The 258,922-nt window shown below is 48.3% G+C and overlaps 3 protein-coding genes and 2 long non-coding RNA genes across 20 annotated transcripts, besides 2 other annotated features; 2 read left to right on the top strand and 3 right to left on the bottom strand.

The window, feature by feature from the left end:
* Positions 1-17,747: 17,747 nt before the first annotated feature.
* 2900093K20Rik (RIKEN cDNA 2900093K20 gene) lies at positions 17,748-18,338 on the bottom strand. The gene has a single exon (NR_151490.1). It is a non-coding gene; the product is annotated as an RIKEN cDNA 2900093K20 gene (long non-coding RNA).
* Positions 18,339-18,638: 300 nt separating this feature from the next.
* Oser1 (oxidative stress responsive serine rich 1) lies at positions 18,639-32,287 on the top strand. 3 transcript variants are annotated; one of them, NM_025699.2, is made up of 4 exons: positions 18,639-18,697; positions 22,454-22,574; positions 26,599-26,712; positions 31,020-32,287. In NM_025699.2, the coding sequence occupies exons 2-4, from the start codon at positions 22,498-22,500 to the stop codon at positions 31,702-31,704; spliced, it is 876 nt and encodes a 291-aa protein (NP_079975.2). In that variant the 5' UTR covers positions 18,639-18,697; positions 22,454-22,497; the 3' UTR covers positions 31,705-32,287. The 3 variants fall into 3 exon arrangements, with proteins under 3 accessions (NP_079975.2, XP_006500089.1, XP_006500088.1); XM_006500026.3 differs by lacking the exon at positions 18,639-18,697 and adding an exon at positions 18,949-19,068; XM_006500025.1 differs by lacking the exon at positions 18,639-18,697 and adding an exon at positions 21,018-21,111.
* Positions 32,288-40,059: 7,772 nt separating this feature from the next.
* Positions 40,060-101,867, top strand: Jph2 (junctophilin 2). 3 transcript variants are annotated; one of them, NM_001205076.1, is made up of 7 exons: positions 40,116-40,172; positions 40,273-40,961; positions 61,734-62,505; positions 96,529-96,647; positions 98,137-98,876; positions 99,410-99,504; positions 100,185-101,867. In NM_001205076.1, the coding sequence occupies exons 2-6, from the start codon at positions 40,583-40,585 to the stop codon at positions 99,488-99,490; spliced, it is 2,091 nt and encodes a 696-aa protein (NP_001192005.1). In that variant the 5' UTR covers positions 40,116-40,172; positions 40,273-40,582; the 3' UTR covers positions 99,491-99,504; positions 100,185-101,867. The 3 variants fall into 3 exon arrangements, with proteins under 3 accessions (XP_006500035.1, NP_001192005.1, NP_067541.1); XM_006499972.2 differs by lacking the exon at positions 100,185-101,867 and adding an exon at positions 99,711-100,165 and having other exon boundaries at positions 40,060-40,961; NM_021566.2 differs by having other exon boundaries at positions 40,136-40,961.
* Positions 72,638-75,656: an enhancer, noted in NCBI's record as "VISTA enhancer mm1646". NCBI's record gives its function as "enhancer in: somite[4/10] | limb[5/10] | heart[3/10] | facial mesenchyme[5/10]" and the evidence as "EXISTENCE:transgenic organism evidence [ECO:0001131][PMID:17130149]".
* On the bottom strand, positions 72,849-81,775 carry Gm35750. Its single transcript, XR_375198.3, has 2 exons — positions 81,385-81,775; positions 72,849-74,646 (listed from the first exon to the last, which is right to left on the bottom strand). It is a non-coding gene; the product is annotated as a predicted gene, 35750 (long non-coding RNA).
* A 12,069-nt stretch (positions 101,868-113,936) lies between the features above and the next one.
* Tox2 (TOX high mobility group box family member 2) lies at positions 113,937-235,051 on the bottom strand. Of its 12 annotated transcripts, none has more exons than XM_006499610.4 (9): positions 234,835-235,051; positions 190,277-190,342; positions 161,895-162,140; positions 123,548-123,787; positions 122,087-122,314; positions 118,467-118,547; positions 117,419-117,811; positions 116,561-116,688; positions 113,937-115,165 (listed from the first exon to the last, which is right to left on the bottom strand). In XM_006499610.4, the coding sequence occupies exons 1-9, from the start codon at positions 234,943-234,945 to the stop codon at positions 115,099-115,101; spliced, it is 1,560 nt and encodes a 519-aa protein (XP_006499673.1). In that variant the 5' UTR covers positions 234,946-235,051; the 3' UTR covers positions 113,937-115,098. The 12 variants fall into 12 exon arrangements, with proteins under 12 accessions (XP_006499673.1, NP_001359505.1, NP_001359504.1 ...); NM_001372576.1 differs by having other exon boundaries at positions 113,937-115,365; positions 234,847-234,982; NM_001372575.1 differs by having other exon boundaries at positions 234,847-234,982.
* Positions 246,573-249,446: an enhancer, noted in NCBI's record as "VISTA enhancer mm1561". NCBI's record gives its function as "enhancer in: forebrain[3/6] | limb[4/6] | eye[3/6]" and the evidence as "EXISTENCE:transgenic organism evidence [ECO:0001131][PMID:17130149]".

Here is a 258,922-nt window from a genome sequence, read left to right as displayed (position 1 = left end):
TTTCCAACAGCAGAAGGGGATGAATTGTAATTTGTTAACCACATCGGCACTTTCTCTCTGCCCAGGCACAGGCACTAAGGGCTTTCCAGCGGTCTACCCCTTTGGCCTGATTTACAGAGGAAGAAAGGGAGGCTCAGAGGAGAAGTGACCTTGCTCAAGGTCATAGAGCTGCTAACTGGTGGAGCTGAGATTCAAACTCAAGGCTGGCTTCATACAGGACGGGACTGGCTCGTGATTCAGCAGTCCTGCAAGCAGCAACTCAAGCTCTTTAAAGGAATCATGTGTCTTAGCTATGTAGACATGACTTTCCCAGGTGAGGAGGGGTACCATTGGTGGGATCCTAGGTGACACCATTACCCTAGGATATGTAGCCAGGTAGGAGTCTGTAGACAGCCCTTGTGCCTCTCCTGTAGGAGATTTTAAATGTTCTTTGGAACTTAGGTAAGGTTACCTAAGCATACCCATGCTTCCCCTGGAAAATATTTTATTAGATATTTATTTATTTGTATGTGTATGGGTGTTTTTGTCTGCATGAATATGTCTGGGTGCCAGATGCATGTCTAGTGCCCTCGGAGGCCAGAAGAGGTGTCAGATCCCCTGGAATTGGAGTTACAGTTGTTAGACACCATGTGGATTTGAACACCAGTCCTCTGGAAGAACAGCCAGTGTTCTTAATAGCTGAGCCACCTCTTCAGTCCCAGAATATGAATGTTATTAATGTCATAATTTACCTTTGAGAAGTGGACCCCGAGATAGTAGTTGAAAAATACAGTTGCTGGCCCCTAAAGAGTGGGAGAAGTTATAAGAAATATATCCTTGGGCAATGTCTGCAAACGTCACAGAATGTACTTATGTAGGCCAATTTTACTAAGAACCCCTGTCTCGTGAGCCCGTTTGTCGAACCCTGCTCTTATGAGTTAGTGTAACTGGGAGAGCAGGCCTCACTGTTTGCTGTTTCGGAGTCCTGGACACTTCACCTCACAGACAGTGTTGAAGACGTGGCTGGTCTTTTTTTTATTTTTATTTTTATTTTTATTTTTATTTTTATTTATTTATTTTTTTCTTCTACTAAAGTAAGCGAACTTCTGTGGAACTTTTTCTTTCCTTTATGCCATGGCTGCCAGGAGCCTGGAGCTGCATTTTTTTCTGAGTCTCATTGTTTAATTGGTCTCCCCAGGTTTTTTATTAGATCGCTTTCCACGAACCAGGCTGAATGGTCCTGTAGCAGCTGTCTGCATGCTGGAGAACCTGGGAGCTCAGAAGCTGCTTAGTCTGTGGGGGTGAAGTTTCAGCACTTCTAACAGGGCTCTGCAGGCCTAGGGAGCTACTAGTCTTTGGATTGGAAGGCCAAAGAAGCTGGGTTCTGTCCCAGTGAAGGATGATGGCGATGGCGGCAGAAGCAGCAGCCAAGTACATGCACTCTCCAGCAGGGCACAAAGGCAGGCAGGCAAAAAGCAGCCCTTCTTTTTCTTTAGATCTTTTTATACTGGGCTATCAATAGGCATAGGTGGTGTCCATAGTAGGGAGGGGGTGGTCTTTCTCCTTCGGTTAATCATTCTAGGAAATACCACTTGGTTTGGTGAGGGTTTCTATTGCTATGATGAAATGCCAAGACTAAAAGTAACTTGGAGAAGAAAGGGTTTATTAAGATTATATATCTCGGCCAGGCAGTGATGACACACGCCTTTAATCTCAGCACTTGGGAGGCAGAGGCAGTCAGATCTCTGAGTTTGAGGCCAGCATGGTTTATAGAGTGAGTTCCAGGACAGTCAGGGCTACACAGAGAAATCCTGTCTTGAAACATAAAAACAATTACATATCATGAATTGTAGTTCACTGAGGGCAGAACTTCAAACCAGGCAGGAATATGGAGGCAGGAGCTGATGCAAGCAGAGGCCATGGAAGAGTGATGCTTAGTGGCTTTCTCTCTATGGCTTCTCAGCCTAATTTCCTATTGATAACAGGAAAGTCAGTCCAGAGGTGCAACCCTGCTACACACACAGTGGGCTGCCCCAACCCCCATCAATCACTAAGAAAATGCTCTACAGCCTGATCTCATGGAGGTGTTTTCTCAAGTGAGGCAAAAGATGTAATTCTAGCATTTTTCTTTGCTTGTTTGTTTTCAATTTTCAAACATACAAAAAAAAAAAGAGAAAAAGGAAGGAAGAGAGAGAGGGAGGAAGAAAGGAAGGAAGGGAGGGAGGGAGGGAGGGAGGGAGGGAGGGAGAGAAAGGGAGGGAGGGAGGAAGGAAGGAAGGAAGGAAGGAAGGAAAAGAAAGAGAAAAGAAGAAAGGAAAAGGAAGGAAGGAAGGAAGGAAAGAAAAAAGTTCATTGGACATTCATATATCCATCACTAGACACAATTGTTATTAAAACATTGTCCCTCTTCCATTCTTGTTTAACTGAAGGCTGGAGAACTTGGAGTAAATTATCAGAATCATATTTCTCAAATGAAATACTTTAGTATGAGAGAGTTAATTTGCCTTTTTCATTGCTATTTTTAAGATTGATTTTTATGTGTCTAAGGGCCAGAAGAGGGTGTCAGATCCCCTGGGAACTAGAGTTATAGATGATTGCTGGGAATTGAACTCATGTCCTTGCAAATGTTCTAAAGCACTTAGGTACCTCAGCGAGCCACCCTGACTGGAAGTTCTAGGTTAGACTAAGGAGAAAAAGGAGAAAGAAGAACCAAGAAGGAGGAAGATGGAGAGAATGAGGGTCTCCATTAGATATGACAGATCAGGAACACGGCCCTAATAAAATGTCCCACCGCCACCCCCAGGCCAGATTGCTGGAGCAGGTGAGATTCATTTGAGGAACACAGCTGGGAATTAACAGTCTAGTGACTAGAAACATAGATTAGGGATGACCCCCCCCCCCCAGTAATTGTGCAAGAGCTAATTGAATAATTCATAAGACTCAGTTATTGGGAGGCTAACTGGGTAATAATTAATAATTAATAGTTTATTAAAATCCATTTACAGCTATAGGTTCCACTTTCTCTCCCATTACAGTCACAGTGCCTCACTATTAACCAGGCCAGGCTTGGTCATGGGTGGCGCCATCTTCTCATGGCAAGTCCATCATGCCCTCTCCAGCACTCTGCTTTCCTAGCTCTTGATGTCTAAGAGCACTTCAGTTTCTTTCTCAGTGAGCTGTTTCTGTGGGGACCTTGACCATCATAGCACAGTGTGGCAAGTGCTGTTACAAGGACAAATGAGGGCTTAAGGGACACCAGGGAGGAGCAAACAGAGGAAGACCCCGTGCTTATCTGGTGGGGTGGGGGTGGGGGACACATATAAACAGCATGTACCTTCTCCTTATTCGCCCTAAATCTTTTATTTGTTTTGGGGATAGGGTCTCACTGGGTGTCCCTAAATGTCCTGGAATTCACTATATAGACCAAGCTGGTCTTGAACTTGAAGCGATCCCTCATGGCATGCTGGGAGGCTGGCCTCCTAGGTGACTCCACATCCTGTCAGCCTGACAGTATTAGCCAGCATAACCCTGTTTACTCTACTCTCCATGGAGACTGCTGCTAATTGTGAGGAGCTGCCATGGCCTGTCTAGAAATGGCACGTCATATGCAGGACAATCCTGTGTTCTTAGAGTCCCATGAAATCTGAATCCCAAACTTATCCCAGATAAGATACCGGGAATGAACCGAGTCTTCTAGGAAACACATTTGGCAGGATCTAGCAAAAGGTGTCTGAAGGTGTCTGCATCTGGACTCATCATCTTTGAAATCATTGGTTAGTTCCGGACTCAGGCTTATCTGAACCAGCTGGATCCAAACCAGAGGTCAGAGGTCAGCCACACTTAGGTTCTTCTCTAAGACAGGCAAACAAGCTCTTACTGGAAAGACAGTATTAGGTCTCACAACTAGAGCTGTCTCCCCCTCCCCCAACACCTGTGGAAGCAGCAGAACCAGTGTCACCAGTGTCACCAGCACAGTCTGTCCTCAAAGGTCTGGGCCGAGTTGCCCCCATGCTGTGAGCCATCTGTTCCCGGATAGAAGCTCTGAGCTTGTGCTGGGCTTGATGAATCAGCAGGGAGCCGGCAGGCTCTGTGTCAGGGAAGAACTTCACAGAATGGAGAAGTCACCACAAGACAGGGTGCTTTGCCTGATGATCTAAAGGCTGAAGGAAATGATAGACTTGCTTTGTGGGGTTCTCAGTCATTCAGAAAAACAACAAAACACACACACACACACACACACACACACACACACCCTCCAAGATAGAAGTGGCAGCTGAATCAGGAAAAAGTTCAAACTAGCTTAAAGGGGTGGAGCCAGGAGGTCGTGAGCTTCCTGGATGATCCTCCTGGTAAAGTGTCTGAGGAAACATCTATTCTGGTTGTCCACTTGAAGGAGGCTTCCACTAAGCCTGACACATGCAGGTGTTTCACAAGCAGCGTGGCTGGGTCACAGGATGAGAAGAAAGCCATATCGTGCTTCCTCCTGCGGCTGCTTAGACAAAGCCTTTATGAACAGAACAGGGTCTGGGTTGCTTCCTCCTTGTTCCTAAGTCCCAGGTCAGTGGCTGCTGTTGAGTCCCCAAGCATCTGTCACAATGTCTGACATAAAACAGTAGCTGCCCAAGAGATAACTGTTTACTTAAATATAATTGGTTGGAGCCGGGCGTGGTGGCGCATGCCTTTAATCCCAGCACTCAGGAGGCAGAGGCAGGTGGATTTCTGAGTTCGAGGCCAGCCTGGTCTACAAAGTGAGTTCCAGGACAACTATACAGAGAAACCCTGTCTCGAAAAACAAAAAAAAACCCAAACAAACGGGAAAAAAAAATATATATATATAATTGGTTGGAAATGAGTGTTGATACCTGAAGTGTTCCTGATTGGTTATTCTTGCTCAAAGCAAGATACTTTTGTCATCCTTCTGTGCCTTTAAAAATCATTTTAGCTCAGTGCCCACCTTTTTAGTGGTTCTCTTCTTGTTTGCTCATATTCTTCATCTGGCTTCTCTCCGGACCACAAAAGCTTTTAAAATACTCTAAGTGGCCTAGAGAAGGCGGGTTGTCAAGTTAGGCTCAGGTAAGTAATGACTGAACACGCTTTTGCGAAACACGTCTGCTCACTGTGAGCAATTGCAGTCAACAGAGCACTTTCCTAGCATGCATGCAGTCCTGGGTTCCACCCTGAAGCCCCAGACGCTGAGTATGATAGCACACCATTGTTTCCTCGCTTTGTGAAAGGGGAGGTGGGAGATCAGAAGTTCAACATTATTCTCAGCTCAGAGGTGAATTTGAGGCCAGCCAGGGTCACCATGAGACCCTGCTTCAGAAAGAGAAACAAGGGGGCCGGAGGCGGGTGGAAAAAAAAGAAAAAAAACAAAACAAAAAAACAGAAAGAGAAACAATATTAAACAAAGTTTCATATTATACAGGTGGTCAATTTTCCTTGCTGTAATAAAATTCCTGGGAAAAGAACTTAGGAGGGGGGTTTACCTCTGCTCACAGTTCCAGGTGTCTCAGTCCACCCAGAGTCTGGTTTATGGTGAGGCAGACACCATGGCAGGAAGGGGAGCCCAGCAGAGCTGTTCACCTGGTGGAAGCTGAGAAGCAGAGAGACCCAGGGAGGGGCTGGAGACACGCACCTAGTGGCCCACTTCGTACATAACATAACCATATTGTGAATCCGTCAAGGGATTAGCCCACTGAATAGGTCAGAGTCTTCAGAATCCAGTCAGGTCCCCTAAGCCTGTGCTGGCAGCTAAACCTTCAACACAAGAGCCTTTCAGATTCCAACCCTCAGACTGAATACAACAGCAGGTTACTGAGCAGCTTTAAGGTAGGTGAAGAGTTTTACATTTTGTCTGTCTTGTTTTGTTTTTTTGAGACAGAGTATCTTTATGTAGACCAGGCCATCCTGGAACTCAGAGATCTACAAGTATTGGGATTAAAGACATGGTGGTCTGGGTCATAAAATATACTTTAAAAATGTGCCTAGAACATATTTTTAAGACAACAGGTTTTGTTTAGAGGAGCACTTAATAATTCTGGAAACGGAATAGAAGAGCAGAAACCCCAACCCCACAATTTTGGTGGGATCAGGGGCTCCCTAAATCTGTCCCACAATCTAGGTTAGGAATCGGCTATCAGGTCACCTATCTAGAAGGACCGACCAAGATGCCCGTGGCACAGTGTTCTTTTTTTTTTTCTTTTTTTGTTTGTTTGTTTGTTTGTTTTTTGAGACAGGGTTTCTCTGTATAGCCCTGGCTGTCCTGGAACTCACTCTGTAGACCAGGCTGGCCTCGAACTCAGAAATCTGCCTGCCTCTGCCTCCGGAGTGCTGGGATTAAAGGCGTGTGCCACCACGCTCCGCTGGCACAGTATTCTTAAGAACTTGTTGCAGGATGTTTCTGCAATAAGCACTCCAACACCAGAGTGGAATCAAGAAGTGCTGCAGTGGACTGGAGCCAGGAGAGCCCCTTCAAAGGCTTCTGGCCTGGGTCCCATTTGTATTCTTGCAGTAGAGTAAGGTGGAAGAGACAAATTATTAGTCCTCGATACACTGGCTTGCTTCGTAACTCACCCAAAGCACTGCTTGTAGTGCCGATTTGCAGAGCGCGACTTCACTTGCAACCTGAAACAGAGTGACATGGAGGAATAGCAAAAACAAATGGGCGTGGCCCTTAGCAACCTGCTGACTTCTGCGTAGGCTTCTGTAAAGTCCTGCCTGCTGGCCTGCCTCATCCTGTGGCTTTCGAGCATAAAAGGAGAACACAAATCAGACCTAGCACTGAAGCCTGTAAGGAGGTCTCCGACCACAGTGATGCTTCCACTCTCACTGGTGCCAGACTGCTAACTCCAGAAAACTTCCTGCGACATTCTCATTTTACGCCCTAATAAGGTGAAGGCAGACTATCGAGTGAGATTTTACAGAGCTGCTCACGGGGACCAGCAGGTTGTTTTGAAAGGCATCCATTAGAGTTGGCAGGTGTGAACTTTTGTGGTCAGGTTGTTAAGGCAATGGCCCATTGTTTCAGGTCACTCTGTTCCAGCTAGCAGATGAAGTCCTGCTTAGAAGTGAGCGGTGCAGTACACGCAGTGCCTTAAGTCAATCACTAACTAAATCAATAACACAGTATCGAATAATTGGCCTTCCCTGCCATATTCTCCTTCAAACTGTTTTCTGCTTAGCAACGTCTTCTCTCCCACTCTTTCCCCCTCCACTGCTCTGAACTTGTTGCTTGCAAAGAAGTAAAACAAATAACCAGGACCTGGAATTATCCCAAATCCCTAAGGCATCTTAACCATCTTGATGTTACTAACAATGTTTCCAAGAAAACCAGGACTGAAAAGGTGATTGTTTCCAGTTACTAGTCAGTTGGGGAGCAAAGGCCTAAGGAGGCCCAGTGATTTATCCGGTGTGGGGCAGGAAGGACAGGGCCAGATCTCAGGCCCTTTCTCATTTACAGCCTTCTTCCGCTTCCCTCCATGAACCTCTTGCAATTATTCATCTGTCTCTAAGTCAGCCAGATGGAGATCTGTGACTTTGTATCTTGGACACTGCCTCCCGCTGGCTTGGTTTCTGTATGATTTGAGAGTGGAGGGAGCCAGAAGACGGCGTCTACATCCCTTTACTGCACTAGAAATGCACACTGGGCTGTGGCTTAAACACACAGAACTGTTGTCTCCAGCATCAGGGCAGGAGCATCTATCTGCGCACTGTGGAAGTCTGCTGTTGGGTGGATCCTCTCCATCCCCTTCACAAAGGTTGCAGACAAGTCTACCACACTTCTGCTGCATGGGTTATTTTCTTGGGAGTATCTAGGTCAGACGACAAAGTCCTTCAAGGATGCTTCCTCCAGGCTGACTCTGGCTTGCTCTGAAGTGGGTGGGAGGACGGACAGGAGCGTGGACCCGGATCAACTCGGTCTGCATGCCAATGAGACCTGGCAGAAGGGGCTGTGAATCTGCTCATGCTTCAGCTAAGCCTCCACCAGCAGCTCAGACTCAACATGTGCATTGTCTGTCTGTCTGTCTGTCTGTCTGTCTCTCTCTGTGTGTGTGTGAGATCCTGAGGAATCAGAATGAGGCTTTCATCTGGTGTCTGGGTAGGCCAGACCTTGGTGGATATTCTTCCTAGTTTCTGTGGTGAGGCAAACTGGTTGTGCAAGGCAGCTCCTAGTTCTAGGTGTGCACTAAGAGAAGATGCATAGGAAGGGCAACAGAGAGTCTCTGAAGGCCAGAGGAAGAGATTGTAACTTAAAAGCTGTGTGGGCTTCTCCAGGCCCACACCAAGGATTTCTTCTATACACCCTGCAGAGAAAGCAGTGGCTTCCATGGCGTGGGGGTTGGGATGGGGGTGCGGGTGAGGGTCTCCTTTTCACATCTTTCAATCATGGCCCTTCCCTCTACACCAAATATAGGCACGTGTACCACCAATCTCACTTCAAAATAACTATAGGAGCATATAAATTTAGTTAAGCATTTCAATGCACCATTAGTAATATTTTAAAATTTAATGGCATAGGAAGATAGTTGACTAAATATACCTGTAAAATGCCCAGATTTAGAATTAGGTAGCTTGCATATAGAAAGGTTGGCAATATACAATGACAGAAGGAAAATGTGAGGTACAAAAAGAGGGGTGGTGTGACATAACATTTAAGAACAAAGTCACATGTATAGGTGTGTCCCTGTGTATGTATTTACATTGTATATACACAGAAATGGGATTGGGTTTTGAGTATTTGTTTATTCATTTGTTTGAGACATGGTGGCCTTGAACTTGGAGTCTCTCATCTCAGCCTCCCAGCTGCTGAGATACACACTTCTACAAGCCCAAGAAGGAGTGATGTTCTCCGTAGAGTGCGAGGGAGGGGTAGGGGAGCATAGGGCAGCCTTTCCTTCCTTTCTTTCTTTTTCAATTTTTTCTTTTCCTATTTATTTATTTATTTATTTATTTATTTATTTATTTATGTATGTATGTATGTATGTATGTCTGAGTGCTCTATCTGCATGTATACCTGCATGCCAGAAGAGGACATCGGATCCCATTACAGATGGTTGTGAGCCACCATGTGGTTGCTGGGAACTGAACTCAGGACCTCTGGAAGAGCAGCCAGTGCCCTTAACCACTGAGCCATCTCTCCAGCCTGTAGCTTTTCCTTTCTGTAGGCACCCCAGCACCCCACCATCTTCCAAGAACACTGTAAAATAACCAGTAGAAAAGGAAGGAGGAACAGGGCAGAAACCTTGCTCAAGTCCATCCAGCCTTGCCACCCCAGCAGATCCAGCCTGAGGGCTTCCTGGAGTGGCTAACTTTCAAGTTCCCAAGTCAACAAGAATCAGGAAAACTCAGTGCCAGGTCCTCAAAGCAATTCTAAGTTGGCAGATAGGATGGGTGTTCCACGTCTCACGGGTCTGAGCAGAGACTCCAGACAGTACAGTAGCTTAGCTTGCTCAAGGTCTCATAGGAAGTGCTGTGAAGCGATCAGGAGGAATCCAGCTCTTCCAAGTCTCCACATCTGGGTCCTTGTGCTGCCTCCCTGAGGAGGTTAAAGCCCTGGCCCAGCACTCACACAGCTGGAGGGCTCATTAACATCTTCCTCCAAGCAGCAGCTTCTGGCACTCATGGTCTTTGAAGGAGAAGTGCTTTAGAGTGAGGGATTTCGAGGGACAGAGCCACTCCCAGCTCCACAGGTGCTTCCCTTTCCTGGGCCTCATCTGTAAGTCTCAGGTGAACAAGTCTAACTCCTTGGAGTTATGGAGTGTGTGTGTGTGTGTGTGTGTGTGTGTGTGTGCATGCGCGCACAATGTAATACAAAGCACTGCACAGTTGAAGATGACTTCACAAATTGAACCACTGTTTCTCTTCCTGGGAAGTTAGAGAGACACCATCACAGTATCTGCACAAGAGATAGTGTTAACAGGGGCTGGAGAGATGGCTCAGCAGTTTTCCAAAGGTCCTGAGTTCAAATCCCACCAACCACATGGTGGTGGCTCGAAACCATCCGTACTGAGATCTGACGCCCTCTTCTGGTGTGTCTGAAGAAAGCTACAGTGTACTTAGATATAATAATAAATAAATCTTTAGGCTGGGGCGAGCGGGGCTGAATGGAGCAAGCAGAGGTCCTGAATTCAAAATTCCTAGCAACCACATGATGGCTCACAACCATCAGCACAGCTACAGTGTACTGGATTAAATAAATAAATAAATAAATAAATCTTTAAAGAGAGAGAGAGAGAGAGAGAGAGAGAGAGAGAGAGAGAGAGAGAGATAGTGTTGATAGAGATCTGCAGTTACAACAGATACTAGGTTGGTCACTGTGGGAGAGGTTTCATGGAATTCAGTCAGATCATGTGTCTGGGAACTTACCATTTCTTCTAGATTTCCCAGTTTTTATAATATAAACTTTCAAAGTAGACCCCGAAGATCCTCTGTATTTCACTGAAATCTATAATGTCCCTACTTTTCATCTCCAATTTTAAAGGTTTATTTATGTGTGTGTATGTGTGTGTGTGTGTGTACACGTTTGGTACCCACAGAGGCCAGAGAGGCTGTGGATCCTCTGGGGTTAGAGTAATGGGCTACTGTGATGTGCTCAACACCAGTGCCAAGAACTGAACTCGAGCCTTCTGGAAGAATGGGAAGTGCTCTTAACTCCTGAACTATTCCCCCAGCCTCTAGTCTCAAATTTTAATTTGGGTCTTCTCTTTTGATTAGTTGGCTAAAGGTTAGTTCTTCTTTATCTTTTCAAAAGATCAATCCAATGCTTCGTTTGTTATTTGTATTACTCTTTTAGTCTCTACCAAAAGTAGTCAAGAGGAGTGTGTACCATGTGTCAGACAGTGCCTGGACTTCAATTGTAGCTACTAGATTCAGCAACACAAGGAGGTTATTTAGGAAGAGATGATAGATCGGTAGGTAGGTAGGTAGGTAGGTAGATAGATAGATAGATAGATAGATAGATAGATAGATAGATAGATAGATAGATATAGGTAGATAGATACATTGATGATAGAGATAGGATAGACAGACAGATAGTAGGTGGGTAGACAGTCAGTAAGTAGGTAGGTAGATAGATAGATAGATAGATAGATAGATAGATAGAGGGTAAGTAGAGATGCTGACTAAGGCTCGGAAAGGAAAAAGGACAGTTGCTTCAGAAGGAACCTGGATAGAGGGGGCTTTGTGAGTTTTGGTCTTGATTTTTTTTCTTCATTTGTTTTGGAGTTTTAAAAGGGGAGAGAAATTCTCTGTCTGCAAATATAACCTGCCCACGTGGCAGAATGCCGTGTTCTGAACCCTTTCTGGTCTGGACTACTGCCCCATTTTAGAACTGCAAATAAAGCCAATTAAGACTAAAACTGAAGCAATGTTGGCAAGTCAAAAAGATGAGAGAAGGCAGACAGTTAGACATGGCGGACAGAAAACAGTGTTTCCACAGAAGGTGTGAAAATGTGGGCACTTGGGGGTTAGTGGAGCAGGCTGGTGTTGCACAGGACTGGAGGCAGACATAGGAAACAGACACAGAGCCAGGTCTCCACCCACTCTCACTCTGAGCAGACAGGCAAAAGGTTCTTGTGCTTCCATTCCCCCACCTTCCAGACTTGTTGGATGTTGTGTAGATAGCTAGACTTCTAGTCTTTATTTTACCAAATCAACAGGGCTATTCACTTCAGAGTTTGACCAGCAATGCATGAATGGACATTCTACCACTCTGCACCCATTTTTTCCATCTCTACCTGATAGAGACCATCAAACTGTGAGACTTCTGTCAATCTAGTGGGTTGAAAAACGGTCCTCAGCACACTGGAAATAAACACTTATCTCTGAAAGACTGAAGCCTGGAGAAGAATCTACAGCCACCACTTTGCTAAACCAGCTCAATCCCTACGTGCCTTCTAGATATTTGCCCTTATACTCAAAGTACAGAGTCCTCACTCCTCAAGAAGTCTTCTCTTTGCAAAGCACCAAGACCAACACTAAAAATCATAAACAATCAAAATGCAGAGTTGTGGGGCGCAGCCCCAAAGGATTCATCTACAAAAATAACTCCGGCACCTAAGGCTCAGGGAACATTGTGGAAGTCGAGGCAGAAAGGCCGTAAGAGCCAAAGGATCAGGGACTTTTCTGTGGGAGAGCGTCTCCTAGTGATGTCAAAAGCTACATCCATAGTCTCACAACATGAATGCCTAAACATGTATACACACATATATAAAATCAACAAAAGAGCAAGGAAGGGCATATGGGAAGGTTTGGAGGGAGGAGATGGAAGTGAGAAACATACAATACTATTATAATCTCAAAAAAAAAAAAGATTGAAGTTGAGCATCTTCTCACCTAAGGTGAACATCTTTTTATGTGCTTCAGAGCCACCTGTAACCTCTCCTATGCTCTACTGTGTCTCTTACTTGTGTTCTCTTCTGTTGCTGCAGAAGCTCTCAGCTGGGCTTTGTGGTTAGCTCAAGGGTCTCATGACCCTGTCATTGTTAAGGACTATAGTGCTATCATTGCATAGAGGTTAATTTTTATTACATTGTGTGTGTGTGTGTGTGTGTGTGTGTGTGTGAATGTATGCCATGGTACACACACTGGAGGTCAGAAAACAACTTTCAGAAGTCTGTTCTCTCCCTGTGTGGGCTCCAGGGTTGTTAGACTTGTTGGCCAGTGCCTTTGCCCACCGAGCCATCTTGCTGGTTGGCCAGTGCCTTTGCCCACCGAGCCATCTTGCTGGCCTTGAGGTTTGTGGATGCTGTGACTTATTTTGCAAGGTTTAGATTCTGAGACTAAATTGGGTTTGAATGATGCGGAGACATTCAGACATATACCTTCATGTATCTTTTACAGGTTGAACACATTCCTATAGCCAGTGTCCGATCAAGACATGGATGTCTGAGAAACTTCAGAAGTCCTTCTCGGCAGTCCCTGGCCTCACCGTAAACTTTTTCCAGAGGCTTTACTTCTGATCCCATTTTCCACTTAAACCTCACTGATGTCACTGCACAACCGAAACTGTAAAGTTCAAATGACAGAGGCCAGCTAGACTCCCCTGGGGTCTTTCAAGCTTTGAAAAGCTTTAAAGAGAAGCTGGCATCCCTTGCCCTCTGCTGGCTAGAAATAGCTCCTAGGAAACAGTCTCACTCCTGGTGAGGATTATTAAACAGGATCCAGGAGCTCAGGCTGTGGCCAGTTTACCAGGAGCTAGGAGAGGCGAGCTGGTATGTTTAGAATACGGCACTATGGCAGCCCTTTCCCTCCCTCTGCTGTTCCCCGACATTAGAGGAAAGCAATTGCCTAAATAAGAGTACGACAGCCTTGGGACCTACAGAGAGGGCAAATAGAACAGTCAATCCCTACTTACCCCACCCTTGCCTCCCAGGCAAGAGCCGGTGGGGAAAAGCCCCACTGCTCAGATCGAAGGCTGATGGGATCAGCTGTCATTAGTTGTGGTTCTAAACTGCCAATAAGCAACTGGAAGCCTTTGCTGAGATGACTGACTGATGGCAGAGGCTCCATAAGCTTGCTCATTCATCCAGTGCTGTGCCAAGGCTGAGCAGGATACCGGTGGGGGTGGGGTGGGGACAGGGGCAGCACAAGATGTGAGTCCTGCTCTGAAGTGACCATGACATGTCCCGGGAGCTCCGGTACAAGGGCATCTAAGCCACACAGGTAGGAGCAGGTAGCAGGACTGTGGGGAGAACATGTAGCAGGCGCTGCTTGCTGTCCAGACTCAGCATACAGCAGATGAAGAAAGCTGTTTGCGTAGCCCGGTTAGTTTTTTCGTCAACTTGACATAAGTTGAAGTTATCTGGGAAGAGGAACCTTAATTGAGAAAATGCTTCCATCAGATTGCTTACAGACAAGCCTGGGGGCAATTTTCTTGATTGATGGGGGAGGGCTTAGGCCACTGTCTGGGCCATTTCTAGGCAGGTGGTCCTGGGGTGTATAAGAAAGCCATCTGCCCAAGTCAGAAGGATCAACCTTGTGAGCAGTCTTCCTCCATGGTCTCTAGGTTTGGTTCCTGCTTTCCTCAGTGACAGTGACCCAGGATCCATAAGCCAGATAGACCACGTTTTGATTACAGAGCTTTTATCACAGGGTAGAAATCCAACCAAGATGCTGGGTAAGAGGCCAGCAAGTGACTGACAGGTCCATCACCGAACCTGAGTGGAATGTCACTGGAGTACTGGAGCTGAGGAAGGGCCTAGAGCTGGCGGGTGACAGGCAGAGGCCTGAAGACTGTAGGGAGGGTCACACCCATTCAGGACACGGTATGAAGGTCATGGTCCAAAAGTCTTTGTCAGGATGCCCAGATCAAAAGGACAGACTCCATATATCGACTGGCGTTCTATATACCGGATACCCACTGAGTAACATATAGAATGTATCCTTTCTTAGCTGAGTTTTGCTTTCAGCTGGAGTACTCATTCTTTATGCCCCACTTCTCAAGGCTAATCTTAGTGAACTAGGTAGGTCTGTGTCCAGCACCCTGAGTCTAGTTTTTCCAGAACCTTCTCCATCTTGTGTCCCTTCCTCAACATATCTCCTAGATTCACCACCCTCTCACCTGCTGCTTTCTCAGGTGATACAAAGTACTTGCTGCTGGCACAGTGGCATCATGAGAATAACTAAAAATAACTCATGACGTTCTGGGCAAAGTCCAGGTTCTTTAACACGATCCTGGCACTTACACGGGGCTGGCCTCACCCACAGCTGTTCTTATTCTGCTCCTCCCTTTGCCCAGGCCAAGTCAGTCTTGAGAATCTGCCCCCAAGGTACCAGCAAAGCAGGCTGGTACCTATCTACCAGAGAGTGTGCTGTGCTTCTGGCTCAGTGGCTCTCTAAGGAGTCTTTCTTGAATGTTTTAGGTATGTGAGCACACTGTCGCTGTCTTCAGACACACCAGAAGAGGGCATCGGATCTCATTACAGATGGTTATAAGCCACCACGTGATTGGCTGGGAATGGAACTCAGGAACTCTGAAAGGGCAGTCAGTGCTCTTAACCGCCAAGCCATCTCTCCAGCCCACAAGCTTCCTCCTTCTCAAGGGCTTCTGCACAGCACTGGGCAAGCAGTCGGTGATCAGTGAGGTCTGTGTGAGGAGTAAGTGAGAAGAGGCACCTTGCCATGCTGTGCAAACCAAACACAGCTCTCTTTGCTCTCCCAGTCTTCCCAAATGATTACTATACGCTGCCTCCCAACTGTGGCAACAGGAAGCATTTTCAGATAATTGTGAAGATTAAAGATATTTAAATTGTCACTGTGAACTTTCAACACTTTCCTTTGAGGGGTAATTACCCAGTGTGAAGTTTGTGTATTACAAGACTTTAGGCCCTGGGGATACATCATATTGTCAGCTCTAAGATATCTCTTCCCTCTCTTATTTTTGGCATCAGCTGAACTCAGGGCATTGCCCATGCTGGACAGGTACTCCACTGGTGAGCTAACTCCCCTGCTCAAGATGCCATTTTAAAGATTTGCCATTTATTGGAGGTGAAATTAAGAAAGAAAAAAAAATGTGGGGAAATGTACACTTAACAAGTAGTAATGAAGAGACCAAGTCTGTCCTCAGGGAAGCTCCTGTTTATGTGAGCAATAGTAAATTTCTATAGTGAGGTATATTGAAAGGTGACAAAGGGGCTAGAGAGATGGCTCAGTGGTTAAGAGCACTGACTGAGCCGGGCGTGGTGGCACACGCCTTTAATCCCAGCACTCGGGAGGTAGAGGCAGGCGGATTTCTGAGTTCGAGGCCAGCCTGGTCTACAGACTGAGTTCCAGGACAGCCAGGGCTACACAGAGAAACCCTGTCTTGAACCCCCCCCCCAAAAAAAAAAAAGCACTGACTGCTCTTCCAGAGGTCCTGAGTTCAAATCCCAGCAACCACATGGTGGCTGACAACCATCTGTAATGAGATCTGATGCCCTCTTCTGGAGTGCCTGAAGACAGCTACAGTGTACTTACATATAATAAATAATAACTCTTTTTAAAAAAAGGCGACAGAGGATTTTAAAGGAAAAATGAAACAGTAAAAAAGAAATTAGGAGTGAAGGAGACTGCTGGAGTAGTCATGGAGACTCACCTGGGGAAAGGGTATGAGCAGAGACCTGAATGAAGAGGTGAGCTGTGGAGAAACAGTGTTCTAGTAGAGAACACAGCAAACCTGGGAAGTGTCTGGTAGTCAAGGCCACACAAGCAGAGGCTGCTGGAACCGAGACCCGGACCTAGGCAGATAACTTCAAGCTGACAGTGCTGTGGTCTGGCAGTGAGATGAGCGTCAGGTGTTAGAATGTGGAGGTTAAGAACAGTAACAGTCAGGAGGGAGATGGAGCCAGATTGCGTCTTCCTTTCCAGGCACCTCTTGGGTATGAAGTCATAGTCTCAGAAAGTGCCTAACTTTATGGAGGTGTGTTAACACAAAAAAGCTCCTTTTACTTTTTAGTACTTAATGTTTAAAATATGCATTGGTCATGGTGTCTGTTCACAGCAATAAACACCTAAGATGACAACTATCTGTAGAATGTGTAAAATCACAGGAATATTATGTTTGAAGATAGTAGAGTTATTACTGTTACTAGCATCTGTTACAACTGTTGTTAGCCATCAGAGAATTACAACAGGATTATTTTTTCACTGTGGGCCAGTTACTGTACAGAGAATTTGAAGGTTTTATTCAGGACCCATCACAAGCTTTATGTTCAACAGCCCTACACAGGTGCTTCTTAGCTTAGGAAAGGGTCACATCCTATTCAGCACATCACAAGTGGAAGCATCCTTAGTCTAAAACACACTTAATACAACACAGGGCACTAGGAACATCAGCTTGCCCTTGTGATCCTGTGGCTGAATGGGAAGATGCAGCAGCCCCTTCTGCGGGCCAGCATCCCCAAACTTATCACAGGGTGTATTTTAGCTTGAAAAACAAACAAACAAAAAAAAAAACAAAAAAACCGGGGCTGGCAACATGGCTCAGCGGTTAAGAGCACTGACTGCTCTTCCAAAGGTCCTGAGTTCAAATCCCAGCAACCACATGGTGGCTCACACCATGTGAGAGGGTGAGATCTGACACCCTCTTCTGGTGCATCTGAAGACAGCTACAGTGTACTAATGAATAATAATAAATAAATCTTAAAAAAAATTCAAAATCTGATGAAGTTCCCATCGAATGCAAAAGGCTTTCCCATGATTGCATTATAGAGCAGGATCAGGAAAAACAAAAAACAAACAAACAAACAAAAATAAGCAAGCAAGCCAAAGCCAAGCCAGCTGTCTGGAGACGGGGCTGTCTGTCCAGTGAAGTGTAGATTCCATTCTCTGTGGGTTGACTCTAGTTAAGCTGGACATGGCTATCCTCTCTAGCATCCACTTCTAGAAGAGGCCAGCTTGGGTTCAGGGGAAAACCCACTCTAAGGTTTAGGTGCCAGAACCAACTCTATTGAGGAAAATCGTCTTTCCACACAAGGGTCTGAAGTGGAACTCCAGAGTGGCAGGCGATGGGGAAACGTTTAAAATAGAACAGGCCCTGACAATGGCGGTAGGGGGAGGTCTTTCATAGCTCACCCTTGCCATATGGGTAACTTGTCAGATCACTAAAAACCAGAGACTAGCCGGGCAGTGGTGGTGCACGCCTTTAATCCCAGCACTTGGGAGGCAGAGGCAGGCGGTTCGAGGCCAGCCTGGTCTACAGAGTGAGTTCAAGGACAGCCAGGGCTACACAGAGAAACCTTGTCTCGAAAAAACCAAACAACAAAAAACAAAAAAAGCCAGAGACTGGTAAATTGCTTAATACCTTCTTGCAGAATTTAATATGTACGTGCATTACCCTGTATTTCCCACTTGATGCTCCCAAACCATCCTTGGAAAAACAAAAGCAAAATGCCTTCGCTGAAACCGTTTAATTTCCAGACGTTCAATTATCAAGAGATACTTCAAAATGAAGGCACGGGAGCCCGAGGCAGGGGAATCAACGCGATTTTCAGGCTGGTCTAACAAATGAGATCCTGCTTTTTTTTTTTTTTTTAAAGCAAAAACCACAAAACCTAAATAATTTCCATTCCAATTCCGGGCAGCATCCACCGCCTGGGCCTCGTCCAATTAATACCTTCTTGGCTTCTCTGCGGACCCAAAGAGACGACCCACGGCGAGGGTTGTGGACCGAGTGCAAGCGCCCTTGGTTGCATGTAAGAAACTCCGCCAAGCATTCCCGGAGGCATCAGCTGGCGCAAATACTCCCGCAGCCCACCGAATCCCGTTGGCTTGGGGACTTCAAGAGGACAAGAAGGAAGCAGGCTATGCCAGGGGAGCGGCAGCGGCTCGATAGCTGCAAGGCAAGCCGCCGCCTCACGTGACAGCGAAGAGGAAGTAGGCACGCCCAAAAGCCTGCCGGGAGCGAACCCAAGCCAGGGGGCGGAGGGAGCGAAAAGAATAACAGGAAATGACTTAAGACGCACGTGCTTCGGAGAGGGGTTGGAGCTGGGGCTTCGAGAGGCCGGGCTACCGCCGTACGCCTGCGTAGTTGCGGCGGGCCGAGCTGCCGAGTCACCGAGGTGGGAGGAGCGTGAACGGTGGGCAGGGCGCGAGCCGAGGTTGCGCAGGCGCAGTACAACTCTAGAGGCGCGGGCCACCCTATCGGTGGGGTTTGGATCCGGGTCAGACAGACGCGGCGGACGCGGAGAGACGCTCGGAGCCGACGGGGCCGGATTCCCGGGAGCGCCCCAGCTGCGAGGAGGTGAGTGGCCGGACGGGACGAGGAGGGCCGGGGACGTCGTGTCCGCCAGGCCTCCCACCCGCGGGAGGCGGAGTCCGGCCCTCCCGTCTGGTCGCGGCGTTTCCCTGCGCCGACTGCCCGGCCCGGCCCTCGGCTGCCGCGGCCTGGAGTGCCAAGTTGCGCGGCCTTCGCTTCCCGCCTTCCTGCGTTCCCGCGGTGTCCGGGCCGCGCCGGCCACAGCTTCCCCTTTCGCTCTCCTTGCCGCCCTTTGCCCCTTCCCGCCTTTTCCCGCCCTGCGAGTCGCACTCCTCTCCGCTTGCGTCCTGCGGCTTCTGCGCCGCAGCTTCACTCCTGCCTCCTCTCGGAGTCCGTGGTTGGCCGGGGCGGACAGGGTAAAAGCCGAGACAGCTCCCCGCTTGGGTGTCCCCGGGTTCTGACCTTTTCCCAGCCGACTCCGCTTAACCGTGATAGGCAGAAAGGAACGAACGTGTCGCTTTGCCTGTAGTCCTGTGATTTTGAGGGGTTGAGTGGGTGTGCCCAGAGAGGTGTGGATGTGTTCTCGTCCTAGGGACAGATTGATTCTATCCGGGCCGTTCTGGATAGGGTTGGTTAGTTTGTTGTTGTTGTTTTTCCTTTTCGGGACTCTGTAACTTTGAGAGGTTTGGGGAGATTTCTCCGCTTTAACTTTGTGAGGACGCGTGCAGATCTCATTTTCGTGCTGCTGAAAATGAGAAGTTCGACCGGAAACTTAAGGAGAGCTTAGTTTAAAGCTTCAGAGGTGTAAGCAAGACACTGCACACGGTATTGGTGGAAAGAAACTGGGATGTGATTTGACTTAAAACCACGAAAAGTAACTTCTTATGGGCCTTTTGCAAGTCTGAGGTCTTTGGGCATTCTTTGGAAGTAAGAGCAGTGAAGGGGTAATAGGAGAATTTCCCACAATGTAATGTAAATGAAGATAGGCAATCCACTCACCTGTTGTATAAAGCTGTTGGGTTGATGCTTCCATAATGGAAAGCTAGGAACTGGGAGGAGCATAACAACCCATTTGTAATTGCAAGCATGCTCTGATCTAGCCCCCTAGGTTAAGCCTAGGATACTCTTGCTCTGGCTTAAAGTAATTGAAGAAAAACATGAGCAGTCACAGTGGTGGACGTTTGAAAACAAGTTAGGCGATACTTTATTCTCAGAGTTTTTGGTTTGCAGCCAGATTTTTATTTTGGGCTGTTGGGGTTTTTAATGATATATCTGGGAGTGTCTCAACAAGAATGCTAAGTTTGTATTAACATCTAGGGTGGTCACCTGCCATACTATTAAGTCAGCACTGTGTAATTAGAAGTTGTGAGGCTTAGCTGGGAGGCTTCCTAGCCAAGTGTGAGTCCTGGAGGGTAGGAGTGAGATGCCCTCCCTACTGAAATGGGGTTCCTGGGACCCCTGTATTCAGTTCAGCCTCTGTTGTGGCATCCAAGGTAGAACTAGGAATCCTAGAAGTACTTGTGAAAGGAGTGGATCTCTGCCTGTGATGTTTACCAGTGTCCATGTGGCTTGGAGTGTACTTAAATGTTGACTGATTGCCACACAAGTCAGATTGAGAGAACTACTATAAACCTCACTATTAATTTTTTTTACTTGTATTATGTGTATGAGAGTGTTTTATATGAAGGGCAGAGTGCAACTTGGGAAGTTGTTTCCTCCTGTTACTCAAGTTCTAGGAAACAAGCTCAGGTGCTCAGGCTTAGTAGCCATTCACCCTTACTCTTTGAGCCATCTTTTCAGTCCTTACAAATTCAGCTTTCATGGAGTTGTGGTAGCAAAAAGAAATTGTTTACAGCCTGTGATAGATCTTTGGAGATGTGGGAGCTCCAGACACACCAGAACTTAACCTCTGCTTAGTATATAGAATATTGTGTGTTTGGAGGACTCCTACTCCTGTGAAGAATTAGATGAGTGAAACTTAGTCATGTGGATGAGGTTTCCTTGTGTTTGACCTGGTTAAATAAACCACGTGGGCTTGTTGTCTTCTGATATTGAAGTGAAACCTAGCTAAATTCTTTTTTTTTTTTTTTTTTTCTCTTCAAGACAGGGTTTCTCTGTGTAGCCCTGGCTGTCCTGGAACTCACTCTGTAGACCAGGTTGGCCTGAACTCAGAAATCCGCCTGCCTCTGCCTCCCAAGTGCTGCGATTATAGCCGTGCGCCACCACGCCTTGCTGGCTAAGTTCTTTTGCCGGTGAACATACACACAAATGTCAAACATTGTGACATCTTGACCTTTGGAATATTAGAGGTCTCATAATAACACAGAAAACTCTTCTGAGAAATAAGCTGATCTAGAATCAGTACCCAAAGATCCATAGAGAGGCACTGATCTCTTTGAGAGTGCCTGGGGGTGGGGGGTGGGGTGGGGTGGCTAGGGGGTACCAGGTTAAGTTTAAAGGTAAAATATATCTTTGGCTTAAAAAGTATATATTGTTTTCTAGGTTTTTTTTTCCTTCTCTCACTTTTTGGATATTGGCGTGTTTATTCAAGATTTAGTATTTTGGTAATTTTAAGATTGGATTTGAGAATTTGTGTTGTCTGAGTTAATGATCCCTTATCTCCTTCCTTTGTGTTAAAAGGAGAGTACATGGAGTCATATTTGCAGAGCAGTATTCTATGAGTTTCTTTTCTACTTCTAACTAAAGAGACGTTCTGCTTTGTTCTTTACCTGTGTTTGAGTATAGGCATCGTCATTTCTGTGTAATAACTACAGTACCCAAAGCTTACAAACACCTAATAAAAGTTTTTGGTCAGAGGAGTAGAGTATAAATGACTGCAGTCTTTATTCCTGTTCTAACAACAGCAGCATAAAGTTCTTCATGCATGCTGATACATTGGTTAAAATTGCTATGTACAAATGATGTGGTGTCATAAAATCATACTTAGAATTGTTAGGATCAGACTAGACAGATACCCAATAGCATTTTAATTAATCAGAGTGTTTCAGTTTGAGCTTTCTTTTGTTTCTCTGATAGTAATTTTTTCGATAGGTTTCTAGGCATGGACAGCCAGGGAGCTTTTCTCACTTGATTTAGTAGATTGAAACATACATAGTTCTTAGATTTTTGTTTCCAGCGTTAACTATTTAGGTTGTTTGGATACTGTTGGTTTGTGTCTCTGGAATGAACTACAATCCAGAATTGGAAGGCTCACCTGTAATACTGATCTTGAGGCTGGGAGATACAAGTTTCTGACCTGGATCTTGAGGCATAGTGGCTATAAATCCCGGGAGACTAAGACAAAGAGATCTAAGTTTGTCAAGGTCACTTGGGACAAAATAAGTCCCAGATTCAGGCATGGTGGCACACACCTTTAATCTGGGCCACACCTTCCGCTGGAGACCTACATAAGGACATTAAAAGAAAGATTTCTCTTCGCCTGCTTGCCTTGTGGGAATGAGTAACTGCTAGATCCTTAGACGTCCATTCTCAGCGGCTGCTGACCATTGTTGGGGAGTTGGACTATAAGTCATCAGCAAATTCCATTACTATATAGAGACTACCCATACGTTCTGTGACTCTAGAGAACCCTGACTGATAACAGCCGTGTATGTGTGTGCGCATGTGCATGATAAGCTCTGTATGTAACCTGCTGCTTAGAAATGAAACATATTTCTCTCTTATAAGCTCTATATGTAACCTGCTTAGAAATGAAACATATTTCTCTCTTAACAGTAATTGTGCAAGCAGATATTATACTCTTGATTCCACTAATTTTCACTTTTCTTATTTCCTTTTTAGTATTAACGGGAGGGAACATCAATAGGCGTACAGAAACCTTCACAATGAAATCCGAAGCCAAGGATGGAGAGGAGGAAAGTCTGCAAACTGCCTTCAAGAAATTAAGAGTGGACGCATCAGGGTAACTGAGCATGTGATATGTGGCTTAGGACTATTTACTGGATTTAAATAGTCTTTGTTTGAAATGTTGCTCTTGTTGCTTCTTTGTGCACCCCAGGGTATGTAAATGGTAATGCCTTGTGTATATTCTGTGTAAATATTTGAAAAGCAGCAGTTCATTCCTTAACTCTGAGGAGGTCCTTTTTTCCTATTTTAATGTTAAATATTTAAATGTTAAATCAAGTAGTATCTCGCCAGTGACTTCTCATATACCTCAGGGGAATCACAGTATTTTTTACTTTTTACTAAAAGTGAATTGGCACACTAAAGGTCTATTAAGACATTCTTGATTTCACAGTCTCTAATTGATTGTCTATGGAAACCTGTATTCAGTAGAGATCTGTCACAAAGACCAATAGTCTTAGATAGAGCCTTTGGCTAACTAATTGGAGCATTTGCAGACTAGCTGCTGTCTTAAATATTATTTCACCCTTTAAAAATGTTGTGTGCAGATAGATCTCTTATGCTAGTTCTTCTGGCCCTAAGCCAGATGAAAGAAATCTTGTGTTAATGAACATGATTTTCTTTTTAACGAGTGCAAGCAGCACTGAAAGCTCCAGTTGAGCATTTTAGTAGTAATTAATAGTTCTGGTCAAAGTATTTCACCCTGCCCCGAGTAGTAAGTACTTGGAACACATTTAACCCTCTCTACTATCTTAGAAGACAGGCACTGCCCATCGTCTTAGTTTAGAGGCTGCTCGCAAAATTAGATCCCTTTCTACTGGTAGAAGTTACAATTGGAGTTTGAACTCAGTGTCTTGCTGCAGAACCTGTTCTTAGTTATTCTTTCATGTTGTCCATTGCAGACAGCATGGACATATTTTACAAACTAACAACCAAGTAGATGCTAATAGCTGCCTTCCTGTGACTGGTGCTTTTTCTGGCTTACCCTGGATTATTTATGCTACTAGATCAGCTCAGTGGATGTTAAGATGCTCAAACTTGCCTCCATGGTACTTTAGAAAAGCGTCATTTCCCAGTGGTTTCCAGCACAGGTTTTGCCATATCAGTGCTAAGATGCACTCCTTTGTTTTGGGCTTTTTGAGACAAGGTCTTACTATGTGTCCCAGTCTGGCCTCCTAGTCACCATCCTTCTTTCTCAGTCTTATGAATGCTGGCATTATATTCATGTCCCATTGTTCCCAACTCTTCATTGTTGCTGTTGTCTTTTTTGTTTTTGATAGAGGTACTCTGTCCTGTAGATAGAACTGGGGATCTGGCTCATGATAACTAAGTGTTGTGCTACTGAGCTATATCTCCTAGCCCATAATAAACCTTTTGAGAAAAGGAAATGAAGTGGAAAAACATAACTCTAGATTGTGGTTTTAATATATTCTTTGTGAATTTTGGTGTATAAATTATTTTTAAATCTTAAAAAAATTTTAGAAATATACACATACATACATATAAATCCTCTAGTATATAAACCTATGTAAGTAACTCTTCACATGTACACTTCTCCCAGATGTTTTAAGAAATTAGAATGTAAGCTCTGTATTGTGGCACATAATTTTAATCCCAGCACTCAGGAGGCAGACAGATCTTTCTGTATCATGAGATGAGTCTGGTCTACATAGGGAGTTCCAGGGCAGCTAGGGTTATATAAAGAGACCCTGCTACACAAAGAGAAATTAGAATGTAAAATTAAGCTAAAAATATAATTAAGCTATTGATGGCACTACGAGTTATTCAGTCCGTTATAAAATGCCTTGCAAACTATCCATGCAGTTTATGGTTGTAGATTACATGTTTGGGCACTGGAGACAGGGCTCAGTGGTGAAGAGCACATACTGCTTTTTCAGAGGACCAAAAGTTCAGCTCCCAGCACCTATGGCTTTGGCTATTTGTAACTACAGCTCCAAGGAGATCCTGTGCTTCTTGCTTCCACTGAGAGTTGTACTCAAAAGCACATGCCCATTCATAGATAGAAATAATAACAAAATATGCCTTCTAAAGAAATTACATACTTGTAGTATGTGATATGCCTTTATTAGAGTTATAGGAGGAACGGTAGAGAATATTTGAGAAGGGATGAGTAATTAGCGTGACTAAGCAGAATAAGACTTGGAGAATCTCTGCAGTGACTGTTTCTGTTTCCTACTGTTGTCATACACCCTGACGAAGGGGACTGCCGAGGACTGACTCATTACGCTTTACTAGGAGTTTAGCATGATCCTGTTAAACAGGTTTTGATTTTCAGTGGTATTTGTCTTATCAGAACAAATGTCTTTGTATTATAAATCAATAAACCTTTTAATTTGACTATAAAATATTTTAGGAAAAATAAAAGGCTAAGAATAAGAAGAGTCACAATTTACTTTTTTCTTTTTTTTTTTTTTTTTTTTTTTTTTTTGTTGTTGTTGTTTTTCGAGACAAGGTTCTCTGTGTAGCCCTGGCTGTCCTGGAACTCACTCTGTAGACCAGATTTAGAGATCTGCCTGCCCCTGCCTCCCAAGTGCTGGGATTAAAGGTGTGTGCCACCATGCCCGGCTTTGATGTTTTTCTGAGGTATGGACAAGGTCTTTCGGTTTAGCCAGGCTGATTCCAGGCTTGTGATCCTCCTCAGCCTCCTGAGTGCTGGGATTGAGGGTATAGTGTTTTAGATCATGCTGTGCACTGGCATTTACCATAGTGTCTCTTACGATAATTCAAACGTACTCTCATGTCATTAAAAGTTCTTTGTGCTTATACTTTTAGGACAGGGTCTTACTAGGTAGCCCAGGCTGGCCTGCACCTTTCTGTAGTATGTAGCCCAGATTGGACTTAACTTACTGCAGTCCTTCTGCCACTCTTCTAGAATTACAATCAGGCACTACCATGTTTGGATGTGTGTGCGCGTGGGCTTGCGTGCGAGTGTGTGTGTGTGTGTGTGTGTGTGTTTGTAGACAAGACAACTTGGACTGCTATTCCATGGGTGCTATCCATCTGTTTTTTGTTTGTTTTTTAAAGACAAACTGTCTCACTAGCCTGGAGCTTGCCAAGTAGGCTAGGTTGGCCAACCAGTGAGTCCCTGGATCCTATCTTTCCCCCAACCAGCTCTGTGATTATAAGCACACACAACTACACTTGGCTTTTTAATTTTAATTTTGGGGTTCAAACTCAGATTCTTGTGTTATATATATTTTGAAAGGACTTCTATCAAAATGCTAAGGTTGATAGTCTTGATACAGATGGTTCTCATTTACATTTTTAAGAAAATGTTCTTAGCTGGGAACCCATATTCCTTTTGTACACTTTTAGAGTAAAGCTGTAACAGAGTAACAGCAGTTCAGATTTGCTAGTTGTAAGAATAGGAACATCTTTCTCAAAGTTGTAAAATACTCAGAAACGCCATTCTTTGCTAGTTGAATTGACTCTTAACGATAGGCTCCTAAACTTAGTTCCTATGTCTGTGGTTTCGTAGGTGAAAGAACATCGGTGTCATTAGCATTCTCTCTGAACATAGAAGGCTTGATCTGCCCCAGATAAACAGACTGAAGCTCTATTTATAGCTCACTGCTGGTTGCACTGCTGGTTGCTCTGGCTTATGATCTTGCAATCAAAGGTTTTTAGGGATCTTTCCAGTTTGGTTTTGGAGGAAATTTCACATTAAAAGCTTAATTTTTCTATTTGTTTTCTTATTTATTGACTGATTAGTTTTTGAGATAGGATTTCCCTGTGTAACTGTTTCCCCTACCCAGCTTTGATTACAAGCATTTACCATAGTGTCTCTTATAATAATCCAAACATGTGGTTTCTCTGTTTTCCTGGAACTTGCCTTGTAGATCAGGGTGGCCTTGAATTCACAGATCCACCTGCCTCTGCCTCTGCCTCCTGAGTGCTGGGATTAAAGATGTGTGCCACCATGCCCAGATCAAAGCTAAATTTTGAGAAGTGTAAACTAGAAAGAAAAGGTGTCATTCAAAGTTGTATTGGGGTTAGTGAGGGTGGAAAGTTGTCCTCGTGATGTAGCTTTTCATCATAGTAAACTTTGTTCTTGTCCTCAGGTCCATCATATCTCTGTCTGTTGGAGAAGGCCCAAGTGTCAGAGCATCAGCCAGAACAGCAGCCGATGATACCAAACCGAAAACCATGTGTGCATCTAAAGACAGTTGGCATGGGTAAGAGTGCCCCCCTTCCCTTTAATTATGATTATTTATTTGGGGTGTGGTACCTTCCAGGGAGTGTGTATGGAAATCAAAGGACAACTTTTGAGACTTAGTTCTCCACCGCATATGTTTCAGGGATCAAACTCTGGTTGTCAGGCTTAGCATAAGGACTTTTTTTTTTTGGTATATGCATGTGCCTGTGCAGTGTTGGAATCCCTGGAACTGGATTTACAAGGAAGATGTGAGCCATTTGGGTTCTCTGTAAGAAAAGCAAATGCTCTTAACCACAGAGCCAGCTCAGGCCCCACTCCTTAAAGACTTTCGTCTTGTTTGTCTCATTTATTTTCTGATGTGAAGAGATGCCATGGTCAAGGCAGCTGATAGAAGAACGAGTTTTGGGCCTCACAGTTTCAGAGGTTGGAGTCCTTACCCATCGTGGCAGGGAGCGTAGTAAGTAGGCCGGCAGGTGGACATAGTTCTGGAGTGGTAGCTGAGAGCTCACTTCTGGATACACAGCTGTGAGGAAGAGAGACAGTGGCAGTGGTGTGGACTTTTGAAACCTTAGAGCCCTCCTCCAGTGACACACCTCTGACAAGATCATACCTTGTAATCATTTCAGACAGTTCCACCAACAGGGGGCCAAGTATTCAAACATAGGAGCCTATGGGGGCCATTCTTAAACTACCACATTGAGTAATTTAGGATTGGGTTTTCTTTCCCAAGTTTCCTGAAGAGAGTATGCTGTGATCCAACCTTATAAGACCCAGTGATTCTTCTCAGACACTCCACTCTGGCCAGTTTGGCCATTAACTTACCAAGTAGCTCAGTCTGACCTCAGGTAGCGTCCCAGTTTCTGGAGTGTTAAGCCTGAGCTCCCTCCCGTGCCTGACTTCATAGGTTTTAAAAATGAGTTTACTGAGACATTTTCTGTCTTCATGTTTCTGCTGGTGCATGGCAGAGAAGCACACTTAGCAGCTGAGCGACATCCCCAGCCTTATTATACAGTCCAGTAGCTTTTGTCCTAAGGTCTGTGATGCTTGAAGTTAGTGTTAGAGTGTCAGTTTCTGCCAGCATGTGAACAGTGTATTTCTTTCCTGGCCTTTTAATCACTTTGGTTTTAAATTACTGGTGGGTCACATAAATAGCATGTGACTTGATTCTGCTTTATTCAGTCTACTAAGGGCTTTTCTTTCTTTTTCTTTTTTTTAATTTGCTGAGTTTAGTGCATTTGTTTTGATAACTGGTGTATTTGCACTTTGGCCATTTTAATTTATTTTACAACTTTTATAACTTTTTTTTGAGACATGAGGTCTCACTCTGTAGCCCAAGCTGGTTTAAAGTTCACTGTAGCCCAAGCTGGCTTTGACTTCCTGGCCAGTTCTCCTTCATAGGAACCGTGTCCACTGTTTTTCTGTTTTCCTTCCCTTACCTACTGCCCTTTCTTCATCTTTTATTAAACAATTTGAAATTTTTTTTCCCCTGAGACAGGGTTTCTCTGTGTAGCCCTGGCTGTCCTGGAACTCACTCTGTAAACCAGGCTGGCCTCGAACTCAGAGATCCTCTTGCCTCTGCCTCCCAAGTGCTGGGATTAAAGGTGTGTGTGTGCCATCACCACCCAGCTTGCTCTTTTTATTCTTAAAACAGATTCTAAATGTAGAGCTCTTCTGTTAGACTGACTGCTTTTACAAGATATGTTTTCCTTTTCTCTAGTACCTTTTAGGCCACAGGTTAGCAGACCTTTTATAGAGTGGTAAACACACCTATAACCCCAGCTCTTGAGAGCCTGAGAAAGAATTTCCAGTTTGAGATCTGCCTTACTACAGCGAGGCACTGTATCAAAAAAACAGGTGGCAGGGGGTTAGGAAGAGAGGGACAGACAGACAGACAAGCCCAAGAGGCCAAAGCCAAGGATACTGTGTAGGAGCTTACTAAAGAGAAGGCTCATCACTGTTGTTGTACCATCTTTCTGCCACTTCAGTTGCTGAGGCAGTTTCAAGATGAAGTGGTCAACCTGGTGGGGGTTCTGCTAGAGTACGTGGTAAAGGGCACCCACTTTACTCTGTTTTATCCCTTACTCTGTCTGAAATAGACCCAGCTCTTCGAGTGTGCTCATCTACCCTCCAGATTCCATGGTGCTTTTGGATATTTTATACTGTCGTGTGTATACACATAGATGTGGTCATGTACCACAGCACACATTTGGAAGTCACAGGACAGTTCTGGGGAATTGGTTCTCTGTGTCCACTATAGGTTCTAGGGATTGAGCTCAGGCTATTAGATTTGTGAAACTATTACTCATTGAGTCATCTCCCCTGTCCCTGCTTGGATTCTTGAACTAAGATGCTACTTCTCAATGCCCAACTTGTAGGTGGTCGCTAAGTAGGCCCCGAAAGGTGGGAGAGAATGGAGAGAAGAAGAATGAAGGGTCACCCTATCCTCATCTCCATAGCTCACAGTTGCAACCCTTTGAAGAGCAGGGTTCGCAGACTGTACAAAAACAAGACCAGCAAAGCACATGCTGAGCATGTGTGAGGCTCTGGCTTGACCCAAGCTCCACGTTAGCAAAAGAAGCAAGTGAAGGGACAGATCTAAGTCACCCTACAGGTTGCAGTCTGCTGACCTTTGTTATAAATAGATTTATCTTCCTGTCAGTAGTTCTCATAGCAGTATTTTATTTAGTGTGCTTCATTTAATTCCAAATACAGTTTTATTTTCCTTTCCCTTTCTATTTCTGTGAGACGGGGTCTCACTGTAACTCAGGCTGGCCTTGGGCTTAGAGTCCCTCCATCCATTTCATTTCCTGGGAGCTGGAGTTACAGGTGTGCTTCCTCTCTAGTTGATTTTCCCACCCTCTCTAGTTCTCCCCCCCCACCCCAACCCCTCTTGAGACAGGTTGTTTGCTTGCCTGTTTGCTTGTTTTTAATGTAGTCCTGGCTGTTCAGTAATTTACTATCATGTATGCACAGCACATGTATGCCAATTTCTCCCCCAAATAAATTAGCTTGTTTTTTAAAAACTATTTTAAAGTCCTAGCTGCAGCTGCTGCTTCGTTGTCTTTGTCTTCCTCCTCCTCTTCTTCCTCTTGTTTTCTAATTTGCTTGGTGGTTTTCAGTCTCTTTTCTTCATTCAGCTTTTTTATTTAAATGTTTGCTCTATAGTGCACTTAATAATTCTCAGTGTCTAGAAACTTGGCACACTAAATCTTCTGTTCCAGTTTGTGTTGGGTCTGTGTGCTCGTGCATCTGCGTGCACTCACATGTGAAGGCTAGGGGCTTGTGTACTGTCGGTCTTCTTCAGTTGCTCACCCCTTGTACCGGCTAGTTTTGTGTCAACTTGACACAGCTGGAGTTATCACAGAGAAAGGAGCTTCAGGTGAGGAAATGCCTCCATGAGGTCCAACTGTAAGGATGATTCTCAATTAGTGATCAAGGGGAAAGGCCCCTTGTGGGTTGGACCATTTCTGGGCTGGTAGTCTTGGGTTCTATAAGAGAGCAGGCTGAGCAAGCCAGGGGAGGCAAGCCAGTAAGGAACATCCCTCCATGGCCTCTGCATCAGCTCCTGCCTCCTGACCTGCTTGAGTTCCAGTCCTGACTTCCTTTGGTGATCAACAGCAGTATGGAAATGTAAGCCGAATAAACCCTTTCCTCCCCAACTTGCTTCTTGGTCATGATGTTTGTGCAGGAATAGAAACTCTAAGACACCCCTCTTCTGGTTTTGTTGTTTGTTTGTTTGAGGTAAGGTCTTGGACTCTGGAGCTCCTTGTACCTAGCTGGGCCGGCTGACCAGCAAGTCCCCGGGGATCTTCCCATTTCCCCAGCATGAGAATCACAGGTGCTTGCCACTGCACCCAGCTTTTCGTGGTTGCTGGCATGGCACACATTTTACTGAAGCTAGCTCTCACTTCTGTTACTTTTATTGTTTGTTTTTGTTGGCTGTTAGCAGCAATAGTGATTTGTAATGCCAATACCCTTTTTGTTAGTGCTGACACAGTGAGTGGCTTTGTAGCATTAGCTGATGGGACTGCATTTTGGTTTTACTACATCAGTTAATCTGCTTCTCCTACGCTCACAAACCAAGAATGGAAGAAATAATTGTTGTACCCCATGTCTCCCATGTGTCTGGCCTGGGTGAGTATGTCCCCTCACTTGTTCCTGGAGACTGCTAACAAGGGATGCTGAATTTTTTGAGACACAAAGTCTTAAGGAGTTTGGAAATAGAGACATTGATGGTCTTGAACTCAAAGGTCTGTTTCTGGCTTTCGTGTGGGTTCTCTCAGGAGGGCTCTGTATCTCCACATCATGTGTCTTTTTCTCTTTTAGGTCTACAAGGAAGTCTTCACGAGGAGCAGTGAGAACCCAGCGTCGTAGACGGTCTAAGTCTCCTGTTCTTCATCCTCCCAAATTCATACATTGCAGTACAACAGCACCTCCTTCCAGCAGCCAGCTTAAGCACAGAAGCCAGACTGAGCCACCCGATGGCATCAGTGGACGGGGAATTTCAACACCCAAAGAGTTCAACGCAGGAGAAAACTCTACTTCTCTTGATGTTAATCACACAGGAGCAGCCATCGAGCCTCTGAGAAGCTCGGTTCTGAGGCTCCCATCAGAGAGTAAAACAGAAGAGCTCTCTGATGCTACCCAAGTCTCCCAAGAAAGTCTTACGGCTAACGATCTCTCTGACTTTCAATCTGTTTCCAAGCTAAGTCAGGGCAAGCCATGTGTGTGTGTAGGCAAGGAGTGCCAGTGTAAGAGGTGGCATGACATGGAAGTGTATTCCTTTTCAGGTCTGCAGAATGTCCCTCCTCTGGCCCCAGAACGAAGATCACTTGAGGACTACTCTCAGTCACTGCACACCAGAACTCTGTCTGGCTCGCCTCGATCCTGTTCCGAGCAAGCTCGTGTCTATGTGGATGATGTGACCATTGAGGACCTAGCAGGCTACATGGAGTATTACTTGTATATCCCTAAGAAAATGTCCCACATGGCAGAGATGATGTACACCTGATAACAAAAGGCTAGTTCATGTGCTTTAAACCAATGAAAGGTTATCAGAGGTTTAGTTAACGGCAGACCCGGTGGCCACTCTGTGAGAAGACATCTCTTTCTGCTCACTGCTTGCAATAAAAACTATTCTTGGCATCTCAGTTAATCTTCATTCTGTCAGTTTACTGGGTTCTTATGTACCTGTCAAAGGCAAGCAGGTCAAAGAAAATCTCCTAAAAATGTTCTGAGGGCTGAAGAAACCATAATGACTTGGAGACTGGCGGCGGTGGGGACATGGAGACATCCTTATAAGACAGCATATTTCAGACCTGCTTACGATGTGGCAGCAAGAAACTCAAATGTGCATTTGTAACTGAATTGAACACTTGTCATGCTGTAGATGCCAGCCCATCAATAGTAGAGCTTATGAGACTCATTTAAACTGTCTTTGGTTTAACACGGGTTTGTGTCATTAAAGGTTTCTTACGTTACTGTTGAGTCAGATATCTAAGGTTTAGATTCAGGTGGCCTGTCCTATTTTGTTTTGAGGGAGTCATTAACCTTACTGTCACTAAATAAACCCCTGCTGGTGCTGTTTATCCAGAGGTATTGTGTGTTGTTTCTTAAGCTGTTTAAAGTGGGACTGCTAAGCACTTGGTATGTATGAGTGTGTGTTGTACTGAAATCAGTGTGTTGTGTTGCCTCCATCTCTGGTGTTTATGTGTGTGATGTTTTGTTTGTGGTCAGTTGCAATATAGGTCTTTTTTTCCCCCCTTTGGTTTTTGAGACAAGGTTTCTCTGTGTAGCCCTGGCTGTCCTGGAACTCATTCTGTAGACCAGGCTGGCCTCGAAATCTGCCTGCCTCGGCCTCTGCCTCTGCCTCCCAAGTGCTGAGATTAAAGGCGTGCGCCACCACTGCCTAGCACAATATAGGTCTTATGCCCCTCAATATGTTTTAGACGTTACCCCCTACCCTAGAATCTCTGGAGGATTTCATACCTGATACACTTATGGTGAGTCGTTATAAAGTCCTCTTCGAAGTTTGGTTAAATGGCTCAAGCTCACTTTTAACTGGAAGGGTGAATTCTTACTTTTTCCAGGTGATTTGGTTTCATTTTTTTCTTTGCTTCCTTCCCCGAGACAGGGTATTCCTATGTATCCTGGCCTGGAATTCCCTTTGTAGACCATGCCGGTCTTGAACTCAGAGATCTGCCTGCCTCTGCCTCCTGAGTGCTGGAACTAAAGGCTTATGCTACTATGCCTGGCCTGCTTTTGTATTTTATGTGTTCCTTGTAACTTCTATTTTAATTCACATTATGCATCCCTAAAAGTATGAAAATCCATGAAAGATACTAGGAAGTTTGTTTCATTCAGTTTGTAGGGTAAGTCTTCACTGTTCACAAAAGTACCTTATTGGCCTTTTTGAGTTGACTCAAGACTGGATCTGGGTTTCCCATAGGAGTCCTTTCACTTGGGAGAGGGAGAAGTAGGAAACTCTTTTTCTAGACAAGTCTAAAACCTAAGCTTTGAGAGACAGCTGCTAGCTTAGTATACATCTGGTAAGGAGAAGGCATTTGATATAGCGAGCAAAATGTCACCATGGCACTGGTGGTGACAGGATGTGGACCATTTAATCTTAAGGCAGCTTTTCCAGGACAGGAGGAGGAAAACAGGATTGTTGACTTTGCATATCTTCCTAATGTTTGGGTTCATAGACATCTGCACGTATTCTCCGGGAGACAAATTAGGTGATGACCAGTAACTGGTGTGCCTCTAAGCCAGGGGCCTTTCACATTCCTCCAAAGGTCCAAACTCCAAGGTTCCCAGACTACACAGAGCCACTCGAACAAGTAGTGTTTTATCTGTGGGGAGAGTATAGTTAGCAAGCTACTGAAAATGAAGTCAGATGCATTCCTAAGCCTCTTAAATTTTGTTTTATAAAGAACAAAGTCCCAGTGACCTAATAACTTCCTGAAGGGGTCAGATCAGAGCAAAGACATTGCAGATGTGTGGGAGTAAGCTGTAAATTATTTGTATCCCTCAAACTCATCCTCACAAGGTCTCACAAGCAGCATTAACACCACTCGGGAAGCAGAAACAGGACGAGCTGAGTTCAAGGCCAGCCAGGGCTATATGCCAAGACCCTGTTGTCTCAAAGCAAACACGAATATTGAGGTTTAAAATTAAACTGCACACCCAGTTGGGCAGATTGCAGTTTAGTGTTCTTGAGAGCCTTGTGGATGTGACTTGATCTTTGCCCAGGGGCCTAGAGAGCATGGTGTGTGTGTGTGTGTGTGGTTTTAATAAGGCCTCAGAAATGGATTCTGCAAAGACTGAGGCGAGGCCATGGATGCGTATTCTGAAGACTGACTCCTAGTTTTCACATGCTTTTATCGATACTTCTTAACCAGTTGGTCACTGGGGTGTATTTCTTGGTAGCAGGTGCTGGGAACACAACAGTAGGCAGAACAATTTCCTTGTCCATGGGGAAAGGTGAGCAAAAAGGAGGAGGAGATTGGAGGAGTTGGCCTAGGCAGGTGAGATTTCTATTGCGTTTAAGGCAGAAGCTTCTGTGATAAAAGTGGCATTGGCTCTGAAGGAGTCAATGGGAGCAGTGTGGACAGTTAAGGGAGAGTACCCTTGGTGGTTGGAAAGATGGCTCAGAGGTTAAGAGCACTGGCTGCTCTTCCAGAGGTCCTGAGTTCAAATCCTAGCAACCACATGGGGGCTCACGACAATCTGTAATGAGATCTGATGCCCTCTTCTGGTGTGTCTGAAGACAGCTACAGTGTACTTATATATAATAAACCTTTTTTTAAAAAGTACTCTTGACCAGCAGATCCACTAGAATCTAAAGCCGTGAGGCCAGAGGTTCAGGGTGGGGTCAATTTGTGGTTAATCAGTGAGTGGTTTGAAAAGCTTTGGCTCCTAGTGAGTGAGGTTGCATTTCGCTCGGTATGTGAAGGATGGAGACATGAAGAGGTAACTTTGACGATGGTCTCACACAGTTTCCCTGGATAGCCTAGGTTCACTCCTGCCTGAGCCTTCATGGGTCACAGGCATCCTGCGTGGGGATCCAACACTGGACAGCGAGCAGTGCAGGAGCTATGTCTTGGAAGTATTGCAGGTAGAGCAGAAGAGAGGAAGGTAGGAATTAAGATGTCCTGGCAGCTTTTGAGAAGTTAAGAGCTGGCGCAGATTTGGGAGGGGACTGGGAATTTGGGTTTCCTGACTGAAATGTATGTTAGATGTGAGTTGAGTGAATCATTGCATTAATTACGGAAGTCAGGAGAGGCACAGCAGGAGAGCCAAACTTAGGAACTGTAAGTGTATGGATTTTTAAGAAATGGTGCTAAAGTAATATTTTAGAAGGAATAAGGGAGTATGTGTGAATGCTGGGCTTTCTGCTCATTTTGGGGGGGGGGTCTGAAACTGCTAGAAATACCTATTTGAAATAAACAATTTACTTTGGAAAAAGTAGATTGTTGTTAAAGCCATAAGAGAATACCTAGGCAGTGAATATATAGAAGTCTGAGGACAGGCAAGATGACTCAGGGTAAAGGAGCTTGCCGCTAAGGCTAATGGCCTTAGTTAAGTCCTTGGGACCCAACTCGTAAAAGCTACCCCCTGGCCTCTGTGTGCAGTGTGTTCTACACCTGTACAAACACAAATAGATGTAATTTTAAAATTGACAAAGGAGCTAGAGAGATGACTCTGGTTAAGACTCTTGCAGAGGTCCCAAGTTCAATTCCCAGCAACCACATGGTGGCTCACAACTATCTGTAAAAAGATCTGATGCCCTCTTCTGGTGTGTCTGAAGACAGTGATAATATATTCACATACATAAAATAAATCTTAAAAAATTAACAAAAGAGGTGGGCTCATACACGTGAGTGTGCACACACAAACACAGTCAAGTAAGTTCTAGGTATGGTGATAGTCAACTGTAGTCTGCTACTTAGGAGGCTGAGGCAGGAGAATAGTTTGAGCCCAGGTATTCAGGGGCTACCTGGGCAACATTGTGCAACTTGTCACAAAAAAAGAAAAACCAGGATTGAGTTCCAGGACACCCAAGGTACAGTGGTTGGAATGGGCAGGAGCCTGCAAGGTCGTGGGCTAACCAAAGAGGAAAACTCAAAAGTCAACTGCAAAAGCAGTTTTAACAAGGGAGGTCTCGGCCGCAGACATGGAGAGACAGAGGCGCATCTGCGGCAGGCCTGGATGGACCACTGTGGACACATTAGTACAAAGACCATCCTTGCTTTACACGGAGTCTGGAAGGGGTGTGGACCCAGTCTGGATACAAAAGGGTTCCCGGGAAAATGGGCCTTCTCTCTCCAGGCCTTCGGAAGTCCAGAAGTCCAGTGCCCCTCTTCTTTTTGCAGGTTCCCCCCATCCTGGGCTCCCTGGGAAGGAAGTAGAGAAAAGGCATGATTGCCTCTGACAATATAGAACCAGACTGTGGCAAAAATCTTGGCAAGAGATAGATTTTTCCCCCCACAAAGATTTAGTATATGTGTGAAATGTTTTGCCTGAGTATGTATGTCTGTACCACATTCGTACAGTGCCTAAGGGCATCAGATCCTATGGGACTGGAGTTACAGAGACCGTTGTGAGCTACATAGGTGGTAGCGCTCAAACCTAGGTTCTTTGCAAGAGCAACAATTGCTTTGAACCTCTGAGCCATCTTTCCAACACCATACTTTTTTTTTTTTTTTTGGTTTTTCGAGACAGGGTTCCCCTGGCTGTCCTGGAACTCACTTTGTAGACCAGGCTGGCCTCGAACTCAGAAATCCGCCTGCCTCTGCCTCCCGAGTGCTGGGATTAAAAGGCGTGGGCTACCACGCCCGGCCATACATCTTTAAAAACAGTTTAAATTCGTAAAAAGCTTAGTAAACTTTTTGAAGAACCTCTTTGTTTTAAGGGAAGTCAGCTGTAATAGACACATAGCCACAAGAGGGCGTACTCTCCTCAAAAGTCACAGGATTGAAAAGTCAGCTGTAATACACACACAGCCACAAGAGGGCATACTCTCCTCAAAATTCACAGGATTAAAATGTGAGGCAAAGGAGGTTGAGGGGAGAGCCATAGTTTTCAGGAAAGCTCAGCTCTGGCTGCGCGGTAAGGCCAATGCCAGATTCTGAAATCTGAATTTTGTTTGTGAAAGATCAAAGTGTTCCTTTATTACTGATCTGGTCTGTCTGTAGACAAACCTCAGGGCGTCCTTCATAGGAGTCCTTCAATGTCAGGGATTTTGTTTCTTTGGTGACTATCTTATTAATCATAATGGTCTGAAAAGCATTTTGTCGTGTGAAAGTGGTATAATAGCCAGTATTGTTTAAGTGTTTAATGCCTTCAAAATATGAAGCTTATTTATTTAATACTTGTGAATATTTTGCCTAGACGCTGTCTGTGCACCGTGTGCTTTCCTGGTGCCCATAGAGGCTAGAAGAGGGGGTTGGATCCCCCAGAACTGGAGTGACAGATATTGTGGGTGCCAAGAACCAAACCTGGGTCCTCTGCAAGAACAACAAGCGTCCATAACTACTGAGCCACCTCTTCAGTCCCTGAGTATGAACCTTGTCAACAGAGACTCTTGTAACTCTACCCTGGTCACTTCAAGAGGCTGTGATTATCCTTAATGCAAGTGTTGATCCTAGGCGAGTTCTGGAGATGCCGGACCTACCTTGATTTAGAGAGATTTGGCAATCAGTTGGAAATTGTAAGCTGGCTCATCTGGGTGGAGCTGGGAGGTGTTTTTGTTTGTTTTTGTTCTTCCAGTACTGGTTGAACTTAAGACCATACAAGCACACTCTTCATTTTTTATTTTGAGGTGGGTCACATGAAGTTGCCCAGGCTGGCTTTGAACTCATTCATTATATAGCCTAGTAGGTTTTGAACCCCTATCTCAGCATTCTAAGTTTCTCAGTAACTACAGCTGTACCACTAGGCACAGCTCAGAACTGGGATTTGAATATACATCTAGCTCTCGAACTTCCTGCTTGTGTAAAGTAAACGTATGCAAACCTATAAATGTTATCAAGAAACCATTTCAAAACGTCACGATGGGCCTGGCGAGATGGCTCATCAGCTTATGGCTGTTGTTACCAGGCCTGATGACCTGAGATTGACCCGAGACTCACAAGATGGAAGGACAAAATGGACTCCCTCAAGTTGTCATCTGACCTCCATATATGTGCGCTCTCTCTCTCTCTCTCTCTCTCTCTCTCTCTCTCTCTCAGTGTTATATAATAAATAAGGGGCTGGAGAGATAGCTCTGTGCTTAGTAGAAGCACTGCTCTTGCCAAGAACTCTAGTTAAGTCCCCAGCATCCACACCAGGTGGCTCACAATCATTTGTAATTCCTAGTTCTAGGGGATCCACCACTTGGCCTCCCAGGCCACCTGCACTCATGTACACATAATTTTTAAAAAATAAATCTTTTAAAAATGAATAGATAACATTCTCAGTGTTTTAAAGTCAGAGATGCTCAAAGCAAATGCAGTCACCCAGGTCTTCTCCCTTGAGGACTGAACTCCATCGATCTGGGAAGGACTGTGCAATCTGTGTTTTTGTGATTGTAGCTGTTTCTTCTGCACGGGCTCCATCACAGGGAGCTACTGGGAGTGAACACGGATGAATGTATGTGAACGGATCCCTTCCTGGGTTGCAGCTAACCTCGATCAGCATTGTAGTGATTGACGGACTCTCAGAGACAATCACTCTCTTTCTATTTGACTGTCCATTTCCTTGTCCTGTGACTGCCTATCTGGAAAGAGTTTGGAAAAGAGTGGGGGCGGGGCAGGTGTTTTTAGCGGGGGAACTGCCTGATCAGGCTGAAGGTCCACCTGGACAGGGTGCCAGCCACCTGGCCGAGATGATGGCCGGTGTGGAGGCTGGTACTGAAATGTGGACCAAGAGGACTTTGTAAGGTCAGTGGCTACATAATCATGAGAAGCAGCAACTAGCAGGGACCGTTATCAGCAGAGTGGAAAGCAGAGAACACAGTCTTCCCATTTCTAAAACAAGGAAATGAATGCAGTGACGTTCAGTGGCCAAAACCATCATGGGATTTGGGAATGCGTCAGACAGACGTGGTAGAAGTCAGATAACTGTCTCACGCTCCCTTGGACCTCAGCTTTTTTCTTTTAGTTTCTTCTTTTCTTTCTTTGTTTCCTGTTTCTTTCTTTGTTTCCTTGTTTCTTTCTTTGTCTCTTTCTTCCTTCCTTCCTTCCTTCCTTCCTTCCTTCCTTCCTTTCTTTCTTTCTTTCTTTCTTTCTTTCTTTCTTCGGTGATTTCTAACCTTCCTCCATTCCAGCCATGTTATGAACACACACACACACGCACACACACACACACACACACACACACACACACACACACTTCCATGAGCAGGAAGGAGACTTTCCTCCCCTCTGCACTCCTCACACAGGCTGTGGGCTGTGGTGGAGTGAGATTCATTTTAGAAATATTCAGGATCGTTATTTTTGCAATATTCCCCTTCCCAAGCTTGCTTCTGCCCCAGCTCCTTAAGAGCACATAAGGCCAGGCTTCAGCGGCTCCTGTGGCAGGAGCAAAAGGCTTTGGTGAATTTCTAGCACCCAGGTCTCCACCAACTTCTAGTAAGAAGAAATACATCTCCAAGACAATGAAGACACCGTGGTCTTGGCTGAGGACTGTCAGCCCTAGAAGTGCTTTACACTCCCCCAACCCCCTCTCATGGGTTCTGGGGTTCGAATGCATGACAAGTACTTTATCAACTGATCCATATCCCCTGCCTCCTGAACTAGTTCCCTTTATCAGGGTTCTCCCCCAGTTTTCTGAGCTAGGGCTGGGGTAGAAAATGTAAGCCCAGAATGCCTGCTTGTTTGCGTTTGCACCCTGGTTAGACCCTCTCTGATCATTCTGAGTTCCACTCTGCTTTCAAAGGCATATGTGCAACCGTCCTCCATTCCTTTCTCTGTAGGTCACTGGATTCTTCAATGGGATTGGCAGAGGGACCAAAGCCCCAGGTCCTGCCTCGGCATGCTCGAAGTGGTAGGGCCCCATGTCTGCCACCCCCTGAACTCTGGGGATACAAAGTGGCCCTGGATAAGATGGTCTGCTGGTCTCCGTCTCTTCTCCCTGCCTGCGGAACCTGGGGACTTCTAGATGGGAGGCAGCTCTGATCCACAAGAAGGCAAGCCACCAAGTAGCTAAGCTGTCCACACTTCGTTCTCAGATTTCCTGCTCAGCCCCCTCGGGCCACTGCCTGGGTCTGCAGGCCCAGCGGATTGGAAGCCCCCCTCCCTCCCTCCGGCTCTGAAGGAGGCTGGGCCAGCCAGGGGGTTATTTTGGGAGCAGCTTCTGAGATCCAATGGCCTTGTTAGGGCAACACTGACCTTTCTATCCTGGGAGGAAGGCAGGGCTGGAGAAGGGGCGGGGCAGCTGGGAGATCTGAGCCGCATGCCCACTGGGGTGGATGAGAAGGGGGCCAGCGGCTGCTTCAGGGTGGGTGGCGACAATTTAGCCTCGGCTGGGCTGCTAAACCGGGAACTGTCCCTCTTTGAAAAGACAGGACCCCTCAACTCCTTTCGTTGCTTTTCTTAAGGAGAGCACACCAGACTCCATGGAAGCTGGACCTGGGACGCTTTGTGGGAACTTGGAGTCTCTTCGGTCGGCTTCCTTTTCAAGTTGCTGCCTTGTTGGGGTGACTGAGGAGGCCTCCCAGCCATGGCACTGACCAGCGCCCCCACTGCTGACTTGGCCTTTGGGCTTTTGCTGCCTCTGTTGGCATCTTGCTTTTTTCCACCTCTAGCCCGGTGGTGAGTCTAGGGGCTCAACCTGAAGGTGCCTGGAGAACATCAGGTACCCCTACGCCCAAGCTGGAGGACGGAGGAGTTGTCAGGAGCGAGGATGAGATGAGCGGGGGCCGCTTTGACTTTGATGATGGCGGGGCGTATTGTGGGGGCTGGGAAGGGGGAAAGGCACACGGGCACGGACTGTGCACCGGCCCCAAGGGCCAGGGTGAATACTCGGGCTCCTGGAATTTTGGCTTTGAAGTGGCAGGCGTCTATACCTGGCCCAGTGGGAATACCTTTGAGGGATATTGGAGCCAGGGCAAACGACATGGGCTTGGCATAGAGACCAAGGGGCGCTGGCTCTACAAGGGGGAGTGGACGCATGGCTTTAAGGGGCGCTACGGAATCCGGCAGAGCACAAACAGTGGTGCCAAGTACGAGGGCACTTGGAATAACGGCCTACAGGACGGCTATGGCACGGAGACCTACGCAGACGGAGGTGAGTCTTGCTCATCCCGCAGAGCTTGAGGGGGGTCCTGAAGGGACGGTGGGGAACAGCAGTGTAGTTGGCAAAGAAATAGATGGTCTAAGGTGATAGTTCCTGTGTGGCTTTGGGTAAGCTACTCTGCCTCTCTGTATCCATTTTCTTATCAGAAAAGGTAGGGCACTAAGGCAGTTCTTGAGGACCAGCAGGACTGAAGAGTACAAGGCTGTCCTACAGATGGACACTTGATAGGATGTAATCACTTCTCTTTACTCTCGAGGTATGTAAGCAGCTAGATTTTAGCTTGTGTTTTAGCAGAACTGGGGGCTGGCCTCAACTTTGCTATGAAAAAATTTTCACGGGGTAGATCATAAGAGTGTTTATTCATTCGTTTCTCCATCCATCTATCCATCCAACCACCCAACTTTCATCCACCCATCCCTCCACCCACACATCCACCCATCCATCCTTCTCCCATTCACTCATCCGTCTACTCACCCATCCCATCCACCAGCCCACCCATCCCTTCTTGCATTTACCCAGCTTACATCTACCTGTCTACCCACCCACCCACCCACCCACTCATTCATCCATCCCTTCATCCATTCACCTAGCAGCTATTTACCTATTCATCCATTCATCCACCAACTCACCTATCCATGGATCCATTGATCAATACATCCACCCACCCAGCAGCTATTTACCTGTCCATCCATCCATCCATCCATCCATTTACTCATACATTCTTTCATTCACCACATATTTCTAGACAATTGCTCCATATCCCCAGCCTTTTTCAATGCATATTTTGGTGGGACCTCCTATTTGTCTGTTATTGCCCAAATGATGAGATACAAAAAGGACATAGACTCTGGCTTCAAAGATAGGCAGGCCGGCTAGCATCTCACTCAAACATGATAGAGTGGTGGTAGGAAAGGGCAGACACATCTGAGGGGCAGGGGGAAGGCTTTCAGAACATGACTCCTGAGCTAGATTTTTGGTGAGGGAGGTGTGATCGCAAGAGTAGGAGATGGAGACTATCCCAGCAGAGAGGGGACGGACGTAAAGAGAGTCAGAGAATGTCATAAGATAAAGAGGAGTTTTCTGAGGCAAAAGAACACTGGGAAATGGCCTTACCTTACCTGCAGGTGTGACTTGGATATGTTGCTTGCCTGGGCCTTAGTTGCTCATCCATACACTGGGGCACTTAGGGCATCAGTACTGCTCAAAGCATGGGCAGTGAACAAGTAGTGCCAGCATCTACCCACAGCAAAGGTACAAGTTCAGGTTCATCAGACCTTCCGACCAGCACAGTGAGCAACAAAGCCTGTTTGAACAGGCTCGGCGGAGAGTTGTCCCTTTACTGGTACCATATGTTAGTTCAGCTACTTGGAAGGCTGAGGCAGGAGGATCATTTTATAGCAGCTTGTCAGCATAGTGTAACTCTGACAAGGAAGGAAGGAAGGAAGAAAGGAGGAAGGGAGGGAGGGAGGGAGGAAGGGAGAGAATCGGGGTGAGCAAACTATAGAGATCACTGCTCAGTGACTCTCTGCCTGTTTTGTATATATCACAAAATGAATGTGTTTTAGATTTATAATTATGCAAAAAAATCTAAAGAATATTCCATAATAGATGAATGCATCTGCCTGGCATCCAGACATTTGGCTGTTGTCTCACAGAACCTGCTAACTTCCCTGCAGTCTTTTTTTGTTGAGACAGAATATAGCTCAGGCTGGCTTTGAACTTGTAACCCTCCTATCTCAGCCTCCAGAATACTGGGATTATAGACATGCTCCACCATGCCCCATGGCTCCTCTGACTGGGGTATTTCCAGGACACTTTCCTGCTGTGCTGAGTGACTCAAAGTGGTGGCTCTTTAGAAACTAAGTATTCCTGGCATAAGAAACCACTTGTGGGATGTTGTAGTTAGGACGAATGCTGCGCTGTGACGGAATATGGGAAAGGGGGCATTCTGAGGGTGGAGCAAGGAAGCAGGGCTAAGCAGCAGCGGCCCCCTGGGTGAGTCTGGGCAAGCTGCAGCCTACTGAAAGCAGCTTGGGATGCAGGCTAGGATCATGCCTGGGCTGAGGACCCGCCTTCAACTCTGTCTCTCCAGCTTCAGTACGCCTAGAATAGCTTATAGAACTGGATGGAACAGGAATGAACTGAGGACAAATTCTGATGTCCTCGAGTCACCCACCAAACCTCCAACTAGGTACACTTTGACTCAGCAGATGATCATGTACCCAGGCACTGGAGGTTGGGTAGAGAGCAAGCCTCAGTTTTCCCAGATATAAAATGGGCACAGTCCTTGCCTGCTTATAGAGTAAATCATCTATGTAAAAAGGTACATGGCAGGTATGTGCCAAATATCCCTCCTAATCTTGTGTCTATCTCCAAGGGCTTGGAGATCTGGCTGTGAATCACAGGGATACACATTCCTGGGGTGAGGTGAACATAGGACATGATGGGCTGATCTGCCAACACGTCTAAAGGGAGGAAACCTGGTCACTCCTGAAGCCAACAGCAGTAACCCTGTCACTGTGCTGTATCTAGTGCTAGGGACTGGAGCAGGGAGCAGACACACACACACACACACACACACACATATATAAATTTTCTCAAGGTTATCATTAGTGTCATTAGTGCAGGAAGAGTGTGCATGAAGTAGTCTCAGATGCAGGGTTGGGAGGTCTAGAGAGGAGAGCTTTTCAAGCAGGGTGTGGAGACACAAAGGCTCTGAGGTGGACCAGGCTTAGCCTGTCTGAAGAACAGGGAGAATGAAGCAGGAGTGCATGCTGGGACTGCAGGCATAGGCTGAGTGACCCGATCTGTGGGTCCTGGGTTTGAGCCCAGGTGTGCCGGGGAGCTCTTAAGGCCAGGTGCTCAGAAGACCAGCCACCCTGTTCTGCCCGGCCTTCTCCCTCCCATGAGATGCCCCCACATCCAGGGACTCTGGAGACCTTGTGGGTTCTATCTTCCAAGCCACACACAAGGTGTAACTGTCCAAATTTAGACGTGGCTGCTGCTTTGGAAAATGTCTTTAATCAAGCTGTCATCGGTCCCCTGAGGGTTTGTTAAGGACTTGCCCCTTGCCCTCTTCTGGATGGCACCAAGAGGGAGGTGGACCAATAAGATCCTAAGCTTGAGAGCAGGTGGGGGCCAGACAAGTCCGGGGTTATGACCCTGACCCACCGGGTTTATTTCTGAGCCTCACTTTCCTCATCTGTGAGACGAACCACTTCTAATCTCTCATGTGATTTAAAAATATTATTAGTATATTTATTGGGGAGGGGACAGAGCATATGTGACCACCAGAGCCTATGCATAGAGGTTAGAGGACAACTTGTGAGAGTTGGTTGTCTCTTTCCATGGTGTATGACCTGGAGATTAAACTCACATCGTCAGGGTCACAGGCAAGTGTCTCTCCACGCCGAGCCAGCCATCAAGCCAGCTCATCTATTTCTTATGGGTAAATGGTAGTTGCTCTGGTTGCTACTAAGATGATCAATTCGTTTAATAAGCATATACTGTGTTTTGTAAAGCAAGTGCTATGCTTTACTGTGAAGTGTAGAAAGAATGGAACGGTTGAGCCAGGGATGTAACAGGAGCCACACTTAGCCCAGCGGCCAGTGCTAGGCAGAGCCGGGTGAGGACTAGAGCGTGAGGCTGGGACTTCACAGAGGACTTCCTGGAGGAGGTTGTGAGCTAAGCCCTGTCACCGGTTCATGGGTGAGCGCCACTTTTGGTTGAAAGGACAGAGTCTACAAATGCCAGGAGGCCCAAAGCCTGAGCATCCGCACCCAGGCAGAGTTAAAACTTGCGTCCTGTCCTGGATATTGAGAAGCTGCCTTGCCTTGTAGTCTGGTGTGACTAAACCGAAGCAGACATCAGCTTCATGGACCGGAGGTGCCAACTGGTTTATTGGCAAACAGATGAATTTAGTGGGCCAGGGTACACACACACACACACACACACACACACACACACACACACACACATACATTCAAATAGAAGGAACGGTAGATATAGAGCAGACATGACTAGGTCTTTCATGGAGAACAAGATGAAGCATTATTTCCTGGATAAAAGTTTAGCTAATGCTGTATATGTATCTGTATGTGCAGAAGTATAATGTATAGACGCATATATGTATCACTGTGTGTTGTAATCCCAGTGCTCGGGAGGCAGAGGCAGGTGGATCTCTGTGAGTTCCAGGCCAGCTTGGTCTACAAAATGAGTCCAGGACAGCCAGGGCTACACAGAGAAACCCTGCCTTTAAAAACAAACAAACAAACAAACAAAAAATAGGTACCATGGCCAAACAGGTCGGAGGTCACTGTTCTAAAGCAAGTTATCCAGAGCCTTCTTTGAAGGCCCTGCCATTCCCATCTCCACCCTCTCTTCCCAGCCTTGCTTTGATGGAAGGTTCAGCTCTTTAGCTCTGGCATGGGAAGGGATGGGGGCGGGGAAGGCCCCTGGACTGGAGCCTCCTGGCGCCTCCTCTGCTATAGCCCTCATCCCTTCCCTGGCCATATAAAGTAAAGCTAAAAATAGCTGCTGACTTAAATAAAGCCAGTGCATAGTGATGGACCGGCCCTGAAGGAGTAGCTCACTGCCTGGCTACCTGGCCGCTTCTACCAGGAAACCCACAGATGCCAGCCTTTGAAAGACCGTTCATGACCCTGGCTTTCTCTTTTCTCTTCTTCTCCCTCCCCCTTCTCCTCCCCCACTCTTCTCTGTCTCTGCTTTGGAGACAGACTCTCTGAAGCCCTCAGCTTCCTAAGTGCTATGATTGTGGGTAAAAGCCACCCCTGGGCTGTGATCCTTGCTTTTTAAAACCCTTGACCTGAGGTCACTGCACTGGTAAGGTGTCTACATGCACATGCGCATGGACAACCTGTTGTTTCCCTGGGAGGTGTTTTCTCAGATAATCATCAGATTCTTAAAGTAATCTCACTCACAAATAAATCCAATAACTAAAACGTGCAGCAGAGCCAGGCACATTGGTGCATGTCTGTCATGCCAGAGTCAGGAGGTCGAAGCAAGAGGATTAGGAGTTCAAGGTTATCCTTGGCTATATAACTAGTTAGAGGCTAGCCTGGGCTACCTGAGGCCCTATCTCAAACCAGCAAATAAAGAATGCAGTAGGAAGATGGCCCCTAAGTCCATTGTTTTCCATAAAACTAACATTACTAATAGTGATCTTGCAGTGTTTGCCATGTACTGGATGCCGTCCTGGGCACGTGACATGGCAATGTAACTTTATGGGAAGTATTGTTATTACCCCATTTTGCAGATGAGGAAACTGAGAAAGATCAAGGATCTCTGGTTAGTGAGAAGTAGCGATGGGGCTTGAAAATAGCAAGTAAGCTGGGCTTGTCTGGGCCAGTGGGATAAAGTGGGTAGAAGTGCTTGTTCCCAGGGCTGACCTTGATCCCCTGAACTCACAACAGTGGGAGGAGGGGTTGACTCCTATGAGTTAGCCTCTGTGCTCCACACATGTGCTATGGCATGTACATACAATAAATCATATTATTAATTAATGAATGAAATAAAATTTATTTTCAAGAATGAGGTGTTTTATGTCATTAAAAAGCATTTTGATAGATGGTAGACAATGACAGGAAATAGACAGGATAACTGTCCTGATGGCGGGCCCTGGTCGTGTGCAAGGGTGGAACCCCGTGCTACCCACTTTGATGACTTGGTGGCCAGAGTATCTAATAGAAGTGGCTTAAGGGAGAAGCAGCTTATGTTAGCACACAGTTCCAGAGGGTTCAGTCCGTCATGGCAGGGAAGGCATGCTGAATTCACAGCGTGGGAACATGCGGCTGAAAGCCTGCTCACCATATCACGTGCCAGGGAGCAGAGGGAAGGAGAGCATCGTCTGCCACCTGTCTTCCTCCTTTCTTCTTTTACCCCCATAGTTCCCAGCTGGTGGGACGGGGCCATCTACACTCAGGGTAGGCCTACCCCATTCAGTAATCCTCTGGAAATGCTCTCACAGACACATACCCAAGAGGCATGTCTCTGCCCTCCCAGGGGATTCTAAACCTATCCTTATCTCTTTTGTGCCTGTGTGTATGTGTATAGCATGTGTGTGCATTGTTTAGCCTGTATGTGTATGTATGTGTACAGCATGTGTGTATGTGTGTGTGCGCTTAGCATGCGTGTAGGTGTTTGCGCCGTTATGGAGTCTGTAGGTTGATGTGGAGTCTCTTCCTCTGTCACTGTCCACCTTGGCTTTTGAGACAGTCTGAATGCAGAGCTCATGACTGAGCGAGGCTGGCTAGGGTTATAGGTGTGGGCCTCCACACCTAGCGTTTTATGTCCTGCAGATCCAAACTCGAGAGCTTGTGCTTACACAAGGACTTTACCAACTGAAACATCTTATATCTCTTCAAAACCACCCACAGATTTCAAAATGTTGACAGGAGACTTAAGTTAGGTTCTCCATGCGCCTGCAAGGCCAACTGCTTGTGATGCTCACCCTGACCACAGCAGGTTCCCTTTACTAGGCTTCGCCGCGTACCTGGCTCTGTGCTAAGAGCCTTATATGCATCATATTACTTAGACGTCTTCCTAGCCTGTGCCTTTCAGATCTTCATGACTGCTACTCCACAGCCAGATGTGTATTTTACATACACTGCAATTCTCTACCTGTGCACATCAGTGAAAGTGGAGAATGCAAACCAACCCTCCACCTCGTTTCTCTTTCCCTGGGCCACGTCAGCTGCTTTCTTTGTTGTACCTTGTTGGGGAATTCAGTGATGCTCTGGCTTATGTAGAGGTCTTGGGATGGTTTGCCATGTGCTTTTATTATCATTACCATACCCTGAAAAGACAAGACCATTCCGTATGTCTTTGCCAGCTGAGTCCAGAACCTAACCTGCTACACTCAGGACCCAGTTTGCTCGCTTTCTTTCTTTCTTTCTTTCTTTCTTTCTTTCTTTCTTTCTTTCTTTCTTTCTTTCTTTCTTTCTTTCTTCCTTCCTTCCTTCCTTCCTTCCTTCCTTTCTTTCTTTCATTCTTTCTTTCTCTCTCTCTCTCTTTCTCACTTTCTCTCTTTCTCTCTCTCTTTCTTTCTTTCTTTCTTTCTTTCTTTCTTTCTTTCTTTCTTTGTTATCTACTTATTTTTTCCTTGCACAAAGTTAGTGACTTAAACTCATTTAGTCCAATGGATTCCAAACACACAAACTCAACGAATCTGTCTGAACAGAGGACCGAGCATCACAGCATGTCACATTTTCTGAGCCTGGAGTGCTATTCTCCCATAGTTATGCTTTAAAGGAACATAACTTCCTTATTTATCCACTTGTGCCCCCAAAGAATATTTCTCTATTGTTATTCATTTATATTCCCAACGAGTCTAACCTCTTTCTGTTGCAGTAATAGCTTTATAACAAGTCTTTTTTAAAGACAGGGTCTCATCGTGTAGCCCCGGCTGTTCCAGAACTTGATACGTAGCCTAGGCTGTTCGTTTCTCAAGTGCTGGGATCATAGGTATGTGCTGCCACACACAGCCTAGAGTCAGCCTCAGAATTGTAGTAAATCTTCTAGCTCTGTCCTTCCTATCCAATATCCTTCCTATATTCTGCTGCTGTAGGTCACTGCTTTTCCACATTCATTATAAAATCATCCTGTCGGGTTCTTAAAGCCGAAGGCAACTAGGTTTTCATTGCAAGTTATTAGAGCTACAGATCAGCTTGAGAAAATAAACATTCTGGCAGCATTGAGTTTTCCCCGTCCATGGACATGGTATAGAGCCCAGGGATTGATGTCTTATTCAGTTTCACGCAGCAATGCTGTGAACGTTTCAATTCCTACATTTAAAAAATGTTATGCCTATACATTTGGTTTATAAAACTGTCATTGCATTTTTTAATTTGCTGGGGTGGGGGTGGGGGCACACACATGCCACCATGTACACGCAGAGAGACAACTTGGAGTCAATTCTCCCCTCCTACCTCGTGGTAGGACTGAACATAGATGGTCAGATTTCATGGCGAATGCCTAAAGTATTGAGCATTCTTGCTGGCCCTGCATTTACTTATTTATTGACACTGGACATAGAGCCTTGTTGTTGTTCTTGGTTTTTGTTTTTTCATGTGTTACCCTGACTGTCCTTGAAGCTATAGAGATCTGCCTTCCTCTGCCTACTTAGTGCTGCTATTAAAGGTGTGCACCACCACCACCCCAGCAGGTATGTTAAATTTTATTTTTTTCGGGGGCTGGTGAGATGGCTCGGTGGTTGAGTACTGACTACTCTTCTGAAGGTCCTGAGTTCAAATCCCAGCAACCACATGGTGGCTCACAACCACCCATCATGAGATCTGACACCCTCTTCTGGTGCGTATGAAGACAGCTACAGTGTACTTAGATATAATAATAAATAAATCTTTAAAAAAATTTTTTTTCACCTATTTGATACTAGTTTATGGAAACAATTATTTTCTTTCTTTTTTATTTTTTCAAGAGATATTTTATGTCAATATGTGGGTATCTGCAAAATGAGCACAGCACACAGAGGACAGAGGCATCAGATCTTTTAGAGTTGGAGTTACAGATGGTTGTGAGCCGCCTGATATGGGTGCTGAGAATGGAACTCTGGTCCTCTGGAATAGCAGTCAGTGCTCTTACCTGCTGAGCTAGCATTCCAGCCCTGATATAATTGTGTCATGTTGACCTTAAATCCTCTTAGCTTGTTCAACAAATTTCTTAATTCTAGTGGAATTTTTGCTTTTCAAATTTACAAGTAGTACCTTTAATTTTAAAATGTCTTGATAGAAAATAAAGTATAGAAATTCTAAGAGAATCTGATGGGTGTAGTAAAAATTTGGTTTTTGTTTTTGTTTTTAAAAAACAACAGGAATACTATAGGAATATGTTTTCATTTTAATCCCAGGAGTGGGAGGGGGCTGCTTCAGATTGTCCACAGCAGCTGACTGTGATTTGTCTGGTGCTCTAGCAGGGGCGTGATTTTGCCAGCTGCAGATAGTTTCTGTGATTGTGTGATGTTTGTAATTCTGGGGACTTTTCAGAGGGTATATAAATACTAGGGGCCCGGGAGCCCATGGTTGTCATTGGTTGCTATTGAACACTGTTGGTCACTGTTGATCACTGTTGGTCCTGGTTTGTTAAGTAGTTGTGCAAAAAGAAGAAACAATGAGAAGAAATTAGATATTCTGATAGTGAAAAATCAAACTTGCCCCAAAGACCTGGATGCTGTAATCAGCAGGAAGTTGTCTAATGACACTGTCACCCCCTTTCCCATCTACCCTGTTTTCTCTCCTGTCTAGTGTTAGGATGTTGAAAGGGTGGGAAAGGGGTGGAGAAGGGTAGAAGAAAGAAGAACCCACAAAGTAGCCAAAGTCCAGCTTCAGATGGGAGACGCATTGTGCTTAGGCTCTTGGGGTTGGGGTTTGGAGCACATAAGGTGGTTGTTCAGACTCCAGCTGTGTTGTTTGCTAACTGTGTGAACATCACAAACTCTCCGATCTTCCATTTTTCTATTCCCACCACGAGGGTTAAAATTTCTCTTAACGTATAGTTGAAACAAAGGGATGAGATAATGTAGAGCCCTTAGTGTAATGTCCAGCACACATGAAAATGTGAGACTGTATCTTCTCCTTCCTGTGGTGCCCTCCGTATCCCTCAGGGGGAATTAACTCGGCTAGCTTGAATTGTAGCTGTTCTTATCTATGGGGCAATGTTTTTGAACACAGAAACCAGCCTTTGACTTTGGAAGGGTTGATAAACTAAGACAGTGATTTTCTCAGTTCTGCCCTGTGACCTGCCAGGGTAGATGGGACCTGTACCAGGCATGACTCCGTTTCAAATGTGAAATCAGCACAATTTAACCTCATCTCAAGAATCTCATGTCACAGTTCCCAGCCTGGGATCAACGTGACGAAGTTGCTGTGGGTTAAGCTGAAGTCCGAGCAGCTTCTTGGTGTTATCTGGGCACTCCAGGGAGGGAGAACCCCCTCAAAGACACGAGAAAGCGGACACAATCTTTCCTCTCTGTGCCTTGCTTCCGTGACTCATGCATCCGATTGGCGGAGTCGCAGCAGATGTGACCGTCCAAGGCAGGCCTCAGGGATTCACTCAGCTTGCTGGTTTCCAGGGGTGGCTAATTCTGGGCCCCCAGCAGCTGTTCCCCAGACCAGCTCTGCTAGGCCGGCCACACCCTTGCGAGGAATGTCCAGTCTCAAGTTCTGAGGGCTTCTGCTGAGAGGGTGGGGTGGAGGGGGCAGGGCACTTCCTACCATAAGCCAGAGGGCTGTCCTTTTCCATCCTGCCCCTCTTAGCCAGGGCCATAGAGTGGGAAGACATGGAGGGCTGGTCTCCCTCCCTCCCTCCTTGCCTCCCTCCCTTCCTCCCAGGTGACTTCTATTTCCTATCTAAGGGGCAGTGGCTGAGGGCTGAGAAACCAGGTGTGGATGGAGAACAAGTCGAAAAGCCACTCCAGGGCACTCGAGCCTCCTGGGCTCTCCCTGTCAGCAGTGATGAGCACTGGGTGCTTGAGGAAGCCTGAGCCCCTGACAGCTGACCACGCTGCATGAGTGGAGTGAGAGACATGGTCAAGCTTGCGGTGTACATGGCCAACAGGGCATGTTGTTCAGGGGTCACTGAGGTCCAGCTCTTTACGTTCAAGGTGGAATCCTTACAGACCCTTCCTCACCAAGTACCCAGGTGTAACCTCCCCCAGCGGGCAGGGCAGATGAACAGTGTGTCCCCTTGGTGGGGCATGCAAAGAAGGACATTCATATAATGTTTCTGCCTAGGAAAGCAACAGGGTGGGGGGTATTTTGTGAAGGGTTGCAAGAATGTGGCTTTTAGTCTGAGAAATACAGGGACCATGAAAGGGACCGGTTGGCAGAGTTGTTCGGCGACTGGCATTCCACTGTTAGGATCATAAGAATAAATGAATAAAATTAAAGATTTTTCTTATTCCATTTTACATAATTATTTTCTGTTGGTGTGTGTGCACCACACAGTGCACGTGTGGAGGCCAGAGCTGTCTGAGCCACTTCCCTTCTAGTGTGTGGGTCCCAGAGACTGAGCTTGGCCCAGCAATCTGGCTGGAAGCATCTTTACCCAATGAGCTGGCTTGCTGGTGCCCCAAAGCGGAAGAGAGACAGGATTTGCTCTGCTTTCATGGGATGCCTTTAGCTCCAGGGTGGAGATGAAGCCAGCCGTGGCCAGGACAGTGCCCATTCATGAGTTTTAGGCAGTATTCATGATGTAGGTGAGAGGGGCAGAGGCCTGGACCACCATCACCAAGATGGTAAGATATGGTACTGAAAAGGGAGGACTGGTAGGGTTTTGATGATATTATGACTGGGAGGAGAGAGAGAGACAGAGAGAGAGAGAGAGAGGGAGAGAGAGAGAGAGGCAGTGGTGATGGTTCTAGGCTTTACATGAACTAAAAATAAATGGCCATGAGTTGGGTGAGGGTCAGGAGCTGAGTGTCTGGCACATGGGTGAGAGATGCCCGTTAAGCCATTCTTGTGGGCCTGATGGCGGTGGGCTGCCTCTGAACTCAGATCCTCTCCCTCAAACCCCTCTCCCCTGCGTGTGTACTAAGTCAGCTCTAGTCTATAGCCTCAGCGCTGTTGGCAACCCTCGGTGTGCTGAGCTGACCCAGGCTTGACCAAGGGGCTTCCAACCAGACCACAGGCCTTGGGCTGTCAGCACCCAGGCAGTGTTGCTGAGTTAATCCTCAGCTTCTTGTGTGAGCCGTGGGGTGTCATCCGGGGCAGCAGCCTTACATGTGGGAGCGGCAGAGCTCTGAAGGCTAAAGAGACTTGGCATCTATGACTGCAACCTGACCCTGCTCCTGGGAGCTGTCACCAATGCTACCAGCTCTTCTGCTCAGCGCTGTCTGTTGGTGATCCCAGGAAACCAGAGACTCTGGGGCTTTGATGGATGGAAACCATGGAAGGTTTCCAAACTGTGGTGCCAGCCTTGCAGGTGAGGCAGAGAGCAGGTCCTCTCAGGACCATTATGGGGGAAACACCACGCCGGCCAGACGCTAAGCAGAGGGACTGGTGAATGAAAGGCAAGAGCCCGTGGGACACAGTGTACAGAGGCCAACCACTTACACCTCATGTGAAAACAAATCACAGGCATGCTAAGGGCACAAAAGCCATCTGGCAAGCATTGATTGAGTGTCTACCCTACTCTCTTCATTCTCAGAGACAGGAGCAATGGCCGAGTGGTAAACTGTCAGCCTTTCGCTCCACCTCATGAGCGTGCACTGCGTGTAGCAAATGGCCAGGACTGACCTAGGTTGTTGACAGTGGTCTCACCTGGGGAGACAGGAGAGCATCTGTCCACATGTTCATTTTTTTGTTGTTGTTGTTTGGATATTTTGCAATGAGTTTACATGCTCCCTTGGCAACACTCAAAAGGTATGACTGTGTAGACAAGATAAGACATCTTCGAGGTGCAAAAAGAGGCCAGGGTATATTAGTTATCTCTCTCTGTGTCAAAACACCTGATAAAAGCAACTTAAGGGAGGAGAGGGGGTTTGTGGCTTTTTTTTGAAGGCATGGGGTGGGAGGCAGAGCTCACAGTTTGAGAGGGAACAGTCCTGTCATGGTGAAGAGGGCTGGAGTAGCTTGGCTGGTGATGGTAGGAGTTTGCCAGGTGGCTTGTTCACATTTTGGCAAATCCAGGAGTTGGGGATGGGAAGGAGGCAGGGGGTGGGGAGGGGCGCAAAGGCCTGCTTCAACCAACTCAAACTCACCTCTACTGACCAAGCTCCTCCTCCCCCAACATAAAACATCACTGCCAGCCGGAGACTGCAAGGTTTGGGATGGAAGGCATGTGCTCAAGAGGGTCACTGAGAGAGACTACTGGGGAGTAAGGGGCTTATTAGAAAAGTTATTAATGCTATGTACAGACAGACAGACAGACAGACAGACAGACAATAGCATGGCAAGGAGTCTGAGCACCAGAGACAGAGAACATGGTGAGGGCTCTGAAGACAGAAAGTTCAGGTGCACATGGCAGAAATGGGAGCCTCTTATTTCTTTCTAGGGATGGGGGAGGTTTCAATAACTGGTACCTAGACTCTGAATCCCAGGCAGGAGGCAGGGAAGGGGATGGGCTGGGATGTGCGGCCACCATTACCCTCTTAGATGTGAGTAAACTCACTTCTCTGGGGAGAACCACTAACATCAGGAGGTCTGTGAAACTAGGGACTGACAGGCACTGTCTTAGCAGGGCGTCTGTCAGGATCCTCAAGATGGGAGGGAAAGGCTACAGGGGCTACAGCCTGAGTGGCAGCTGGATTCTGACATTACATTCTTACAGGGACTAGGTGTTCCAACACATGAGTCGTCCGGGACATTTGAGACTCAAATCCTAACAGAACATTTCCCAGAATCGAGACTCAGGGTCCCTCCTCGTTTCTTCCTATTCTGGGACACCCTGCTTTTTTGAAAGCAACAAGACAGGGGTGAGCAAAGCTGGAAATCTGGTTTCTTCGTCTCAGATGAGCTACCGCCTGGCTGTGCGGTCTTGGGCAAGTCACTCATTATCTGTTTGAGCCTTTTTGAGACTCCCTTTGGCAAGAACAAATCCTTTTTTGTTTGTTTGTTTTTGTTTTTTGAGATGGGGTTTCTCTTTGTAACCCTGGCTGTCCTGGAACTCACCCTATAGACCAGGCTGGCCTCCAACTCAGAGATTCTCCTGCCTCTCTCTACCTCCAGAGTGCTAGCACTAGGCATGTGTCACCACGCCCAGTGGCCACACCTATCCTTAAAGGCAGATTGATCCCCTACATCATTAACTTACTGGCAGTGCATAGATGTAGTGAGACCCTGTTAACATCACATCATGGCTGATGAATAATGCCTGCGGTGGGCACAGGCTGAGACAGAGGTGGTCAGATACCTTGCTTCCTCAGACAGGGTGATCTGCTCCCCAAATTTCACTCCAGCCACGACTGTTCTGAGATTCTCACATCCACCAGGTTGTCTGTAACTGTGTGGGTGGCACGTTTGGAGTAACCGACCACCTGAGGTTCCATATTAAATACAGGCTCTGAGCCAGCTTTCACTGGCCCGTGAGAGCCCCGCGGTCATAACTGTTCAACCGGTGGTAGCTTGACCAGGCAGTGGGAGGAGCATTTACACCTCAGAATGGTGCAAATCAAAGTTTGTTTGCTTTTCCTGAAGAGTTGGCTCGCAAGCATGTCGACTCAGTGTCCTTGTCACTGGAGTTAGGGTCACCAGCCCTCTCGGTTTGCTCGGGACTGTCCTGGTGTTAGCAGGACACGTCTCCTCCGAGGAATCCTTCTGTTTCAGTCATTTTTTTCTGTATTAGTTACTTTCCTCGTTCGTGAGAAGATGGCGGACAGAGACAACCTCAGGTTGAAGGGTTTGCTTTGACTCATGGTTTTAGGGGGCTCCACCCATCACTGCGGTCAAGTCAGGATGGGGTTCAGAGTACTAGAGACTCCCACTCCTCAATAGACCTCAAAGCAGAGAGTAGGAACTGGGGGACCTGGTATAACCCCACCCCCCACCCCAAGTCCTGTCCCTAATGACATACTTCTGCTAACTAGTCCCTACACACCTCTTAAAGACTGTCCTTCCCAATAGCACCACCATATCTGGGAACCACACACTCCAACCATAAAGCTGTAGGGAACACTTCAGATTCAAATCATGTATTTCCTATCAAGCGAGGAAAGCCCACACTTGTGGAGAGGCAGAGGTCTCTGCAATAGCCTTTGCAAGACTCACAGGAGCCCCGAAAAGATGATCTGCTACGTTCGCTTTCTTTGTAAAAGACTTCAGAATTTCATCTAAGGCCGCGTGCCCTTCAGTTAATTTGGGAGTGTCCGCTGAGTTCCTTCTCTGTGATAGCCCCCTGTGTGGTGTGCTGGGTGTGTATGTGGGAAGGCAGATGTGGCCTTGCCTGTAGGAGCACACATTCTAGTAGCAGAGATCCGAGTTCAGCAGTGGCGGTGTTAGTGTGAAAAGCAGCTAGGAGGGAATGCAGAGGGGTACGTGGGCTGCTCCAGCGATCAGAGAAGGCATCCCTGAGAGTGGAGTTTGTGCTGAGGTCAGAAGGAAGAAGAGGGGCTAAGCTGACAGGGAGCCATGCTGTGTCTGGCAGAGAGAACAGCAAGTGCAAAGACCTGGTGGTGGGAATAGAAACCACGGGGAGGCAGAAACCCTCCCGGAGCTGGCCTCCATCTCTTCCTGGGTTCTCTCTGTCCTTCCTGGCTCCCGTTCATCTTTACAGTTAATCCTTTCTGGGCCAGTATTTCTGAGAAAAGACTTTGACCTGCCAAAAAGCTGGCCTTTTGATGGTTAGGGGTAGCTCAGTGCTAGGGCACGTGACCAGCAACACACAACCCGGGTTCCATCCCCAGCACAAGAGCAAAAAGGAGCTAGCCTTTAAGGGACAGTTCCTGTCACCCACTAACCCTTATGGAGCATTATCCGCGTGCCAGCTCTCCCCACTGCCTCCCATGTAGCTTTCTTAATCTTCAGTCAATTGCCTTCCTCGCTCTACAGCTCTCTAGACCTTGACTCTCACCTCGCTTCTGGACCACTGCTGTGTCTGCCATATTGTGTGTGTGTGTGTGTGTGTGTGTGTGTGTGTGTGTGTGCGTGTGTGTGACTGGTTGAATCCCAGGTCAGAAGCTTTTTGGTCCATCCCTGGCATGGAGCCCACATGCCTGTGGGCAGAGACAATTTGGGTCACCGCTGTATCTCTGATGTATCCTCTTTGGTGTATCTTTGACGAATGCCTGCTCGGTAGCAGCCAATGAGGCTCATCACCTCCGCTTCATAGAATGTCAGAAACAAGGCTCTGCAGGCTTAAGTAACTAATGAGGGTTTCAGAAACACTCGAGGTGAGAGTCAAGCCAGGGATCCATATTATTCCAAACCAATTGAGAAGAGCAAATGTGGGGGGAGGGCGGGATGCAGGCTCTGTCTACTCAGGAGACAGGATTGCATGTTCCATGTTGGTTGTGATGGCTGTGATCATCATTCCCAGGGCTTGCACTGCTGAATCTAGAGCTGAACACCGCCTGCTTTTAGTGCCTCTTTCATCCTGGGTTGAGAAGGAAATAGGATGTGGGTCCTGTTCCTAGGCCACTGTAACAGTGTGGTCAGGAAAACATAGTCATACATCAATGTTTACCAGTGACCTCTTTGGGCCTGGGAACTGTGCAGGATGCTGGAACCATAATGGGAATGTGTTAGACACTGCTCCTTTCTGCCTAGTAGCTAATGTCTCACAGGAGAGAAAAGGCATATAGTGAACCAATCACCACGACCCTTATTTCATGACACTTGGGGAAAGCATGAAGAAGGTGATGGGGCTGTCTTGGGTGGCACTCAAGCAAGGGTTTCAAGAACTCTCCCTGCATGGTTTCACATGGAAGCTGAAGTCTTAATGTCAAAGATGGCAGAGAGAGAGAGAGAGAGAGAGAGAGAGAGAGAGAGAGAGAGAGAGAGAGAGGAGGGGGAGGGAGAGGGAGGAGAGGGAGAGGGAAGAGAGGGAGAGGGAGGAGAGGGAGAGGGGGAGGGGGGAGAGGAGGGAGAGGGGGAGGGAGAGGGAGAGGGGGAGGGGGGAGGGAGGAGAGGGAGAGGGAGGAGGAAGGGGAGAGGGGGAGGGAGAGGAAGAGGGAGGAGGAGAGGGAGAGGGAAAGGGAGAGGGAGAGGGAGAGGGAGGAGAGGGAGAGGGAGAGGGAGAGGGGAGGAGAGGAGAGGAGGAGTGGGCCAAGAGAGAACGAGTCAGGGACAGGGTGGCTCATGTCTGTAACCGCAGCAATTTGGAGGCTAAGGCAGGTGGATTACCAGGAGTTTGAATATAGTCTGGGCTATGCAGTGAGTTCCAAGCCAGCTTAGGCTATCATGCAAGAGTCTGTCTCAAAAAAAAAAAAAAAAAAACAAAAAAAAACAAGAGAGGTTGGAGAGATGGCTCAGCAGTTAAGTGCACTGGCTGCTCTTCCAGAGGACCAGTGTTTGATTCCTAGTACTCTCACGAGAGCTTGTAACCCTCTGTAACTCCAACCACAGGGGACTTGATGCCCTCTCCTGGCCTCTGTGGGCACAGCACGCACATGCTGCACAGACATACATTCAGGCAATAGATGTGTACCCATAAAATATAAATAAAATCCCCCAAAATTTCTGGGGGGGGGGCACAGTGGCAGATGCCTTTAATCTCAGCACTTGGGAGGTGGATCTCTGTGAGTTCAAGGTCAGCCTGGTCTACCTAGTAAGACTCTGTAGCAAACAAGGACAAAGGTCCTGGGGTAGGAAGAAAAGTGACTAGAGGTCAGGTCAAACTGAGGTGGCCATGCCAGGCTGTTAGAGAACCCAGTGGGTCCCTTAGAACAATGGAGCGCCCCGTGTGGATTACTGGGCAGCTGAGGAAGAAACCCCACCCTGGGCACTTTCAGTCGGATAACTACAGGGAGGCTTTTCTCTGCAGAGGTGGGCTCCTGTCAGCAGGGAGGACTACCTGGGCCCGTCTCAGGCACACAGGGAGATGGTCTTTCCGTCCCTTTATCCCCCTTCCCGGGGCCCTGTCACTATCAATATCCCCTGGGTGTTGGTGACTCTCACTGCATGCCTGTAAGTTTCCTAATATAGCCCGACTGTTTCATTTCTAATGGGAGGCCAAGAGTTGCTCTCAGTTGCAGTCTCAAGTTTTCTTGGGCTTAAAGGGACCCTGTCAGCCCATCTCAGGCCAAATTCTAGCTACAGGTAGGTGGCTGGATTCAGTTTCACAGACTTCTCCAACCTGGAGATTAGATGTCTCCTCTGTCCCCATTTTCCGGCTTCTCTGCCCTACTCATCATCCTTTCTGTTTTCTCTCCCTCCTCATGCTCTTTGGAGAAACAGGAGGAGTGTAGCTAAGCACGGAGTTTGGGCTCTGGCGATACATGAGCTTTGTCATCCCGTGTGTCTTTCATCTTTGCCAAACCTGAACTTTTTCTTCAAGGTGTTTTATTTTGTTTTATTTGAGGGTTTTGTTTTGTTTTGTTTTGTTTTTGTTTTTTCCCCTCACAGATGAGGCAAAAAGACAATAAAAGTTGAATGAACTCATTTCATTCAGCTGTGCAATATGTCTGTATTGAGTCCCTAATGCTCATATTTCTAAGCAATAAACAAAACAGGTAGGAATCCTTGCCCTTACAGAGCTTGCCGCCAGTAAGAACAACAAAGGGAAGGAAAAGAAGGCATCTACTGTTTTGTATGTGCTCGAGGGAGACTGGAGCTAAGAAGGGGATAGAAACCTCCTGTGGGAAGGTCATTGCTTCAAATAACATTGTCAGGACGGTTGACACGAGTGGAGGCTTGAAGACAACAGGGGAGCGAGCCAGTAGGTACCCGAGGGAAGGCCGTTCTGGTCAGAGAGAAGGGCACTCCCAAAAGTTCCTGAGGTAGGATCCACTGATGCTGGTCTGGGAGAGGAACACCCAAGAGGCCTCTATGCCTAAAGTAGAGAGGAAGGTGAGGTCAGAGAAGTAGTGGGGCTAAAATTCAGGAGGGTCTTGTGGTCACCAGGGCCTCAGCTTTTCTTTGGAATAAGAAGGGCAGAATGGGGTGATCTGTCTGCATATTTGGACAGAGCCCCTCTGAGTTGCTGACCAGTTGCAGGCAGAGGAGGAGAACAGAGGTCCAGCCATCACGGAGTTCAATGAGGATGCTGAGAAGGGGCTGGAGTTGGGACCACTCTCATGATTCCTGGTGGATATTTGCAAAAACACTGCTGGGCATTGTTGTTTGTCTGTCTGTCTGTTTGTTTTTCTAAAATTTTCTTTAATTCTATTTATTTATCTAAATGAAAGCCATCTACTTTTGTAATGGAGCCTCTAAGAGGAGGGGCTCAGGTTTTTAGGTCACAGGGACAGGTCCTTACTTTTCCCAAAGCTTGCAGAAGGTTTTGGAGGCTCTGTTTTGGGGATGTTCATTCCGTGACCTGTCGGCCCTTTTGCTTTTAGGTCTGCACTGTGATAGGTTCACCATGGTGGGAGAATAATGCCTGCCCACTTCAAGAAGTGAGAAAGGAAAGACATGGCCTCCCATAAGGCCCAGCCTCTTAAAGGCTCCACCACCTCTGAATAGTGCCATGCCGGGTACCAAGCCTTTACCACGAAGATATGTGAGGGACTCTTAAGATGCAGCAAAGGCTCTGACTGGCCGCTTCAGGGCAGTGGATGTTGATGCCATAGTACTGGTACTCATGACAGCTCTAGAGGTGGACCAGAGGACTGGCTTTCAGTGCTACTGTAGGAAAGACTAAGAAGGTTGTGGTGTGTGTGTGTGTGACATCTAGGGACATCTGTCTTCAGGCTAACATCTGGAACTTGTGGGTGGTAGAGATTATGTTTTGGTGGTCAGCAGGACCTACATAGTGAAGACAAAGCACTAGATGATGTCATCACTGTGGAACCAGTTTGAGGTGGAGCCCTGGGGATAGCTCCATGGTAGGAGAGGGACGAAACACAAAGTCTTCATGACAGTTCTGTGTCAGCTTCTTCATAGAGCTCAGGTGACCTCAGCACCAGTACAACTTTCTCAGAGATCTTTTCTTTCAGCATTCCGGAGTTACAGACTCTTTAAGCTTTACCACTGAGAAGTAGAGGGTGATCACTCTTTCTCATAAGAAAGCAGAGACACAGAGAGGTCAGGCTAGTTGCCTAAGGTCACACAGCAAGGGTTGAGGTGGTCCTCGGAGTCAATTTGCCTTTCTACTTGTGCAAGACTGCTGCCGTGCACTTATCCTCACGAGCTGGGGTGCTTGTGTCTACAGGGGCCCTTGGCTGCTGGCAGCTCCTACACCACCAGTCTGAGCGCTAGGTCTTCTGTGGTTTCGATTTGATGGCCACAAGCGCATCTCACTGCTTCAAGTGCCCTAGCCTTGTATTGGAACACTCAGGCGGCCTCTCATTCTCAGAACTCCATGCACGTTCATAATGTCACTTCCATGGGACCATGAACACATGGCTTCCTGAGTCACACACTTGTGATCTCATGTAGTCAAAAGACACACACACACACACACACACACACACACACACACTCACACCTCATGCTTCCCAGCATTCATGCTGCCTGCAGACTTGCTGTCTTATCTGTTCACAGCCTCACTAGTCACACTACCTTGGGCAATAGGACAGCCGAGCATTTGTTCTGTGTACCAATGGGGTCTTGCCTGGCCACAACCTTACCCCTCCCACTCCCCCCCCCACCCCCGTTCAGCCCTCTGATGGTTTTGCACGATCAGTCAATCCTGCCTTTCCGTGCAGTTCTGACCCAGGACTGCACCGCAGCCTTAAGTTAGGTAGCCCCATTGGGCTTTTTTCAAACAGGCTGCGTGCACACTGCTTTGCACCGGCCCTCCACACAATGCTGCCCAGAGCTACCGTTTCTAAACCTCGCTTAAGTAGAGTTCACAGCTTGACCTGCTCGGAAAACTACAGTGTAACCTATGGATTCACACACTGCACACTCTGCTGTGACCTTAGCATGCTCCCACCATGGGAACGTTTATATCATCTCGAAGATTCCATACCGCACCCAGCACTGGGGCCTCGACACAGCTTTGTGCTGATTCTCTTGACTCACACAACTCACTGGACACTTGAGGTTCCCACCAGTGGGAGCACGCACTCCTTGTTCCTAGAATAACCTCTGCTCTCTTCGGGCCCCACCCCTTCTTGTCCATGTTGGGGGGGGGGGGGTTCACCAAGTCCCCGCCATGTAACTGACACAGCTCTCTTTGCCCGCCCCGCAGGAACCTATCAAGGCCAATTCACCAACGGCATGCGCCATGGCTACGGTGTGCGCCAAAGCGTGCCCTACGGGATGGCAGTGGTGGTGCGTTCTCCGCTGCGCACTTCTCTGTCCTCGCTGCGCAGCGAGCACAGCAATGGAACGGTGGCTCCGGACTCACCGGCGGCAGATGGGCCCATGCTGCCTTCGCCCCCAGTGCCGCGCGGTGGTTTCGCGCTCACTCTGCTGGCCACAGCAGAGGCCGCGCGACCCCAAGGGCTGTTCACGCGTGGCACACTGCTGGGTCGGCTGCGACGCTCAGAATCACGCACATCACTGGGCAGCCAGCGGAGCCGCTTGAGCTTTCTCAAGAGCGAGCTGAGTTCCGGAGCCAGCGATGCCGCATCCACTGGCAGCCTGGCCGAGGGCGCTGAGGGCCCCGACGACGCGGCTGCGCCCTTCGATGCCGACATCGACGCCACCACCACGGAAACCTACATGGGCGAGTGGAAGAACGACAAGCGCTCGGGCTTCGGCGTGAGCGAGCGTTCCAGCGGCCTGCGCTACGAGGGCGAGTGGCTGGACAACCTGCGCCACGGCTACGGCCGCACCACGCTGCCCGACGGCCACCGCGAGGAGGGCAAGTACCGCCACAATGTGCTGGTCAAGGGCACCAAGCGCCGCGTGCTGCCGCTCAAGAGCAGCAAGGTCCGCCAGAAGGTGGAGCACGGGGTGGAGGGCGCCCAGCGCGCAGCAGCCATCGCGCGCCAGAAGGCCGAGATTGCCGCCTCCAGGTAGGTGCCTGGTGGAGACACACAGCCTAGGAGGTCCCGAGTCAAGTCTGGTCGGACATTTCTCTACAGTGAGAGTCACCCATGCATCTAGTTATCTACACGCTTGGACATCATGCCTCAGTTATTTGCTCAGTGGCTGCCATCCACCCTATCCCAATCCTCGGCAGATCTTGTCTCAGCGAGTCATCCACTCACCCACTCCACTCAATGCTTACCCACCCCACCATGCAGTCACTCACCCACCTCACTATGCTGTCACCCACCTAGACCATCATTCATTCATTCATTCATTCATTCAGCAAGCCTAGCAGTCACTCACCCAGACATCCCTCCAATCCCTTCACAACTCTGACACTAAAACAACTCCTCTGTTCACCTAACCCTTCTACCTATCCGAACACTTCCTGTTTCTCAATCTCTTTAATAGCCACTGGAGCAAAGTATCCACCCACACGGCCACACCCACCCTCATCTGCTAGCCAATTTCCCATCCCTTTCCACTCCCCTGGTGTCTAATCTCCTACCCGACCACTAACGCAAAGACTCACACATATATTCGACCACTTATCCATCCCTTATTCACCAAACGTCTCTATTCACTCAACTATGCCATCTACTGTAAAAACAAGGAGTGAGTCCGGCCGACCGGCCACTCACCCACCATTGCTTTCAGTCCATTCATTCAACCTCCCAGCCACACTTTTATTCGTAGGGATATCCACTCCCACTCTCTCAATGACCCTGTCACCATCCAGCCATCTAGCCACATCCACGCCTAACCATACTTCCATCCAACCATTAGTTACACTTCCATTCACCCAACCCTGCTCACCTATCCAGTCTCCCGCCTGTGTATCCAGTTACCCTTCCACCCGCTCAGCCCCACCCTAGGGATAGATCTACATTCTATCCCCGAGTCTGCTCATCGTAAAGCAGATTGAGGTTGCCTGTTGTCTTAAACAATGCTTAAGTGTGTGTTCAACAATTGGACCCCTCCCAGGCCTTTAGCAGCCTTGCAAGCTTTCTTGTGCTATTTTAGAGCAGCTAAATGAGGCTCGGAGCAATAAGGAGCTTTGTCTAGCACTAGCCCAGAAGGTTTGAGAGTCCCCATATGGTGTCACCGTTTCTTAATTGTCCATTTCTCTGGCCAGTTGTGTTTTCTTCTCAAAGCTCGATAACCTCATCTGAATAAACAGGGCTGTTCCGAGGGTTGAGAAAGCCAGTACAGGGTGAATCTCCCCCAGAAGCAGACACTCAGATGGAGATCTGAGTGCCGGCGGGGGTGGGGGGGGTGATGTTCGTGGGGAGCACTCTTAGGATCAACACTCTGGAGAAGGGAGGAAGCAGGATGGGGCTGGCAGAGAGGCCTCCGTCAACCACATGGGATGCTCTGTGGAGGGATGACTGTCAAAGTTATCCCAATTTGGGAAGAAGAAGTTGGGCTCTCTATTTGGAATGCAGACTCCTCTCCAGAAAGGAGCATGGCCTGGGGGCTGGACAGCCCCCTTTAGCCCAGGTTAATCCCTAGAGAGAGCTGGTAGTCTGTGGGAGAAGGAAGCCCTTGGGTCCTGAGACAGAACCTGGAAGGTTCATTATAGTACCCACCAAATACAGGCAGAACAGTGCCAATAGTCACTGACACTCAACAGGGTTTCTTTGACAGAGCGAACCAGAGGCCCAAAGAATACAAAATACCTGCATCCCTTATTTTTTTGTGTCATGGCAGTGAGACTCAGTTCACGGTGGCTGGAGACTGTGGTAGAGGCTCTGGACCCAGAAGCCGAGAGTGAGACAGGAATTGGGCTAAGAGTCACCTGCACCTAGTGACCCTTTACCAGCTAGGCTTCACCTTCAATGCTTTCCAAAATAGTGCCACCGGCCAGAGAACAGTCATTTAAACCATGGGTGTGGGGGCTGGAGGTGTGGCTTAGCAGTTCAGAGTGCTCGCTGCTCTACGTGAGCAGATAGGGCTGGGGAGCTCACTGCTCTCGCAGAGGACCCAGGTTTGGTTCCCAGCATTCACGACTGCCTTTAACTCTAGTTCCAAGGGATATGACATCTTCTCTTGACCTCTGCGGTTCACATATGAATATAGTGTATGTATAGACTCAGGTGCATGCATATACACATAAAATAGTAAATAAATAAATAAATAAATAAATAAATCTTTAAAACATGAGCCTGTGGGGGCACCTCCATTTCAAAACATAACAGTGCCTGATATCATGAAGAAAGCAAGCAGGAGAAGTCTTAAGTCCAAACCTTCCGATTCCAAAGCTTTAATCTGCACAGCCTTAAACTTCAAATCATTCTGAGTGTCCAGCAGTACATTAAAATAGGAAGGAAATTAAGGACAGTTCTCGTAAGACTTCTCGGTTAGAGGCTGCTAAGGTCAGAATGTTCCTGCTGTCTGAACTCGAAGGGAAGTGTGATTACTGTATTAGCAGTCTCAAGAGCTGGGAATTTTAAGAAGTGATTGGGTCATGAGGGCTCTGCTCTCATGGGTGGGTGTAATGCCATTAAAGAAGTGTGAGTTTGCAGTGTGTATGCATACGTGCGTACATGCGTGTGAGAGTATGTTTGTGTATCTATATGTGTGTGCTTCTGTGAGACTGTGTGTCTATGTATGTGTTTGAATGTGTATGAGTATGTGTGAGAGTGTATATGCCTGTGTATGTGACAATATGTCTGTGTGTGTGACAGTGTGTCTATGTGTGTGACTGTGTGTCTCTGTGACAGTGTGTCTCTGTGTGTGACAGTATGTCTCTGTGTGTGACTGTGTGTCTGTGTGTGACAGTGTGTCTTTGTGTGTGTGACAGTGTGTCTCTCCGTGTCTTTGTGTGTATGTGTATATGTGTGTGTGTATGTGTGAGATAGTGTGTGTGTGTCTATATGTGTAAGAGAGAATGTGTGTGTTTGCATCTCTCTGTATTTTTATCTGTGTGTGGCAGAGTATGCTAGTGTGTGTGTGTGTCTGTGTGTGGCAGAGTGTGCTTGTGTGTGTGTGTCTCTCTCTCTCTTTGTCTCTGTGTATGACAGTGTGAGTATGTGTGCAGTGTACACATTCACATGCGTACAGAGAGCCTGCATGTGGAAACTAGAGGTTAACCCTGCTCAGGAGCTATCTATCCACCCTGTCTTTTCTTGCTTTGCTTTGTTTTGTTTTTTGTTTTTTTCAAGACAGGGTTTCTCTGTATAGCCCTGGCTGTCCTGGAACTCACTTTGTAGACCAGGCTGGCCTTGAACTCAGAAATCCTCCTGCCTCTCCTCCCAAGTGCTGGGATTGAAGGCGTGCACCACCACCGCCCGGCCCACCCTGTCTTTTAAAACATGATTTGCTTGCTGGCTTCCCAGAGCACCCTGGGGATCTTGGCCTTTGCCTCTCCAGTGCTAGGATCATAAGCATGAGCCATCATGCCTATTTCTTTTCATGTGTTCTGGAGTTCAAACTCAAGACCCTCATGCTTATGTGACAAGTACTTTACAGACTGAGTGAGCTCCCAAGCCCTGGTCTGCTTCTGCCAATCTAGCCCCTAGCTCCTTTGAAGGCTGGAGCGTACATGTTGCCATTATGAAAGAGAACGGCCTTATCTGAGGCTGAACTTGCTTCAAGTTGTCGGTCTTCAGAGCTACAGCCAACAGTGTCCTGCAGTAAGAAACTGTGGCGTCTGAGGCGTTCTGTGAGCAGCACAGATGGCCCGAGGCAGACCAGGCCTATGAACAGGCGACCATACAACTGATTGTCCAACCTGAATAGAATACTTTTTGAGTTCAGGGAGCACTGTTGGAAAGATAAAATGCTTGCACTGGAATTGATTTTAATTTTCTAGAAAAGTTGCAAGGAGGGGGCTGCAGAAGGGACTCAGGGGTTGAAAGTGAATAGTGTGCTTGCTGAGGGCCAGATTTCAGTTCCCAGCACCCATGTTGCATTTGCAGCACCCAGATCAGGCAGCTGAGAACCTCCTGTAACTGTAGCCCGAGGGGATCTCATGTCCTCTCGTGGACGAGGCAGACACATGCACACCCCTCCCACATACAAATAATTTTTTTTTTCCGAGACAGGGTTTCTCTGTGTAGCCCTGGCTGTCCTGAAACTCACTTTGTAGACCAGGCTGGCCTCGAACTCAGAAATCTGCCTGCCTCTGCCTCCCAAGTGCTGGGATTGAAAGCGTGCGCCACCACCGCCCAGCAGTAAAGTAATATTAAATATTAAGAAACGAAAGTTGCGAGGAGATGCAAAGAGTTCGCATCTCTTTCCACCAAATCTGTACTGTTGACTTCTTAGGTCACCGCAATGCATTTCTCAAGCAAGAGGTGTGGTGATAGATGGCTCAGCAAAGTGCTTAACCGGTGAGCCTAAGGGCATGAGTCAGACCTCCAGACAGTCAAGGACAAAAGCCAGGGTGATGCTGGGAGGTGGAGACAGGTGTACTCCCGGGGATTGCTGGCCAGGCAGGCAGGTGGTGGCTGAGAAACATCTGATGTCCGCTGATTCTGAGATCTGCTTGCCTTCCCTTCGAGTCGAGAGTGCTGGGATCAAGGGTGTGCGCTACCACCATCCAGTTCAATTTGTTATCCTTTGAGACAGAGTTTTGTCCAGCTCAGACTAACCTAGACTCACCATGTAGCTAAGGTTGGCTTCAGATTCCTGCTCTTCCTGCTTCCATCTCCTGAGTGCTGGGGTCACCAGCATTTGTCACCATGCCCAGAACTGTCTTAGGTCACCTGGGGACATCGCAGAGAGGAGAAAATCAGAGTTTGTATTCTGGGTTCAGAAGACCGTGAGATGATATACTGTCTCTTGTACCAGCTGCATGGCCTCACCCAAGTTGTTTCTCTACTCTGACTGTGGGATCCTCGTGCTGTATAGGACAGAGAGGAGGTTAGGAGGAGCTGAGCTCACAACTGGCCTAGAGAAGCCAGCAGTGCAAATCACTGTCAGTCAATGTGTTCCGTTTTAAAGACAAAGGGATGAATTCTGGCTGAGGACAGCTTTCCCCAAACTGTCCCCAGTGACATAGAGATACTTCAGTGTGCTCTCTTATGTTCCTTGCCTTGGTCCTTGATGTGTGCACTATCCCTGAGAAGGTCCCCAAGCCCTGCAGCTGGCCTGGGCGTCTGGAATGAGGATCTGGTACCCACAATCGCACACTGTGGCGGCTGTGTACAGGGAACTCTGGGGAGAGCTGGAGACTTGAATATACAGCCTGAGTGGGAGTGGCTCCAGGCTCCAATTCCAGCCCAGCAGAATTTCCAATTAAGGGAGTTTTGGAGTTAGGAGGAAACAGGATTGCAGCGTCTTCCTGAAGGCTCTTCCCTCCCTGGGGCTTTGGTGCTGTAAGCTGGATGCAGAGAGACTGGAAGCAGCTCCCAGAACTCAGCAAGGCTGGACTTCTGTTTTCTGTAGTCACTAGCTCATGGCTCCCTGCTTGGTTATGCCTGTAAGCTCAGGGTCCACAACCAAGACATTTCTCCCTGGCCAAGGAAGGGAACCAACACATCTCACCCCTTTAAGATGGACAGTGGACAGAAAAATATTCTAGACTCTCATTCTGTGCACTAGCCTCTTGTCGGATGAAACTCTGGGGCCCGTGAGATTCATTTATTCCCAACTAACATGTGGGAAATACGCCCTGGACTTTAGACCTTACTAAAAAAAGGCAAAGTAAGCTGTGAACTTTTTAAAAAAAAAAGATTTATTTATTTATTATATATAAGTACACTGTAGCTGTCTTCAGACACACCAGAAGAGGGCATCAGATCTCACTACGGATGGTTGTAAGCCATCATGTGGTTGCTGGGATTTGAACTCAGAACCTCTGGAAGAGTAGTCAGAGCTCTTAACCGCTGAGCCAACACTCCTGCCCAAATGTTAACTTAAAAAAAAATTATAAAGAGCCAGGGAGATAGATCAGCTGATAACTGTGCAAGCATGAGATAAGGAGTTGAGTTTGATCTCCAGCACTCATACAAAACACACACACACACACACACACACACACACACACACACACACACACACACACACTTACTTCGTGGTTGCATGAACTTGTAATCCCAGCACAGGGGAGGTGGACAAGAGAGTCCTAGGGGCTCTGGGCAGACAGCATGGGTTAATCAGCAAGCCTAAGGTCCCAGTGAGAGATCCTGGCTCAGACAACCATGTTGGACAGCTCCTGAGGATCCACACCTGAGACTGCCCCTGGCACCCACATGCACACACATTTATGATGCACATACTTGTGTGTACACACTACTGCTCACATGTTGGAATACTCGTGTTTCAGATACACTGTGTCAGGGGAAAATAGACTATTGATATTAACTCTACCTACTTCCTGCTAATTAATTATGTAATTATGTATATGAATTATTTACATCACATTTTTATTGGAGAGTGTTGCTCTGAGTCTTAGAGCCATCCACACCCTCAGAGATAGTCCAGCCATTCTCTGACCACGTGGGGAAACTGAGGCACAGAAAGTATGCCATCATGCCCACAGACACCGAGGGATCCAGGCCTTTGGATTTTGTGGCCAAGAGCTCTTTTCCTAACTCCTTTTAAGGTCATGGGTCTAGGTGGTGGAGGGAATCGAGGAGATGCCTCGGCTTCTCTGGTTGTCACACCCGCCTATGCCACAGTTAATGGTTCCCTCTGGAAGGAGCACAGACCGTGGCTGAGGGTGGGGCCCCAACTGCCTGCTGCTGGTTCCTTTCCAGTTCCCACTTTCCTCCTTCCTCAAAGGAGAAGGCCGACATCCACCTCACAGCTTTGACAGGGACCACAGCAGTCTGTTTGCTGAGCTCTCTGGCTGGGGCTTCATGCATACCTCTGCTGTTGTCTTCTAATGTTCTCCTGTGTCCCCCATGTGCAAGCAAGGGACAGTGCTGGAATGTTCTCAGCTGCCCCATGATGAAGTCCCCAACAACTTAGAAGAATGTATACCAGAATGATATCCCTGCATTGGCTCTTCTGACCCTTGACCCATTTCCTGCCTTCATTCCTTCCTGGAACTGCCCTCTGGGAGACCCTGTGTTGAATGCTGGCTTTGTAGCTTGTTAGGGACTGAAATTCTGTGCACAGTAGTTAGGCGTTGGGGCTATGGTGTTGATCGGCTCAGGTTTGGATCTGGGGTTAGCACAAGCCAGACTAAGCACGTCAGTCACACTGGGAGTCGAAGCTTACAGGACCTGGTGCAAGAATGCCCCCTCTTTGCTGTATGATGTCCCCACGACTGGGTTTCCTTTCACAGGGTTTGATGACTCTGCTCTGAGCAGGGCATGAGCTGTATCATTGTGCACGTAGTGAACGGTCAAGGTCAGCATCCCCCAGAGATTCACCGTGTGTGGGTGAAGGCCAGGACTGGATGTGATGGGTGCTAGAACTGAGGGAGGAAGGAGCTGAAATGGGCTTGGGGCTGGGTAACCAAGGCAACTGCTGGAAGGTGGTGAGGGGCAAGCAATCCACAAGTGATTCTGCAGGTGGCCACCTCCAGCTGGGAGTTCTCAGGTAGAAAGACAAACCGTCATTCTAGGTAGAAGAACTTGGGAGGTGTATCCCCAAGGTTTGAATATGCAGGAAGTGACAAGTTCTCAAGTGGCCTGGAAGTAGAAGGCAGCCAGGCAGCTGGGTCAGGCCAAGATAGGATGAGTGTCGAATGCCAGGGACAGGGATGTAGGGGCAGTTCCCTGAGGTTGCCCATGTAGGTATAATGGAGGTGATATGTTTTATTGACAGGTAGCAGGTTTGTACCTGACTGGCTAGGACATAGGAACCTGGCCTCTTCAAGTCCCTGTGTGAAGGCTGACATTACCTAACTCAGCCTGAAGGTTCATTGACTCAGGGTTAGCACACATTTTGATGATTGGTATTTTTTGAGACAAGGTTCTCCTGTAGCCCAGGCTTGCCTCATACTCTGTGCTGCTGAGGATAGCCTTAAATTTTTGACCCTCCTGTCACCTCCTGGAACTATGAGTACCTGCCGCCATCTAGGTTTATTTGGTACCCGGGCCTTGTGCATGCTGTTCCAGCATTCCACTAAGTTAGCCACAGTACTCCACCCCAGTTCTTGATTTTTTTTTTTCAAGAAAAAGTGGAGTACTTTTCTTGAAGTTTGTATTTGATATAAAATCCTTGGTATTAACATAAAATTTTTTCTCTCTCTATTTTTTTAGTCATAAAAGAACATATAGAATAGTCCCATATAGTAGGTAACTATTCTTCTTTGATCTGCCAATCATTAACACTGATGCCAATTTGCTTCTTTTTTTTTTTTTTGGTTTTTCGAGACAGGGTTTCTCTGTGTAGCCCTGGCTGTCCTGGAACTCACTTTGTAGACCAGGCTGGCCTCGAACTCAGAAATCTGCCTGCCTCTGCCTCCCAAGTGCTGGGATTAAAGGCGTGCGCCACCAGGCCCGGCTCTTGCTTCATCTTTTATACATGTAGTTTTTGGTTATTGTTGTTGCTGTTGTTTTGTTTTCCTGAAATAGTCTGCTCTACCGTTCCCGAGATAATTTATCTGAAAATACTTTTAAATGCACCTCTAAGGAGCAATGGCATCTGGGCTGCTGAGACGGCTTCTCGGGTAAAGACACTTGTCGCTGTTAAGCCCAAGTCACCCAAAGGGACCCCAAAGACGGACCACTGAGGAGCCAACTCTGAGCTTGCGAGCAAGGATTCTCACAGTCCCTGTCACAGTGGGCTAGAAGTGAGAGCCTTGAGTCTAGGGGTGCAGGGTATTTATTGTGGTTATATAGCAAGCTTGGGGAATTTCCATACAGGTTGGTAAGTTAATATTTTAAAAACTGCATTTCTAGCTAGGCGTGGTGGCGCATGCCTTTAATCCCAGCACTCGGGAGGCAGAGGCAGGCGGATTTCTGAGTTCGAGGCCAGCCTGGTCTACAAAGTGAGTTCCAGGATAGCCAGGGCTACACAGAGAAACCCTGTCTCGAAAAACCAAAAAAAAAAAAAAAAAAAAGAATCCGTTTGGAAAATCTCTCTGCTTTTGTTTGCCTCTGTTTTTCATAATGACAGTTATCTTCATGGTGCTCTGGGACACTTCCAAGAGATACATGATGTCTCCCCATAATTTGTTGGTACAATGATTTAGTTAGCCAGATCTCTCTGCATGGTGCCTGAAAACCTTTAATGTCTCCATGAACACCAAACAAGCTGGTGGTGAACACTTCAGGGCCCTTCTCCTTGCTCATAGTAGCTGGTTAAGAGAATGGTCCACCTAGGAAACTTCTTAGAGATATTCAAGCATCATTAGGGCTCACTGGAACCGTATAAGTCCCCTTGTCCATGGGGGATGCTTTAAGACATAACAACAAACATGCATAGTACTGAGCCTTTATACACTAATATTTTTCCTATGTAAGGACTTCCAATAGAGTTTAATTTCTAAACTGGGTACAGTAGATTTTTCAATAACAATTAGAGGGACAAGAGAGCAGTGATTGTAAGAGACTATAATAGAAGTTATTAAGAAAAAAAGAGGGAGGGCTGGAGAGATGGCTCAGCGGTTAAGAGCACTGACTGCTTTTCCAAAGGTCCTGAGTTCAAATCCCAGCAACCACATGATGGCTCACAATCACCGGTAATGAGATCTGACTCCCTTCTTTTAGGTGTGTCTGAAGACAGTCACAGTGAACTTACATATAATAATAAATCAATCTTTAGAAAAAAGTTATTAAAATGTCTGAATATGAATATGTTGTTTTGGAAATTTCCACGAACCTGAACTGTGGTGTGGCTTGTCCAGCATGCAAGAATGTTTGTTGAGCATGCAGGAAGCCCTGGGCTTGATCCCCATCACCACATAAGCCAGGTGTGGCAGCACACACCTGCAGTCTCAGCACTTGGGAGGTCAGAGCAGGAGTACAAAGAAGTTCAAAGCCATCCTCAGCGACAGAATAAGTGAGAGGCCAGCCTTGGCTATATGAGAGGCCAGCCTAGGCTACGTGAGACTCTGTCTTTAAAAAAAATGCATGTTGAACCTTGGGTGTAAGGCTGCCTCATCCAAGTCGCAGCAAGGGGTTACCTCCTGGGAGCCACTTCAGTGGGCTGTCCTGGCGAGGTTCACAGTACCGTGGAGTAGGTTAATACAAGCAAGCACACTCCTGAAATATCCCTCTGCAGTGGCCATAACACCCCTGTACATCTTACAAATATTTTAAGAACATTTGTTGCAGGGGTGGGTTATGTGCCTAGAGAGGACTTTCTGGGCCAAGCAGTGTGCAATGCACTGGCCCTGACGAGCTCCAAGGGGCTCTCACCAGATGGACACTGCCCCGCCCCCCTCGCCCCGCTGCCCCACAACCTCAGTGCCAACATCAAGAGCTTCACCTCTTTTTTCTTTGTCAATTATTTGAGGACATAAGCACATGTGTCGTGCCCTCAGGGATTACTCTCGACATGCCACAGATAGCTGTGTGGTGTCCTCCCTGTGGCTTGTCTCCTGACATTTCTGTCAGGAGGTGCGCTAACCTCCCCAGAAATGGGTTGAAACGGCAGAAAGGCTCCAGTTCAGAGTCTTGCCATTCCCCGAGCCTTTCCTCTGTGAGTCACCAGATGGACAAAATCCCTCTGCCGCCCAGAGTCTGAAGACCGTGGTAGATGGAATTTCCTGAGTTGTCAGGGTGGGATTCTTGAAATATACATGAGGCAGCTGTGGCTTCGCGGCAGAGAGATCGGAGGTAGCATGTTAGGGAGACCTTCCAAGCTTGGTGAGCAGAGAACCCAGGGAAACATCCAGTTCGAATCTGTCCTCAGAAAACTCCAGTCAAATGGGAGGCTCTTCGGGGAGAATGAAGCCCAGTGTGCCGGGTTCACAATGGAGAAACTGAGGCCTGGGAAGGGATGGGGCCCAGCCAGGGTGTGTGATGGGCTAGGTCGGAGCCCAGAGGACTGAGGTGGAGAGCAGATGGGAGATGCACATGTGAAGTTTCAGTTGGTGTCTGGGGACATAAATGGATCTAATGGACAAAGGCCAGGGGCCTGTGTGGTGGAAAGAGGGTCTTTGCCTCTCCACCTCCACCGGGCTCTCTGTACCTTATCTTTTAGCCTGCCTAGAAAAGGCAGAGAATGGACAGGCCGGCTGCCTACACCTTCAGGAGGGAAGCATCCTTCCCTGCACATGTCCAGGTGTCCCTGGGAGGCTTGGCCTGGCCCTGGCACCACAGCTGAGCTCAGGGGAAGCAGGGGCCTGCATGGAAGGGTCCAGATGCCAGAATGCTGGAATTAGGGGTGTAGACAACTGTGCCATGGCTGCTGTATGGGGAGACCCTGAGACTTCAAGGTCACAGTCAGGGTTGAGGGATTGGGCTCTGGTCCTACATGTGGTACGTGGCTCTCTCTATAAGTTCCCCTTCCCCGTGTCCTTCATAACTTAGAGGTCAGGAGAGAAGTGGGCTGGCGAGAGGACCCAGAGATGTCCAGCCATGTGACAAGCCCAGGACAGGACCTATCACAGTATAAGGTGTGTGTGTGGGGGGGGGGGGACCACACTTTCTGGCTCCATACTGAGAGCGTTTATCTCTCCTCCTCCTCTCGGGAGAGCCTCTTGTTAGCCACACTACGTCTTTCATGGAGGAGGAAAGCAGTATAAACCCACAAAACATCAGACACAGGCAAGCCTCAAGTTCGCTTGCCCTACCTCAACCCTCTCATCAGCTAGAGACAGCCTCCTAGCCCTTAGGGTCAGTGGGTGCCAAGTTTACCTTGTTGTCATAGGCAGATGATGGCTGCCTGGCCATGCCTTAGTCTGGCAGAGCCGGAGGCCCCATAAGCCAAGCTCACTGAGGAACTAGGTTTCTATCTGCCTCTCTCATCTCACTTTCCTTATCTGTAGAATGGGGCAACAGTGGTCCTGCCTCCTGGGGTTGTGGCAGGATGATAGGAGGGTGCTCTGGGCTTCTCTGCATATCCATGGAGTCCTGTGGGTGCTCAGTGAGTAGAGGCTAAAGGCATTTTATCTTCCTCCTCCCTCCCCGACACTGAGGCAGGGGAGTAGGTGAAACCAGCCAGCTTCAGCTTTGGGCTTCCTTTTGCTCCACGTGTCCTGTTGCCTTTGGCCGTGCTGGGCTTCCAAAGCTGGGTCCGACTTCCACTTCCCTTCCTTAGTCTGGAGCAGTCATGCCCTGCCACGGGAGAGGAGTTAAAAATAAAGCCAGGCCTCAAATCCTCCAAGCAAACACCCAACTCTCTAAAAATAGTCTTTGCAGCAGGTCTCAGGGCCAGGCTGGGATAGAGGGCTGGCATGGGGCAAGACTGGCTCTTCCAGCCAGGCCTCAGCAGCACCTCAGGCTGTCAAGCCTGAGTCTGGCCCCTTCCTTCAGTTATACCACTACCCGCCCCTCTCACTGTCCCCTTAAAGGCTCCTCTTGGGTCTTCCTTCCTCTGCAGCCAGAGCGATTCCCTATCATTGCCAGCCCACTCCGGCAAGCACTCAGATGGGTGGGTCCCTTAATCTATGTACTCTAGGAGACAGAGCCTGAGATGGGGGTTTGATGCATGCAGTTTATCTAGGAGATAATTTGAGGACGGAGATGAGAGGAGTTGGGAGGGTGCGATGGGGAAGAGAGGCACCCAGGACAGCTTGTGTGACAGGGTCACTGCCTCAGAGCCTCAGAGCACGTGGACTGGACTCATCTGAGGCAGTGGGGACCCTCAGGATTTTCCTTCTGATGGTTGAACCCTGACCTCCCCCACTCACTTACTGAGTCTTCCATGGATCAGAAATCACCCCACTTCTGGTTTGGGTTTGGACTTGGGTGGGGTGACAGGAACACCTGACAGCCTCTACTGCATCCAAGAGAGCTCTTGGGTGGACAGTGGACAGTTGAGCTTAGGGGACTGTGACAGTGCCTGGTGAGTCTGACTTCATGCAGACCTGTCCTCCACGACTGTGGGAGAAGTTAGGATTAAGCAGAGGAGACGCTGTGTGGATTCTAGAGATGTCACTATAGGAGAAATCACAGGTTCCTAGAATTTCTAGAGCTTTCCTTTTGTGGCCCCAGGTCACCCACCCCACCAGGCCCATCCCACATTAGTGTGCCATCAACTTGTGTTCAGACACAGTTCCTCCAAGGGGGGCCTTCTCTCCTGACCATGGTTCTTCAGATGTGTGCTTCCGTCAGCATGAGACACCTTTCCCTCACTAACCAGCCTGTCTGTCAGGTCTGACTTAGCTCCTGCCTGGTCTGAAGTCACAGCAACTGCCATAGTACACGGTGTATGCAGAAGCCCCCAAAAGCAGGTTGACTGTGCAGATCTCAAGCGTCTTGCCATGGAAAAAGACTTCCAGGATAGAGGCACCCTCTATGAACCCACTTCAGCCTCCAAACACATTCAGCACGTGTTTGTGGGGAGCCCACTGTGTGCCAGGCTTGGGCAAGAAAGTCTGAAGATCCGAGACTTCCTTCTCCATTACAGAAGGAGCCCAGTGACCAAGGAGGACTACACTGAAGGAAGCAGTTAAGGATGCTCTTGAGACAGAGCGAGTCAGAGTGCAGTCTGGGAAGAGCAGGCTGTGTGCAGAGGGAAGCATGTCATAGGTACGCTACGGGAGTGTGCCTGGAACAGAGTGGGCTCTTGGAAATGAGGCAGGGAAACCCCGTGTGGCTGGAGTAAAAAAGAAGGATTAACAGAAGCAGAGACCAGAGGCGGGGGCTGTTGGTGAAAACAGATGGCAGCCATGTCTGCTGGCTACATATAGCATGTGTGTGTGAGTGTGTGTGTGTGTGTGTGTGTGTGTGTGTGTGCGTGTGTGTGTACAAGCAGATGCTTGGTCATGTGAGCACACATGTGTGGACATACATGTACTATGCACATGTGGAAGACAGAGTACAGTTTCTCACAAGTTGTCTGCCTTATTTTTTTTTTAAAAATATTTATTTATTTTTATGTATGTGAGTACATTGTAGCTGTCTTCAGACACACCAGAAGAGGGCATCAGATCCCATTACAGATGGTGGTGACACACCATGTGGTTGCTGGGAATAGAACTCAGAACCTCTGGAAGAGCAGTCAGTGCTCTTAACTGCTGAGCCACCTCTCCAGCCCCTGCCTTATTTTTTGAGGGAGGCTCACTCACTGGTCCGAAGCGTGCTAAATAGGCTAGGCAGGCTGACCCAGGAGCCCCAGGATCCACCTGCCTCTGCTTTCCCCTCGCTGGAATCCCAGGCATTTGCCACAACACCTGACCTTCATCTAAGGGTTGACGTCAGCTCCCCATGCCTGCTGGTCAAGCACTTTTACCAGCTAAGTCGTCTCTTTAGTCCTCACACATGGCTATTTTAATTAAGTTGACTAGACATTTCAATCCCTAGGTGTGGTAGCCGCATTTCACGTGCTTGCCAGCTGCCATCTAGGAGGGCACAGCTATAAACCATTTTAACTGCGGGGAACTTTGTTGGGCAGTGCCTTTGTGTGGCCTTGCAGGTCACTGCAGGCCATCGCCGAATGCCATGCAGAACTGGGCACACGTTGCAGGATCCTTTCTTTCCTCACCTCCAAAGGTGTGAGTGAGTGAAGCATGATAGACCATGAAATGCTGCCCCAGTCAAAGTCAGAATGTCCTCCCTCCACCTCTACCAAGTTCACTCACTGCCTCTGCCTCTGCAGGCACGGGAGCGCAGCACCGCTGGACACGGGCCGAGACCAACTTTGGATGCCTTGGCCTTGGGATCTTCTAGGCTAGGAGGCTTTCTTCCCTCCTGTGGCTTCTTCCTACAGGTTCTGGTTCTGCCCCTGAGATCTGGAGGGCCCCAGTGGGTCCTGGAGGCTGCCAGTGGTGCCTTCCCTGGGACTTGTGGCCACTCTTGTACACCCTTAATGGCCCATTTCATTGTCTTTTCTCCTGTTCTCTTTAGAGAGTAGCTTTTATCTTCATATTTAAATAGAGTTGAGAGGAGGAGGAAGGTCAGATGCCATAACTTCTGCTCTTTTTGTAAAGGCAGCACCCCCTCCCCCACCACCTTGGGGCTTACCCCATCCCATGGGTCTGTGTTTTTTAGCCAGATGCAAAGGTGATTTTTAGACAGATGCGACACTTCCCTGAGTAAACAGGGCTTCTGCTTGTGGGGGAGAAAGGATACATGGGTGAGCTGCTAACATCTGTCCCAACATCTGCCCAGTGACCCTGCAGAGACCTAGACATAACCTGTCTCCAATCTTCTGCACTCATGACTTCTGTGTCTTCAGTCTCCCTAGCTTCAAGTTCCCTCACGTTCCCACCTTTTTGTGTAGAGGTACGTTCATGCTCAGGAGTACAGGCTTTGGGGTTGGGTAACACTTGCCCCCCAGGCACGATCTTTCCCAGAGCCTTGGTTCCCCCAACCGTGGAAGGTGGTAGAAATGGATCTGCTGCTTACTGCCCATGCCCAAGGTAGTGTACGAGCACATTAAAATAAGTTGTGTAAAGTGTTTCTAAAGTTCTATCTGCCATGCCTGGCACACCAGCACCAACTGTCATTTTATTATTATATACCGTTATCTTCCTCCTGGTGGTTCTGACTGCTGAGCCAGACAGTCAAACACAGGGTAAGCTCTCTGTGCAACCCCCACCCCCAGCTCCACACCCCCAGTAGTCACCCCAAAAAGAACCTGTCCCTTGCTACCTTGAGGAAAATGTGGTGTGCTGCATAGGGTCCCATCTCCAAAGCCACCAAAGGCAAACCATTATCCCTCACACTGGCTTCTCACCTAACTGCTGAAGTGCCCTTCCCCGGCTTCACACAATCCTATCTGGGAAGGGGAATTAGCACAGGGTCATAGCAACCCAGTATCTAAACTGTGACTTCTAACCACCCAGAGCTTGCTGTGACCCTACATGAGTTTGGTCAGGGGGTGAATGGGGAGCATGGTACTCCGATCCCAGGTCGAGGGCAGATGTTAGATTTGTTAGAGGCTTGGGTGCCCTCCACCCTAGCTCGGTTGCCCTTTTAAGAGACAATTGGAGCAGGTACACACACACACACACACACACACACACACACACACACACACCAGAAACCACACTGAGTGCACTGAGTGGCCCTCAGAATTTGTGTGAGTAATGTGTGTGTGTGTGACATTCATTCGATCCTAAGTATAGTTTATCTCTTCTTATCTTTGTCTCCTGGCCATGTCTGCATTGTGTCACAGGCCACTCTGGTTTGTGTCTCTCCCCTGGGTTCCTTTCTGCACGGAGGAAGGTGGAACACAGAGGTAGTTTGTGCTGTTCAACCTGCTATAAACAAGTGTGTATTTATATTCCTGCTTCTTTTTTGTTGTTTGTGTGTGTGTGTGTGTGTGTGTGTGTGTGTGTGTGTGTGTGTGACATGTATGCAGGTGCCCACAAAAGGGAATCAGGCCCATGGATGGCTTCTGAGCCCCTGGGCCTAGAGTTACAGACAGTTGCTTACAGGCAGGTGTAGGTGAAGCTCCTGATATGGGTGCTGGAAACCAAATTCCCATCCTCTGAAAGATCCGAGCCATTTCTCCAGCCCCATAATTTCCTCTTTCTTACACAAAATTTGCTTATCATATGAACTGTTTTAAATTTGGGGGTTTTCTTCTATAAGCTGCCTATATTAGAGGCCTTTCTGTGTTTTTGTGAATAAAGGCCTTTCTCGGATTATTTTAAACTCCCATGTAACTCATTATTTCTTGGGCAACTGTTAAATTTCTCGGGCAGCTGTAGAATGTGTTGTTTGAGTGTTTCTATGCTGAGTCAGGTCACGCTCTGCACACATCACTTCCCCCTCAGGCCAGCAAACTTCTAGAACAAATCTCCTCTAAGCACAGCTGGGGGATGCAGGGTTCTCTGTAGGCTGGTTCGTTTTATCTTCATCGACTCCTGTTTAGCTGGGAGGCCTCTGCCACTGCTTGCAGAGATACTTGGGGTAACTTTGTAACTCTTGGTGGGATATGACTTCTCAGAGGTCTGTGCTCTGGGTGCTGTGTTCACATCCATGGGAAAGAAACATCAATGACAACATTGTTGATCCACTTCCTTGCTTGGCTTTTGCCACATCCCAACCTTGAGCATCCTCTGCTATAACATGGCTTGTCTGGAACATGACTTTAGCCCAGATAGAATCCTAGGGACTAGCCCTGTGACTATGGGCTAAGGCAAGGTTTCCAGAGGCTGGCCACTGAGTTACCATCCCCTAACCTTGGCATAGCCACCTACCATTGGGATGGTTTGTCTCTTACAATTTAAAAGCATTTTAAGTTTCTTAAACCTAAATTAATTGTGATCAAAGAGTTTTATAAAACCATAAGTAAAAATGCAAGAGCAGATTAAAGAAGTTAGCCGGAAGGAAAAAAATCATACAAGGCAAGATGCCACAAAGCTGTCCTTCAATATTCTACTCCAAGTTCAGTCTTGAGGCTGTTGGCTTCTGGGTTTTTTTCATTCTTTGTAAGTTAGGGCTATAGCTCAGATGTGGACTGTGGGAGCTAGGGGTGTGGCTCAGAGGTGAAGTGTGGGCTTTTGGAAAGAACACCTGCTGGGAGCACCCAAGAGTTAATAGGAAGGCTGTATCCCCAATAATAAGACAGACAGAAGGAGAGAAAGTGAGCAAGAGAGAGAAGAGAGACAGACACACACAGAGACACAGTGAGAGAGAAACAGAGCAAGTGAACACACACACAGTCAGAGAGAATCAGTGAGTGTGTGTGGGTGTGTGCACCCTCCCCCCAACACACACAGTGGGCGAGCACACTAGCGATGAGACTTTTCTTATTGGTGTGAGCAGGATGACTGAAATGGAATTGATGTTCTTCCTTTTGGTTTTGAGACATCATCTTACTTTGTGGTCCAGGCTGGCCTTGAACTTTTATCAGTGTCTGTAGTGTCGGGATTAGTGAGTCGTCATGACTGGCTCAATTGAATTCTTTTGTTTTGTTTTGTTTTTAACTTTTTATTGATTCTTTGTGAATTTCGCATCATGCACCCCCCCATCCCACTCATCTCCCCATCCCTTTGTATCTGCCCTCTACCCTTGCAACCTTCTTCTCAAAATAAAAGAAGATATAATGATGATCATGCTATCTTGTCACACAGCACACTCTTTTGTCCACACATTTTTACTTGCAAATGTTGATTGCAATGAACTTTAAACTAAGCATAGTGGCAAATGTGGATAATCCCAGTGCCTGAGAGGTAGAAGAGGAAGGATCAGGAGTTCAAGGCCATTTCCCAGGACATAGTGAGTTTAAAGGCCGTCTGGGACACTGGGACACGTGAGACTCTGTTTAAAACAAAGCAAACCAAAACAAAACAAAAAACAAAAACAGAAAACAGAAAACAAACAAAAAAGAACAGAAAGAAAGAAAGAAAAGAAAAGAAAAGAAAGGAAGAAAAGAAAGAAATGGAATTTTAATAATTCTGCTTAATGACCAGCCTTGAACCATCAATTGTTTTTTGCCCCACGAGAAGACCGACAGAATCAGTATCCAGAGGTGCCGGGGAGATGCTCAGTGGGTAAATGTTCTTGCTACACAAGCATGAGGGCCTGGGTTGGAATTCCCAGCACTCAGTAAAAAGCTGTGCAGGTCTTCATGAGCAACTGTAACCTGGCAGCATGTGGGCAAGAGGAAACAGCGGGACCACGGGGGCTCACGGACTGCGGGCCTAGCTGCAGGCTCAGGGCCACCACACACACACACACACACACACACACACACACACACACACACACACACGTAAAAAGGAACACTGGCCTGGAAGATTTCTCCCGGCCCTCTTCTACTCTACAGACCAAAGTGGGAAGGGGCGTGGCATCAGTGCTGTAAGAGCTAGATTTATAAGCACCTGTCCACCAGCAACCTGTCATTCGGAGGCAAAGGAGCAAAAGGCATCCCCAGCCTTTTCAGGCCTGTATACGTACAGCTCACAGTTGTCGATTCGGCATTCTTGTGGAAAAGAGGTGGCTATTCAGACGAATGGTGTGCACCAGAATCTTATCTGAAGACAGCAGCTGTCCTTTCACCCTGTCTTTTGGGCAGTTCATCTCATGGCCGAGGTCTGCCAGAGCACTAGAAGAAGAGTGGAAGGGAGGGGCAGGGCCACTCCAACTTCATCCTTTCCGTCCCCTTGCTTGTACAGATAAAGGATTCTTTCTATTTACTTCTTGCTCATGTTCGTGAGAATTCAGGGGCTAGAATCCATCTACCTTGTGGCTCTGCTATTTTTAGCATATGGCTTCTAAGGCCACATTCTCTTTAGCTGGTAAAGGGAGAAAACAGAGCCCAGGATACCCATGGAAGGATGCTATTGGCTAGGCTGGGAAGCACGAAATTAGATTATCTTACATTCTATTGGTCAGAGATAGTCACGTGGCCTGAAAGGGACCCTGGGAGAAAGTCTAGCTGTGAGCCCAGGAAGAGGTGGAGACAGGTTGGTGAGCTGCTCACCTGCCCCAGTCGCTTGGTGAACTTGGGCTACCATGCATGCCTGGTGTTTTTACATGGGTGCTGGGGATTTAGCTCAGGACTTGTGCCTCCGAGGCAACCTTAACTGAGTGAGTTATGGCCCCAGCCACTGAACAAAGCCGTGTAGATTTTGTCTTACTGGGTTTCGGGGGTAATCCAGCTTCCTTCTGTAGGAAGTAGAATCAGAGATTAAGTGACTGGGTAGACCAGCGACTCACTTTGGTGCCTAGCCTTGAACCTCTGTGCTCAGCCATCATCCCCCATGTACCCAGCATGGCCCCTCCAGTCCACCTCTCAGGTCTTGCCTCGACTGTCCCTCCCACCTCCCATCTTCCCCTGAGTGCTCGCTCCCACCTGACTTGTTCCTTAGCTCTACCCGACGCCACACTGCTTCCTGATAGCATCTCAGGCCTCCACATCCTTCCTCACGTGGTTGGTTGGTCACCAGGCATGGGACCTGTTGTTTCTCTGTTTTTCCTGGTAGGACACCTCATGTTCCTTCTTTTTACCACTCCAGGCCCAGACCTGTAACCTCTTAAAAGGCTCAGCAAAGTCTCTGAGTTACTGTATCAAATTCCTTACTTTTTTTGGTTTTAAATGCCTTCATTGTGTGGGTTAGTTGTTCTTCCTGGGAAACCTGAGTCAAATCCATTACACCAAGAGCAAAACCTCAACTTGTATGCACCTGCACCTATTATGCGTTGGGTATAAAGTTCGTTGCTACAGCTGTGCACCTACTGTGTGCTGGACATGATATTCAGTGATGGGGGGTTATAGCTGTGAGAGAGATGGGGTCATCTCTCACCTTAGTGGGCTTCCTGGTGTGGTATAGTCCCTAAGCTTGGGGCAGTCCTGGTTGGCTCTGGGTATAGTCACAGCTGTTTGTAGTCAGATGTTGGGGTTTCTTCCGTTTCACAAAGGGGAAACCAAAGCACAGGAAGTAAAGCAGCCTAACTGAAGTCACAGAGCTTGGAAAAAGTAGGCTGGGAGCTGATGAGACAGTGCAATCGGTAGAGCTGTGACTGGGGAGACGACCAGTCAGCAGAGTGTTTGCCACTCAAGGTGAGGACCCTCAGGATCCACGTCAAGAAATAAAACAACGGGCTGGAGAGGTGGCTCAGTGGTTAAGAGCACTCACTGCTCTTCCAGAGGACCCAGGTTCAATTCTCAGAAAACACAGGGTGGTTTATAACCATCTGTAACTCCAGTTCCAGGGGATCTGATGCCCTCTGTGACCTCTGTGCACCAGGTACACATGTGGTACACACACGTATACATACAGGCAAAACGCTTGCACTCATGAAATAAAAACTCAATAAATCTGATAAAAAACAATCAAACAAACAAAAAAAACCAGACCACCACCAACAGGGTTGGTTACTGTACCTGTAATACCAATTTGGGAAAAGAGGTGACAGACATCCCCGGGGGCTCACTGGCCAGCCAGCCTAGCCTACTTTGGGAAACTCCAGGCCAGTGAGAGATCCTGTCTCAAAAAAGGTAGATAGCAGCAGAAGGATGGTAAACAGGGCTGACCTCTTGCCTCTAGACAAGTACACTTGAGCATTCATATGAATGGATGCGTGCATAATGCACATGATCACACACGTGTGCACACACGCCTATCAAATCATAAATAAATGTAATAAAAAAAATAAGGGGGAAACCCAGGTCATCTGTCACTCAGCAGGCACATCTGGGATAGGTCCCCTGACAGTGTGCTGCCCACAGTGGCTGTAGGCTTTCCAACATCCCCCCACACAAGGACTCAACATTATAGCTGTTGCTCGGCTGAGAGACGGTGACGGTGAACATCTCTTCTGGAACCTGGTGCCTGGCCTGGCCTACATTGGTTTTGCCACTCAGGCAGCCTTTGGAACCAGAAGTGTGATTTCTGGTTGTGTGCAAGAGGGATCCCTCTGGAGCCTCTCCCTGCAGGGTCTCAGTGGAGGTGATGGGAAGCTGGGGACATGTCTGCCAGGCCCCAGGAGCACGTGGGAGCTGCCTGGAATTCCTCCCCAAGTTTTTATCAGTTTCCATTCACCCTGGGGTGGGGCTGAGGTGGGTGCTGGTGCCACTGGGGGCTGCTCTGGAGAAAGTTGGAATGCCACAGCTGAGCTCCACCTGGGGAGGGGCTGGAGGCTGGGGCTGGGCTGCTCCGGGAGAGCTCAGCTGTCACATTCCTGGGGCTCAGGGAGAGCGATCCCGGGCGCCTTGTCCTTATTTAGGCAGGAGATGTCTGCTGACTTGGGTCTGCTGGTTGCCATGGCCTGACTACTCACTCTCACCAGGTGGGTGGGGCAGGATGAGCATGGTCACAGCTAGGTCAGCAAACTCCGGGGCAGACGATCCCAGCAGTCCCAGACACCCCAGGGTGGCAAGTTCAACCCTTGGGGAGACAAAGTACCCTGTCAGCAAAAAGTAGCAGCTACCGTTAGTGGGAGGTCAGCCCCGCCAGCACCACAATAAGTCGGCCCATAAGCCTGAGGCGGGCAGAGGGGTTCTCCTATTCTCTTCTGTGTGGCTTGCTGCATATGCTAGGCAGGCACTCAACCTCTGAGCTATGGCCCACCCCTTCCTTTTTCTTGTTTTGGTGGGAGTCACAACGGAATTCCAGGCTTGCCCCTTTCCTGTTGGGGTGTGTGTTTGGGGGTGGGGGGGGGGAGGCTGGCTATCTAGCCTACCCACCTGTTAGTGCAGGTTGCAAGCCAGAGAGAAGTGATGCTGTTTTATAAACTTACATCTAAGCTATGTCTATCACTTGGGGCAGATCTTGTTTGTTAGAGCAAGTCACTAGACTTAGCACACATTCAAAGAGGAGAAATGAGACCAGAGCGTGGCCTTCAGGAGACACCTGAGAAATCTGCCCGTTACCCTCATTTTTTTTTTCAGAAGAGTAATGAATGCACAGAGAGGTTAAATGCTTTGTGCAGATCACACAGCTAGGAAGGGTGTCGGGGGGACAGTGTCTGGGATTCAAATCCACAAGACATGATCATAAAGTCCACGATCTTAACTTTGATGGCTCAGTTAAGTCTGTGTTCACAGCCCTGTTAGCAAACCAGTACAGGGATGGACCCACCAGGACAGTGGACTTCTAAACTAATACATCCATTGGTTCGTTAGCATGGTGGCTTCTGAATGCTACCCCTTCAATGGATACTTTCCCAGTCATTTATAAGATGCCATTTAAAAATTGGAAGTATGGGCCAGGTGTGGTGGTAGCGCATGTCTTTAACCCTAGCACTTAAGAGGCAGAGGCAAGCAGGATCTCTTTGAGGTTAAGGTCAGCCTGATCTACATAACAAATTACAGGACTTCATAGAGAGACCCTGCCTTTAAGAAAAAACAAAATAAGGAGGTGTACTTTTTCCCCATTTGGTACCTGGGCTGGAAACTGAGGCTTGGTGCATGCTAGGTAAGTATATATGCAGCCCATGGATAAACTGAATATATACCTCAGCCCATGAATGAACTGTTTTGGGAGGGAAGCTTCCTGAGTGGCCCTGAAGACTGCTGTCTTCTGCACAGCCAGCTCTGGTGGCCCTGCGGGCCTGTGATGCCCTGCTGTGGCTTCTTCAGCTGCCAAAGTGTGGCTCAACCCCAGCCTCACAGTCTTACCGATAACTGCTGGCTCTCACGGACCAACCACTTCAGGGGTGGGATCTTGCTGGTAGCCACACATTCTGCGGCCCCTCAGACAGGCTGCAGGAATGTAGGGAACCCCACAGGGCCCCTAGAGGAAGAGATTGGCTTAAGGCCATTTTCAGTTGCTGGCTGTTCAGGATTGTGACTGAAGGCTGACAGTTATCCAAAAGACTGTGAGACTGGGGTAGAACCACGCACGCTTTGTCAACTGGAGAAGCCTCAGCTCTTTCTAGCTGCAAGCTTGACATGAGCCTTCTACGCCAGCATCTCTTCTCCAGGGAACTGGGGTGTCTCGGAGATGAATGTGATCTTAGCAGTTGTAGCTTCCTATTGCTGCTACAATGAATGGCAGCAAACTTGCGACCAAAGGTTCTTTCTCTTATTTCTGGAGCTGAAAGGTCTTTCGGGAATGCCACTGGGCTAACGTTGAATGTTAGGTAGCAGGGTTAGTTCTTACTTCGTGCTCTGGGAGGAGAGCCCAGCCATCGCTTTCCAGCTTCAAATGGTCCTTACCCTGACCATGGCCATTCCTGTAGCCTTAGGGCACATCTCTGGTCTCCATACATCAATTCTTTCCGATGATGTCAGTTCTTCCTAGTATGCCTCTTATTGTACCTGCGATTAAATGTAGGACTTTCCTAACCCTGCAAATCCCCATCTCACATCCTCCAAGCCTGTTTGCCATGTAAGGGGATGCTCACAGGTTCCTGTGATCAGGAGGTGGGTATCTGGGACAATATCCTCCTTTTCCAGCCACCTGAATAGGACAAGGGGCTGGAATGTGGTGAGCCAACTCTTGCATCTAAGGCTGGAAGGGCTGCATCTCCATTCACCTCCCCACCCCCCTCACTGGAGTAGATTCTGCTTAGGAGGCTTCTCCTGCAAGCAGACCATCACCACATAAAACACAATCATCTGCAGGTGCATCCCCCTCCCCATCCTGGGGGAATTTGGAACAAGCTTCCATGGTGGGGAAGCTCTGCATAGGACTGGGGGCAGGTATTGCTTTTAGACCTTGAACCCATACCGCCCAATGCCACCTCTGATGTCCACTTTAAATAGAATGTGTCCACATTCAAAGATTGCAAAAACGAGATCTGCTCTGGGCTGGTGTCTTAGTTACTCTCCCAGCTACTGTGATAAAATATTCTGACAAATGCTACTCAAGGGAGAAAGGGCTTATTTTGGCTCACAGTGTGAGGGTATAGGCCATCATGGAGGGGAAGTTGAGGGAGCAGGAACTTGAAGTGACAGATCATATCACATCCGTAGTCAGGAGACAGAGAATGCTGAATGTTTGTGTACAGCTCACCTCCTCCTTTTCTGTAATCTGGACCCCAAGCCTAGGGAATAGTGCCACCTATAGTGGGCAGGTTTCCTCACCTCAGTGAATCTAAACAAGAGATTTTCCTACAAGTGTGCTCAGAGGTTTGTCTCCCGTATGGGTCTAGATCCCACCAAGTTGATAACTGAGATTAACTATCATAACAGGGCCCACCCATTCCAAGTGGTTTCTGTATATTGCTTGGCTATATAATTCAGGAACTTTATGCTATGACTGCAGGGCTGTTTATATCACTATTTTACAGATGGAAAAAAAATCAAGGCATAGGAATTTTAAGCCACCTGGTATTATTATGTCTGTGCTCCTAACACCTCCAAACACTAAAATATGAGCAGCAGTTTTTCCTTTGTAAAACTGTTTACTTTCCAAAGTTTCCTATAGCAAATCAATACTATTATTTTATGATATATAATATTTACAAGCTATATCTTTATTAGAAAATAAACTTATATCTGTGTTTACACATTATAAAATACAGATAATAAGATGCCAGCTATGGCCGTGTAACCTGCCCAGGGGGCGCTCTCCTCCCAGCAATCTTCCCTTCATTCTACTCTCGAGACATTTCACTTTGTCTTATCTCTCCCCCCAGACTCTTCATCTTTCCAGAGCAGGGGCCATGTAAGGCTCAACTCTCACTTTAATAATCCAATGGGTAAGTGACTTGACTTCTCTCTTCCTCGGTTTTCCCTCTTGTGAAGACGGTGACAGAGTCCACTTAGTTTTCTGCCCTGTTAGAAGCAATCCTCACATAAATCTAAATAGGAAAATGAGACTGCAAACCCAAATAGAAGAGGTCATAGAAGGAAATCTTCATGAACTTGGTCCAGGCGCAAGCATTCTTAGATAGGACACCAAAAGACCAGATAACAAAAGGAAAGGGTCATTCAATAATTCAACCTCATTACAACTTGAAGCTTTTGTGCTTCAAAGAGTACCTTTAAGACGGCGAAAAGCAGGCAAGCTGGCTCAGGAAGTGAAGGTGTTTGTACTGTAAGCCTGGAGACCTGGATTCAGTCCCCGGAACCCGTGTAAAGGTGGAAGGGGAAAACTCACTCCAGTTATTTATTTAGAGGCAGGGTCTCTCACTGAACCTGGAGTTACCAATTTGGCTAGGGTGCCCACCCAGCCAGGGAGCCCCGTGGATTCACCCATCTATGCCTCGCCAGGGTTGACATTGTAGATATATGCCACTGAGCCTAGTTTTTAATGTGGGTGCTGGGAATTCAAACTCAGGTCCTTGCACATGCACAGTGCTTCACCAAGCACTTTACCAAGCAAGCCCTCCTCCCAGCCACTAGCTGGCTATCTTAACAACTTGTTTCCTGCTCTTGTGTAGGGTGTATGGCAGGGACACCTGGTGGGCAAGCTGGCTGGATCCCTAGAAGGTGACTGTACCCCACGATGTTCGTGCCCGTCCAGTAGTCCATGGCACAAACTGAGTACAAAGTGCTTAACAGATAGCCAAATGAGCACTAGTGATCTCAGGAGAAAAAGAAACATTTCATTCTTCATAGAACAGAGGGCTGGCTGAAGACTTTTCTCTAACGGACCAGAAGGGAAATACTTCTGGCTCTGCTCATCCTACGGTCTCTATGGCAACCGCCTAACTCCAGACAGTACACAAATGAATGAGTGTGGCTGCACGCCACTAAAACTTTATACAGACACCGAAATTTGAATCCCAGACCATTTTCACGTGCTAGAAAATATTACTCCTTTGGTTTTTTTTTTCCTCCAACCACTTAATAAAATAACCATTTTTAGCCAGGCTCATACAAAACCAGTCAGGGGCTTTATTTGACCATGGACTGTATTTGGCTGAGCCTGCAGTAACTTTAACAGGGATTCAGAGGTGTTCTAATGGCAGTTGTGTTTGAGGGGGCCTAGAATCGTGCCTGCTTCATAATAGACAGACCACAAAATTGTAGTAAGTGAATGACCAAAGCATGGATGTGGGCCTTGGGTATGGATGGATGGGAAGGGTCTTCCAGGCTGGGGAACAGACCAAGCTAAGCCCTGGAGTCAGGCTGCACCCCCTTTTGGCTCCTCAAAGCCACTAATGTGTGGTGTGGATAGCAGGGGAAAAGACTGACTTTAATTAAGCAGCTGGGAGCCAAGCAATGGGGGGAAAAGAGAGTGGGGTGGGGGTGGCAAAGGCTCCCCAAGGTGGCTATGCTGAGTGATGGCCCCGCACCATTCCAGAACTACCAGCCTTATTTTTAACCCAGCTGCTGAAAGATAATCCGAAAGCCACGAAGAAGAGCATCTTCTCCCTGCCCCTCCCCTTGCCCCAGTTACTGCTCTCCTCTCTCCCCACAGCAGACCCAGCGCCACCCTAAGGAGACCTTCACCCAGAGGCCTCATTTGGATGCAGGGGGTCGTCTGGGGTAGAGAGAAGGATGTAGTCCAGTGTCGCCCATTACAGCCTGGGGCTGGGGAGATCATTGGTGCTTAAAGACAGCCATCCAAGGCTCTCACCCTAACCCTCATGGGCAGACTGGGACCGGCCTAGGAGGGAGCTGACCTCAGCCCTGCGGACACTGGCTTCTCAATCTGGAGCTAGCAGAGGGGCTGGCTGTACAGCTTGGAGACTAAGGGGGCATAGGTCACTCCCATTCTGAATCAGTAGGTTTCTGGTATAGCTGGAGAATTTGCATTTCTGATCACCTGCAGGTGGTGATGATGCTGGGGCCTGTGCAGTGGCCACACCCAGATTGGTACCCAACTGTGGCCTTTGGGTGACAGCAGTGTCAGCAATCTTTCACTCTAGGGTTGTTTGGTACACCCAGTGAAGACTACCTTTAGCTATGCTTGGTAATTCCCCAAAGATCGATTGCCTCTAGTGAAGGGCCTGAAAGCATGCTACGTAGCATAGCTGGGCTACATTTAGAGAATGGTTGGGAGCTCACGAAAGGTGAGGCCCTCGGGTATAGGGACAAGCAAATTCTTTGGATACATGTCTAGGGCAAGGATGGGGAAGGAAGATGAAGGCAGAGGATGTGGCTGGCTTGGGGAGCCAGAGCGTCCAGACCAGTGTGTGCAGGGAGAGAGATTGATAAGGGGTCAGCCAGCCAGGCTGGGCAGTGGACAGGGGCACAGGCCTCAACTTACACATGCCTCATGCCTGGGACAGTGTGGCCACTTCTATCTCCATGCCTATGCTGGCTGCCCTGGCAACAGAGTCCAGGATCCTCGAGGACTCTGGGTGCAGGCTGCCGGTTTCCCAAGGCATCAGAAAGGAGAGTCCTTCAGCTTCTATGACCATAATAGGACATCTTCTCAGCAGGAAGGTTGGTCTCGCATTTCTCTTTCTCCACCTGAGGTTTTGGGTTCCCAGAGAACAGTATCCCCCAAACACAGGGCTTTTTCTCACACACACCCATACATGGGTCAGACTGACCAGGGCGGATGACTCACCTACCACGCTGTACTGATGTCAAAAATATCTCCCGGCCTTAACCCCCACCATCGTCACCTGTCTAGATTGTCATCATGATGTGTGTGGGGGGGGGGACACTTCCCACCTGCCACTCATTTCATTTCTCAGAAACTCTACAAGGAGAGGATTACAGATGGGGAAACTGAGGCACAAAGAGAAAGCTGCATACTGAGCTCTGGGGTCCCAGAGGGGTTGACTGGGACAAAGTGAGGTACAGAGACCAATTAGGCTTTGTTTAAAAGATTCTTTCTAATTTCTTCATCTGGCTTTTTTTTTGCATCAATTTTACAGTAAAATATTTTATTAAAATATGATTTAGGGGCGCTGGGTGTCTCAGTGGTTAAAACACTTGCTGCACAATCATGAGGGCTAGAGGTCCCGGTCCCCAGGTCCCCATCATCCACATAAACACCAAGTGGGCGTGGCAGCACTCCTGTAACTCCAGCATGGTTACAGGAGCCCAGAGCAAAGTGCCTAGCAAGACTCTGGTTTGTTTTAGAGACCCTGTTCTCCATGAGTAAGGTGGAAGGACAATTGGAGATGATTCCCAACACATGAGCACACATATGAACTCACACACATGTGCTCCCACACACGTAAAACACATACATATACATGTGCACACGGCACACAGGATAAATGGAAGAAAAAAACAAAACAAACAAACAAAAAGAAAACCGTGATTTGTCTTGTTTACTGGACTCTGTCATTTGAATGTCTCACCTCACCCGATCCCACAGAGCCAAAGCTGGAAGTTGCCAATCCCCAAGCCTTGCCCTTTACCGTGACCTGGGAAGCTCCCGGGTCTTTTGTGGACCTGGATGCCTGTGTGCTTGTCCACCGGACTGATGCAGTCCCAAAGCAAACAGCAGTGAGTGGGTGTGGTTTGGCCAAAAGGGCAGGGCCTGGGAATCTGACTTGTGTGACTCGGGGGTCAGACTCCACTATTCCTTACAGTATGGAAGGCAAACCTGCTAGTAGGGCATTGGACTCTAATCCCACAATGCCTTCACGTCCTCACTGCGCAAGCTCAGACAGTTCCTTCTGTCTTCTCTTCCGGAAAGAGGGGTGACGGAATAGCTTCTGCAATGATCAGGGTGTCCACGGAGCCGCGCCTATGGGGTTCTTCACTGCCTTGTGTGAGCTACACGTTGCACCCTGGAGCCAAGAACCCTTTCTTCAGCAACGACTCTTACGTGACAGCTACCTCTCAGGGCAGGGTGTTAGAAAAGGGAGCATAGATTTAAAGAGGTCTCGGTGGGTGAGGCGCTTCACAAGCCTAGCTTGGGTTCAGAGCCTCAGAAGCGGCTGGGCTTGGTTATGCACGTCTATAGCATCTGCAGGGCAGCATGGGATTGCGGGCATGTGTCGGAGACACGGAAGGTCCTGGAGATTTGCTGGCTAAGCAGTTCAGCCAAAATGGGGAGTTCTGGGTTCAGTGAGAGACCCTATCAAGAAGAAGAAGAAGAAGAAGAAGAAGAAGAAGAAGAGGAGGAGGAGGAGGAGGAGGAGGAGGAGGAGGAGGAGGAGGAGGAGGAGGAGGAGGAGGAGGAGGAGGAGGGAAGGAGGGAAAGAGGGAAGAAGGAAGGAAGGAAAGGAAGGAAGGAAGGAAAGGAGGAAGGAGGAAAGGAGGAAGGAGGAAGGATAGGAGGAGAAGCAGTTGCAGCTGCAACTGAGGAGGGCATCTAGACGTGAACCTCTGGCCTATACATGTGCCTTGTGCCTTTACATGTACACGGCATATACCCAACACACACACACACACACACACACACACACACACACACACACACACACACACACAGAGGCCTGGTTCATAGGAGTTTAAGAGGACTCTCCCTGTGGCCTCCTGAGCACTGGAGACCGAGGTAAAGGAACCTGTGTGGCATCTCTCTTAGGAATTAGCTCATCTGCAGAGACTCAACAGCTCAGACTCGCTAGCTCTCTTCCTATCTCAAAGCTCCTATCTCAGCGGCCCTCAACCTGTGGGTCTCAGACCCTCTGACAGACTTCTATCTCCCTCAAATATTTATATTATGCTCTCTAACAATAGCAAAATTATATGTACTGTTCCTTCTGCCTGGCTCCCCCCACCCTTTCCTCTTTGTTCAGCCTGAGGGTCGAGTTTCTTCAAGTCTTGAGCCCCATGCCCTACTGACTGAACTTGGACCTCCCCAGCAGCTAGCCTCCACAGACACTCTATCAGAAGTCCCGTACAATCTCTATGGATTCTATATGCCCTTCTAGGCGCATCTCACAGTTGCAACCAGATATTTCTGCTGTCACGTGGCTGTGGACGAGCTGCCTTCTCCGAAGCCTGGGTGGTCAGTGTCTGCCACATCTGAAGGCATTGATAAAGTGCACAGAATTTGGGATTATGGTCCAAAGTGCCAACTCCCACATTCTGTGACTGCCCCTCGGCAGGCAATCAGCCCGCCTGTGCCTCAGTTTCCTCTTACCTAAAATGGGGGTGGGGGGAGTGTACCAGCTTCCTAAGGCAGTCTGATGGTAACTGAGCTACCCCCGTAACTGCTTCAGAACACTGCCTGGCCTGCTGTAAACAGGGCTGTGGCTCGGGCAGGCATTGTTCTTCCGTTAGTCATGTGTGACCGGGGCCAACAGCTGATACAAATATCTCTCCAATGTCAAGTGTGACACAACAAATGTGTAAAGTTTGTTCTTGCAACATTCCAATGTGGGACTGCAGGGGATCCTTCCAGTGCACACAGGCAGGCTCAGGCCTCCGCTGGGCTTCCTTCCTTCCTTCCTTCCTTCCTTCCTTCCTTCCTTCCTTCCTTCTTCCTGTCCTCTTTCTTTCTTTCTTTCTTTCTTTCTTTCTTTCTTTCTTTCTTTCTTTCTTTCTTCCTTCCTTCCTTCCTTCCTTCCTTCCTCCTTCCTTCCTTCCTTCCTTCCTTCCTTCCTTCCTTCCTTCCTTTCTCTCTCTCTCTCTTTCTCTCTTTCTTTCTTTCTTTCTTTCTTTCCTCCTTTCTCGCTCTCTCTTTTCTTCCTTTTAAAAATATTTTTGTTTTATTTTTTCTTCTCTCATATATTACATCCCAACTGCAGTTTCCCCTCTCTGCCCCCGCCTCTCTTTTCCACAGATCCAACCTCCTGGCCCTTCACCTCCCCTCAGAAAAGAGCATTTCCTCCAGAGACATCAACCAAATAGAACATAACAAGCGACAAGAAGACCAGGCACAAATTCTCACCTCAAGGCTGGATGAGGCAACTCAGTAGGGGAAAAAAAAGGGGTCCCAAAGGCAGGCAAGAGAGTCAGAGACGCTCAGCACCCCTTCTCAGGGATCCTATAAGAACGCCAAGCTACAGGATCATAACATATATGCAGAGGACCTAGGGAAGACCAATACAGGCTCCCCAATGAGCCCACTGAGTCCAGGTCAGACAGTTGATTTTGTGGGCTGTGTTCTTGTGGTTTCCCTGATACCTCTGGCTCCTCCGATCCTTCCTCTCAATCATCAGCAGGACTTCCCAGGCTCTGCCTAATATCTGACTGGCTCTATTGACACTACATTTCTTTCCTTTTTTTCTTCTTTTCTCCTCCTCCTCCTCCTCTTCTCCTCCTCCTCCTCCTCCTCCTCCTCCTTCTTCTTTTTTTTTTTGGTTTGGTTTTTCGAGACAGGGTTTCTCTGTAGCCCTGGCTGACCTGGAACTCCCTCTGTAGACCAGGCTGGCCACAAACTCAGAGATCTGCCTGCCTCTGTCTTCCAAGTTCTGGGATTAAAGGTGTGCGCCACCACTGCCCAGCTACTGAATTTCTGTTAATAAAATATTTTTATTAGTTATTTTTAGGTGTATGGGTGTTTTGCCTGAATGTATGTGCACCATGCACATGCAGTGCCCACAGAGGCCAGAAGAGGGCACCCCAAGACTGAAGTTACAGATGGTTGTTGTGAGCTGCCATGAGGATTTTGATCTGGGTTCGATACTCAGCACCAATGTTCTTATCTGCTGAGCCACCTCTCCAGCTCCTCTACTGCATTTCTTAACTTGCGGGTCAACAAGGGTTCTGTGGATAGTCTTTAGTAGGTCCATGCCCCTAGAAACATGGCGTGTAGTAGTGACCCCCAAGTTAAGAGACTGTCCTCGGAGAGGGAGCAGTCAGTAGCAGATACACAGGAAAGGAAGGGGCTGAGCAAGGGCTGGTCTCAGCTGCAGACATGTTTGGTCTGAGCACAGGGGACTGTGGGGGCGGGAGGGGGACTGTGCCTTGGGGTTGTGGAGGTCACAGAGGGAGTGGGCTGGCATGATCCAGTCTGATGGAGGCTTTCTGGTGTGAGCCGGCCTCTGTTGGAGTCTGTGGACGTGGCGCTTTCACTTTGAACACAGCAGCGTTGCTGGCTGCACTTCTCTGGGGTAGCATGGTATCATGGGTACTCACAGCAGCTAGGGCAAGTGTATTTGTTCCACTAAGGGACCGGGTGGGGTACACGAAGTGTCCGTGTGCGTGTGTGAACTGAAGCTCAGCATTTTCTTCCATTCTGGGACTAGGCAGCAAGCCATAGGGATACTTGCCATGTCTGTGACTCTGTCTCCAGTAGAAATCACAGGGTTTCATGTCACGAGTGGTAGGATTATAGATTTGAGCTACCATATCCAGTAACATCCATTTAAACTTCTGAATTGTGATGGTCAGTACACCTGATAGATATATTTTTAAAAGATTTATTTATTTATTTATTTATTTATTTATTTATTTATTTATTTATATGAGTGCTCTATCTACATGCATGCCTGCATGGTAGAAAAGGGCATCAGATCCCATTACAGATGGTTGTGAGCCACCATGTGGTTGCTGGGCACTGAACTCAGGACCTCTGGAAAAGCAGCCAGGGCTCTTAACTGCTGAGCCATCTCTCCAACCCCTTAATAGATATTTTTAATGTTGGTGGAAAAGGACATATGTGCCTTTAATGCCAACACTCAGGAGGCAGAGACAGGCAGATTTCTGAGTTTGAGGCCAGTCTGGTTTATAGAGAGAGTTCCAGGACAGCCAGGGCTACACAGAAAGCCCCCATCTAAAAATAGAACCAAGCAAATAAGCAAACAAAAAGGATATATGCTATATTATGAATTTGACCTTTTGTTTATTTTTTAAGATTCATCATTGTGTGTGGGTACATGCATGTGAATGCAGGTGCCCAAATAATCCAAAGAGGCTGTTGGATCCCCTGAATCCAGAGTTACAAGCGGTTGTGTGCCTGGTATGAGTGCTAGGGACTGTACGTGGGTCCCCTAGAAGAATCCGTTATGTGCTTTTAGCCCCTGAGCCATCGCTCCAGCCACATGGATTTGCTCTTTGAAATATTTTCTTAAGTGTCAATTCAGCTGCAGCTCTTCACAGCTCTATACACTTCGTGCATTTTGAAACCTTATTGATCTTATTATCGATGTGTGTTTATGGTGTGTCCATGGAGGCCACAGGACAATCTTGTGGCACCGACTTTCGCTTTCCACCTTTTCTCGGGTTCACAAGGTTCAACTCTAGCCTTCAGGCTCGCTCGGCCAGCGCTTTTACCTGCTGAGTCATCGTGCCTGTCTCTTACTTTGTGTAATTTTAAAAAATGCTCTGTCAGATGTGATGGTGTGCATGACTTTGCTTCCAGCACTTGAGAGGCAGAGGCAGACAGATCTCTGGGGGTTCAAGGTCAGCCTGGCTTACAAAACAAACTCCAAGCTTCTCAGGGCTATATAATGAGACCCTGCCTCAAAACAAATAAAACATTGTCTGGAAAAGGAGTCCACAGGCTTCATTGGTTGGCCAAAGATGGAGAGAGAAACTATGCAATGAAAGAGGCTAAAACACACTGTGCTGGTGTGACAATATTGTCTGTATTAAAACGCAACCGGCAAATGGGCTTTATTGATCAGGCCCAGAAATAAAATGCTTCAGGTCTTCCCAGAATGCACTGGGAAGGATGCAGTCCATCTGATCATACCAAGCTGAAAGGGAGGCTGGAGGAATGTAGTCTGTGCATTCCCAGAGACTGGACAACTGTGCTAGAGAATGCCCAATAGTCTGGGACAGAGGGCTGTAATACTCATTGACATCCCAAGTGAGAATCTCTGTTCAGAGTGACTTGCTGTGTCTTAGGGAGGATGGGCAGAGGGCTAGATTCTAAACCTCCCACTATATTGTCTCCCTAGGACAAGCCATGCCAAAGCCAAGGCAGAGGCAGCAGAACAGGCTGCCCTGGCTGCCAACCAGGAGTCCAACATCGCCCGTACATTGGCCAAGGAGCTGGCTCCAGACTTCTACCAGCCAGGTAGGGCCAGGCAAGGATGGGATGGGCAGGGCAGACCCATTTGCTTCATTTGCTGCAAGGTGGAGATGCTCACGTGGAACTCTGAATGCCTGTGCGTTTTTGGAACCTGTGAGTGGGATGTAAACAGGAGATGAGATATTAGGGGGCACACATCTCTGCCTCTATGCAAGACTGGCGAGAAAGCTGAGGTTCCCAGCTATAAGCAGAACCTACCCCAGTTTGTCTCTACTCTAGGTAAGGCAGATGGGAGGGGGAGCTGGTGATGCTGTGATGAGGGGCAGGTCTGTGGTGCATGAGAAGGTCAAAGGGCTCTCTGCAACTTTCAAAAGTTTGAGGAGAATTCATGCCTATGTGTCAGGCACAGTGCTGGGCTCTTATGACATATAGCTGGGACCCAGCATCAGGAGTCACACAGGCAGCTTTGCACTGGGTAGCACGGACTCACATGTTTAAATCCCTACCTGCTACTCCCCAGCTTTGGGATGTTGTGTAAGGTTGTGATATGGGGTCAAGAATAGTGCCCACTTTGGGGGCATGAACTATGAGCACGTAACGGCTGCAGTTAGCTTGCAGTGGCCATGTCTCTTGGCGACTGCATCTCACACAGGGGATGAATGTTGGTTCTTCTTGATTTTCTGGTTCAATGGGTCCCAGTGGAACCCGTGAATGACACACCCAGTGAGGTACGGGGCATATGACAGAGCATCTGGAACGACCCTCTGAGAACTACTGCACCGCAAGTGCTGGGTGCTCGGGCAGATGGATCAAGAAGAGGGGGCTGCAGATTCAAAGGCACGGGAATGGAATAGCGTGGCATTCAGGAAGCTAGATGGTACAACAGGCAGCAGGGGGTGAATTGAGTAAAGAGACTAGGGGCTGCGACACAGACTGTGCTTGGCAGAGCTGAGCTGGCTACTGAGCGTAGAGATTGGCGTCCGAGGGATTTTAAGTGAGCGACATGCTAAGTGCTTTGGAAACACCATTCTGGCTGCAGCTCATTATCCAAGTGGCCCATCTGTGATGCAGCAGGTGAGTCTTCTGGTCACAGTGTGCCCCCTGCTGGTCGAAGGACGCAGGACTCTAGCCTGCGTTGGGTGACTATTGCAGTAGTGGCTTTTGCAAAAATAAACAAAAACCCCAAAACACAAAACAAAACAAAAACTCCACCTTCCAACAGTGTGATTAAGCCCATTTTTTTTTCTTACATAAGGATGGAAAGAGACCAGCTAAGCACATTATCTTGGCCCTTTGCTGTGTGGTGTTGGACAAATTATTTTACCTCCCTGGGTCTCCTTTTCCTCTGTGCAACAGAATTCACAATCTCACCTACCTCACAGAGTTATTAAAACTGTCTGCTCCACCAGTCTGATCCTCCGTGCAGTGAGTGACAGCCGAATAAATGAACGTAGCTCATAGAGGCTACCCTGCTGGCCCAGGACGGCCCGGCAGGCTGTGGGTTCGAAGCCTACCTCTCTGTTGTCCCCGGCAGGTCCGGAGTATCAGAAGCGTCGGCTGCTCCAGGAGATCCTGGAGAACTCTGAGAGCTTGCTGGAGCCCCCAGAGCGGGGTCTGGGCACCGGCCTCCCGGAGCGGCCCCGGGAAAGCCCGCAGCTGCATGAGCGCGAGACCCCGCAGCCCGAGGGCGGACCCCCGTCTCCGGCCGGGACGCCCCCGCAACCCAAGAGGCCCCGGCCCGGAGCGTCAAAGGACGGCCTGCTGAGTCCAGGCTCCTGGAACGGGGAGCCCGGCGGAGAGGGCAGCCGGCCCGCCACGCCGTCGGATGGCGCCGGTCGTCGCAGCCCCGCGCGCCCCGCCTCGGAGCACATGGCCATCGAGGCGCTGCAGCCGCCGCCCGCGCCCTCGCAGGAGCCCGAGGTAGCAATGTACCGCGGCTACCATAGCTACGCCGTGCGCACCGGGCCACCCGAGCCTCCGCCCTTGGAGGATGAGCAGGAGCCCGAGCCGGAGCCCGAGCCCGAGGTCCGGCGATCCGACTCGGCGCCCCCGTCCCCCGTCTCCGCCACCGTCCCGGAGGAGGAGCCCCCTGCGCCGCGAAGCCCGGTGCCTGCCAAGCAAGCCACTCTGGAGCCCAAGCCCATCGTCCCCAAAGCAGAGCCCAAGGCCAAGGCGCGCAAGACAGAGGCCCGAGGACTGAGCAAGGCCGGTGCCAAGAAGAAGGGCCGTAAGGAAGTGGCGCAGGCGAAGGAGGCCGAGGTGGAGGTGGAGGAGGTGAGGCTGCGGGCAGAGGCGAGTCTTTGAGGTCCTGGCAGCTCCGGGCGGGGATTGTGTGCGCACGTGAAGTTGGGGGTAACTTGTGGGACTGGAGGCAGAACAGGACAAGGGCAAACTGCGAGCCTGAGCTGTAGACTGCGCCTGCGAAATCTGTGGCATAGGCTAGCTCACCAGCCACCTCAGGAGGTTCAGGAGGTTTGGGGGCTGGGGTGGGATAGAGTGGAGGAAGATTCCAACAGAGCTTGAGCCCCCAGCCTCTAATGGGGTCCAGGAACCAAACTCAGCAGCAAAGAGCAAAAGCTAGCTTTTAAAGTGAATGATGCAGTTCCAGATGGAAGATTGGGTTAATTAGTTTCAAGAATTCTTTCTGCTCTCCTGGGTGCAGGGTCCAACTGTGGACAAACCAGGGATGTTTTTAGGAAGAAACTTCCATAAGCCCTGGCTTCTTTGCCCAGCTTTGTAATCTTGTTGGGGGTCTGGGGTTGTCTAGAGGTCGTGGGGACTCAGGCGGACTTTCTCCATGCCTTCAGGTACCCAACACCGTCCTCATCTGTATGGTGATCTTGCTGAACATCGGCCTGGCTATCCTATTTGTTCACCTCCTGACTTGACCCTCATCTACCAGGTATGGCCAGAGGATGCAGCCTGGAAACCAGGGTGGTGGGGCTTGGTACTTGGTACTGGGCTGCTAGGTAAAGCCCACCCCCTAGTGTACAGGTGTGATACTCCTTGCATCCCAAATACTCAACCCCATCTCTCCCAGTTGAACCGCCACCACCTTCAGTTTCCTGTCCCTCCACATGCCCTTAGTTGGCTCTGTTTCCTTTCTAGGGTAGAATTTGGGCTCAGGCTAAAGGACAGTAGCCCTCGCTGGTGTGAGGATGTTCCTGCTGCTGGGACAAACCTTACAACTTGAGTCTGGAGCTTGGCCACACTGCATCTTGCCTCCTGAGGAGGTTCCTCAAGAGACCTCCTGCTTTGATCCTGGCTTAGTGTGGCATAGCAGTTTCTAGGCAGGCCCAGGAGTGGGGAAGTCCTTGTTCTGTCTCTGGCAGCGTTAGCCTCACAGGGTCTGATGCTGAGTTCTGGGGGTTCTTCAAGTTACTGGGCACCTGAGGGGCTTTTCTTCAGGCACTTAGGACTTTGAGGGTCCAAAGAATCCAAGTGCCCAAGAAGACAGCAGGGAAGGGACAGGATGGGAGGGCCAGCAGGGAACAGGAGGGAGGCAGAGCAGGGGCTTGAGCCCTGCCCTTCTTGTGGCTCAGCCTTGGACGTCTTCTGATGACTGGTGTTGTCTCCATCCAGTGCCAGGAGTTCCACTGAGGATGGCAGGACCTGTCTTTCTGCAGTGCCAAGCAGGTGTCCCAGGAAGATGGGACTTCGGACCTAAAACCTTGCTCACATCCACTCCATGGACATTTAAGGAGGCCTCCAGAGAGCCCATGCTGGGTGCCGGAGTGCCAGAGGAAGAGAATGTACCCCCGAGGTACAAAGGATGCCCTGAGGGAATAGCCCTGGTCCCCTGAGCCCCGTTTGCTCCTGCACCTGTTCTCAGCCCTGTCCCACCTCACCCTGCCACCCTTCCCTGGGCTTTTGTGTGTTTTGAGAGATATCAGGAAAGCAAGATATTAATACAGATCTCTCCCTCTTCCCCCTACCCCGCCCCCAATCTAGTCCTCCGGCTGATGGCTTGAGGCCACCCAGGAGGATGAGAGGTTCACAAGTCCCTTGGGTAGTGCAGTCAACCCCAGCCCATGCTGTTCAGGGTTCTTAGAGTTCTGGAGGGCAGCATAGGAAACAAAGAAGCCCAGCTGAATATACCAGCATGCAATGTTCCGCATCCTCCAACTAGTCCAGTTGGTATCCCCTAGGACCAGTGGGGGAGGGGTGCGGGGGGGGAGGGGAACCTGAGCATCTGAGCCTTTGGCTGAGAAGCCACCTACAGGGGTCTGGGGTGGGGTGCTAAGAAGGCGAGGCATGTTGGTGATGGCCCCTGATTTTGAGTGTGTCTGAGCCTGAGGCTGGAGTTCATTTAGGGTCATGGATGTTCCCTGGGCATTGTGTAGGAGCTCTGGGCCCGAGAGCTACAGCTACTGTGATATCCTAAGAATTGACTCATCCCTGTCCCCCATCGAAGCCATGGTGGGATCGGGGGAGCATGGCACGGAAGTCTGAGGAAGTCAAGAGCTGAATCCCTGGTGCATACTCTCTGGCAGAGGCTGGAGACACGCGTTATGCAGGGGAGCAAACCTGGGCTCTAGCTGGGTGCAGCCCATGCAGCAATGATTCGTGCTTGGCAGAAGGTTTACCCGCATGCACCTCACTTAAAGAAGTTTGCACCACACTGCGTGTCTGGGCCCTCGGGCTTGCTGGGTGTAGCATGGCAGCCCAGGACTAGTGGGTCCCCATTCCCAGGAGGATGGAAGAAAAGAGTTTCCAGGCCCCTCCAAGTTTAGGAAAGAGGAGGTGATGGCATCCAAGCTGAGCTGGAGGAAGCTGCTGATCCTCTTTGACTTCACGTCTCTGGACCTCTCGGGCTTGGGCATGGAAGCCAGGCACCCTCCCAGGGGAGCCTTGAACTGGATATTGGGGTTCAGCTTCCTTTTCTTCTAAATCCATGGGCACCCTCTCCTCTAGAGTCACACTGGCTGCTCTCAGCACTGCCGGGGCTTGGTGGCTTGGTTGGAATCGCTTTTTTTACTGAGAGGAGCCTGCGGATGTTCCTGTACCTGCCGGTGTAGGCAGGACTTTGCCTCTGGTTGGGTTTTCCTGGATTCCAGGGAATGAGGGGGTGGGCGGAGGTTCCTCGGGAGTGACAGGCCCTAGGCCTTGGTTCTGAGGTCATTGCTCTACTCTGGGTGCAGTCCAGCCCCGAGGACGAGCCTGTGACTGTCAGAGCTATCAGAGCTGTTTGGGGGTGGGGGGATGGGTTCAGGATGCCAAGTCTGTGCCAAAATAAATCCGCATCTGCTCACAGGTTCAACTGCACTGTGGTGTCTGCTTGTGGATCCCGGATGAGGGATGAGGGCAGCTGGGCGAAGGACACGAGGAGAGGCTGGGAGATGGCCAGTCCTACCACTTCACATTCTCTTTCAAAAGATGCTCCAGGACCATGCACACATCTCTCGTAGTCTTTTTCCAAAAGCTGCTCTGTTCAGCCTACGTCAGCAGCTAAGAGTCTGCTCCTTGAGGCTCTCTGGACTCCAGTCCTGGCTTAGACCCTTTATGTCTGGAGCCTCCATTTATAGTGCCCCATCTATAAAATGGGGGCCACCTGCCTGCCTCCTGGGGTTACCATTAGGGTTACACTAAGGACTGGAAGGGCCTGGAGGGTTGGCTCCGTGGGTAAGGTGCTATACAAGCATGAAGACCTGAGTCTGGAGCAACGGAATCTACACAAAAGTGGAACGTGGTGATGTGCACCTGTAACGCCATCTCCTGGGGTTGCTGGCCAGTTAGCTTAGCGGAAACGGTATATTCCACGTTGAATGAGGGACTCTGTCTCAAAAAATGGGATGGAGAGGCAACTGAGGTAGACATCTTGATGCCAACCCCTGGCATCTGTGTGACCCACAAGGTAAATGCACTGCACACACACACACACACACACACACACACACACACACACCACACCCAGCTACAGAAAGCTGCTGAGAAATATTTATCTCCTGGCTCGCTTGCACAGTGTTATGTATGATAATGCCCTCTTGCATTTTGATGTAGAGACTCCAGGAGCCCCGAAGGCATAGAGATGGCTTAAGCATCCACTAAGCAGCTGCAGGCTGTCTGATTGGAAGCACTAAGGCCTCCTCAGAGACCTGGGGTGGGGGGTGGGGACGAGGCAGGCTTACCCTGGATTGCCCACAGCAGGTTCTTTGAGGAAGACGGCTCTCTAGCTTGGATGGGAACAAGCAATGTCCATTAAGGTTCCCTCACAGCTAGTAGCCAGGAAGACCTCAAGAGGACCGAGCCTGTCACCACCCGAGCTGCACCATATGCTATCAAGTGTCCTGGCTGCCGGGCACTGCTGCTGACTGGCTGTGTACACCCGTGGGTGCCTTCAGTTCTCTTTGTTTCCTTCACCATGGAGAATAGCTCCTCACAGGAGAGCTGCTTTGAACCACATATGTATTCTGGATGGAGAAGAGGACGTGGAAACTCTATACCCTCATGATTCCCAGGAGGAGGGTTGGCTGCAGGGCACCTCAGGAGGGTCAGTGCCAATGGGAATGAGGGCAGAATTTGCTTAGCCTGCAAAGCCTTTGATAAAGAGGGGAAGGGAATGGGTACCCGGCCAATGGCCATTTGGTCTGCACACTGGCTGGGGTTTCTGGGACACTGGAAGACCGAAAGGATCTTGCTGGAATACTGGAGACTGAATCAGGTAAGGCTGGCCAGATGGGCGAGCCCTGGTGGCTTAGATATAGAACACAGCCTGGAAGATGTCTTTCAGTCTTGGTTCCTGACCTGTGTGGCTCTGGAGTCAATTGAGGTATTTTATAAGGTGGGAAATAATGGACACTGTTAAGAGCTGTGATAATTGACCACTGCCTTGCAGCAGAGAAGAGAGGGACCCGGGAGTATAAAGGCACATTTGGGATCTGTAGCAAGCAGTTTCAGCTTCCCGGAGGGAACCACAGGGAACCTGGCTGTGTTGAGAGACACCAGCTCAGTGATGATCTTTGGAGGCACCAAGCTTGGCAGGTGGATATGGAAACCTACCTTGAACCTGTATAATAAAAACCAGCACCTGGAGGGTAACATGCCGACAGACCTTGAAAGCACGCTGAGGGATGCTTGCTGACTGTGTCTGTGGATGCGGGTACCCCTCCTCTCTCCTCTCTGCCTGCTTGCTCCACGGCTTGGAGGAGCTGGTCCTTGCCAGCCCTCCTCTCCCTTTCCTGGGGCAGAAGAGTAAGCAGCGCAGCTCAGCTCACACAGATCTACACACAGTCAGGTTGCTGCCTCAGCTCCCGATTCTGCCCCGTGACAACTTCCTTCTTTGCGGCAGCAATGGCCAGTGTGCAGATGTGTATGTAGTAATACACTTCTAATAATACCAGCCATGCATGAGCACAAGAGAACCATGCAAGAACCCCACTGCTTGGTTTTAAAGATGAGAAAACTAAGGCTTGGAAAGATGGGGTGAGTGGTCCAGGCACCACGGATGCAGGGGCAGGTAAAGCCAAAACAAGAGCCCATATTCATCTTGCTTAAACATTCAGTCTCACTGGACAAAGGAGTCAGTGCCATGGCCGGAGAACAGGCAGCTGGGGGGGCAGGGTAAGATGGCTTCTAGACATAGGGTGGTGTGTGTGTGTGTGTGTGTGTGTGTGTGTGTGTGTGTGTGTGTGTGTGATGCATGCTATGGGGCCTGAGCCTGGGGACTGGACCCGGGTCATCAGGTTTTGTGGCAAGCACCTTTAACTATAATTCATCTCTTTGTTCTGCTTTTAGTGGGGACTTCTGGCATATTAGGCAGGTTTTTGTGGACAACAATGATGTTGAACCTCTAGCTTTTCCTTCACTGTGCCGTGATTACAAGCGGGTACCACCACACCTCATTTTTGCAATGCTGCGGGTGGGGGATAGGGGCGGGTTGTGCATGTTAGGCAAGTACTCTAGGAGCCAAGCAACACCTCCTGTGTGACAAAGCCACGTTTTCCTCCTGCCTCTAGTTGCCCATTGGATGCTTGTGGACCCAACTGACGAGTCTTTTAGAGAGAGTGGCCTGTACAATCCGTTTGCGTTAAAGACAGTTTTCTAAAACTTGGATCAAGAAACTGTGGTTGACACTGAATCTTCACTGGCTGTAGATGAAGGGCAGGGAATACAGACAGGGAGAGCCTTGGGATAGAGGCGTGGCCAAACGAAAACTCACTTCTGGCTCCAGGGAGTTAGCCATCAGAAAAGTTATAGGAAGTTTGTGGCAGCCCAACTCCACCTCCATGGCACGGCGTTCAGGAGTGGGAGGGTCTTTTTCCTTGGCGTCCACAGCAGTTCCTGATAATCTCACCTCATCCTTGTCCTGATCTTCCCTTCAGCTGTCTTGTAGACATTTGAGACATCTCAGACTCTCTCTGCATTCAGGTCCTGCGAGGTCTGCAGGGGAAACCGAGATGCAGAGAGGCAAGCCACTTGGGTATCTCTCCATATCTCATCCTCTGCTTCTGGCCAGCCCCTGCCTGCCTCTTGAAGCCACTCCAGTCTCCAGAAGCCCAGAGACTAGTTGTGCAGTCTCTGAGAAGGAAGGCAGTTGGTGGCTCGTTCTGGCTGATGAGATGGGTTGTTGAAATCAGTTGGCCAGATTGTCTGCCTGCCCGGGAATACAGTTTGGCAGCTTCTGCTGAAGTTAAAACACATACCCACCCTATGATCCAGGATTCTCACTCCCACGTATTTACCCAAAATAAATGGAAACATATGTCCAAGAAGACGTGAACAAGAATGTTCACAGGGGCTCTGGGCATCGCTGCCAAAAGCCAGAAACACATGTGACTGTCAACAGGCAAATCAGAAAACAAACAGCTCTGTCCATCACTAGGGGATCTGTTCCATAATAGTGAGGAGCGACGAGAGACGACAGGATCCCCTCTGAAAGCCACTGTAGGAGGTGAGAGAAGCAGAAACGTACATGGTAGGGACAGCGATGTGAAGGACTCCAGACGGCAACACCAGGCTTCGGTGACAGAGTCAGTGCAATGGTTGCCTGGGAGGAGGTGGTAGTAGAGCAGAGAGGGATTGGCTGGGAAGGGGGGGTGAGTGAGTTTCGGGAGCAGGATGGGAAATCACACATCTGGTCAGGGGTGGTGATGACATATGCATTGGCCCATTCACACACATTTACACACACTCACACACTCATATGTATAGACACACATTCACACCCACTCACACATATTAATATATACTCACACACATGCATTCACACACACACACACTCATACTTGCACATACTCATGCATACATATACACACACTCACACACACACATACACACTCACGTGAACAGACACTTACACACACACACACACAGAAGTGTTGTCAAAGAATAAATTTAGTTAAAAAAAATCTAGGACTTACAAATGAGAGAAAGCATGTTATTTGTCTTTCCAAAGTTGGATTAATCCACTTAGTGTGGTCTACAATTGTGTCTGTTTTCCTTCACACTCTATGACTTCACATGTTTCCTTTTTTTTTTTTTTTTTTTTTTTGGTTTTTCGAGACAGGGTTTCTCTGTATAACGCTGGCTGTCCTGGAACTCACTTTGTAGACCAGGCTGGCCTCGAACTCAGAAATCCGCCTGCCTCTGCCTCCCGAGTGCTGGGATTAAAGGCGTGCGCCACCACACCCAGCTTCACATGTTTCCATGAGGTAGCAATTGTGGATAGTGCTATAGCAAACATCAGTGTGCAAGAGAAAACAAGAGTCTAGGATCTTGTGAGGAGAGTGTAAGGAGCAGGAAGGGTGGGTGGGCTTTTCCGGGGGCCTAACCGTCTGCAGCCCGGTCTGGCCTCTGGCTTTCCTGGAAGGGGCCACCAGCTCCCTGGCAGGCCTATGTGCAGGTGCCTTCTCTTCCTGTGGGAAGTGAACTCTGCCCACAGCCACAGCAGGCACAGGTGCATGCACAAGTGGCCAGAGGCAAAGAGAGGTAAAGAAAGCATTGCCATCCTCCCTTCACCCCCCCGTGACCTCAAGCCCCCCCCCACCTCTGGGAAGGGAGATGTGTGGTCAAGTCAGCCTTTCTTTGTCTGACTTCAGGGATGCAGATTTTATCCCTGGTGACGAACCCGAAGCCATACCTTTCTGCTTAAAAGCAATCTGGGTGGCACCTCCTACAATCCAAGGGTACATTTTACTCCTGTGACATTTCTGGAGTCTGCAAGATCTACTCCTTTTTTTTTTTTTTTTTTTTTTTTTTTTGGTTACAGGCTCCAGGCCTGGGTAGCCCCTTCCTACTGCTGATCAGTGAAAAGAACAAACAGACAAACAAACAAACAGCTAAAACTCTCCAAACCAAATCAACCAACCAACCAACCAACTAGGTACCCATTAGGATACCCAGTGCAGGCCCAGAGGGGCTCAGAGCCAGTGAAGGTGCCAGGGCCTAGGTAGATTTGTCTCGGGAGACTGAGTGCTTTGCAAGGGTTTACTGCACACCAAGTGGTATTAAACTATCGCCAGAGCCACTTCAGTATGGCTGTACTTGCAGGGAGAGGTCTTGGACGTGGAGCCTAAGCATGAAGCTCAATTGTGTAACTCACTTTATCTCAGAACTGGATTCGAATGCATTGCTTTACCCGTAGAGTGCAATTTAGCGTGATTATTTAAGGTGCAGTTCTTAATTTTTACCACCAGGAGGCACAACTGCTCCACACATGAAAACAGACTTGCTCTGGAAGACGCTGATTTCAAAATAAAATCATTGTCATTACTGCCTGCTTTATTCTTTATGTTCCTTACTTCAGTTCTGAGATTTGAGGCAATGCTGTGTTATGCAGATAAGAACCTAAGATTTGCACTTCCGGAGGACCCAGGTTCAATTCCCAGCGCCCACATGACAGCTTACAACAGTCTGTAACTCCAGTTCCAGGGGATTTGACACCCTCACACAGACATACAGACAGACAAAACACCAATACACATAAAATAAAATAAAATAAAATAAAATAAAATAAAATAAAATAAAATGACCAAGATTCAAAAGCAGGTCTGTGCACCTGCCTTCAAAACCCACCTTTCACCGAGTCTTCAGTGGAGGTCACTTAGATGAGATGCTAGCAGCTGCTTGGGGTTTTTCTTTTTGTGTGTGGCTAGCAGATGTTTCATAGTACATTGAATATAATACTTTTTTGGCAGAGCAGTGTCTCCACTTAGCCACACTCTCCATTAAGCCCTCTTGTGTGCCACCCTGCTCGAATTTACCTGCCCAATCCTGAGGCACTTGAATTAACAACTACATTTGTGATCAGTGAGTTTATAGGCACAGTTATACAGACGTTTTGTGGACTAGCATGAAAGAAAACAGGAAAAATGTGAGGGTGGAGTTTGGAAGACACGTCGGAGAGATGGCTATGGTTAACTGTCATGCTGGAGATGTGGGAAGTGTTCACACCTGACACATTAGTGGCTTCCCTGTCACACACCCCAGTCAGGATCTGTGGATCTAGGTGATCAGTGGGAGGCTTGGGGGAGGGGTGTGGCATTCTTTGCTTGTGGAACCCTCCCAGGAGAGGGACTGGGGGACTCACATCCCGCACGGAGTCAGTCCTGATCCAAGCCTGTTGCCCTTTGCTTAGTGAGCCACTGGCTGGAAACAACCGACACTGTTGTTAGCTTCGCACTATAATGGAAGGAACTGAGTGTCCCCAAATTCACAAAGTGAAGCCCGGTATCCAGGGCCTCTGAATGTAGTGCCTTAGGAATGGAACTTTAAACAGGGGTTAGGTCAAAGTGAGGCTTTTTGTGTGAGCTTGAACTCAGACCACCTGATTTCTTCATGGCAGGAAATTTAAAGAGCTGGGCTACCATGGAGGTCAGAGGTGCAGGGGGCTGGCTGTGTGAAGCTACCGTGACAGTGAACTGGACAGAGAGGCAGGGACAGGGACAGCAAAGGGGATATGGAAAGGGAAATAACCACCTCCTGCTGGTCAGGGATTCCAGCACATCCTGGAGGCCACCTACACAGAGACGAGGAGTCTAGTCTTCTGTCTAGAGATAGAAAGCTACTGGATGACTGGGGAGATGGCTCAGACATTAAAGGTTGGGCTCACAACTGAAAATATAAATAGATACTGGGATGTGTGCCTGACCACAACAGAGATGGGGGAATCAAAAAGGCAAAAGTTAGAAAAAAGCATCCATCAGGGAGAAAGCACCTGGCTTTGCTAATAACGGAGGGAACTTTGGCAATACCTGTGACCCAGCTGTAACCAAGGAGCCACCATGTTCCAGGACAGTTATGTTAAGTGACTGAAGCCAACTTCAGGATGACAAATAGCAGTTCTTTCCTCTCATTCGTGGTTCCTGTATTTTATATAGCTATGTGATATCACATATGGATATATGGCCTGAAGATAGAAATGAAACTAGGAGGGTGGGGGGGGGGGCTGCTGGGGGGAAGAGAAGAGGAAAAGAAAAGAGGAGGTGAGGAGGGCTAACGGGGAGTGGGGGAAGACAACGAGGCTCTACATACCATAACTATGTACAGAAACACAAATTAATCATTGTAAAACAGAGCTGCCATGTGCGGTGGCACAGACTTTAGTCCCAGTACTGGGGAAGCAGAGACAGGTCGATCCCTGTGAAGTTTGATTCCGGTCTGCTCTACATAGTGTGTTCTGTGCCAGCAATCACACATAGTGAGACACCGCCTCAAAACAAACAAACAACAAACGCCAAAGCCAAAACAACTGGAGCTGGAGAGATAGCTCAGAAGTTTGGAGTACTTGTTGTTTCTGCAAAGGATGCAGGTTTGATTCCCAGGACCCACGTGGAGGCTTATTAAGATCTGCAACTCCAGTTCCAGGGGAGTTTTCTTCTGACCTCTGAAGGCACTAATCATGCATTTAGCACTCAGACATACATGCAGGTAGAACATTCATATATATATATATATATATAATTATAAAAGAAATCAAAATTAAAACAAAAGACTTAAGCCAACAAAATTCTCTGTTGTATATTATTAAGTTGTAATAAGTTTGCTATAAGAAGTAAAAATCATGGACACGGGAAAGAACTAAGGGGTGGAGACATGGCTCAGGGTGCAGGGCCTGTGTGTTCTGAAGGCATCAGAATTATGCTTCTCATCGCCCAGATTGCTATGCTCGCAAGTCTGCACTCATGCAACACACACACAAGTTTTTAAAAGATAAAGTCTTATATAAAAAAAAGAAAACGAAGTGTAATATTTAATATTGATCTTTTGGGGACCAGCATGGTCTTACTATGTAGCCCCAGCTGTTCTGGAACTCACTCTGTAGCTCAAGCTGGCCCTGAGCTCACAGAAATCCACCTGCCTCAGCCTTCCAAGTTTTGCAATAAAGGCATGCACCACCACTGCCCAGCCATCTGTTTAATCTTCTAAGTAGCCTCTCCTCACCTCCAGATTGACAGCGGGGCGGCCTGCCATTCTTGCTCATGGTGTTTGTGTCTTCTGATCATCATGACGATGCAGGACTTCAGAGCGTCTCTGGGAATCCTTGTTTACTGTGCATTTCTCCAGATTCCTTCCCCAAAGGGAAGGTCTTCACCAGTACCATTGTCCATGGAAGCAAAGTGAATGTGTGAGTGAGCATGTGTGTACATGGGTGTGTGTGAGAGTGTATGTGTACATGCGAGTGTGTGTGCATAAATGTATGAGTGTGTTGTGAGTGTGTGAGTATATTGTGTGAGTTTGTAAGTATTTGAGAGTGTGTTTGAGTATATGTGTGTGTTGGAGTGTATGTGTGAGCATATGAGAAAGCGTATATGTGTGAGTGTGTGTCTCTATGACTGTGTGTGAGTGTCTGTGTCCAACTGTGTGGAGGACATGCTGGCAGTGCACAAGGTATCCCTAGGCCACCATGCCCAGCCCCCTCCCTTCACGGTTTTCTGGAACATTCTCAAAATTCCCCTGGAGGGTCAAACCCTCAGGCTTCACCGGTGATGGGTTCACCCAGTGCCTCTCACTCTGAAGGGCTGACCTCCAGCACCTAGGGCGCTTGAGCTAATTAATTGTGTACATATTGAGAAGCAGAACTGAATTATCGCTGTCGTGGAGCTGGTAAGATGAGCAAACAGTTAGGAGCACTCTCTGGTCTTTTTGCATGGAAGTTCTTTCCAACTTTCAGGAGCAGATCGTTTGTATGTTAGTGAGTGCAGGAATTAACACGTGAGCTAGGATGCAGGCTGGGTAGTATATGCTGCATGCATGTGATGGGCAAATGTGTGCAAGACATACTTCTGTGTCTTGTGTATGCGTATATAGGGGCTGTTTGTGGGTGGCATGTTTATGTATGCAGTAGGTACACATATACCATGTATGTATACGTGTTTAAGAGTGTGACTTTGCTTTTGCATGGTGGGAAAGGGTAAACAGAGGACCTCAAGCAAGAGGATGGCTCTGGGAAAGGAGAAGAGGCTCTTGGAGCAGTGGGGGTGGGCTACTTGCAGCAGGTCAGCGTGTTCTTAATGACAGGCTATGGCTCTAAGGTCCAAGCCACAGTGTCCCTAGCAGTGGAAGGTGCATAGCTCTGGGAGTCTCACGCCACAGCTTTGAGATGCAGTGCACAAGGGCAAACAGGAGCTCCATGGGGTGTGGCCATGATCACTGTAGAACGGAGTGGGCTGCGATGGTCACCACTCCCTGAGGTGGAGGCAGCCAGAGGGTGAGGCTTGGGTTGGTGTTCACAGGCTGAGATTTGTATGTGTAGAAATTGTAGTGTAGACATTCTGGATGTGGCCCTACTGTGGCCATGAACTCAGGTGGCATCCTGAGTCTGCTTCTGTAGGAACACACGGGACCTCGGGTGTAGGTTCTGGTTGACATTCCAAGTGGCTGAGTCGGGGTCTTTCTTAGAGGGATGGGGTAGTAGACCAGCAGCTAAGGGAGGACCAGGATGCTGCAACCCTGCTCAAGGTACCTCTACAAGGGGGCTTCTCCATTGGCTGAGGCATTAGCTGTGGGCAGTTCTGGGGATTCTTTGCTCCCTACCCTTGCTTAGACAAGGTGTCATTATGAGTGGGGACAGCTGACACTCCTGAGCTGGGGAGGGATGTGGCCAATAAAGGAGACCTGGGGGACATCAGCAACACCCACTCTAGTTCATACTGCTTCCCTGCCCCCTACATCCCTGCCTCCAAGATTTATTATGTTGGAATCTCAGTCCCCAATGTCATAGAATGTGAAGGTTGTGGAAGACCATTAGGTCTAGAGATGAAACCCTCATTGTTGGGACTTGTGCCCTAATAGACCCCAAATGGTTGCCTAGACCTCCACCATGTGAGGGCACTGAACAGGTGTCTGTGACTGGGAAGTTGGCCCTCCCCAGCATCTTGGCCTCCATAGCTACGAGCAGAGACGCCTTTGGTGGTGAGACCATCTCTGTACTCTGCTATGGTGGCTCAAAAGGACGGAGACTGTTGGCACTTGCCTCAGTACCCAAGAGGTCAGCCCAGGCATGCAAATAACTTGCCATGACCCCGAGAGACAGGTACAACAGGGATGGGGGTGCACACCTTGATGGCCTTGGCCTCTGCTGATTTGGGGCTATTTTTGTTGGTCTAGTGGTGTCTTGTAAAAGCAAGAGAGACGCTTCAACTGTGGAAGCTGTTACCAAGGCGCCAATGAGAAAGGAAACTGTACACAGAAAGGAAACTGTAGGTCAAGAAAGGTTTGTGCTCCACGCCGAGGGGCGCTGCTGACTCTACTGTGTGGTGGTTTATTTAGTTAGATTGGGGTTTTTCTCTCTCTCCTCTCCCTCTTTCCAAGGAGGAATATAACATGTCCTCTGGAGAGGAACGCGCTCTCTAGCAAGGCTGCACCTGGATGAAGGGTGTGGCCCACTGGGAGAATGAGAGCTTCTAGGATGAGGTAAATGAGGGACTGCTCTGTCTAGAGCAGGGCACACCCCTTCCTCAGAGACCAAGAGCTGTCCTACACACTGTGACAGGAGCCACCCACCCCTCTCTGCCACGCTTCTGCCCTTCCTCACCATAGACTTCAACTTGTGACAATTATTACCTTGAAGCCTCACCATTTGACGGCTGCTGGGGAGCCTGGGTTAAGGAGTCGCTGGTCTAGGATGCTTTCTGAAGGAAGGTAAAAAACCAACCAACCAACCAACCAACCAACCAAACAAACAAACAAACAAGCTGGTCCTACCCCGGGAGTCCCACTGGGACTCTGGTGTGTATTTCTGAGGGGTGGAACTCCCTGCCTCTAGAGCCCCATTCATTATCAACAGGAGCCCGTGGCTCTGGCCAACTTCTGTTTTCCCCTAGGACATTATGTTAGGGTTCACACTGTGTAGTCTTCCCTATTTAACTCTGACACTTTTTTTTAAAATATCTTTTACATGGAACTGAGAATAGAACCTAGGATGTCTGTCATGCTAGGTAAGCTATCTTGAGATATATCACCGGCCATCACAGTGAAATCACACAAAATCTGACTGTGCCTATTAAAACACCAGCGTTTTCCAGGATGTACTGACATCTGGGGATACTGTAGCCCCTGGGGTTCTATCAATGTTTTTCCGTGGATGGAGAGCCAAGTCTCACCTGGAAAGCCTGGGGTCGGCCCTCCCATGTACCGTCCGTCCCACTGTGGGGTAGGACGGCCTCCATTCCTTCAACACAGAATTACTGAGCATTTACTTTGTGCCACAAAATGAAAGGTTTTTGTATCTCCTTCTGCCCACACCATAGCTGAGGTCAGGCATGCATTCTTTTTTCTTCCATCAACACACCCTCACGCTGGCGAAGTGACAGGCAGGATTTTGCTCGGAGTCTATCCTCAGGGGAGACACTAACTTGGTTAAGCCACCACCACATGTATGCCACTTTAGAAGTCCAGGCCTGGCTTATATGCAGGACCAATCTTGCAGCCATGGAATGGAACCCACACTTGGTCATAGAATTAAAAAACACATGAAGGGTTGGCAAGATGGTTCAGCTGGTAAAGATGCCTGCTGCCAATGTGACAGTCTTGAGTTCGAGCCCCAGGACCCACAAGGTGGAAGGAGAGATCTGTCTGATTCCTGCAAGTTGTCCTTCTGGTGTATAATTTTCTTAATGTGTTCTTAAAGCTCCTTGTAAAGTTGTGATGTCATTATATTTATTCATGTGTGGAGATCAGAGGACAACTTGCAGGAATCAGCACCTTTACCAGCTGAACCAACCTGCCAGCCCTTCATGTGTTCTTGAATCCCATTTGAAAATCTTTATTGCAAATTTTTGTATCAGTGTCATCAGGGACAATGGTATATAGCATGTCCTTTATTTGTTATTTTCCTTATCTGGCGTTGGGAGCGGGTAATCAGGCCTGGCTGAAGAAGTGCAGGGAGACACGGGCTGTTTGCCACTTTTCAGCAGTTTTATTACAAAGAGGTCTGAGCGAAGCACTGGGGCACCAGGACAGACATTGCAGGGGCCAGGAGACAGCTGCGAACGACAAGAACCAAACCCAAACCCCGACCACACACACGTTAGGAGAAACCACAATGCTGTTCTCAGTTTTTCTTCATAAATAGATAACCAAAATCATTGCCGGCAATTTTAAATAGGGGGGATATATGAGTAAAACAGAAACAAAAAAAAGAGAAAGAAGAGGACGAAGAGGCAGAAGAAGAAGGAAAGGAGAGGAAGAGGAAGAAGGGGAAGAAGAAGAGGAAGATGAAGAAGAGGAAGAAGAGGAATAGGAAGAAGAGGAAAAGGAAAAAGAGAAAGAAGGGGAAGAAGAGGAAGAAGAAGGGGAAGAAGAGGAAGAAGAGGAAGAAGAGGAATAGGAAGAAGAGGAAAAGTAAAAAGAGAAAGAAGGGGAAGAAGAGGAAGAAGAGGAAAAGGAAGAAGAGAAAGAAGGGGAAGAAGAGGAAGAAGAAGGGGAAGAAGAGGAAGAAGAAGAGGAAGAAGGGGAAGAAGAGGAATAGGAAGAAGAGGAAAAGGAAAAAGAGAAAGAAGGGGAAGAAGAGGAAGAAGAGGAAAAGATGAAGAAGAGGAAGAGGAAGAAGAGGATGAAGAAGAGGAAGAAGAGGAAAAAGAAGAGGAAGAGGGGGAAGAAGAAGAGGAGGAGGAGGAAGAAGAGGAAGAAGAATGCCCCTGGGTGTGGCTTAAAAGTTCCCATTTTCTCTGTGTGCAGATTAGAATCACCTTGACAGTTGCTTGTGCACATGTCTCCCTTAAGATAAAACTTAAAAAAAAATGTGCCAAAGGTCTTATAAAAATTTTTTTAACCTTAAAGGAAACTTTCTTTCTCCCCACAAAATAATCTTACAGATGTCTTCAGCACAGTTCTAAAACAGTGAACTACTTACACAGAACCCACAGAACGAGTTTCAGCATCTTTGTGTACACTGAGAGCACACCTGTGGCTGGCCCAGCATCAGGGGTGGGTGTCTGTTGCTAAGCAACTTCGAAGGGGGCAGCCCGGTGAGTTGGGGCTGGGGCCAGAAGTCCAGACGCAGGGGACTGTGTGCAGGCCAAGGAGCGGGGTCCACAGCTACCCTGGAGCAAGCAGGTCAGCGGGCAGAAGGTTCCTGCAGGTTCTTTGGGCTGGTGGTGGGCGGTGGGCTGCCTCTGCAGAGTCTGGTGGGAGGTCGAGGGAGAGACTCAGCCCTGGGGCATAGGTGTGTCACTGCTCTCGCTGGCCGGTCACCCTGCCTGCTGCCATGGCCTCTTTCCTGTGGTCAGCCCTTCCTGCTCGGAGCAGTGCCCTCCGGAGAGCCTCAGGGAGGGAGGGGAGGCGGGATTAGGTGAGGTAGAGCGATTTATCCCTGGGGAGCAGGCTGCAGGAGAGAGTAGGGGCTGTCAGCTATTGGAGCCCACCCTGCCCCTGTGACCATCTCTCTAATCAGCTGTCTTCTAAGGTAAAAGGAGGGAGTTTCCACCAAGCAGAACCAAACACCCATCTCGGCTCCCCATTAGTTTTTAAATCTACTTAATGTCTTTTGTGTTATTTTGCTTTTGGAGACAGAAACATATGTATCTCAGGCTGGCCTTGAACTTGCGATGTAGTTGAGGATGACCTAGAACTCTTGATTCTCCTGCTTACACCCCACCCTCCAGCCTAGGTCCTGGGGTTCTAGGCATGTGTCACCACACTAGATTTAGGTGGTGCTGGGGAATCAAACCCAGGGCTTCAAGCATTCTAGGCAAACGCTCTACCAACTGAGATACATCCCAAACACCCCCATTCTGCCTGCTTTTAGTCACATTAGCATTTGTACATGTCAAACAGAACTACAGGCACCTCTCTGTCTTTAGAATACAGCACGGGGCTAGCCAGATATGGCGACACCTGCCTGTGGGAGGACGAGGCAGGAAGATCATGAGTTCAAAGCTAGCCTGCGCTACATAGGCAGACTCCACATTTGACAAGAAAAACTAAAATAGGTTACTGTGGATCAAACCATCCTCAATGGGGGAAGAAGGGCCAGCCTTAGGAAGTTCACATACAGCATACCTATTCCTCCTGGGCCCTCGATTCTTGGGAAGGGCAAGGGCTGGAGGGCAGCCTGTGCCTGTTTGGTTATGAAGGGAGTCGCTGCCCACCTGAGTCTGTGCGCCTACAAAGGCTTGCCCTAGAAGATCAGAAGTGGAAGCCAGGGCAGGCAGGGTACATGCAGTGCCAGGAGTACTGCAGAGTGAGGAACCCATGCTGAAAAACTGGTGGCCCGAGATGGGGGACACACTGTCCAGTGATGGAGGTGGGCGCCATCTGCTAAGTACTCATGCCTCATTCTCTATAAGAGGCTGAACCAAGGTCAGCCTTAGTTTCCCAAATGACCTCTTGGCTGCACCCTCCCACCCCTGGGGACTTGGCTTTGCTCTGTGTTGTTCCTTACACTCTAAGTATCTACCAGCTGGGCTGACAGTGACTTCTTCACATCCCACTCCCTCACCCCAGTGTCTCCCTGTGCTCCTGGCCACCCCTGCCCCTTATCAGGAATGGACAGTGAAGAGGGTCTGAGGAGGACTGACCTGCAGGTGCCGAGGCCACGCTCCCCACTGGGGTAACTCCCATCCCAGTCTCCGCTGCTGGAAGGGTTGGATGGGCCAGGTGAGCGGGAGCCAGAGCCACTGGAGAAATCAGAGATGTGTGGGAAGTCCTGCAGGGGAAGGAGAGGGTGGTGAGCAGAGGAGACAGGAGGGGAGGCCTCTCAGGCAGCTGGCACGGTCTTTGTGGGTCTGAGTGTGTCCATGCGTCAGAGACATTCCCTAGGTCTGCACAGCATGGCTACTCTGCCTCCTCCTGCTTCTCCCTAGTAGGGAATCTTTGGGGTGATTCAATCTGAGCTGCTAGTGTAGCTCAGCAATGGACTACCTGCCTAGCATGTGTGAGCCCCCGGGTTCCATCCTTAGTGCTACAAAGGGGGAAAAAAAGAGTGAAAACGAAAACTCAAACAAGTCGGGAGGGTGGGGATTACTTTGCCTTTGGGTTCTTTCCTTTACTGGGCCTCAGTTTTCCCATCTGTAAAATGGAGTCACTGGGTTGCATGCATGTCTTGAAACCATTTGTGGAACTATCACTGGAGGCTTGGACTTTGGAGATAAATAGGAGTTGGGAAATCTGGTAGAGATCCATGTGGTGTCAGTGCCTTGAGCTGAGAAGTTTAAGTAGGAGGCTAAGAGAATGTTCTGGATCGAGGCTTAGCTTAGCAACTAGACAACTGCTTGAGAGAGCCAATGTCTCTCCAGGCAGGTGTTTTAGACCCATTTCAGAGAACTGGAAACTGAGTCTCAGAGAGGTTGTCTAGTTGACCTGGTCGGTATATGAACTCCCCGGCTGCCTTCCCTTTTGGGGAGAGTCACAGAAAGCTGTTGCTTAGTCCTGCTTACCTGTGGCCCTGGAGGTGAGGGGCTCATCGCCAGCTGCACCTGGAGTGCCATGGAGGCAGGCAGGACAGGAGGCTGCGGGGCTGGGGACATGCTGAGAGGCGGGCTGAGGAGAGTGCCCTGCGCGTGGGGGGGCAGTGGCAGCTGCTGGTGCAGTGAGGGGCTGAGAGGGAAGGAGGGTGGTGGCGGCGATGTGCTGAGGCCCGGCAGCAGGGCCTTGGAGCCCAGCGTCCTGGCAAGGCTGGCGGGAGAGGCTCCACTGCGGAAGGCCTGCAGGTCGGAGGGCGTCAGGAAGGAAGCCAGGCCGGGCATGGCGTACATGGGCTGCTTGGGTGGAAGCATTTTGGCTGGTGGGTTTGCCTGAGTGTTCTTGGCCTCACCTTGGTCCGGGGGGCTCTGGAGGAAGACGGAAGCCAGAGATAAACAAGCGATAAGTTAGAACCTGGACTGCCCATCAGTGGGTCTGCAGCTTGCAGCCGGCAAGGTCTCTGGATGGCTCAACGTCACACTAAGGGGCAGGGTGTAAACCAATAAGCTGTGACTCTGCAGGGGCCTCCAGACTTTTCTTCCCCCAGCGGCCAGCACCCCAGCTTTACCCTCACGTGGGCTCCCCTCCACGTACCGTCTCACTGCTCCCACCCTGGCAGCCAGACCAGTGTCAGCTCTGTTAATGGTGCTCGCATCCTCCCAGACAGTTCCCCGCACTTTGTGAGCGCCCTTTGCTCCGTCTGCCCTTTACAGCCCAACCAGGGTGTTGTTTCCCCGTGACGACCTCCAGGAAAATACTCTGCCTCCTTTTGGGCCTCAGACCCATCCCATTGCCCCTGTGCTTGTGGTGTGAACAGAGAGAGGCAGGGGCATGGTCAGGAGTTAAGACAGCGAAGCCACGCAGATGGCCAATCCCATGCTCACTGCTGGGGTCCCTGCGTGCAGGTACAACTCATTGTCTCTGAGGTCTGTGGTACCCGCTGTTCCTAGCGGTCCCGCCTTTACGCTATCTCTCCAGTGGCTCACTCTCATCGCGGGGGCCTTGCCCCGGGGATTGTGTTACCTTGGACACGAGGCTAGCTCTGTAGGCCGCCAAGGCTTTCAGGTACTCCTTCTTGGCAGCTTCAGTCTTCCTCTTATACGCCTGAAAGATCCGAGACATGGGCAACTCTGGAGAAAACGTCACAGAGGAGCCTCAGGGCAGAGGCTGGGGTGACAAGCAGGGTTGCCGGGGCCATGCATGGATGACAGTGGTTGGGTCAGTGGCTGGCTCAGTCGCCCACTGGCCCAGTTCTTTTGAGAGCATTGCACTGGGAGTATAGAGGCCAGGCTATGCTCGGTTCCTTAGTATGGTGTTGGCACAAGTGGTTATGAAAAGGCAAGTCACTCAGAAGCACCACACCAGCACCCTAATGCCGACACGAACCCCAGTCCTCTTCATATTGGCTGTGATTGCTACTATTGGCATTAGACCGAGGTTTGCATGAATGCAGGGATGGCCCTAGTATGTTTCGCCGTCCCTCCGTGCATGCCTTTTAAGTAGAACTCTACCACAATGACTTGGGGCTCAGCCTTGAGACTATTTGGCCAGTGGTATGAGAATAAATGGATGCAGGAGACTTGAAAAGTACGTAGACTCTGGAGTGGCCCCTGGCTGCTCCAGGAACTAGCTTAGTGCGGTGGTTGGAATAAGAATGGCTTCTGTGGGCTCCTATACTTGAATGCATAGTCACCAGGGAGTGGCGCTATTTGAGAAGGATTGGAAGGTGTGGTCCTAGTGGAGTGAGTGGAAGGAGTCACTCTAAGGTTTTTAAAGCCCATGCCAGGCCCAAGATAGCTGTCTCTGTCTCTCTGTCTTTCTGTCTCTCTCTGTCTCTCCCTGCCTCTGTCTCTCTGCCTCTGTATCTCTTTGTCTCTGTGTCTGTCTCTCTCTCTCTGTCCAGCCCTCTCCCCTCTGCTTGCAGCTCAGGATATCTCTCAGTAGTTACTTCTCCAGCACCATGCCTGCTTGCCCACATGCTCTCTGCCATGATAACAGACTAACCTCTGAAACTGTAAGCAGGCCCTCAATGAAATACTTTCTTTGATAGGAGCTGTCTTGGTCGTGGTGCCTCTTCACAGCAATAAAACAGTGGCTAAGATATCAGGCTTAGTCTGTGGGATCATGAGACACGCAAAGCCCAGACATCCACTTTTTGAAGAGTTGCCCCACGTGTTGCAGCTAATTGCAGAAGCGTAGGCGGCTCTCATCAAGGGCAACAGATGAGCCACCATGCTGAGCCCAGCCCTCAACACGAGAAAATGACAAAGGTCTCAGGGTGGAAGCTGGCAGTGTCCCTGGCTCTCCCCACTGCAGCTGCAGCACACACAGCATCCAAGGCCAACAAGCAAAGTCCCAGATAGAGACTAAGACCCTGATCTGCCACATACGTAAGACCAGAAATGTGAGAGGCTTATTCTCCCTGGAGCCGCTCTGAACCAGTGGCTAAAGAGGAGTCCTCCAGTGCCCTTGCAGCTCGGATGGGATGTCAAAGACAAGGTCTATGTTGGCTCCAGAACACCTATCTCCCACAGTGGGAATTCTCTGACAGTGTCTTCTGCCTTCTGCTGTCTCATGTCCCAGTTCTTTCCAGCAGGTCTTAGACTATCTCCTAAACTACCTGCCCTAGACTGGTCCTGAATAGGCTAAAGGGTGCCCCTCGCTCACATCCGTGATCTGTGTCTCTGGCCCCAGCTTGCTACTCTACTGTGCTTCCCACGCCCGTGGACAGCATCTCCACTCCCCACCGCAAAGTCAGAATCCCAAGGAGTCCCCACCGCACCCTCCACTTTCCAATCTTCCTGTCCTCAGTCTCTGATCGCTCCTGCCAGGTGAGGACCTGCCAGGTTACCCTGCCTGCCTGCCTGCCTGCCTGCCTGCAGCTGAACTGGCTAGCCTGTGCAAACATATCAGTGGTTCCCTCTGCTTGCATGGCAAGTACTTCACTCCTGTTCTCCAAGGTCTGCTTGGCCCCTGTCCACCTCTCAGCCCTGTCACACTGTGTGAGCTCTCACATCAGCGTTCGGTTCCCCTGAAGTCCCAATATCATGTGCTTGTCACTCTCTTCCTGGTCTTTGTCTGCACGGTGCCTCCAGCACAAGGCTCCTCCCATGGAGCTCAGCCTTCAGTCTCACCTTGGAGACCTAAAGGAGCCCAGCCCAGGGCTGTGTCCTTTCCTCTCCTTTTGCCTGCTGTTACAGTTTGAATAGGTTTGGCCCACAAAGACTCATGCATCTGAATGGTTGGACCATGCAGAGTAGCACTACTAGGAGGTGTGGCCTTATTGGGGGAGGTGTGGCCTTGTTAGAGAAAGTGTATCACTGTGGAATCAGAGCTTTGAGGTCTTAAATGCTCAAGCTACAGTATGAAAAAAAAATCCCGTCTCTTCCTGGCTGCCTTCTGATCAAGGCGTAGAACTGCCTTCTGATCAAGGTGCTTCTCCAGCACCATGTCTGCCTGCATGCTGCCATACTTCCCATCATGATGATAATGGACTGAACCTCTGAACTGTAAGGCAGCCCCAGTTAAATGTTTGCCTTTATAAGAGTTGCCTTGGTCATGGTGTCTTCACTGAAATGAAACCCTAAGGACCCCCCAACCCCCATGCATCCCCATGACCCACTTACATATTGGGTTTCTAGCTCCTATCCCAGCATCCTAGTTGACTTCCCTGGTTCCACAGGCCTGAACAAACCCCGATCATAGTCTTACAGTGGGGACCTTAGTGAGCTACTTAGCTTCTTGTTGCCTCCCCCTCTCCTTAGCAAAAGAGGCAATGGATAGTGTGCTGGCTAGTTTCATGTGTCAACTTGACACAAGCTGGAGTTATCACAGAGAAAGGAGCCTCCCTTGAGGAAATGCCTTCATGAGATCCAGCTGTAAGGCATTTACTCAATTAATGATCAAGGGTGGGAGGGTCCATTGTGGGTGGTGCTATCCCTGGGCTGGTAGTACTGGGTTCTATAAGAAAGCAAACTAAACAAGCCCGGGGAAGCAATCCAGTGAGCAGCATCCCTCTATGGCTTCTGCATCCGCTCCTGCCTCCAAGTTCCTGCCCTGTGTGAGTTCCAATCCTGACTTCCTCCTCAACTTGCTTCTTGGTCATGATGTTTGTGCAGGAATAGAACCCCTGACTAAGACAGATGGTGACCCTCTGGAGTGCTGTAAGATGAAATGAGGTGCTAGAGGGAGGGAACTCTGTGGTGCTTAGTCTAGGCTTGCTCTAAGTGTGGTAGTCAGTAGACAGAGAAGCAAGGGCTCAATGTGGTTAGATAGTCAGTTGGTCTGAGGTGAGTAGCTGGCAGCACATTTCCAACTGCGATGAGGTAGCTCTGCTCCCTGCCACCTGGAGGCCCTCAGAGAGGCCACACGGCCAGTGGAGCATAAAGGTAAGAGCTGACAGACTCCTGAATGTGAATGGAGATGCTCCTGGTTTGTGGATGACAAGGGCTCAGTGACAGCAGTATGCACAGTCCTGGAAGCCACCAGGGATGGAAGGAACTCTGTCCCCCCAGCTTACAGATGAGCAAACAAAGCAGAGAGCTCCCTGCAGACACCCCTAGTCCCAGAGGCTGAGTCTGACATTACACCCTTGGTTCTAGGGCCCAATGTCAGGGACAATTCAGGAGGAGACCAAGGCTCACCTGTTTCTGCTCTTCTCCCAGGCTGTCCCACATGGACGCCACTATTTTGGACACATCTCCAAAGGTGGCACTGGGATTCTGCCCCTTGATGGCAGCCTGAGTGTCTCTGAAGAAGAGAGCGTAGGCCGACACTGGCTTCTGTGGCTCATTGGGGTCCTTCTTCTTCTTCTTCTTTGGATTCTTGGCCTTTTTGCCTGGGTCCACTGAGGGTCTCTTCTCTCCCGAGATCTGCCAGATGAGAGGAGCAATCAAGGGCCTCCTGACTAGTGGGACCCTAGGTAGCCTTGGGCCAAGCTAGTCTTCCCCAGCAGCTTACCTCAGACCAGCCCTGTTGTCCCCCAAGCAGCAACAGGGCTGGCCTACCAGGGGTTCATACCTAGGCAGCTTGGCCTACATCATCATGCACTTGGAGGAGGGTGGCAACAGACACATACACACAGGTAGACAGACATACATGAGCACAGACAACAGACAGACAGGTACACACACATATGCATGTTGATGGGAATAGATACAGGCACATAGATGAAGAAATACAAGGAGACAGACACAGAGAACAACACAGAGACACAGATCTCAGGGTCAGGGGGACCCAGAGGTATACACAGACAGATGGATGGATGGATGGAGGGACAGATGGACAGACAGATAGATGGATGGATGGAGAGACACATGGATGGATGGATGGATGGATGGATGGACGGAGGGATTGATGGACAGACAGACAGACAGATGCTCATGCACACTGGGTGGCAGCCTGAGGTGTACATTTAACTCTTTAGGGAGGACCCACATATATGTCCATTCAGAGAATTTTGACAGTTCCTGAAGACCATTGAGCTACGAACACTAACTTGCTGGTGAGGCTGGCCAGTTCCCTGGACAGCAATAAAAGCAGCACTCTGGGACTTTCTACCTTTTCCTCTGGGCAGAAACCATTGCAAAACTTAAACAAACCCTTTTCTGTCTTTCTAGCACCTCCCCTCTTCCCATGGTAACATCTGTCTCTCCAGACTCCCAAAGTCTCCTGATCAACAATGAATAATAAAGCCAACAGAGGCCCCAAAAGCCAGACGTGGTGGTGCATGCCAGTAGTTGTTGTACTCAGGAAGCTGAGGCAGGAGGATTGAGAGATTAAGGCCAGTGTGGGCAACATAAAGAGACCCTGTCTCACAAAACAAAAATGAGAAACCAAGAGTGCATGCTCTTAGACAATGAAGTGGCCTTATGTGCACTGGATGGACCCTTTGCAAAAATAAGAAGGTCCAGCCACTGGGGGCCTCCTGTCATGGACACTGTGGCTTCTTCAGCCACAGCCTGATGTCCTGAGGGCTCGGGTGTAATTCCCCTGACCAGAGATCCACAAGGTATCCATCAAAGATTAAATTATGGCCATGACTTGGCAGAGCCTCTTCTTCACCAGGGACGCACCTTGAAGCCACGCCCTTCCACATCACGCACCTTGAAATGGGCATCTGATTCCTCCTCCTGTGTGGAACTGGATGGAGAGGGGGTCGCTGACTTGCTCCCTGGAGGTGATGGGGAGCCGTGAGCAATGCCACTCCGGATACCCATCTGGGAGATGAGCTGAGACTGGCTGAGGGCACTCATGTGGCTGGCCAGCATCGCCGGGCGGCCCAGCAGGGGCCCTGGCCGGCCTGAGTCATATGCCGCCACCTCCGAGTGGACCATTTCCTGGATCTGAGAGAGGACAGGGTGATTGTGTTAGAAGGCTCTGCCTCGACAAATGCCACACCTGCCTCTCAGGAGGGGACATCTGGGTGAGAGGTGGCAAGTGGCCATTTCCATGCTGGACTGGGCTTCCCACTGGGACCCCCATGGGGAATTTCAAGGTGGAGTTCCAGTCTCCCCTGACCTCTGCATGATGCAGAGCACCTGCAGAGCCCCTAGGGCCCCTTGGCAGTTTGCTGTTACGTTGGCATCTGCCCTGGGTGGGCGGGTGGGTGGTCGGCATGCCGTCCATACAGGAGCTTGGTCCAGCTTCGAATGGATCATCTCATGATACAATGATACAGCTCCACGGTAAACACAGCTCTGCCCTGTGTGCTGTGCAACAATGAACGGCAAAGAACACAGACGCTGGGAACCCAGACCCTTGCCAGGTGCTTGACTCTGGCCAAGTCTGACCTCAGTGGGCCTCAGTTTCCACATCTGTAGTCTGTGTAGTAAAATCACCTTCCACGATTAAGGACCAGATCTACTCAAGCACAGAGTAAGCCTTATGTCATTGACGTCTGTCCAGTGCAGTGAATGGATAAATCTCTGGCTGTCATTTAGCAGGTTTTCCCTCTATGTCAGAAAATTTCTTACTGACTTCAGTCCTCTTTCCCCGTAGTAGTTATTTCTGGGATACAAGAAACCTAACCATTTTCCACACAGGAGTGGTCTCACACTGAACATGGAATTAGAACAGTGTGTACTCGTGACCCAGACAAACACAATATAAATGCACCCTTCATTGAGGCCCCTGTGAACATTCTTAGAATTATTTTATTTCCTCTGCATTTATTATTTGCTCTGTCTGATTTGTAATGGCAAATGCCTGTATGTTCTCCGCCTTTTCTTCAGTAAGCAGCAAATAGACCTTTTCTTTTCTTTTCTTTTTTTTTTTTTTTTCCGAGACAGGGTTTCTCTGTGCGGTTCTGGCTGACCTGGAACTCACTCTGTAGAACAGGCTGGCCTCGAACTCAGAAATCCACCTGCCTCTGCCTCCCGAGTGCTGGGATTAAAGGCGTGCGCCACCACGCCCAGCTAGACCTTTTCTTTTATGGGGTTTTAAACTTCTCTTTAGAAGAATCAGTCCTTGCTAGACATGGCAGCACATGCTTGTAACGCCAGAATAGCCTGAGACTCTATCATAAACGAATGAGATCTCCAAATGACCCCTTCTTCCCTGTTCTCTGACAATCTAATATCTCATTTCATCTTTGTTAACCCCTCTTCCTGGCTTGTAAAGATTACTGTTGATTCTCCCTCAATTTTGAATTATATTTCAAAATTTATTTCCCTTGTTTTATGGTCAATAATGTTTAGAGGCTGGGGAAATGGCTAACTGGGTAGAGTTCATGATGTATGAGCCTTAGGACCACTGTTTGGATCCCTAGCATGCATGTAAAAGGGGACACCTAGTAGGACCACTGTTCAGATTTCTAGCATGCATGTAAAAGGGGACACCTAGTAGGACCACTGTTCAGATTTCTAGCATGCATGTAAAAGGGGGCACCTAGTAGGACCACTGTTCAGATTTCTAGCATGCATGTAAAAGGGGCACCTAGGTGCTCATCCTCACATCACATCCTGGCATCGGGGCTGGGAGGCAGGAGGTCAGGGGAGGGTTTCAGGGAAGGAGGAAATAGAGAGAGTTGAATCCTAAGGTCTTGGCTAGAACTGCAAGGTTCAGGGTCAGTGAGAGACTCCATCTTAAAATTTAGAGCTGGGTCAGGATTAGGGAGCCGCTTGGTGGTTAAGCTTAGGGGTGAAGAGTTCCTGTAAATGCCAGGTGGGAGTGGTGCTAATTCCAGCGTCAAAGGGAGAGGTGGAATCCTCAGAGCAAGCTGACTGGCAAGATGAGCCAGATCTGTGAGCTCCGGGCTCCACTGAGCGACCTTCCCTCAATGAATAAAGTGGAAGAATGATGGAGGATAATTCCCGCCATCAAATTCAGACCTGCACAGTCACACTTGCACATGCACACTCACACACAAGTGCCTACATACATATAAACGTGTGTGTGAGTTCGTGCACACCACCCCTTCCCCCCTCACATGTGCACTCATGAGCACCCACCCACACACACAAATGGACAAAGAAAAACGATGAGAGCAAAAGAGACTCTGCTGCTGACCTCTGACCCCCCCGCCACTCATGATGCATGGGTGCCTCCACATACACTCCCCCACAATTAAAAATAATATTTTAATGCTAAACATTTCCCGGGTGTTTCTCATAGATGTTTACCTTGTAAGAATTTTGATTTTTAAATTTATGTGTATGGGTATTTTGCCTGCACACATGGCTGTGTACCACTTGTGTGCCTGGTGCCCTCAGAGGCTAGAAGAAGGCATCGGATTCCCTGGGACTGGAGTCCTGGATGGTCGTGAGCCACCATGTGAGAGAGAGCTGGGAGCTGCACAAAGGTCCTCTTACGGTGGAGCTATCTCTGCAGCCCCAAAGAATATTCTGTAAGACTTTAGTTATTGATCTCTTTTGTATTTAAAGAATTAAAATTCTTTAATTTTTTTTCATTGACAAAAAGAGTTTTAAAGAGGACTCCAGAGATTTCTAAGCGGCTAATTTTGCTTCTCTTTGCTTCATCTTGAATTTTGAGTCACAGAAACGGTGACTGTCTGTACCGTGTGCCGTTTGTACTTCTGAGACTCTGTTAAAGCTTTCTTTGGAACCCAGATATCATCAGATCTTTACCTGTAGCAAAGTCCTCCCAAATGTACTTTCTGGGTTGTGGCTGCATCTGGTTGATGCAGCAGGTACCGGTTACTGACTAACATTGGTCGTATTCTTCAGATAACCTTCTCCATTTTGGCTCTCTAACCTCAGATGAGCTTCACTCGTCAGGGCTTTAAAACTTGTGACCCTTTTACCATCCAAGAAACGTTTACGTGGCTCGGGGTATACAGCAGAATAAAATAAGCACGCAAATCAAACACTTACTGCTGAGAAACCTTTGGGGAAGTTATTGGAAAACAAGTCTTTGGTACACAGTAAGACGCAGGCAAATGCGCATGCTAATGAAGTGGGTATGCTTAATTACGTTTGCATGAAGAATTAAATCTTGGCTAAAGTCTGGAATGCGGGATGGAGAACATCTTTAACATTTCTCAGAGTTGATCGATATTTTGAGTTCCATAATCATTGATGCTGAAACTCTGCTTGGCATCAGTACAGAGCTCAGACTGGCAGAAGTCTGCTTAGCGCCATCTCAGATGGGGTTGGAAATCCTGTCCTAACCCCAAGCCAAAATTCACTAAACAACCTCTTATGAAACACTTTAGCAACTCAAATATCAATTAAAAAAAAAATCAAACATTCTAAAAAATAACCCCAAAAAACAACAAAAAAACGGGAATACAAAGATATACTAAACGCCCAGGAAGATGGTGGGAAAATGTTAAATCTGTTTTCCACAATAAAGCCATGATTAAAACACCATCTTTGTATGTATGTACGTATGTGTTTGTAGGTGTATATGTTTACCTATGGAGGTCAGAGGTCAACCTTTGAAGGGGAGGGCCTTTTATCTGCCGAGCCAGCTCTCCAGACCCCCTATGTTTGCTGTTACTATTTTGAGATTTGTAGAACTTTATGTGTACGGATATACTACCTTCATGTATGTCTGTACACCATGCGTGTTCAGTGCCTGTGGGCATCAGAAGAAGCAGTCCTTCATTAAAAATTCAGTTCAGCAGCTTCCCCGATCCTTCCTGCACCCTGACCTCCTGTCCCGTAACAGTCACTTCATGCGTCACGGGATATTTTTGATACAGCGTTTTCAAATTAAGCAATTTATCTCGTGTTTGCCTTCTTTGGTACCATCTAGATCTAGGTCAAGGGTTCAGGCGGGAGCCACTTCACCAGGAGGGAGCATCTGAGGGTGTCTACACAGACAGTTTCCATCTCACCACTGGGGGCATGCTCCTGTCTCCTGGAGGTACTGGCAGAGGAAGCTGTTCAACTCTACAGTACGTGGGCTGGCTGCCCTCCATCCTTGCCCCCAAAGCAAAGCCTTGTGTGTGTTCAGGTTGAGCAGCTCTGATCTCCACGGGGATGCTTTCCTTGAGGAAAAGCTCAGCTATGCCCTGGCCATGTTCCTCAAAGATGAAGACTGGAGTTTGTCTTTTACTCTCAGGGAAGAGTGTTTTAATGGACTGTGTCCTATTGTTATTGCTGTCGGGGAACATGAATCCTCCAGTTTCATTTTTGGGACATGTCAAGGCTTCACTTAGGACAGAAAACACATCTTGCAAAAAACAATTTTTTTTTTCATGTAAAACTAAAATAATGTGGGCTTGGGGGGTGAGAGAGTAGCTCAGGGTAGAGAGCTTGCCCTGCATGCATGATGCTCTGGGTTTGATTCCTAGCACTGGAAAAAAAAAACTAATTGAAATAATATTCACTGTGCTACATATAAAAAAAAAAAACCTCCGTGTCTATTGAATGTCCTGTTTTGACATCAGCTGTGAGACAGAGAAAACTGAGCTAAAGCCCTCCATCCGCCCCGTGTTTCTATCAGTTCTCCATCAGTTCTTCGGGGCATTTGGCGTGAACGGGTTTGCTTCAGGTACGCCATGTGAAGTCGCTCAGTGCTTAGACATCCCAGAATGCCCTGTCTTCATGACAGCTGCATCTTATTCAAGAAAGCATCTTGGCTCCGGTGACTGTCTCTGCCTTCCATCCTTTTCTATCAGCCGTTGTCATGGTTTCCATACGGTTTTGTTCTCATCCCACACGGTTTCAGATGCGCATCATGCAAACAGCGTATGGGCGAATGCTGGTCCCCAACGCTCTTCTCAATACATTGGGATCTGCGTTAGCACATCAGTCACAAACCCGACATACAGGCTCAGCAAGCCAGCTTCCTTAACTGTGTGGCAAGTTTTAAGTCCCTAAGCAGCTCCCGCTGTCTACCTACAATATATACACGCCATTTCTTCTTTGTGGATTTCTGTTTGTTTGTTCTTCTTTTAGGCAGGGTCTTACCATACAGTCCAGGTGACTTTAAACTCTCTGTCATCACTCCTCAGCCTCTTGAATTATAGGTGTGCACTACCATTCCTAGCTTTTAAGTTTTAAACGAGAAATTGGCATGATTTCCTCTAGTGCAAACTGGCTGTAGCTTGTTAAGGCATCTTATAGCTTTCTTCTCAGCTACTTGTGGCGGAATTCTTCAACCCCGTATTCCTGATTTTGTGAATCATTATCTTGCTGATATTAAAGGTACCTAAATTTATCACCATCATCATCATCATTCTCCTCCTCATCATCATCATCTTGTAAATGCCCTACGTTGGAAACATTCTAAGTCTTATCACTGTGAGGCAGAACACCGTCCATAAGTCAGCCAGGCCACTTGGGTATGGACTAGTGGGTGTGGACAGCAGCCGAGTTCAGCTCTTAGGAAGGATGGGATGTGGCACAAAGCCCTGGGTTCAATCCCCAGCACCTATAAACTGAATTTCGTGTGCTTGTCTGTTACCCCAGCACTCGGGAGGCAGTGGCAGGAGGATCAGAAGTTCAAGGTCATCCTCAGCCATATATAGAGTTCAAGGGCAGCCTGCGCTAGAAACTCTCTCAGAAACAAACCCAAACCTAAAACAAAACCAAGGACCTTCAGGCCTCAGTAAATGAACTCCTGGCTCCCAGCACGCCACAGTACACACCTCCTGGAACCTAGCAATTCTTACCTCTCCCACACACGAGGACACGCCCACTGCAGGGAAAATTGTGAAAGACGTTGACAAAGACAAACGAACGTCCCTTTGCTGTTCTGCTGTGCCCTCTGAGGTTATCTGATTCCATCTGAGTGTACCCCCTAAATCTGACTAGGCTATTCTAATTCTGCAACTTTGTAAATTGTGTGTGTGTGTTGGGGGAAGGAGTTATTGCAACTGGTCATTTTTTTTTGAAATCATTTAAGATTGTATCGGGGTAAAATAAATAAATTTTTCTTGTAGCAGTTTTCTTATTGTTGTGTTTAGGTAGGCTGTGTGTACATGCATATACCATCCTGTGCATGTGGGGATTAAAGGACAGCTTTGCGAGGTCAGTTCTTCTTTTTCAACCTTTGTGTGGGTCCAGAGGGTCAAGGTCAGGTTGCTAGGATTTCTGTATGGGTGTCTTTAGCATCTGAGCCAACTCACCTGCACAGATGCAACCATTTTTACACATACATCTCGGTGCTATACATACACCATGCCTTCATCTTCCATCACTACTATCCATCTCCAGAAGTATCGTTACCTCTACCTATATTAAATAATAGCTTCCCACTCCTGTCTTGCCCGTGTCCCTGGAAACCACGATTCTCCTTTCTTTGTATGTGGTCTATGTGTGTGTGCAGGATGTATGTACACATGCGTATGGGGATGCTGTGCCTCCAGGCCAGAGGAGGGCGTTGGGCACCCTGCTCTATTGCTCTCCACACATTTCCTTGAGATGGTGTTTCTCACTGCATCTGGAGCTCAGCAGACCGACAGCAAGCCTCGGTGATTAGCCTGTCGATGCTACTCACAGACACACCCACTTGTGGCTGGGGATTTGAACTCGGGTCCTCAAGCCTGCGCAGCAAAAACTTATCAACAGAACCATTTCCCCATCCCTTGTTGACTGAACCCTATCTAAGCACCTCGGATAAAGGGAATCAAGCCATCTAAGTCTCCCTTTGTTACTGTAGTATTGCACTTAGCACAGTGGTCTCAAGATTTATACACATCGTACCATGAGTCAGAATTTCTTTCCCCTTTTAAGATTGAATAATATTCCATTGTATGAACATACCAAATTTTGCTATCCATGTTTCTGTTAATGAGACTTTGAAAGATTTTTTTTTAAAGATCCAAACTCTAACATCAACAGTAGATGAGTGTCAGGTGGTAAACAACAGGTTCTTATCCATTAAAACACAAATAAAAATTTCTGGTATATAGATATAATTGACCCTACACTATAGAAAAGACAATTCTAATCATCAAATCCAATTGCTCTATGATATCAACCAGTTTTCTGTTTTTAGTTAATGTATTTACGCATTCCCTGATTGCTTAAGTGTGTGTCTATTTTTCAAATTCTAATCTGAACTCAGTGTAATACCTTACTGGCTCCCTCATTAATAACCAGTTAAATGTGGTTTTAATATGTTTGCACGTTATACTTCTATGAGAGTCACTGTGTTACCTTTAGAAGATTGTACAATGAAGAATTTAAAACTCCAGGACAACTGGAACTTTTTTTTAAAGGCTCACCAAGCTGAGGAAAGTGGAAATGGCCTCCTCAGATAAAGGAATTCTTCTCAGAGTCAGAGTGAATGACGACAGCCTCACCCCGCAGTGTGGGTGAATGAACGAGAGTGAGCAAGGAGCGGGAGAGGGTTCCAACCGGGCAACACGGGCAGCCTCGTACCTTTAAATCCACGTGTAAAACGTGGAGCATTGCTCTGGCGTGCTACTCGTGGGAGAATGAAGGCAACAGCGTGGAGGTGATTTCTGAGAAAGGGAGAGATGAGAGGGAGCCGCACTGGCTCCGGCAGCATTTATTCTGTCAAAAGTGGGGCTAATGCAGAAGGGTGATTCCAGAGGCTTGTCAAAACAGAATACTCAACTCAAGCGGGATGGGTCCTGACGAGCCTGGGATGCAGAAGTGGCTGGCATCTCCATGGCTTAATTGGCCGTGTTACATCTCATGAGAGATTTCACATAAGATGATGCCAAAGACTGGCCCCCGATCTCCAGGCTAGCTCCAGACTCTATGTTCGGCCACATGATTGGCACCCCCTTTCCCAGAAACACATAAGGCTGGGTCCATAGGAAGGGAAGCTGCCACGGCACTCCAGTCGAGTCAGCCTGTCAGGCAGGGATGCCTAAAAGCTGCTCATGAGGCAAAAAGAGTTTCAAGGAAGCTCTCCTCCTGGAGTCTGAAGTTCTCTTAATTCTCCATTCCCGCGTTAGTCTAGTGGATGGATCCACGTGCTCTCTTTATTATAAGTGCCTTTTAAGATTGAATTCTGACATAGCTAAAGCCTCAGTGTTCCAACAGTCCTAGAACGTCCTTGAGCTAGACAGTGACATTCAGAGTGGCCTCTGGTATTACACTATCAATAAAAGCCAAGTCGCTCCCATATACAGGAATTTACAATGGTTTAGAAAGTAGATCGGGCTGTGGTTTTAGAGTATTGCATTATTCATGAGATGGTTAGCTAGAACGGAACTCCCTAGTTAGAACCATGACTTGGGTGTGAAAGCCCTTGCCCTAGGAGAGTAAAGATCTCACACCTGGCTCCTAAGACTATAGCTGACCTTAGATAGGGCTGACTTTGTCTCAGTTGTTTTATTGCCCAGTTCCTGCCAGTCTTTGTGTTTTCATTCCTCTGTTCTGTGTAAGAGTCATTAAGCATCCGGTTACCTCATTTGTACCTTGTGGGTATGTCACCCAACTTCCTTATTGTCTTCTGCGTAAAAAGTCTGATGCTCGATTTGAAAAATTACGTTCAGATTCCACACGACCTTTCCTGTGTGCGTCTGTTTGTCACTCATCCTACGCTTTGTCCACCCACAATTAGAGACCCGTTCCACGCAGACAAAGGGGCCCAGAGGGTCTGCGGCAGGAAGCCTTATTTCTCCATAAATCTTGTCCTAATTTTACCAAAACAGCACATGGCATCATCATTTCTGTTGCTGCACAAGCTACAGATATGGGTACCAGCCTCCATCTCTTCCTTCCCAAATATCCCTTGCCTGGACACTCTAAGCACCGTTGGCCGCTCTTCCACGGTGAGTTCCAAATCTCTCACATGTTTCTCCTTCCCACCAGTCACCCTTTTAAGATATACAAGCCAGGTCCTTCTAGCCTTTACTCTGGCTTTAAAACTGTTCATTGCACCGGGCACAGTGACGTACGCCTTTAATCTTAGCACCTGGGAAGCAGAAGCAGCGTGACCTCAGAGTCTGAAGCCAGGCTGATCGTCTAGAGAGTTCCAAGCCAGCCAGGGCTACATAGTGAGGCCCTGCCTCAAAACGAAGATGCAAACGAGTTTTCATTTGCCTCATGACCTCCCAGGTAGATAGATCTAAATTGTCTAATGATCCGAGAATAAGTAACAGCTTGGCATACGTACATTTGCATGCGTGTATATTTCCACGTGCATGCATGTATATGTGTATGTGAAGGGTACGTCTAGAGACTAGAGGGCAACGTTAGCGGTCATGTATCAGATGCTGCCCATCTTGTATACAGAGATAGGGCCTCTCCCTGGCTAAGGAGGTTAAGCTGGCCAAGACTCACCTGCCTACACTGGGATTGTAAGCGCACAGCACTACCACACCCAGTTTTTTTTTTTTTTTTTTTTTTAACTATTGGTTCTGGGGTTGGAAATCAGGTCCCCATGTTTGCAAGGTTGCAAGGCAAGTACTGCACCAACTGAGCCATCACCCAGCCTCAAGAACAACTTTTTAACCGTTAAAGATTCTTTGAGATATATATATATAAAAAAAAAAAAAAGCCCTGTGATCTATACCCGTGGAGGAAAGGTTCTTAATGTTACTGACACGTCATAGATTCCTTAGAGCAGAGCATTTTCTACTTCTTCACACGAGTGACACTTTCTACCACTATTTATCTGTGGCTTTGATTTTCTCTGAGCCTCCCACTAAACACGCGCTGAATCTTTAGGCTCTTTCTCGTCCTTGCCAGTGAGGTGAGCTTGGAGTTTGGACCCCACCCTCGCACCCCCCCACCCCTCTACCCCCACCCCCCACCCCAGGCCGTTGGACTTTTTGTATTGGGTCATTGCTGTGTTGTTCGGTCTCAGAGTCTGAAGCTGATCTGGTTTTTAAATGCAAGTTGTCACTTACTTACCTGAACACACTTTCTCCTGATTCTGAACTTCCTGTCACGTGGACAGTTTGTTAGTAAGTCTCCAGTGCCTCGGAGGGCTCCTCCGAAGGCATCCGGTTAGCTTACAGGGGATGCTGCTAGGCTCCTTCCATCACCTGCTGCCATTACCTGACCCCTTTACTTGGCAGGTGTGGGTGTCTGGGCTCACTTTCTCTTTCTGTCCTCCTCTGTCTCCCCTCCTCTGCCCTCCTGGCTCTGCTCCTGTCTGTCTGTCTGTCTGCCTCTACCTCTTCTCCAGGTCCTCATACCTCTTCTTTCCCCCAATTAAACCTCCCTTAGATCAGGTCCTGTCGTGTAGCGTGATTTCTCGGGGAACGCCTTGGCATGGGCCCACCAGGTATCCCGGCCTACCACCGATCGCTGTTGCTTTGCCCACAGCTTCCTCTGCAAACAATGGCAAGCAGGCCTTTCAGGGCTTCTGAGTGGGCCTGGTTTCAGTGCTGAGCATTAGGGAAGAGAGCCCTGAAGGCCTCACAGTTGGTCAGGGGCATGTAGTTTCTACATACAAACCAATAAGATGTGAGCATGGCCACCAAGCATCCTAGACTTTCTGGGCACTTAATGAACTCAGTCCTAGCTCCCCAAAGTGAAAAAGATGCCCCCAATTAGAGGCCTGCCACTTGAGACTGTCTGGTGCCAGAGGCTTTGCAGTGGTCAGACCTGAGCCCTTGTCTCATGCCAAGGTCCTTGTCTCTCAGTGTTGAGGACACTGGCACCTGCCTCCTTACTTAAAGAGGTGGACACTGGCTAAATAGGAACTGCCCAGCAATCCCCATGCCTGCCCAGCAGCAGACCCCACTGTGGTTAGACTGATGCAGAACTCCCTGGGGGCCATGAGGGCTTCTCTCTAGATAAAAGCTTTCCTCTGTCATGCACCTCCCTGAAAGACACTCATTGTCCCAAGCAGTCCCCAGCCCTCCTCCGCTGCCCCTCTCCCAGATCCTGCTCTGGGCCCTTGGTGGCTCACTGTGCTGAAACCTTCATCAGGGTGAGGGCCTGGCTGGCATGACCTTGCTGAGGGGATGCTACTAGCCATGGCATGAGGTTCCCTTCTGCTCCCACAAGCAAACAGATGGCCAGCCGGCAGCCGCACCTGCACCTTCTCCTGCAGGCCCAGGCAGAGGAGCGAGAGGGAGGTGGTAGCCTCGCAAACATAATTAGACTTAATAGATTCTCAGGGTTGTAGAGTGCCAGGAGCTTTTCACACATGCCCGCTGCAGTCTCCGAGGAGTGCTAGGTGCTGAGAGTACCCCCACTAGGGACAGTGAGAAATCACACCTCGTCTCAGCCCCTGCCAATCCACAGAACCGAATCCTGTCCTGCCTCCGCTCAGAGGAGAAGGAGGGAGTGAGCTGTCCTTTCCCCCCACATAAGCTGCAGACACTTCTCCTCTCTGTTAAATTCTGTCATGTAAGCCCTTTCCTGGGTGCAAGTGGGTTCTAAAGTTCCTTCAACTCTGAGCCACAGCAGAAACCAATATGGGGCGAGAAGCCACTGGCCAGCATTTTATTTTATAATCCCTTGACAGTCTCTGGCAGCAACAGGCATTAGCACCTTTGTCTAGAGAGTGGTCACCATCGGTGCTATGCCATGATTAGCATTATAGTAGCGAGCACTCACTTATGTTTGTGGTCCCATTGTGCATGTATGGGCATGTGTGCACCATCTATGTGCAGGAGCTATGCACAGAGGGCTATGTTGGGAGCTTGTGAATAACTCTCTGATGGACACGCGTACTCTTCCCAACTTGCTCGGAAGCCATTGAAACTTGGGGTGGTGGAGCCTGTGCTCACGTGACTGTGTTAGAATCCCACTAGGAAAGCGATGAGTCAGAATGCCACCTGTCTGTTGCCTGGCATCCTCTGACGGTGCCCATATAAACCCCAGCAGCTCTGACAGGGAAATGGGGCGACACCGAGCCTGCCCTTAGGGGCAGGGAGCTCTGAGTATCCCAAAGAGGCAATGTTCTACAGAGCAAATTATACAAGTATCCCATGCAGAAGTTTCCCTCTTCCTCTCCTAAGATCGTGCTCATGTTGAGTTTGAACAAGGCTCTGGGAGTTGGGGAGAGTAGCCAGGAGGGAGACTTCTCTCATGAGATACATAATAGTATGAAGCCCGGCCCAGAGCTGGTGCTTCACAAAGAGTCATTGCATGTAGCCCCACTCGGCTTTATATAAGCACGCATGAAAAGGGATGTAGCCATGGGATGGGGCAGCCAAAAAAAAAAAAAGAGTTTTTACCAGGAGCTGGCAAGTTCCTGTGAATGGTCAGATATTAAATATTTTGGGCTTCGGGAAACCAAGTGGGATCTGTTGTAACTGCCTAACTGAGCTGCTGGAGCAGAAAGGCAGCTACAGACAACAGGCAAATGACTGACTGGGGCTGTGTGCCAATAAGAAGGCCTGGGGCCTTTAGCTCATGGCTATATAGTACCAACCTCCTTATTAATTGAATGCTGTTGATAAAAGTAATAGTGGTACTTCTTTGTACCCTTCACTGGGCAGTCCCTCCTCGCTAGGTGGCAGCCTGCTCATCACACTGGATTCTCACCCTGTCCCGGAAGGAGAGTCTGCTGTGCTTTACAGATGTGGCAATGCAGGCATAGAACCGACAGTCACGGTTCAAGGTCATTTAGTGCTAAGATTCACACCGAGGTCTGGGTAGCTCCCAGGCCTGTGTCCTTAGCTGTAGTCCTCAGTCTCTCCTCCTGCCCAGCATCAGAGCAAACACTGCTATGAACCCTGAGCTGAGCCTTGCCCTGGCCATTGCTGGGGTCTAACCCTGACCTCAAGCTTCAGCTTCTCTTGGAAAGAGAACGTGGGTGGTCCTGGTAGGGAATGCTTTGGCTTGTGGAGAAGGCTACTTCGGAACCTTGAACCTGTTTCCCTGTTGCGGGGCATGCTGTCTTCTTACAGCTGGCTCATAATCATCTCTAGGAACTGCCTTTGTTGATGGCTGCCCCATCCCATGGCTACATCCCTTTTCATGCGTGCTTATATAAAGCCGAGTGGGGCCTAAAGGTCGTGTCTCTTTGATGAGTCTGTTTCCAGGAGGGTCTGACTGCCCACAGGTCCCTGCCAGCCAAGGTCTCCTTTGCTTAACCACATCTTTGAGGACACGTGTGCTGTGTAAGTGACATACCCACGGATACCCAGCATGCTTTGATGTTGATATATTGGGATAGGTCAGCCTTTTAGTCTGTCATCCTTGGAATCACTACTATGGGATGTCACAAAGTCTTAAGTCACCCACATCAGCTTTCCCACGTGCATTCTGCTCTCTGAAATATCTATAGTCTTAAGGAGTCAAATGTTTGAAAATTAGCCCCCTTTTTCGAACACACACACACACACACACACACACACACACACAGTCCTTGCGCCAGAAAAAGAGAGAGCCAATAGCAAGCCTCCCCCAGTGCCTGCCCCTTGCTGGCAAGCCTCGTTGGCAAGTATTTCTAATAAACTTTCATGCTTGGCAGGAGATCCTTTGCAGGCTGACAAATTCCTCCTGAAATGTAGATGTCTTGTTCAGAGTTATTACTCCAGTGCACAGGTGCCCAGCTGCTATTGTAAAACCAGCAAGCATTTAATTGAAACAAACGACTATAATAATGGTACATTATCCCTGCAGGCCAAGCGCCATCATAGTTTTAATTATTGAGTTAAGAGTCTCACTAATTTATCCTTTAAAGCAACAGCCCATTCCCAGTTAGACTCATCATCTTGTTATGAATATGAAGGCCCAGCAGGGAGGTTGTGAATCGAAAGCCATTTGTCCCCTTCAGGGCTGTTTTTGTCTTTGAAGAAAGGTTTGCAAACAGGCAGCTGGTTGCTTGGCAGGCTCCCCTGGGGATGGGAGGTTTCTGTTGAGGTTGGAATGGGGGCCTGCCTGACCCTTGACTTCCATCTCTGGGTTGCGGGCCTCCTTACAGAGCCTGTGCTAGCTCTCTACTTGATCGCAACCAAGATCCAAAGTCCTCCCTAAGCTACAGTCCCCGCCACAGCCTTAAACCCCAAAGCCTGGTACCTCTCTGGTTTCCTCCTTAACTGCTCTCCTCCCACTCATCCCACCCCTGTTTCATTCCACGCCCCCTTCATTACTGTTCCTTGAATATTCAAGTGGGCTCTTGCTTCTGGGCCAGTGTAGAATCGAGTGCATTTTTGTGCCCTGGGGGGAATTTGTGGACATTTTTGGTTGTTGTAACTGGACTACAAGCTAAAGCAACAGGAACGCTCAGACTACAGAACAGCCACTTCCAAAGTCAATCCCGCTGGGTGTGGACTGCCTGTTCATGAGCCTCGGTCAGCAGAGTTCTTCCGCACGGGGAGGAGTGCTCACCCCGCTTCCTTCTTCACAACTGAGTGCCCTGGTTCAAGCCTCAAGTTCCCCAGGAGGCTTTTCCTGGCCAAGCAACATTGTGATGCAGCCTGGATCCCAGTGCACACGGGAGAGCGGACAGAAACCCCTAGCCTCTTAGGCTGCTGTTGTCTTCTCTCCAAAGCACCTGCTAACAGTGTGTGGGACATTTATTATTGGCTTTTTTGTTGCCCTCTTATAACTACACCTGGCTTAGACCTTTGCTTTGATCCCTGACTGCCGGCCAGCACCTAACAGGGTGTGAAGGTCAGTGAGAGCCAAGCCTGTTCTCTGAGGACAGGAAAAGGAAGTTTCTGGAAGAAGAGAGAGGCCAGCCTCTCAGTCAGGCATGAGAAAGATGGCACATAGCAATGGATTTGACAAACCAGAGGCTACTAGGGTCTCAAACCAGGGCAGCTTTACTGCCATGGGAAAACAGAAGCCAAAGCAAATGGGAATAAGGATGTGACCACCGCCAGCTCTGTCCAGGAGGCTGGTCTGGGGCTTCTAGAAGGTGACAAAGGCGGACGGACTTTCAGTTAAACTACTATAGGGAAGTGAGGAGGTGGCACTGTGACCTTGACTCTCTGAGCTGGGGTTTCATTTCCATTCTTGGGCAGCCCCTTTCAGGACCTCGGGCCACAATGCTTGGGCATGGCAGATGGCAAGGGTACCTCACTCAGACATATGAGGTTCACTGTTCCCTGTATCTAGTCTGTATGAGGCTGGACCAGGCTCATACCTGGTGAGTCTGAGCCTTACATCAGCTCTCCTCACTACTGAGACCAAAAGGGGCTGGTGTGGATTGGCTGGCCCGACCGTGTCTCCTCGCCTGTGGTTACAACATTGTCCGCAAGGTATGGGTCTTCTCATTACACCACAGGAAGCCAGCAAAGTGTCTTGCTTTGATTAATCTTTGTGACTTATCTTTCCGTGTCTTTGAAGAATGGGAGGGAACTGTTGAACAGTCAGTGACCAACCACGTCAGGACTTCTGTGGTGACAGAAGATGTATGAGTGTGTGTGTGTACGTGTGTGTGTGTGTGTGTGTACGTGTGTGTGTGTGTTGATTGATGTTCAAAGACCTTTCAAGAGGCGCAGGCACTGTGAGCTCTCTCTTGTGCTCTGGGGTCACAGTGGGAATAAAGTTGGAGGGGTCAGAGGGGGTAGGTCACTGAGAACAGGGGATCCTGGGAGGTACGTGGGCCAAGAAAGGATCAGAGCCTCCTGTGCTCAGCTTAATAAATGAGAGGTGGGGTCAAGAGGCTCTCGGGGCAGATTTGATAGACAGGGATGATCTGAGGAAGAAGAACCAGCTGTCCTTGGCCACGAGCGGTGCTAGTGGGTGCTAATAATAAAAAAATTGACCTGTCTACACTAGGCTTTTACATGTTTCTAAACTTGAGAGCTTGTATACCTTTAACCCCAGCACTCAGGAGGCATATGCAGGAGAACCTCTGAGTTCAAGGCCAGCCTAGTCTATAGAGCAAGTTACAGGTCTGCCAAGGCAACCCAGAGAAACCCTGTCTCAAAATCTTTTAAAGTTATTTTATTATGTTACGCAAATGGGTTAAGTTGTGTCTGCATGTCTGTGTACCATACGCATGCAATGCTCACAGAAGCCAGAAGAGGGTGCAGAATAAGGCGTTTGATGTAGCGTTATAGATGGTTGTGAGCCACCATGTGGGTGCTGGGGATTGAACTCAGGACCTCTGGAAGAGCAGCCAGTCCTCTTAACTGCTGAGCCATCTCTCCAGCTTCCTCCTCAGGTTTTAAGGCTCTGCTCAAATGTTCTTGTCTCTGGGAGGTCCTGACTCTATTACCTAAACCTGGGCTCCCATGATCCCCCTCAGGCACACTGTGATGACTCTCAGGGACCTTGTCAAAAAGTGTCACCACACCTTCATTTGAGTGGATGCATGCTTAGCTCTGAATGGGGACACCACAGCTGGATCCTTTGACTTGCTTCTCCCTATGTGGCTCTCTCTGCCGGTGATGCCCCACTCACCCCATGTACCTAGCCATTGCCCCACATCAGCCAGCAGTATCCCCTGACTTCATGTCTCGGGGCTCCCCCAATTAAGGGCAGAGATAGGACCAGATCTTTCCTTAGAACGGTTCCACTGGCTAACCTATGAGTATGAACGGGAGCCGGGGATACTGGGGCAGACGGCCAGTTTGAAGGCAGCTGCACCTGCTAGTCCCTGACAGAGATGTCTGAGCTAGGATGTGGGATACTGGAGCAGGAGAGAATCAAGGAGTGGGTCTTCAGAGCTTGGTGGTGGGCTCAGGGGGGTGGTCTCTGCCCTACTCAGCGCTCCCTGGCAGAGGTGAGACCCTAACATGACAGGGAAGCCCAGGGAAAGGCCAGAGTAATCTATCCCTTCCACCTTCACACCAAACACACTACATTCTAAATTAGCACACGTGCTAATTAAAACCATCTTTCCAAAGAATTTATTACTGGGTATTCTGAGCTAATTATAAATTCTCTGTGGCTGATCTCGAGCAGTCTGCTAATGCAGTGTTGAAATCTCTTTGGCCACCCTTGTTTAAATTATTCATCAGGCCCCGGCAACAGTTGTGAACTGTAATTTAAGCAGTCAGCTCATGAATATTCAATCAACACAACAAACAGTGCCGTGTTTTACTGCCTTGCCGCTCAATATTTTGTATCCTCGCCTATGTTTGCGTGTTTTTATGAACTCTCGAGGAAAGAGGAGTGTACTGCCTGGCTAAGCTTCGCCTGAAGTGTGGGAGTGGGGGAGGCAGGAGGGACAGGAGTCCGGAAAGCCTCTCTGGGGCTACAGGGATGGGGCTCAGTGGCTTCACATCTAAAGAGGGTGGAGGGAGGCCCAGGGCTGTGGAGGGTAAAAAGTCTCCTGAAGACACAGAGTGGATCCCAGGCACAGGCAGGACTCCGTGTTCTGGGGTGATTCCTACTGCCTAATTGGCCAAAAATTAAGTAGCAAAGGCTCTCTGGGGAGAGCTGGCCTGTGGGGCAAGGCTCAGTGGATGAAGCACATCACTGGCTCCCAGCATCCAACGGTCAGTGGCCAGATGTTGCTAGCTTACATGATGCTCGTCCAGGCAACAGGTTACCTGCAGTCCTTCAGAACCTGCGTTCTCTCTCCTTGATCCCCATGGCCCCTGCTCCCATCACATGCTTTAGGGCTTCCCAAGCCACCAACACCTTGGATGCCTCCCCAGGTGGCTTCCCAAACCCTCAGTTGCCTTCCCTGTAGAGTGGGATAATATCAGGTGGTTGTATAAGAATCAAACAGTGCAGATGACATAGTGTGGTGAACAGGAAGACATCCCTAGATACTTCAGCTTTTCTGGTCATCCCCACCAACCTTACTAACTAGTTACCTGGCAATGACTATAGTAGATGTCTGCCTTCTAGCCTGCTAACCATTCGAACTTGTTATAAACTGCTATGGCATGCGCCCCCTGTGCTGGGTACTGTGGCAGTCAGTGAGAGAGACCTGCTTCCTGCTCTCAGGGTCCTGTATTCCCATGAGGAAGGCCAAAGCCACACAAAACCCATCTCTAAGTGTGTTGTGTTTCAAACAGTGCTAAATGCCATGGGAGAAGCTCAGGCAGGAAGACAAGAAGTGTGAGGTGGGGGTGGGAGGCGATTTTGGAAAGGGTGGCCAGACAAGGCCTTGTATAGAGAGCGAAATTTGGCTTCCCTCTAAGAGGTGAGAGAGGTGTGTGAGCAGGCACAGGGACAGTGTGGAAAAGTACCGAGAACAAAGGCAGATTAGCAAAGAGGCTGCAGCCAGGCACACATTGGTATAGGAAGGGAGCCGTGTGGCCAGGCATGGTGGGCAGGGGATGGGTGGATGAGCAGGGGCAGAGGAATTGCTAGGCCTTTGGTCATGGAGATTTAGACACTCGGAGAGATGTGTGGGACTAAAACACAGAAGTTATCAGCACACATAGGACCTTCAGAACTGAAAACCCAGCTGAGATCATGATGTATTCAAGTGTAGAGAAGAGAAGAGAAGCCTCCGTCCGAGCCTGCGGCCTCCTGTACTTACGGTGGGCCCCACGGACCGTGACAAGAGAAGGAGAGCCAAACCAGAGAGCTCGTCCGGGGAGCCAATGAAGTGAGTGTTGGGGCAAGGATGAGAAAGTAGTTAATGGTGTCAGAGGTTGATGACTGGGCAAGTGGGAGGAGGGGTCAGAACTGACTGCAGAGTTTAGTAACGTGGAGCCTCAAGGAACCAAAACAAAGCCAGTCGCAGGAGAGACTTGAATGAAAACCAAGGGATACGGGATGCAGAATTGGAGAAGAGGAAAGCCAGGCAGCTATTACAAGGACTTCTGAAGTTCCAAGTCCCCCAACCCCTTCCACACATATGGAAATGACAAGTTGAGCTGGTCATAGAGATGGATGACAGAGTACTTGCTTAGTGTGGGGAAATTCGCTAGCATCACCCACACCTCTGCCAACCCCAGCTATGACAGCTATGACAATCAAGCCATATCTCTAAGTCAGGCCTGGAAGTGCAGATGCATAACCTCAGGGGCTCAGGAAGATGATGCAGGAGTTTTGCAAGTTTAAGACTAGCCTGGGAGACTTGGCCAGACTCTGTCTCAAATAAAGGGTAGAATGTAGATTAGAGCTTTAGTGATGGAGTGCTGCGTAGCCAGGATGAGGCTCTGTGCCGATTCAAACTGTCTGCAGTTTGAGGTGGCTCAGCGGGTAAAGGCGCTTACCACCAAGCCTGACAGTCTTGAGTTCAGGCCCTGGGTTCCACATGGTGGAAGGAGGGAAGTGACTGATGAATGCTGTCTTCTGACTTCCACATCTGTGCTAGGGAATGTGCGCACACACACACACACACACACACACACACACAGAGAGAGAGAGAGAGAGAGAGAGAGAGAGAGAGAGACAGAGACAGAGACAGAGACAGACAGAGACAGAGACAGAGACAGAGACAAACAGAGACAGAGACAGAGACAGAGACAGAGAGACAGAGACAGACAGAGAGACTGAAAGAAAGAGAGACAGAGACAGAGAGTAAATATAATTATTTTAAAAAATCTATATCATTGACAAATATTTCCTGGGATACAAACTGCTTCAGTGAGGAATTGCTGAGGCAGCAGAAACTCTTGCAGCAGCAGCAGCAGCAGCAGCAGCAGCAGCAGCAGCTTCTGCCCTGTCTAGAAGAGACCAGCACTCCACCCCCAGCTACTACTAGAAGGGCAGCTAGTCAACCTCAGGCTACTTCTTCCCTAAAGGACACCTCTCAGCCAACACGAGCTGCTGATCTCAAGGGGTTACTCACCCCCAGCCTATGACCACGCATGAGATGGGGCCGACTCCATGGGGTCACCTTGCTTCAGATCTCTGTGTGTGTAGGTCAAGGTACAGCTTGGCTCCTGCTGAAAGGGACTTCTTCTCTTGGCCAGACCCTCCTTTTTCCAGGACTTCAGCCTCAAAAGCTGCTTTCATGACTTCTATGGGGCCCATCTTGAGCTTATACAGAGGCAACTCAGAGCTAGATCAAAGCACCAAGATCGCAGGCTGGAAGAACAGCTCAGCAACTCAAGCGTCTACTGGGCAGGCAGGAGGACCCAAGTTTGAATCCCCAGAACTTATGTAAAGCAGACGTGCTGACCCATGTCTGTAATCTCAGGGCTCTCATGACAAGATAGAAGGCAGAGAAGAGATTATCCCCAGAATAGCTAGCCCAGTGTCCGCAGTGGCAAACAACAAGATGGAAGGCAAGGATAGCCACCTGAGGTTGTCCTGACCTCTGTGTGCATACTGTGGCAGGGCACACTTGCACACACACACACACACACACACACACACACACACACCACATATGTACAAAGATTTGTTTAAGTCAAGTTCACTAGGGAATGTCAAACAGTGGAACGCTATGCACCCCGCTAAAAAGAGGGCGCTGTGGTGGTTTGAATGAGAAGGACCCCTATTGGCTCATATATTTGAATACTGAGTCGCCAAGGGGTGAAGCTGTTTGAGAGGGTTTAGGGGGTGTGACCTTGTTGGAGGAGGTGTGTCACTAGAAGTGAGTTTTGAGGTTTCAAAAGCCCATACCAGGCCCAGTCTGTCTCTCCCTCTCCCTCTCCTTCCCTCTCCCTCTTCCTCTTCCCTCCCCCCTTTCCTCTCCCCACCTCCTGCCTATCTATGTAAAGCTCTCACCTACTGCTCCAGTGCCCTGCCTGTCTGCTTCTGGCTATGAGGATAGTGAACAAACCCTCTGAAACTGTAAGTAAGCCCGCCTCCACAGTTAGATGCTTGTCATGGTCATGGTGTCTCTTCACAGCAGAAGAGCAGTGACTAAGACAGCCACAATCCACAGTCACACACATGGAGGCATGTCTGTCATATAGGCCACAGAGAACTGGTGGGTCACAGGACAACTCTGATTTAAAAAAAAAAAAAAACAGACCAGAAAACACAGGAAGACATTGCCTTTTGTTGGTTCCCTGTGAGTCTAAAGCCTGAAAATGACTGAAAAGATACTTAGCAAATGGCTAGGTTGATAAATTATTTGTGGGTAGTGGCATGGTTTTAATAGATTTTCTTTCTTCTTTAATTTTTAAAACAATGAAAACATGGCATTTTAATAAAATCCACAAAGCTACGTCTAGGGAAGAAGAAAAAGATGTAAGAACACTTCATTGCAAAATTTATACATTACAGTCAGCCAACACCATATTCAGAAAAAATATGTACTGCCATAACCTGTATTATTAAACAATAAACAATAAAAGTAAATGAACAAAGGGACATGAGGGTTGAAAATGAAAAATTTAAACCACCACAGAAGCTGAGATTAATAAACATAAAGGGGGAATGAATAAATTAAGGGAAAGAAAAATAATAGAATCCAAACATAACTCTGATGGCCAAATAAAATAAAATAAAATGAAGGAGAACAACTAATGGAGAGATCTCTGGAAGAGAAGATATCAGGAACATGCCATCTTAGGAAAGTGGCTGGGGTATAACAGCCATGAGAACTGCAAACCATGAAGCAGTTCTACCAACAACCACTCCTGGTGAGAGCTGAAGATCCAGGGTCATCAACTATCTGTCTCGTGAAGTTGGCATGAGCCTACTACAGAGGTACGAGAAAGCTGTCCATAAGACAATAACAACAGCAGCAGCAGCAGCAGCAGCAACAACAACAGCAGCAACAACAACAGCAGCAGCAGCAGCAGCAACACGCAGGCCTGTGGAGATGGCTCAGCTGGTAAAGTACTTGAAAGCCTGAGGTGCTGAGCTTAATCCCCAGCATCCACAGAAAAAGCCAGGAGCTGAGGTGCACGCTTCCTGATATTGGAGGGAGGCCAAGACCGGAGGAGACATTCTAGATGAATCGGTAAGCTCCAGGCTCAGTGAGAGATAAATAAACAAACAAACAAACAAACAAACAAACAAACAAGGTGGCAGGCCAGCGAGGAGGCTCAGAGAGTGAAGGCATTTCCCACCAAGCACGCGGACCCATGTTCAATCCTCAAAACCACAAGGAAGAAGAAGAGAACATATTCCTGCAAGCTGTCCTCCAACTTGCACACACGTGTGCTATGTGATACGTATGTAGTGACAATCTTGGAATTTTGGTTTCTGTAAAAACCACAGAAGTATTGTAAGAACATGTTTTGATTGTAATCCCAGGTGTGGGATATGGGGTGCTTCACCCTGCCCACAGCAGCTGACTGTGGTTTGCCTCGTGCTCTGTAGAGTGGAGGCGTGATTTTTCTGCCTGCAGTAAGTTTCTGCGATTGTGTGACGTTTGGGATTATGGGGACTTTTTAAGGGAGTATGCTAGGGCTCGGAGAGAGGTGGAGGGCTGTTGGTGGCAGTTTGTTAAGTAGTCCCACAAAAAGAAGAAACAATGAGAAGAAGAAATTAGATATCCTGATGGCAAAGGTTAAACTTGTCCCAGGGGACTCCATGCTCCTAATCAGCAGGAAGTGGTCTAACCATAGAGATAGTGTTGCCCACCCTCCGACCACTGACTTTATTGCCAGGCATGATGGCACACGCCTTTAATCCCAGCACTCGGGAGGCAGAGGCAGGTGGATTTCTGAGTTCGAGGCCAGCCTGGTCTACAGAGTGAGTTCAAGGACAGCCAGGGCTACACAGAGAAACCCTGTCACAGAAAACAAAAGCAAAACAAAACAAAAAACAAAAACAAACAAACAAACAAAAAAAGGGATCTCTTTCTGTCCCTATCTATCCCTTTTTAATCTCCTGTTTAGTGTTAGGGGGGTAAAGGTGTGGTGGGGTGGAGAAGGGTGGTTTTAAAAAGTTGGAAAGCAATTCGAAAGGACCAATGCTAACCTGTGGTTTCTACACACACACACACACACACACACACACACCCCAACCCTGTTCCCCTTAGCTACATGCCCATCTTGCTATAAAATGTTAACGATCCTGAATGAAATCCAGCCCATCTGCAAAAGCACACGTGTTTGTACATCTCCATACACACAGTACAAAGCAGGACATGTAAATACTGGGAATCTACAAAGCCACTGACTCCATACATGAAGGAAGGAACCCTGTTTGATCGTCTCAAAGTGCAGTGAATACGCTCTGGATTGATCTCCACAGAATGTCACAAGTACACTGAAAAATGAGGAGTTTCTAAAAATATGCCAATCAGCCTTGCGCCAAGGGCAAATCACACAGTCATCACGTGGTAAGCCAAACCCGCCTGTGATTGGCATCGTCTCTACGAAGTGAACTTATACCTGCTGCTTCGGAAACTCAAAAGATGGAGTTTCCACTTTGGACTTCCCTGCAGGCAACGAGAGCTTAACACGGAGCTTCCAAACCTCAGGCTTTACGAAACTGGAACCTGAGACAGCCACACAAAAATAAACATAATGCAGACTATCCGAAGACTCAGATTCCAGCCACTTGATGGCGTCCTTAGGGGGACAGAGAAAGCCCGAGCCAGGCATCCAAGTCTTGCTTTTCCCATCGTACTGACTTCCTAGTGACAGGTAAAAAACACTTAGAGGATTAAACTGAAAAGTCCTCATCACAGAAACACAGTGGACATGTGTAAAGACTCAAAGTCAAAAGATGTTCAGCTAGACGTGGCCATGCATACAGGCATATCTGCACTCATTCCCACAAAGCTGCAAGGAAGGACAGAAGCATTTAAATAGATGGGCATTCGCCTTGTGTGTCTGAACGGTACAGCAGTATGAAGGCAGAAAGTCTCCTCTGTCTTCATTTATGGATATAACAAAATCGCAACCAACTCTAGATTCCTAACACCTAAGGGAATCTCTTGCCTAGGGCAATCTATACGAGCTCACCTCCTACCACCCTGTCATTAAGACCGACGCACACTTCCCATGCCGGTACAGATTCCAGAAGTGCTGTGGTCTAATTCATACCCCAGAGTTTCCCGAGGGACCAGGCAGAACCCTTCAGTCCTGACCTAGACACCACCTAGAACATCTCACAATTCCAGGAGGAAACTGGGACGTTAAACACCGGCGGGGCTCACACGGTTGGGTGACTGCTCCTCACAGCATCTACTCTGGAGTCTTCCCTTCTAGCCCTCTGCAACTCTTCCTGACCCTCCACTCTGAGCTACAACCCTGGGGACAACAGCGCCTTACAAACTCCTTTGAGCTGCTTGGTCACAGGGTAATGCCCATTCTGCATAAGAATAAGTGTGCCCAGCGGGGAAGTGACTTGCCTCTTAGGTAATCTCTTACTGTCCTCAGGGCAGGGGTGGGAAGTGGCACAGGTTTCATGACCCCTTGGCCGTGGTACCTGTTTCTGGCATGCAGACAGAACTGATGAAGGCAACAGGGCCACTATCTGGCTTACTTTCCAGCCATGATGTAGGCAGCACTCAAGTTTAGGGATGTTTCCAAATCAATTCACTCACTCACTCACTCACTCATTCTACAAACCTTCTGGAGACACTCCCAAGCCTCCACCATTAAAGCTAGACAGAAGTCAAGAGCATTCTTCAGTCCACTGGATTCTCATTGCCACCATGGAGGGTGTAACAGCGGGTCCATCTTGCTTATTTGTCTGTTTTGACACAGGTCTCACATAGCCCTCACTGGTCTTGAACTCACTATGTAGCCAAAAATGACCCTGAACTTCTGATATTCCTGTCTCTCTCTCCAGAGTGCCCAGGCTGCAGGCATGTACCACCCCAGGTTATTCAGGCTAGGGCTTGAACCCAAGACCCCAATGCCTGTTAGGCTAGCACTCTACCTATGGAGATATACCTCCTGAGTTTAATTTAAACAAACAAACAAGGTCTCATGTGGCCCAGGCTGGCCTCAGCTCCAGACCCTTCTGCCTCCACTTCCCAGGTGCTGGGGTTTCAGACCCATCAGTTCCATCTTATACGCTAAGGGGATTGATGGGAGACATGCCCAAGATGGCTCTCCAGGAAAAACAGGGACAGCAAAGCTCTGGGCTTCCAGTGAAGGGCATGGCACTTGCTGTCACCACCACAGCCTGGCCATAGCACCTCTGCTGGTATGCCCCCAGTCTCCAACAGGACGATTCTCCTGGAAAGGTGGATCCGGAGTCTTCCAGAGAGCACCATGCTCCCTCCTGGAGCTTTAATATTTAGATGAGCTTTGCCTGTCTAGCTGCCTTTTCTAAAGACTCCTTGAAGTTCTAAATGGCCAGAGCCACAGCTGAGAGAAGAAGTGCACGAGCCAGACGTTTTATTACCCAGCTGGAGCAGGGTGGGAAACGGCTCCCATAAATCTCAAGTTTTATGCGATCCTGACATTCTGCGGAGACATCGACGGCTTCTCGGCTATGCCGATGGTACATTAAAACCTCATTTTCCCAAACATGGTACTGAATATGCACTCGGAGGAGAGAGCCATTAGACACAGGAATATTGGAACCACAGCTGACGAATGTCGCTGCGATTTCCCCGGAATTCTCTCCGCTCGCACTCTGCTGCAGAGCTTGGCTTCTTGCCTGGGAGACTGTTAAACACCTGGCCTCTGCACACTCCAAGGCCAGGGGGTCACAGCTCCGATTAGCAGCCTGGCAGGGGGTGGAGGGGTCGGTTCCAGAGGGCGGCTAAGCAACCATAAAACATCGCAGTCACAGCAGGAGGGATTGGGAGCGAACAGAGAGATCCCTACAGGGCCAAGTTTTTTTCTCCAGTTTTTGCTGCTGTCTTCTCTGTCCCCATGACCAGTCCTAAAGGCACCACATCCAAGAAGCCTTCCCTGCCACTGTGGCAAGAGAAGAGGGTGGGGAGGGGGGCGTGTTGGGGGCGGGGAAGAGACATTGAGATTAACAAGGATAACAGAATATAAAAAATCTAGAAACCTCTCCGTTCCCAGGCTACCTGTTAGGAACAGAGTATGCCCAGGAAAAGGAGGCAATCAAATGTAGGAGGAGGCGGGGCAGGCAAGGTGGCTATGGACAAGACCCATAAAAGGTCTAGATTGCCTTGTCCCAGTGTCATTGAGTTCCTAACCTTTCCTAGCTTCTGGCCCTCTTCCACAAGCAGGAGTATTCTCTTAATAAACAGTCTCTGTTTCTGCCACAATCCACGGGTCCCTGGTCCAGATTTTCAGTTTAGTTTTTTTGTTTTGTTTTGTTTGTTGTTGTTGTTGCTGACTTTTTGGTTTTTGTTTGTTTTTGAGACAGGGTCTCATTGCTCTGCCTGTCCTGGAAACTTGCTACAGTCTGAACTCACAGAGATCCCCCTGCCTCTGCTTCCTATGTGCTGGGGTTGAAGGTGTGTGCCACCACACTTGATTTTTTTTTATTTTAATATTCTTATTTATTAGTTGTGTGTGTCTTGTGAGCGTGTGCCGTAATGGGAGAGGATGTGGGTGGTGGTGATGGTGGAGTCAAGAAGATCAAATTGAATGTTCCTCCTCCTGAGATGGAGTTCCATGCAGTTGTGAGCCACCTGATGTGGGTGCTAGGAATCAAACTTGGATGTTTCTGGAATAGCTCTGGGTGTTCTAAACAGCAGAGTCATCCCTCCAGCTCTACCGATACCCCTGACCCCATCCAATTCTTCCTTACTCAAGGACACAGAAACCTGGAAGTCTCAGCAGGTGTCCTTCAGACTCTCATCCAGGTCTCTAACACCACTGTGGGTCTTGGAGCACCAGGGAAAGTCTAGCTCTGGGTATCCCATGTTCCCTGTATCTACAGGAGCCTGAAAGGCTTCTATAAGGGCTAAGCACATAAAGTAGGTCTCAGTCTTGGCTCACTCAGTCTCCATTCACTCACCAAGAGGTGGCCTAGAACCCTTGACATCCCATTTTGATAGCTGTTGAGCCAAGTCTTTTCTCTGTGCCTTGTCATCTCGTTATATATGTAAATGTATATATGTATGTATATGTGCATATGTGTATATCTGTATATATGTATACATGCATTTATGTATATACGTATGTATACAGCAGCACTTCCTCCCCCGAGTGGAAGATTAAAGGAAATATCAAATATGAAAGGTTACGAGGGCCAAGCACAGAGTAAGTGGTAAACCAATTAGCTGACCACAGCTATAGAAAATTAACTCATCCAGGTGGAGAAACTTCCTCAGAAGCTGCCTGGGCAAAGTGTGCTCTGTGTCCCCCATAGGCCAAGATACACAGAACCATATGCTCATGAGCTGTGCCCCGAGGGCCAGCTATGGTGGCTCTGTTCTTGAGGGTGCCTAGGTCGTTGGTCCTCACTAGCTCTTGCCTATTATGGAGGTTGAGAGGCTGAAGGGAGCCAGTCACAGGGAGGGTCAAGTGGATGCCAGCTTAAGTCAGGGATGCTGCTTGTGTTCCCATCCCCAGACTGGGAGCACTCCAGAGTGCCTTTGCATCTCTCATGGCTTGAGTATAACCCATAAGCAATGAAGAGTCAGCCCAACCCATCTAAAGAGAGCCAAGAGCACCAGGCTGGGACTCCGAAGCCTGGCTTCAGGTTCCGGCTCTCTATTTTGTCCAGCTCAGTGACACTGGGCAATCAATTCCCCCTTTCCACTCACCCAGTACTAACCAGACACCAATGGCTAGCTGGCCCCTACCAGATGCCTATGCTGGAGAAGGTACAACATAGGCTTAGCTCAGGCTAGCTCGTGTAGCCTAGAAACAGACAGTGGATCCTTCCATGTGTTCAGCCTGCTCCCTCCTTTACAAGGGTGCCTGGTACACTGTCTATGTTGTTGTGTTGACTTTGATTTTTAAAATGATTGGAGTGGAGAAATGATACCTATTTTCATGTATAACCGCGTACGTTTGGTATCTGGGAACCATGTGGCAGACAGTGAAAGCCAGTTCTTGCAAGTTATGTCCTCACAACCACCTGCATGCCATGGAACATGTGCATGCCCAGATATATACCCACTCACACACTTTCTACACATTGCTAAATGTCCTTTGGGTGGCAAAGATCATTTCTAACTGGGGACCGTTATGCACAATTCTCTCTGCTCAGAAGGCTTCCCTGTGGTCTGCAATTGGGAAAGGCAAGAGTATCATTCAAACACTATACGGGGACACCAAAAAGCACAGACGTCAGGAAGATAATATTTTGATACAATGCTTTTTAAAAATTTGCATTCTATTTATTTAGTGTGCGCGCATGTGCACACACGTGTAAACAGATATCCATGCATGCATGGATGGAGGTCAGAAGATAATCTAGAGTCTTCAGATGCCTCCCACTCCTGATTATTGAGTCAGGGTCTGCCGATAACCTGAAGCTCACTAGGCAGACTGGCTGGTCAGAGAGCGCCAGGGATCTGCCTGTCTCTGTCTGGGGAACTGGGATTACAGCAGGATGTCGCCACACCTGGCTTCTTGAAATGTGGGTTCTCAGGATCAAACTCGTGTTCTCACACTTGCAAGGCAAGTACGTTACAGTTTTTCTGGTGAGACTGGTTTGCTTTTGCTTTTATTTTTTTTAAATGGGGGTGGAGGGTACCAAATGGTAGAAATTGAGAGCGCAGCCATCAGGCAGTACACAGGACAACCCTCATCAGGCAGTACACAGGACTGCCCTCATCAGGCAGTACACAGGACAGCCCTCTTCTGCTGAGAACTGTCCTGCCCAACAAATCAGCAGCGGGCTCCGCTCACGTTTGAGAAAGCTTCCATGGTGAGGACCTCACTGCACACACTGCTATTTTAATCAGTTGATCAGCCCTCGACCTTTCTAAGCCTCCCTTTCTACATGGGACAAGTGGGTAGAGGCAATGAGCCCAAACTTTATACAGCAACTGGTGCTCAATAAATGACTAAATGACTGTGTCCCAACCTTGCCCTCCTTGAACACACTCCCAAACTTCAGGGCAAACCATTCTCTGAAGAGACAGCATCCCTGGATTCCAAAGAAAACATGGGGCGGGGGAGAAACATACTTTATTCCATTCTGACCTTCCTTCTTGAGGGAAAAAAAAATCCATGAATCTTATCTCTCGACCAATGTGATCCATTTGTGGAAACGCCAGCTGCATGCTGGCTTATCACTGCTCTGCGTCCTAACGGGGAGTGAATTTTTATGACCGAGTTGTAAACCTTTGCAGCAACCATTTTTAAACTAAAAAAAAGGAAGCACGGACAGATCCTTAACTACACTAGTAGCTAAATTAAGCATGAGGGACGGGATGGTGGGGGGGGGGGTGCAAAGGAAAACAAAAGTGCCCGGAAAGAGTTAGGGGAGGTAAAATGATGTTCATTAAAAATAGAAACACACACTCACACACAAATCTTTTGTGTTCAACTTCACACTCGTACATCATAATGTTCCAGTAAAAGGGCATTTCCCCTGAGATAATAAAAGAATTGAATTTTTCCTTATCGGTCATCTATTTTTCTAGCCCAAGCTATTACTCCCGCTCTCGGGTTGCTAGGCAACAAGAAATATTAATAGCAGCTTTTATTAGCTTAGCTTTTGCCGCGGAGTACCAGAATGAGAAAATGGGAGACATAAATGTGTTACATAAATCTTTCAACCTCTCAGAGCCGGTGTTAGTCTCTGTTTTCATAATGATTTATTGAAGTGATGGTTCATTTATGAGCAAAAGGAGTCTGGGATAAGAAGACGGAGCAGTCCCCTGCAGGAGTGTTTGAAAATAAATAATTATAGCAGGGGAGTAAAAGCTGTTTAAAGCCATTTTTTCCCTGAGTTTTATAAAATGTAAAAAGACACATTTCTTTGGCTTATGGCTTCTGAAAAAAGGTGGGGGAGGGGCACTGCACCCAGACTCCAGTGTGGAACAAGAAAACATGAGGCCTCTGAGTGGCCCTGGTTCTGACCGGCCAGGACCCACTTTGGAAATTGGTCTTCCTCCCACTCCTGTCCGACAGGAGGTGAAAACATGGCTCCCCCTGCGTTTACTGTGATGGACGCCTCTGGTCACGGAGCTAAGACAAGTTGTTTCTCGGGCCCTTACTCTTTCCGCAAGAAGCAGAGCTGTCACTGGTGTTAGTTTTCAATGCCAAGGCCAGAATGACATCATGACACCCTGTCAGAATGGATGTACTTGATCCCTCCAACCCCTGACTGCCCCCACCCCATCCTCAGCCTTCAAGGGCCTCCCACTTGGCTTTCCAAGATGAGAGGAGGTGGCATCTACTCAGACCCAGTCCGTGAGTGGATTGCTTTTCTACGCACTGTAGCTTACACTGGTCGGACCTACTGTGTGCCACTTGGATTCCTCCAACCACAGACTTTCCAAGTTCCTACAGCACAAGTGCCCTGACCTCCGTGGTACAGATGGAAGAAAAAAAAAAAAACAAAAAAAACAAAAAAAACAAGGCACAGGACTCTGAACCCCCTGCCCTGGGTCCCAAACCAATGGGAACAGCACAAAGCCATGCCTGTGACCTTAGGAAGGTGTTCAAGAATCAAGAAAACAAGATATCTACAGTGACATGGAAGGGGAAGGGAAGGAAAACAGGAAGTGTCCTACTCTTATTTCTGTGGCCATGTGATAAAACTGTCCTGACAAAAAACAACTGCAGGGGGTGAAGGGGAGGGGGGCAGGATAGTCCAATGGGTACAGCAACAGGCTGCCAAGTCTTATGACCTGAATTTGATTTCCAGGTCCCACATGGAGGAAGGGGAGGGGACTGATTCCCTCAAGTTGTCTTCTGGGGGACAGACAGACCGAAAGTCAGTCTTTCTCCGCCTTCCTCTTTCTCTCCCCCCAAACAAAACAGACTGATAGATGGATGGATATATAGATAGATAATCTGTCTTAGTTAGGTTTCTAATGTTGGATTAAAACACTTTGATCAAAAGCAACTCGGTGAGGAAAGGGTTTGTTTCATTTAACAGTTTATAGTTCATTATCCAGAAAAGTCGGGGACAGGAACTGGGAGGCAGGAACTGAAGCAGAGGCCATAGTGGGGTGCTGTTTACTGGCTTGTTCCTTATAGCTCACTAGCCTGCTTTCTTTTAACATCCAGAACCCCCTGCCTAGGGGTGGCATCACTCACAGTAGCCTGGGCCTTCCTACACAATCAGTAATCAAGAAAATGCCCCCCTTGAGCTTCTCCGAAGGCCAATTGGTGGGGGCATTTTCCAACTGAGTTTCCATCTTCCCAAATTACTCTAGCTTGTACCAAGGTAGCAAAACCCCTAACCAGGACAATGCTTTTAAAAAGTAAGTTAGGGAAGAAAGGAATTTATAATAGCGGGCCACACACAGTCTATCATTTCAGGGAAGTTAAGGCAAGAACTTGAGAAGCTAATCTCACCACAATTACAAGCAGGGAGGCACGAATGTGCCCACACTGTCTGCTTGCTCACTAGGGAACGATGGCGCCCACAAATGGTTGGGTCTTCTCACATCAATTAACAATCAAGACAATCTCCTATAGCTATGCACAGGCCAGCCTGATCTAGACAGTTTCCCGACTGAAATTCTCCCAGGTAATTCCAAGTTGAGTCAATTTGACAGTTAAAACTAATCATATCAGGTTACACAAAGGGCCCCCATCCTGTCTCTTGAGTTCTTTCCTTCTGCAGGACTCTGCTCCGTCGATGAACTGGGTCTCTTGCTCTGCTGCCTGGCTCTCTGGGTTGGCCAAGTGACTGGCTTTGGCCAAAGGACTAGCAGCTAATAAGAAGTTTGAAAATTTTCCACCCTGGGGCCCACTCTTTCTCTAGGCTCCTGGTGATGAGAGACTCATAGCTGAGATATCCCAACTGGTTCTAGCTGACATGAGCCAGGTGCGGAGAGGTAAGACTGTCCTAGACACCGGGCTCAGGCAAATGGCTAGCTGACCTCAGAAATCACAAGAGGCAGTTCATGAATCTTAGGAACTCAAGTTCATGAAGCTCAAGAGTCAAGAGAGGTGGTTACAATGAGCTGTTTTATGCCATCAAGTGTTGTGGTGGTTTGTTACAAGGCAAAGCTAACTGTGCAAGCACAAAATGAAAACATCCACACATTAAGAATAATAAAGATTATTTTGGTTGGGCTGGAGAGATGGCTCAGAGCTTAAGGGCACTGGCTGCTCTTCCAGAGGACCTGGGTTCAAATTCTCAGCACCCATACAGCAGCTCACAACTGTCTGTAACCCCAGCTCCAGACGTTACACACGTCACACAGATATTCATGCAGGCAAAACATCAATGTGCATAAAATAAAAAACAAATAAATAATTTTTTAAAAGTAAGAAAAACAATTGGCCTTACTGCCATGTCATTAAGAAATGTTAGGGACAAAAGTTTGAGTTGGGAGATCTTTGGTCTTTGTGCCTCAGACTCTGAGGGAGATAGCCAGTGTGTCAACCCATCAAAGAGGGTAGACTGAGCCTGGGGGCAGGGCCAGAGGAGCCCTGAGCAGGAAGAAGCCCTGGCAGGGAGGGGCATGCAGCAGCAGGGGCAGAGGAGTGTTAGAAGGTCTATAAGGACCTGCAGTTGGGATTTACCATCCCCAGGCAAGCCCAACCCAAGGCTGTGTGTAGGTTCTCTCATGAGAAAATATAAAGCAAGCGTGCAAATAGATTTCAGTGCTGCATCTAACGACTACTGCATGATACTGGCCTGCAAAGGCCCTTCACCTGAGTTGGGAGTCCCCGGGTCTGGCCAGTAGCCCTAGTGTCCTGAGAGAACTGCCGAGCTCTGCAAACATGTTGGAACAGAGACTAGAGCACAAAGGGTCTAAAACTCAGCACCCGGGACTTGATTTTAGTTTGAATAGGCTCCCAACGACTTGGCATATATAGTAGGAACACTGGGAATTCTATCACCTCCTACCCATGTGCTTGTCTAGTACAGTGAAACTGGTAATGCAGTCATGCCATTTCATCAAAGCTGAGATCCTAAGCCCAGCCCAGAGATGGGAAAACTGAGGCTGGGGGAGGATGGGCTTGCCTAAGTTCCAAGAAATCTCTCAAAGCAGGGGCTGGAAAAATGGCTTCGTGAGCAAAACGTGCGTGCTTCACGTAAGCATGAAGACCTGAATTTGTAGCCCCAACACCCACATAAAAAGCTTGGACTCTCTGTGCCTTTAGTTCCTGAAGGCAGAGATGGGAGGTTCCCCAGTACTCTGACCAACCCTGCTAGCCTTAATCAGTGAGCTCAGAGGCTGAGAGCGCTGGCTGCTCTTTCCAAAGGACCTCCGTTTGATTCTCAGCAGCGTTTGTCGCACAACCGTCTCTACCTCTAGTCCTGGGGGATCTGACGTCCTCTTTTGGCCTCCAAGGGCACCACACCTACGTGGTGCACAGACATACACGCCAACAAACATTCATATCCATAGAAACAAACACATATGGAACTTAAAAAACAAAGTGGACAGTGATTAAGGCGGGCACCAAACATCAACCTCCAGTCTCCACACCAAGGACAGGAACACAGAGGCCTCAAAGAGAATGTTTGAGGGACCGGCGTCCTGCCCCTGAACCCTGTACTGTGGACTGAGATGGGACTACACCATTCCAGTGCCGCAAGGTCGCAGCCTGGGAAAGCCCCAGATTCCTCACTGCCAGACTCCATTGTGATTCTGCTCCCCCCGCCCGCCCCCCCCCCGGGTTCCCCCCCCCGGGTCCCCCCCCCCCCGCCTCTGCTTCCCCCCCCCCCCCCGCCCCCGCAGCTCTGGTTCCCCCCACCCCCACCCCAAGCTGGATTTTCCCTCGTGGTAGAACATCAAGTCCCGCCCCTTCCTGGCAGACCCCTTCCCCTCAGCATACAGCAACCCTGAACAATTCCAGAAGAAGTGATCTCAGACTCCGCGAGAAGCTTAATAAATTCCACCCTCCGACTTTCTTTGGGCATTTTAGAGACTGATTTATAAATACAATATCTCGCTCAAAATGAAACAATCAACATAGGATAAAATTATTGAGTTATGAAAATAGAGGTCAGATGGAGGTGCGGCGCTTTAAATTAAACCGGCAAAATATAGCTTTCATACTAAATTGACTCTTTTTGTCTTGGAAATGAATGTTTAATCAGTTAAGACATGGAAGTTGTGGGAGAAAGCCCTGAGCATATTTAATTTTGTAAAGGGGTCTGGTTCCAGTATTGTACATAATACCGACAGCTTCAGGAGAAGGGATGGATGGATGGATCCATGTGCCCGTGGGACCTAGCAATCAAACGGGACCAGAGGGGATTGATGGCCTCTGGGGTCAGAGCTATGGGTGGGGTCAGAGCTATGGGGTCTTGGCATTTATGAAAATGGTCACCAAAGATCAAAGTCTCACCTACTTCTCCAGAGATGGCCTCTTGGGGGCATCTGGGTGGGGACAACACCCAAGGCACCTGGCATCTGGGTGTCCTCTGTACTACCTGCAGCCTGGTAGAACTGGGAGGTAGATGCAGGGACTGAGAACAAGGTAGCATTTTCATTCACAAAGTACAGGTCTGTCTTGTGCCCAGTTCCTCAGAGGAGGCATAAGGCAGCTCCAAGAGTCATCTGCTCTGCTGCGCTCTGCTCGGCTGAGCCTCCACCAACACTCAAAGCCCCTGTCAGGGCTGTTAGTGATACCCTTGGGCAGATGAGGCCAGTAAGGCATTCGAGTCTTGCTTGGTACTCCATAGAGATTGTGTTTCCTTTATCACACTCATATGAAGCTATTGCCACCCTCATTTGAGTCAGGGGTCTCTTCCAGGTACACAGACCCCCCACCGCTAACTGAACATGCACAGCATTCTTTAGAAGCAGGAGGCTGCATCTGTCAGCTTCGAAGCAACATAACAACACCCTGAGTCTGCTCACAGAGTTAGCCCAAGATGTCCCTGAGTCTGCTCACTGAGTTAGCCAGGGACGCCCCTGAGTCTGCTCAGAGTTAGCTAGGGAATATTCTGGCTCAGGGCTCTGAAAGTTCAAGCCTGGAGAGGGGGTCGGGGGAGGTGAGAGGGCACCTGGCTTTATACCTCTGTTGAGGGTGGCAAAGCATGATGGGAGTGTGAGAGGAAAGGGCCACATCTAGAGCCAGGGAGAAAAGAGACCAGGATACCACAATCCCTATGTCCCTAAGGGCCTTTCAATACGTCCTATCTCTTAAAGGTCCACAGCACCTCATAATACCACCCGTCCGGGGTCTGAGTTCTTCGTATCAAAGAGTCTCAGGGTTCACAAAGCCTGTAGCAATGTCTGACACCTAGAAGGTGTTCAAGCATGGCAGGCAAATGGGAAAATGCCACACCCCTATTAAAGATAGCATCAAGTCATGGGCCGGTGAGAGGGCTCAGAGGGTAAAGTCACTTGCTGCTAAATCTGACAACTAGAGTTTGACCCCTGGGACCCACATGGAGGAAGGAGAGAAGTGACTGCCGCAAATTGTCCTCTGACTTTCACAGGTGTGCATGCATGCACAGACACACACTACACACGCACACACAAATGCGCGCGCGCACACACACATACACACACACACACATAAAAAAAATACTAAGCCATAATCCTCACAACCTGTAATGAAACAGAAGTAAGTGGTCTTTGCAGAGAAACTTGAGGCTCAGGATCACAACACCGGGAGATTGTTCTAGACGAAATTCCACCATAAGTGTTCATGAGAGGGGCAGTGGAGCTACCCCTGATAGAGGAGAGGCCAGAGTTCCAGAGAGACACAGCCAGAAGCCAGGGAAGCTGCTAGAAGCTAGAAGCCAGCAGAGATGTGGATGGGCACTGCAGAGCCTCCTGGGGAAGCCTGACTTCCCGGAACCTTGATTTCATCGTGAGGTGCTGATTTTGGACCTTCACGGTTGTGCGTGGATGGATCTCTGCTGCCGCGGGTTTGTGGTGATTTCCTAGAGCAGCCACGGGAAGGGGAAGCATGCAAGCTCCCTCATCCCCAGCCTCCAGCCGCCAGCCTCTCCATCTTACCTCCCTGCCTCTCTCAGCTGAGAGGAACATACTACAAAGCCTTTACAACCCCCTCTGTGCGCTGCTTGACACCCAGCAGGTGCTGCCTTAATCCTGCGTCCCACAAGCAGCGGGCACCGCACACCCACATTTCCTTTTTCCTGGCGGTTCCCATGCATTCAAAAGCTCTGTAGTCAAGGCCTTTGCTCCCAACCCTCCTGTCTCAGCAAGTCTTATCTGGCTTTCCTATTTGGCTGGCGGGGGGTGGGGGGGGGGGAGCGTGGGGGAGGGGCAAGGGATGCAGGGGGGGGCGTGTTAGGTGGAGGGGGGAAGGCTCTGCCCTGAGTAATAAGGTCAGACTTATCTTTCATTAAGTAAGGACGGAATATAAAATCGAACGGCCCCCTGCAATTCTAGACTAATGAAGAGCTAAGAATTTGAGAAGCATCCTAAATATGGATCAGCTGTATAGAACTCAGCAAAGGCCTGGTTTGCATAGAGCTCCCGGAAGCCATCATTTCCCAAGGGGAGCTAGGGGAGGTCTGTGATCAGCTGACAGCAGACCTTGTAACGAGCAGAGCTGTGATCAGGAAGCCGGGGAAGGGCACCAGGAGACTAGCCATGGTATGGATGTGTGAAGGCCACGGAGGCAACCACGGGTGCGACCCACTTTGTGTTTGGGACAGGGTCTCTAATGAGCTTGAAACTTTCCTAATAGGCATGGCTGTCTGGCCAGCAATCTATAAGATATGCTTGGTTAGACTCCCAAACGCTGGGATTATAAGCGCATGCTACCACGCTGGCCTTTATTTTTAATACAGGTTCTGAGGGCTCGAACTTAGGTCCTCATGTTGGTAAGGGCACATGACTGTGGGGTCTGAACCAGTCAGCGAGTTGGAAGAGGAAACTGGGCTCCTGTCTTCTTATTGGGGGGGGGGGGTCAAAAGAAAAATCAGGATTCCTGGAGAGTGGAGCATCCAATTCCACTGAGTTCTTAATTGATTAATTATTAACAAGGTCTCGCTATGTAGTTTAAGTCTTGGCCTGTTCATGAACTCATGGTCTTCTTGCCTCTGCTGATATCAGGCTACAAACTGGGCTGTGGTTTCTGAGGCGGCCATTGTGGTAGCAAACACGATGCAGTCAATATCGTGTGACTCTGACAGGGAAGCCAGGGAAGCTGCTTGTGATCCAGTCTGACACACTAGAGGGTTGCTTCCACTGAGATCCAGTGGTTGGTCCGGACAGTCAGTCCTCAGCCATGGCTCTCCTTGGAAGACTTATTCGCTTGCCACACGGGTGGTAGCTGCCGGCAACCACAGGCCTACTGTGTGGGAATGGGGGTGGGGTGGGGCCACAGTGACAGCCACCAAAGAAGCAGCCTAAAGCCTTGGTCTATCTGTGGCCACATCAGTCTTTAGCGCTCATGTACCCATTATCCAAGCCATGAATTAAGAGTTTTAACTCTAATGTTAACTGTGAAGGGCTGGAAGGAAAGAGAAACACGAAGCACTGTTGATTAAGAATGGTGCTGGAAGTCCCTTAAAGTGTGTCTTCTGCCGACTTCCTGTAGGACTTGATAGTTCAGACAGACCATCATGCAAAAATGCATGGTCTATCATTATAGGGCTCAGGACCTGATGCTGCATGCTGTCCTGAGTGAGCCCCATGCTCCTGACTCTGAGAGATACAGGTTCTGACCCCACCAGATCAGTAGCCCCTTGCCTCTTCCCTTTGCAAATGCCATCCTGTATCTTGGAACATCCTTTCTCGTCTCTGTCTGCCTGCTGTCTTTCACCTACCCTTGAATTTCAGCCTGGCAACCCTCCTCCCTGGCTACTTATTTAAAACACTCAGGACCGGCAAACGGAGACAAAAGGTAACCTTTGGTAAGAGGGTATGGTGCAATTCCAGGACTTCAAAAAGAGAGCCAGTGGGCCAGCCTGGGGTACACAGTGAGTTGCCAGCTAGCAAGGACTACAAAGTGTCTCAAAAAAAAAAAAAAGCAAAATAATGGAAAGTAATGGAGTAATGGTAGGTGTCTTGTCTTGGACCAAGGGTTGAGCATGAGAGTTGAACGGTGATTAACAAGGCTAAGTCCTCTTTTGGTGGGAGGGGACAGATGAAAACATTTTAAATGAATTGTAGTTACCCAATCTATGTGTGTGAACTGATGGCATATATATATATATATATATATACATATATATTGATATATTAATATATAATATATGTATCTGATATATATTGTGTATATATATCAATAAATCTGCTGGAAGTAAAATTTAGATTATACTATTAACAACCAATAGAATCAGTCCCAACTTGTCACAAACAGAGTTGCAGATGTAACAGTTACCCTCCACGTCATCCCCATATCCTGGGGATTCCCAGTAATCAGAACACAGACCCTGCACATGATCAGGGCTCCTCGGCTCAGCCTGGCACTATCTCCTCTCAAGCCCTTCCCTTCTGGAGCCATGGGGCTCATGCAGGAAACAGACTCACCGTGGGCAGCTGGCCTGACAGCAGATGGCCGTCCTGGGCCAGCATGTTGGACACCATGATGGCAGGGAGATCCATTGCTTGGTACGAGTAGGCAGGGAGCAGACCGTTGGGCGCAAGGCCGTGACACAGCGAGTGGTAGCCGGCTTCGTGATCCCCCAGGTGCAGGAGGGATGGCTCAGGGAGATTGGGAGGCGTTATAGGAGGAATCTCATAGTCTTCGTTACTCTCGCCCTGGCTGTTATAGGTCTGAAAACAACAGAGGGGTAGGGGTGGGGTCAGTGTCTCAAAACCACAGAAAGTATTCAATAGCATCCCCAACAGCAACCATGGGAAAAAATGCTAACCCCTTGGCAACGAGATAGCCCCAATGAAAGCCTAGTGAGCTGACTTAGATGCCTGCTCAGCTCCTCAGTGAATCTTTCTCCCACAGAGGCTCTGCAGACAAGAGCCTGGACTCCTGAAAGGTGCTTCCCTGCATCTTTTCCCGATTTCCAGCACACCTGGCCCACAGCCACTTGAGAGCCACCTGAGAGCTCCCTTGGCCACCCACTTTACAGAGGTGGGGGGGGGGCCTGGTCCAAGGAGAACGAATGAGCAAGATGAGCAGAAGAGCTAGAGACTGGAGCTCCGGGCAGCCAGAGTTTTCCCCTTAGGCATCCTGGGTAGCCAGGACTTCTCTTGGTCCTTTCCTTGGTGAGTGTGAGTGAAGCAGATTAGCAGCTAAGAGGCCACCTCCAGTCTTACTGGGTTATTTGCCCACCCATGTGGGCTGGCCAGTGACCCCAGGACAAGCTAGTAGACATAGCACTAAATCTGCCTTTCTCCTTGTCCCAAGTTTTACCACAGACCTTGATAAGCCCTGGCTTTGTGGCACATGCCCGATTATGCTTCAGTGGGCGGGGCAGGGCGGGGAACTCCACAATAGTCAGGGTGAGTAAATTTTTAAAAACCGTACATGAGTTTTAAATTGCTAATTACATTTGTGTGTGTGTGTGTGTTTGCATGTGTGCCGGTGTGTGTACACGTTTGTGTGTGTACACGTGTGCCCCAGTGCACACATAGAGGTCAGAAGACAACTTGTGGGAGTCTGTCCCCTGTGTGGGCTCTGGGTATTGAACTCAGGCCATCAGGCTTGGTGGCAAGAGTTTTTAACCCCTGAGACATCTTGGTGGCTCAGATTATTGTAAATTTTAATTGCATCAAACTATTCCCCCCGAATCTACTGAAGGACTCCGATGCCCTTCTCGAGTTCACCCAGTCTGGGTGATAACAGACTTATCTTCTCCCTCTTTAGTCCACTCCCCCATCCTTCCCTTCCTATTGAGAACGGGTTGACTCTGTAGCCCCGGACTCTCAGCAATCCTCCTGTCTCAGCCCCCCTGAGTGCTAGGATTACAGGCTTATTGAACACCCTGCATCCCTAGAACAAACCCTGCTTGGTTCTGCTCTGTCTTTCACTTCGGGCAGTGTTGGACTTGGTTGGTTAGGACTGTCACACCGGATTCTAGTGTGGGATTAGCTTCAGTCTCCCTGTCTGCTCCTGCCTATACCTGGCTTTGTTATCAGCCTGGGGAGTTAGTCCTCCATCCCTATACTCTGGAGATGAGAGTCAACAGAAGACAGCTATGTAAACGGGAAGACAGAGCTGAAGAAACTACCCAGGATCCACCACAGACGCAAAGGATAGGCGGATGTCATGGATTCTGTGTTAATGGGGCAGAGGTAAAGGTTGAGGATATCCCAGAAGTGATGAAGGACCCCAAAGGTATTTGTGGATAGAGAAAACCTTCATCAACATGTGTGTGCAGAGAGGGAAAGAAAGGCCTGAGCCACAGTAGCACGTGGGACTGGGGACATGGCTTGGTGGCAGAGTTCTTGCTCAGCACTTGTATGGTCCCGGGCTCTTTCCCCAGAGCAAGGGTGGATGGAGGAAAGACATGGCTTATCGTTCTGTATTGCTCTGTGAACCCAGCATGACAACTAAACATCCCTTCCCTGCATGTCTATAACAGTGCCCGCTTCTCAAGGACTGGTGGATGAAGCCATGAGTATAGGGAGGTTTGAGTCGGGCTGTGTCAGCGCAGGGACGTGTAGCATGTACCTCATGTTCCTCAGACACTGTTTAAGGACCTTATGATGGCCTGGGAAAGAGTGAAAATTGCCTTTTACTGCCATAGACTCCAACATCGCCTTGCGCTCATTGGCCCCCTCTGCAGGGCTATTGTGGAGTCACCACACAGCTGGGTAAGATGTCTGGAAACCTGGAAAAGGTGGCCCACGTCTACCTGCTATCTTCCCTTGGCTTTCTTCTTATGTTGGAGTTGTCCTGGTCAGCCCTGAGCTCTCTTCTCTTTCCCTCTTACACTCCCTTTCAGATGACCTCAACAAACCTCGTGTTCAAAGCCCCCTGGGTGTCACATCCATCCTCCATTCTTGCTGCTTCCCTGAGCACCGCAGCTGGACATCTCAATACCCAACGTTCCCTTCCTCTACCTTGCACCTGTTTCCTCTGATGATATCACCCTCTATCCGCAAACCTGCCCCTCCCCTCCACTCACCTCTCCATTCCATGAGAACTACTCCAAAATACTTCTAAAATCTGCCCAGTCCATTCCCACCTCCCCACCATGGACAATGACAGCCTCCTCCTGGTCCCCCACAGCCCTCTCTTATCCCTCTACTCCCTCCTGTAGGCAGATGATCTCTAAAGAGCATCATCTCACGGAGCTACTCCCACTTCACATGCAGCTCCCTGGCTTTGTCATTATGGCTAAAGTTTTAGTTAGTGCAAAAAAAAATCATAGGTTTTGTTATGACACTTTCAGAGGTGTATCATTGTGTGTTACCGATTCCTTTGCTTCCATAGCTTAGCCCCTTCTACTTTCATGTAACATATACATGCATATTATATATATAATATATATTTAAAATATAAATTTCATATATGCGTGAAAACAGATGATATCTAGCTGAGTCTGGATATTTAACTCTCGACTTCCAATCTTTTCTCTGCAAATGACGTCACTGTTCATGGGTGAGTAAAACTCTTGCTGTGTATCTATTTTACTGTTTTTCCCATATCCACCATCTAGGCTGGCTCAGTATCTTTTCCATTGTTATTAATACTCCATGGATGTGCAACTAAGCTGGTTTAGATCCTTCAGGCACACATCCCACTGCCTCTGGGTTCAAGACCTTAGTCTCAAACATGACCCCGTAAGTCCTCACACGGCCCAGCCATTGCTGGCTCAGGGCTGCTACCCTTGCTGCTCTTGGTGGAATTCCACATTAAGGGTCCTCTCCAAAGACACAGAACGGGTACTAGCAGCTCGCTGACTCAGCATCTCCATTGCTGGATCCCTTAACCCATGTGCCACACAAACCGCTCCATGCACTGTGGGTCACTGTCTGTCTTCAGCCTTACCACCAAGATGAGCTGAAGGGGCAAGTGTCTTTAGGTGGAAGCAACCATGGACATCACATTACTCCAGAGTGCAAAGTCCCCTGGCCTGCCTTTCTGTTCAGAGTCACCGTCTCAACTGTCCAGTCCACCTTTGGAAAGTGGCACTTTCACAAGTCTCCCATAGTGCTCAGTACCTAATGTTTGTGGCTCATTTTTACCTTCAGCTTGTATACCCCTCCCCCAATGCCCCAGGCCCCATGAAGACTCCAGTTAAGTCCCTTTGTTCCCAGTACCTAGAGCAGTGATTGACACCTAGAAAGAACTCCGTTACAATACAAGGCTGAGCTCACCATAAGGACTGCTCCAGGCTCTAGGTTCAAGTCTCACGCAGGTGTTCCCATATCTGCCCCTCCCAGAAGACAACCATCCCCTAGAACCTGTGTCTCATGCTATTGAATGCTCCCTCCCTCCCTCCATCCCTCCCTCCCTGTCCTCCAGCATTCAGAACTGGTTCTGACACTGGGAAGGATGCCAGGGAATGCCAAATGACCACAGAACTCCATCCTTTTTAATCCAAACCCAAACCTCAAGGCTCTGGAACTTACCCAACCGACCAGAAGCCTTTTAGAAAAATCAGCATGTGTTGTATCAAAATATTGAAATAACATGATTATGACAATTCCTCTAAAGAAGCAATTAGCACACTTAAAAATAAGCATGCAAACACACACTTGCCTTTTGGGGGGGGGTAGTCAGATCCCAAACATTGAGCACAAGCCAGCTTGGCCTGGGGCTGATTTACACAGAGTCCCCACCGTGTGCCTCTCTCAGCTTCCGGCGTTTCCCTACACTCTCCTTTTAAACACGTCTATTCTGAAAAGACACATCTACCACCTCTGTCTTTCAGTCAGGGAGGGTGGAGTTCAGAGCTTGAAAGAAGTGTTGGAACCTGGAGTCTCTGGGTTAGGCTTCATGAGTCTGAAGCCAGCATTCCCCCTCACTAGGTCACCTCGTGAAGACCCTATTCCAGACCCTGCTGTGCAAGAGATCTGCTGCTCAACATGACAACCTGCTCCTCACTGTGGGGCCTCATGAATATCCAGAGAGCAGCAGCAAGGTGGCTATGAGGCCTAAGAGCTCTGGAACACACAGAAAGGCTGTCAGTGGTATCTTTCATGTCCCAGATCAAAGAAGGGAAGAGTGTGGGCCCATTCTAATGATTTGGGACTAACTATAGAGTTGGAGGAGAGCTGACTCCCCTTGGAATCTCTGGGAGGAGGGATCTTAAAGTCTAGCATTATGAATCTTATTTTATTATTTTTATTTCCTTTTATATTTTGTTTTATATGGTAAGGGTCTCATGTAGCCTTGACTTTACCACATAGCCGAGGGTGCCTTTGGATTTCTCATCCTCCTGCCTCTACCTCTCAATGTGTTGGGATTACAGGTGTGCACCACTACACCCTGTTTATGTAGTGTTGAGAGTGGAACCCACAGATTCAGGCATATCAAGCAAATGCTCTGTCAACTGAGCTATTCCCCTAACCTCAAAGCCTAGCTTCTTAAACAGTGGGATACAAACCCTTATCCCTAAAACACTTGGCAAGAGTAAAAGAAGTCTGACCATGCAAGAGACAAATAAATAAATAAATACATAAATGAATGAATAAATGAATGACTCGGAATCAAATGCACGGCAAGTCTTGGATATTTCCCTCAGCTGATACCCGTGTCACCTCACGTGGCTTCACTGCAGCTTGGTTCTGAGTACACAACTCACGTGCTTTGCACTGTGACAAACCAGCAACACCAGCGAGGACTGCTTAAAATGCTTCGGATCAAACCGGGGACTACCGTGTGCATTCTTATTGGACAGAGTCTGCTGCTCCTACAGAAACACAGTGGTTTCTGGAAAACAGGGACCTTGATGTTTTTCTACCCTCGTTCCTCAGCATGTAAGCTTCAAACTAGTCTACTTGAGTTGTATTGTATTGGGAAGTTTAATTACAGATAGTAATTTTTAATTACTATCTGTAATTACTCATTACTATTTGAGCTACTGACTTGAATTTTTTTAAAAAAATGTTCAATGAATTTGACTTGGAATTAAGGCAGAATTTTCAACAATTTCTTTTCTTTTCCTTTCTTTTCTTTTCCTTTCTTTTCTTTTCCTTTCTTTTCTTTTCCTTTCTTTTCTTTTCCTTTTTGAGGAGGAGGAGGAGGAGGAGGGGGCGGAGGCGGCAAACATATATTTTGGCTGTGACTTCAGTCCATGTTCTCCGGGCTTTGCTGCCTTGGGCTTATGGTGAGGTAGAAACTCTCCACATTGTGATGGGGCTCGCGGTGAAGGAAAGCTTCTAACCTCACAGTGGCCGAGAAACAGAAGGAGGAATTTGGTGAGGCCTCACGATCTCTTCAGGTACATGTTCCATGTATTAGTTTCCAGCGATTTCTGAAATGGTCCCAAACATATTCTGCTCTTACATACTATGAATTTATGTAAAGTGGCATCCTTAGTAAAAACAGCCATCACCTCCAAGGAACACCAAAGATGCTCTGTGTCTTGCACTATCGACTGTTCAGTCAGGATCCAGTTCTTTGTGTAAAAATAAATAAACCCGCCCCCATCTCATTAGTATACAAATTTGCCTTTGTCTTTAATAAATGGTACTACTTTTTTTCCAAGACAGGGTTTCTCTGTGTAGCCCTGGCTATCCTGGAACTCACTTTGTAGACCAGGCTGGCCTTGAACTCAGAAATCCGCCTGCCTCTGCCTCTCAAGTGCTGGGATTAAAGACGTGCGCCACCACTGCCCGGCTAATAAATGGTACTATTAAGTGGACTGTTTTAAAACCACTTGCTTGGTGATTTACTATCAGTAACTTTAATCTGTACACATATTTCATATACATATGTAACTGGGATTCTAAGACATGTTCTTGCGTGTAAAGGATCATGAATAGAGAACTCTTAGAAGCCCCTACTTAAAGTGTTGCAGGCTGGAGGCAGGGAGGACATAAAGGTCAAGCTTCAGGCAGTGGTGAAGCCGTCAAGGGGGGCACTAAATCAGTGATCGGTCCACCAAATTCTTAGACTAAGCTCCATCACCACCATAACATGAAATGACAAGTTCTGAAGTGTTCAGTCAACTCTCTCTTGGAGAGAGTCTCAAAGTCAGGGCCTGGAGGATGAGAGGAACCCGAGAGATTCCAGACACATCGCTGAGCTGAAAACCACTGCACTGTCTGTCTGTCTAAACTGGTGGCTGTCCAGGAAGGCGCGCTAAGACAGAAGTGTAGTTTCAGATTAAAACTGGAGCAGAGGAGCAATGCAGGGTTTATTGGAAGAGGTGACTGACCCCGAAGCATCATTTTGACCGCAAGGAAATTTGAAGCTTGGATACATTTGTTACAATGACTAAAATTGACTGAGGTCCCAGATAATGTTCAGCGGCCACAGGTACATTTACAGCAAGGTCCATGCAATGTCAGCTTAGGCTGGTTCTTAAGCGTTTTTATCACCCTTCCGTAAGACGTCATTCCTATCAAGCTTCCACTCCCTGCTCCCCTTGGCTCCCTCCCCCACCAGCTGCAGATGGACACTTATTTTCTCTCTGGCTCTAAAAATTTTTATCTATTCTGCCTGTTTTAACGTAAATGGAATCTGGCATCTTTTACTTTGCATTAAGTTTTTCAAAGAGCATCTGTATTCTACTTAGAACACATTTTACATAATGTTCATTTAGCAGAGAGGTGTTTTGAGATTTATAACATATCAGAGCTCTATTCCTTTTCATGGCTCTAAGATGTCCCACTATGGATCTGCCACAATTTGTTTATTCATCCACTGATGGCATTAAGTCTCTTCCTATCTTGGGCTACTGTGAGTAGGGTAGCCATGAAGAATTGTGTACATATATTTGTTTGAGTGTCTTTTCCAGACATACACAGGAGTGGAATTGCTAGGTCATGTGAAGGTTCTGTTTGACTTCGGAGAACTGGTCAAGGAACTTTCCACAGTGTTTGTGGATCATTACGGTCCCACTGACAACATGTGAGAATTTCAATGTCCCCACACCCTCGGTGCCAAGATTTTTAATGTTTCCGTGACAACCATCCTAGTGATATATAGTAGCATTTTCTTGTGGCTTTGGCTTGTGTTTTCCTAAAGACCAACAACATTGACTATCTTTGCCTGTGGTCATCTGAATCTTTAGAACAGCGACTCTCAACCTTCCTAATGCTGCAACCCTTTAATACAGTTCCTCATTGCGGTGGCCACCAACCATAACATTATTTTGCTGCTGCTTCATAACTGTAATTTGCTTCTGCTATGAACTGTAATGTAAATATCTGACATGCAGGCTATCTATATGCAACTCCTGTGAAAGAGTCGTTCAACCCTCCCAAAGGGGTCGCGACCTGCGGGTTGAGAAGCTCTGCTTTAGAGCAGGTCTATTCCAGCCTTTCATTCCTAGTTCAGGTTGGGTTGTCTGGCTTTCTATCCTTCCACTTTAACTCGGTTGATGCAAAGCTCACTCCTTTGCTGTGCTCATGGCGCTAACGTCGTCACATTTAGGACATTAGATGTTGTATTGAGGTAGGCGGCATGAGATAAGAGTCCGGCTTCATTATATTGCATGTGATTGTTCTCTTGTCCCAATATCATTTGGTGAAGACACTGCTCTTTCCATCGAAGTGGTCCAGGTACCTCTGCCAAAACTCAGTGTGCTGCGGATGCATGAGTTCAACTTGGACAGTCAAGCTTATTCCACTGATCTACATGTCCTTATGCTAAGACCACATTACTTGTGCTTAAAGAAATTAGCAACTGTGAGTCCTATAACTTGTCCCTCTTTTAAGATGATTGGTGTTACCCAGAGCCCTTGGAAATGCCAATGAATTCTCAGACCCACTGTTTCTTCCATTTCTGAAGTAAAAGTGTCCTGATGAGCTCTGAATTATCACCTTGACACAACCAACAGTCACCTGAGAAGAGGGCGTCTCAATGGAGGGATCGCCCAGACCAGACTGGCCTGTAGCCATACCTGTGGGGCATTGTCTGGATTGTTGATGGTCGATGTGTGAAGAACCAGCCCACTGTGGGTGGTGTCACTCCTACGCAGGTGGTCCTGGATTGTACAAGAAAGAAAACTGAGCATGAACCAGAGGGAGCAAGCCAGTAAGCAGCCTTCCTCCATGTTCTCTTCTTCAGTTCCTGCTTGCATCCTACCCTGGCTTTCCTCAGCTATGGATTGTAAGCCGAAATTGTTAGCCAAATAAACCTTTCCTCTCCGAGTTGCTTTTGGTCCTGGTCTTTATCACAGTGACAGAGAAAGCAAACTAGAACAAAAGATAGGTACAAATCTGACAGAACTGTATTAACAGGTAGGCATCCATGATAGCTTGCAATGGCCACACACAGGGCAGCCTTCTTGCACTGTGCAAATCTTTAGTTCCAGTTCCTTTCAGTGGGGGTTTTATAGCTTTCCATTTATAACTCTTCCACATCCTTGGTTAAATTTATTCCTTTCATCTTCTATTTCTGGGTGCTATTGCCTGTGGAAAGACTTCCTCTTTTTGGGGGGAGAGGATCACTCATTGTTGGTTTATAGAAACAGAATTGATATTTCCATGTTCCTTTGCCAGGTTCATTTATTAACATCTGTTATAATCTGGGAAAGCAGACAGTCCACTAAAGGAAAACAACAACAACAACAACAACAACAACAACAACAACAACAACAACACAACACCAGAACTTGATTAAACCGCGGTCTGATCCAGGCTGGGACTACAGTGGTGCTCAGAGAGAACCTTAGACATGGCAGCAGTAAGATGAAGTATCAACAGCAGTAGGAGCCCTGGAATCTCAACTGGCCTCCCAGAGATAAAACTCAATGTTTCCACTTTAAATAAATGTGTCTAGCAGGCAACATTTGTAACAGACCCACTCCAAATAAAATGACAGGAATGGTTAACAGTGAACAGATGTCATCAGGCAAATGAAAAGGAATGAGGCAAAATTAACAGCAAATTAAGGACAAAATCAGAGCAAGACCTTAAAGAGACTTAGAGGAAGATGTTTGCTGACAAATGACATAATCTACAAAGAAGTGACAGATATAAACTTTCACGAACGCTAATAAACTACAGGAGTACAAAATATTAAAAACCAATAAAGTAGAAAACTAAATAGGGAAGGGTTGACACACATTTGAAATCCAAGCATTTAGGGGGCTGGGCGTTGTGAATTCCAGGGGCTAGCCTAGGCTATATAAGCCCCCATTTAAACAAATAAACAAATATCAGGACAGGGGAGAAAAACAGGCTAAAACCATAAACAAAGGAAGACACTTGAACACATCTCATCAGGAACTGACAAGTCAACCAGGAACAAATGAATAAGGAAGACGGGACGATGGCTCAGTGATTAGGGAAGATGGCTCAGTGGTTAGGGAAGATTGCTCAGTGGCTAGGGAAGATAGGTCAGTGGTTAAGAGCACTTATTGATCTTGTAGAAGACCCAGATTAGGTTTTCAGCACCCACATGGTTTCACAACCATCCCTAGCCATCAGTCCCTGGGATCAACCCTCTTCTGACTATATAAACATTACCTTAGCAAAAGCTGAGATGCGAACAATGGGAAATTAATACCTTTTACTTAAATAACTTTCTTAGAAGATAAGAAAGGCGCCGGGCAGTGGTGGCACACGCCTTTAATCCCAGCACTAGGGAGGCAGAGGCAGGCAGATTTCTGAGTTCGAGGCCAGCCTGGTCTACAGAGTGAGTTCCAGGACAGCCAGGGCTATACAGGGAAACCCTGTCTCGAAACAAAACAAACAACCAAACAAAAACAGAAGATAAGAAAGGTAAAACCGGGGCTGGTGAGATGGCTCAGTGGGTAAGAGCACCCGACTGCTCTTCCGAAGGTCCGGAGTTCAAATCCCAGCAACTACATGGTGGCTCACAACCATCTGTAACAAGATCTGATGCCCTCTTCTGGAGTGTCTGAAGACAGCTACAATGTACTTACATATAATAAATAAATAAATCTTTAAAAAAAAAAAAAGAAAGGTAAAACCAATGTATTCAGCACTCTGTTGAAGAAGCAGAAACAGAAAAACCAAATAAAGCAACTAAATGGTCAGTAGACGAAAGGAAAACAAAGCAGAAACCACAAATTAGATAAGAAATATATGATACAGTTAGTTTCCTGAGAAAAAGTAACTAAAAATTAACCAGGGGGCTGAGAGATGGCTCAATGTATCAGGGGCTTGCTGCACAATCATGAGGACCTGAGTTCGGATCTGCGGTACTCTTGTAAAAAGTTGGATACGGCTACCTGCATCTGTAGCTGCTGTGCTGCGGTCAGTGAGGACAGGAGGATTCCTGAACAAAACACTGTGCAGCCACTCATCTGCTGATGGACACCTAGATCAAACCAATGCTTGGCTGTTGCAAACTGGGTCTCAGAAACAGGGACCTGCAGGGATCTCTGTGGGATGCTGACTTAGTCTCCTTTAGGCACACACGGGTATTCTAGTTGCATTCCCTGTGGATACATAGTATCCTTTCTATGGCTGTATAACCAACCCAAAACATCTTAGGGGAGAAAAAGAGTTTATTTCAGCTTACAAGTTGCAGCCCATCACTGAGGGAAGCCAAGAAGGGAACTCAAGCAGGGACCTAAAGCAGAAACCTTGGAGAAATGTTGCTTTCTGGTTCACTTAGGTTCATGTTCAGCTTAGCTTTCTCACACAGCCCAGGGAATGATGCCGCCAACAATGGGCTGGATCTTCCTACATCAGATAACAGTTAAGACGGTTCCCCACAGACATGCCCATGGACCAATCTGATCTGGTCCAGACGGAGAAAGCCCTGCACCCTGAAGGTGCATCTGAGCCGAAGGATGGTTGCATAACTCACCATTCTGATGTGTTTTCAACAAGAAAAATATTCTCACACAAGTTCCAGCATCTAGAGTGGGGATCTCAACCCTTAACCAGTTTGCCATGCATACAAGGGGGTTAAAAATCCCTCGGGGAATGAAACATAGTTTTGTCAAGTGTGTCCATGTCCATAATGCACCCCTGTGTCACCCACCCCTGAGATGCTTAATAGAATCTTCCTGATTGGTGTCTCACAGCACATGGAGCTCTGAGCTACTCTAGAGAGTCAGAGTGATCATGCCTGCCACCTTCCTGCACTCAACATGCTTCTTGAGAGGTAGACAGACAGACAGACAGACAGAGCTAGATAAAGCCTGTATCATATATTAACCCATTGAGAGCAGGAAAGAGCACTATGCAAACATGGCACTCTGTTAACCCTTTATTCACAGGAAGCATCTCACTCAGAGTTGAGTAGGACCATCCAGAGGAGGGTGTCCAACACCTTTGGACACTGCCAGCCACCGCTGCTTCACAGCAGTGCCTAGCCCTGTTGTTCTTGGGTTGAAAACGACAGAAACAGCTTGTGAGCTTTGTTTATTAATGCTCGTATAGGAAGGAGCCTGTTAGCACCATGAGTTCTGGCTCAAGAAATGACCGGACTCAATGGTTCAGGGGCCTTCCTGGGTCATTTATCTTGGGGGAGGAAAGGGCTTTGAAAAGATGGGGTGCTGGTGGTGGGGTTTGGGACTTCCTTTGTAGGTAAGATATAGTCCCAGCAGAACTCAGATGGCTTGGGTACTCTGGGGGCCCCAGCTTTGGAATGAGATGAAGCAGTCTGACAAGGAAGTCACCATTCTGAAGAGGAGGGCTCTCACTTCCATGGTTAGGAACAGCACTGCTTGCTTATTTCTCTGTTTGAATACCTGTTTCAGTTTTTATTTTTTTTAATCTATAAAACTGTTTTGCTTGTATGTATGTATTACCTTATGTGTTCAATGTCTGTGGAGGTCAGAAGAGGGCATTAGCTTTTCTGGAACTGGAATTATAGACAGTTGTAGGAGTTAGGAATCGAACCTGGGTCCTCTGGAAAAGCAGCCAGTGTTCTTAACCAGGGAGCCATTTCTACATCTCCTATCTGTTTGAATAACATGTTTATAACCACATATTCACCTGTCTCTTGAAATTTTTACTTGGGTATCCTAGAAGAGGACTAAGCAAACTTTTTCTGCAAAGGTCCAGCTAATAAATATTTGAAACAATTGTTCAACTTGGATACTTGTGGCATGAAAACAGTCATAGATGATATTGAAAGTAATGACTGTGACTGTGTTCCAATAAAGCTTTATTTACACAGGGCAGAAGGAGGGCTAGATCTGGCCCGTAGGCCATGGTTTGCTGACCTGTATCCTAACCTATAAGGAGCGCCAACATATCCGTAACTGAGGTCCTTCCTGTCCCTGTTCCCACCAAGTGTAGTCCTTTCTCACTGCTTCTCTACTTGATGACTCACACCCAAAAACCTAGAGTAAGGTGCCATCCCTCGCCTTGTCTCCCTCCATTTCACCTACTCCAGTGAGCTCCAAAGGCCTGCTCACACCAAAGTCACTATATCACACCAGCCCAACTATGATCCATCGGCTAGGTGGCCTCCCTGGGTCAACTGGTCGCCACTTCCCCAGGACATCAGCTCCTTCATGGCCTTTCATCCGCCCTGTTCCTCTCCCGCTAGCAGCTGGACAACAGATTTACTTATAAATCCTATCGTGCCACTCCTATCTGTTGTCTCTCCCCTTCCCTTATAGCCTCTGCTTCTTCCTTCACGACATTTCTTACCCTCTCTGGGTTTTTCCTGATCGTTGTGTATCTCTTATACTAAAGTGAAGGGTCCAGAAGGGCTGGAGCCAAGTCTGTCTGTTCCATATTGAGCCTTCAGGAGACCCAGAGCCGTGCTGGGCCTTTAGGAGAAACCAACTAGAGGGCCCTGAGACAGCTGCCTGCTCTGGCCTGCCCACTGTGGAATAGGTCAGGCCCTGCATTGGTCAAACTGATCTGTGACAAGATTAGACTGTACCTGTGCATAGTCTTGTGCATGCTGTGTGTAGGTCAGAGGACAACCTCTGACTCCATCTTGCCTTCCACCTCTCAAAGCAAAGTGTCTTGTTTGCTACTGTGTGCTCCATGCTGGTTGTTGCTGACTGACTGGCTGGGGGCGGGGGTGCGGGGGGCTGTGGAGACGGGGTAGTGCCTGAGGGAGAAGGAGCGCTCAGGGCCGCATCTTAGCAGCTGCTCCACTGGCCCACCACATAGTAGGCACTTAGTCAGCAAGAGTCTCATGATGGAGCTCTGACTGGCTTTGAATTCACAGAGATCTGGCTGCCTCTGCCTCCTAAGTGCCAGGCAGGATTAAAGGCGCGTACCTGCCCTGACCAGCATCAGTAAGGACTTGAATGGAGATCTGTACAAATGAGGACCAGTGACTCACAGAGTTCTCAGAAGCAAGGGGGGCTGGGAATCAGCTTTGCCCTGAGAGGAGCTGCCGGGAATTCTAATTTGGGCCCCGGGCATCTCTTGTCCGTGGTCATCTTAGAAATCACCTTTTCATGAGTCCCAGGAGTGGCTCTATGACCTTAGCCAAGTCACTGCCCCTCTCCAGGCCTCAACAAAACCACCTTTAAAAAAAAAGGAAGCTGGCTTGGGGGGGGGGGGGGTAACAAAGACACCACTTCTGCTCCTGGGCCTGCCTTGTAGGTCGGTAGGCAGACCTGAGCAGAGCTGCTTTTGAAAGCATTTAAAACTGATGAGCAGGCTTTCTAGCTTTTTCTGTACTAAAATAGCTTCCAGAAAAATGGCTATTATGTCTCTTTGCTGGGTTTTTTTTTCCCTTTCCTTTTCCATCCCTGCCTTTTGGAAACTACAGAAGTAGCTTAATCTTTAAAAAAAAATGTGCCTAGCCAGCACCAGAGTAAAGCTGCAGGAGTTGTCAGAACAAGGCTCCTGTGTGTGCCCTGATTGTGGCTAGGCCGGACAGATGCAAACATCAGATTACCCCAGGAGAGCTCACACACTCTGTAAGGTTGGATACCTTCAGATCTAGGTCCTGCACTGTCCTGCCATTGAGGGTGCTTGGACCAAACAATATAGCCTCCCCTGACACCAGCCACAGGGCCTCCAGGGGATGGGCACCTCTAGGCCCTCTGCTCAGGCCTCTAGCCCTTGCCTTTCTCCATGCCTTCCCAGCTGGTGCTTGCTCATTGACTGGGCCTAGCCAGAGTGGGGCCATCACAGAGGGCAAACTCTGAAAGGAATAGATAAAGGCCTGCTTCTCCTGTTACCCGGGCCCCATGCTCCTGCTACACGATCCTCATTATGGGGTTGTAGCCTGAAGCTCATCCACTCCCTTGAGATTTACTGAGCACACACCCAATGCCAGGCTGGAGCTGGAACCTGTTGAGTCACTCACGAGGAGGTGACTCTGCTCTCAGGTTGGTCCTACTCTTCTACAGCTTTGTTCAAAATACAATGATCACAGTAAGCATTTGTACAGCGTGCGCCCTGTGTGAAGGGCCTGCTCTGTCGCATGCATATGTGAACTTTACCACCCATGCAGCGGCTGCTGTCACTCTAGCCATTTCGTAGACAAAGACCAACCTTGAGACAGCAACTTACCCCAAATCCAAGACGGACGAAATGGAGCCAGGGACCAACCTGACAGTCAGCTCAGGGGAACTGGCTGTGGGAATGGCCACTGTCAAAGAGACCTGGCGGTGGTTCTCCCTCTGAGCGGCACCCTCTCACTAGCCCACAGCCCTGACTGCCATATTAAACTTCCTGAGAGACCTTGAAACAGAAGCACCCAGCTGAGCCACACCAAAATCCGGAACTGGCAGGGAGAGATTTGTGTTGGCTTTAAAAAAAAAAAAAGAATCTGGCTTGTGTGTTCACATTCTCTTATTAAATATTCCTATTAAGATATGTTCTTTTGCATGCATCTCTGTGTGTGCTGTGTGTGCATGCATGCATTCATGTTTATATGTGTACAGGAGCATCCCTGTGTGATGCCGGAAAGTCACCCCCCTCCTTCATCTTATTCAGTGAGGCAGGATTTCTCAATCAAACCCAGAGCACATCTATATGGCCTTTCTCACTAGTCAGCTTGTTTTGGGGATCCCCAGTCTCTACCTCCTATGGCTAAAAGTCTAGGTGGGGCACCATGCCCACCCAACTTTTATATGGGTTGTGGGGACCTGGATTCCTGTCTTCTTGCTTGCATGTTAAGCACTGAGCCATGTCACCAGCCCTGTTTTTGTGACAGTGTGAGGTACTAGAACCAATGCCTAGCACTTAGTAAGTCTACAACCAGCTATATCTCCAGTCTCCACCACCCCCACCCCCTTTTTGTCTTGAGAAAAGGTCTCATTTAATTGCCCACATGAGCCTAGGACCTTTATTCTTAATGACTATGTAGTTCTGTCACTTTACAAACTCGGGACTTGTGCCTCCGTGTGTATGCTCTGTTTCTGTGTTATGTCTTATCCTTTTCTTCCATTTTTAACTGCCCCCCCCCCCGCCAGTGTGGGCCTGCTCTAATCCAGCCTAGACACCCCTGGGCACAGGCACCCTCTACCTGCCTAATCCCTAGGGTAGGCAGTGCTCCTTGTACCACGCTTCTAGGTCAGTACTGTGCACACAAAAGAGACCTCAAAATGCTCCCTGACTCTCTGTGGGGGTGGCTGGAGCTGAGAAGCTCTGGGGTGCTGCTGGTCCAGGAACCCTGTGGGCACCATGGCTTGAGGTAGCAACAGCATAGACTCTGCCACAGACAGACAGTGGTTCAAAGTCTAGCTCCATCACGTTCTGGCTGGAGAGTCCTTGACCTCATCAAGGAAGAAGCACTTTCTGAAAGTCACAGAAGAAATTGCAGCTCCTTAGAACCAAGTTGGGTGTGGCAGTGCACACCCTGCAACCCGAGCTCTTGGGAGATGGATGTGGACAAGGAGCTTGTGGCTTAGCTTGGGCTGCGTGAGACCTTGTCAAAAGAAGGAAGAAAGGGAGAGAGGGAAGGAAGGAGAGAGGGAGGGAGGGAGAGCCAATGGGTAGGTTAGAGACATTCTAACCCAATCTAGAGTCCTCAAACTATAGCCGAACCCACCCTCCTGTGTGTTGAGTCTGGACACACTTGCACGCACCCATCTCTACAGGTGGCATGCCTAATGAATGACATAAGTCCCTTCACAGACGAACTTGTGAGAAAAATCCACATTGGCATCTGAACCAGTGGGCTTGTGGGAACTGCTCTCTCTCTCTCGCACTGACCAGGCATTAACTCAGCTACTCCTAGAGGCCATGTCTCCAGAAACTCATGGGTTAGGAGGGAGGCAGCCTCTGTGAAAATAAGAACCTCAACCTTGAGTGTATGAAGCACACGTGGTTGAGCCCTGCTCACCGCGGCCCCGACCACGCATGACTATAGACTCAGTTTCTCTGAAGAAACCAAAGCACTGAGGGTTGAGCAATTGTCCTGTGGAGAGGTGCTTGTGGGTGACTATATCTATATGTGCATGTGTGCACATGTGCTTGTATTTGTGTACACGTGTGTCTGCATACAGGTGTGTGTGTGTCCATGTGTGTGCATACACCTGGCCTAGAGAAACTTCTACAGACATCCTCAAATATTCTATCAGCCAGATCTTCCAGGTCTACAGTATATAGATCATCACCAAACCCCATCACACACACGTACAGACTTAGAGACAACTGTGATCCGAACACTCTGTTCATATCGATGGCTGTACAGGCCACAGCCAGTGCTGCCAGGAAGCTCTGGGTGAAGCTCCCATCTTCTGCTTCTCCGGGGCAAGCCATTGCTAGAGCCATGGCGGACAGCACAGTCCATCAGGTAGCTAAGAGAAAATTTGCCTCCCATGAGGTTAAGCAAACTGGATGAAGTGAGTCCAGCCTGGCTCCCAGGGGGAACATATTGCCCAAGCTATAAATGACCAAGCCGTTCCCTTCCCTGTCATGGCCAGGCTCTACACAGAGACACCTGAATGAAACTTGTCTTGGAGACGGTTTCTCTTCAAAGCATCACTTCTCACACCTCCTCATAAAGACCCTGAAGCACCGTGTCGGCGCGGCGGTGAGGTGGGGGCGGTGAGGTGGGTGCTACCGAACAGAGGTATACTGAAGCACGAGACAGACCTTTCCTGTGTTTGTCTCAGATCTATGCCTTCTTTCCTTCTGGATGACCATGATTGTAAAGTGGACTTCAGTGACACCTGAAGGTAGGAAGGTAGTATGCGACACCCCTCTGTAGACATTAGCAGGGACATGTGACCCAGTGTGGAAAGTCAGATTAGATGACAAAGGCTGTGGACTTGGCTCCATGGTGAAAAACTCCTGAAACACAAGCCTGACAACTTGAGTTCAAATCCCCAGTCCCCATGTAAATGCATGAGTGTCTATCTGTCATCCCAGCACTTTGGAAGCTGGAAAGCCAGTGGGCTTGGTTCTCACGAGGTGAAAAGACAACGAATGATAATTGAAAGGTGTCTTCTGACTTCCACAAATGCACTGTGATGCTCACATGCTCCCAAAACACAAACAAGCATAAACAAACACAGTGATACATCACACACACACACACACACACACACACACACACACACATAAGCACGCACAAGCACACGCACACGAGCACGACAAAGGCAAACACCTTAAATAAAGACCCATGTCAGGACAACACAGCAAAGTGTCCTTTACCGCTGACCATGTCTTGCATCCTCACAGACAGGACCACTGGAGCATCCAGAAGACAAATGGTTGAAAGTGAGGCTCTTAGGAGAACCCAAGAAGAATGCTACCCCATGTTTCACTTGCTAATCAAGAAAATTTAATTTGGCATCTTTACTAATATATGATCTAGCAAAATACTATAAATGTTCTCCATCTAAGAGACAACCATAAGAATACAGCATCTTGACAATGTGGTTCCTTCCTATTGACACACAGGAGACCAAAAGAAAAGTCAGAAAATCGCCAGCAAACCATTGATAAAATTTCACAAAGTGTGTGTGCATACAACCAGCTCAAGGGAAAAAAGAGAGACTCCTAGCCACTCCTGCCTCCAGACCCTTCAAAGCCGCTTTGGCCTTATATACCATGTCTTAGTTAGGGTTTTACTTCTGTGAACAGACACCATGACCAAGGCAACTCTTATAAGGACAACATTTAATTGGGGCTGGCTTACAGGTTCAGAGGTTCAGTCCATTATCATCAAGGTGGGAGCATGGCAGCATCAAGGCAGGCACGGTGCAGGATTTGCTGAGAGTTCTACATCTTCATCTGAAGGCTGCTAGCAGAATACTGGCATCCAGGCAGCTAGGATGAGGGTCTTAAAGCCCACACCCACAGCAACATGCCTACTCCAACAGAGCCACATCTCCTAATGGTGTCACACCCTGGGCCAAGCATATATAAAACCATCACATACCAGATAAGGCAATGGTTCTCAAACTGTGGGTCACAATCTCTTTGGGGATGGGGTTGATTGACCCTTTCACAGGGGTCTCCCGAGACCATCGAAAAACACTGATATTTCCATTATGATTCATAACAGTTGCAAAATTACAGTTGTGCAGTGGCAATGGAAATAATTTGGTGGTAGCTTGAGGATCTACATTAAAGGGTTGCAGTGTTAGAAAGGCTGAGAAGCGGAGCTCCAAGGAGAACCAGGGCTCACCTTTCCATGACCCTGGACAAATTCATGTGCTCTGTGTCAGAGGCATCCAACAGGATGATGTTCTGTCCCCTGGCTCTGGCTGCTTTTGCTCAATGTGTTTGTGAGAGCCAACCACTGTACTGCATATTGTTACAAGCACTCATTGCCACTGATGTATAGCATGCCCTGGGCAGACTAGTCTCTAGTCATTCATCCTGCCTCCCCATGATAGATGTTTGGATTGTTGCCAGTTTTGTGCTTTAATTTTATTTATTTCTTTATTTTACATTGCCTGGGACTGAGCCCAGGGTCTCCTGCACGCCAGATGGGTGTCATCTCTCACAAAGCAGTATCCCTCTACCCTTTTCTAATTCTGATTTTGTGATTGATGGAACCTTCAAGTTACATTTTCTTGGAGGCCTTTTAACAACAGCTACTTCATGTCGCAAAGCAAAACTTCCTGCGTGGCAGCCACTCACAAGGACTCCTTCGTCCTTCTCAGCCTAGCCTCACCTCCTCTTTAAAAATGCCCAGGCTGGCCTTGAGCTTTCTATCCTCCTGCCTCAGTCACCCAAGTAGCTGGGATTTCAGCCATGTACCACCAAGCCTAATCACCTTTGTGCCTTTATGAGAAACGTTGCCCTGGACATTCTTGATGTGCCTTTTGGTGACCTCACGGATGCACTCATGGAGCTGATGCTGGCCCATGGGGCTGCACTTTCAGCCACTGATACTGAGAAATGGTTTTCTAAAGTGGTTGTACCAGCTGACACAGCACTGGCTAAGTAAACCGGGTCCTCCAGTGTTAATACAGTACTTTCTGACTTTTCTCTACTTGTGGTGTGTGTGTGTGTGTGTGTGTGTGTGTGTGTGCGCGCGCGCGCACATACACAGGAATTTATAAACTTTAAAATGTCCCTGCTGCCTTTCTTGGCTATGTCACTGTTGTGTCCTGCAATAACTGCTTACTGGGGGTAAGGATAAAACTACTCAATGGTCACTCATGACACAGATGTATCCAGTACCCTGGTCTCAGCGCAGTGGATGGTTGAGAGTAAGGCAGAGCCAAGTCTCAAAGCCCCTGAGCCTCTCCAGGCTCCTCAGAGTCCATTTATTATGGGAAAGATGCAAAGTAGAACTGCCTCTCAGACCACCTGCCTCATCCTTTCCAGTTTGGGGAGCACCCTCATCCTTCCCAGTATGCTTTAGCCTCCTCTGTAGGACCCACACCCTAGTGTCCTAGCTCTCTAGTTCCCCAACTTCCCAGTCCTACAAGCCAACTTCCTCACACCAAGCTAGGTGCCCATAGGTGTTTATAAACATAGATTTTGCCATGAAGCAAAAAGATGTATTTCTGCAGCCTGGGGCACTATTCTGGCTAAAGGGTCTCAGAGTTGAACTTCTGTTTACCCCGAACATAAGCTTTGATAAGTCACCATGCCACAGTCCTAGCAAAAACATCCATAAAAGAGGAGCAAACACTCCCCTGCCTCCCTCACTGCTGCTCATGTCGAAACTGTAAATTAGCTTTCTCTGAGGAGAGGGCTCACTGTGGGCACACAGTTACCCCACTTTGCTTTGTGGGTCTCTTTAACTACTCTACAAGCTAGATATTAACACTCCCATTTTACAGTAGAAAGTGAGACCAAGAGAGGTCAATGAATCCAGTCACGGTCACATGTGCAGAACTGGGAAGCCACCGGAGCACAAGGGATAGACTGCCCACCAGGCTCTACCCTTCCTGAGGAACTGACAGGAAGGTAAGGCCAGGCCTGGCTGAGGCACAACCTCACTCCTGGGCCTTCCTTCCCATCAGAGCCTCAGACTTGGAACGTATGGAAGGCAGAACCACTATAAGTGCCCTTGTGAGCTGCGATCACGTGGCAGAGGATGCTGGGTAGGAAGGGATTCGTATCTCCAATGGGCTAGAAAAGATCAGGAGGCATCCTTCACTAGGTTTGTGATTTTTCTAGGGACTTTCTTGGCACATTTGAAAGCAAGATAATTTCACGAAAATCTTTCTAATTTCAACGCCTACCCTAATCTGATTTTCACCGAGTAAGTGCGCTCCCTTGGCTCATCTTTCTGATGCCTGATCCGGACACATCCGGGGCAGACGCAACCTCAGCAGCATGGGAACCTGACTAACACTTCTCTAGCTACTGTGCGCTGTGTGCCAGACACAGGAATATGCTCTCTGGGTACCAATGCATCTTAGTTACTCTTACCCACATCCCTCTGAGGGATGTCTTAAAGATGCCATGGAGTCTTGGAAGAGCTGGTTACATTTTCAAAGCCCACACTTTTCATGTTAGCACCCCGATGAGCCCGTCTCACCGACATTTCCTTACTGCAGTCTCAGTTGATTTGACAATAGTCTCAAAGCCACTGACTGATGACCTCATCTCCGGGTCTCTTCTGAATTGGTGTGACTTAACCAGATAGCAAAGGACTCGCTAGCAGTATGGGCAGACATTGTCCCTTCTGGGTATTCCTGGGCACGTGGTAGAGGAGGAAAATATCCAGGTGACAAGAGATAACCTGGAAAGTTCCTCAGAGGTGCCCACTCACAGATATAGAAGATTAGGGAGAGAGCAAACCACCCACCCCATGGCACAGAGCGAGAGGCTACACAGACACTAGATTCAGGCTCCCGAGCCTTCAGAAGCTTAGAGCCCAATGCCATTCTAGGTGGTCGCTATGTGTGGCCATGTTTCTCTTGTTCATAGGGTAAGCTCGCACACTGCAATGAGCACATACGTAAATCCAGGGGCTCTTTGACTCTCCTCCAGTATAAAGCCAAGCCCTACAGGGCATAGTCATTTTGAGATGGGCTGGGAGAGGGGGAGGGGCTCCATTTTTATGAAAACCCTTGAAATTACATTACCAACACACTGCCAGCCCCTCCCCCACCCCACCCCACCTCCTCTTATCGTTCCCACCCCATTTTGAAAGGGTGAATGTTCCCTGGGATTCAATTTTGCTCATAATAGTTGGAAGGAAACAAACTATAGGCTGTAAACACTGACTGCATTGTATGAGAAATACCTTTATGATGGGGAGCTGAGATGAATACCGCCCAAGTTCCTCCACTAAGCACGTCCCCTAATGTCTCCTATCGAAACATCTCACACAGGCAGGAATCTAGAGCTTTAACGTAAATGTATTTTTAGCCACCAGAATGCAAAATTAAGACTGGAGAGATGTAAGCACCAGCTCTCTGCAGTTTTCTTCAGTGAAGCCTGGGAGACTCGTGCATTTTTCTGAGCCCGTGCTTCGGAAGGGTGTGTGCACATCAGCTCCCCGTGACACACTCCATTTTCTCCCTGTACATAGGGTGGGGTTTTATTTCCTCCCTGCATTTTACTCTCCAGCTGGGAGATGACATTAAATTTCATCAGATCCAAAGCAAATCTATGGTCTTGAAGCCGTTTTTTTTCTCCTTTCAGGCCCCTCATATTTATTCAGAATTCATGAATCATGTTCCAATAACACAGCCGTAATTATTTTTAAAGTGTGATGCTTGTGGCTTCAACAGGAAATGGTTGCAAAAGCCCTTTTCTCTTTGATTGTTTGTAATCTCGGGCGTAATCGCTGCCGTTGCCTTCTCAGCACCGCAGCGGGCGAAACACAATTTCATTTTAATCTGAATCTCGAGCCTTCACCCCAGTTTTAATTAAAGCAATAAGAGCCATGTCATCTTTGCCCTTTGCAATGTACACAGACTCGGAAGCCAGAGTGACTAAGCGTACAGCCTCAGATTTCAACCCTGGCGGCAAGGCCTCCTGCCTACCCACCCGTACATTTACTGGGAAGTGGTTTGGTTTCACAAAACCTCAACCACTGAGGCGTTTTCCTCACCTGTTAGATGGGGGACAGCTGTGCCTAACTAACGAAGGCTGTGTGGTGTGAAGCAGACCTTTGACTCCAGTGCCTAAGCCCTGGGAAGCTCACAGCAAATGTTAAAGCCCATCAATTATTTTTAATTTAGTGTGTGTGAATATTTTGCTGTCACGTATGGCTTTACACCACATGCGTGCCTGGTGCCCTTGTCATAAGAAGGCAAGGACATCAAATCCCCTGCAACTGGAGTTACAGATGGTTGTGAGCCGCCTCATAGGTGCTGGGACTTGAACCCGAGATCCTCAGCAAGAGCAACCAAGGGTTTTTAACTGCCAAGTCATTTCTCTACTCCATTTTGTGTGCGTAGCAGGGAGGGGACAAATGCAACACCCTCTCCTGATTATTAATGGGGAAACTGAGGCTCAGCAAGAAAACAATATAGGCAAAGGGAACTGAATGAGGCAAAAACTTGAGATCCAAGTTTCTGCCTTTTTCCCTATTCTGGGCATCCACCACTGCCCCCTACTGGAAGGAGGCTTCCAATAAAAAGCTATGAGGACCAGTCTACACTCTCCACAACAATGTATAAAATGTGTTTTCCTGAAGGACTTTGAGGGAATGTGCGTCATCAAGCCTTGGGATTTGTTGTCAGCCAGATAGATGAAAAAAAAAAAAATAGCAGCTTTAGTTTTTCTTTTGTGTATTTTCTTTCGGTAAATGGTTGGCTCGGATCTCCTTCCCTTCTCCACTGTGGGTTTGAATTGATTTCTCGTAAGTCTTATGTACTAAGGAAGTTGGTCCTCAACTTCGAGTATCCGTGCCCAGTTTCCCACCTGCATCTCCTCTCTGGTGTTCTGGTATTGCAAACGCCATTTCAAGTTAGGGTGTGGTCTAGTTTTTAAACCTTTTCTTCTAAAGCTTCCACTAGAAGCATCTTCCTGCCAACAGGAACGTGTAGTAAAGGTACACTTATTGGTTCACTTCTGATTTCTCAGCCCATTTAAAGCTTTAATTGATTAGAAACCTTGCCTTTAATTTTTTTTAAAGACACTTTTGTGTCGCCCAGGCTGACCTTGAACTCGCTATTCAGCTGACTACGACCTTGAACGTAGAATCCTCTTGCCTCTATCTCTAGAGTTCTGTGCTGCTCTGCCCGATTTTAATTTTATCATCTCTGGACAGGAAAGGGGCTGTGGATCCAACACCATCTTTCCCTAACCTTCTGTCCTTAGAACACTCTGCCTGTGGCTTCTAAGGCTCTATGGAAGGACATAGAAAGATTCTATGTCAAAACAGAACAAAAAAATGGCAGGGGGATCATTACTTGGCGCTCTCTTATCTTACGTTTCATTTATCCTCCCAGGGCTTTGATCCACAAGCCCAGAAGTCACAATTTTACATAATGGCTCCTGACTTGGACAGCCATCTAACTGCTTTTAAATGGGCCTCTCAAATGTCAAATGACCAAGTCCCATCTCATCAAGCCTGCCCTTCCCCAAAGCAGAAGATGGCACAGCCACACTACATTCTGGGAGTTGCCCATCTCTCTTCCTCCCTTCTTTCTCTACATCTAGTAGTCTCAAAATCAGATAGCTTGATTTACAAAATCACATCTCAGACCACCTACGTGTCTCCATTTCTTCTGCCTGTAGTATAATCTTGGATCCTTCATTTGCCTAAAGCATACCCAACCTCAATCTCCCTGTGTCCACTCCTGCTACTGAGAGCTTTAGCAAACCTCATGTCATCAGTCTCAACCCATTTGTCTGCCCCCCAACCCCTTCTCAGACGCATGTATACACATACGCGTGCATGCGTGAGCACTCGAGCGCGCACACAAAATTTTAGGAAAAACCCTGAAAACGTTTGTATAAATCTTATTCACAGCCATAAAATCAGAAAACTACCCACAGTCAGAAAGGCACCATGACACACTAGCATTTGCAGTACCTGGAAGGGACAGACATTATTTGTTGGGCCAAGATGTCTAGGGGATTCCCACAGAGGAAGCGATGTTTGCATTGATACAGAGTTGACCAGATGCGCATCTTGTGTAACCAGAACATTATTTACAGGAATAAGACAATAGAAATAAGTCATGGCTGGTTTCTCTGAACACTGGTGTTTTGCGTAGGCTCTTAGTTTAGATTTACCCAAAATCAGCCTGAGATGAGACTTCTCTGAGAGATTCAGTACAGAAAGGAGCTTAGAGGATAAGAAAAAGAGCAGGTTGCAGCCTGGCCCAGGACTCAGCCTCCGTGGGAGTTACATGGGTGCGGGGGCGGTGTGTGTGTGTGCCATCTGCAGTGACCCATTTGTCAGAGGCCAATTTTCTAGATAAGTCAGTGGTGAACGGCCACCGCAGCTGGACCTGGATACCTTAGACTGTTGAAGGGACTCTGATACGGTGTCAACAGAACCCATATCCCTGTCTCATTTGCTTCTCCCAGGATCCCAACAGGCAGGTGTCACTCTTTCTGTTAGGAGGAAGCTAACATCCCTTGCATAGAGAGAGACATCTGGCCCATATTGGGCACAGAAGCGCTAGGAACAGAGTCCAGGTCTGAGAGAGCTCTAGCCTTCTTCCCAGATCACACAGCCTGGATGTACAGATCCCTATAGCTCTGGGACATACAGATCCCTAGAGCTGTGGGTCTGCTCTCAGCCAGGAGAGAACTGATGGCTATTAGGCCGCGTCCTAAGACTGCTGCTTGGAACATATTAGAAGCTCGTGCTTGCTAGAAATGGCTTCCGGCTCAGATCCAGGGTCTCTGAATCACAAGGTGCCCAGTGAACCTTGCTGTTTGGCTGAACCTGGGATGTAAACATACTTACAAGATATATCACATCTTCTAGTTTCTGAGACCTTCATTTTCTCATGCTCACATGGGTTCTACATTAACTGGGGCAGTACAATTCCTACAGCTGATAAGACAACACCTTGTGAAAGAAAGTGTGTGTGTGTGTTCACGCGTGCACATGTGAGTGTGTTCAAATACAGGCTCCAGAGAAAAGAGAGGGAAATTCCTGGCCATCCCTTGCCATTAAAGACAGACCAGAGGCCCAGCATCCTGAGGAGGCTGAGTTAATTCATTAACAAGGTCAGCATAAGCTTCAGATTCTCTGCTTCCCACACAGCCATTTGCAAAAGGGCTGCAGTATTTTACAGTCCCCCTTTCCAAGAGCTGACATCTTGTTCCCATTGCTTGAATCTATACTTGTCCTGTGCCTGGCTTTGGACATCAGAAGGAGCTGGGAGTGGTGACAGACCAGTTCCATGTCTGGGCCTCAAGAGGGTGGAGGACAGCTTCTGGACTTGCTGCTCTGGGAACCTGTCCCTGCCATGTTTATAGCCTCAGGCTAGCCAGTGATGGGGGAGGGCAGGGGCTTGGGGTTTCGGGGAGGAGTTGGGAGGAGAGGGATATGGGGGGAGCCAACTAATACAACCCGAAACGATCTACACACTTGTAGTTTTTAGCCACTGTATTGTGAGGTCCTTATTTTGCAGTAAAAAAGAAAAGATACACTATGAGAAGTTTTCACGGCTACATTTGTTAAGTTGCTGATATTAAATTTGGCTTATGCAACTGGCTAGACTTATTCTCACAGTATTATTATTGTTGTTGTTGTTGTTATTATATGGATTATTGCTGTACTAGGTATATACATTATTATTATTATTATTATTATTACTATTATTATATGGAGTATTGCTGTACTAGGTATATACATTATTATTATTACTACTATTGTTATATGGAGTATTGCTGTACTATGTATATACATTGTTATTATTATTATTATTATATGGAATATTGCTATACTAGGTATATATACTAGGTAGCCAATACTAGTTTCAAACTTAACTATCTTCCTGCCTCAGCCTCCCAAGTGCTGGGAGCTCAGGTGAATATCACTACACCCAGCTCCTAATGTCTCTTTTAAGTTAGGCAGACCCTCTGGTGACAGCAAAAAGACCTAGAAGAATTCATGAGAAGTCCTTAACTACCCTGCTCTCCTGTTAGGGAAGGTGAGGTTCAAAGGATAAATAAGGAGGCCACGTTGACACATGACACCAGTGTTCCCGGAGTGCTTTCTGGGTCACACCCACAACTCTGTGGAGGGTATGGTTCACAATCAGCATGCCACGGAGGTCACGGTCTTGTGTGGAGGTCAGCCACCATCTAAGTCATCACAAGTGTGGCAGATGACCGCAGACAGTGAAAAGAGCCAGAAATTAAAACCAACTGGTGCCACGAGAGACAACCCTAGCCCCTCGTCAGAACTGGAAGCCACAAACAGCTGTCTAAGGAAGTGAGAGGTTGGTTTTGACTTCAGAGTGCAGCCTGCTCCCAAGTCCAGTGTGGCCTTGGACTTGGACTTGGACTCAAAGAGGCTCAGAGTAAGCTCTGAGCCCTTGGGATGACAAGCTGAATCTGGACAACCAAGCATTGTCACTGGGACACGCCCAGGCCTTGGAGTCTCGCTCACCATTCCTGCAGGCTGGCACATGATATAGCAACACAAAGGCAGCTCTGCGACGGCAGGATATCGCTCACATGAGGCAGGCCAGAGAATGAGTGGGGTGTGGCACCCCACGATCAGCATCCTTGCCACTTGGACTGCACTATCTTCCTCACTAGCAGAGTTCTCCACGGGCCACAGGCCCACATCCTACTCATTTATGGCCACTTGGACCTGTCACAGAATAAGGTACATTGCCTACACCCATGCATTAATAGGCTTGCTTTCCCCAGCCAGAAGATATGAACCAATCACGATGGCTGGGGGCCGGAGGCAGCCAACTCCAGTTGCCAAGACACAAGGCAGAATCAAGAGCAGGGCCAGGCTTGTCCTCTAGCTCCTCAAGGTTCCCAGCAGCTGGGAAACTCCGTGGTCCCATTCAGCATCTTTAGTTGTTGCCATCCTGCAGGCTCTCCTGCCTTAGGGTGCCATTCTCTCTGTTGTCACAGTCTACATACAGTAAGGATCCCTTTCCTGGCCACAGTCTGTCGCGAGGATGCTTAACTTGCTGTAGTGAAATGTTAGCTTTCTCTTTGCTGTTGGAAAATCTGATTCCATCTATGGCCCCAGAGGTCTGGATCACTGAAGAGGACCTTCCGGGAAAACTGCCCTCTGCCTCCTCAGTGGCCTCAGATAACTGATTCTGTGTGAGGGTTAGAATCTCCTCACCTGTATGTAGACACTCTCTCCAGGTCCCCCCACAAGTGCTGTGCAGGAGGAAGGCAGTGGCCGAGACCATGGGACACCTGAACTCACTGTTGTGAAACCTGTCCCTTGCACAGGGAATGTAGGGTAACAGACTTAGAGTGTCAAGTTCTCAGTGGTGCCCACTGTAAGTCAACAGTAGCCAAAGACAGCTAGCACTGTAGCCCTGGTTTGACTGTACCAAGCCATGTCCTATGACTCCAACAACTGCAGGCCTCTTACCTCAACACCAGCAGCATCTTGGCTCCACCAACCCAAGGCTCAGACCCCCTAGGGGGTGGAGACAGGCACTCACCTGGCTGGTTGACAGGAGCTCTGGATTTCCGTCACTCATCCCCACGTAGGCACTGTCACCATCAAACTAGAACAAAGAGAGAGAAGTAGTTCTCATTACAGTGTTCCTGGAGGGAACCGGGACCTGTAGTAGCCCAAAGAGGTTAGGAGACTGTGCTGAGGTAAAGGAGACTGGAGCTCAGGATGCCTACAGCTGCAACCCAGCAGGGCCAGTGGCCCCTGTTCCATGGCCCTTGAAAGCCCAGATCAGGACCATCAATCACACACAGGACAAAGACAGGCAGTGTCTTCCGCTGTTGGCACTTTGTTGGCTGTCACAGCAGGCCACCTTGACAGGCACTGAGCTGCCCACCCCTGCAAGTATACAAATGACTCTTCTATGCAAAGTGACCGAGGCAATCAGCTAGAACTGGACCCCTGCATGCCAGGGAAAGACCTTGAAGTCCATTGCCTTGGATCAACGACAGCCTGCCTCAGAGAAGCCCTCTACAACCTTCCTCGCCTAAGTGGCTTTGTCTCTGCCTCCAATGGGGTCCACAATCCTGTGTTGGAGAATCTGCCACTTCTGGATTCTGGAAGAACTGCCCGCCATGGGGAACAGGCGCAGAGGGAGAAACCTGGGCCCTGGAAGCAGCTACCAATGCGTGAGCTTCTGCTAGTGTCCCTACTTCTGAAACTCCTCATCTGTGAAACGAGGATAGGACAGGGGCCCTTTCCCCACATGCCACCAGCTGGTCCCTTTTCCTGGAGAGAGGCATTTTTACAGCATTACCCAGGAGCAGAGATAGAGTCATGCACACACTTTTGAGTGAGCGCCATTTGAGGGTTAACCTGTCTGGACATCGGCCAGAGCTGAAGGAGAGAACACCCACATCAGCTTCATCCCGTAGTGGCTCTGAGACGTGAACTGCACACATGCACACAGGGTCAGTCTCAGCATGAGGCATTGCTGTGGCCTGCCCTTAAGAGACACAAGGAAGCGAAGCTTTCTGAGTGAGATGGCCTCCACTGGGCCAGGGGCAAGAGTGTGGAGGGTCATACCTGCCGAGGGCTACATGTCTATACTTACTTTGTCTTCCAAACTATAACACTCTGTATATTGTTCTGTGTCTCATTTTTCTGATGAAAACACACCTTGGAAAAGCGCTCTATATGAGAATGTAATTGCTTCTGCTAGGCCCCAGAATCCCACACTAAGAAGGCAGCAAGGAGCCTCAACTAGCTGAGTCTATGGCCCAATGCACTCTCTCTCCTTCGTATTTCAACATGGCTGCATTAGTCACTGCACCGGGGTGTGAGTTTCTCTGTGGCACTAATTTTCATGAGTACAGTTATGCAGATGCATGATGTAGAACTCCACACTCCCTCAGCCGTGTAGATGTCTATCCAAGCCCTTCCCTCAAAACTGTGCACAGCAACCTTGCAGGAGGCAAGCCCTACCTCTGTGGGCTCAGAGAGCCAGCCTCCCCTGCTGCCATCTCCTCTCTTTTCCACAGCCTGTAACCTTCTAGCCCTCTCTATCATTCCTTCATTTGCCATGTACACTGCTCAAATTGGATTCCCTACCACACCGAATGTGCCCAGAGATCTGGGACTTCAAGCTGTGTTCGGAGGAGGAGCTTCACCAGGGAGCTGAGACATTTTTTACAATAGCAACTAAACAGGGTAGTGTAAGTTAATACATACATAATGACGTGGAACAAGAAACCAGACTGGACAATGCCCCCTGAAATTCTGTGCAATAGATATCTATTATGAAACTCTGGCTAGTATATAACTAGCAGCCTCTCTTTTTTTTTTTTTTTTTTTTTTTGTATACAGTGGGCAAGTGACAAAGAGAGTGACTGTGCCCGAGTCATTCTGAGTGGCATGCTTTCTATGTAGGATCTCAGCAGTTCAATGAAGTCAGCATCCTTTCTCCCATTCAAAACCAAGGAAATACGAGGACAGGGTCAGTCACTCAATGGGGGGAAGAGACCACACAGGTGTCATCTTGTTTGCCTTGCCTGGTTTCTCCCCAATCACGTTCCAAGCTCCCTGCAAACAGAAACAAGGCTTTTCTAGATCCTTCCATGTCATCAACAATCGGCCCAGGGCCCTAGACATAGCAGATGCTTGACAAGTGTGTTGGACACTTGGGGGAGAGGGAAGAGTCGTCCAGAGTGAGCAATAGATGGTGGCCTCAGGATAGGAAGCCCTGATGGAGGGTTTGCCAAGAGGTTTTAGGGCAGTGAACTCCTGTGAGGTCACCAGAGAGTCTCACAAATAGACTCATTCACTTGTTCATGCATCCATCAGCTCAAGCAACATGTAGGAAAGAGCTGTCACATTTAGAGTGAAGCTTGCTTTGGCTTAAAGGAAGGGCTTGGTTAGTGGACTGCTCCTTGAGAGCCTCAGCCCTTTCCCTCTGCCTCAGTTTGGAGAGTGTTAGGTATCTCACAGTGTTCTGAAGTTTACTGGGATGAACAGCCGTGAACAGGGGCTAAGGCAGAGGGAGAGGGACATCGGCTGTCTGCCCATCTCTGTCAAATCTGTACTGAGCAGAGACCTTGGATCCAGGGAGAAAGGGAGGGGTGGGCCTCAAGAACTTGGGGCGGGGTTGGGGGAGCTGCCTTCTACTTCCTTGGCCTCTAGAAACAAAGGACTGAGACTTCTTCCTGTTCTCCTTCTTGTGGAGGACTCTTTCTGGAAAAAGAATGAATAAGTGAAGGAAAGGTCACAGAACGATCCCTTCCGTAAGAGAGGGCAGGACCACCTTCCTTCACATGTTTCTGTGTTTATAGACCAGATGGAAAATTCTCACATCTCCACCACCATCCAGGACATGCCGAAGTGAGCCAAGAGTACAGACACACATATGCCACAAACCTGAGTTTGTGTGGACCTACATCGCACAACTCAGTCCCATGGGTCTCATATCCAGTACAGGGTACATTCTCACGCTGTGAGAAACTGGCACACAGTCCTCAACACACACACAAGACAGGAGGGGGTGCCAGATGCAGAAAAACACCAGGCACCTGCAAGTGTTTGCTGGAACTCACATACGTGTGAACACAAACACACATTTCTTGTTCCCAGAGACACACACTCAGTGACAGCACATGGGCGGAAACCCTGTGCACACCTCACAATTTCCCAGATGCCAAGAGTCATTGTTCACACTGCACAACCTTCTGTGTGCTTTTAAATGTGCAGAAGAAACATGGGGGGCGGGGAGGGGGGGACAACAGCCAAAGAATCGCTATGAGACGTCAGAACATCCTCTTACCGTTGCCTGGAATAGATTAATTTTCCCCATTTCATATTCTAATTATAATCCCTTCTCTACTGCCATCTTCAGCCCTCATTACAGCTGGAAGATTGTTCTGCAAAAGCCAGGCCCTTCATCTTCTCTTCCCAAGAGTTTTGTCATGGAAATGAGTTTTGGAATCTGAAAGAACCCACATTATTTTTTTCAAATATCGAATGTGTAGGGATAACCCTTTCATGTCAGCCACCAGGGATAGGTTCCCAGAGGCTTCTAAAGGGGCTGACTTGTTCCACACTGTGTGGTCGCCTCAGGGATAGGAGCTCTTAGGCCTCTATTGCAACAGCCACCTCCCACCCCCAAACCTAAGCACATTGTGTTTCCCCGAAGGACTGTTTTTATCTTAAAAGATACCTAACGAAAAAGCAGCCAAAGTGAGAAATGAGGATCCCTGATCTGATAGAGACAGAGCCCAGCTCCATCTGTCCCACCGTAGGCAAGTTCCTTCCACATAAGCCTTGGCTTCCCCACTCTTCCAACCTACTGCCTCTGATTCATGATAGATAAAAATATACATCTTTCACAGATATGTGCTATGAGATGGAGACACATGGGAAGTGAGCCGATGAGAGAAGGGAGGAAAACAGTGGAGGGATTGATGCAGGAACAAACAAATGGGGAATGGATGATGGAGAGACAGGTGGATCAGCAGAGGCAGGGCTGATAAAGAATGGGCGGACTGATATAGGAGCTAATGAATGATGGATTAAGGCAGGGATTTAAGATGGTGGATTAATGGATGGGTGGATGGCTAGATGCAGTGACAAATGAATGAATATGTATGTACAGATTGATGGAAGGATAGATGTATGTATGTATAAATGGATGCATGGATGAATGGATGGATGGATAGATAGATGGAAGGATGGATGTATAAATGGATACATGTAGGTATGCATGGATGTATGGACAGATGGATGGAAGGATGGATGTATGGATGTCCATATGTATGTATGTATGTATGTATGTATGTATGTATGTATAAATGGATGCATGTAGGTATGGATAGTGTGTGCATGCATAGATATAGATAGATGAAGAAACCAAAGAATGATTAGCAAATGAATGGATCTATAGGTGTATGGATAGACAGATCACTTGATGATCAATTGATACAGAGTAAGGAATGAATGATGGACAGGCAGCTAGATGAGTGGATGATGGATGGATGGATGGATGGATGGATGGATAGGTGGATAGATGAATGGGTGGCGAGATGGAGGAGGATACATAGATGGATGACAGCATAAATTTCACTGCCCAGTGAAAACAACATGATCCATAAGTGTGAGCCACACATGTAATTTACGTTCTCTCGTAGTTGTAATTTAAGAACAGTTCAAACTCACTTTGATGGTGTATTCTAGCTAGTCAGCATATTTATAACATGGTCTCGGCAGACGATCAACACTAACCTATTCATGGCGAATGAGGTGGCTCCTTAGTGAGGTAAAGGGATAACAAGGTCGCCACCTGCGGGTGTGATGAATGGACAGATGGGTCGATGGGGTTGGGGTATGCGGATGAGTTGAGAGAGAGGATGAACGAGTGGATATGACAAAATGGCTGAGTATGAAAAGGCAGGCAGATGAAAATGACCAGGATGGCAGATAAAATAAACGAATGTGTATGTGGCGGTGAGGGGAGTCTAGGATGCATGAGATGTGGGTGGGTACCTGGGAGGAAATAGGCTCAGCTCATGAGTGGATTAGTAGAGGGTTGATAAGTGCGTCTGGTACTTTCTCCTCCCTCTGTCCTTTCCCCAAAGAAGATTACATCCTCACAGTTGCTGTCTGTCACCACCTCTCAGGCACTCGTCTTTAGCCAAGTCACCCCGACTTTCCCATTTGGCCCATGAGCATTTCAAATAAAATACCTCCACACTGACCTCATGGGCATGGACTGACTCTTTCTCTAGCACTCTCTAACCATACCAGATATCACCACCACACGGGTCCAGCTCGATATCCCTGGGGGACTCTGACACAATCTTCACTAATCTGATCACCCACAAACGTGCTCCGCTCAGCTTCTCCACTGATCTGGCATTGTCAGGCAGTCCCTTTGTCCCCAGATCAAGCCTTGTTTGGTTTCTATAACATATGTACACATACATACATACACCATACTACCCTGGATGCTGGGGCGGGGGGGCTCTGGTGTCTGTCTCCTTGCCCCTACCTTATCATCATCCCAGAACACTCTCTTCTTCATTTCTCTGCCCCATGAATTCCAATTTTTTTCTAACTTCTGTTTCCTTGAAGGCATTCTGGCAACATGCTCCACCCAATGATCTTGCACTAAAAAGTTCACACTTTTGAGTACACCAGAAAACCCCCATTTAGGTAAAATCAGCTTTGGGCTTAGTTCTTCTCAGCTGTGAAAGCTTTGGTGGCAGTATGGATTTCGGAATCTGAGCACCGCTTCCCCTGTGTACCAGCTGGGTGACCTTTGACCTCACTTCTCATGCTCTCGGTTCCCTTACTTATAAAACAGCAGCTAGGGCTGGGGAAATGTCTCAGCAGATAAAGCACTCGCCCTGCAAGTGAGTAAGGTTCAGAGGTCAGAGCCTCAGGACCAATGCAAATTCGGCAGATTCTGAACTAGTGAGGAAGTCCACCTGTAACCCCAGTGTTTGGAAGATGGAGGCAGGGGATTTTCAGAGAAAGCTGGCTAGTGAGACTAGCCAAAGCAGTGGGCTCTGGGTTCAAAGACCCTGCCTCAAAGGATAAAGAGCAAATGGAGGAAGACTCCATACGCGCACACATGCATATGTGTCTATGCACCCATGCAAACACGTCCCCTTGTGTGTTTGAAGGTACATACACACATGCACAGATTTCAAAAAAGAGTTGCTCTTCCTACCTCATGACAATTCTGGTGTCCGTTATCAGATATCCAATCGTAATCAGATATCCAATAGCAGATGATATCTCTAACGCAGTGTTTTAAAATGTTAACTATTCCTGACAGTTGCTTAGTAGTGGCTTTCTAACTTTGCAATTACAAGCTCACTCATATCCCTTGATCAGTCCCAACCCCGCAGTTCACTCATGACCTTGTCCCCTATGTCACTGAAAAGCCTAGGCCATCCAGCTTGCCCCCGACGCTCCCAATCTTCCCTAGTTATTTATGTCTCACCCATTCTGGTTCCCTTTCCTTTAGCTGGACAGGCTCAGTGCTTCCCTCCAGTTCATGGTCAGATCCTTCTCTTTGAGCCCCAGGTCCAAATTGCCCTTCCCCTAGTCTTGGTCCTGGTTTAAGTGCCAAGTGAGGCCAGCCAGGGCCACTGTTGTATCAAGAACTAACAACGAGTTCCTAAACCCCTATGTGCTTCAGAGCAGCCCCCACATGCCAGGCGCTGCCGATCCTCCTGGGAAAGAGAAATTAGAAATCGTGGGAAGCGCAGGTGTTCAGAGGATGCTGAGGGGTGGTTGCTTGCCTACCATGTGCAAACAGTGCACTAGATATCAGGCGGGGTGTAGTGATCAGACACGGCCCTGCCTTCCAGAAGCCACCAGTCAAGTGGTCTGGTCTTTTTTCCAGCCTTTCAGATGACAAATGGCCACTCCCTAGCCCCAGCTCTAAGCCACAATAGAGGACCACAGACCAGTTCATAGCCCATCCTGACCGCCACGGTCAGCTTTGCATTGGCCAGCCTCTGAAAGCCAAGTGACCAATAACGGCCTACTTCAACAGCCTTGTGGCCACAGCTGGGTCATTTGCCAGCCCACACAGGTTCTCTTTCTAAGTATCTTAGTCCACTCCGCCATGCTTCCCTGAGCATCAATACCAGCCTCAGCCTGACTTGTAACACTAAAGTAAAGCAGTGAACATAGCTCTCATCTCACCCTCAAGCAGTGATGTTTCCTATGACAGCCGTGACAGGGACCAGGACAGGGTTAGCAGGGGAGGAGAAGCAGGGAGGATGGCTTCTCAACAGAGGCACTTAGGCAGGGCTCAGACATAGGAACAGACAAGGCAAAAAGCAGGAACATGACATCCGATCGTTGTGAGCATGCGCCAGTGACCAGCTTTCCAGACCCAGAGCGATGCCTGGGCATCTCATTAGAACCCCCTAGAAATAGCAAGGCCGCCACCAGCAGCCCCACTATGGAGATGACCAAAGTGAGATGCGGGGTACTTGGAAGCTTGCCCAGAGCCAGCCAGTGCTTTTAACCCTGTTCTTAAGCCTGGGTACCAAAGCTGCAACTGTGAAAAAGCCGCTGATTCTCAGCTCTGCACAGAGACACAGGTCAAAAGTGGAGGCTGCACAGCTCTCAGCCCAGCCAGTTGCAAGGCACCATGTGATGTGCCTGCAGCGATCTGAAGAGAAAGGCTCAAAGCAGCTCTCTGCTCCTGCCAGGCCTGCTGCAGCCGGTGACAACTCTCAGTCTGCACGGACAGAGTTGAGGTCTGTCGACAGCAGCAAGAGTGTGTCAGCTGTGATCTGGGCTCTGCAGAGAGCCGGGTATCACATGGAAGATTCAGCAGACAGGCGAGGGGAAAGAGACGTTTGCAGATGAGAGAGGATCAGAATTGGCCTAACTAAGGGAACCCTCAGGCTTGAGCAAATCCAGGCCCACGACCACATGGAGAAGTGCAATTATAGTTTATCCAGACACAGATGCCAGGCTGCCAGGGTTCAAATGCTGGGCAGACTGAATTCTCCACTCTCCTGAGATATTTGCATTTTTTATTAGATATTTTCTTTATTTACATTTCAAATGTTATCGCCTTTCCTGGTTTCCCCTCCAAAAACCCCCTATCCCATCCCCTCCTCCCCCTGCTCACTAACCTACCCACTCCCACTTCTCTGTCCTGACATTCCCCTATACTGGGGCATCAAGCCTTCACAGGACCAAGGGCCTCTCCTCTCATTGATGTCCCACAAGTCCATCCTCTGCTACATATGAGGCTGGAGCTATCTGATTGGTGGTTTAGTCCCTGGGAGCTCTGGGGGTTCTGGTTGGTTCATACTGTTGTTCCTCCTATGGGGTTGCAAACCCCTTCAGCTCTGGGCCCTGGGAAGACCCTTGTTTCCACTGCCCACAGAAGTTAGTAACATTGTTCTAGTCAATAGAAATCATCAAGAAGTATTGTGGTGGCTACAGTCACCACAGTAGTCACAGATGAGTGCTACCGGAGCCAGGCTCCTCTGGAAGGTGGATCCCATCTCTACCTCACAGATGGGGACCCCAGCCCTCTCCACCAGACTCCTAGAAATGTGGTTTGTTCACACTGAGGTGTTTGAGTATTTGATATACACCAGATCTCAAAGACATAAAAACAGCAAGAATGTCCAGTACTTCATCAAAAATGTTATATTAAGTACACATAGGAACAACCCTTTAGCTGACCTAGGTCACCAGAAGATACCATTAAAGTTCATCCCGCCCCTCTCCTTGTACTTCCTTAGTATGTGGCTACAAAGATACTCAAAAGCACATCATGTGGCTTGTTTTACAATCTATTTATTTCTGCTTCCCTTGCACTGGGAGATGGAACCCAAGGCCTCCTACGTACTGCCCCAGACTCTCTGCCACAGAATTGAGACCCAGCCCCACCTGCGATCCTTTTCTGCTTGACCTGGCTGATCTAGATTCTGGCCCAGCCACCATCTGCCCCAGACCCAGGGCTCTGGACAGGGCAAACTCAGCATCAGCAATGGCCAAATCCATTTCTCTGTGTCAATATGGGGAAACTGAGGCTCACACAGAAAGACCTGCAAGAGGCAAGAACCCGACATAGAACTATCCATTCATTTACCAAATGCTTACTGAAGCCTTGTGACGTGCTCTGAGGTTCTGGGGCACACAGCAGGAAACATTGAGGATCATGCTGCACCCCAGAGCTCTCCTTGCTGACATTTTCAGGACGGAGGAGTCTTGCCTGGCCAGGTCATCCTGGGGCCAGAGCAGTAGACTCAGCAGAAGGTCCCATCTCCCACAGTGGACTCAATTACAGATCTGTCGGCATGCAGGTGGCTGTTCCAGATCTAACGAAGAAAAGCCTCCTCCAAAGTCACTGGCAGGCCCTACTGTAGCACTACAGTCATCTGCAGCTGCCCAACGGGTACAGCATGGTGGCCTGGTGCTGCCTCTGGTAACTCGCACATCGAGTACATTACTGCAGATTTATGGCAAAAATTATCCTCTCTCTCAGCTCCATTTAAAGCCATTTGGAGCCCGCTCCCATCCCCGATTATAAATCTAATTGCACATTCCAAACAGACAAGCGCTCATTAAGCTTTAATTATGCACATGTTGTTTTCAACAAACATTTTCATTTGGCCGCTGTGAGGGGGAACGGTGCCAGGGGAGGGGGGCTGCAGGCCTGGCTTCGGCTGCAGGGGGCCGGGGTTGGGAAGTAGGTCAGGGTGTGGCCAGATGAGGCTGGCCAAGGGGCAGGGCTGGGAACCCATCAGATTGGGCTCAGGACTTTGTGGCCTTCTGCCCGGGATCCTCCATGAGAATCCTAACATATGTGTGCTCAGCTGGCCTCAGCTGTGTCCCTAGCATCCCCCTGGTCCAGCTTAGGCTAATGCCAATGAGCCTTGCTGGGGATGGGGAGAGGGGGAAAAGAGGGACCCCCTAACCCTGTCTCACCCATCCCCCACAGTGCCGCTGGTACCCAGGCCCCTCAGCACTAGTCCTGCCCCTTCACTCAAGACCCCCATGCGACACTGGCCAAATCCTTTTCTGTCAAGCCCTGAGGAAGACTCCAATTTTTTGTTGTTTCTTAGTTTCTAGACAGGGTCTCGTGATGTAGCCCATGCGGGCCTTGAACTCACAACAATCCTTCTACCTCGATATCCCATGTGCTGGGATTACAGACATGCACCACCCCACCATGTCTACTAAGAGTCAAAAGCCTCGAAGTAGAACTCAAAGCACTTGACAATCTGCCGGCCAGCCCAGCCATCCAGCCTGGGCTCATGCTACAAACAAATATGCCCACCGCCCTCTTCTGCCCTAAGGTGGCTCAGGCTCCAGCATGCACCCAGCTCTCTGCATACTGGGACTGTATCACCACAGCAGCTCCTTTCTTATCTTTTTCTACACAGCTGGTACCTAGACAACCTCTACACTGTCCCTCCAGGAGCCACACTTAAGCCAGACTGGGGACATTTATAAAGTATGATATTTATTGGACCAGAGTGTCACAAGTACCTAGGACCAAACTCCTATTGCAGGTGACTTCCTCCAATGAAAAAAGGGAGACACCAGCTCACTAGGTGGCAACAGATAAGGTCTTCTGCTTTTTCAGTGTCTTTATCTGTGTCTGGACAGACTAAACAAACTCTCTGGGCCCTTTGGTAGTCCCTTAAGGTCCCTCCTCCTTCCCCTCTGAAGAGGGCTGAAGAATGAGGACCCATCCTTGCAGGGATCACCAGGGATCACCAGGTAGGTAGAGGTGCAGAGGTGCCTAAGTGGCACACATTCAGACACTGGAGGTCAGGGTGACAAGACACCCCCCCCCACCAAAGTCCCACAAGAGGTTTTATTTCATCTCTCTCTCTCTCTCTCTCTCTCTCTCTCTCTCTCTCTCAAACACACACACACACAGGCGCATAGATCTTATACTAAAAGCCAGAGTTTGCTCAACATCTAGGGCCCAGCTACAGGTGGATGTTCACTGTGAACTGCTTCAGGGAAGCCAGGAAGGAGGACTGTGTAGTGGGGCATGCACAGCCTGTCCCAAGGAGACTCTGGAGCCAAGATGGCCTTGAGGAGATGTCCCAAATCAGAGCAGGGAGCCAAATGTTGTGTTTAGAAGTGGGCCAGCCATCAGATCCAGAGTTCCTCCTTCACCCAAAGCCATCACCAGGGTGAGGACCGGACTATGAGGCAGGAGCATGCAGGATGAATGTCTCAGTCTTGGAGAAGAACTGGGCGGCTCACGTGCTCACATTAAGTAACTTGCACAAAAATGACATAGAACTTGCTGCATAGATATGCCCACAGTAACTCATTTGATCTTCTGAAACCCATAAGGAAAGTAACTAGGATCCAGGCTGCTATTCCACAGCGAAGGAACTACAGTCTAAGGAGGTGAGCATGCTTGTCCAAGACTGTACAGCTAAGCAATGGGAGAACCCCTGTAGGGTTTGAACTCAGAGCCTGTGCTCCAGTGACCAGGCTAAGCCTATTCTGCGCTCTTACCCCGTCGTTCCCTGGAGGCCGGCTGTGGTTAGCAGCCTAGAGCCCTGAGCTGCCCAGAACTGCCAATATTTGTGCTTGACAATGATCTATCTTCTGTGTGGTTGGGAACAAGTCCCAGAACAGATCCTTGCCAGAGACAATTAACTAAAAGCCACAAGAGCCCTGTATCGGGTGGGACACTGTGCAGGTGGGGGAGGGGAGCCGGGACAATGAGTGGCAGATGATCCGGAAGATATTTTCTGCCCAGGGCTGCAAAACAAGCCCCTCAATCATGCCACAAAGGGCTGGTGTTGTTGGGAGGGAAAGATGTCAACGGTAGTGCTGAGTGTTGGATCGCAGGGTGGTTTTAAAGGGAGAGGGGGAGAAAGTCCTTTGAAATTGTAATTTGACCTAGAAAGGCTTTTCTGGGTCACCTGAACCTGCCACTTGTGCATCTAACCCCAAAGGCAACAAATACAAAGTTCCAGGTTCACTTCCCTCTCTCCAGCATCCACAGAGGACAGCATGTTTGTAAGCTCGGCTCATAGATATTTAAGCACGGTGTTGCTACCTGCCTTTGGACTGCCACCAGCTAGAGAGGATATCAGCTGCATCTCTGAAAGCCTGCAGACCTGGGTTCAAGTCCCAGTTCTTCACTTGGCTGCTGTGTGGCTATGAGCAAAGATCTTGGCTCTCTGAACCTCAGACTCCTCCCCTGTAAAATGGGGGTGGAAGCAGACATGGTAGCATATAGCAGCAATCCTACCATTAGGAAGGGTGAGGCAGGAGGATCTGAGTTCAAGGGCAGCTGAGGCTACATAGTAAGACCCTGTCATAAACAAACTATCCATTCATGCAGGCAATTTTCTAGGCTAGGGGGCTACCCTTCTGTTCTTCACCACTGAAACCTTATGCCCCAGAGCTCAGTTCTCTCCTGGAGCCTCAAGGAAGCCATGGGGTTGGAGACTGTCTTAACAGGCCTTTTCTCCCTCAGAAAACAGAGCTGTAAACTGCCCTCTATAGCACAGGCTATACCTAGGAATTACTCTAATCTCTCTTCACAACTACACCACTTGGCTTAGGGGAAATCACAAACTGTGGAGGCTGGTCATACTTCAAAATTCTCTGCATTCTATTAGGTAAACCAAAGATAAGACTGGGAGATGTCCCTCGGCTACTGGCAATATCATATGAAGAGCTACTGCCACCACCCTAGTGGGTCCCCAAGTCTGTGTGTGCCTCCAGAACAATCCAGATACGATCCAATTACTGTCAGAGCTCAAAGCTTTTCCCAAGCCTCGACTTGAGCATCTTTGACATTATGAGCCAGGTGAAACTCTAAGGGGCACCTTAAATATAGAATGACCTCCAGGGGCACACAGGGCTCTCAGGACATGCTGACCCTCAGAAAGAAAGAGGCACCATGCTGAGGACCAGCCACAGAAATGCAAGCGATGTACACCTGTCGGGTAGAGAGGCAGAGTGAGACAAAGGTAGAGGGCGAGACACTTGGTGTGCTTGTGTGAGTTAGGAAAGAGGATTAGTTCCAAGTGAGCTGGTTTCCAGTGTGAAATGGGAGAGACGGGACCAACAATTACCGAGGAGAACCTTAAGGAGACCTTCCACGATCTTTACAGAACAGCCACAGGAGCCTACTCTGGAGAGACAGTGAGACTTTGCAGAGCAGCTTACAAAGCCAAGGAGGTAGTGACACATGTGTGTGAAACCAATGCCAGGACCTCTGGAGGGACCAGCACACGCGTGATGCACATATGTTCATACAGGCAAGACAGTCATACATGTAAAATAAAATAATCTTTAAAAATTTTTAAAAAGAACAAATTGTGTGTATGTGTATGTACATCCATGCACACATGCATGTACTCATGTTTGTGCGTGCATGGTGGGGGTGGGTGTCTTCCTTAACTGCTTTCGACCTTAGTGTTTGAGACAGAGACTCTCACTGACACCATGGCTTGGCTGGGTTGCCCCCCGCCCCCACGCTGGCCCCATCTCTGCCTCTTCAGTGCTAGAGGTACAGGTGAAGACCTACTCACCTATTTTTTTAAATGGATGCTGAGGATCTGAACTCAGGACCTCAGGGTTGCATGGCAAGCACTTTGTCAACTGAACCAGAAAGCATCTTCCCAGTCCCCAAATGATGGTTTTAAAAACAAAGGAACAAATTTTGTAATGTTAGCCCCAGTGAGATGAGGAAACACCAGGCCATAGGGGGCATTCATTCCCTCTGCGCCTGGAGTCATGGGATGGCCTTTGCAACAGCTCTGGGAGCAAGATGGCAACATCACATTCCTCAGAGGAGAAAACAAGCAGACTCTCATCGGCAAGCTGTGGGGTCACACAACTGGACGGTGGCAAAGCCAACCCATGGCTGCCAAAAAGTCACGCTCGCTGGGGACGGCTACTTTATTTTGTCTTTCCTTTTGGAAACAAAGAGATAAAGAGCAATTATTTAATAAACGCAAGACATCAGGGCTCGTCCTGTTATGGGTACACTGAAGCAGATAACCACAGCAAGCCACCAACCCCAAGCACTGCAGACGGGCTAAGAGTTAAGTACACAAAGCTACTGGAGGGAAACAATCAGGGGAGAGAACACAATGTTTATCAGATCTACAGGGGCGGGGTGACTTCCTCAGCCCTTGAGGCAATCACAGAGGAAGAGATTGACAGGCTCAAATATACACACATTAATATCTTCTGTGGATGGAAGCATAATAAAACTGAAATGAAAAGGACATCAGACTAGGAAAATATCAGCACCAACGACGAGACTGTTAATATATACGAGGTAGAAATGGCTCGTCACCTTCAACGGAATGCAAGATGCTGAGAGACAAAAAGATGTGAGATTCAAACAGGAAAGTCACCTGACAGGCAACATTCCAAGAAATAGATGCTGGTGAAAACGTACGCTTCATTCAATGGCAATGAAGAAGCACACGTGACCCAAACCCGCAAGTGTGGAACTAGCCTATTTTATATCACACAGAAAATAGCTTTAGCTGACGGGAAAGAAATATGGTGACCGCCAAATGGTAAGACAGCAGGGAAGAGTACCCAAGACCCCAATCTGTGTCTGAAGCCATTCCCTCCTCCTGGTGCCCAACTGCCTCAAGGACACGCTGGTATCCATGAGGCACAGGCAGCCTTTGTTCGATGATGGGGACTGGAGCAGGAGTTCAAATCAGGGTGAGTGACAGGCTTGCCGGAGACTTGATAGGAGCTAGGCACGAAGGAGGTAGCTGCAAGCATGAGGAGACAGGTGAGGTGGGGAAAGGTTTGAGGCAAGAGGGAGGGTTGGGGATGAGCCATCCCCAGGCCTGAGACCTAAAAGAGAAAGAAGGGCCCATTCAGGGTTGGGGGAGATGGGTAGAGAAGGCAGAAGTGCACAGAGACAGAAAAGCCGAGAGAAAGGGGCAACAGGGCTGTAATGGGAGAATGGACAGAGAGGGCCAGCATTTGAGCTGTGTTTCAGATAGAAGCTGTAAATGGTCTGGAGGAGAGAGGAACCTGCCCATGACCAAGCAGAAGTGGCTGCGGTCCTAAGTGGGGCCAGGAGAAGAGTCCGAGGCACCAGTGCATACCGAGGAAGCCCTGGATAAAGCACCAGTAAGCAGAGGCTGGAGGATGGCTCCGATGCTTGGCTAAGTGCATGAGGACCTAAGTTTGATCCCTAGAAGTCACATAAAACACTGGCTGTGGCAGTGCGTGCCTGTAATCCCAGGTCTGGGGAGATGGCTTCAGGCAGATCTCTGCAGCTAACCCGGCCAGCCTTGCCAAATGGTGAGCACCAGTTCCGTGAGAGCGTCAACAGCAGTAGAAGAAGCAGCAGCATTAAATGGAAGAGTTCGGCCATGACTCCCCAGGAGAAGTGTACACTGATGGCCAGAATGGGAAGTCTATAGCCAGCTTAAAAATCACTGCGGGCCCAGCGTTCCACAGAATCTGGTACCGAGGAGCTCGGGGAGTGAATGAGCAAGGCTCAGGTCTACTCAGAAGTCAGAAAAGGGGTGACTCATGCTGGTGGCAAACCCTAATTTCCTTTCCTTGGTCACACACTTCCTTTTGATTTCTTTTTCTGACAATGCAAAAGAAAAGGATATTTCCCTTTTCAATTCATAGCAGAAACCTTTGCATGTGTGGGCTCTTCCTGCCCCAAATCTTAACCTCTGCCCTAAAGTAGCAGAACATATTAGCCCCAGCTGGCAGAGAGGATGTAGGCTACTGGGAAAATGGGGGCAAATGAAGTCCTGGGCACTGCAGGGCTGGAGGGAGCAAGGCACAGCCAGAACCCATGCCATCCAGAATTCTGATTTTGCTTGGTCGGCTTCCAGAAAAGCAACAGCGAGGGGTGACACAAGCTGCCAAATGCATCTGTGCTGTCAAGCTGGGAGGGGAATATTTACACAAGTGGGTTGGTATTACGCAGAGTTGAGCCTTGAGCCAATCAGGCCGGGTTTGAGGGCCAAACAAGCCGGCAGTATATTTACAAAATAAGGTTTGCTCACGGAGGCCCGTTGCTCCCTCTGCTCATCAGAAGTTTCTGAGAAAGGAGGTTTGCGCTGAATCAAGTACCATTATAGTTGTGTGAGTCCCTTGCTGAGAGACAGTCCCTTGCTAGGGGACCATTCGCCCAAGTGCTCACTGTGCAGGTGGGGACTGAGCCGGAAAGATAAAGGAGCAAGCTCACAGTCGCTAAGTAGCTGACCTGGGCTCTGAACATGTTCTGACTGTCATCTTTCACCATAACTATGTATTCCCCCCAAGAGGCTGAAATGCCAGGCAGAACAGGGGACATAGACCAGTGTGAGGGCAAAGGAGCAGATCTGTCAGAGTGGAGGAGGCTTCTAGGCATTGGGTTTTGCTAGTACTTTCTGATTTGAAGTGATACGTTAGCTCCTCGTGGCTGCCCAAACAAATCACTGGAAACAGGTACATGTAAAACTACACAGACTGGCTGGGCCTTAGAGGTGAAATGCTTGCTTAGTATACAAGGCCCTGGGTTCTGTCCCAGGCACCGCCAAACCCACAAACCGACTGAAGCAAAACAAAATTAGTAGCAATGACAAAACCCACACAATTCATTCTCTCACAGTTCTGGAAGCCAGAAGTCCCAAGTTCGTCCCTCGGAGCTCCAGACCATGTCAGGGCAAGAGCTTCAAAGACTCCAAGGGAAAATGCATTTCTTGCATCCCCAGCCTCCAGTGGCCACCTATGACCCTTGACCTGTGACCCCTTTCATCACCTTCAACGCCTATCAGCTTAACCCCTTCTCTTCTGGCGTCATGTACAATCTCAGATCCCCTGCTACATCCCTTGTAACAGTGACCTCGAATGACTCTAGGCCACCAGGGAAGCCAGGACAAGTCCCTCAACTTGACATCTTTATCTTTCTTTGCCACATGAGATGACAGTCAGGTCTCAGGAATTAGGACAGAGATGTATTAAGGCTATCTTTCAGCCAACACCAGGTAAGTTCCCTCGGGCTGAAGGTGAACTCTGCCTGGAGACCGCCAGGCGGGATGTGCCCACCGTGATAGACTTCCTCTCCTCTTCTCTCAGCACGGGGACCCTGGATGCACTCGCCATATGATGGTGCTGGTTTAGGCCAATGGTCTAGGAGCAGAAACGAATGGTCTTTTCTTGTGGAAGTACAGAACGGCAAATATGAAAACTCCAGGCTGGCTCTGAAGGAGCAGCAGGTCTCTAGAGGGAGATGAGACTAACCTTAGTCCCGGGTGAAGCTGAATCCAAGACCTAATTATCTGCTAATTGCCATGGAACATTTGGGAGGCACAAAAATATACCTTCCTACTTGCTGAGATGGTGAAGGGCTGGGAGGGTTGAGAAAGGGCAAGGGAACTAATATAATACTAAAAAGATAAATAACTTATGCTTGTGATAAATGACTGAGGATTGGGTCGACTTGTTACTGAGGCATAACGGAGCCTCAGCTGACTAATACATTCAGTGAGTGGTTTTAACAAGCAGTCACTTACTGACCATCTGCTACAAGACAAGGACTTCACAGAGCTGATACGCAATCCTGCAGATGATGCAGTCAAGGTCAGAATCATCACTCACTGAACAGACAAGGAGACTAAAATACCAGATGCAGAGGTGGTGGCCACACAGCTGAGACGTGGGAGGGCTGGGATTTGACCTGGAATAGTGGGCCCAGGGACGAACTCATGAGCCAGGCACGGGGGTCAAGCCTGTGATCCCAGCACATGGAGGGCTGGGGCAGGAAAAGGGAGAGTCTGAAGTTAACCTGGGCTACACAGCAAGACCCTCACCCAAAAGCAAATGGACAAAGTCAAACTCACAACAACTTCAAAGACTGACCCTTTGCAAGGTGCCACATGGATTTCCAGAACCCTCTCTGAATGCAGACATCTGCCACCTCAGGGTCAGCAGGGACTTCTGCTCGAGGTTAATAAAATCGTGATGCCGGAGTCTCCAAAGACAATGAGCCTATCTCTCAGTCCCAAAGCCCCTAAAAACACTGCCAACCCCAGCTGCAGACTCTCCTGATAGACTTGATGGTTCCTCATGCTCGTGTGTGTCTATGAACTGAAAGGCTACTGAGTATCTATATCTACTTTGTGCCAGGCCTGTTCGGGGCTGCTAAGGATTAGTGTCTGAGCTTACTGTCCTGTGCCAGAGAAACCATCAGAGACAAGTGGCTCGCACAGGCTGTACACACCTGGAAGGAGGTGGTGAGCAGGTGACGGTATCAGGAGGAATTCTCTTTTAGCTAGTCAAACTGGACTTTTAGGAGGAAATTGCAGGAAGATAGACATTGGTAGGAGGGGAGGGAGGCAGCCAAGCCTGTACTGGCTTAGGACATCCATGCTGCCCAGTGGCCAGTCCGACCATCTTCACGGGGGAGTGCACAGGTGTCACCTTGGTCAGCGAGGGGACATCACTGTGGGCAGAGCAGGCAGGGGAAGGGAGCAGAGGCCAGAGGGATGATAGGGCAAAGCCCTCCCACAGATGGCACTGCGATTACCCTCCCCAGAAAGGAAGCCAGCACTCTTTCCCCATGCTTATCTGATGCTGTGGTTGGAGAGACAGGCCAGGGCAGGCCTGAGGGTTGCTTCGCTAGCACATCAGCCTCCAGGCAGCTGACATCCGCTTGGCCTGCGGCTTTTTCTGTGGCTTCCGTATCACAGGGTGCCCTGGTGGCTGCTATTTTTGCCCCTGTTTAGGGACCTATGGCCGTGTGGGGCACCCAGGGCCAATGTGCCTGGCCCCTCTTCGGGTTTTCTCTGCCTGGAGCAAACGGAAGGGGTCATTTAAATGTTCCAAGTGTCCTAGAGGGATAATTAAGCCTAGCAAGGCGAAGAGACATGTGATACATGGTGTCTTGTTAATCCCCATAACACTACAAGCTCAGAGAGGTTAGGTGGCTTGTCCAAGGACACACAGCCGCATGAAATTACAGACTGAAGACTCTGAAGGCGTTTGTCTATAGGGCCTGACTTACTTTTATAGTGTATTCTTTTTACTTCTGTCTAGGTGAGTATATCCCAAGCAGATACTTCCAGGAGATTTGAATAAATATACATAAATACATGAATATGTATCATTCATAGGTAAGGCCCTCCAGAGCCCCACATTGATCCTCAAGGGACCATGACATACACTTCAAGACAATCAGAGGGGACTTCAACAAAGCCTTGGTGTCCAGGCAATGTCCCTGGCAGATTAGAAGGAGTTGGAGGTATAAGAGAAACCCACTGTGGACTCCGGGGCCTGAAGATTAGGAAGTAGGAGGCAGGATGGTCTGGCTGGGGAAGGAGCTTTAGAGCGTGTCAGACAGGATCCCAGGGGAAGCAGAAACTCAGGAGCTTGGAGGTGGGTGAGCTCTGGGCTGGCGGGAGAGGCTTTGCGATGGAAACGGGTGAGGGTGAGGGGGAGCTGCCAGCTGCCTGGGGTCCATGGAAGGGGCAAACTATCAAGCAGTCCGCTGAGCTGGCTGCAGATTCTAACGGGAAAGTTAAAGACAAGAGGTTCATGAAGTCACCCCAGTGGCAGAAGGCCAAGCTTTGAAGGGAAAGCCAGCAGCGTGAAGAAGTGGGTTAGAGCAGGGTGGGAAGGGGGCCATGCTGCGACCAGGTCTGTGTCTCAGTTTCCAGTGGGCAGTAACAGTCACTAAGATGGGTGAGCGTGGTAGGGGTAAATCAAGGCTACCTCCAGCCTCGCCTCCTCCAGGATGAGCCCCTCCAGGGTGTGGGTGTTTCAGTCTGTGCTCACGGCCTTTATGAGCTCCTCAGAGGTAAGAGAGTGGCATGGGTCTCCTAGCGAGAAAAATGGAAGCCTTCGTCCCCCATAGCTGCTCCAATGATCAACTCAACCATGGGTGGATGTGAGGGATGACCTCCTTGGAAAATGGCTCCCAGACCCCATGAGAGACAGGGGGTGATTGTTTTCCCAGGCCCCTCCGGGGTCACAGCTGAGCCTGAGCTGCCTCCTCCAGTGGTACCCCACTTCAGTACCTGATCTCAGTAACCATAGGTTGGTTCCTGAAGAAGGCAGCTGGGAGAGGCATCGGGGACCCAGTGAGTCTCAGACAGAAAGCTAATCTCCAGCAGAAGCCCCCCCCCCTCAGCAGTCCCCCTCCCACCTGTGACTGCCAGCATAGCAGAACAGGAGCAGTTGGTGGGACCAGCTGGAATTATTTCTGAGAAGAGCGCCAGGATTGACACCATGACTGGAGTCTACACTCTGGCCACCTTCCTTAGTCACGTAAGCCTTCAGCGGGAGCCTACCTAATGCCAGTCTGCAGCAGACATTGAGCCCCCATCCAAAGCTCCCTGGATCCCTTCCCTAGGAAGGGGGGGACATTCTATTCACAAAGCACAACACCATGCCAGGCATAGCTCATCCTTGTCATCCTTTAACCTGCCATTCCGTAGGGTTAGAGAGGTAAAAGTGACCTGCCTGGGGTCACACGGTGATCCTGTGGAGCAGAGACCTGCTCCAAGCCGAGCCCTAGATCTATATTCAGTCCCTGTTCCTGACAAGAGGTCTTCACGGACTAACAATTCTCCAGCCACACCCGCCCTTCCTAGGTCATCCCCTTGCATCTTGCCCAGACTCCCCACACAACAGGTGACACTCAGCAGCTGGTAATTTGGCTGCCTGTCCCTGTAAGACGGGAAGGCCAGGTTGCCTAGCAGCCTTCAAGGAAGCCATGGGGGTATCCAGAGCAATTTTTCTCAGACAGCCCCTGACCCTGTAAGACGGGAAGGCCAGGTTGCCTAGCAGCCTTCAAGGAAGCCATGGGGGTATCCAGAGCAATTTTTCTCAGACAGCCCCACACAGAACACAGCACCTCCCACTCTAGATGCAATGGAAGCTTGGAAGCCCCATGTGCTTGCACCAGAGCACAGGTGTGTTCCCCCCCACCTCCGGGCATCCTGGCTTCCTCCCCAGCTGAGCTGCTCTGGGTTATCCATCTACCCATTCAACATGGATGACAGCCCTTCTAGCTACTAGGCAAAGTGTGGGCAACATGAACAACGTGGCTGTGTGCTTGAACATGCACATGTACATGCCATCCCAGAGAAGGTGCCAGTGCCCATTTTGCAGGTGTAGACACCGAGACTCAGACAGTCTGAGGTGCCTGTATTATGTCACTGACTACTCAGGGTGAAACTGGGATTGAAAGCAGTCATTACCCACCAGTGACCCTAGTTCTTGGCAGTCACCCATAGCTGTTTCCCTCCCACCCCCCGGCCAGCTGGCTGTGTGACCTCCCTTGGGCCGTGCTGGGCCCCATGTCTTGGACCATTCTTTGTGTCTGTACGGGGATTAGGAAGGAAGCTCTCAGGAGGCATGAAGGATTCTGGTTCCTGGTCTTTCTCTCTGTTCCCTTAATGTTCCACATAAAGGAACACGGGCAAGAGCTGTCAGCTTCCATTTCTGGGATGCACGTGCACGAAGCCAGATCCCCTTCAATGACGATGGAGAATGGGAGGGCCAGAAGGATCACTGTCCTCTCTGCCAGCCACCCCCCGGCCAGCTCCCAGGGGCAGTGGGAAATGCCACTAACAGGAGCCTCTTTCACCTGCTACGCTTTTTGCTCCTCCTTCCTTTGTCACTGCACATCTCCTCCAACAGGGTGGCCGTGGAGATCCCAGCTGGTCGTTTCCATTTCCCATCCCTCATTTAATGAGAAGAAAGGTGGCCTTTACAAAAGGAGGGGAGAATTTTCATTGCTTCCCCCACTTTTTTCCCTAGTGCCGTCCCTAGCTGCACCTCATTCCTGTCACTTGCTCAGACGACCTTTCCCATGCCCAGTCCAGTGTCATCTGGATCCTTACACGTCATGGGCTGTCGCCATCACTGTTCTCACTGTTTCTTGTCTAAATCCATTAGCCCTCTTCCCAATCTACTCACATAAACACCTACACCTGGCTAGGTCTGCTATATGTGAGCTGAATGCAAACTGAATGAATATATAAATATGAATATAAGTATGAATACAAGAATAGATGAATGAATGAATGAATGAATGAATGCTTCCTGAGTGCCCTGGGCATCCAGACTGGTGGCTAATCCTACTTAGCAGAGACAAGGCCAGCCACACACAGAATTTCTTATCAGAGAGGAAGAACCATATCCAGGCCCTTGGACCCTGCACAGCACCCTCACTGCAGAACATGGCCTGACCCCGCCCAGGATCCAGCATCACCCATCTCGCCCTCCGGGGCCAGCTTGAACACCTTCACCCCTTGAAGCAGCAGGCACCGCTGCTTACCTTCTGCAGAGACGCACCTGCAATGCACCAGTGTCTCGTGAGGAGCCTGAGCCTCATTCCACGGAAGCCCAGGCAGCGAGAGAACGCGCCTGCGACAGCCTCTGTGAGATGCTGCTGCATAATCAGCACAGAAAGAGAAAAAAATGCCAGAAATAGCAGCTTTATAAGCCTGCCGACGACTCTTGGTCCTCTATTGGCTGGAGGCCCGGCACCCCCGCCCCCCATCCCATTCCTACAAGGTGAAACAGGAAAACCTGTTATTTAACCTCTTTGATCCAAATCCATCTCCTATCCCAATTTGGGCCCACATGTTTGGAGCACCGTACCAGGTCTTGGGGAACAGACAAGGAGGCAGCCCCCCCATACACAGCTCCATCACCCCTGGCTTCAGAGGCATGCTGCCTGGGAGAAGCCCCTGCACCGGAAGGCCCTTCAGAAGGCAAATTGTCAGCACCTGCCAAGGTGTAAAAGCTGCAAGCCTTTCATTCAGCAATTAGACTCCTGAGCATCGATGCTGCGGAAATACCTGCATCCCGCACACAGGCACACCAGCGTATGCTGCTCACTACACAGACCTGAAGCAGGATGAACATCTGAAGCCGGAACTGACTGAAGACACTAGACACAGAGTGGAATGAGCTTGTCTGTGGGGACAATTTGGAACTGGTTGGGAGAGAGAAAGTCAAGGCCATGGTTCTGTTTGTATAAAAATATGAACTGGTGTGTGTATGTGTGTGGGGGAGGGATGCTCTTGAGCATGTGTGTGCATGCCCACACATGTTCATGTTTTTGTCATGTGTACGTGTGTGTGTGTGTGTGTGTGTGTGTGTGTGTGCGTGCATGAATTGGAATAGAGGCACATGCCTTGGATTTACATTGTCAAGGGCACCAGGCTGTAGTCACCCAATGAGCAGGAGGAGGGGACTCAGCTGCCACGTCTGTCTTTTTGTTTTTCTTTTGCACGAGCAAATGTTGCATATATGACTAAAAAAACAAACATAGAAGTCTCCCTCTGTTAATCATCCCTGCTGAAGTTAGGCCAAGAGGCCAATGTCACCCTTTAAGGGACAATGAGCCTTGGAACTGTGTAGCCCCAGGACCTACTAATCTCATCAGCTTTCATATGAACACAGCTAAATCAGAGCCGAATTCTAGCTCTGCTGGCTGAGATCACTGACTTCCTAGGGCCTCGACTCCTCTGTCTATAGAATGGGGGAGTAGTATTTACTAGGTTCCATGAGCTTGGTGCTATCACATTGATGGGATGTTTGGGGAGACATTGCCAGTGCAGCAGAAGCTGAGACGCTATCGAAGCTGCAAAAGATCTCAGGCCTGAGAAAGAAGAACACTGGAGAATCCTGCTAGTCAACACACACAGCAAAGGTCAGCCAAGTGGCAGACAAGGACCAGGGCACAGCAAAGCCCGGTGATAAAGGGGCCCAGAGCAGGAGGGAGCTGTGGTGGAGGTGGACAACTGTAGCTCCTATGTCTGCATCTTTCTCCCGCTGTTTCCACTTCCTGCAATGCTCTTGCCAGCCTGTCCCACCCTTCCAAACCTGCCAAGCTCTTCCTCCCTGAGGAGCCCCACTGCTCTCTGGCATGGGTCACGCCCCCCTCATGAGGAGGTCATCCTCCCTGCAGAACAAGTGAAGGCTTGTGCCAGGTGTGTCCCTGTATGTACTAAGTGACTTCCCCTGAGAGACTCTGATCACTGAGATGCTTGAGTTTATCCATCCTGGTTATCTCTAAGTTAAGTCCAGCTCCTAGACAAGGCCCCATACCTGATAGGCACTCAAAACAGAGAACACACACAACCACGGAGCCAGACAGACCTGGGAAACAACACCTCAAATGGTCCTCTGTGCACACAATGCACATAGCTGCATGCACACTCAGCAGGATTTGAACAAGGAGCAGAGTCTGGGAATACAGGGACTCCCTGACTTACAGAATTACATCTTGGTAAGTCCACGGCAAGCTGAAGCTATCCTGTCTCAAAACCCTACTCCAGATACCACGGCTTAGCCCAGCCCACCTCACACAGGTGCAGGACACTTACACCACAGCAGAGTGGCTTGGGTGACTGACTGCTGTACTTGCATGTCATTGGCATTGTCCCCAGCCTCCTGGTGCACACTGCTGTGACACACTCTTTCTTGGCTTTGAGACAGGGTCTTGCTCTGCAGCCCAGGCTGGCCTTGAACTCACAATTCTGCATTCACTTTTCAGGTGCTGGTATTATAGATATGAGCCACCAATCCTGGCTGCTTTTGCATTATTATAAAAAAGCAAACAGAAAACAAATCTTCGGTTTAACTATTCTAAGTCAGGGACAATCTGGTTAAAGAAAGTGGGTGCATTTGAAGAGACTGAAGTAGGTTGATCTGGGACAAGTCTTTGAAGTCTCTATATTCTTCTCCCAATCTTGAACCCCACTCCTGCCAATGCGTGTTGGAGGGGGGAAGCATCACTCTGCAGGGCGGAGGCCAGGATGGGGTCTCTGGACCGAGTTCTCCCACCTGGGCTGGGAGGCAAGGCTCAGAGTGTGGTCCCACACCGGAACAAAGGGGATGGTGAGTGTCCCAGTCATGATTTACACACTTTGAGTGTGACAGCAACAGGGCTGGGCAGGGCCAGGGTGGGTAACCCCCTATCACAGTGGGCTGAACCATGAGGCTTTCTTGACGAGGTGAGCCTCAGAATGGGGGGTGGGCAGCTCCATTCCAGGACCCACTGTTCTTTTCATAGCATTAACATGTGGCCAAGGTACCCAGGGCAGCCTAGAGGAGCTACAGCTGGCATGGAACTGGGGAGGTGCCCTGCACCTGGAGGCCCCCAGAACTTTTGTTTTAGATTATTAGTTTTTGTTTGGTATACTTAGTTTTCAGATTACTCGGCTGTTGGATGGTTATGGTTCAAAACAGAGACACAAAGAGATGAGGCAGCTTCCTGTGGAGGGGCTGGGAAGACATTTCCATTTCTGCCTTCCTCTCTAGAGCCCTAGAGACAGCTCACGCAATGTGTGTGTATGTGTATGTGTGTTGAAATAAAACCTCTTGTGGGACTTTGGTGGGGGTTCATTTCCAGGGTGAAGGGACTACGACCAGGTTCCTGGGCCAGTTCACCGGGGTTGGAAGTCTGGCCCTACCTTTCCTTGTTCAGATACCTCTCTGAGCCTTCATTCACTAATGTGGAGACAGGAGTAACAGCTTTCCCCTGGTTTTAGCATGCAAAGCAGGTGTTAACTATGGGAAGAGTCTGGTCTGGTGCCTGGCACAAACTAGGTGGCTCATAAACATCACCATTAAGAATGATAGCCCCCCCCCATAGGAGGCACTCCCTGACATCTGCACAGCACAAGTCTGCCAGACAGGGGAGAAAGCTTAGGCTCAAAGCAGGCTTGAACTTCTGTCTCTCCTTTCACAAGGCTCCAGCGTGCAGCCAGGCCACTCTACAGTGATTTCCCACAATCCACTAGAAACCACTCATGAGCACACATGGGCCCTGAGCTGTCTTCATCTACTAAATAGGGACATAATGAACGACAGTCCACAGAAGCTCCAGGAAAGGCACTGGGGAGATGGCTCAGTCAGTAAAGTGTTTGCTTTGCAAACATGAAGACCTGAGTTAGACCAGATTCCCCAGAACACGTAGAGACAGACAGACTGACTGACTGATGACAGACAGACAGGGGGAGAGGGAAAAGGAGAGGGAGACAGTGCTTCAGGAAGACAATCCCATACAGGGCTAAGGAGCCTTCAGCTATGTCACAGGGCTCTTTTCTCTGAGCTGGAATCCAGAGTGGAGCCCTCCCTGGATCACGTCCCACCAAGAGACTCAGGAAAGCCCCTTGCAGGTCTAAAGAAAACATGAAGACTGAGGAAGCCGAGGCGGGAGAGGGGACAGGCAACCCATGCAGGAAACAATAGTGGCCTTGAGCTTCCACACTGGAACTAACTGGAAAAGCAAGCACTAGCCCAAGGTACCTCAGGCTGCCCAAACCCGCCCCGCCCCGCCCCGTCCTGTCCCACCCGTCCCTTGACTCATGAAGCCTCTGCGCATGGCGCAGCCTTAATAGTAACGGCCTAATTTTAAACCCCATGATTATCAGGGTTGATTTCCATGGAACCTTCCTTTCACAGTCTCGAGAACCTCTCAGGAGCGGTAATTGCCAAGTTCAATTTTAGCTCCGTCACACCCAACTGTCGGTGCTAAGGCGGCTGCTGCTCCGACGCCAGGTAAGCTGGTAATGAAGTCAGCTTCGGGCGTCTAATTTCACAATATTGTGATGTCTCTGTCGGCACCTGTAAGAGCCGAGAAGCTGTGAGCTTCCATTGAATGGATTGCATGTGGAGAAGTGACTGAAGCCGCTTTGTGCATCTTGGGGCTCTTTCTCAAGCCCAAGCTCACTGGGTCTGGATGAGTCTTGGATGCGTCTACCCACAATGTCTATGCCGCAGGTGCACCACACCCTACAGGGACACCGATCATGCTGTCGTGTGTCCTCAAACGATCCTCTCTGTTTGCAGTGCCAGTCAGTTCTCTTGCAGGGGACATATAGAAAGGGGGATTCAGCACCCACTGTTCCCATTTAAAAGCATTCATGAGTCCCACTGTCCTTAAGGCCAGAGCTGGACGCATCTCAAGATGGAGCCCTAACCACACGCAGTCCCACTGCCTTGCGACTCTGCAACTCTGGCTTGTACTGTGGTTCACCAGTTTCATTTCCCATTAGTTCCCCTCGTCCTTTGGAAGGATGAAAAGCTCTCCATGAGTGAGCCAAACCTGTGAGTAGAGGGGCGTGGGGATAAGTTGTTAAGGATGCTCAGGCATCAACACCCAACTTCAAACCTAAGCACTCACGTGAGAAGCTCGGTATGCGTTGGTGCGCACCTGTAACCTCCACCCTATTGATGCGGGCACTGTCGGATCACTGGAGGACGTGGCTCAAGCTGAGGCCACAGCCCTTCTACTGAGAGTTCTCCTCATCCATGCCCTCTCCCAGAATCCTTGGGTTGAGCTGACTCTAGGCATTTCAACATGTATATGCGCATGCTCTGGTCAGCCCTCCAGCAACTCCTAGGTCAGTGGTTCTCAACCTGTGGGTTGCAATCCCTGTGGGGTCAAATATCAGATATTTATGATTCATAGCAGTGCCAAGATTATAGTTATGAAGTAGCAACAAAATAAGTTTATGACTGGGGGGCATCTCCACAGTATGAGAAACTTTATTAAAGAGTCACAGCATTAGGAAGGTTAGGGACCACTGGTCTGGACCTCTGCGATGCAGAATCTTTGGAGACTCACTGTCATCACCCCATGAACTGACACGAATATTAGCCAACCCTGCTACGGGGTGTGCATGGCTCCTTTTACCCTGTGTGGCTGCAACTCCCAACACTACACCTTCCTCACTCCCCAGAATTCTGCTTCTTCTCAACCATAGAGGACCCAGCCCAGCTAGTTCTGGTGTCCTCTAAAATGCAATGTATCATCCTCTCCCTCTCCCCTTGAGGCATAGCCCAACCTTCTGCACCGGCTCACCAAAGCCCCACTCAGGGTCACTGAGCACCCTGGTTCTCAGAACCCCCACTATGCTCGCATTAGTCAATTAAAACCTTTGCTTCCTTCTCGCAGAGACCAAGTCCACCAAGTCTCTGCTCCAAAGGAAGGGGTAGGTCCTCAGCTGGGCCAGAGATGGAAACGGGGAGGGGGGAGGGGAAAGTAACCCCTCTTTGGAGACCCTGCTCCAACCCACCAGGGGTTGATCCTCCTCCAAGAGGTATCAATGACCTTTGCAGAACTAAACGCAATACCAGAATCCTATATGCAGAGCAGACCCCAGGGCCAGCCTGGAGGTTGCCATAATCCAGCTGCATGTTTGGACAGGAGCCACCCTGCAAAGCTCCGTCAACTCAGCCTGTCGCCTGAGGAGGGAAGCACTCACCCTTGCTAATCACCCTAATTCATTTTTTATTACCACTTTTCCCTTCTTCTGTTTGCCCTCTGATTGAGGATATTACCCCAGGCATTTAAAAAACAACAGATCAGACCACAATGGCAAACATAGCTCTTCGCTGAAATCTGCATTGATGGGCGGATAATTCCACATCACAAAGACCCCAGAGTCTGCATGTTAGGCAGACTGGGCAGGAGGTATCTGCACAATTGAAGGTTTGACGGAAGATAATGAGCTGTGTGGTACGGGCAGGATAAAATGGGCACCTCTTCCTGCTGCTGGCAAAGATAGACTACCCTTTTGGAAATAGCATGCCAGAGGCTGGCAAGATGGCCAGAGGGTATAAATGCTTGCGGAGCGAGCTAGTAGACCTGAGTTTGAACCCTCAGAACCCATGTAGAAGCTGGGCATAAGAGTGTGTGTCCGCAATCCCCGTGCTCCGAAGGTGTGAGATGGGAGACAGATAGGAGCATCTCAGGAAACTTGTGGGCCAGCGTCAATAAACAACAAAGAGACCCTGAGTCACGCAGCATGGAAGGTGGGGACTGACAGTCTGCATGCCCACATATATGCACATTACACCATCATACAGAGAAATAACATACCAACAAAATCAGAAACTATAAATATTCTGTGTGCTCTTATTTTATTTTATTTTATTTTATTTTGTTAAAACATGGGTTTGTGTAGCTCAGTCTGGCAACAAACTCACTGTTTAGCCAAGGATGACCATGAACTTCTGATCCCCCTACTTCACATCCCAAGTGCTGAGACTACAAGTATACACACGCTCCGTGGTATAGACGGTGTTAGGGACAGAGCCACAGGCTTTGTGCATGCCAGGCACTCTACCAACTGACACAGCGCCTCTGGAATCCTTCATGAAGCTGTAATCCTGGGCGGGTGGGGGAGGGGGATGAGAGGGCAGGACCGGATCCGCTAACACATGACAGGGTAAATGACATGCTGCTCCCAGAAAGAAAAAAAAAAAAAACAGGAGTGGGGTATTTCTGATAGACCAGGATGAGGTAGCCTCATTGACTGCATTGAATACTAAAACGACAAAGGGCCAACATGAGCGGTGTTCTGGAATCTTAAGTGGGCTAGGGACGGATGGTTTCCCCCCCACACACCGTGATTTGGGGTAGAAAATATCATGTTCATGGTTTATGGTTTAATAAAGAGAGGGGGAACCGTCTTTTCAGGACTGAGACCACCCACAAGTCTTGCTTGCTCAACAAAAATGTCCCCATGCCAGAGACAAACTCCCTTATCTCTGAAGGTCAGGCTGACAGTGCCCCCAGATCCTCCAGTCCAAGCAACGGGGGCTGACGTGTCCCTTTGGGCAAAGCCAAGGTTACCTTGGCTGGAAGATGGGGCTGGGTCTGTTGGCCCTTGCCTTGGAGATCAAGCATGAATTCAGAACAGAAGTTATGAATTTCCACCTTCAGCCCACCTCACTGGCATTCCTACTTTCCTCCTTGGGACACATCTCAGCTGGAGATGTATGTGTTATGGGGGTCATTTCTGGAAAACAACTGCCTCTTTCTCCTGTCCCTTCCTTCCTTCCTTTCTTCCTTCCCTCCTCCTTTCCATAGCAGGCCTCATGGCAGGTGCTAGGTGTTGCTCTGCACGTTAGCCAAATAAACTCAATCTCACTGATTTTCATAGTTTACTCTCCAGGGTAGAAACGATCAAATAATTCCCCAGATACATTATACCCCCAAAGGAATATACTAGAGGCTAGGATAGGGAAGAGGGTGACCATGTCAGGAACTAGAGCATGATAAGAAGCTAGAGCTTAGATCAGAGGGAGTGGACAGCACAAGTCTCCACATAAGGATGCAGGTTGGAACATTCCAGACAAGGTCAGCAGGCCAGAACGGAGGCAATAGCAAGGCTGACTGCTCACCACGTCCCCAGAACAGAGCCTAGAGCCTGGGGCTTAATGTAAAGTGGTTGAGAGTGAGGTCTGAGAAGCAAGCAGTGGCTAGACCGCATGGGAACTGGCAGACAAAAGGTGAGTTGCATGGAGAGGTTTTAAACAGAAGCTCTGAGAAGACCATAACTCATTTCTCCACACAGAAGAGTCAGAGCTGATTCTACAGTGGAAAGATTCCATCGCCCTCCTAGGATGCAGCATTTAGTCACTGGACAGAAAATATGTCTACACTGCATTGAGAGCTGAAGTTCCCTGTCTGGAATGCATGGTGCAGCCACCTTTCAGAAAGACAGGAGAGGGAGCAGCAACTTCGTGAGTGGGCAGAACACCAGGCAGGGCAGGCCTGTCACTAGAGAGACAACCGTACTGGGGACACCTGGACCAGTAGGGTGGTGGCATATTGCTAACAACAAGGCAGGCAGTGGATCTCTGTGAGTTTGATGCCAGCTTGGTCTACACAGTGAGTTCCAGGATAGCCAGGACTACATAGAGAAACTCTGTTGCAAACAGAACAAAACAAGCAAACAAAAATAAAACAACAAAAACCAAACATCAAGGCATTAAGAAAGCACAGCTATGCGTTTTCCTAGTCCTGGGAGAAACGACCCAGGGCCCTCTGCCACTGTTCAGGGCTCCATCTGCAAGGCAGAAAGTGCTTCCCAGAAGTGTAACAACAACAACAACAACAACAACAACAACAACAACAACGCCGAGGCTCTTCCTAGTATCTAGTTTTTATCTTGTTTAAAATCAAGTCTGGCACGTGGGCCCCTGCAGCTAGATTTGAAAAGGGAACTCGGGTCAACTCTGCCAGGTGCATAACCAACCATGAGTTCTTACCTTATCTTAGCTCCATAAACAGGCAGACACTGCTACTTCCATTATGAAGAGGGGAAAACTGAGGCCCAGAAATAATGAAACTTTACCAGCTCTAGCTTCGCCCCCTGATATCAGCTCTGTGTCCTTACATCTGTTGTTCCTTCTACTTGGAATAACGACCCAGGCTCTGATCACTGTCCAAAGCGGGCAGGCCTCCCCTGGTCTGACAAACCCTCGCCTTCAGTCTCCAGCCTGGCCTGGGGATCCCATGGTATCCCGAGCTATACCTAATGTTTGCCACGCACATTTGAAATGGATCTTGTCATGTATCTGATAAGACAGAAGCTTACAGGATGGGGGGTCACATGTAACTGTACCTGCCACCTGCCACAAAGCTGCAGACACAGTGGACTGGACATGGCTTTTGGATGTTGCAATGAATGAAGGGCATACGTGAACTGACTCTTACAAACTGTTATATCCAGGAGTGACTCCAGGTAAGTACGATAAAGCATATTTCCTGGGTGATGTAAGTGAAACACATATGTGTGTGTATATTTGTGTGGTATGCGTTCATGTATGTTTGTTCGTGTGTATGTATGTATTTATGCATGTTGGGTTTTCATGTGTGTGAAATATTTATGTGTATGTGTGTTTGTGTGTATGTTACTCATATATACATGGTATACCCACATGTACATGTTTATGTGCATGTATGTATGTCTTATAGAACTCAACCAGAAAAATTCACAGGATATAACGTAGTGTCAGCATCCTGAGGACTTCCATTTAACCCCCAAATGACACTGGGGTGGCTTTGGGTTAAAGCACCTGCCATGCAAGTGTAAGGACCGGAGTTCAATTCCTAGCACCCATGCAGAGCCAGGGAAACCTTCAATCCCAACACAGAGGAGTGGGGAACAGGAGGGAACCCCGAGACTTTCTGACCAGCTAGTCTAGATCCAGATTCAGTGAGGGACCCTGTCTCAAAAGATAAGCTGGAAAGCAACTAAGGAAGACACCCAATGTTGTTCTCTGGCTTCCACATACTCACATGTCCTGTAACCCCACACACATATGTGCATGCTAGTGTACACACACACACATACACACACACACACCACTACCCTTGGGTGAATGAGTAAAGAATCAGCATCAGGACCTCCTGCTGCAAGAGATTCCTATCCTGTGAACTGACTGCAAACCTGCTGGAGGTAAGATGCTCCTGGCTCATTCTCAGCCGATGTGCTCTATGGTAAAAACAAGCAAACATACACACACACACAAAACACACACACACACACACAACCCAATTACTCTGTCTAATGACTTTCACCTAGACAGAGAGAAACTATGTACAGATGTAGTAATAGCTGATAAAGTAGCCATACTTTAGGATTTCCTGAGCACAGTGACAATTACACTGCAATGTCCCCTGTGGGGAGCCTGACAGCTGAGGGACATGTGGCTGCTGTAGAGAAACAGCTTTGAGGACAAGGCAGCTCTCAAACCACATGCCGGGATGCACTTGTTCCTCCGCACTGCTTGGACTAAAATACAGAAGGAGGGAGGGGATGGCACAGAGGAGAGTCTGGTCCTACCATCGCTGGGCCTGCAGGGACAGAGAGCGGCAAGAGCACCTCCCGTGGAGAGGAACAGGCTGTGGCTCCCATTCCAAATGCTTCCAGGACACTCGTGTCAGGTGTCTCTCCCAGGTTGGGCTCCTGAGTTAAGTCTGACAGTGTGATTGACTCCAAGAGGCTTCCTGGGGGAGCTACAGTGAAAAGCAGGCTTCTCCTATTCTCTATTGAAGATGTAAAGTCCTTGACAGATGGAGGTGCTACTCGCTGCTCTCCTAAGGTCCAAGTGTCCTGAGCAGCCCCAAGTAGCAGGGATAAGCTAGAAAACAACTGATCTGACCTTAACACCCACATGAGGTCAGAGTGTGGCATTAGGAAAAATAAGTCTAGAGAGGCTGGGAAACAGGTTCAAGGTCACCCAGCATCTAAAGCGCCAAGGTGTGAATCATCTGATGTGTGACCATCTGGCTCCACATTAAAAGTTAACTCACCTCTCAGGTGGATGGGAAGAACATAGGAAGCACAGGGCCCCCTGAAATCACCCATGGAGCCATCAGCAAATGTTTTCAGAATAAAGAAACAAGCCCTGAAGTCCAGGGTCTTACCTTCCTCTCCAGAAAGTCCAGGTCTAGCCGAAACACAGCTCACTGCAGTAGTAAGATTTATGCATGAGATTGACCTGGGGTTAACTATGGAATCAGAATCACTTCCAACAAGTTTTTGAATCATTCTGAAAATGAGACCCAACTTCAAGATAAGCACGCTTTAATTAGCTGTAATATGCAGCCGACCTACTGGCAAATGAGCCCTGAAGTTGAGGCCTAAGGCAGGAGGCCCAGCTGGAGATGCCAGACCCCCACAAGAGCAAGTTCTCCAAGAGGAAAAGCAAGAAGCAAGCAGCACACAGGCCCCTTGCACACTCGCATGTATGGATACACAGGAAGGTGAACACACATGCACACACCTCTTAGGAGGCAGCTTCGTGTGGAGGTCACCCACAGATATAAGGACAAATCCTGGTTACTCTGCCACCTGGTACTCTAGCCATTTGGGCCAGTCTTCACCTACAAATGGCAAAGGGCCATCTAGGCTTATTTCTACCCTACATTTCCCTTTGAAATTCCACAAAAATTCAAACAAAACTCGAAATAACAGGAACTAGATGCTTTGGGCAGCTACTAAACTTACTTTCACATTCTCACCTTGCTTCTAAACCCCAAAAGGATGACAAAGAGATAAAAAAAAAACCAACCCTCTCAATACACACACATTCATAATGCATAAATATTCACAATTCACATACAGATCCATGTATGGGGAAATTTGATCAGTCCATAAGAACCCAGGGGGCAACTGGAAGGGGGCAGCCATGAGAGACACTGAGACACTGCTGGAAATAAAAAAGCCAAAGGAGAGACTGACAACACAGCCCGGGAGCCCTAAGAACCATGGAACCCACAGTCACTAGAAAAGCTATCCTTGCCAAACTCTGTAAAGTCCCAAGAGCAGCAGAAGAGGCTGAGGACAGAGCAAATGAAGTGGTCCATGCATCAGCCTGAAGCCTTTGATCAGTGGCTTGGTCCAGCCTACAGCTAAAGACAGCAACGCCTTATGTTTTTGCTGTGAAGCTCAGATGAAAAGAATATGCATGGTAGAAGTGACCACAGATGCAAATTAAGAGTCACAGTGGAAGTCGCTGCTGGTCCATAACACTGGTTCCCTAACCCAGCACACCAGGCACGCTGGACCTGATCATATACGGAGCTATCCCTGTGCATTGTAAGACTAGAAGTAGCATCCCTGGCCCCCACCTGTTAGATGCCAGAAGCACCACCTCTGAAAAGCTATGACAACCAAGCATATTTTAAAACTGTGCCCTGGTGGAGAAACACGAGCCTGGGAACTCAGAGACACTGGGAGGGGCTGGCAGGATCACGGGGCTGTGTTTTCAGTTCAGTATTTCTGTCCTATGTGTTCCTGTCTGTAAATCCCGTATCTGCTCAGTTGGCAGTCATTGTATTTACACAGACCCAAACCCACAGGGTGATTTATCACCTTGGATTGGGAGAAGCAATAAAAGCATATGGTCTGTAATTATTAACTTAATGAGTCATGGTAAATGATAATTTTATATCTTAGCAAGAAGATGTTGTGTAGCACAGGGTGATAAATTTTGATCAATTACCTTGATGCTTAAAACTTGCTACGGTGTGACTGGGATTTCTGCTGCCTTCTAGAGGGAGCAGGAAGATTGTGGTCGCACAGTGCCTGCGGCTGGGTTTCTGGGAGGGGGAGGGTACAATGGGTTTTTGTAGAGTGCCTACTATGTGCTTGATGCTGGGAATTCAGCCCAATCCTGAATGTTCTGTAACTCAGTGAGAAAGTTGAATTTACCAGATGAAAGACCGTGTAAATCTGCTATCTACTGACTCAGAATGTAGACCAAGGATCACACACAGAGTTGTCAGGGGCAGTGACAGTTGCTTGGCCTTCCGTAAAGTGTCACACAGGTGAGTCTTAAATGGAAGGGGAGCTAAGTGGGGGGCATGGAGCATATACAGGGTGGGGGTGTACCAGGCAGAGGGAAAAGAACCTCAGGGGATCTGTCCACCCCCGTGGTGAGGCCTGCCTTCAGGGGAGCAAGGACACCCATATGCTACACACTAGCCTACTTGGTTTGAGTGTGTGTGGGTATAGAGGGACAGAGGCGTCACTCTCCCAAATTCTGACCCAGTCTCTATGATGGTTTCTTGGTCTTGTGATGGCAGGAAAGCTCAATGGCTTGTGTTTGATCTCCCCCCATGTGCCAGGAGCATGTGCCTCTCAAACACTGGCCCAGTGGCTAGATGGCACCGCTATCCTGATCACTGGGCTCCATCTCAAGTTTAGTTAATTAACGTGGGAAGCAGCTGGAAGCTTGTGCTGCTGACAAGAGGACGGGGCCAGTCTTGCTGGTCAGAGACTGGGGAGAACGTCATCTGTCTTCTCTGGACATGGGGATATCATATAGCCTGGGGTACATAGTCCCAACCTGGGCAGTCAGGCGGCCTCCTGAAATTCCTGATAGCTTCTGAGGAGTTTTCCTCACCTTGGGGTTACCTGCTTTTCATGAAAACATAATCTGATCCAAAGAGTCGCCCATGGAAGATTTATGTTGAGGGACGATTGGGGCCATAGGGTACACCCATAGGGAGAGGGACACGAGGTTGGGCAGAGGAAGAAGTTGGTCATAGATGTGAATGATGGAAGCTACCCAGCTCTGGAGCTATAGCTGTCTCAGATAGGGACCCCACTCAGCATCCGCTGTAGGCTGTAGCACTGGGTAAGAACATTCCTACTAAAGAGTATTCCTGATGGGGCAGAGTGTGGACCCAGACCTGACACTGCAGCTTGAGGTAGGGGACAATAATGTCAGCTTCATCTTGGAGTTGTATACCTCATACCAAAGCTCATGCGCATCCAAGAAAACGGGCCTAAGGTGGCTAAATTGTGTGCCCAAGGTCACCAGACCAAGCCCAATGAATATTCCAAGCACACCCCGCCCCACCTCCTAAAGGAGGGAAAGATGTTGGTAGGAAAGCCACGCCCCACACTTCCGAGTGGGCAAGAGCTGATTTCTAACATTGAACTCTAGTGCACTGTTCTTAGCAAATGGAAACGAAAGTGTGTCTATCTGTACTGGATACTGTGATCGCTGACCCTCCTCCCTGGGGGAGATGCTGATTTGCCATCTGACAGAGGAAGAGACTGGACCACTGGATAACCCACCCGTGCTACCAGCATGCCGTAATCCCAGGCCCACTGCATTCCACAGATGACCCACACTAGACATCAATCCTGGGACTCTAAGAAGTTACGGAAGTGAAAGAGACGACCCACGGAGACAACAGGCAGCCACCCAGCAGAGCATCTGTGGGAACCTGTGCAGTGTGCACAGAGTTGGCTTCTCCACTGCTCCTACCAGGCACAGGCTGGTCCCCCATCACTCAAAGACTCTTGGCCATGGCCCTAGTCCTGTTCTAGACTCCAGGTGCTCACTGGGCAGCCCTCCCCCAGTTCATTCATTCACTCATGTCAAGAGCAAATGTCTGCTGATCACTTATCTGCCAGGCCCACTCTGAAACACAAGAGTCCTCTCTTATCCCAGGGACAACATCTTAAGGACCCCCTCAGAAGGTCCAGTGGGAGTTCTTCACTGTAGTTGAGCTGTTGGTCTCTAGGACCCTCAGAAGTTCTCAGGAGACATGTTTTAACAGCAGCAAGCCTTGCTTCTCCCTACCCTGTGGCTCTGGTTTAAAATGAAATCTGATAGTTGTCCCCACATCTGTTCTGGCTACCAGTGTCTTTACCCATGAGGTGAGGCAGCATTCAGAACCTATGCTGTGTTCTACAAGATTATAGGCTAAATCTACCCCTTTATTTTCTTTAAATCTTTTAGCTTCCAGTTTATTTTTTTATTATTGAAACCGAGTTTGTTTATGCGGCAGAGGCTGGCCTGAAACCCATGATAACCCCTCACAAGGTTAGCCTGTCTCAGGTATTTTGTTATAGCAATGAAAAGCAAGCTAATACACTCTTCAAAAAGCATCATCCTGGTGGAGGATCCTCCCATGTGCCACAATCATACAAGGCACCCCAGGCTTTCACTTCGTAATACCTCACACCACACTGTCTTGGAGGGGTGATGGTTGCTGATTCGATTCCCCTTTGTACACAGAGGAGCAGAAACCCAGAGAAAGCTAGTGACATGTTCAAAGTCACTCAGGAGACTGAAGTGAGCAGCGGCAGCCTGGACTGATGCTCCTGACACAGAAGCTTGATCTGAGAGGACCCTCTGGCAAACAGGATGCAGGACTAGAGGGTCAGTGTAACCGTTTGAATAGGAATGGCCCCCATAGACTCGTGTGTTTGAATGCTTGGCTTATAGAGAGTAGCACTATTAGGAGGCACGGCCTTGTTGGAATAGGTGTGGCCTTGCTATAAGAAGTGTGTCACTGTGGAGGCGGGCTTTGAGTTCTCATATGCGCAAGCTACGCCCAGCATGGCTCACGGCTCCCTTCTGCTGCCTGCTGATCAGTATGTAGAACCCGTTGGCTCCTCCAGCACCGTGTCTGCCTGCATGCAGCCATGCCTCACCATGATGATAATGACTGAACCTCTGAACTGTAAGCCAGCCCCAATGATCTGTTTCCCTTTATTGGAGTTGCTGTGGTCATGGTGCCTCTTCACAGCAAAAGAAACTCTAAGTCCGGAAGTAAAAAGCTCCCTGGCAAAGAATCTGGCCTCCTGATAGAACCTCTTAATTCCAGCCAGCCCAGGGCTCCTCCCATGGGACCCTGCAGAAGAAAGCCATGCAAATCTCACCCCCCCACACACACACATATGTTGTAAAGGACTCATGCACCCCAAGTCCAAGATAGGAAGTGTCTTAGTTAGTGTTTCACCGCTGTGAACAGACCACCATGACCAAGGCAAGTCTTATAAAGAACATTTAATTGGGCCTGGCTTACAGGTTCAGAGGTTCAGTCCATTATCATCAAGGTGGGAACACAGCAGCATCTAGGCAGTCATGGTGCAGGCAGAACTGAGAGTTCTATATTTTTATCTGAAGGCTGCTAGCAGAATACCAGGCAGCTAGGAAGAGGGTCTTAAAGCCCACATTCACAGTGACACACCTACTCCAACAAGACCACACCTACTCCAACAGGCCACACCTTCTAATAGTGCCACTCCCTGGGCGGAGCATACACAAACCACCAAGGGAAGTAACCTCCACTTCGTGGTTTGTGCCAAAGGGAGCCTCCAGCCGTTTAGTAACCAAGCTTTCCTAGTTCCCATGCTTACCCGGTGCTATACCCAGAGCTATGTGGGTGGTGAGCAAAATAATTCACCCACTACCACTTACTCACCGAGCCATTATGAGAAGGCACTGTGCCAAGCGCTGAGCGTGGTTCCTGCCTGCCAGGAGCCCACTCAAAACTGTACGCAAACAAGCAAGCCCCCACTACACAAACTATGGCCTCTAACATGTGACCAGCTGTAGCATCACGTGGGGGCTCATGAGACAAACAGATCCTCAGGGCCCACTCACCAGGACCAAAGGAAATGAAATCCCTGGGAGTGTGGCTCTGGAAGCTGCTTTTCAAAACTTACCAGATCAGAAGCTTGCGATCCGTTTGTCTCTGTGGCTAAGATCTCTCTCTCTGCTCTTGCAGAGAGCCAGACTTCAGGTCCCAGCACCCACAGGCCCACAAATGCCCACAACTCTAGCTCTAGAGGATCCAATACCCTCTCCTGGCCTCCACAGGCAACTGTATACATGTGTTCATACAGGCATACAGACATACACATGAATAAGATAATAACGCTTTGAAAAAAACATCAAGCGACTCTTACTGTGTACATAAATTTTCAAAATTTCAGAGGCCTGCTACTAACCTTCCATTTTAAAACTGCAAAACCGGCTGGGGGAGGGCTTGCAGCCTAAGCACACACCCACGTTTGGATCCCCAGACCCCAGTAAAAGCCAGGCATGGAGGCGTACGCCTATAATCCAGTGCTGGTGGGCTGGAGCCAGGTGGGTCCTAGAAGACTGTTGGCCAGCCAGTCTAGCTCAAGTGTTGAGTTCCAGGCTCGAGGAGAAACTGGTCTTAATATACATAAAGGAAGACACCTGTTCAATTGTGCTTTCTGTTGCTATGGTAAACACCACGATCAAAAGCAGCCTGAGGAGGGAAAGGTTTATTTAGCTTACAGCTTACAGCCCCTCACTGAGAGAAGCCAGGGCAGGAAGCTGGGGCTAAGAACTGAAGCAGAAACCCTGTTTATCGGCTCTTTTCCAGTTGGCTTGCTCAGACAGCTTTCTTAAAGAGCTGCTCCAGACCCACCTGCCTAGAGATAGCACTGCCCACAGTGGGCTGGACCCTACTGAGTCAATCAGCACTTGAGAAAATACTCCAGCAGACACAACCACGGGCCAATCTCATAGAATCAATTCCTCAACTGAGAGTGCGTCTTCTGAGGTCTGTGTACAACATTGACAAACACTAACCCTAGCTACGACAACATCCAGTGTGTCAATTTTTGACCTCCACATGTGCACACACTAGGGCAAACACACACACACACACACACACACACACACATTGCAAAGCAGCCACAGAGCTTGTCTCATCTAAACCCTCTTCCCTAGTTCATATCCAGAAAATATCTAGAGATCTATTAATCATAATACTGTATTTTATCCATAGACAGACAGACAGACAGACAGATAAGCTTTGAAAGCAACAATTTGTTCATTGTCATACCACTGGTTACCTAGAAAAGGTCTAGCACAAAACAGTGATTAATAAATATTTGTTGATTGACAGATGGTAGAACATCCCATATCCCAAGCATTACTAGTTATTGAGAGATCCTGGAGAAAGAGAGATGTTGTTGGCCACAGCGTGCTCCACAGGGAGAGCCACCCAGGTTGGCCTTTAGTGTGTATCAAATAGGGATAAAAGGATGCTAGAACAGAGAGGTTAAGCCTCTTGCTGGAGTAGGTGGTAGGCAGTTAATATTACCACCAAGAACTTTCCTAGTTCTTTTTTAATATTACCACCAAGAACTTTTCTATTCTGCATCCCTCACGCCTGTGTCCTGAATCGCAGAAGTAGGCAATGTCCTCCAGAGGGTACATGGTGGGAATGAGGGTCAGCCTGGAGCACTGACTGCTTCTCTAAAGGACCCAGGTTTCCTTTCCATCACCCATGCTGGGGCTCACAACCATCTGTTAACTCCAGTTCCAGGGGGATCTGATGCCCTCTTCTGGGCTTGATGGGTACTGCATGCTCATCCTGCACATGCATACAGGCAGGCAAAATACCCACAGTCATAAAACAAAAATAAATAAATCTTACAGAAAAAAAACTGTAAAGAGGGTACCAAGGCTCAGTGATAATAGACAATTTGTTCCCCTTGAAAGAAGACTTGTAGACGGACATTCACAGTAGCTTTATTTACAATTTCCCCAAACTGGAAACAAACCCAAATGCCCATCCACAGATAAAGTGACCAGTTGTATTATATTTACACGATGCAATATCACTCAGTGACAAAGTGGAACAACACACAAACACACACACACACACACACACACAAAAGATGAATGCAAAAAACAGATTGAGCTAAAAAAAAAAAAGAAAAGAAAAGAAAGAAAAGAAAAGAAAGAAAAGAAAGAAAAGAAGCCATACTCTAAATGCCCATGCTGTATGTAACACACTGGGGCTCATGTAGAGTTCACAGTCCTAAAATGATCCGGAAAAAAAAAAAGGTGGGGAATAGAAACCCGGTAAGAAATTGCTGCTGGGGCAAAGGTAGGGTGCTCACTAGGAAGGGAACAAGGGCCTTTCTGGGGGTAATGGAAATATTCTCTACCTAGACTGGATTAGTGGGTTCATGGGTGTTTATAGCTAACCAAGCTCATTTACATTTTATTCTGTTAGATCATACTCTGTGTTAACAGAGAGCTAGAAAGCCTACAGGCGACTTAGCAGGTAAAGGGACCTGTTGCCAAACCTTGGACGTCTGGGACACACACAGTGGAAAGGAGAGAGCCTCCGGTTGCTCTCTGACTTGAACGACTGCACATGCATGCATTGTAATTTTTTTTAAAGGAGCTAGAAAATCATCTTCTTTAGCTCGCAAAGCCACATATGGAGCTATGAAGCCAGGTTCGCCCTGTCCCAGTGACCTCTTGGTACCAGTCTGTTTTGGCTGAGCTGGGAGCTCCCAGCCTTCCAAAGTCTGAATGGAAGAAATTCAATCCTCCGTGGATGAAACATAGATTTCCCAGTCCCAAAAGCACGACAGAGAGAGATTCACAAGGAGGCTGGACTGCTGTCCTGCTGTGAATTGAGAAACTTGGATTCAGTCTCATCTCTGACTTTCACCTGCTACTCCATGACTGACTTTTGCCGTGTTGCCGTGAAGCAGAGATCACGGGACCCCAGATCCTCCATGCCAGAAGCCAGGAGCCCCGGTGCTTACCAAACAGTTACTACATTTTCTTTTTAAAAAGAATAACGTGCTTGCTTTATACCTACTAGACAATTTTTTCTCATGCATGCTAACATTGCTGTAATTAATAAATTACACAAGTATTTTGAAGCTAAAATGAAGCTCAGTGGCTTTTTATCATTGTGTGTTTGCTCAAACAAAACCCAGCAGAAGAGAGCAGCTAGTGCTCATGACTTTGATTTAAAGAGGCTGGGAATCTCTATGTGGAGGATTGCTAAGGGACAGTCACCAAGGGGATGGTCGCCAAGGGGACCGTCGCCAAGGGCCCTTCCAGGTCAACTGCCCCACGGTTGTCTGACATCGTTTGGGCAAATGCTTGAGAGACAAGCCTCTTGTCCTGGCTCCAGGAACAGAGTCCCCAGTGTGTGGGCTGTGTCCTGGCTCTATAACCTATTTTACAGCACCTCCCAACACAGGCGCGCGCGCGCACACACACACACACACACACACACACACACACACACACACACAGAGTGGCTATTACACCTTAGGTCTCCAACTCTGATAGTGAGCCTCTGTAAGAAACCTGGACATTTTCTTTTCCACAATCATCAGTTTCTGGTGTCAGACAAAAAAAAAAAAAAAAAAAAAAACGGGGGGTGGAGTTCCTGGTCACAGTGAACCTCAAGAACACCACGGAAGGCCACAGCACACTGGGGAATCTGTCAACAGGAATCTGGATTCAGGCTGAGCCAGGTGCCCCATCACCCCAGCCTGAAGGGCTGAACCTGCGGGTCTCACATCTAAACCCATGCTCTGCACCTTCCTTTCCAGCATTCTGGTGGCTTTTCCCACCCCACTATCCTCAAAACTTCCTCAGCTGCAGGCCAGGGTCTTAGTGCACAGATAGAAACCAAAATCTCCACCCTCCACTTCTGTGCCCTTCCCAGCAGGTTGCAACCTCGGAGGTTCTGGTGCTGAGTCAGAGGTTTCTAGAGCTTCCGAATAAAGAGGTGGCGGTAGCGGGGATGGGGGTGGGGGTTTGGGGTTGGGGGGTGGGGGTCGGCAGCGTCCTACTTCCCAAAGGCGGCGGCGGGAGACAGGCCCCACTCTGGTGGCGCTTGCAGATACATCACTTCCCAAAGACCTCTTCCAGCTACCCTGCCCCGCCCCCAGCCTGGGTACCCAGACTTTAAGGCATAAATCCCCAATCTCCACCGCGGCCACCAAACCAGAGGGTGAACCCCGTTTTGCCCATTCGATATTTTAAACAAAGCCAAGGGCAGAAGATGACCTGCCGCCCCATCCTTCAGCTTCTGGTAAAACTCCACTTGCTGGTTTTAATCCATTTTCCCACCACCACACTGGAAGCGACTCCGGAACCCGCCTTCTCTCTAAGGCACCATCCCCCCTCTCAGGCTTCCAACTTTGCGGATCAGCGCACAAAAGATAATCTGCTCTTCCCCCCCCCCCCCCCCACTCCGAGAGATGCGCGCCGCCCACCTCCGCCCCGGGACGCCCCGGCCTGCGTGGCCCGCGCCGCCCGGACCAGGGCGAACTGCAGAGGGCTCCCGGCCGCAGCCGCTCCCTTAGGGCCTGAGGATGCACTTGCAGAGAGGCCCAGCCCCGGAGGCCCAGCGATCGGCCGGACGCTCGGCTGCTGCAGCATCCCGACAACATCCCCGCAGCCAGGGGCTGCGCGGACAGCCTGTAGGGAAGGGACAGACCCCCAGAGGGTCATGGATCCAGCCACCCGACGCGCACTCACCACGCAGCGCCGCGGAGCCCGCGCGTCTACGTCCCGACCGCCCGGAGACCCACGCGCGCTGTTCAATCCGGGCTCCGAGTGACGAAAAGCCGCGCTCGGCTCCAGCCTGACCCCGACCGACGCACAGACCCGGGGACGCACCGACCGTCTGGCGTCCGAACTAAGTTTCAAAGTTCCCTTCCCTGCGAGGGAAGGGGACTCAGACAGCGCCGCTGCCCCTGACCGTGCCCGCTGAGCTCAAAGGGGAGCTGGGGTCCGATGCCCCTGGTCCTGGGATCCAGGCACTACCTCCCGGGGGCGCCGCGCTGTGGGGCCCTGGCTGGAGTTGAGCACAGAGAACCTAGAAAAATGGTGGGGACGGGGAGCGAGAGTGTACCTCCTCGCTGCGGCTCCAGCCTGGAGGGACGCTAGCTCCCCAATCCAGGGAAGGGATAGGCCTTGATTGGACGACACCGGCATAAAATCAGAGGCGCCACGGGGTAGTGACGGCCAATTAGTAAACGGCCCAATTAATGCTCAGCGCCGAGAAGTTAAAACCCCGACGCGCGAGTGTGGACAACCGAGGGGTGGGGGCGAGCAGTGGAGGGTGCTGGAGCCTGTGACTGTCCCTGGGTGTGTCCGGGTGTGACTAGGTGGCCGTCAGGGCGATTTGTAGCTGGGGCTTCTCCTCCAGGGGATGGATCTGCGTGACCGAACGTGTACACTTGTGGGTCATTGTGAGTCTGAGCTGTGACTGTCGGAGCTACTTCTTTGTGTGACTGTCCCCCGTTGCCACTGGATGTGACAGCAGCTGCGAACCTGTGTGGAAGCGTTGTGTATGAGTGTAGATAGATGAGGTGACTTGTATGTTATCGTAGCCCTGTGCGTGGGCGAGTGGCTGCGTGTGGTTGAGGATAAATGACTGGCACCGTGACTTATGTGGGACGGCGAAGGCTGTGTGTGGTGCCGCCTGGCTGGGTGACAGAGAGTCGCTGCGCGTCGGCTTGTGAATGAATGCGAAGCGTGGGTGAGTGTGTCACTGTGTCGTCTTACGGGAAGCTGTCGGGCTGACTTCTGCCCGTGATCTACAACTCCCAGCATGTGTGACCGACCGCGAGGGTAGCGGTGTGAGTGGCACGTGCCCGTCGTCCAAGATGTTGTGTGCGTGTCCCCGTGTGCGCCCCCAGAGTGCCTACGTCCGCAGCCACGAGATTACTCCTGCCCCCCACGCTCCAGCCCGGGACACTCGGGCCCCCAGCCTACCTTGCCGCCTACCTTGCCGCAGTGGTAGTAGTCCAGGTGTGCCAGGCCGGCCGGCTCGGCCCCGGGCCGCGCACCTACCGCGGGCGCCGAGGGATACAGGCGGACGTCCATGGCGGGCGCGGCGGCGGCGGCGGCTCCCGCGGGCAGTGCCTGGGCGGGCAGCCGTGGGAGCCCTATGCGAGCCCGTGTGCGAGCGCGGGGGGCGGGCCGGGGGCGGTGCCCGGAGGGGAGCTACGCCCTCCCGCCACGCCCTCCCCCGCCCCGCCCGCAAGCGCTATTGTTCCGGCCTCGGGAGCCGCCGAGGGCAAGGGGGGCCCCCTGGTCGCCTTGGTCTCCGCCCAACCCTCCGCCCCTAGAGTTAGTTGCCAGTCCAAGTGGACCGTTCCTGTCCCGCCTTTTGTCACCAAGAAGAGAGAAATCTCTAGGCCACCCCTGTCCAGAAATGGGACATTCCCAGCCCCAAATATTGGGGACAGTGTCAATCCCCACCCTGCTTGCAGGGCAAGTAGGAAGTGGTTGAAGGAGCATCCATTTGGAGATGGGCACTATCTTACCTTTTGCCTTACATGGGTCTTAGAATAGTTCCCTGCCTCCCAACACACACACCTCAAGCTCATCTGAGTTATTCAGAGAGGGACGGGGGGAGGGGGCAACGTGCATAAAGGTTTATTTTATATATGAGGAAATCGAGGCACCAGAAAGGGAGAGCATGCAGAAGTGAAAGCGCTTGGATGAAGACTGTGGAAAGTCCCCTCCCCCTTACTGGTAAGGACGGGAAGGCTCAGAAGCCCCGTACACTTAGCGTACACTTAGCCACCATCCAGAGCTTTTCGGAACCCCAGAGAAGCAGTGTGAATCTGCCCCTTGTCGTCCGTCCATCTGTAACAGCACCCTTGTTCCACAGACACTTGCTAGCTGGAAGAACCATCAGGGGCTGTCTGCTGCTCACCCCACCCCCATCCAGTTCCTGGGTTCCAGGTTCTGGAATACTTTCGAAGCCTGCCTGGGAAGAACAACTGGAGAAAAGAGCGTGAGCCTCTTGCCCACTTAGGAGACAGCTTGAAACTAGCTCAGGCTCCATAACTGCTTCTTGGACTTGCTTCCTGGCCGGGAGCGAGGACCGCAGCAACCATGAAATCCAGGCACCTCAAGAGCAGTGTGGGAACTGGTCTTCCAGCGAAGGCTGGAGAACAACAGAGGGAAATTACAACCCAGAAAGGAAAGAGCTTCTAAATAAACGTCAGTCATTGTTTCTAGAAACACCAGGCTCAGCCTTATCAAAAAGGAATTTCCGACAAGCCTCTCTCCTCCCCCCCCCCACCCCCCCTGTCTCTCCCAGATCTGGCTACCCAACTAACCTAGCAATAGTCACTGAAACACACACACACACACACACACTTCTCTGCATTGAATTGAGTATTTCATGTGCACGTGGATGGCTTCTGTGCTGTCTGTCTGTCCTGTTTACTTTTCTCTCCTTGTGCCATTAGCCCACTGGACTACTTCAGCTTTGTAATAAATCTTAATGTCCCATAGAATAAGTCCACACACATTTTGTTCTTTAAGACTACCTTGGCAATTGGCCTTGGTGCCTTAATAAAAATCAGCTGGGATTGTCATTGTTCTCACATCGAATCTTTATCCCAATTCGGATGAAGAGGGTGTTTTCTCTGTGCATTAATTTTATCCATGAACATGGTACACCCACTTAGGGTTTCTTTACAAGTTCTCTCAGCCATGTTCGTATGCGAAAACCTGGCACATCTTTTATTAGATTTACAACTGGGTTTTTTTTTGTCATTTTTATGCTATTATCAATTATTTATTTTGTTTGTTAATATGATGGTCAAGGCTTTCTAACACCTCCACAAATCCTTTGACACTCCTCCCTAGGAGTAGAGTCTAATGCCTCCCTCTTAGAAAGGCTGATTTTGGCGAGTGGTTCTTAGTAAATACCATGACTTCTGAGGCTAGTTCATTAAAGCTAACACAGTCTCACCTGCTTGACTTCTCAGCAGGCTCTTGTTTGGAGCTGTAAGCTACCATGTAGGAGGGCTGGAATCATCAGAGAAGCCCTGAAAAGATTATGGTCTTTCTTGAATCCAAAATGTTTAGCACTTGGATTGAAGACACAGGCAGAATCTCTGTGAGTTCAAGTCCAGCCTGATCTACATAGTGAGTCCCAAGACCACCAGGGCTACATAGGAAGACCCTGTCTCGATAAATAGACAGATTATTGGTAAATAGATAGACAAGATATTCAGTTGCCATGACCGATAATAAGTGCATATTATTTTAAGCTACAAAATTTTGAGGTTGTTTCTCAACCATATAGGCCTAGAATATACTGGAAATAAACTTTTACACAATGTTCCAAAAACCAGAAACACTGCCAAACTCACTAACCCTAATCATTTGTACATGGATTCTTTGGCTTTTAAAAACCCTAGAGCTATGCTCTCTCCCATCTGTAAATAAAATGAAAGTTTTCTCTTAAGTTCCAATCCTTGTATGTTCCGTTGCTTTTTCTTGTCTTGTCTCACTGGCCAGTAACAGTAACAGAAAATGTGAGAGAAGCCGCCAGCCCCCAACTTAGTCTTCCTTCTGAGCACAGAAGGACTATCAATACTCACCACGAACTGTGTGCTTGCTCTACTCTCTCTCTCTCTCTCTGTGTGTGTGTGTGTGTGTGTGTGTGTGTGTGTGTGTGTGTGTGTATCTTGACAAATCTTGCCCTTTGAGGTCAGGAGATAAAAGTGCCACATGAGATCAGTGAGGGATGCTTAACGCCCAAGAGCTAATGGCAGACCCAAAGCTACAGCTAAACCCGAATCTGTCATCCAGCATTTCCCACTGGCCACACCCCAGCACTCTTGGTCTCATCAACTCTAGCAAAAAAATTGTCAACAAAGTCCACCATGGTTCAAAAGACTCCTAGGAGCCAAACTGCTGTGACTTCTCTGGAATCTGCCAATAGCAGCCACCCCTGTCAGCCCTTCCCAGAGAAGAAGGAAGACTTCGAGAGGACATGGAGAAGTCTGGTGAGGATCTTACCAGGGAAGACAGACAGTTCTCCGAGCTTGGCTTTACCCTAATGGCTTTATCTTATTCTGTTGCCTCATCAGATAGGATACCCTACCCCCCTTCCAAGGAATACCACAACCATGTTTGTTAGCTTCAGGATAAAAGTGGACCTTGAAACCTCTCTTCCTGTTAACCTCAGTGGGAAGCGAGAGAGAATGAACAAGCTGACTCAGGCCAGCTCTGCTGTTCCTCGCCTACAGCAGCTCAGGGCTGGGGAGTCTGCCTATGAACCTTCCCAGACCCAGCTTCCTTTGCTACCGGTCAGCACGCGGATGCACTTGAGCATGTTTTATTATTATTTAGATATGATCAGGACAACAGGAGATGGTTATTATTAAAACGACAGTGGCCTCATATGGTTCCTGAGAGGAGAGGGAACACTGTGTTAGAGATACGTGGGGGAAGCCTGAGTATCAGTTGGGGTAGAAGAGAGTGGACTGTACATAAGGACTTTTTTTTTTCACAGATTCTATAGGTTTAGGGCTGGCTGGTGTGGATGCTGTCAGTGTGTACATACACATTCCCAGCTGGCCAGTTCCTAGTCCCTGGGTAATCTGAGCAAGTAGTGATTGAAAAGTATGCCCTGCCCATAGGCAAATCATGTTCTGTAGGGATAGGGATTGCTAATCCTAGACAGGACTGTCCCCGCAGGGTTGGTGAGACCCCAGGAGACAAGTCATCAGATTGAAAGAAAGAAAGAAAGAAAGAAAGAAAGAAAGAAAGAAAGAAAGAAAGACAGACAGACATGACTAACAGCCATGGGATTCCCAAAGGATAACGAATCTTACTCCACCCACAGCTCCTTCACCCAGGAAATGTTATGGCTCCCATTCAAGACAGCCAACATCTTAGAAAGCAGTGTGTGTAGCACAGGATCTAGGCACTCAATGCTGACAGGCTATAGGTCTGTCAGAGAGTCTTCCTCCGTTCAGGCATGTAGTCGGATTGACTGAACTTTTAAGTTGAGTGTGACCATGTGACTCATTTTACCCAAAGTGGTATGTGTCACTTCTAGGTGGAAGTTTAAGAGACTGGCACTCAGGAGGCAGAGGCAGGCAGGTCTCTGTGAAGCTAGCATGGCCTACAGAGTGAATTCTAGGACAGCCAGAACTTCACAGTGAGATCCTGTCTTTAAAAAGCAAGATGGTATTTAACCCTATTTTCTTTCCTTCATCCATTAAAAAAAAAAAAGTAGCAAAACTTAACTCATTTTTTAAGGCCAGTTTAACTTGCTGGCTGGGTGAATACTTTGAGGTGCTTACTGCTCTAGGAGCTGTTTACACACAGTACTAACAGTGCCCGCTTTGCCAAACCGTGACAAAACGTGTGCCTTGTGAGTTTCTCCAGCAAAGGGACAGGGGTTTCCCCCATTATGATACCTGTGACTAATACAGGGTCTGGCATAGGCAAAATGCTTGGTTCTCACCTTGAGATGAACCCTTGAGGACCTTCTTATACACACACACACACACACACACACACACACACTCCAAGAAGAAGAAGAAGAAGAAGAAGAAGGAGGAGGAGGAGGAGGAGGAGGAGGAGGAGGAGGAGGAGGAGGGAGGGGAGGGGGAGGGGTGAGGGGAGGGAGAGGAGGAGGAGGAAGAGGAGGAGGAGGAGGAGGAGGAGGAGGAGGAGAAGGAGGAGGAGGAGGAGAAAAAGCCCCTGTCTTTTATAAATTCCAGGAGACAGAGGGCAGGAAAAGGAGTCACGTTTCAGCACTTGTCTCCATCTTTCTTCCCTGAAGCAAACATACCTCATCACAAGTGTGGTGGGACATATCATGCTGATCTGGGCATTAGAAAATGGGGATCCATAGAGAAAACCTCCCCTGTCCTATGGAAAGTCTTCCAAAAGCCACGAGATCAGAAGCATCCGAGGCAAGGATCTAGTGCAGCAGTTTACTAAGCACTGATTCCTGGACACACAGGTCGAGGAAGGAGGAGAGCCAGGAAAAATAACTGTCAAGAAAAGGTGCATTACTCTGGACAATTGGGTCTGAACTCCACTGGGGGACTCGGGAAGACAGAGTAGCACAAATATGCCACAGAATTATCCCATTCAACAGGCAAGGACCTGGGTTCTTTACTTAGCAAGCCCTAACAACTGGGATTAAGACAAAATTCTTTCCCAGGCAGTTTGTCCTGGCAACTACATGTGAAGAACTTGCAGCAGAGATATCCTGTGGGTAAACAGATGCAGGACTCAAAAGGCAGAGGCCGGATGGCACTCTGGAATGCTGATGGCAGGGGGCATTTGGCAGAGGGTAACCCCAGGGCTTGGGGCTGTGCAACCTGGAAGTGGAACGTTGCTCTCTATTCACACTTCACTCTGTGCCTATGTGCAAGAACATTCCCTCAGGAACTTTCTAGAAGTGGGCACTTATTGTCTGAGGGTGGCAGTTGCGCATTGCTAGAGCCCTGGACACTACTCGCTATGTGGTTCAAGAAAGAGCACTTCAATCTGTTTGTCATTTCTGACAAGAGGCCAAGCCAGCCCAAAGCCTCTGTCAACAACATCTACTGGGCAAAAGACTAAATGGGCCAATGCTATGGCAGAGACTTTGGCACAAGGTCACTTCTTCAACCCACTACGTAGAACACAAAACAAGGGAGCTGGATGGGACACTGGATTCAAACCCTGATCTCTGCTCTGCTCCCTGCTTGACTTAAGCCAAGGCTCTGAACCACTTTGAGCCTCAGCGTTCACTTCTGCAAAATCGGGTGCTCATACCTGGCTGTGTGTTACCGTGTGGGAAAGGAATCAGCAAAGCTAAATGTAAATGAATCACTAATTAAAAATAACTAATTAAAATTGACCTCATATTGCAAAGAAAATACAAAGCATCAATAACAGCTCGGATGTCCTGCTTGCCCTGTGTGGGGCGCTGAGACACCCCCGGGAAGTAGGTGTTACTTCTAATACTTCTTGAAATGCAGAATGGAAGCACAGAGTGACCCACTAGGAAATGCAACGAGTTGAGTTGGCCAAAAGGCTTCCTTGTAGGACCCTAGGACTCCCTGCATCCGTCTAATCTTTCTTACTTCGAGAAGAAAAATGGTCAGTGTCCCAGTTAGAATTAAACTTCATTAGTAAATGAACTCGAGATTTGAAATATTCGAAACACAACTATCTTTTAACTTTTCTATCCATACTCATATAGAAGAATATTATAGAAGCATCGGGTGTTTATCCTATATCCAGGGAACTTGCCAAGTACTGTTGGTGCTCATCTTTGTTGCTGTCATTTCTCTCTTATTTTCTATATCGAATAGCATGGTCACTCAGGAAAAAGAGATAGGCTCCTCTTCTTTTCTAATTATTTCTTCACTTAGTCTTTCTTTTAACCTCCTCCCAGTTTGATTAAGATATATGCACATATTGCATAGATTTGTAACACATACAGACATATATATGTATACAGACACACACGTAGATAGATAGATAGATAGATAGATAGATAGATAGATAGATAGACAGACAGACAGACAGATTAATATCATGTTCTACCTTTATAGAGCTTTTTTAACAGTGAGAACATTTCAGATCTAATCTCAGCAACTTTCAAGCATGTAACACATCAATATTGGCCTCTGCCTTTTCTTACTGCGTTGTCCAGTACCTCTAGAGTATCTACTAACAGGAACTAGAAACACTAAGTATCATCCACTCACTGCTTAGATGAGCACATCTTAGACTCCACCTCTTAGCCAGGAAGGAAGATACTGACTGATGGTCTGGCATGGAGAATGAACACATATCCCGTGTCCACAGACTGGAATTCTACATGATGTTCTTTTCAAACTCACTTTAACGGTGTCCAGTTACCCTTTGGATAGGAAACCAAGAGGTCACCGAGGCCCCCAACAATGCCTGCAACAAAACTTTCACTCAATTTTCTTGTTCAGAAAGGAGGACACAGAAAGAAAGTGGGATGTTCTGTTTTGGGTTTGGCTGGCATATTATGTGTTACCTTATTCCTGCTTTTGTTTGCTCTGTAGCCCCTTTAAAATGCCCAGGGAAGGAGACGACCACTCTACATAAAGAAATTTGAATTTTTGAATGCCCGCTTCCCATCTGAAATGTCACTCACACATTAAGTCTGTGTCCCTGAGTTGCTGTGGCAACCTCGGCAGCACTCTTTGCCCAGGGTGACAAAGGGGCCCTTTGTTAGCCGGGAGGCCAGGTCTGGGTGCAGGGACATCCTATTCAGTCCATTCTAACAAAGGAGCCCACGTCCCCCCTGTCTGAGCGGCCACTAGCCCAGTGGTGCCTCAGCTGTTGACAACTTGCTGTGGGGAGACTGCCCCCCTACGATTGCCCTCCTTGAATCAAAGTTGGTTTCCTATTTCTTTCTTTGTTTTTCTTCTCCTCTCTTTCACTGTGTGTACTTGCCATACAAATTCCCCACAGAGGGGCCCACTCTTGCTCTTGCAAAGAAAAGCACCCACTGTGAGGCCTCCCTGGAAGAGGCATGAGTATCCCAGTCTTAATCAAATGTCCTAAAGTTGCTTACTGAGAATGGACAGTCTAGCAGCCGTGAGTGAGAGAACAGGCTCTCGGTTTGAACAAGCAGACTGGCCCTGCCGTGGAAGCCGGTCTTAGCTGCTGCTGGCCCTTAGTAACCTCTGGACCCAACAGCAAAGGGGTTTTGCTAAAAGCAGGCTTCCCAAACAAGATCTGGGAGCTCATGTTTCATCCATCCTTGGACCTACACCCATCCCACCCTGAGAGCTGAAACCAGGGGCAAGCAGGTATATTTATATAGCCCCATGATCACAAGACTGGGAGGCCAAAAGCCTGACTTCTGGCCTTAGGTTCTCTGAGCTCACAAGTGGAGAATAGCCCAGGTTTTACCTGCAGCCTCTGTTTAGCTCCCAGAACCACAGGCTTCCATAGCGATTGCTTGCAGAATGAGTCAGGAGGAGCCCTTTGCCCTTTGCTCTTTGCCCTTTACCCTTTGCCCTCTACCCTTTGCTCCATCATCAAGCCCAATAGAATTGCTTCAGGTTTCTCTCTCTGATTCAGTGATGTGGTAGAAGCTAAGACAGCAAGTTCTGACGTAGGCAGAATAGTGCTGAACCCTCCCACTGTTTCTAAGGGCTAGCATAGAACCTGGCACTCCTGAGTACTGCCTGCTGGTCCTCTGCATCATGAATGAATGAGTGTCTGGGAATACATTCAGTTTATCTTCTCAAGCAATCTGACTGAAACCAGTCTCCTCATTTCAGCTCATTTTCCTCAGGCCTAGCCCTCAGGCATATTTGTTCCTTTGTCCAGAGCTGCCTTGTCCAATCCCCTACGTGGAAAACTACGTCTCCAGAACTCACAGAGACCTTTGCACTCCTCCATGAAGGCCACAGCACAGCTTAGCATAGCACAGCACAAGCACGTTCCCAGGTACACAGAGAGAGCGTGCAGGCATCAGGCTAGCAGACTTTTGGATTTCTCTCAATGACTTCTTGGAGGAGGAACCCTTGTTCTCTAGGGTTGGGACTTGGCCAAGCTGGCCAGGCAGGGTCAGGAATGCTTCCTTTATTGCTCAGCAACTCTGTAACTAAGTGTGTAGATTGGTTAGCATCTTTTTAAACCTACTCCTTTCTATGTTTGTTACATTTTTATCTGTCCGGAAGCTAGGACCTTGAAAACACCCTCCCACCCTTGCCTTGGCTGGTGTGTGTTCATACACACACACACACACACACACACACACACACACTGGAATTCTTAACAAAGTTGCAAAAATTAAATAGCTGCATTTTATAGTAAGATTCCAACCTGCCTCTTTGTGGTTTTGTTGTTGTTTTGCTGAGTACCAGAAATAACATTCCAAAAGGCAGTAGATTTCAACAGCTTTGAAACAGACTGGGTTGGTCCAAAGGCAGTTTCATTTTGGACTCTGTGTGGCCCCTTGTTTGGGCCTTATATTAAATTAACAAAGGCAGGGCCATGGTCAGGATCCTATGGCTGACATCTGGCACAGTGCCTGGCCCACATGGAGTTCCATAAATCTAAGAATCCCACACCCTGGGTTCCTGTGACCTCCCTGAAAAGCAGCAGATTAGAGTTGGCAGAAAAGCCTGTTATTTGTGGTTTTCTGTTCTAAATCCAAGCTTCTCTCCTATTGTGGTAAAACCCAGGAACACATGTGAATAGGACAGGATCCCCGGTGCCGAGAGCAAGGAGCAAGTGGCACGGCTCAGAATGAATTCCCAGAAAAGTCACTGTTATTCGTAAATGAATGAAACAGATAAGAAATCAGGTCTCGAGGTGGGCTTTGTGCGTTACATGATTTCTTGAAAATAAAGACAAGAGGGACCCTTCTGCTCTCTGTCATGGTTTTCATTGTGTCTGTGTGTGAATGTGTGGAGAGCCAAGGGTAACTTGCCAAAAGCCAATTCTCCCCTCTAACCGTACAGGTGCTGGGGACTGAAATCAGGTCACTGGGCTTGGTGGCAAGTACCTTTACCCACTGAGCTGGCTGGCTGGTCTGAGGGACCCTTTCTTATAGTAAAGAGGACTAATCATTGTACACTGGGGACCTGGAGGATCTGGAAGGAGGCATCCCTCATGTACCCCAGTTTTGCTTGGCTTCCTGTCTCACACTGTACGCTTACTCTATACCTTCTTCCCTCCCGCACCCACACCCCCAGTTCCTTCAGGTCCCACACACTCACTGCTGCTCTCAATCCTACCCTCTGATTGGACACCCTGCTTCCTTCTCCTGTCCACTAATCCTAGCCCTTCCTTCCAAATCAGAAGCCCCAGTACGGATGGAAGAGAGGTGCTCCAATGGCTTCTTCTCTCTGGTGCCCAGCAGGCCCAAGGTAGACCATCTGAAGGGATGGGTACTGCACATGTATGTGTGGGGGAGGGGAGGTTCTATTCTTAGTGCCTAGGAAGTAAGCACTGGGAGGGTTAGAAGCAGGCTAACACCTGAAGGATGGCTGGAGATGGAGGACAAACTCCTTTTCAAAACAACTGTACTCCATTTGTCTGTTTTGTGTGTCAGGGGTTTGTGGCAAGCACGTGGAGGTCAGAGGACATGTCCTGTTTCTTTTACTTAGCCCCCAATTTTTATTCCCATCTCCAAATCAAAAATTGATATTGGTGCTATTAACCCACTTGTACATATTGGAAATCCCATTTTCTTCCACAGTAGTATGGATCTTTTAACCTTACAGCTTCTTTTCAACTATAGAAGTGTTCCCTTCTTGTGCCATTTAATCTGTCAATCTTTCCCTTCTGTTTTTATTTTTTCTGAAGATCGCTAAAATATTCCCCTTTGTCTCTTCTACCCTGTGCGGATTATTTCTGTTTCCTTTTCATCTTTGATCTATTTGAAGTTTATTTTGCAGGGGAGACAAGAAAGCTTCATTCCTTTCTTTTATCCAAACGGCTAGCCAATTTAAAATTTAAATACAAATTAGTGGACAATTTATTGTTTCCTGCCCAGACGCAAGCCCTACCTTCATAACTGCTGAGTAAGCACCCGGAACAGTCCATGCCTAACACCAGTTCCCTGACTTCCATTTGTATCCACTTCCAATACCACATAACCTGCTAAGTAGGTCAGGCAAATGTCACTCAAGGTCATATTTCAGACGATTCCCTTCAGTTCTTTCAGATTCATAATCAGTTTGTTAAGTTCCCACAGATCCGCGAGAAACATTCTAACTGAGGGATGTGCTGTGTAGCTCAGTGGGAGAGCATTTGCTTAGTGTGCACAGAGTCTCGAGCACAGGAGGACTTGAACTCAAGACCAGGTAGATTGTGCATCCTTACTAGACCAAGTCTTCCTTAAGATCTGGCTGTTTAGCAACATCCCACCTTATTTCTTTCTGTGTTGGTTTTATAACCTGTATGGAAACCTATCCTCTGATTCTTGGTTAATGATTGATGTAGGAGGTAGGTAGAGCCATCTCTGGGCAGGTGGTCCTGAGTTGTATAAGAAAGCAGGCTGAGCAAGCCACGAGGAACAAGGAAGCAATCAGCACCCCTCCGGAGTCTCTGCTTCAGTTCCTGCCTCCAGGTTCCTGACCTGACTTCCTTCAAAGATGGACTCTGACAAGAAGGTTGAAGCTGAAAGAAACCCTTTCCTCCCCAAGTTGCTTTTGGTCATGGTGTTTTATCACCACAATAGAGACCCCGACTAAAACATTTTGCATGGAGATCACTTATTTTTTCGTGAAGACCATTCTGGAGCTTATTTCTGGAAATATCCTGGAAGAATTCTTGACCCTCAGGATACCACACACTCTCTCTCCCTCCCTCCCTCCCTCCCCCTTCCTCTCCCCCACCCCAGGCCATTCCTTCTGCACCGATTGCCCTGTTTCCTCCTCTGACTTCTGGAGACATTGGTTAAGTTGACCTCTGGCCTTAAAATCAGGTATGGTTGAGCACACCTGCAGTTATTCAGGAGCCTGCGACAGGAGGATGGATCACTTGAGCTCAGGAATTTAAGGAGCTTGAGTAGTGTAGTAAGACCCTGTTTCACTAAAACAAAAACAAACAAGCAAAAACACAGTTGAAAAGTAAAGTCTCCATGTTGGTCCATTGACTGTGTGAAACAGCAATGCAGCAGCAACACTTAGCAGGAAGTTGCGAGACTTCGGAGAGTGGCCTCTCCTGCCCTTGGCCAAGTGACTCCGGGAGCAGTTCAGTCCTGGGTTCAACACCTACCTTCAACCAGCACTTAAGTTCTGACCCGGGGAAGGTGTCTCTGAGCCTCCACTTTCATGTCTGCAAAATGAAGAAAATAGTGGTCAGACGTTGGCAAGATCCATTCACTCATTCAGCAGTGTGTGAGTGTATGAGTATGTGTGTGTGTGCATGAGTTCATGTACGGGCACGTGTGTGCATTAGTGTGTGTGTGTGTGTGTGTGTGTGTGTGCTCATGTGTGAGTGTGTATGAATACTTGTGTGAGTGTATGTACACATGTGGTGTGCAAGAGTGTGTGTGAATATGTATGTATATGTGTGTGTGCTTATACATGTATGATATATATATGTATATGTGTGTGTGTGTGTGTGTATAGAGGGGGGGGCAGGGGAGAGCGTTTATAACATATTCAGCACCATTTTAAACAGAAGGCCAGGCACTAGCAAAATAGAAACCACGCCTTACTTAAACTTGTACCCGGTGAACAAGATTACAAGTGCTAATGAAAACTGCAGAGGGGAAGAAGCAGGGAATGGCGTGGGTCAAGATGGAGAAGGCAGGACACTCGGGGAAGGGCTCTGCTAAAGTAGCACTTGGCTGTAGCAGGCTGGTGGCCTGTCCAGGGACATCACTTGGGTGCTACTATCAAGAGATCAGTGGGGCAGGTTAGAGGGGCCAGAGAAGCCATGGAGTGTGAGAGCAGGAGAAGGTCTCCAAGTATCTTCAAAATACTCTGGAAATATTAAGAACTCAGTTACCACTGGAGAAGCCGCCATTAAGATTTAGAACTGGAGGGATGGGGGTGGGGTGTGAGGAGGGACGGGGCAGGGGCAGAGTTTAGCCAAGATCTGACATGGGCTTTAGAGTGCCCTGTGAGTTCTTGTCACAGTCACATACTGCCTCCTGGTACTGGGTCACTCACCCAGGCAGAAATCTACTGTGATGGGCTGAGTGACAGATACGTTCAGGAGGAAGCCTTTGTCCTTGTAGCCAACTCTATCCGAAGGAAGTAAGGATCGTTCAGTGCCCCTCAAACTCTGGCCCACCCAGGGTCCCCAGGGGGGTGGCTGTACCCCTGCTCATAAGTTATGTCTTGTCAGATCCTAACAAATTAAATAGCTTAAGTGCAAAGTGCAGGCTGCCCCAAACAGCCACTCACTCCTGGAGTCTGTTCCCATTTCCTTCTGGCTCCCCAACCTCAGCACTGGCCTTTGGGGTTTTGTCAGGAGAGGGTTAAAGCTGTGAGGACTGGAGTCTTCTCTCAGGAGATTGGAATGTGGAGGGGCTGAGCTGGGTAGGCCTGGTGGTCCAGGGCTGAGCAAGGCCATTGTTATAGAACAAGTGAGCCCCAGGAACAGACCCCCGGCCTCTAATTATGGGACACTTGTGTCTTCTCTGGCTGTGAGGTCTTTGTGACTGTTAGCATAAGAACCTACGAAGTTCATGAGGCTTGCCTCGGTTCTGACTTGCCCTAGGCTGCAGTGCTAGAAAAGTGTGAAGAGGAAAAACTGTTAACTGGGGCATCATAAAAGACAGCCCAGAGATTCTTGTTTTGGGTCACAGTGGAATTGCCCAGATACTTGAAAATGTAAAGCCAGGCTCTTGGATTTGATTCGGTGGATGGGGGTGGGGAGCGGGGAGGTGGGGGAGGAAGCTGTTTTGTTGTTGAGATTCACAGGGACTGCTGTGGAAGACAGACAGGAGCCCAGCTGCTGCGGGGACACTTCCTAAATTCTCACTCTTGGTCCTATACACTCTCATGTAGCGTGGTGAGCCCTGCATGTCAATCAACACATCCTCCAGCACCGACCTGCCCCATAGCAGTTTCCACCTGTTCACCTGCACAGCCACACCCCTGAGCACACAGTCTCAGACCAGATGGGAAAGGAGAAAGCAGGGGCAGAAACCTGGAGTGGAGAGGGTGAAATCTGAGCTCTGAGCAGACGTGAAAAATGGCGGGGAGGACAGGGGGCTGATATCTCCACCCTCTGTAAACCTCTACCAATATCTACATCCACGGTAAAAATGAATCTTAATATCCTTTGCATGGAGTTGAAGTGGGGGCCTCGCTGTATATTCTACTTATAAGTCTCTCGTCAGATATATTTTCTCCCACCCTATATACCTCCACTTTGTTTTTTTAACTGTATTTGTGTGTGGTGTGTGCATTTATGTGTGGAATATAAATACATATGTGTGCCCATACACGTATGCGCGAGGCCAGAGGCCAGCTTCCTCTGTTGCTTTCATCATCTTATTTTCTCTCACTGAATCTGGAACTTGCTGCCTGTAACAGCTAGCTGGGCTAAGCAGTGCGTGCCAGGGGTCTGCCTGTCCTTACTCTCCACCCTTAGCACTGAGGTGTCAAACATGCCCTGTATTTGTACATTGCTGCTAAGGATCCTACCTCGGGTCTCATGCTTGCCTAGGAAGCGCTGTATCTGCTGATCTGACTCTCTGGTTTCTGTGGTCACTCTTTTGGTGGTCTCTGTGACAGGAACATTTCAGGTTTAAATTCTTTTTCTTGCATTTATTTACTGGGGGAGTGGATGCCACAGAGCATTGTGGAGGTCAGCGGTCAACTTGCAGGTGACTGCTCTCTCCTTCTCCCATATGGGTCCCAGGGAATGAACTTGGGTCATGCCTGATGTCCCTTGATGATATAGACTGTGACCCGGAAGTAAACGCCAAATAAAGCCTTTTCTCACTTAGCTGCTTTTGGCCAGAATGTCTTACTACCGCAGCAGCAGGGAAACTAGAATACTGTGTAGAACACTTTAGAAAAACAAAGATTTCTCTCTTATGGTTCTGGAGCTGGGCATCTGAGAGATGCTGTGGTATCAGAGTTTCTCACTGTGTCCACGGGCTAGCCCGGGTGTCTGCTCCTTTGCTAAGTCTATCATGGCCTCTGCTAACTCTACTTATTTCCCTCAGCCCCCCCCACCCCCTTAAATGACACTAGTAAGTAGATTTAGGGATTAGGTCCCCCACAGGTGACATTTGGAAGGCACACTCAAACCACACCATTCTGTAAGGTCTGTAGTCTCTGCTCTGCTTCCTCTCTGAAATCTCTGCTTGGCTACCTTAGCAAGTACTAAGGAAATAGTAATATTAATAATATTGCCTGCCCCTGACCAATAATCCTCCCATCCTTTACCTTGGGATTCTGTGTGATATGTCAACATCTCTCTCTCTCCCTCCCTCCCTCCCTCCCTCTCTCCCTCTCCCCCTCCCTCCCTCTCCCCCTCCCTCCCTCTCTCCCTCTCTCCCTCCCTCCCTCTCTCTCTCCCTCTCCCCCTCCCTCCCTCTCTCTCTCCCTCTCTCCCCCTCCCTCCCTCTCTCCCTCCCTCTCTCCCTCTCTCTCTCTCTCTCTCTCTCTCTCTCCCTCTCTCCCTCTCCCTCTCTTTCTCTCTCATACACACACAGACACAGTCATCATCATCATCATCTGACAAAAACTATTTTCTGAAAGAACAGTTTAAGCCCCAAATTTAAAAAAAAAATTAATGTGAAACCTAGGAAACATGAGATTAGAGAAGAAATTATAATTACTCAGGTTTTTTTTAACTGTGAAAAACTAATATTAAAAATGAATAAAGCCAATGTAGAATGTTCAACTGAGCCGGAAGTAACAAGGCACTGAGGTGAAGGGAGAGCATGTGCATCCAACCGTCAGAGTCGGGAAGCCTTCAGGGAAGCACTGGGGAAAGAAGCGAGGGACTGGCAAGAGAGCCTGTCCCTCCTCTGCCATATGGAGAACGGGGCGTTCCAAAGGAGCACGTGTCCGTCCATTCATCTAACAGACTGTTTTGGATCACAGAGCACTGGGGAGAGAGTGAACAGAAGGGTTTCTGCCTTCATGAAGCTGCTCTTGTGGCGGGAATACCAAGAGAAGTCAAGAATAAGAAGTAACATGATGTGTGGGCTCTAGAAACTGCACTCTCGGGAGATGGCCAGCGCTAAGAGGAAGAGGGATGTAGAGGAGGGTCACAGAGGGACTGGTGCCTGTGGGGGCGGGGGAGAAGGGTTAGAACTGTGGCATCTGAGGAGACATATGAACAAAATGAAGGCGAGAGCCTCGAGGAAAGCCAACGAGAAAGAAAACCACACATGGGGATGCTCTACAGAGAGCTCGGCCTATCCAAGGAAAGGAAAAACAGAATGGGTGGTGCAAGAGGCACAGAGCTCCCCAGGAGGCAGCAGCCAGACTGACTCAAAGTCAGGCAAGGGCCAGCAACTTTATTAGTCTCCCAGTCTGAGTTGTGTGTTTGGGGTACACATTCAGCAAAAGTCCCGATGACACACTGAAGACTGAAGGACAGTGTAGCAGACCACATACTCCAGGGGGAGAGAACCCAATGGAAGGATCTGAGTGAAGAATTTAGGTTTCCCAAGAATCCCTTATAGCTAATGTTGTACAGAAGAGAACGGGCTTTATGGAATCAAGGGTGGATGCCGGAAGATGAGCCTTAAGGCTTTTGAGAGAGCAAGAATGAGAGAGAGGATGAGCGTCTTCCGGGAGGTTACGTATGAGAGGCTGACAGAATGTGGGATGGTGGGGTTCAGTTGCTGAGGAAACGAGAATAGTCAGAACTCTTAGATGTTTCAACCTGAGCAGCAAGGTTTGAACCTGACCAAGCTAGGGACTGAAGGAGGACTCCGTTCTGAGAACAGGAGGATGGCAGCCAATAGTTCTGCAATCTATGTTGGACATTGCTAAGTTTGAGGTTTCCATTAGATAACAGTTTCTGGTCCTGAGTTTCCAGGTGAATGTATAAACTGATGGGGGACGTCAACACCAGAGGCAGAACAGGGAGAGGCATCAATATAATTGAGGTTTAGAACTTCAACACTGATCTGGAGAGTTGGCGTGATGGATAAAGTGCTTGCTATGAAAACACAGCAAGACCTGGGGTTCATACGGCCAAAGACAATGTAAAAACTGGGCAGATGTGACAACTCCCTGTAGTCCCAGCATTCACAAGGCAGAGGATGAAGATCCTCAGGGCAAGCTGGCTAGCTAGTCGCACTAAAATCTGCTAGCTCTGGGCCCAGAGAGAAACTCGGCCTCAATAAACAAAGTTGACACAATCAAGATCTCCACATCCACATGCATGCACACATGCACACACACACACATACAAAACATGCGTGCACACATGCACTCTCACACATACAAAAACATGCATGCACACATACATACCATGCACACATGATTTATATATATATATATATATATATATATATATATATATCATGGCACTTATGCCCATGGCTGCCAGACTTCAGTATGGTTCCTGGAATGGAGAGATAAGTGAAAAGAATGACCAATAAAATTTAACTTTAAAAAAACAATTAAGGAATTTACTCCAAATGTTACCCATTTCCAAATATTTCAGAAAAAGACTATCCCTGAAATAATCTCTCGTATTATGGAAATGCACTCTCAGTTTCTCTATTTCAAACAAAAGTCTTCTTTGACGAATAAACATCAGCCCAAAGTGGCCCCGATCGATGCTGGTTTGCGGTGATTAGAGATGTCAGCTGACAGAGCCGGTGCACGGGGAAGGCAGAGACATTTGACACAGATTTAGTAATTATTCCTGAAGGTATCACTTCTCCATTGCAAGTGTCAGGTGCCTTTGTAAACAAGCCTTTTAAAGCTCGCTTTAAAATCAATACAGGAAATGGTTGTCTGTGGAAACCAAACACATTTGCCATCAGGACAAATTAAACAACCAAAAACATGGCCTGACATAATGGGTTATTGAGATTAAAATGTCTGAGAGTCAAAATACAGATTCAAACACAAACAATCTCAAGTCCCTCAAGTGGAAATGGAGACAAGGAAGAACCAAGGGAGAACTTGGGGAGTTGAGTTTTAACTCAAAGAAGGACAAACCTGAGAAATGGCCGAATTCACACTAAGGAACCCCAACTACCTTGCTCATTGCTGTCTGGGAATCATGATGCTTTGACCAAGCACTCAAGAAACGACTGAAGATTTGTTTAAGAAATAGTTGTCCCTTCCCTCCACCCTGAAGCTTTAGATCCTGGTAGAAAACAGGATAGAATGTTTAGACTTTGAACGGAAGGACACCAGGATAGATAGATAGATAGATAGATAGATAGATAGATAGATAGATAGATAGACAGACAGACAGACAGACAGGTAGATAGATAGATAGATAGATAGATAGATAGATAGATAGATAGATAGATAGATAGATAGATAGATAGATAGATAGATAGACCTGAGAAGGCTGGGTCAATATTTTGGGTCTTGAAATGCTCATATTTCTTCTCCATCTGGTTTGTACCTTTTTATAGGAACAGGTCTTCCTTCTCCAGGGGAAAGGCTATAAGAGTCTTCAGGGGATCGCTCGTTGCCAGACAAGACCCCGAGTTTAAGACATGGGACAGAGGCTACAAAGAAAACACCAGTCCTTGAACCTCCAGTAACACAGGTGATCACCTTCAGTCTTATTTGCAGGGCTCCCAGGAATCTTCACTTGTACAGGCAGCTGTCTAAAAATGACCTGTCCTTTGGGGCAAACTTCTTGCATGAAGACAAGGAGCAACAGAACAAAACCAAGGTGCTTATGGCAGTAGAATGTGCCCCTTCTCAAATGTCTGTGCCCTGATCCTGAGAACCAGTGTGCTATGACACACGGCACGTTCATGAGCTTATGACTACAACATAAGTCAAGTCGGTCATGAGTTGACTTTGAGATACATTGCACAGTACTACCCTGAAGATCCCAATCTACCCCTGACTCTTGCTTTGCTGTGCTCTGGAGAGAAGGGACAGTTAGAGAAGGGACACCAAGATGCACTGTTGGCCCGGGAGACAAGACATAAGAGGGGACAAGACAAGGCACACAGGCAATCTCTAAAAGCAAGAATGAAATCTCTAGAATTTCCAGAAGAAAATGTCCTTCCAACACAGCAATTATAGCTCATCAGAGCGCACACTGAACTTATAATCTATACGGTTGTAGGAGGATACATTCATGCGGTGTTCATGTTCTGCGCTGGCGTTCTGGGCTGACCCAGGCCTGTTCAGAGAATGGATATGCTTAGAGAAGCATACTCTTTTTAAAAGAGTATTAGTTTCCTCCAAGGAATGAGGTATTGCAAACACGGAATAAGAACAGGATTCTATTTTAAGAAAAGCAATATTCTGAGATCTGAAAGGAAAGTACTCTTGAAGTTAAAAATATGATAGGAGGAATTTTTTAAAACTTGGCAGCTGGCTTGGAAAATATAGAAGAGGAAATCTCCAGAAAGGAGATTAAAAAGACAAGGATCTAGAATCCAGGCAAGAGAAGGTAAGTAGGAAAGTCATCCGTTAGAAGCCACCCAAATAAAAGGAGTTACAGAGAGAAGAGAGAGAGTCTGCCAGCCACAAAACAATGCTAAAAATTTGCCCCAAGGGACAAGACTCAACAAGGCAGAAGGCCACTGGTACCCCTGTATAAACACAGGCTCAGGATGAAGTATAAAATTTCAGAACATTGGGAGCAATGATGTTTAAAAATACTTCTGATTTTTTTTAGACTACCTTATTGATATAATAGAAGAATATAATATTCTACTTTAAATGAGGTATTATGGCCCTCTATGGCCCTATTGTTTTGCTTTATATATCTTTAGTGTGTGTGTGTTTTTAGATGCACATGTGCTTATGTGAATTACATCTTTTGTGGTTGTTCTTTTTGTCCCTATACTGATGTGTTTACTGGTTTTACATCAAATGCTGCCTTGCTGTGTGTTGAAATGAGCCAGCTTAGATCTCTTTTGATATTTGCCTAGAATCTAGTCCACCACCAATCCCAATGTTTGTGTGTGTGTGTGTGTGTGTGTGTGTGTGTGTGTGTGTGTGCCTTATCTTAAAATTGTAATATTGTCTCTTTCTTCTAAAAATTTAATCTGAAGCTGGGAATGGTGGCACATACCTGTAATGCCAACATCCAGCAAGCGGAGACAGGAAGATCATGAATTTGAGGGTGTCAATGCCACAAAACAATTTACCAGACAGTTAGTGAGATGTTATCTCAAACTAAAGCAAGCCAAGCAAAACCTTTATTTGGAGACATTTGTATCTTTCACTAGGGACTTAAATTTATTTAAATGTGTGGCAATTAATGTTTTATTAGACTATGTCTCACATTTTACACTTATAAGGGTTTCCTGTTTCCTTTTATACTTTCTTCTGGATAGAGAAAAGTTCCTCTTGCTGTTTCAAACATTAAATGTTTTTGTCTTCTTTTGGTTGCCACTAAGATTATCCTCAGGGCCAGTGAGGAGACGTGGCAGGTGTGGGTGATTGTCACGCAGGCCTGACAGGCTGAGCTTGATCTCCAGAACCTAGGAGAAGACAGAAGGAGAAAACAGACTCCACAAAGTTGTTTTCTGACCTCTTTGTGTGCACTGTGCCATGTGGGCGGCACACAACAACAACAACAATGACAACAATAAAATAAGTTTTAAACTGATCCATACGCAAGTTCATTTTCCTTTATTTCTTAAACTTGACAATATCCATATGGGGTCTCTCTTATCTTCCATGTTACTTGTAGAGTCCTCTTAATTCTGTGATTACTGTTTGTCGGCAGTCTACTTCCTATCCAGACACCAGTTAGAATTTGTCTTTCTTGTCCTTAATGGTGGTGTGGGCTGTATATGAAATTCCATAAGCCTTTTGGAGCCGACAACTGCAGTCTTTGAGCTAAAGCTGCACCTTGAGTGTTTCTTTAACTCTTTCTTATGTTTTATTCTGATTTAGAGACCGCCTCGACACATGTCCAAATTGGTCTCAGACTGGCAATCCTCCTGCCTCGATCTCCTGGGATTACAAGTGAGAGCTACTGCATTGATCTTATTGTTTAAATATTGCCACTTCTATCTTTCCTATTTCAAAGCACTGATGAATTCTTTTTCTTCCTTTTTATCACTTCCTGTGGTCTCTCGGGAGATTTCCTTAACCTGATCTTCCATTTCAGGCATCTGTCCCTCAGCTCTTTCCATCTCGCTAGCGATCCATCTTTTACAAACTATTTTAAATATTACACTTTCTCATACCTAATGTTCCACTCGGCCCTTTCAATAACTTCCCACTTTTCTTCATATGTTTAAAATCATTCCCATTTCAACCATGATTTAGAACAGAACCCACAGATTCAGTTTTAAACAATTCTGTCTCAGAAAAGGCATCGTCTCTTTATTGTCTGTCTCCATAAGTGACATTCTGCTCTGGGGTCTAGGCACTTTGACCTGTAAGTTCACATTTCCACAAGTCCCCCAGCTCCTCTGGTGAAGGGTAGGTGTGAGACTCCAGGGTCCAGGCTCTGCCTAAATCTCTTTGGATGGATGTCAGTTAAGCAGAGGAATGGACGTGGAGGTAGAGGAGTTGCCATACCACAGAATACATCAGCTCCTCTCTGACTGTCACTTCAGCACGGCATTTCGACAGCCCATTGACAACAGAGACTTGGGCTGCTGAACCCAGATTCTGTGGGGAAGTGTGAGCCAGAGACCACACCACACCAAGGCATTTAGAAGAACTGGTACAGGCAGAACCAAAGGCTCCCCCAACCCAGTGGGTTCCCACCTGGTTCTGCTGCAGTCATGTATAAAAACCTCCCATCACCGAAGTAAATCACAACGCCTGGGAGGCCCATGGACCTACGGGTGGGTGCTGACCTACTAAACCATGGGTTTGGGGAGAAGAGAAAGCGATGAATCCACAAAGCCCAGTTTAAAATAGTGCAATGAGCTCTCCCTGGATTTATCAAAAACTACATTTACTAGCAACCCCCATCTCTCTCTTTCTCTCTCTCTCTCTCTCTCTCTCTGTGTGTGTGTGTGTGTGTGTGTGTGTGTGTGTGTGTGTGTGTGTGTTCTTTTGCTGAAACATCTGAAAGTGAATTCCATCCAGGTGTGACAACACACACCTCTAACCTCATCATTTGGAACACTGGAGGCCAGCTAAGTTATATAATGAGTGCCCATCCAACCTGGGCTACGCTGTGAACTCTGCAAAGGAAAGAGTAAATGCCAAGCAGGAATGTTCCAGCAGGGAGGACTTTCTCTTCTGCATCATTGTCATTGGCTACAGGTATTTTATTTTAAATGTCTAATGGTGATAGTAAGCAATGGAGCTGAGGATCCTCTATTCCCCCCTCTCCATCATTGCCTTGAGTCTACCTAGCCCTTACCCTCCAGTTTACATGAGTGTGCATGGACAGAATATAGACAAATAGACAGACAGACACTCCAGCTCCCTCGTACTCTCTAGAGGGTCATAAAAGCTTTGGGTCCCTCAAATGCCCAGTACCTCCCATTTCCGTGATTTCTCCAGAGTCCCATTTGAGGACCAGAGCCATCAACACAGACTGAAAGGCCTCCTCCACCGGATCTCTAAGCTTTGGAGCACTACATGTTTGTTTTAAAGTGTTGCTACATTTGGTTGAGTCTAGCTTCTGATAAAGTGGTAGAAAAATCAGACTTTTGGGCAAAACATGGCAGAATGAAAATCCTGAAGATAATCCTGGAGGGAAACAATCCCTGATCTTGAGTTTGCCTGTAAGCCGTCTTAAAGGTATACAGACTCCTTTTTCTGTGACACCAAAGCACAGTGGAGGCCAGCCTGAGCTACACAATAAACGAAACACAAACACCACTCTGCCTGTTTCAGTCTAGGTTGAAAATAGCCTTTGAAATAGCATTTAAGGCATATAAGCCTGCCTTCATCTTCTTTGCAAAATGTTTCTTGAAATAGTGCCTCTTTCCTGACACCTTTACTGTAACAGATATTATAAAATTGTAATTATTTTTCTACTGCGATACACAAGGGATAATGCCTGAGTGTTGTTTTAATTTGCATTCATTGAATCTTGCCAAGGTCAAGTGTCTTTTTACATGGTAATTTAGTCACTTATAATATTTACCCTGTTTGCCCATTTTTAAAAAGGGGATTTTATTAAAATGTTTAAGTCTCTTGCCCAACAGTTCTTCTGGTTTTGTAGGTTTCTAAGTCTTTCTCTAAGTCATCTGAACACACACACACACACACACACACACACACACACACAAACACTTACTGGGTTCTAGTAAATTCTAGTAGGAAAATTCCAAGGCTACAAAACACAGGGCAAAGTGTGAAGTTTGGGGAATCACCAAGGAGATCTCTTCACAGATCCTAATTTCATTTCTGTTGCTGTAAACTAGCCTGGAATAAAAAAGTAACTTAGAGGAGAAAGAAGTTATTTTTGTTACAATTCAATGCTACAATCCATCACCTTGTAGAGGGAAGTCACGGGGCCAGTGGGTTAGCTGGTCATTCACACCCACAGCCAAGAGCAGAAAGAATGCATACATGTTCACATGTTCAATTGCTTGAATTCTTTTCTTTTTCTTTTTTTGGTTTTGTTTTTTGGTTTTTTCGAGACAGGGTTTCTCTCTGTAGCCCTGGCTGTCCTGGAACTCATTCTGTAGACCAGGCTGGCCTCAAACTCAGAAATCCACCTGCCTTTGCCTCCCAAGTGCTGGGATTAAAGGCGTGTGCCACCATGCCCGGCTATTGCTTGAATTCTTGCTCTACTAGATTTCTCTACTCTTATACAGTTCAGGACACCACCACTCTGACCCCTACTCCACTGGTGCCTAGGGAGTGAAGCCACCCACTGTGGGCTGTGTCTTCCCGCATCAATTAAATTAAGGCAATCTCCTACAGACAGGCCCACAGGTCAACCCAGTGTAGACAGTCCCTAATACTCTCTTCCCAAGAGATTCTAGGTTGTGTCAAGTTGGTTTAAAGCTGAACATCACACCATGTTAGAATGAGGCAAATAAAAGGTGGAAACACAAGCAAAAAGGGGGGTGGGGTGGGGCTGAGAACAGCACCAGCCAGTGACATTGAAGATGTACAGATCCCATGGTTTTGTGCCTTCGCTGTCAGTTACAGTGAGCCTTGTGTTTTACGTTGTAGAAATTCAAGGTTCTTCTCTGCAGAGCTGTCAGCATTAGACATGTACTAGTTAGTGGTTCAACACGGTGATTAACCCATCGGAAAGATTAACTTCAGTAAAGGATGCCTGGGTGTTTGCTCGTGGGTTCAGAGGGTTCAGCCTAGGTCTGCTTTGTCCCCTGCACTTGGGCATCATGGTAGTGGGAGCAGGTGGCAGGGGAGCTCCCTCCCTTCGCAATTAATGTGAAGCAGAAAGGAAGGAGGGAACCCGATGTGTCTGCTCCGGGTGTGTGTGTGTGTGTGTGTGTGTGTGTGTGTGTGTGTGTGTGTGTGTGTGCAAATATGTGCATATGTGTGCAGGTGCATAAAGA

This window comes from Mus musculus, chromosome 2, assembly GCF_000001635.26.
Source record: "Mus musculus strain C57BL/6J chromosome 2, GRCm38.p6 C57BL/6J".
NCBI classification, from domain to species: Eukaryota; Metazoa; Chordata; class Mammalia; order Rodentia; family Muridae; genus Mus; species Mus musculus.
Note: the sequence above shows the minus strand (reverse complement) of the source record. Positions and strands in the feature narration are given on the sequence as shown.

Excerpts from the sequence above, each read along its gene's own strand:
- Jph2 (NM_001205076.1), top strand. The coding sequence starts at position 40,583 with ATGAGCGGGGGCCGCTTTGACTTTGATGATGGCGGGGCGTATTGTGGG. Across the intron at positions 62,506-96,528 it reads GCCGAGATTGCCGCCTCCAG|GACAAGCCATGCCAAAGCCA; the intron begins GTAGGTGCCTGG and ends TTGTCTCCCTAG. Across the intron at positions 96,648-98,136 it reads TCCAGACTTCTACCAGCCAG|GTCCGGAGTATCAGAAGCGT; the intron begins GTAGGGCCAGGC and ends TGTCCCCGGCAG.
- Tox2 (NM_001372578.1), bottom strand. The coding sequence starts at position 233,504 with ATGTTGTCGGGATGCTGCAGCAGCCGAGCGTCCGGCCGATCGCTGGGC. Across the intron at positions 190,343-233,327 it reads CGGGGCGTCCCGGGGCGGAG|TTTGATGGTGACAGTGCCTA; the intron begins GTGGGCGGCGCG and ends TCTTTGTTCTAG. Across the intron at positions 115,166-116,560 it reads CGTGGCCTCGGCACCTGCAG|ACTCTGCAGAGGCAGCCCAC; the intron begins GTCAGTCCTCCT and ends ACCTCCCACCAG.
- Oser1 (NM_025699.2), top strand. The coding sequence starts at position 22,498 with ATGAAATCCGAAGCCAAGGATGGAGAGGAGGAAAGTCTGCAAACTGCC. Across the intron at positions 22,575-26,598 it reads TTAAGAGTGGACGCATCAGG|GTCCATCATATCTCTGTCTG; the intron begins GTAACTGAGCAT and ends TCTTGTCCTCAG. Across the intron at positions 26,713-31,019 it reads TCTAAAGACAGTTGGCATGG|GTCTACAAGGAAGTCTTCAC; the intron begins GTAAGAGTGCCC and ends TTTCTCTTTTAG.